This window comes from Eschrichtius robustus, chromosome X, assembly GCF_028021215.1.
Source record: "Eschrichtius robustus isolate mEscRob2 chromosome X, mEscRob2.pri, whole genome shotgun sequence".
Classification (NCBI taxonomy): domain Eukaryota; kingdom Metazoa; phylum Chordata; class Mammalia; order Artiodactyla; family Eschrichtiidae; genus Eschrichtius; species Eschrichtius robustus.
The window spans coordinates 43,245,852-43,534,209 of record NC_090845.1 but is presented as its reverse complement, the minus strand read 5'-3'; the positions used below and the strand labels follow the sequence as shown (position 1 = coordinate 43,534,209).

Genomic DNA, 288,358 nt, shown 5'->3' with positions numbered 1-288,358 from the left:
CCTCCTCCCTCTTGCGTCTCCCTCCCACCCTCCCTATCCCACCCCTCTAGGTGGTCACAAAGCACCGAGCTGATCTCCCTGTGCTATGAGGCTGCTTCCCACTAGCTGTCTATTTTACATTTGGTAGTATGTATAAGTGCATGCCACTCTCTCACTTCGTCCCAGCTTACACTTCCCCATCCCCGTGTCCTCAAGTCCATTCTCTATGTATGTGTCTTTATTCGTGTCCTGCCCCTAGGTTCTTCAGAACTTTTTTTTTTTTTTTTACATTCCATATATATGTGTTAGCATACAGTATTTATTTTTCTCTTTCTGACTTACTTCACTCTGTATGACAGTCTCTAGGTCCATCCACCTCACTACAAATAACTCGATTGTGTTTCCTTTTATGGCTGCGTAATATTCCATTGTATATATGTGCCACATCTTCTTTAGCAATTCATCTGTCGACGGACACTTAGGTTGCTTCCATGTCCTGGCTGTTGTAAATAGAGCTGCAATGAACATTGTGGTACATGAATCTTTTTGAATTATGGTTTTCTCAGGGTATATGCCCAGGAGGGGGATTGCTGGGTTGTAGGGGAGTTCTATTTTTAGTTTTGTGGGGGTTTTTTAAACATCTTTATTGGAGTATAATTCCTTTCAATGGTGTGTTAGTTTCTGCTTTATAACAAAGTGAATCAGCTATACATATACATAAATCACCATCTCTCCTCCCTGTTGTGTCTCCCTCCCATCCTCCCTATCCCACCCTTCTAGCTGGTCACAAAGCACCGAGCTGATCTCCCTGTGCTATGCAACTGCTTCCCACGAGCTATCTATTTTACATTTGGTAGTATATATATGTCCATGCCACTCTCTCACTTCGGCCCAACTTACACTTCCCCCTCCCCGTAAACTCAAGTCCATTCTCTAGTAGGTCTGCGTCTTTATTCCCGTCTTGCCCCTAGGTTCTTCATGACCTTTTTTTTTTTTTTTTTTTTAGTTTCCATATATATGTGTTAGCATACGGTATTTGTTTTTCTCTTTCTGACTTCCTCCACTCTGTATGACAGACTCTAGGTCCATCCACCTCACTACAAATAACTCAATTTCGTTTCTTTTTATGGCTGAGTAATATTCCATTGTATATATGTGCCACATCTTCTTTATCCATTCATTTGTCGATGGACACTTAGATTGCTTCCATGTACTGGCTGTTGTAAGTAGAGCTGCAATGAACATTGTGGTACATGAATCTTTTTGAATTATGGTTTTCTCAGGGTATATGCCCAGTAGTGGGATTGCTGGGTCATATGGTACTTCTATTTTTAGTTATTTAAGGAACCTCCATACTGTTCTCCATAGTGGCTGTATCAATTTACATTCCCACCAACAGTGTATGAGGGTTCCCTTTTCTCCACACCCTCTCCAGCATTTATTGTTTGTAGATTTTTTTGATGCTGGCCATTCTGACCAGTGTGAGATGGTATCGCATTGTACTTTTGATGTGCATTTCTCTAATGATTAGTGATGTTGAGCATTCTTTCATGTGTTTGTTGGCAGTCTGTATATCTTCTTTGGAGAAATGTCTAATTAGGTCTTCTGCCCATTTTCGGATTGGGTTGTTTGTTTTTTTGATATTGAGCTGCATGAGCTGCTTGTACATTTTGGAGATTAAACCTTTGTCAGTTGCTTCATTTGCAAATATTGTCTCCCATTCTGAGGGTTGTCTTTTGGTCTTCTTTATGGTTTCCTTTGCTGTGCAAAAGCTTTGAAGTTTCATTAGGTCCCATTTGTTTATTTTTATTTTTATTTCCATTTCTCTAAGAGATGGGTCAAAAAGGATCTTGCTGTGATTTATGTCATAGAGTTTTCTGCCTATGTTTTCCTCCAAGAGTTTTATAGTGTCTGGCCTTACATTTAGGTCTTTAATCCATTTGGAGTTTATTTTTTGTATGGTGTTAGGGAGGGTTCTAATTTCATTCGTTTACATGTAGCTGTCCAGTTTTCCCAGCACCACTTGCTGAAGAGGCTGTCTCTTCTCCATTGTATATTCTTGCCTCCTTTATCAAAACTAAGGTGACCATCTGTGCGTGGGTTTATCTCTGGGCTTTCTGTCCTGTTCCATTGATCTATATTTCTGTTTTTGTGCCAGTACCATACTGTCTTTTTTACTATAGCTTTGTAGTATAGTCTGAAGTCTGGGAGGCAGATTCCTCCAGCTCCGTTTTTCTTTCTCAAGGTTGCTTTGACTATTCGGCGCCTTTTGTGTTTCCATACAAATTGTGAATTTTTTTGTTCTAGTTCTGTGAAAAATGCCAGTGGTAGTTTGATAGGGATTGCATTGAATCTGTAGATTGCTTTGGGTAGTAGAGTCATTTTCAGAATGTTGATTCTTCCAATCCAAGAACATGGTACATCTCTCCATCTGTTTGTTTAATCTTTAATTTCTTTAATTAGTGTCTTATATTTTTCTGCATACAGGTCTTTTGTCTCCTTAGGTAGGTTTATTCCTAGGTATTTTATTCTTTTTGTTGCAATGGTAGATGGGAGTGTTTCCTTAATTTCTCTTTCAGATTTTTCATCATTAGTGTATAGGAATGCAAGAGATTTCTGTGCATTAATTTTGTATCCTGCTACTTTACCAGATTCATTGATTAGCTCTAGTAGTTTTCTGGTAGCATCTTTAGGATTCTGTACGTATAGTATCATGTCATCTGCAAACAGTGACAGCTTTACTTCTTCTTTTCCGATTTGGATTCCTTTTATTTCTTTTTCTTCTCTGATTGCTGTGGCTAAAACTTCCAAAACAATGTTGAATAATAGTGGTGAGAGTGGACAACCTTGTCTTGTTCCTGATCTTAGAGGAAACGGTTTCAGTTTTTCACCATTGAGAATGATGTTGGCTGTGGGTTTGTCATATATGGCCTTTATTATGTTGAGGTAAGTTCCCTCTATGCCTACTTTCTGGAGGGTTTTTTATCATAAATGGGTGTTGAATTTTGTCAAAAGCTTTTTCTGCATCTATTGAGATGATCATATGGTTTTTCCCCTTCGATTTGTTAATATGGTGTATCACATTGCTTGCTTTGCGTATATTGAAGAGTCCTTGCATTCCTGGAATAAACCCCACTTGATCATGGTGTATGATCCTTTTAATGTGCTGTTGGATTCTGTTTGCTAGTGTTTTGTTGAGGATTTTTGCATCTATGTTCATCAGTGATTTTGGCCTGTAGTTATCTTTCTTTGTGACATCTTTGTTTGGTTTTGGTGTCAGGGTGATGGTGACCTCGTAGAATGAGTTTGGGAGTGTTCCTCCCTATGCTATATTTTGGAAGAGTTTGAGAAGGCTAGGTGTTAGCTCTTCTCTAAATGTTTGATAGAATTCGCCTGTGAAGCCATCTGGTCCTGGGCTTTTGTCTGTTGGAAGATTTTTAATCACAGTCTCAATTTCAGTGCTTGTGATTGGTCTGTTCATATTTTCTATTTCTTCCTTGTTCACCCTTGGAAGGTTGTGCTTTTCTAAGAATTTGTCCATTTCTTCCAGGTTGTCCATTTTATTGGCATATACTTGCTTGTAGTAATCTCTCATGAGCCTTTGTATTTCTGCAGTGTCAGTTGTTACTTCTCCTTTTTCTTTTCTAATTTTATTGATTTGAGTCTTCTCCCTTTTTTTCTTGATGAGTCTGGCTAATGTTTTCTCAATTTTGTGTATCTTCTCAAAGAACCAGCTTTTAGTTTTATTGATCTTTGTTATCGGTTCCTTCATTTCGTTTTCATTTATTTCTGATCTGATCTTTATGATTTCTTTCCTTCTGCTTACTTTGGGTTTTTTTTTTTTGTTTTTCTTTCTCTAATTGCTTTAGGTGTAAGGTTAGGTTGTTTATTTGAGATGTGTCTTGTTTCTTGAGGTAGGATTGTATTGCTATAAACTTCCCTCTTAGAAATGCTTTTGCTGCATCCCATAGGTTTTGGGTCATTGTGATTTCACTGGCATTTGTTTCTAGGTATTTTTTGATTTCCTCTTTGATTTCTTCAGTGATCTCTTGGTTATTTAGTAGTGTATTGTTTAGCCTCCCTGTGTTTGTATTTTTTTACGGATTTTTTCCTGTAATTGATATCTAGTCTCATAGCGTTGTGGTTAGAAAAGGTACCTGATATGATTTCAGTTTTCTTAAATTTACCAAGGCTTGATTTGTGAGCCAAGATATGATCTCTCCTGGAGAAAGTTCCATGAGCACTTGAGAAGAAAGCGTATTCTGTTGTTTTTGGATGGAATGTCCTATAAATATCAACTAAGTCCATCTTGTTTAATGTATCATTTAAAGCTTGTGCTTCCTTATTTATTTTCATTTTGGATGATCTGTCCATTGGTGAAAGTGGGGTGTTAAAGTCCCCTACTATGATTGTGTTGCTGTCGATTTCCCCTTTTATGGCTGTTAGCATTTGCCTTATGTATCGAGGTGCTCCTATGTTGGGTGCATAAATATTTACAATTGTTATATCTTTTTCTTGGATTGATCCCTTGGTCATTATGTACTGTCCTTTTTTGTCTCTTGTACTAGTCTTTATGTTAAGGTCTATTTTGTCTGATATGAAAATTGCTACTCCAGCTTTCTTTTGATTTCCATTTGCATGGAATATCTTTTTCCATCCCCTCACTTTCAGTCTGTATGTGTCCCTAGGTCTGAAGTGGGTCTCTTGTAGACAGCGTATATATGGGTCTTGTTTTTGTATCCATTCAGCCAGTCTATGTCTTTTGGTTGGAATATTTAATCCATTTACATTTAAGGTAATTATCGATATGTATGTTCCTATTACCATTTTCTTAATTGTTTTGGGTTTGTTATTGTAGGTCTTTTCCTTCTCTTGTGTTTCCTGCCTAGAGAAGTTCCTTTAACATTTGTTGTAAAGCTGGTTTGGTGGTGCTGAATTCTCTTAGCTTTTGTTTGTCTGTAAACGTTTTAATTTCTCCATCGAATCTGAATGAGATCCTTGCTGGGTAGAGTGATCTTGGTTGTAGGTTTTTCACTTTGATCACTTTAAATATGTCCCGCCACGCCCTTCTGGCTTGCAGAGTTTCTGCTGAAAGATCAGCTGTTAACCTTATGGGGATTCCCTTGTATGTTATTTGTTGTTTTTCCCTTGCTGCTTTTAATATTTTTTCTTTGTATTTAATTCTTGATAGTTTGATTAGTATGTGTCGTCACATGTTTCTCCTTGGATTTATCCTGTATGGGACTCTCTGCGCTTCCTGGACTCAATTAACTATTTCCTTTCCCATATTAGGGAAGTTTTCAACTATAATCTCTTCAAATATTTTCTCAGTCCCTTTCTTTTTCTCTTCTTCTGTGGGACCCCTATAATTTGAATGTTGGTTTGTTTAATGTTGTCCCAGAGGTCTCTGAGACTGTCCTCAATTCTTTTCATTGTTTTTTCTTTATTCTGCTCTGCAGTAGTTATTTCCACTATTTTATCTTCCAGGTCACTTATCCGTTCTTCTGCCTCAGTTATTCTACTATTGATTCCCTCTAGAGAATTTGTAATTTCATTTATTGTGTTGTTCATCATTGTTTGTTTGCTCTTTAGTTCTTCTAGGTCCTTGTTAAACGTTTCTTGTATTTTCTCCATTCTATTTCCAAGATTTTGGATCATCTTTACTATCATTACTCTGAATTCTTTCTCAGGTAGACTGCCTATTTCCTCTTCGTTTGTTTGGTCTGGTGGGTTTTTACTTTGCTCCTTCATCTGCTGTGTGTTTCTCTGTCTTCTCATTTTGCTTAACTTACTGTGTTTGGGGTCTCCTTTTCGCAGGCTGCAGACTCGTAGTTCCCATTGTTCTTGGTGTCTGTCCCCAGTGGCTAAGGTTGGTTCAGTGGGTTGTGTAGGGTTCCTGGTGGAGGGGACTAGTGCCTGTGTTCTGGTGGGTGAGGCTGGATCTTGTCTTTCTGGTGGGCAGGACCATGTCCGGTGATGTGTTTTGGGGTGTCTGTGACCTTATTATGATTTTAGGCACCCTCTCTGCTAATGGGTGGGGTTGTGTTCCTGTCTTGCTAGTTGTTTGGCATAAGGTGTCCAGCACTGTAGCTTGCTGGCTGTTGAGTGGAGCTGGGTCTTAGCGTTGAGATGGAGATCTCTGGGAAAGCTTTCGCTCTTTGATATTATGTGGAGCTGGGAGGTCTCTGGTGGACCAGTGTCCTGAATTCTGCTCTCCCACTTCAGAGGCACAGGCCTGACACCTGGATGGAGCACCAAGACCCTGTCATCCACACGGCTCAGAAGAAAAGGGAGGGAGAAAGAAAGGAAGGAAGGAAAGAAGGAAGAAAGAAGGAAAGAAAGAAAATAAAAAGAAATAGTTATTAAAATAAAAAATTTAAAAAATTATTAAAACTAAAAAAATTAAAAAGTAATTAAAAAGAAAAAAGAATGAAAGAAAGAAGAGAACAACCAAACCAAAAAACAAATCCACCAGTGATAACAAGTGCTAAAAAGTATACTTAAAAAAAAACCAAAAAAAAAAACGGACAGACAGAACCCTAGGACAAATGGTAAAAGCAAAGCTATATAGACAAAATCACACAAAGAAGCATACACATACACCCTCACAAAAAGAGAAGGAAAAAAATATATATATATATCTATACATAAAAAATAAGGAAGAGATCCACCAAATCAATAAACAAATCTTCCAATGATAATAAACTCTAAATACTAAACCGAGATAAACATAAAACCAGAAACTAGTCAGTTGCATACAGCAAACCCCAAGTCTACAGTTGCTCCCAGACTCCACTGCCTCAATTTTGGGATGTTTTGTTGTCTATTCAGGTATTCCACAGCTGCAGGGTACATCAAGTTGATTGTGGAGATTTAATCCACTGCTCCTGAGGCTGCTGGGAGAAATTTCCCTTTCTCTTTGTTCGCACAGCTCCTGGGGTTCAGCTTTGGATTGGCCCTGCCTCTGTGTGTAGGTCGCCTGAGGGCGTCTGTTCTTTGCTCAGACAGGACGGGGTTAAAGGAGCAGCTGCTTTGGGGGCTCTGGCTCACTCAGGCCGGGGGAGGGAGGGGTACGGATGCGGGGCGAGCTTGGGGCGGCAGAGGCCGACATGACGTTGCAGCAGCCTGAGGCGTGCAGTGCGTTCTCCCGGGGAAGTTGTCCCTGGATCACGGGACCCTGGCAGTGGCGGGCTGCACAGGCTCCCGGGAGGGGCGGTGTGGATAGTGACCTGTGCCTGCACACGGGCTTCTTGGTGGCTGTAGCAGCAGCCTTAGCGTCCCATGCCCGTCTCTGGGGTCCGCGCTGATAGCCGCGGCTCGTGCTCGTCTCTGGGGCTCCTTTAAGCAGCGCTCTTAATCCCCTCTCCTCGCGCACCAGGAAACAAAGAGGCAAGAAAAAGTCTCTTGCCTCTTCGGCAGATCCAGACTTTTTCCCGGGCTCCCTCCCAGCTAGCTGTGGCACACTAGCCCCCTTCAGACTGTGTTCACGCAGCCAACCCCAGTCCTCTCCCTGGGATCCAACCTCCAAAGCCAGAGCCTCAGCTCCCAGCCCCCGCCTGCCCCGGCGGGTGAGCAGACAAGCCTCTCGGGCTGGTGAGTGCTGGTCGGCACCGCTCCTCTGTGCGGGAATCTCTCCGCTTTGCTCTCTGCACCCCTGTGGCTGCGCTCTCCTCCGTGGCTCCGAAGCTTCCCCCCTCTGCCACCTGCAGTCTCCGCCCGCGAAGGGGCTTCCTAGTGTGTGGAAACCTTTCCTCCTCCGCAGCTCCCTCCCACTGGTGCAGGTCCCGTCCCTATTCTTTTGTCTCTGTTTTTTCTTTTTTCTTTTACCCTACCCAGGTACGTGGGGGAGTTTCTTGCCTTTTGGGAGGTCTGAGGTCTTCTGCCAGCGTTCAGTAGGTGTTTTGTAGGAGTTGTTCCACATGTAGATGTACTGCTGATGTATTTGTGGGGAGGAAGGTGATCTCCACGTCTTACTCCTCCACCATCTTGAAGGTCTCCCCCATGCTCCAGACCTTTATTTTTAGTAACGCTCCTACCAATAACCTGAGCTCCCTGACCCTCTGTCTTTTTATTACTCATTTAGCAACATCCCCCAAACCCTGCTTTTGGCTTTCTCTGTGCCTGCCAACACTGTTGCAAAAAGTTTCCCCAAAGGACAGATTGGCATCAAGATAAAGTCATAAGCATCAACCTAAACGGTCCCTGAAATCCTGTGCTTTTCTTTCTTTTTTTAATAAATTTATTTATTTATTTATTTATTTATTTATTTATTTATTTATTTATTTATTTATTTATTTATTTTTGGCCTCATTGGGTCTTCATTGCTGCGCGGGGGCTTTCTCTAGTTGCAGTGAGCGGGGGCTTTCTCTAGTTGTGGCAAGGGGGGGCTACTCTTCGTTGCGGTGCGAGGGGCTTCTCATTGCGGTGGCTTCTCTTTGTTGTGGAGCACGGGCTCTTGGCATGTGGGCTTCAGTAGTTGTGGCACGCAGGCTCAGTAGTTGTGGCTCTCAGGCTCTAGAGCACAGGCTCAGTAGTTGTGGCACATGGCCTTAGTGGCTCCGCAGCATGTGGGATCTTCCTAGACCAGGGATCACACCCATGTCCCCTGCATTTGCAGGCGGATTCTTAACCACTGCACCACCAGGGAAGTCCCAGTCCTGTGCTTTTCATGTCAGTTCCCAGTCTCAAGTTCAATTGTGACTATTTCAAACCTCTTCTCTGAGGAGAGGTCTACTCTGTTATCCCTCTTTGCCCTCCACCCCCCCTCCCCATTCTCAACAGGTGACCTTACCTCTTACTTCATAGAGAAAATGAAATGGTTGGAGAATCTCACTTGTCCACTATCAGATCCATATATCCACTTACTTCTGTACCCATCTTCTCCTTTGCAAGGATATTATTTTCCAATATTAATCTATAACTTTTTCCTTCCTTATGTTTTCACTTTTCCCTTCTCTCCTTTTTTAAGCAAGTAAGTGACTCTGTGCTCACCTGTAGGGAGGGATGTGGCTGGGCAGAATGCAGAAGGTCGTTGGTGTTTCTTTCCAAAAGCCTGAACTCCAGTACTGGAGAGTGTGGTAGATAGGTTTTTAAAATAACCACAAAGTTTTCCCCTCCTCTCTCCACGTCCTTTGGTAGTGCCTTCCCACACTGACTCTAGGATGGCCTTGTGACTTGCATTGGCCAATGGGACAGTAGCAAACATGAAACAAGCAGAGGCTTGAAAAATGCTTCCACTTTGGGGGTTGCCCTCTTGCCACTCTTGGGAACCCTGAGATCACCGTGTGAAGAAGCCTGGGTAGCCGCATGGATCAGAGAGTAAGCCATCCCAGCTGAGGCCCCCAGACCAACCAGCATGCCAACCACCCGACAGGTGAGGGAGGATATCTTAGATCAGTGCTTCTCAAACTTTATATGTAAACCACCTGGGGATCTTGCCAAAATGCCAAAACTGATTCATTAGGCCTAGGGTGGGGCTAGAGAGTCTACATTTCTAATAAGCTCCTGGGTACTGCTGGTCTGAGAAGCATGCTTTGAAAAGATGCGACACTGTCCAGCCCCATTCAAGTTGACCCAAACCAGGAGAATCACCAAGCTGACCCACAGAGTTGTGAGAAATAACAGCTGTGGATTTTAAGGTACTAAGTTTTAGGGGGTTGTTACACAGCAAAAACTAGCTGATACAGAGAAGGTGTGAGGGCTTAGATAAAATATCTTGGAGAAGCAGAGGAAAGAGCAGTGCTCCACGGGCCCCTCCCCTAGGCTGCGGGTGGGGGAAGGGAGAGAGAAAAGTCTATGCCCCCAGAGCAGAGAGTACCTGAGCTCTTCTTCCTGGCCACGCATCAGGGAAGAGCAGTACTCAAGGAGGAGTGGCTGCATGGTTCATCTTGACAGAGATGATCAGAGGCACTGTCCCAAAACTTCCTGGGTCCCAGGCGCAGCTGGGAGGCAGCAGAAGGGTCACAGAGACAGTGATGGCGACATCTCAGGGGCAACCATGTGAACCGAAACCCAGCGATCCTAAGACCCCAGATTAACTGTACAGCCCTAAGAGTAGAGAAACACTAGGAATCATCAAGGTCACTTGTCTGTCACCCCAACAGTCAATTAACAAACCCATAAAGTTGTTTTCTACAAAGTGACTTCTATCACACCTAAGTTAGTGAACCTGCCACCCCTTTTTTCTTCTTTCTGGTATAATAGAGTAGGCCCATCAATCAACACTTCTCCCTCCTGTTAATTCAACCACACTCTCTCAACCAGATTATTCTCACCAATGTGAGAATTCAACATAGTTAAATGTCTCTCTTTTTCTTTTTAAAGTTCCATTGATTCACAGCTTCATGTAGCACAGCTGCTCTAACACATTCAACACCTTTATGGGGATCAGAAGGTGCCCCCTCCACACAGAGGCATTGCAGAAAGGAGGACTGACCACAGTGAAAAAAGCACCCCTGCCTTCAGGCCACAGCCCCAGGCCCAAGTTGACAGCTGGATGCAGAGCCTGGCTGGATTCCAGCCTGCACTTGCATCCTCCTGCCCGTATCCTCGCCACACCCTTGTCCTGCTGTCACCAGTTTCTCTGCCCGCTCCTCACAGCCCAGCTTCTCGGTGGAGTTGTCTATACTTGTTCCCTCCCTGCTGTCATTTCCTACTCATTCTCAGCACAGTCCAGTCTGGATTCCGACCCCATATTGCTACCTAAACAGCTCTTTCTAAGTTTATTAATAGCTTCTGTGTTATTGAATCCAGAGGACATTTTCAATGTGTCGCCTATTTGACCTTGCAGTAGCATTTACACTGTTGACAGCTCCCGCCTACAAACTCTCTTCTTTCAACTTTGGCAATATGCCCTTTGCTCAGCTCTCCTCCCGTTTCATAGCTGCACCTTCACAGCACAGTGCTTGGGAGACCGGGCTCTGTAAAACAGTGACCCTAATAGTACCTACCCTGTAGGGTTATTGTAAGAATTAAATCTTATAATACTGATAGCTAGCTAGCTAGATATAAATAGAACCCCAGTGCATGACGTGGAGTAAGATTCAAGTATTATGTTACTGTCGTTGTTGTGAGAAGCTCACCCTCCTCTGCCTGGTCATTCAATGTTAGAATGTTTAGAATTCCTTCAGGCTCAGCCCTAGGCCCTTTTTCTTCTCTGGTTTCTTCAATAACCCCAGATGGACATTTCTGGCCCAGATTCCTCCTTGGAGCTCCAGACCTAGAAATCTAGTTGCCTACTTGACAATTCCTCTTGGTCATCTCAAGTTTAATATGTGAATTGGAAAACCATCTATTTTATTATGCAGTCAGAAATGTAGGAGTTGGTCTTGGCACCTCCCTCTTTCTCAGCCCCACCTTCTTCAATCCAATCCATCACCAAGGCAGGCTTAACCACTGGGCTGCCAGGGAAGTCCCCTCTCCTCTGATTTTGAATCAGTGATTTATTCCAGTCCTGTCACTCCTGGGCTTGGAGCCTGTCGTGGCTTCCAATGGGCCTTTGGATAAAGACTCAAATCATTAAAGCTTGTAAATTGTGTGGTTAGGGGTGTTGAATGCCAGAGCTTATCATGGTGTCAAGCACATAGGTGACTGCTGCAGGAAGCGCTTTTGCATTTGGTCTTTGAAAGCAAACCACTGACTATTTTTATTGAGGGAGTAAGTAATATTAGCAGAAATGACTTTCCAAAAATAGTCTTGCTGGAGTCCAGTGGATTGAGATGGAGGCAAGAAGACGTACTGGGAGGGAAGGGGAGGAGGATTTGAAGTAGATGGCAGTAGGAAAGGAAAGGATGGAGAGAGCCTGGGAAAGCAGAATCTGCAGGCCTGGCTGAGGAAAAATGAGGCCAATGGTTGAGGTGGGAAAAAGAAAAAAAATGATTCCTTTTGATTCATTTATTCTGCTACCTTTTCTCTTTTTCATGAGGTTTCAAACATTTTCAACAGGAGTGCTAAAATCACATCTTTAATCCTTTAAAAACCCTGGACTGGAGACCAAACTTCCTCAAAAATGGCTGGAACTTTCCTTTGTATTTTTTTCATGTCTTGATATTTATTCAAAATTATTTACCAAATGCAATCATGTACCTGGGGTTGTGCTGGGCTGAGGAGATAGATGGTGATGAAAACAGCCCCTGTCTCTCCTCTCTTGGCCTTTCCAGCCTAGGAGAGGAGACCAGCTTTAACCAAATAAATCCCCCAGTGTGTAAATAACTCCAAACTGAGCCAAGTGCTATGAAGGAGAGGAACACAGTTCTGTGAGAGTGTATAACAAAAATGCCTGCCTTAGACTGTGTGTGTATGTGTATGTGTGTGTAGTAAAGGCTTCCCAGAAGGGACACTCGAGCTGAGATCTGAAGATGGAGAAGAACCCAATTAAATGAGGTGGCAATGGAGTAGCAGAAGAGAACCTGGCCAGTTCAAAAAACTTAGACCATTTCGCTATTCTCACAAATTTGTTTTTCCATATAAATTTTAGGGTCAACTTGTCTAGGTCCAGAATAAAACTTATTGGTATTTTTATTGAGAGTGTGGTAAATTTTTAAAATAACTTAGGGAGGAGAATTGTCTTCATGATATTGACTTGTCCTATCCAAGATAAAGGAATGTCTTTCCATTTGCTCAAGACTACTTTTGTGTCATTCAGGAGTGTTTTAAGGTTTTCATTGTATAGATTAGCATATTCCTTGTCCAACTTATTCTCAGGTATTTTATCTTCTTTGTTGCTATTGTAAATGGATTTTTCTCTAAGATTACATTTGCTAACAGGTTATTGTGTACATGAAGCAGCTGATTCCTTTATGTTAATTTTATATCCTGCTAACTTACTGAATTTTTTCATTGTTTGAGCTAGTTTTTATTATTGACTCTGTAGGGGCCTCCAGGTTTACTATCATGTCATCTGCAAATAGAAATAGCTTTATTTCTGTTTTTCAAACTCTTATGCCTCTAATTAATTTCTCTTGTCTAATTCTATTGGCTAATTCCTTCACTTTAGTGTTAAATAGTCGTGGAGATAATGGGTATCCTTACCTTGTTCCTGATCTTAACAGAAATTCCTAAGATGCTGGGAAGTATGTAAAGGAAGTATCCATAAATTTCTATTTTCTTGAGTGTTTTTAAAATTAGGAAATAAAGTTAAATTCTGTCAAAGGCTTTTTTCACATCAGTGGAGATAATCAAATAATTTTTCTTCTCAGATGTGTTAATATGTTATATTAATGCATTTCATAATATTGAACCAACCTTTCATTTCAGGATTAAATCCCAGTTAGACATGGAGTATTACTTACTAATGTCATGTTGGATCATGTTTGCTTATTTTTTATTTAGTGTTTTTGCACCAATATTCGTAAAAGTAATTTAATTTGTGATTTTTTATGCTGTCTTTATAAGGTTTAGGTATCAAGATTATACTTGCTTCATTAAAATAAAGTAAAGGTTCTCCTTCATTTTCCATGCTATGGAATAATTTATGTTCTATTTGAACAATCTTGTCTATGGATGTTTGGCAAAATTCTCCTGTGAAACCGTCTGGGCCAACTGCTTTTTTGTGGAAGAGTTCTTTTATAACTTTAAAGAAATTGATATGTTTAAGCTTTATCTCTCTAAAGGGGTCAATTTTAGCAACTGTATTTTCCTAAAAACTTATCTATTTCATCTGTTTTCAAATTTATTTGCATAGAGGTCTATGAAAGTCCTCATGATTAAAACAAATTTCTTCTATTTCAATGATTATTTCCCTCATGTCATTTCTAACTTTGTATATGTCTGCCACCCTTTTTTTTTTTCTTGGAACATTAGAGAAATTTCTGTTAAGATCAGGAACAAGGTAAGGATACCCATTATCTCCACAAATATTTAACATTAAACTGGAACTATTAGTACAATAGTGGTTTGTCTATTTTACTAATTTATTCAAGAAAAACAGGCTTTTGATTTACTAATTAGATGTAAAAATATAGTTTTTCTATTTTTTCATCTCATTAATTTCTGCTTTTATCTTTATTCTTTCCTCCCTGTGCTTTTACTTTGTTTACTTTGTTGCTCTTTTTCTAGTGTTTTGAGTTGGGAATTTATATACGTGTGTATATATATATGTATATGTATTCTTTTTTTTTTTTTTTTTTTTTTTTGCCACGCGGCATGTGGGATCTTAGTTCTGTGACCAGGGATTGGACCCGCACCCTCTGCACTGGAAGTGTGGAGTCTTAACCACTGGACTGCCAGGTAAGTCCCCGAGTTGGGAATTTAATTCATACATTTTCATGTTTTCATTTTTTCATGTTATTAGTATGGATATTATTCATTTGTTGTTATTTATTGATATTGTTTAAGGGTATGGCGTTTCAGCCAATCATTTAAAAAATTATATCCAATAATTTCTGATATGTAGTGTTTTTATTAGCATTATTTTAAAATTCTATTATTTCATTTTTTAATTTCCCTTCCTCTCAAGAATTATTTAATGGAACATTTAAAAATTTCCAGGTAGAATTTCTGGTTAGCAAAGCCAGAGAATCATAAAATTTACATGAAACCATAAAAGACCCAGAATTGCCAAAGCAATCTTGAGGAAAAAGAACAAAGCAGGAGGCATAACCCTCCCAGACTTCAGACAATACTACAAAGCTACAGTAATCAAAACAGTGTAGTATTGGCACAAAAACATATGGATCAATGGAACAGAATAAAGAGCCCAGGAAAATACCCATACACATACAATCAATTAATCTTTGACAAAGGAGGCAAGAATATTAAATGGGAAAAAGTCTCTTCAGCAAGTGGTGCTGGGAAGGTTGGACAGCTGCATATAAATCAATGAAGTTAGAACACACCCTCACACCATGCACAAAAGTAAACTCAAAATGGCTTAAAGACTTAAACATAAGATATGACACCATAAAACTCCTAGAAGAGATCATAGGTAAAATCTTCTCTGACATAAATCGTACCAATGTTTTCTTAGGTCAGTCTCCCAAGGCACTAGAAATAAAACAAAAATAAACAAATGGGACCTAATCAAACTTACACGCTTTTGCACAGTAAAGGAAACCATAAACAAAATGAAAAGACAACCTACGAAATGGGAGAAAATATTTGGAAACAATGCAACCGACAAGAGCTTAATTTCCAAAATATACAATCAGCTCAAACAACTCAATAATAAAAAACCAAACAACCCAATCAAAAGATGGGCAGAAGACCTAAATAGACATTTTTCCAAAGAAGACATACAGATGGCCAATAGGCACATGAAAAGATGCTCAACATCGCTAATTATTGGAGAAATGCACATCAAAACTATAATGAGGTACCACCTCACACAGGTCAGAATGGCCATCATTAAAAAGCCTACAAATAATAAATGTCGCAGAGGGTGTGGAGAAAAGGGAACCCTCCTATACTGTTGGTGGGAGTGTAAATTGGTGCATCCACTATGGAAAACAGTATGGAGGTTCCTCAAAAAACTAAAAATAGAGTTACCATATGATCCTACAATCCCACTCCTGGGCATATACCTAGACAAAACTATAATTCGAAAAGATACGTGCAACCCTATGTTCATAGCAGCACTATTTACAATAGCCAAGATATGGAAACAACCTAAATGTCCATCGACAGATGAATGGATAAAGAAGATGTGGTATATATATATACAATGGAATATTACTCAGACATAAAAAGAATGAAATAATGTCATTTGCAGCAACATGGATGGACCTAGAGATTACCATACTAAGAGAAGTAAGTCAGAAAGAGAAAGACAAATACCATATGATATCACTTATATGTGGAATCTAAAATGATGCAAAACAACATATCTACAAAACAAAAACAGACTCACAGATATAGAGAATAGACTTGTGGTTGCCAAGGGGGAGGGCCGGTAGGGGAGAGAAGGATTGGGAGTTTGGGATTATCAGAGACAAACTATTATACATAGGATGAATAAAAAACAAGGTCCTACTGTATAGCACAGGGAACTATATTCAATATCCTTTGACAAACCGTAATGGAAAGGAATATGAAAAAAATATGAAAAAGAAATATATATATATAACTGAGTCACTTTGCTGTACAGAAGAGATTAACACAACATTGTAACTCGACTATACTTCAATAAACCTTTTTTAAAAATGGTACTGGAACAATTGGGCATCCATATGTAATAAATGAACCTCAACACATACCTCACAGTTTTTACAAAAATTCACTCAAAATCAATCATAGACCTAAATGTAAGATGTAAAACTTTTAGAAGAAAACATAGAAAAAAATCTTTGCACCCTGGGCACAAGAATTCTTAGATATGACACCAAAAGAACCATCTATAAAATTAAAGTTTGATAAGTTGGACTTCATGAAAAGTAAAAATTTTTGCTCAACAAAAGATGCTGTTAAGAGGGTAAAACTAAAAGCTATATATTGGGAGAAAATATTTATAAATAACATGTCTGACAAAAGACATAACTAGAATATACAAAGAACTCTCAAAATTCAACAATAAGGAAACAAAAAGCCCAATATGAAAATGCACAAAAGATTTGAACAGACACTGCACCAAGGAAGATATTCCACTGCATTTCCTGTAAGAAAAGATGCTCAACATCAATAGTAAAACGCAAATTAAAACCACAATGAGATACCACTGAACGCCTATTATAATGGCTTGAAAAAACCTGGCAATAACAGCAGCTGGCAAGGTTGTAGCACAATTAGAGCTCTAACACATTGCTGGCAGGAGTGTAGAAGTGGTTCAAACACTTTGGAAAAACAGTTTGGCAGTTTCTTATAAAGTTAAAAATACACTTACTACATGACCCATCAATTCCATGGCAACATATTTACCCAAAAGAAATGAAAACTGATGTTCAAACCAAATCCTCTACGTGAATACAGCAGTTTTTTTTAATAGTTGCTAAAAATTGGAAACAACCTAAATGTCCTTCAGTTGGTGAATGGAGAAACAAACTGTGGTGATCTATACAATGAAATACTACTCAACAATAAAAAAGAACACACTATTGATTGATAATACACAACATGGATGAATCTCAAATGCATTATTCTGTGTGAAAGAAACCAGGCTCAAAAGTCTACATTCTGTATGATTCCATTTATATTACATTCTGGAATATGCATAAGTATATTGATAGAAGAGATTAGTGGTTGTCAGGGATTAAGGACAGAGTAGAGGAACTGATTATAAAGTGACAGAATGAGGGAGTTTGGGGCGTGGTGGTAATTATAACTATTCTGTATCTTGCCTGTGGTTGTGGTTACATGACTTGGTGCATTTGTCAAAACTCATAAAACTGTATGCCCCAAAGGGTGAGTTTTACTGTAGGTTAATTTAAAAATAAAATTAAGAAATCCAGATATTTCTAGCCCTGCATTCTTCCAATGACCAAGCTCAAATGGATGAAAAGGTGGGCCTAGGGTTTGCCTGCAACCCATGTCTATAATCTATGAGTTCACCCCTGTTATAGGTTGAGTCTTCTGTTGAAGCAGACTCTGAGATAGAGATTAGCATGCAGGAGATTTATCAGAGCCATCAACGTTTATTGAAGGGAATGGAAGGACGCAGGGTTGGAAAGAGGGAGAAGCTGGCTTACAGTAGGAACCCAACGACTCTTTTGGTGTACCACATGGTGACCTTTGAAGATGGAATGGCTGCTGAGAATTGTCCCAAGTTGAGGGGACAGGGCCCTTGTCATTCAGTTATTAGTTTCAGGCTGATCCATAGAAGGCTGTGACTTTGGGTGAGGCAGCTCTCTTCAGCCAAGGCAGTCTCTGAAGAGGCTGGCAGCTGAGGGCTCTCTGTGGGCACCACTCCCAGCAGCTGGGGAACATTTTCTTTATTCCTGAAGGAGAATCTGGACAGCATCCACCACACCCTCTGACATCGACAAAGGCAGAAAGGGTGGATTCCTGTTGAAATCCAATTACAACTCGTTTCCCAGGCCCCTCTGCATGTTCTGATAGAAACTTAAATCAGCAAATAAATGTATTCTCTGGGCGAAGAGTGTCTTCTCACAGGAATTTTTCCAATTTTACACATTTTCCTTCCTTGTTGTAATATGTATAATTTATCTTGTGAGGAGGAAAACATAAATTTTAATGGAACTTAGTTAAGTTGGTTAATTTTTTTCTCATCAGAAAAGAAAAATTAATTAAGTACACAGTGTAGGTCACGGCATCTTTCATAATACTCTCACTTCACATTCTTAAGATGTTGACTTTCTGGCATGGACAGTCTTCCAAACTCTGGCCAAAGTGAAGCAGGGATTATTCTAGAAATATTGTTAGGATATCACTGTATACCACTCCATTTCCCACAAATATGGAGGTTACACTGTGAGAGGAGGGTTAGTTACCATCTTTCCTCTTCAAACACGACTCTATTCCTTGCTACCTCTCAAGCTCCTCCTTCTTAATCTCCTTCATAGTCTCCACCTAACCTAAAATACTGGGAATCCCATCCTTGGACCCGTCTTCTCATTGCACTCAACCACCTGAGACTCCATTACCATGGCCTCTCCCAGCAAGTTTACAGTGTTCACTCAAATGCCATTTCCAGGTTTCTCTCTTGAACTCCAATGAGACTCGTATTTCCACTTCTGTCTCAGCACCTCCACCCGGATGCCTACAAGCATCTCAAATTCATTTTGTCCCCAACCAAATCCTCTGCAGCCCTCTACGAATCTGCTATTCTTCATGAATTTCCTGTTTTGAATAATGCTATCATTAGACACCAAGATGGCGGAATTAGAAACCTCACAGTCATCTTTGTGCATGCCTCCCCTTTTCTCAGGCACCACATCCAGCCATTCGCCTCAGCCCAGAAGTCTACCATGTTAATGTCTCTTACACTTGCCTTCATCATTGACACTTTTCCCTGCAAGATGTCACCACTCATCAATCCACACTGTGTTATTCCTCTCAGGCTTTGTGCGATTTGTCACCTTTCAATTGGTCTCTCTGCTTCCATCCCTCACTGCTTTTAAAATACAGCTCTCTGAGGCTCACAAGATCAAGTCCACAATCCTTAGCACACCTCATAAGGTTTTTCATAGAGCTGTCATTACTCTTTAGCATGCCTTCTAAGGGTTTCACAGTCTGGTACCAACCTACCTCTACAGTCTCACTTTTCCCCATTTCCTTCCTCTTCCTCTCCCATCCACCATTCCAGTTCTGTTGGCACACTGTGTTTTATGCTGTGTATTCGAGCAAGACTGTTCTGGGTTTAGCAAAAATGCCGAGTAGTTTGATGTTTCTAAATCTGAGCTCAAGTTGTTCCCTCTGCCTGAAATGCCCTTTGCCCATCTCAGTCTATGATATGGCACTGAGGTTTGAAACGCACATATAAAGTTCCTTCAACAGAATTAACGATTCACGTTCTGGGTTCCCATGGAATCTTGTGCACACATGCATTAAAATACCTCTTACCTACTGTTTGAGTTCGTTTCCCTTACTAGATGGACTCTTGAGCTCCACAAGAAAACCTGAAATATATGTTCAATTGATGTTTGGTTTGAACTAGTGTATTTAATGTCCTCGGTATAGTTAGCACATTAAGCTGAGACAACTAATTACATACACCTAAGAATGAGTTTTAATTAGATTCTATACTATAGGTTAGAAACTAGGGAAGTAAACATTAATGTGTTGAGTTTAAAGGAAGGGGGAATTGATTCTAAAGAACTAATTTGGGAGACAGAGAGGAATGAGGGCCCTCCATGGAAGAAAGAAACAAAGATAAGTCAGAGGTGGACATTATTTAAAGACAAATTTACCCACTTGAACATTCTGTCCTTGCTGTTCTATTTTTGTATATAGGCAGGCTGATGTGCCCTGATGCCAAATGAGAAAATAGCTGATTAAAAACGCTATGTAACTCAGCACTGAAGAAGTTGAAATTTTTACTGTATATATTAGTCATGATTTTTCATTGTTCTTAGACTACTTTGACAGATGTAGCTTCTTGATGAATGCTTTTTTGTAAATGAATTCAAGATGTAGATAAAGAAGAAATGAAATAGATACAAGTCTATTTTAGTCACTTAGCTTGCTGGTCCTTCTGGACAATTTATCCATAATCTATAAAATGTCACCATCTGCTGGAGGAAGAAAATATGTCAATTCAACTTTGTTGTGTGAAGTGTTATTTCTAGTCAACATGATTAACTACTTAGAGCTATAGAACTTTTAGTAAGATGATTACACTAGTTCAGCTGGTGAATAATTACCAAATCACACAAGTATTAATAAATATTACTAACCACTCTTGTTTGTTTGAAGATAGGTTTTCTTCAATGGGCAATTCAATTCAAGTATCCTCTTAAATGTTTTAACAAGCAGCTATTTCTCAGGACCACTTGCCTTCTGTTTTCAGCTGTTTGCCTTCCACTTGACATGGAAGTGTTAGGTATTAAAATGAGCTACTGTAGAGGTGGGACTTCCAAAATAGGTTAGTGAGAAGCTCAACAAATCCGTTCCTCAAAAAGCGATGATAAAACTGACAAAATTGCAGAAAAACAAAAACAAAAACAAACAAATGAAAAAACCCACCAACTTCTTCAGGACTCTGGAAGTTGGCCAGAAGGGGAAGAAAGAAAGGGGCAGAAAAAGTGCTTCGGAACTAATGGCTAAAACTATCCCAAATTTGATGAAAAACATTAATCTACACATACAATAACATTAATGAATTCCCTGTAGGATAAACACAGAGAACTCTATACCTAAACATATCATATTTAAACTGTTAAAAGTCAAAGAAAAAATCCTGAAAGCCACAAGAGAAAAATGACTCATCAGGTACAAGGGAACCACATCACATATAAGTGAATCACAGTGACTTCTCATCAGCGACAATGGAGGCCAGAAGGTGGTAGTATGATGTATTTAAAGTGGCAGGAGAAAGAATATGTCAGCCAGAATTCTATATCCAGCAAAACCATATTTCAAAAGTAAAGGCAATGGGTAAAGGATCTGAATAGACATATCTCCAAAGAAGGTATAGAAATGTCCCATAAGTACATGAAAAGATGCTCAACATCATTATCCTTCAGGGAAATGCAAACAAAAATCACAATGAGATATCAATTCACATTGCCTAGGATAGCCATTATCAAAGTCAGATAGAAACAAGTGTTGGCAAGGATATGCAGAAATCAGAAGCTACATGCACTGCTGGTGGGAATGTAAAATGATGTAGCCACTTTGGAAAACATTCTGGCAGTTCCTCAAAAAGTTAAACATAGAATTAATATTTGACTCAGCCATTCCACTTTTAAGTATAATAAAGACACGTGTCAACACAAAAACTTGTGCATGAATATTCATGGCAGCAATATTCTTACTAGCCCACAGTGGAAACAACCCAAATGTCCATCAACTGATAAATGGACAAATATGGTATATCCATACAATGGAATATTACTCAGCCATAAAAAGAGATTAACTGTTGATACATGCTACAACCTGGATGAACTTTGAAAACATTATGCTAAGTTAAAGAAGCCAGTCACAAAAGAGCACATATTATATTATTCCATTTTTATGAAATCTCCAGAATTGGCAAATCTATAGAGACATAAAGCAGATTAGTGGTTGCCTAGGGCTGGGGAGGGGAGTGGGGTTGTGGGAGAGTGACAGCTAAAGGGTACAAGATTTCTTTTTGTGTTTATAACAACGTTCTAAAGTTGATTTTGGGTGATAGTTGCACAACTCTGTGAACTTACTAGAAACCACTGAGTTGTACACTTTAAATGTGTGAATTGTATGGTATATAAATTAGATCTCAATAAAGCTATTATCAAAAAAGAAGTATGATTAAAAGTTATGATAAGGAATTCCCTGGTGGTCCTGTGGTTAGGATTTGGCACTTTCACTGCTGGGGCCCAGGTTCGATCCCTGGTCAGGGAACAAAGATCTCACAAGCCATGCGGCATGGCCAAAAAAATAAAATAAAATAAAGTTATGATGGTAAAGGCTCTAATGGAAAAACTGCACAACAGCAAGACCAGATATGTAATGTCACAACAGAGATGAAAACTAAAAGAATTTTTTTTAATGCTAGAGAGAGTAACATCATTGAAACAGAGAAGGGAGCTCCAAGGATTCATCCCTCCACAGAAGCAATCCCTCCACAGAAGCAATGATTAAGCTGACAAAAATGATCCAAATCAACTCATTTGGAGCTAAAAAACTTACAACGACCATAGGAGTGATTAATGGGAAAAGAGGCTGCTGAATTTTGGTAAGAGATCATTGTGGCATTTTTGTTTACTCACCTACCGTCCCCCATGCCCCAGCTTGGAAGTGGTTGTGGAGACAGTAGCCTTACTGCTGTGGATTTCTGGTACCAGATGGGGTAGTACAAGTGTTGTTCTTAAAGAATAGTGGTTGTGTATTTTTACCTATCTGGTGTTTCCCTGAGGGATCAGCTTAAAGTCTTCCTTTTGTTTCACCTCCCTTGGAGATTTTTCAGGGCTGGAGTGACTCCTGGGTGGCATCTGTCAAAAGCACTTAAAAGCACATCCTCCTCACAGCTACCTGAGGCAAAGGACAATGCAAGGGGCAAGCAGCATTCAGACTTGAACCCTGAGAGAAGATACATAGGAGAGTAAGGGCTTTGAAGGGCTCCTGCATATACCAGTGAATCTGGAGGGCCACACACATGCCCAGGATTGGACACATGCTTAGAAAAGACCTGAGAGGACAACAGGCTTTTATATCTGACTGAACTTTGGACTCCATGTAGCAGGAGGTGAGAGCTAAGGTAGAGTATAAGTAGCTTGGCTAAATGTTAAAGTTGTGTCCTAGCTCAGAGTCAGTCTGCAAAGACCAAGAGATTTTTTTAAAGCTCCATGCATCTAAAGAAGTCTCTTCAATGTTGCTGGCTGACTGCTGAGATAATGGAATGGAGACTCCAGTGACCACAGATGATTAGGAATACAGTCTTTGCAAAAAATAAATAATAATAATAATAAATAAAATAAAAAAGTGGAAAAGTCACTAAATGAGTAAATGACTGCAGCCCACAAAACACAAGAAAAAGTCCTGGGGAGAGTTTGCCCAAGTAAGATAGACTCAAAGAGATCCACACTGAAACATTATAATCAAAATGTTGACGAGCACAGAGAAAATCAACAAAACAGCAAGAGATAAGTGACATGTCATGTAAAAGGGATGCTCAATAAGGTTAAGAGCCAATTTCTCATAAAAAATATGGGGGTCATAATGCAGTGGGATGACATATTTAAAATGTTGAAAGAAAAAAAACCGATAACATTATATCTGGCAAAAGTATCCAAAGAGAAATTAAGAGATTCCCTGCTAAACAAAAGCTGAAGAAGTTTGTTGCTAGTAGACCTGCCCTACAAAAAATACTGAAAGAGAGTCTTTCAGGATGTCATGAAAGGGCCCTAGGCAGTAACTTAAAGCCATATGAAGAGGGACTTCCCTGGTGGTGCAATGGTTAAGAATCTGCCTGCCAATGCAGGGGACACGGTTCAATCCCTGGTCCAGGAAGATCCCACATGCCGTGGAGCAACTAAGCCCATGCACCACAATTACTGAAGCCCACACGCTCTAGGGCCTGCATGCCACAATTACTGAGCCCGCATGTCTAGAACCCATGTTCCGCAACAAGAGAAGCCACCACTATGAGAAGCCTGCATACTGCAGTGAAGAGTAGCCCCCACTCACCACAACTAGAGAAAGCCTGCATGCAGCAATGAAGGCCCAATGCAGCCAAAAAAAAAAAAAAAAAAAAGCCACATGAAGAATACCAGTGCAGGTAACTACCTAGGTAAATATAAAAGTCTGGGGAGTTCCCTGGTGGTCCAGTGGTTGGAACCCTGTGCTTTCACTGCTGAGGGCCCAGGTTCAATCCCTGGTCAGTGAACTAGGATCCCACAAGCTGCGTGGTGTGGCAAAAATACACACACGCACACACACACACACATACACAAAAGCCAGTATGATGGTATCTTTGGTTTGGAACTCCTCTTAGTTTTACCATATGATTTAAAAGACAAATGCATAAGAAATAAATATAAGTCTGTGTGAATGGGCACACAATGTTTAAAGATGTAATTGGTGACAATAACAACAAAGTGGGATGGAATGGAGCTATATAGATGCAGAGTTTAATATGCTATTGAAGCTAAGTTGTTATCAATTCAAACTATATTGTTACAAATTTAGGATGTTAATTGCACTTCCCAAGATAACCACTAGGAAAACAACTTTAAAATATACAGAAAAGGAAATGAGAAAGTAATCAAAACAGTACCCTAGGAGAAAAAAATCAATGAAATACAAACGAAAGCAGTAATAAATGAACTGAGGAAGAAAAATGATATATAGAAAACAAGTAGTAAAATGACAGAAGAAAGTCCTTCCTCATCAGTAATTACTTTAGAAATAAACGGATTAAACTATCCAATTAAAAGGCAGACATTGGCAGAATGTATTTTTTAAAAACCCAAGAACGTGACCTAACAATATACTGTCTACAGGACACTCAATTTTCTTCCTTCCTCCCTTCCTCCTTCCCTCCCTCCCTCCCTCCCTCCCTCTCTCCCTTTCTTTCTTTCCCATGCCACGTGGCTGGTAGGGATCTCAGTTCCTCAACCAGGGATTGAACCTGGGTCCTGCCAGTGAAAGCCTGAAATCCTTACCACTAGGCCACCAGCGAACTCCCTCAATTTATTTATTTTTTAAAAATTTTATTGGAGTATAGTTGATTTACAATGTTGTGTTAGTTTCAGGTGTGTAGCAAAGTGATTCAGTTATACATATACATATATTCATTCTTTTTCAAATTCTTTACCCATATAGGTTATTACAGAATATTGAGTATAGTTCCCTGTGTTATACAGTAGGTCCTTGTTGGTTATCTATTTAATTTTTAATTTTTAATTTATTATTTATTTATTATTTTTATTTTTGGCTGTGTTGGGTCTTCGTTTCTGCGCGAGGGCTTCCTCCAGTTGCGGCAAGTGGGGGCCACTCTTCATCACGGCACGCGGGCCTCTCACTATCGCGGCCTCTCTTGTTGCGGAGCAGAGGCTCCAGACGCTCAGGCTCAGTAATTGTGGCTCACGGGCCCAGTTGCTCCGCGGCATGTGGGATCCTCCCAGACCAGGGCTCAAACCCGTGTCCCCTGCATTGGCAGGCAGATTCTCAACCACTGCGCCACCAGGGAAACCCCAGTTATCTATTTTATATATAGTAGTGTGTGTGTGTTAATCCCAAGCTCCTTATTTAAGGAGACTTGATTTAGATTAAAAAAAAAAAAACCAAACCTACATATGGGGTAAAGTGAAAGGATAGAAAACAACATCCCTTGCTAATAGTAACCAAAAGGTATGAGATGGCTATACTAATATCAGACAAAATAGACTTTAAGTCAAGATTTGTTGCAAGAGAAAAAGAAAGGTATCACATATTGATAAAATGTCAATCAATCAAGATAATACGAAAATTATAAACATATTCACACTCGAAAACAAGACCCAAAAATATATTTTAAAAATTGAGAGCATTGATAGGAGAAATAGACATTTTTTGAAAGGAGAAATAATAGTTTGAGACTTCAATACCTCACTTTCAATAATGGATGGAGCAACTAGACAGAAGTTCAGCCAGGAAATAGAAGACTGAATAACACTATCAAGCAACTAAAACTAACAGACATATATAGAACAGCCCACCACCAACAACAGAGTCCATGTTCTTCTAAAGTTTACAGGGAACATTTTCTAGGATAGGCAGCATGCTAGGTCACAAAACAAGTCTTAATAGATTTTAAAAAGATTAAAATCATACAAGGTATCTTTTGCAACCACAATGAAATGAAACGAAAAAGTAATAACAAGGAAACCCAAAAAATTCACAAATATGTGGAAATTAAACAACCAATTGGTCAAAGAAGAAATAACGAGAAATTGAAAAATACTTTGAACTGAATGAGAATAAAAACATAGCATATCAACCCTAATGGCATGCAGCAAAAGCAGTGCTCAGAGGAAAATTAATACCTGTAAATGACTACAGTAAAAAATAAAGATCTCAAATTAATAACCTAACTTCACACCTTAAGAAACTAGAAAAGGAAAAGCAAGCTAAATGCAAAACTAGTAGAAGGAAGGAAATAATAACGATTAGAGCAGAGATAAATAAAATAGAGAATAGAAAAACAGTAAAGAAATCAACTAAACTAAAAATTGATTCATTGAAAGTATCAACAAAGTTGACAAACCTGTAGCTAGACTTTAAGAAAAAAGGGAGAGAAGATGAAAATAACTAAAATCAGAAATGAAAGTGAGGACATCATTACTGACCTTACAGAAATAAAAAGTATTATAAGAGTATACTATGAAAAACTGTACAGCAAAAAACTAGATAACCTAGATGAAACAAACAAATTCCTAGAGACACAAGAATTACCAAAACTATTTCAAGAAGAAATTAAAAATCTGAGCAGGTATGTAACAAGTAAAGTGATTGAATCCGTAGTCAAAAACTTCCATCAAAGAAAAGTCCAGAGCCTTGGTTGGCCTCAGACAGCTGTCCCCCCACTGTCCCCATTTGGCCCATCAGGTGTCCAGTGTGGAGAGCCCTTTGTCCTGGGAAACAGGATGCAGCCAGAAAGGCAGCTGCCCCCTCACCCATCACACAATTGCACTGTTTGTGGGAACCTGGTGCTAAACCATTAGTAGATGACCTCTTCTGGATCAGAGTTTCAAATGTAGCAGAGCAGCTCCCTCACCAGTATCTATTGAAGGTCAGCCCTTGACACAAGGGTTTGTAAAAATATATATATATATATGGATATGGATATTAAAAACAAGAAAAAAAAGCAAAAGCAAAAAAACCCCAAAACCAAGGAAAAGAAAAGTCCAGGACCAGATGGCTTCATTGGTGACTTCTACCAAACATTTAAAGAATTAACACCAATCCTTCTCCAACCGTTTAAAAAATAGAAGAGGAGGTAACACTTCCTAGCTCACTCTATGAGGTAACACTTCCTAATTCACTCTGATACCAATCCCACACAAAGGAAGTCCAAGAAAGGAAAATTACAGATGATTATCTTTTATGAATATAGATGAAAAAATCCTCAACAAAATAGTAGCAAATCAAATCCAGCAGCATATTAAAAGGGTTATACACCATGACTAAGCACAATTTACTCCAGGGATGTTAGGGTGGTTCAACATGTGAAAATCAATCAATGTAATATGCCACATTAACACATTATTGACCAGGGGATTTTTGCAGAAACTAAGGCCTGTGGCCGTAATATGTCTCTGGTCAAAAATGTGTTCACAGAATAAAGGAAAAAAAACACATGATAATCTCAGTGGATGCAAAAAAAGCATTTGACATAACACAACACCCTCTTATGATAAAAAATCATCAGTAAACTAGGAATAGAAGGAAATTTCCTTAACATAATAAAGGGCATTTGGGGCTTCCCTGGTGGCACAGTGGTTAAGAATCTGCCTGCCAATGCAGGGGACACGGGTTCGAGCCCTGGTCCGGGAAGATCCCACATGCCACAGAGCAACTAAGCCCATGTGCCACAACTACTGAGCCTGCGCTCTAGAACCCGCGAGCCACAACTACTGAAACCTGTGCACCTAGAGCCTGTACTCCACAACAAGAGAAGCAACCACAATGAGAAGCCCGCGCACCGCAACGAAGAGTAGCCACTGCTCACCGCAACTAGAGAAAGCCCATGCACAACAACAAAGACCCAATGCAGCCAAAAATAAAAAATACATAAAATAAATAAATTATTAAAAAAATAAATAAAGGGCATTTTTGAAAAAACCATAGCTAATATCATATTCCAAGGTGAAATACTAAAAGCTTTCCACCTACAATCAGGAACAAGACAAGGATGTCTGCTTTTGCCACTGCTATTCAACATTGTTCTGGAAATTCTAGCCAGAGCAATTAGGCAAGAAAAAGAAATAAAAGGCATCCAAATTGGAAAGGAAAAAGTATAACTATCTGTAATCACAGATGACATTTGCTAGCAGATATTGTTTTGAAAATGGCTGGTGGTGTCCTTGAATTTGGTACAGTTCAGAAAATTCAAGTTCTTAGTGATACAGGACTGTGTCTGAAACCGCATCCACAATGGCCACCTGGCTCCATTTCGGATGCCTGAACTATGACTATAGTTACTCCATGTTGATTTTTAAATGATCTTAAATACGTCATCAACTGCAACATTCCTGTATCAATAATTGACAGGTCCAGCCACAAGAAAATCAGTAAGGATATGGTTGAAATGAAAGGCACCATCAATCAACTGAATCTAACTGACACTTACAGAATACTTCATCCAACAGCAGCAGAATACACTTTCTTCTCAAGCTCACATGGAACATTCACCAAGATAGACTACACACTGTGCCACAGACACACTGTAACATAATTGGAAGAATACAAATCATACAAAGCATGCTTTCTGACTACAATAGATTTAAACTAGAAACCAATAACAGAGGTAGCTGGAAAATCCCCAAATGTTTGAAGATAAAATTACACACTTCCAAATAACACATGGGTCGCAGAAGAAGTCCCTAGAGAAATGTCAAACCAACAACCTAATCTTCCACTTTAAGAAACTAGAAAAAAAGAAGAGCACACAAAAACCCAAAGCAAGCAGGAGAAAGGAAATAATATTAATGAGGAAATAAATAAAATAGAGATTAGAAAAACACCACAGAAAATCAACAAAACTAGAAGTTACTTTGTTGAAATGATCAACAAAACTGATAAACCTTTAGGTAGAAAAAAAGAGAGCAAACTCAAATTATTGAATCAGGAATGAAAGAGGGGACTTTACTACTGACCTTACAGAAATAAAGAGGGTTATAAAGGAATACTTGAACAATTGTATGCCAACAAATTAGATAACCAATATAAAATAGACAAATTCTTAGAAAGACACAAACTTCTGAAACTTTCTCAAGAAGAAATAGAAAATGTGAATGCACCAATAAAAAGTAAGGATATTTAATCAGTAATTTTCAAAAAGCTTCTCACAAAGAAAAGCCCAGGACCAGATGGCTTCTCTGGTCAATTCTACCAAACATTTACAGAATTAACACCTCACAAACTTCCAAAAAATAGAAGAGTATGGTATACATCCCAACTTATTTTATGATACCAAAACCAGGCAAGAAAACTCCAGACCAATTATCATTTATAAATACAGACACACAAAAACCTCTGAAACAAAATACTAACAAACCAAATCCAGCAATGTGTAAGAAGGATTACGTGCCATGACCAAGTGGAATTTATCCCAGAAATGCAAGGTTGTGATTTAACAAACAAAAAATCAGTCAATCAATCAGTGTAACACAACGTATTAACAGAACAAAGGCCCCAAACCACATGATTATCTCCATAGATGTAGATAAAAATTGACAATAGCTAACACCCTTTCATGGTAAAACCACTCAACACACTAGGAATAGAAGGAATCTTCCTCAAACTGATAAAAGATATCAATGAAAAATGCATAGCTAACATCATATTAATGGTGAAAGACTGGAAGTTTTCTCCCTAAGCAGGAGCAATACAAGATGTTTGCTCTTGCCACTTCCATTCTGCATGGTAGCAAATGTTTTAGCCAGGGCAATTAGACAAGAAAATAAATAAGTGGTGTATCGATTTGAAAAGAAGAAGTACACTTAAAAGAGGTGAATTTTGTAGCACGTAAATTATACCTCAATAGAGTTGTTTAAAAACCTTTGCTACTGCAATGATAACACTTAGAATTTTGAGTCAGTTGTTTCAATCAAAAATAGGTATAGTCCAGGAAGCACAAGTAATCGTGTGTTGACTTTAGACTATTTCTTCACTAGATAGCAGAGAACAAATAGTTCATGTCTAAATGCCAACCTCCAAGTGTTTGCAAATTGAGAAAGGCCCAGGGGGCTCCTCTCTGCATTGGGATGGTTGTGGTCCAGGCTTCATTGTGTCAAATCTGGAGCCTGGCCGTTTCCTCCTGGCAGAACTTCTTGTCTCAATTTTCTCTCCACACTATTGCCAGCTTAACTTGTTTTTTTTAATGTGGTAAGATATACATAACAAAAAATTTGCCATTTTAACTCTTTTTAAGTGTGGTGTTCAGTGGCATTAAGTACATTCACATTGTTATACAACCATCACCACCATCCATCTCCAGAACTTTTTCATCTTCTCAAACTGCAACTATGTACCCCTTAGACAATAATTTCTCATCTCTACCCCCTACCCAAACCTGGAAGCCACCTTTCAACTTTCTGTCTCTATGAATTTGACTATTCTATGTACTTCGTATAAGTGGAATCACATAGTATTCATCCTTTTGTGTCTGGCTTATTCAACTTATAATATTCTCAAGGTTCATTTGTTTTTAATGCTGAAGAATATTCTACTGTGTATATATACCACATTTTGGTTACCTATTCATCCACTGATGGACATTTGGGTTGTTTCTACCTTTTGGCTATTGTGAATAATGTTGTTATGAACAATGGTGTACAAATATCTGTTTGAGTCCCTGCTTTCAATTCTTTTGTGTAGATACCCGTAAGTGGGATTACTGGGTCATATGGTAATTCTACACTTAACTTTTATTTTTTTTTGAGAAATAGCCATAATGTTTTCCACAACATCTGCATCGCTTTATATTCCCACTAGCAAAGCACAAGGGTTCTGATTTCTCCACATCCTTGGCTAACACTTGTTATTTTCTGTTTGTCTTTTTTTTTTAATAATAGCCATCCTAATGGGTAGAAGTGGTATCTCATTGTTGTTTTGATTTGTATTAACCTGATTAGTGATATGCAGCATCTTTTCATGTGCTTATTGACAATCTGTATATCCTTTTGAGGGAAATGTCTATTAAAGTTCCTTGCCCACTTTTTAATTGGGCTGTTTGGGTTTTTGTTGTTGTTGAGCTGTAGGAGTTTGTGTATACTATGGATATTATTCCCTAATCAGATATATGATTTGCAAACCCTTTTTAGAGACATGTCTATTAAAGTCACTTGCCCAATTTTTAGTTGGGCTGTTTGGGGTTTTTTTGTTGTTGAGCTGTAGGAGTTTGTATATACTATGGATATTATTCCCTAAGCAGATATATGATTTGCAAAGATTTTCTTTCATTCTGTGGGTTGCCTTTTTACTCTGCTAATAGTGTCCTTTGATGCACAAAGTTTTAAAGGAAAATTTTTTGATGTAGTCCAATTAATCTATTTTTTCTTTTGTTGCCTGTGCTTTTGATGTCATATCCAAAAATAATTGCCAAATCCAGTGTCATGAAGCTTTCCCCCTATATTCTCTTCTAAGAATTTGATAGTTGTAACACTTCTGTTAGGTCTTTGATCCATCTTGAGTTAATTTTTGTTTATATAATAATATATGAGTCCAACATCATTCTTTTGCATGCAGATATGCAGTTTTCTCAACACCATTTTTTGAGCATACTTTACTTTCCCCATTGACTTGTCTTGGCATCCTTATTGACAATCAATTGACCATAAACGTGAAAGTTTATTTCTGCACTCTATTCTATTCCATTGGTCTATATGTCAGCAGGTTAACTTTTTTTTTTAACATCTTTATTGGAGTATAATTGCTTTAAATGTTGTGTTAGTTTCTGCTTTATAACAAAGTGAATCAGCTATATGTATACATATATCCCCATATCCCCTCCCTCTTGCACCTCCCTTCCACCCTCCGTATCCCACCCCTCTAGGTGGTCACAAAGCACCGAGCTGATCTCCCTGTGCTATGCGGCTGCTTCCCACTAGCTATCTATTTTACATTTGGGAGTGTATATATGTCCACGCCACACTCTCACTTTGTCCGCAGCTTACCCTTCCTCCTCCCCGTGTCCTCAAGTCCATTCTCTAGTAGGTCTGCTTCTTTATCCCCATCCTGCCCCTAGGTTCATCAGAACCATTTTTTGTTTTTAGATTCCATATATATGTGTTAGCATACGGTATTTGTTTTTCTCTTTCTGACTTACTTCACTCTGTATGACAGACTCTAGGTCCATCCACCTCACTACAAATAACTCAATTTCGTTTCTTTTTATGGCTGAGTAATATTCCACTATATATATGTGCTACATCTTCTTTATCCATTCATCTGTCGACGGACACTTAGGTTGCTTCCATGTCCTGGCTATTGTAAATAGAGCTGCAATGAACATCGTGGTACATGACTCTTTTTGAATTATGGTTTTCTCAGGGTATATGCCCAGTAGTGGGATTGCTGGGTCGTATGGTAGTTCTATTTTTAGTTTTTTAAGGACCCTCCATACTGTTCTCCATAGTGGCTGTATCAATTTACATTTCCACCAACAGTGCAAGAGTGTTCCCTTTCCTCCACACCCTCTCCAGCATTTATTGTTGGTAGATTTTTTGATGATGGCCATTCTGACTGGTGTGAGGTGACACCTCATTGTAGTCTTGATTTGCATTTCTCTAATGATTAGTGATGTTGAGCATTCTTTCATGTGTTTGTTGGCAATCTGTATATCTTCTTTGGAGAAATGTCTGTTTAGGTCTTCGGCCCATTTTTGGATTGGGTTGTTTGTTTTTTTGATATTGAGCTGCTTGAGCTGCTTGTAGATTTTGGAGATTAATCCTTTGTCAGTTGCTTCATTTGCAAATATTTTCTCCCCTTCTGAGGGTCATCTTTTTCGTCTTATTTATGGTTTCCTTTGCTGTGCAAAAGCTTTTAGGTTTCATTACGTCCCATTTGTTTATTTTTGTTTTTATTTCCATTTCTCTAAGAGGTGGGTCAAAAAGGATCTTGCTGTGATTTATGTCATAGAGTGTTCTGCCTATGTGTTCCTCTAAGAGTTTGATAGTGTCTGGCCTTACATTTAGGTCTTTAAGCCATTTTGAGTTTATTTTTGTGTATGGCATTTGGAAGTGTTCTAATTTCATTCTTTTACATGTAGCTGTCCAGTTTTCCAAGCACCACTTATTAAAGAGGCTGTCTTTTCTCCGTTATATATTCTTGCCTCCTTTATCAAAGATAAGGAGACCATATGTGCTTGGGCTTATCTCTGGGCTTTCTATCCTGTTCCCTTGATCTATATTTCTGTTTTTGTGCCAGTACCTTACTGTCTTGATTACAGTAGCTTTGTAATATAGTCTGAAGTCAGGCAGCCTGATTCCTCCAGCTCCGTTTATCTTTCTCAAGGTTGCTTTGGCTATTCAGAGTCTTTTGTGTTTCCATACAAACTGTGAAATTTTTTGTTCTAGTTCTGTGAAAAATGCCAGTGGTAGTTTGAAAGGGATTGCATTGAATCTGTAGTTTGCTTTGTGTAGTGTAGTCATTTTCACAGTGTTGATTCTTCCAATCCAAGAACATGGTATATCTCTCCATCTGTTTGTATCGTCTTTAATTTCTTTCATCAGTGTCTTAGTTTCCTGCATACAGGTCTTTTGTCTCCTTAGGTAGGTTTATTCCTAGGTATTTTATTCTTTTTGTTGCAATGGTAGATGGGAGTGTTTCCTTAATTTCTCTTTCAGATTTTTCATCATTAGTGTATAGGAATGCAAGAGATTTCTGTGCATTAATTTTGTATCCTGCTACTTTACCAGATTCATTGATTAGCTCTAGTAGTTTTCTGGTAGCATCTTTAGGATTCTGTATGTATAGTATCATGTCATCTGCAAACAGTGACAGCTTTATTTCTTCTTTTCTGATTTGGATTCCTTTTATTTCTTTTTCTTCTCTGATTGCTGTGGCTAACACTTCCAAAACAATGTTGAATAATAGTGGTGAGAGTGGACAACCTTATCTTGTTCCTGATCTTAGAGGAAATGGTTTCAGTTTTTCACCATTGAGAATGGTGTTGGCTGTGGGTTTGTCATATATGGCCTTTATTATGTTGAGGTAAGTTCCCTCTATGCCAACTTTCTGGAGGGTTTTTATCATAAATGGGTGTTGAATTTTGTCAAAAGCTTTCTCTGCATCTATTGAGATGATCATATGGTTTTTCCCCTTCGATTTGTTAATATGGTGTATCACATTGCTTGCTTTGCGTATATTGAAGAGTCCTTGCATTCCTGGGATAAACCCCACTTGATCATGGTGTATGATCCTTTTAATGTGCTGTTGGATTCTGTTTGCTAGTATTTTGTTGAGGATTTTTGCATCTATGTTCATCAGTGCTATTGCCCTGTAGTTTTCTTTCTTTGTGACATCTTTGTTTGGTTTTGGTGTCAGGGTGATGGTGACCTCGTAGAATGAGTTTGGGAGTGTTCCTCCCTATGCTATATTTTGGAAGAGTTTGAGGAGGAAAGGTGTTAGCTCTTCTCTAAATGTTTGATAGAATTCGCCTGTGAAGCCATCTGGTCCTGGGCTTTTGTTTGTTGGAAGATTTTTAATCACAGTCTCAATTTCAGTGCTTGTGATTGGTCTGTTTATATTTTCTATTTCTTCCTGGTTCAAGTCTTGGAAGATTGTGCTTTTCTAAGAATTTGTCCATTTCTTCCAGGTTGTCCATTTTATTGGCATATAGTTGCTTGTAGTAATCTCTCATGATCCTTTGTATTTCTGCAGTGTCAGTTGTTACTTCTCCTTTTTCTTTTCTAATTTTATTGATTTGAGTCTTCTCCCTTTTTTTCTTAATGAGTCTGGCTAATGTTTTCTCAATTTTGTTTATCTTCTCAAAGAACCAGCTTTTAGTTTTATTGATCTTTGCTATTGTTTTCTTCATTTCTTTTTCATTTATTTCTGATCTGATCTTTATGATTTCTTTCCTTCTGCTAACTTTGGGGGTTTTTTGTTCTTCTTTCTCTAGTTGCTTTAGATGTAAGGTTAGGTTGTTTATTTGAGATGTTTCTTGTTTCTTGAGGTAGGATTGTATTGCTATAAACTTCCCTCTTAGAACTGCTTTTGCTGCATCCCATAGGATTTGGGTCGTCATGTTTTCATTGTCACTTGTTTCTAGATATTTTTTGATGTCCCTTTTGATTTCTTCAGTGATATCTTGGTTATTAAGTAGTGTATTGTTTAGCCTCCATGTTTTTGTACTTTTTACACAATATTTCCTGTAATTGATATCTAATCTCATAGCGCTGTGGTTGGAAAAGATACTTGATATGATTTCAATTTTCTTAAATTTACCAAGGCTTGATTTGTGACCCAAGATATGATCTATCCTGGAGAATGTTCCATGAGCACTTGAGATGAAAGTGTATTCTGTTGTTTTTGGATGGAATGTCCTATAAATATCAGTTAAGTCCATCTTGTTTAATGTATCATTTAAAGCTTGTGTTGCCATATTTATTTTCATTTTGGATGATCTGTCCATTGGTGAAAGTGGGGTGTTAAAGTCCCCTACTATGATTGTGTTAATGTTGATTTCCCCTTTTATGGCTGTTAGCATTTGCCTTATGTATTGAGGTGCTCCTATGTTGGGTGCATAAATATTTACAATTGTTATATCTTCTTCTTGGATTGATCCCTTGATCATTATGTAGTGTCCTTCTTTGTCTCTTGTACTAGTCTTTATTATAAAATACATTTTGTCTGATATGAGAATTGCTACTCCAGTTTTCTTTTGATTTCCATTTGCATGGAATATCTTTTTCCATCCCCTCGCTTTCAGTCTGTATGTGTCCCTAGGTCTGAAGTGGGTCTCTTGTAGACAGCGTATATATGGGTCTTGTTTTTGTATCCATTCAGCCAGTCTATGTCTTTTGGTTGGAATATTTAATCCATTTACATTTAAGGTAATTATCGGTATGTATGTTCCTATTACCATTTTCTTAATTGTTTTGGGTTTGTTATTGTAGGTCTTTTCCTTCTCTTGTGTTTCCTGCCTAGAGAAGTTCCTTTAGCATTTGTTGTAAAGCTGGTTTGGTGGTGCTGTATTCTCTTAGCTTTTGCTTGTCTGTAAAGGTTTTAATTTCTCCTCGAATCTGAATGAGATCCTTGCTGGGTAGAGTAATCTTGATTGTATGTTTTTCCCTTTGATCACTTTAATTCTTTTTTTTAAAATTAATTAATTTATTTTTGGCTGCGTTGGGTCTTCGTTGCTGCTCATGGGCTCCCTCTAGTTGCGGCGAGCGGGGGCCACTCCTCATTGCGGTGCGCGGGCTTCTCATTGCGGTGACCTCTCCCGTTGCGGAGCACGGGCTCTAGTCCTGCGGGCTTCAGCAGTTGTGGCATGCGGGCTTCAGTAGTTGTGGCTCACGGGCTCCAGAGCGCAGGCTCAGCAGTTGTGGCGCACGGGCTTCGTTGCTCTGTGGCATGTGGGATCCTCCCGGACCAGGGCTCGGACCCATGTCCCCTGCATTGGCAGGCGGATTCTTAACCACTGCGCCACCAGGGAAGCCCTGATCACTTTAAATATGTCCTGCCACTCCCTTCTGGCTTGCAGAGTTTCTGCTGAAAGATCAGCTGTTAACCTTATGGGGATTCCCTTGTGTGTTATTTGTTGTTTTTCCCTTGCTGCTTTTAATATTTTCTCTTTGTATTTAATTTTTGATAGTTTGATTAATATGTGTCTTGGCATGTTTCTCCTTGGATTTATCCTGTATGGGACTCTCTGTGCTTCCTGGACTTGATTAACTATTTCCTTTCCCATGTTACGGAAGTTTTCAACTATTATCTCTTCAAATATTTTCTCAGTCCCTTTCTTTTTCTCTTCTTCTTCTGGGACCCCTATAATTCAAATGTTGGTGTGTTTAATTTTGTCCCAGAGGTCTCTGAGACTGTCCTCAAGTCTTTTCATTCTTTTTTCTTTATTTTGCTGTGTGGTAGTTATTTCCACTATTTTATCTTCCAGGTCACTTATCCGTTTTTCTGCCTCAGTTATTTCCCTATTGATTCCTTCTAGAGAATTTTAAATTTCATTTGTTGTGTTGTTCATCATTGTTTGTTTGCTCTTTATTTCTTCTAGGTCCTTGTTAAACGTTCCTTATATCTTCTCCATTCTATTTCCAAGATTTTGGATCATGTCTAGTATCATTGTTCTGAATTCTTTTTCAGGTAGACTGCCTATTTCCTCTTCATTTGTTTGGCCTGGTGAGTTTTTACCTTGTTCCTTCATCTGCTGCATATTTCTCTGTCTTCTCATTTTGTTTAATTTACTGTGTTTGGCGCCTCCTTTTCACAAGCTGCAGGTTCGTAGTTCCCGTTGTTTTTGTGTCTGCCCCCAGTGGGTGAGGTTGGTTCAGTGGCTTGTGTAGGCTTCCTGATGGAGGGGACAGGTGCCGGTGTTCTGGTAGTTGGGACTGAATCTTGTCTTTCTGGTGGGCAGGACCTTCTCCGGTGCTGTGTTTTGGGGTGTCTGTGACCTTATTTTGATTTTAGGCAGCCTCTCTGCTAATGCGTGGGGTTGTGTTCTTGTCTTGCTAGTTGTTTGGCATTCGGCGTCCAGCACTGGAACTTGCTGGCCATTGGGTGGACCTGGATCTTAGTGTTGAGACGGAGATCTCTGGGAGAGCTCTTGCTGATTAATATTACATGCGGCCGGGAGGTCTCTGGTGGTCCAATGTCCTGGACTCGGCTCTCCCACCTCGGATGCTCAGGCCTGACACCTGTCTGGAGCACTAAAACCCTGTTAGCCACACAGCTCTAAAGAAAAGGAAGAAAATAAAATAAAATTAAATTAAAAAAATTTTTAATTAATAAAATAAAAATAATAATAAAATAAAAATAAAGAAACAAAAAATAAAATAAAAACGGAAGAGAGCAACCAAACCAATAAACAAATCCATCACTGATAACAAGCACTAAAAACTAAACTAAGAGAAACATAAAAATCAGAAAAAAATCAGTCACAGATAGCAAACCCCAAATCTGCAGTTGCTCCCAAAGTCCACTGCCTCAGTTTTGGGAACATTTGTTGTCTATTCAGGTATTCCACAGATGCCGGGTTCATCAGGTTGATTTTGGGGATTTAATCCACTGCTCCTGAGGCTGCACAGAGAAATTTCCCTTTCTCTTCTTTGTTTCCTCGGCTCCTGGGGTTCAGCTTTGGTTTTGGCCCTGCCTCTCTGTGTAGGTGCCCTCAGGCGTCTGTCCCCTGCCCAGACAGGATGGGGTTAAAGCAGCTGCTGATTAGGGCTCTGTTGCTCTCTCAGGCCAGGGAGAGTAATGGGTATGGTAGTCATAATTTGAATGCGGGGTGAGCCTGCAGCAGCAGAGGCCAGCGTGACATTGCAACAGCCTGAGGCGTGCCATGTGTTCTCCCGGGGAAGTTGTCCCTGGACCTCGGGACCCTGGCAGTGGCAGGCTGAGCAGGCTTCTAGGGCATTGGTGTGGATAGTGACCTGTGCTTGCACACAGGCTTCTTGGTGGCTGCAGCAGCAGCCTTAGCATTTCATGCCTGTCTCTGGGGTCTCAGCTGATAGCCGCAGCTCGCCCCCGTCTCTGGAGCTTGCTTAGGTTCTGCTCTGCCTTCTGTGGGCACAGAGGGAAGGAATCCCCTCTCCTTGCACACCCTGAAACAATGGTCCCTTACCTCTTAGGCAGGTCCAGACCTTTTCCCATACTCCCTCCCAGCTAGCTGTGGCACACTAGCCCCCTTCAGGCTGTGTTCACGCAGCCAACCCCAGTCCTCTCCCTGGGATCTGACCTCCGAAGCCCAAGCCTCAGATCCCAGCCCCCAACCCGCCCCCCCGCGGCGGGTGAGCAGACAAGCCTCTCAGGCTGGTGAGTGCTGGTCAGCACTGATCCTCTCTGCGGGAATCTCTCCGCTTTGCCCTCTGCACCCCTATTGCTGTGCTCTCCTCCGCGGCTCCGAAGTTTCCCCCCTACCCACCCCCCATCTCCGCCAGTGAAGCGTCTTCCTAGTGTGTGGAAACTTTTCCTCCTTCACAGCTCCCTCCCAGAGGTGCGGGTCCCATCCCTATTCTTTTGTCTTTGTTTTTTCTTTTTTCTTTTGCTCTACCCAGGGACGTGGTGATTTTCTTGTCTTTTGGCAAGTCTGAGGTCTTCTGCCAGCGTTCAGTAGGTGTTCTGTAGGAGTTGTTCCACATGTAGATGTATTTTTGATGTACTTGTGGGGAGGAAGGTGGTCTCCATGTCTTACTCCTCTGCCATCTTGAAGGTCTCCCTCAGCAGGTTAACTTTTTAAAGTGTAACTCTCATCCAGGCCTGCCCTCTCTCTTAATCCTTCAGTTGTATCCAATGTCTAAAACCCCAAATCTAACTTAGTCCAGCATTTAAGTACTATCAAGTCTCGTCAAAGCCATCTTTTCAGCCTAACTCTCCCCATTCCTTTCATACCAACTCTGGGTTTCCTACACAAATGCCCTTCACTCATTTTCACCTCTGTAGTTTATTCAAGCTATTGGGTTGGCCAACAAGTTCTTGTTTTTCCATAACATGGTATGGAAATGCCATAGCATGTCAATGCCTTCTTTCCTCTCACTCCCATTCCCATCTCTGCATGCTAAACCCTGGCCATTCTTCAAGGCCCTGCTCAAATGTCACTTCTTCTATGGAGGCTTCCCCAATTTTCTGTTGAAGCTCTTTTGTTCTTCCAAAGTCCCCCTTAATGCATTTATTATTCTCCTGTAGATATAGCATTGTTAGACAGGTTCTAGCCCTACTGGAAGACTCTCTATGCCAAGAGCTTTGTCTTATGCTTAATTATCTTATGTTTAACAACTCATTGTCTGCTTTATACTTGTTATAGGACCTCACACAGTAGTGTAGTAGAGGTGGATGCTCACTCAACAAATATTAATTCATTACCCTGAACTACCCACCAAAAAAATACAGCAAAATTCCCCTCCTCCTACTGCACTTGTGAGTGTCAATCCTACTAGGACTCTGGCTGGATTCAAGATACCAGACAGGGGACTCTCAACAACTCTGCAGAAAAGCCTCATTACCAAACATTCTCAGAAAGGACATGGGTGTGAGGCTCTTTGCTTGTTTTTTGAGTTAACATTTGTTCAGGCCTTGAGACATGCATTCATACCCTTGCTCATTTGGTTTTCTCACGCTGGGAAGACACCTTGTGAGGAGTCAGTGGCCGAGTCAGGGTGACTTAGTTCCTACTGGCTTGAGCTAGAACTGAAGCCAGGAATTCATGACACTAGAGCCTCCCAGGCTTACCTGTCATTCTTGCAAATGGACTTCTTGAGTGGAAATTTTTTTTTGGCCGCCCTGGCTTGTGAGATCTTAGTTCCCTGACTAGGGATTGAACCCGCACCCTTGGCAGTGAAAGCACAGAGACTTAACCACTGGATCACCAGGGAATTCCCCTGAGTAGAATTTTTTGTTTTGTTTTGTTTTTGTTGAGCAGAACACTGTGCACTGGCTACCAGTCTCAGGTGAGGATTCCAAACACTTCTTCCCACTGCATCTTGGTATTGGAGTCACCAAGGAAAATACAATGCAGTCAAGTACTGAATGAAACAGTACACTACTTACATAGAGAATAGACAGCAAGATCAGCTTCAGTAGTGGGTGTTGGTCCCCCATGGCCACTGGGTCTCTCTCCACAGCTGACTCAGGGCACACTCAGGGTGTGCCTTTGCACACCTCTCTTGTACCTTAGTAAAGAGCCCTGTCCCCTCCCCTCATTGGACAGATACAGCAGTGGGGTTGGCCAGGTGCCATATGACACACATGCTTAAGTGGTACAAAGGAGCATACATTGAGCTGGCAACAGGGAAAGATATTCACTCAAGCAGAGGTTTTGTGGGCTCTTTATCTCTTGGTAAGGAAGTGTTCCAAGCCCAAGGCCCATTCTTATATGGCCAAATGGGGGTCAAAAGACTGCCTGATAATATTGCCTGTCCCCCAAACTTTTCTTTTTGATAGGGCCTGGGAAGGCAGAAGAAAGGTTTACTATGAAGAGAAACCAGGACTAGAACATGTCAGCAAACATCACAGGCATGTGAAGCGGCTGGCAAGGGCCATCAACACTGAATTCAAGAGGATCTCAGATACATTGAAATAATGACATTAATAGCTAACACTTATAACGGTGTTTACTGTATATCAGACACTGTTCTAAATACTTTATGGATATTAACTCCATTTAGTTTCCACAATAGCCCTAAGAAGTAGGTACACTTATTATAGTCATAATAATATAGATGAGAAAACTGAGGCACAGAGAGTTTAAGTAACTTGCTTAAGACCATGCTGCTAGTAAGTGGCCGAGCCAGGCTTCAAACTCAAGCAGTTTGGCTCCACAGAACATGCTTTTAATCACTGTTCCATGGTGACTCTTGGGAAGACAAGGGACTCACTGCAGTCTGACCAAGACAGGACCAGGTCACCAAGATGGAAGAATGCCCCCAGGCCTGAGAAATACAGAGATTGTGATGCCAAGGAGAAGAAGATGAATACAACCATAGGCTATATGCCTGTGAGGCTGATAGTTGGACTAGGCATTGTCAGTGTCATGACTAAGCATTGTTAATATGTTCACATTTCCTTATAAATGCTTTATTTACTGATTATATAAATGTGATGGGGAGAAAACAGGGTGTAGGTCAGTTAGGTCTTTTTTATACAGTTGAAAGTATTTATTACTTCTTATGTATTGGTTTTGAAAAAAATTCATTTTGAGTAAAGCATTTGATTAGTATTCCCTTTTCAAGAGTCTAGTTGCTATGTAAATCTAGTGATAGGTACAGTGTGTTGATGTAAGAACTTTGGAATTGGGCAAGAGATACGCAGTCACTTTAAGGTTAGACTGCAAGGATGTTGGAAGCTCCTGGAAAGGAAATGTAAGACTTCAGTGCTCTAACCCAGGCAACTGAATCAATTATAAATAAAGTATACACCAATATCTCTCATGAGCAAGGGATTCAAAAATCCCCAACATAATACTAACAAATCGAATCCAGCAATATATAAAACAAATAATAATTACCATGACTGTATGGGTTTATTCCAGGTATGCAAGGAAGGTTTGACATTCGAAAATCAAGGTAATGTATCATATTAACAATTTAAAGGAAAAAATGACCTAATAAGATCAATTGATGAAAACCGATTTGAAAAATATTTGACACCCATTCACAATAAAAATCCTTAGCAAACTAGGAATTCACCCTTTTGACCAGGGCTTGACTTGTGTTAGACGAAGTAGGCATTTGACAATGGCATAATAGGGACTGATGAGAACAAAATAAAACCAAACAAAATCTGCCTTAGGAAAATTTTCCTCCTCCAGATTCTTTTGACAGGCTTTTCTTCTTGTCTGCCTATCTGGGCTCACAGCAGAACTCCGGTGGAGGATACGAAGTCACCCATTTTCACTCATAGGAGGCCACTGTAAGGGAAAGATCTCATCAGTCACTGAAAATCTAAAGAACCAATCACTTGTTCTTCAGTCTTTAATTCTCCTTGCCTTCCCTTTCTATCATTCCTTGGCTCTCATTCGGGCTCCAGTTTCATTACTTCCAACAACCATCATTCACTCCCTCCACCTCAGAAGAATCACATGGCCTTGATAGGAAATGTCATAAAATGTAGTGTACGCAGTAGTGTGCCTCTCAGATGTCTCCCCCTTTGGGACTAAGTTACTCATTCTCTCAGCTGCTTAGAGAGTCTGCAGCCAATAACTCTCAGCTGAGTCTCTCTCAGGACTTGCCCTTGGCTCAAGAAAGTCATCTAATGGAAAGTCATGCCCCATCTCCACATCCAACAACTGGTTCAAGGCCTGGCACCTTTGCTTCAATTAGGGATAACACTGAAGGGCCTTTCCAACTCCATGAAGACTTAGTACAGTTCACCAATCAACATAGGGTTCCAAATCTTAACAACTCTACTAAATCATGTCTGTGCTGAATAATCCCCTTTTCTTCTACAGTTTCACTCACCAACCTTCTCTACCCTGCTTTGTGTGTCTTAGGAGCCTCTCCTCTGCATCCACCAGGCTACCTAGCCTTCTGGCTCCTAGCTGAGAAAATGGGAATCACAAAGCAAGTCTTTTTTTAAAAAATATTTTATTTATTTATTTAGGGTTTTAGTTGCGGCAGGCGGGCTCCTTAGTAGTGGCATGTGAACTCTTAGTTGCGGCATGCATGTGGGGTCTAGTTCCCTGACCAGGGATTGAACCTGGGCCCCCTGCACTGGGAGTGTGGAGTCTTATCCACTGCGCCACCAGGGAAGTCCCACAAAGCAAGTATTAACAAAGTAGGAACATGGGAGATGATCCATTTGAGAGAAATTTTTTAGAGATGATGAGTTTTGCTACTTTTCTCTTATTTTCAGCTAAAAAGCTCTTTGAGCAGTGATGATCCTGAATTAGACTTTGCCATCCCTCTCTACTAAGGCTGCAACAAGATTTCTGCAATGAGAAGACGATTAAGGCACTGTTTGACTGTAGTATTTAAAACCAGATTAATTTTAAAGGTTACATGTTTAAGATATTTTACCTCTCGGATGCACAATTTTAAGACATGGTATAAAACTCTCATTTATTTATCTATTAATTCAACAAATATTTATTCATCATCTATGATGTTTCCAGCAGTATACTAGGCACTAAGATACAGATTACACAAAAACCCTTGTCCTCATGGGAGCTTATATTCCATGTAAATTGTGAGGAATAACATTGTACCCAGGCTTGAAAAAGACAATCTTGCCAGAGGGTTTAAGGTTTTTTTGGGGGGTAATTTTTAATTGAAATTTAATTCACATAACACAAAATTCACCATTACAATGTTCAGTTCAGTGGTTTATAGTATATTCACAATGTTGTGCAACTACCACCACTCTCTAATTCCCAGAACACTTCCATCATCCCCAAAAGAAACTCCATACCCATTTGTTACAGGTTGAATTGTGTTTGTTCCCCAAATTTCATGTTGAAGCCCTACTTCAGAAAGTGTCCTTATTTGGAAATAGGGTCATTGCAGATGGAATTAGTTAATATGAAATCATACTGGAGTAGGGTGTGTCCCTAATCCAATGTGACTGATGTCCTTATAAAAAGGGGAAATTTGGACACAAAAACAGACACACACACAGGGAGAACACCACGTGAAGATTAGTATTATGCTGCCACAAGCCAAGGAACTACCAGGAGCTGGGAGAAAGGCCTGGGGCAGATACTTCTCTAGTGCCTCCAGGGGGAACATGGGTACTCCCAACACCTTGATCTCAGACCTCTAGTTTCCAGAATTATGAGACAATGCATTTCTGTTGTTTAAGCAACCCAGTTGTGGTACTTTGTTATGGCAGCCCTAGTAAATTAATAAACTATTAATAGCCACTCTCCACTTCCCCCTCCCCTCAGCCACTGGAAACTAATCTACTTTTGTCTCTAGGGATTTGTCTATTCTGGATATTTCATATCAATGGAATCATAGAATAGGTGGCTTTTTGTGTCTGGCTTCTTTCTTTTTTTAACTGAGGTATAGTTGATGTACAGTAGTATATGTTTCAGGTGTACAACATAGTGATTCGATTTTTAAAGGTTATATTTCATGTATAGTTATTATAAAATGTTGGCTATATTCTCTGTGATGTACAATACATCCTTGTAGCTTATTGATTTTATACATAGTAGCTTGTACCTCTTAATCCTCTACCCTTATCTTGCCCCTACCCCATTCCCTTTCCCCACTGGTATTTTGTTCTCTATATCTGTTTCTGTTTTGTTATATTCATTAATTTTTTAGAAACCACATATAAGTGATTTCATACAGTATTTATCTTTCTCTGATTTATTTCACTTAGCATAATACCCTCCAAGTCCACCCATGTTGTTGCAAATGGCAAAATTTCATTCTTTTTCATGGCTGAGTAGTATTTGACTTCTTTAACTTATAATGGTTCATACACATTGTACATTGTATCAGTACTTCATTCCTTTTTATGGTTAAGTAATATTTCATTGTATAGATACACATTTTGTTTATCCATTTATCAGTTGATTGACATTTGGTTTGTTTCCACTTTTTGGTTATTAGGAATGATGTTGCTCTGAACATTTATGTACAACAAGTTTTTCTGGTGAACATGTTTTTCAATTCCCTTGGGTATACACCTAGGAGTGAAATTGCTGGGCCATATGGTAACTCTGTTTAATCTTTTGAGGGACTGCTAAACTGTCTTCCCAAGTGGCTGTATCTTTTTATTCAACACATTCCCACCAGAAAAGTAGGAGAGTTCCAGTTTCTTCTCATTAATTTTAATACAATGACTGTATGTTACTCTGATTAAAAATATGATGAGTTTGTTTGGCTTTTAATAGGTTTGAGGTGTGAATTAGATTCCCAAGCATTATGTGCAGCAGGAAATGTAAGATTATAGTTTAGGAAAAATTCAGAGTCAGAGATGCAAATATGAGATTGAGCACACCTCCCCCTCATAAATATGAACTTCCTTTATTCCTTTGAAGACTATATCCACATGGTATACCATCCAAAAGAAAAACTAATTCAAAATAGTTACAACTTTTTTCTTATTCTGTGACTAGCTTCTTCATATTCTTTGTCCATTTTTCTATTTTTCTATTCTCTCTTACAACAGTTTGTGGGGATATTGTTTATTAGGAATAGTAGCTCTGTTGTAAGTGTTGCAAATATTTTCCCCAATGTACATCTTTTTTAAAAAATTTATTTATTTTTTATTTATTTATTTTTTATTTTTGGCTGCATTGGGTCTTCGTTGCTGTGCCTGGGGTTTCTCTAGTTGTGGCGAGCGGGGGCTACTCTTTGTTGTGGTGCACGGGCTTCTCATTGTGGTAGCTTCTCTTGTTGCAGAGCACGGGCTTTAGGCGCACGGGCTTCAGTAGTTGTGGCACGCGGGCTCAGTAGTTGTGGCTCACCGGCTCTAGAGCACAGGCTCAGTAGTTGCGCCGCACGGGCTTAGTTGCTCCGCGGCATGTGGGATCTTCCCGGACCAGGGCCATGTCCCCTGCATTGGCAGGCAGATTCTTAACCACTGCACCACGAGGGAAGTTCCCCCAATGTACATCTTACCTTTTGATATTTTTTTGATTTTAAAGATGTTTTAATGAGGTCTAGGATTTACTTTATGGCTTCTGAGTTGTTCCTGTTTATCCTCCATCACAATGTTATATGATATTTTCCTATATTTCATTATGACATTTTATTATTTTGTCGTATTTAATTTTAATCCATCTGGAGTTTGTCATTGTATACGATATGATTTAGGGGTCCAGAATTTTTTTCCCTTACAAATAGATTTACATCATATCAGCACTATCAGTTTCCACAAACTTGGAACAACACATTTGTCATGTTATTCTCCATATATGGATGGCTATGCATTGGACCTCTGCCTTCCACTGACTTTTTCATCAACCATCATAACCTAGTTTAAGTAGATTTATAACTTTATATATAGTAAGGCAAATTCCCCTCTCAATTTCTTAGTTTTTTCACACTATTGTTAGCTAAACTTCATTTAGTATTTCATATACTTGACACCGATTCTGGATTTTTTATTCTGTTTCAGTGATTTCTTTAATTCTGCTCTATGCCACATGTTTTATTTACTGTAGTTTATAATGGAGTGTAGTATCTTATATGTCTTCCCTTATTATAACTATCCTCAAAATACCCTTGGCTGTTTTCATATATATTTTTTCCTGCCAATCAAAATGAAGAATTGTACCAAAGGCCCCTGATCCTATTTAGAACACTGATTCAAATTGCCTGAAATTCATGGATTAGGTTTATGGACAATTGGGGTTTTACAGTATTGAGTCTGCATTCATGAATACAGTTTATTTATTCTCTTTCATATAGATGACATACAATCTTCTTAGGTTTATTTATAGTTGAATTCTTGCTTTTTGATGTGCATCATTCTTCCTAGTATATATATTTTACTAGTTATCATTGACACGTACATGATGGCTAATCTTGATTCTACTAAGTCCCTAGTTGGTATCTAGCTAGGGTATCTGTGCATATTAACAATGATACAATTTTCATTTCAGAAAAAAAGTGACAATGCAAAGGTTAATTTGCGATGCAGAGGGGAAAAGGGAGGCATTTCAGGTAAAAGTTATCTATGCTAAAGAAAAACACTGGGGAAAAAAGAGGCAAATGTAACAAACCTGGTAAAGGTCTCCATTTGAAGCCAGTGGTTCAAGAGCATTTTCACAAAAGGAATTAGAGAAACTCAGTATTATATATATGATAAAAAAATTCCCATATAAATTTACTCCCAATAAAACAATATTATATATGTGATATATATGATATATATCAGTATTATATATTAATACTGTATTAATTTATACCCAAATAAATTTACTCCCAATAAAACAAAGTTGCCTATGCTAAAGAAAAACCCTTGAAATATAATGAGCGTGAAGAGAATTCTAGTCTTGGGAACTCCTTGGCGGTCCAGTGGTTAGGGCTCTGCACTTCCACAGCCATGGGCCTGGCTTCCATCCCTGGTCAGGGAACTAAGATCCCACATGCCCGTGTGGTGCGGCCAAAAATAAATAAATGAATAATTTTTTTAAAAACCCAGCATGTTTAAAAAAAGAGAGAATTCTACTCTTGTGCTCAAGGACAAAGATTTTATCTTGAGTAAAATCCTATAAACTTGAGAAATGGCGAAGACTTCTAGTTAATGCTCAGAGTAAACATCAGAGAACACATGGTGTAGAGAAAATGTACAATTCAAATCAATTTGCAAATGCATTTAGTTCTGGATCACAACTTATTCAGCATTATAAACTCTCTACTGAATAGAAACCTCATTAAAGTAAGGAACATGGAAAGACCTTAGCCAATACTCCCTTCTTACTCAACGTTAGAGAATTCATATCAGAGAGAAATCCTGCAAATGTGTTGAATTAGCCAATCCCCATATCTTACTCAACATCATAGCATTCATACTGAAGTGAAACTCTGTAAATGATATGAATGTGGGAAGGTCTGCAGACATGACCTCTGTGTTGCTGAGATATGAGAATTCTTGCTGGAGAGAATCCTACAAATGTATTAAATCTGGGAAATCCTTTAGATGTGGCTGCACTGTTGCCATTACCAAGCATGAGAGAATTCATACTGCAGAAACCCTGTGAATATAGTGAATGTGGATGGGAGGGATGTGTTCTTACTCAGAAAACTCATATGAAATAGAAATATGAATCTCCTCTATATTCTTTTAAGCATACCTCATACTTTATTCACCAACAGATAATTTAATAAAATCTAAATAATTGTAATTTATAGGTTATCCTTTTTTTTTTTCCTTAAAGAATCAAGCATTTTTTAAGGGAATTCCCCCATCTTATTATTATTATTTTAAAATTTTATTTTATTTATTTTATTTTTGGCTGTTTTGGGTCGTTGTTGTTGCACACAGGCTTTCTCTAGTTGCGGCGAGTGGGGGCTACTCTTCGTTGCGGTGCACGGGCTTCTCATTGCGGTGGCTTCTGTTGTTGCGGGGCATGGGCTCTAGGCGCGTGGGCTTCAGTAGTTGTGGCACACGGACTCAGTAGTTGTGACTCGCAGGCCCTAGAGAACAGGCTTAGTTGCTCCGCGGCATGTGGGATCTTCCCGGACCAGGGCTCGAACTCATGTCCCCTGCATTGGCAGGGGGATTCTTAACCACTGCGCAAACAGGGAAGCCCTATAGGTTTTTCTTGGTTTAGCATGTGAAATTCAAACTGGAGATGGACATTAAGAATTTGTTTTGTGCTAATACATTACAAATCAACAGGAAACTCGTACAAAAATAACTGAAGCAAGCAGAAGTATAAAAATACATTTGGCTACAGGCAATAATTTTAATATATTAACCAGTGGTAAGACATCTGGCAAAAACCACTGTTAAATTCAGATGAGATAGTGACATCAACATAGGACGTGAAGAGTACAGCAAAATGACTGAAGAGAGGGGCACAAGAGGAAAGGGAATTCATTTCTGAAAACAGCAGCTGTACTCACTCTACATACTCTCCTGCCTGTTTCCCACAGTACATATTATTACACACTGGCTTATTAAAACATCCTTCAGTAACAGAAAGAGAACTTGAAAGTAGAATCGTCAAAAGCTAGCTGAAGTCTTCCTCCTTTTGGGTTTATTATAGTACACACACTTCTCAACTAACAGACACAGTCATCCAAAGACTGAAGCTCTAACCTCTGTGCCACCTGACAGTCATGGGATTGGCTTCATGCCACCATTTTGGAGCCATCAACCAGTTCCCCGGGGTGGATTCCCATTTTGTCTATTCCAGCCCCATTCACTCTGCACACTCTCCTGCCTGTGGGAAATCTGCAGAGGCAGCGGCACAGACAGCAATGCAGTGCAGCAGGAGATGAACACTTGCAACTGGCCTTCCCTTTCCTACAGGAACTCACGCAGTTCAAAGAGCAGAACGTCATCAAGGCACTGCTTGATGGACCTGTCACCTCAGTCACTGCAGGGAAGACTTCCAGGAAGAGGCGGGTACCAGGGACCCTCAGCAGAACCCTGCACCGCAGCAAGAAAGCAAGCTCCCTCAGCTGCCGCCCACTGCAAGCACTCAGGACCTCTGCTCCTCGGAGGTGGGAAAATCACAGCAGTGCCCTCCGGCTGCTGCTCCTCAGGTCTGCAACCTCCTCACAAACACCAAGCAAGTGTACTGCTGGGGGCAGAGTCAGACTGTGCTCATGAGGTCCACCCACTGGGATGGTTGAAACAAACCAACCTCAGAACCTACAGCAACAGTATGTTCGGGTTCCGCAAGACCACCCTCAGGCTTGAAGATTCCCTAGAAGGACTCGGGACTCAGAAAAGCTGAGTTAGTTCTTTTCAGAGTCTGTGAGTCCCGCTGAGCTGTAATATACAGAATTATTATTTTTTTTAAAGAAATTTATTTATTCATTTATTTGGCTGCACCAGGTCTTAGTTGCGGCATGCGGGCTCTTTAGTTGCGGCATGCGGGCTCTAGTTCCCTGACCAGGGATCGAACCCGGGCCCCCTGCGTTGGGAGCATGGAGTCTTAACCACTGGACCACCAGGGAAGTCCCATACACATAGTTAGGATTTATGACAGTGAAAGTAAAATCAGCAAAGGCAAAAGGTGCAGGGGTGAAGTCCAATGGAAACCAGTGGTGAGATCCAGTTGTCCTCTCCCAAAGGAGTCACATGGACGATGCTTAATTCTCCCAGAAATGATGTGTGACAACACATGCAAAGTGTTGCCAGTCAGGGAAGCTCACCCATGCCTAGGGGTCCAGAGATTTGACTGGAGGTCAGTCATGCAGGCATGCAGCGTCCACGTGACTCACTTTAGCTACTCGGTCTACAGCCCCCAGATGTCAAACTAATACAGCACAGCCGAGGGCCTCAGACATACAAAACAGACCCTCACCATACGTCACACCACTAGCATGAACCACCTGGTCAGGTGGAACAGAGGTGCCTGGATTACAGAAATACCCTACTAGGCACAACACGCCAGGGTCTTTGTGGTGCTCCCCCAGGAGTGGGACAAGGACCAGTCTTCCCGAGACAGGCTTTTCCTTGGAACGTAAGGGCTTGAGTAACCTGGGCCTGCTGGGGTTACACTTTACAATGAATTTTAACTTAATTAGAGGCCTCACTGCCATTTAAAAAAATGTTTTCAGGGAATTCCTGGCGGTCCAGTGGTTAGGGCTCTGTGCTCTCACCGCCAAGGGCCCGGGTTCACTCCTGGGCCCTGGGCAAAAAAAAAAAAGAAGTTTTCAGTGGTGACCCTGGGCAAGGCTGGTGGCGAAGGGGAGGGAAGCACACGGTGCAGGAAGGAGAGCATTGGCACCAGCACGCCCCCTAGTGTTGGGGAGAGGACAGCAGAAACTGCCACGGTAACCAAGCAGGACCCTATAGGCCTTCCCGGGACAGACCCCTCCCATGTCCTCCATCTGCTTCTCATCTGTAGAAACACTTTAGCCTCCTTGGTCTTCCCCAAGTTTCAAAGAATAATTTAATCAGAGAAGTGAGAAAATGCAGAAACAAAGGAAAACAGTCAAGCAAGACAAAATAATAGTTTAGCCATTAAACAAAGTCAAGGACCTTTAGTTCCTCCCCAAGGGCTATAGATAATATTCGGAGCCATATCCTGTGAGCTGTTTTGCAGATACTGAAACCCCCATCAGGTGGAAGACGTTAACTGCATGCTGAATACACGCACGGAGACCCCAGACTGGTTGGAAGCAGAAGGCTGATGAGGTTGACTCCCCAATTACCTCACCACCAACCAATCAGAAGAATGTCCATGAGCTGATCACACATCCCCCAACCTCCTGCCTCACTCTGTCTTTAAAAACCCTTCCCTGAAAGCCATTGGGGAGTTCAGGCCTTTTGAGCACTAGTTGCCTGGACTCCTTGCTTGGCGCCCTGCAGTACACGCTGTACCTTCCTTCACCACGACCTGGTGTCAGTACATTGGCTTTATGGGGTGTGGGTGAGTGGAACCAAGTTTGGTTTGGTAATACCACCACTTACCAGGTGCCTGCCTTAGGGCACATTCTGGGCTGGGGGCGCTAGAGATGTTCCTTTAAACAATCCTGATAGCCCGGTGGGATGTGTGGTCTTTAGCTATGACGTAGAAGAGGCCCAGAGGGCCGGTAAGTGGTGGAGCCAAGCCTTCTCTTCTATGGATCGGTAGATCCCAACAGCTGGGCGCAGTGCGGGCTGGAAGAACACCTTGGCATGTTTCTTGGTTCCTGGATGCCCAAGTCACACTAGGAGATGCTGGCACGGCATGAGCAACAACTGCACGCCCTTCGCCAGCCCCTTCTCCTTCTGTGAAAGCACTCATCCCTGCAGAGTCAGGATATGGGGAGCGTCTGACCAGGGCCAATGACCAGGTCTTTCTGCAGCTGGGGGTTTCTCTACTGTCCTCAGAACACTGTCATACTAACTCTATGAACTTTCTCCTGCCTCCTGACAGTGGTGTTAGAAAAACTTATCAGGTCACCTCTCTTCTGGAAATGAATAGGTTAGGATCCCTAAACCTGGCCAACATTTGAGAAGGTACAAAGAATCACAGTGGGGGGCAAGTCCCCAGTCACGTGCCTGACAGAAAACAGACCCTTCTCCCGGGACTTCTACACAAGACTGGGACAGAGGCACTTCCCAGGAGACCTCCAGGTTGTAGATTTGGGCAATGATTCATCCAACCAACCTGGGAATATCACACATGCCACCACCTCCTCAGAGGGGAAAGGGAAAGGCAGGGAGAAAGCAATATGTTCAGACGGAAGAGTAAATAAATGTATGTTGGATTCCATGACTGCTTTTGTCACTTGCTTCTCTCAACAGTGCCTGGCACCTGTTGGCTGTAGCACAGAAGGAATTGGGTGTACTGAGCCCAGACCCTGCCTTGCCCAGCCCAAGGAGTTCTGCTTGGTGAACAGGCAGGTACCACAAGCACACGGCACACACTTGGCCTCTTTCCCCAGACCCCGACAGGGAACAGAAAACTTTCCTCAAGGGCACTACAGGACTTTTAGCAGCCCTTGTTGCCACTGGCTGGCATCGTCAGACAGACAGCTCTCCCCCAACTTTATGCTGTGCTGTGCTTTCAAACCGGCAAAGCCCAGATTCTCCAAGGATCCCCAAGGTCCCAGAAACCGGAGTTCCTCGATTTATTTCAGGAGAGTCAGGCATCATGGTTTCCTCCTCATTTGTGCATGCTGCCTGCCCTGCAGCCCACCTCCCAGCCCCTCCTCCATGCTGCTTCCCCGACTGAGCCTGAACCCTGCTCTCTGACCCCTGGCCTGAGACCAGAGCCCGGCTCCGACGGCTCCACCCCGCGCCCAAGATGGCCGCGCCCACGTGCCGCCACAGAGGCAGCAGGCACGACTACCGGTTTCTTATTCTGAGGCTCTAAAGAAAGAGGAGAGCGTGGCTTTGGAAGATGGAGGGGCGGGAACTCCCCCGGGAGCACAGCAACAAGGAGGCCCGGCCGCGCGGGAGAACGGACTGGGAGAGCGGGCCTCGGCCTCGGAGGCGGCGGACGCGGATCGCCACGACAGTCCGCGCGGAGCCCGCTCGCCTCCCGCCGCCCGAGACGCCTCCCCAGCCTCTCGTACGACTCGTCGCGGAAAATGCTCGCCCGCTCTCGTCGCTCCATCTAACCTCAGAGGGAGCCACGTCAGAATCCTTTGTCCCCGAAAGGCGCCGTGTTGTTGCCCATTGGCTGTGTTGCCCCCCGCCCCCAAAGCCCGCTCCTGCGCGTGCACAGCGTCCGGGCTCCCGGGGCGACGGCGAGCGGAAGTGCTCTGCTGACCCCGAGGGCGGTGCGAGTTGACGCTTGCGGTTGTTATCTGCCCTGAGACCTGGGGTTCCAGGAGGTGGAGTAAGGGGAGGCGGAGCTGGGGATGGGCTGGATGGGGAGGTCGGAGGGGCCTTGGGCAATGAGGTCGCGCCCCTGGGGGGGTTGAGTGACAGGGCCGTGGTGGTGCGGGGAGGGGGCGGGGCTACGGGGGGTCAGCGAGTGATTTGATCCATTGCTTGATTCATTCAGCGACCGTTTACTCAGTGCCTAGTAAATGCGGGGCACCCCTGTGTTTCACAGTAGTCTGTTCAGAATAGCCCTGTGAGTAGGTACTACGATGCTCTTTGTTTTACAGAGAGAAAGCAAGAACAGAAAGGCTGGGAAACCTAACCAAAGTCACACAGTGAAGTGGAGGGATCCTTTTTCTGTTTTCGTTTTTTCGGCATAACGCTTATGCCTTTCCAACAAACACACCCTAAATTTATCCCTTTGCTGGCTCACTGTCTCTCCCCTGCTAAGAGTATGGCTCCGCAAGATGGGGGAGCTCTGAAGTTTTGTTCACGTAGAACAGTAGAACCCGTAGAACAGTAGAACAGGCACACAGTAGGCCCTGACCTCTTGTTAAACGAATAAAAGCGGCAGAGCAGGCGGTCAGCTTCGTTCCAGAGCCCAGAGCTTATCGGGCGGTAATTGAGCTCTTACTGAATGTCAATTCTTAAAACTAGAGTGAGGCACTGTGCCTTCTGGTGGCAAGGAAAACTTTGGGGTTTTCCTCAACTTGGCTCCATCATGGAGGTTGCTAATTGCATCGCCTGTGTGGTCATTGCCTTTCCGGGGTCAGGGTTCATAGCTGAGCCCACGGCTCAGCAGCTTCAGACACCAGCTGATCTGCCATGGGCTTCCTTAGTTAGACTACAGAAGACCCAGTCTGAGGCCTCAGAAGGAGGTGCGCTCCCCGGGTCAGAGGCAGAGACATGGTCCTGAAGTGATGGTCCCAGCAAAGGTACCTTTGCCTTTGAATCCTCGGGTCCTGCCTCCTTAGAAATAAAATAGCTCCTCTGAGGGGAGTTGGAAGAGGAGCGCCAGCCCAGACCCCAGGGGCAGAGGGGGAAGGCTCACAGGACAGACCCAGATGCTCTGGTTAGAGGGAAGGGGCTCACAGGATAGCAGGTCCTAGAAGAACTGGACCTGCAGTGCCCTCTGTGCCTTCCTTCAGCTGAGAGAGAGCAAGGCTGACTCGGTGACTCAACTTCTAGCCACCATCAAGAGCTGTTGGTTAGTTGAACCCCTGTTGATGGTGGTCAATTGAACCCCTATTGGAGGAGAGGGATGAAGGTTACAGACGGATGGCGGGACGCTGCCCTGCTGTAGTGCCTGCAAAGGCAGGATCAGGCTGGAAAGATTGACTACCTGCCTCACGGGACTTTCTCCACTCCTGACACATTTGTGCACACATCATTATAGTCCCCTCTTGTGCCATGGGCTATTTTGTTTGTTTGTTTGTTTGTTGTTTGTTTTTGGCCGCCCCGCGCGGCATGCGGGATCTTAGTTCCCCAACCAGGGATCGAACCCGCGCCCCCTGCGGTGGAAGCACATGAGACTTAACCATTGGACCGCCAGGGAAGTCCCCTGGGCTATTTTTGGATTTGAGTCAGTCCCGTAGTATAAACAACCCACTTACCTGTAGCGGAAATGTTGAATCTCCTCTACCCTGACTGGATGACCAAAGAGGTGTCTTTGGTTTCTGTGCGTCTGTGACATTTCGGCGCGGTCTCTAGGTAGGCCATCACCTAGCTCTGCTGCCTCTCATTTTGATGCTAGTAACTGGGTCTGGGAAGTGGCTCATCAAGCTCCATCTTGCTGAGCCCTGTTGTGCTGATCCTAAGGCAGGGATTGCTACAGTAGCAATGGTTAACAAAAGCTCCTTGCTGAAACTGTGTTTTGAACACCGCCAAATAAGGAAGAGCATGGCGATCAAATGGACATAATGGGAAATAAGGAAGTATTGGGGCGGGAACAGGGTGGCGGTGGCCCACTGAAGGGCGGAAGGAGCCTGGCGCAAGGTCAGTGGTTTCCAGCTCCATGTGGAACTGACCAATACCTGGCCCTTAACCTCCCTCTACCCCCCTCCATTCCTCCCTCCTCGCCCCTCCCTTCTGCCCTGTGCTCAGCTCTGGCTTGTCTCCTTCCTCCAGACCACAGCAAGCTGTCCCTGTCCTCCAGACTTTGCTCAGGGTCTATCACCTCCAGGGCTCAGTGTGATAATAGGTGATTTGTAATCATTTCTCCTTTTTATCTTACTAGTAAATGATATTGTGAAAAATGAACAAATGCAAGTACATAAAAGAGGGAAGGTGGAATCACCACTGGAAGGTAAGCAGTGTCAACATTTTCATAAATGCTCTTCTGGACTGCTCTTCCTCAATAAATACATACTGCTTAACAAAGGAGATCACGCTGCACTTGCTTTCTGGTAACCTACTTTTAAATATGTTAAGAGATGAGAACAGGATTGCATTGCATTTTTAAAGCCCATGTGGTCTTTCCCACGTTGTGTGTCTAATTTTTGATCTGAGTCCCCTTTGCTGGAGGTTTAGCTGCTTCCAAATTGTTGAATGGTGGAAACACCTACAGTTAACATCCTTGTAGCCTGTGCTTATTTATGATTGCCTTTTTATGATACATTTCCAGGCATAGAATTCCTGAGAGAAAGGAGATGTCAGGTTGTTAATGGCTTCCGAGGAGATGTCTTTAAACACAAGTCATAAATCTGTCCAGGAAGAGAAAATAAATTCACGTGGAAAACCCGCAGGATGTTAGCCGTGTCCCAGGGGAACAGGCTGGAGCTACCAGGCCACGTGTCCAGATCATCCCCGCTGTGGGGCAAGAGTGATTGTTATTAAGCTGGTGATGGTGGTCTCATGGCTGTAGGCACTGATCTCGACCCTCCTAATTCTGCCTTCGTAGATCTCCATCCTTTGTCAGGGCAGAGCCAGATGGCCGTGTCCCAGGTGAGTTCCTAATTTACCCCCTACTTTGTTTCCAGTGAATTTGAGGCAGCAATTAGGAAATTATATTGCAGCCTTGAAAAATCTGTCAGTCCCCCTCGGCTCTGGCTGTTTTCTGTTCAACCTGTCATCCACCTCAGGTTCTCCAATCCTTCCCCTCCCCAGCAAAAAAAAAAAAAAAAAAAAGGGGGGGTGTAGAATGAAAGACACCTCTCAACTACTTCCCTTTGGGAACTGCACTTCATCTTTTCCTCTTTTCCTTCTCAGAGAAGATTGTTTACATACATAGACTCGTCTTGCTTTTTCTATTTCTTCACTTTGGGTTCACATTTTGCTTTTTCATTATGTTTGAAATAATGAAAGTAAATCCATGTCTCATGTTCCAATATGCATAAAAGCAGTATCCAAAAGATCCCTATTTCTTCTCTCCCCAGTACCACATCTTCCTCACAGATGCCCACTGTTAACAATTTCGTGATAAGGTGCTGTAGATGCATTTACATCAATTTAACTAAAAATAGACATATATGTAACATGTGTTTTTGCACAGATGCCATCACACTCCCATACTCATCTTGCTTTTCCCACCTGATTATATTCTGGGTGTTGGTCCTCATCAATACATAAAGATTATTTCAGTTCCTATTTCGTGGTATAGAAGTATCATTTAACTATTTCTCTATGAATGGATACTTAGATTTTTAATTTTCTTTTTCTATTATATACAGTGCCTCATGAACAACTTTCTATGTATCTCTTGGCCCATTAGTACACGTATTTATGGAGAATACACCTGGAAGTAGGAGTTTTGAATCAAAGGTGTTCACACTTTAAATTTGCTCTCCCAAATCCTGGACTAATTGCTGCTTTCACAAAATTTTAAAGACCAGATAATTTCTGTGTTCAACTTTTCCAGGCTGTTAAAAGATGAAAAGGAATCCAGTACATGTTATGATGCCAGTTAACTTAAATTCAAGGAAGATAACTACAAAAAAGCAAAAAGCGAAAGACCACTTTCACTTAAGAATATGGATGCCAGAATTCTAAAAACATGTTCTGAATAGAGCATTAATAAATTGAATTGTGTATTTTAAAAAGTACTCTGTGCATATGGTAAAAAATTCAAACAGAACTTTGTTCATCAAAAGGTGAAAAATAATTTTCCCTCTCACCCTGTCTTTGTGTCTCCTTCATTTTTTCATGCATTCTTCCGAAAATCATGTGTGCCTATTTATCTATCTTGATACAAGAATCTCTTTTTCTTTTTCTTTTCTTCTTTTTTCATATTACAGCACATTCTAGTCCTTTTCTTGATCATTCCATTTCACTGCTCAACCCCAGGTTTTCTCACCTCTGCCCTCCTGACCTTTGGGCAAGATAATGCTATGTTGTGGAGGGCTGCCATGTGCATTGGAGGATATTTAGCAACATCGATGGCCTCTACCCTCTAGATGCCAGTGCCCCACCCCCCACTGCCCCCCTTGTTTTGACAGTGGGCTAAGGAGGAGTGTGCTGTTGCAGGGAACCTTGATCTTCAGGGACGTGTTTGTGGACTTCACCCTGGAGGAGTGGCAGCAGCTGGACGCCACTCAGAAGAACCTCTGCAGGGATGTCATGCTGGAGAACTACAGCCACCTGGTCTCCGTGGGTGAGGGACCCTCCACAGGGTGACTGGAACACACGCCCTCGTGTCTCCCTCTCTCTCGGCTGCTGCAGCTCAGGGGCGTCTGGGCCCTGAATGAGTCGGGCCTCAGGCTCACGGTCAAGAATTCATAATGGCGTTTGCACCCTGCACGGGATGTCCGTGCTCTCACCTTCTCTGTGGATGGTCTGCACTGAGGGCCCGCTAGCTGGGCTCACGGGGCAGTCACCGAGGCCAGACCATCTCTGCCCTGCAAGGATGGGCCTCGGTTCCGGAATGCCTCATGTGTCAATAACAAAGTCCTCTGCCATTTCCCCTTAACAGGATACCTTATGGCCCAACCAGGTAGGATCTTCAGGTTGGGACAAGGAGAAGAGGAGGCCAGGATGGCAGCTGGAGAAAGCCCAACACGGAGGTGTCCAGGTGAGCCTGCGCTGGGCCAGTAGGGCCATGGCGAGGGGACCTGGTGGGTCAGGGAGAGCTTGGCCTCGGGGGCGCGCCCAGGAGTTCTCAGAAACCCCAGACTTGGGGGCACAATTCGGGTCTGATGGAACGAGCTGCTGTGATATCCACACGATGCCCCACCTGCTGCCCCTCTGCAGCCCCTTGTTCTTGGGGTTCAGACAGAGGCAGCCACTGCTGTTCTGTAGATCCCGTCTCCACCTTCCAGCATCTGGGTGGCTAGGGAGACGTGCCCAGCCTTGTCTCCTTCCTCCTCCCTCTCCTTTCTGGAAGGTGTTGGGACTTTCCCCCTCTCTTGGGCATTTGCGTGTTCATCAGAAGACAAGCAGATGGAGGGGTGATGTTTCCTCTTTCCTTGGCATACTGTGGGCCCTCGAAGTCTGAAACGTGGAGTCTTTAACCTCAGGGAAATTATCCTACCTGGCTTATTGGAGTTGGGATGGACAAAAAAGCTTTGCTAGTGACCTTCAGCTCTACCCGGCCAAGTACCACCATGTCCTTGTCTGCCCTCACTTTGTGGTTAAACAGTGTCAACTTCACACAGGTTTCTGTTTTCTTATTTCTCTGAGGCTCTTCCAAATCTGACTTGATTCCACCTGTTGATAGATTCCTCCTCTTGTCAATACTTCCCTCCCACTCAATTATTTTGTCTTTTGTGTTATCTCTATTTATTAAAAACATAAATAAACTTGAGAGCATATTACTCCCACGATGGCATGCTTCAGTGAGCAGTGTCTCAGTTCTGGACAGAGCTGCTTCTTTCCTTTTCTGTTGTTTCTTTGTTTTTGCTCAGGGCCCCTTATCCAGAAAGTCTTCAGACATTGGTCTTCCTCCTTTTCTCTCCCACTCACAGTGGCCACTCAGTGGCCCCTCCCGAAGAAGTCTGTCTGGAGCGCTGTAACTATTCACTGCGGTCCGTGGACCAGCAGCCTGGGCATGGCCCGGCCTCAAAGTAGAAGTGCAGACTCTTGGGATCCACCTCAGATTTACTGAATCTGAATCTGCTTTTCAGCAGCTGTTTAGAGTTTAGCTTCACAGCTGCAGCTGTAGTCAGACGCGGGCCCAGCTGATCCCAGGTGACTCCCCAGCTGTCTTTCCCAGAGCCCACTCCTGCCCGGCAGATGCACCCTGTCGCTCAGAGCCTCCACAGCTGTGCTGGCGTGTGCACCCACCTCCCTGTACCTTCTCCCAGGGACTTTTTGGACTACAGTTCCCTCTTTATTGCTCCGTCAATCCCGTTATCAGCTGCCCTGTAGAGATTCATCAGGGTTTCTTGTCTGGTAATGGCATGCCTTATCCTGCTTCCAGTGTTTCCAGCAAGGAAGAAGCACAAACTCGGAGGCACCTTCCACCCTTTGAGTCACATTTCCCTTATAGTACAAGCTGTATTATATTAAAAGTGTCACATGCACATGTTCAGTCTAAGTCTGCAGAACATTATGGGGTACAAAGTAATCTCGGTGCATTCCTAGTCACACCTCCAAGCACAGCTTGTTTTCAAGGTTTTTGTTTTTAATTCCTCTCATGTGCATCTCCATAGGTCCAGCGAATACCTTCACACCTGCATTTCTGGAGCTGTCAGTTTTCTCTTCCCTCTATGAAAAAATAAGGATTTACCTCAATTACACCTCAGCCTTCTGCTCCCCTGTTCTTCTCAATGTTTGATAAAATTTTTATTTTTTGTTTCTTTGTTAGCTACATTTGTAACTTTAAATAACACAGCTAAACTTCTATGTTTGCATTCCATTTGGTAACTTTTTAAAAACCTAGCCAAGTGCCTGTGGCTTTTTTCTCTGCGGGGGAACACAAACCCCTAGAGGCGAGAGCCTGCATCTTATTCTCTTTCATCCAGGTGGGGGGCTGGTAGAAGCACTGGATAAGTATTGCTTTGATTGTGGTGGACCAGAGCAGAGGAAGGAGGTTTGTTATTCTTCCACAGCCCAGTGGTGAAGAGCTTGGGCTTTGGAGCTCACAGCCTGGATTCAGATTCTGGCTTCTTCACTCACAAGCTGTCACTTTGCACGCGTGGCTTAGCCTTTCTCTGCCTGTTTGTAGAACGGGGCTAATGCTAGAATTTACAGGATTGTCAGAATTTAATGAGTTGATGAATGTAAAGCACCAAAAAGGGTGCTTGGAATAGAGGAAGTTCTCAATATATATTATCACACTTTTTAGTGTTGTTATTAGCCATACGGAATATTTTTTTAAATGTAGTGGTCGTCAACTGGAGGTGTATCACATAGTGGCCTCTGGAACCCTTGGGATACTCATGAGTAGACCCCACCCTCTAGAAATTGTTTCAGAAATCTGGGGTAGGCGTAGTTATGCACGTTGTGAATAACACCCTAGATAGTTGTGAAGCCCATGTCTAGTTCAGATTCATTGCTTTAACTGTCCGCTGAGAGGGGTTCAAAGGACTGGGAGACTTAGCAAGGCCATCACCTAGGAGCACAGGTCAGGTGGGATGGAAAACAGGAGCGCAACAGCTTGGTTCTCTTCCCCCATTCCTCCATTCTTTAAGCTACTTCAGGGCCTGTATTCTCCTCTGGCCCCTGGATGAAATCTCTGACAGGTCTCATAAATTCTCTGGTCATTCTGAGATAATAAAAATCTTCTATCAAGATCCAAGTATCAAGAGTAGCCTCACTGTCGTATTTATTATTTTAAGTTTGTTGAGCTTTTCACAGAAAGAACTTTTACTTTTGTTAATTTTCTCTATTGTGTGTTTTCCGTTTTCCTTTTACTTTTATTTCTACTTCTAGTTCTTTGAGTTTACTTTGCTGTTCTTTATCAGCTCCTTTTTCCCCCAACATTTTATTATAAAAATTTTCAGACAAAACAAGCAAAAGAATTATGGTTTGAACATCCATATAATACCACCTAGATTCTACAATGAATGTTTTGCTATATTTGCTTCATCTCCTATTTGTGTACTAATTCCTCTGTTCTTCCATCAGTCTCCCTTATTTTTTGTGTGGGATGCATTTCAAAGTAAGTTACGGAGATCAGTACACTTCACACCTAAATATTCCCACAGGCATATCATTAACTAGAATTAAATATTTGTTAGTATTTTTTCTATCCTTAATGCTTAACAGGTAGTTTAATAAAAGGAAATACATAAATAGCACAATATGATAGTGGGTTGTATATGGTAATGTTTTAACGTAATTTCCACATGCATTTTCCATGTATTGTTATGATATATTTATTCTGATGTAACTGCATTCTTTTCTTTAAAATGAGGTTTATTGAGGTATAATTTATATACCATGAAGTTCACCTCTCTTAAGGGTACAGTCCTTCCTATAGGTTTAACAAATATATGGTCATTTAAACACCACCACAATCAAGATACTGGACATTTTCATTCCCCCTAAAACATTCCCTTGTTCCCCTTTACCGTTAAACTTCGCCCCTACTCCCACACCTGATCTTGTTTCTTCTAGTTTTGTTTTTTCTAGAATGTCATATAAATGAATCTTATAGTATGTAGCCTTATGTATCTTGCTTCTTTCATTTACCTTAATGCTTTTTAGGTTCATCCATGTTGTGACATGTATCAGCAGTTTGTTCCTATTTGTAGCCGAATGATACTCCATTTGCTTATTCACAGACCAGGGTATGCACTTTTGAATTTTTTCCAACTTTTGGTTATTATGAAAGAAGCTGGTATGAACATTCATGTTCAGGTCTTTGTGTGGACACATGTTTTCATATTTCTTAGGTAAATATCTAGAGTGGGATTGCTTGGTCATGTGGTTAAGTGTATGTTCAACTTCACAAGACGCTACCAAACTGTTTTCCAGTGTAACTGTACCATTTTGGATGCCCAGCAGCAGCGTATGAGTTCCGGTGTTCTGCTACCTTGCCAGCACTTGGTATTATTAGTATTGTTAGTCTTTCTTTCTAGTAGCTGTATAAGAGTATCTCATTGTGATATTAATTTGCATTTCTCCAGTAACTGATGTTCAGCATCTTTTCATGTGTTTATTTGCCATCTATACATCTTTGGTGAACTGTTTCTTGTAATCTGTTGCCATTTTTGTTATTATTAAGTTGTGAGAGTTCTTTATATATTCCGGATGCAAGCCCTCTATCAGGTATGTGTTTTCCAAGTTTTTACCCCCATGCTGTGGCTTGTTTTTATCTTAACAGTGTCTTTCCATAAAAAGACATTTTTAATTTTGATAAAGTCCAGTTTATCAAGTTTTTCTTTTATGTTCCATGCTTTTTGTGCCCTATATAACAATTCTGTAACCCAAGGTAACAAAGATTTTCTCATATGTTTTATTTCAGAGGATTTATAATTTTAGCTCTTATACTGAGGCCTATGGCCAATAATGAGATGGATATTTTTACCTGGTATGAGGCAAGGGTCATTGTTTTTCTTCTTTTTTTGGCATATGCATATTTAATTGTTCAAGCAGCATTTTTGGAAAGACTGTCTCTTCTCCACTGATTTACCTGGGCACCCTTGTCAAAAACACTTGAGCACATAAGCATTGGTCTATCTGCCAATACTGCACTGTCTTAATTACTGTAGCCTACATTAAGTGTTCACATCAGGTACTGTGAGTCTTCCAACTTTGTTCTTCCTTTTCATAATGTTTTGGTCCTTGATATTTTCATATAAATTTTAGAATCAGCTTGCCAATTTCTGCACAAAAGTCTACAGGGATTTTGTTTGGGATTACTTTGAATCTGTGGATCATTGAAATGCTAACAATATTGAGTGTTCTGATTCACAAACATAGTGTATCTCTCAATTTATTTAGGTCTATAAAAATTCATCTCAGTATCTCAGTAATATTTGGTAGTTTTGAATGCATAGGTCTTGCATAGGGAATGCAACTGCAATTTAAATATTTCATTTTAAACATATCTATTTGCTTTTTGTCAATATCTCCTGTGGGTTTTTTTTTTTTTAATTTAGTGGTTGCTCTGGGGATTAAGATATACATACTTAACCCTTTCACCACCTGTAGTTATATTTTAACTCTTCAAGTCATATGTAGAAGGTTTACAGTAATATAGGTCTCTTACCTTCCCTCCTTTATGTTATAGGTTTTCAAATGTATTATATCCACATATATTTTAAACCCCTCCGACAGTGTTATAATGTTTGCTTTCAACTGTCATACATACCTTAAAGAATTCAAAAGGAGAAAACTAGTCTCTATATTTACCCAGATATTTTACCATTTCTGTTGATCTTTATTTATTCCTGAATTTCCACGTTTCCCTCTGATATGATTTCCCTTCACCCTGAAGAAGATCCTGTATCATTTTTCTTAGAACAGGTCTGCTGGTGACAAGATCTCTTAGTTTTTGTTCTCCTGAGGATTTTAAAATTTTGTCTTCATTCTTGAAGAATATTTTTGCATCAGTGTAGAATTCTGGGTTGACATTTCTTTTCCTTTAGTATTTTTAAGATGTTCCGTTATCTTCTGGCTTCCATTGTTTCTGATGAGAACCTCACAGTCATTTGAATCATTGTTTCCTCATATGCAGTGTGCTTTTTTTTTTCCTGGCTATATTCAAGATGTTTTCTTTAACTTTGCATTCCAGATGTTTGATTGTCATATTTCTGGGTGTTTCTTTGAGTTTATATTGTTTCTGGTATTCTGAGCTTCTTCAATCTGTCAATTTATGACTTTCTCCAAATTTGGGAAGTTTTTGGCCATTATTTCTTCAGACCTTTTTTCTGCACTAGTCTCTTTTCCTTTGAGGACTCCAGTGACATGAATGTTGGACCTTTTGATATTGTCCTAGGAATACCTGATGCTGTATTTCTTTCTTTTATTTTTCCCAATTTTTTTGTCTCTACTCCTCACCTTGGCAGGTTGGATCATTTCTGTCAGTTTAACTCCAAGTTCATTGACTCTTGCCCCTGTCATCTCTGTTCTGCTGCTCAGTTCATCCCATGTGTTGTTTTTGTTTGTTTGTTTGTTTTTAATTTCAGATATTGTCTTTTTTAGTTCTAAAGTTTCAATTTCTTTCTTTTTTTTTTTACAGTTTCTGTATCTCTGTTGAGAACTTCTGTTTATCCATTAATTTCAAGTGTGTTTGCCTCATAGAGCTTAGTTTCAACAGCTGCTTAAATGTCTTTGGTATTTCCAGCATCTGGCATCTGTTGATTATCTTTTCCCTTGAGAATTGGTCACATTTTGCTAGTTTGTTATGTTGAATGATTTTGGATTCTATCTTAGATAGGGGTGATTGTTTTGTTCCTTTTAATCTTTGTTTATCATGTAATAAACCTAGTTAGATTCAAACCACTAGTTTTGTCTTGCCTTCTGTGGGTGTTGATTCCGGTTGGTTCGGTGTTCAAAGCCTTTGCTGTGCTCATTTGCATCTGTGTTGTGTATGCACCATTTGGGGGTTAATTTGAGACTTTACTCTTGAGTGGTGGTTTAAGTCTTTGTGCAGTTTTCAGAGCCTTTGCTCTCCTGTTTTACGGTTGTCTCCATGCATTTGTCACTCAGGTGTTAGACTTGAGCTGTGGTTGAAATCTTAGTTTTGTTCAGTTCTTAAAGCTTTGGTGTGAGTCTTTGCTTTCCCTTGTACTCACAGCTCTTGGATGAGCTCAGGACTTCTGGAGTTTTGTATGCCATTGGGACAGAGTCTTGTGAAAAAAGAGCAGGGACAAAAAAGAAACTCACTGGTGTATGGGCTGCTTCTCCACTTTTTGACTCACCTTCAGAGTCTACCTGCTTTTTTTTTTTTTTTTAACTTGTCAGAGTCCTAAGTAGCTGCTTTATATATTTTGTCCAGAGTTTTTAGCTGCAATAATCAGCAGGAGAGAGGGGCTGTACTAGACATACTCCACTGTGGCTAGAAATGGAAACCTTGATTTCATTCGTTCTTGCTTTTATCTTTATTACTTCTGTTCTTCTGCTAGTTTGAATTTAATTTTCTCTTTTCCTAGTTTCATAAGGTAGAAGCTTAGATCACTGATTTGATAGCTTCCCTTTCTAATATAAGCATTGTGAATGTTATGACTGCCTCTAAGTACTGATTTAGCTGTTTTAGCCTCTGTATTTGTGGTGTAACTGACATACAAAAAACTGCATGTATTTAAAGTGCATAATTGGATAAGTTTTGACATGCACACACCCAAGAATCCATCACCACAATCAAGATAGTGAAGTCATAGAGTGAGCTGGGAAGTATTCCATCCCCTCTTTAGTTCTTTGGAAGAATTTGTATGGAATTGGTGTTATTTCTTCCTTGAAAGTTTGATAGAATTCCCCAGTGAACTCATCTGGGCCTGGAGTTTTCTTTGTGGGAAGGCATTAAACTACAATGTCAATTTCTTTAATAGATATTGGGTTATTCAGATTATTTCTTCATGAACAAACTTTGGTAACTTGTCTTTCAAGGAGTTTGTCCATTTCACCTAAGTTGTCAAATTTATTGGCATAAATCTGTTCACAGTATTTCCTTATTATCCTTTTAATTTCTGAGGGTGTGTGGTAGTCCCATTTTAGTTAAAAAAAAAAAAGTCTAATCACATGTAGAAGTGAAAACTATGAACTTCATTTAAAGGGAAATCTCTTCTCCAGCTAATGCCTGCTTCAGTGCTTCAGGCTGGAGTTTTTAGTAGCAAAGGAAGCATGCTCAGCTTTTTCTTTCTTTACTCCCCCTCACTCCCCTACGCAACAACTAGGCCATCTCTGGCTCCTTGGGTGAAGCAAGTGAGGAAGGAAGGACATACAAAGGACAAAAACAGTTTGCCCTAACTGATAAAGATGTGATCTGATATCGATGCCCTCTGCATGTGGCAGATTCCAAAGACTGATTGTGCCTGTCCCTGGCATGTTTATGGTTTCCTTGGAGACGTCCCAGCTAGGAACCTTGACTGCAATTTCCTCAATATAGGCAGTGCCTCTTTTCCAACGAGTTATTTAATATATCTCCTCCCCACCCTCACCCTGCAGCACCATCGTATACTTCCAATCTCTTTTTGCTGAGGTCACCTTGATACTAGCAGAAAGCTCTCTCTCCAAAGTAACCCAATCCTGTTCCTATCCAGAGGGTCCACATCTGGCTTGTGGAGTACGTGTCTGTGGTGGGATCTGCACCTTGATCTCTTCACCCCCCATGCAACCTCTTTTCTGCGGTCACAGACTGCCTCACCCTGCCTGTCACCTGTAGAGTTTTTCTAGGTGCAAGTCAGGTGCCAAGTCCCCTGCATCCCCAAAACTCTACTGGGTGTATATCAAGCAAGTTGTCTCTTTGAAGTTTTTCTTACTAGATTAGGGCTGAGGCAAATGTACTCCTCCCGCCCCTATTGTTAGAGAAAATGCCACAGCTTTCCAACAGCTCTCTCTGAAGAAAGTTTCTTCCTCAGCTTCTTCAACCTTAATACTCATAGTTTTAAGGTGTCTGTTACTGCTGAGGGACATTAAGTGGTTTTGGCCTACTCATTTTAAGTCCTGCAAAGGCCTCTGGACTGGGGAAGCACTTGGTAGTATTTTATTACCAGCCTTTGAAACAAAAAGAGTGGGGTTGTTTTTTTTTTTAATATTTATTTATTTATTTATTTTTGGCTGCGTTGGGTCTTCATTGCTGCGCTGGCTTTCTCTAGTTGCGGCGCGCAGGCTTCTCATTGTGGTGGCTTCTCGTTGTGGAGCACGGGCTCTAGGCGCGCAGGCTTCAGTAGTTGCAGCACTTGGGCTCAGTAGTTGTGGCTTATGGGCTGTAGAGCGCAGGCTCAGTAGTTGTGGTGCACAGGTTTAGTTGCTCCGCGGCATGTGCGATCTTCCCGGACCAGGGCTCGAACCCATGTCCCCTGCATTGGCAGGCGGATTCTTAACCACTGTGCCACCAGGGAAGCCCAAGAGTGGGTTTTTTTTTTAAAATTAATTATTTATTTATTTATTTATTTTATGGCTGTGTTGGGTCTTTGTTTCTGTGCGAGGGCTTTCTCTAGTTGTGGCAAGTGGAGGCCACTCTTCATCGCGGTGCGCGGGCTTCTCACTATTGCGGCCTCTCTTGTTGCGGAGCACAGGCTCCAGACGCGCAGGCTCAGTAATTGTGGCTCACGGGCCCAGCTGCTCCGCGGCATGTGGGATCTTCCCAGACCAGGGCTCGAACCCGTGTTCCCTGCATTGGCAGGCAGATTCTCAACCACTGCGCCACCAGGGAAGCCCAAGAGTGGGGTTTTTTAAAATGTTTTTATTTCCTTGTGATGAGAACTTTTAAAAAATTGTTTATAAAACAATTTCATAATAGACTTTTTAATTGAGGTATAGTTGATTTACGATGTTGTGTTAATTTCTGCTGTATGACAAAGTGATTCAGAGATACATATATACATACATGTATGCATTCTCTTTTATATTCTTTTCCATTATGGTTTATCACAGGATACTGAATATAGTTCCCTGTGCTATACAGTAGGACCTTGTTGTTTATCCATTCTATATATAATAGTTTGCATCTGCTAACCCCAAACTCCCACTCCATCCCTCCCTCAACCCCCTTCCCCCTTGGCAACCACAGGTCTGTTCTCTATGTCTGTGAGTCTGCTTCTGTTTCGTAGATAGGTTCATTTGTGTCATATTTTAGATTCCACATATACATGGTATCATATGGTATTTGTCTTTCTCTTTCTGAACCTACTTCACTTAGTATGATAATCTCTGGGTCCATCCATGTTGCTGCAAATGGCATTATTTCATTCTTTTTTATGGCTGAGTAGTATTCCATTGTATGTATGTACAATATACATACTTCTTTATCCATGTGATGAGAACTTCTGAGATTCACTCTCTTAGCAACTTTCAAATATGCAATACAGTATTATTAACTATAGTCACCATGCTGTTACATGGGTTTTAATAAATATCATGTTAAACCAATTCCCTAAGAGCATGGATTGCAGCTGGGTAGGCAGATGTAGCTTCTCAAATATCTGAAACTTCAGCTTTTGAACAGGAAGCGTCAATGTAAAAATACAAAGCTCTGTAACCTTATGCAGCCATACTGATGATACAGACAATGCATGATTCAGACCAGTGCTGCCCAATAGAACATTCTGCAGTGATGGCACTATTCTCTCTCTCTCGAACTGTAGTATGGGCACACTCTTTACATTTTGGTAATCTGGTAAGTATGAGTTGGTATCTTATTATAACTTTCATTTCCCTGATTATGAGTAAAAGTATTTGTCATTTCATATTTGGTGTTGACTGGATTTCCTCTTCTGTGACTTAACCTGTGCATATCCTTTATTTGTGCTTTTGTTGGGGTGTTTGTCTTTTTTGATTTATATAGATTCTTATAGTCTAGATTCCAATTTCGTGTGTAGTCAATATCTTTTCTTTATCTTGGTTATTGCTGGTGTGTTTTTAATAGAAGTTTTCATTGTAATGTAATTAGATTGATCAATTTTTTACTTTGTGCTTTTTGTATAATTTTATGTAACTTTTTTCTGACTGAGCTCATAAAGATGTTGTCGTATAATTTTCTTCTAAAAGTTTCAAATTTTGCTTTTTATTTTCTTAAAATCTGCCTGGAATTTATTTTTATATAACTCGTGAGGAAGGAAACTATTACATCACCTTTTTTCCCCACGTGGACATCCACTTGTATCATGCCGCATACTGAACCCTTTCAACAGTGGGGTGTGATGCCCCTTCAGCTACAGGTCAAGTTCCATATCCATGTGGGTCTGTTCCCAGGCTATTTTGTTCCATTGGTCTGTTTTTCCCTTTGCCATTTGCATGTTTTTTTTTTATTAATTTATTTATTTTTATATTTATTTTTGGCTGTGTTGGGTCTTCGTTTCTGTGAGAGGGCTTTCTCTAGTTGCGGCAAGCGGGGGCCACTCTTCATCGTGGTGCGCGGGCCTCTCACTATCGCGGCCTCTCTTGTTGCAGAGCACAGGCTCCAGACGCGCAGGCTCAGTAGTTGTGGTTCACGGGCCTAGCTGCTCCGTGGCATGTGGGATCTTCCCAGACCAGGGCTCGAACCTGTGTCCCCTGCATTGGCAGGCAGATTCTCAACCACTGCGCCACCAGGGAAGCCCCCATTTGCATGTTTTTATAACTTTATTCTAATGAGTTAAAGTATGTAAAGCACTTAAAAGTGCCTGATACTGAGTGAATGCTATATAAATGTCAACTGTTACACCATTCTTACTGTTACTGATGTTGTAAATAGTTGGTAGGATGATTCTCCGTATCTCTTTGGACTCTTTGGTCTTCAAATAGGAATCATAGGATTAGTTTGTGAAGTTCCATGGGAAACTAGTAGGGATTTCAACTGCAATTGCACTGTGTTTGGAGATGAGTTGGAAGTAGGTTGGGGTTTGGTATCTTTACTCTTATTGACTTTTACCATCAGTGAACTCTTATTCAACCTGTGTTTTCTGCCATTTAGTAATGTTTTGAACTTGTCCTCAGGAAGTGCTTGCACATGTTTTGTTAAATTTATTCCTAGATACCTCTTAGCTATTATTGCAATTGTGATTGGGATCTTTTTTCCTATTATGGTTCCTAATTGGTTAATACTAATGTATGACAATGCAGTGATATTTATATATTCAACTTGTGGACAGAAACTTCTCTGAATGCTTTTATTAATACTAATAGTTTTTAGATTCTCTTGGGTCTTCTGTGTAAACAATTATCTTCATAAAAACAATTTTGTATTTTCCTGTCCAATTATACATTTTCTTTTTCTTCTCCCATTCTATTAGTCAGGGCCTGTAGTACAGTGTTTTAGATGCAGTGATAGCGAATTCCTTGTTTGTTTCTGATTCTGATGGAAATAATGATGAGGACAATGCTAGAAATGTAATGATAGTCAATGTGTGAGCACTTGCTGTGTGCCACAAATGCAGTATTCTGTGTGCTTTGTACACATTACAGAGTTTAATCCTCCAAATGAGCCTGTAAAGGACACTGGTTGTTATCCTCATTTTATAGAGGAGAAACTGAGGCACAGAGAGAAAATGTAACTTCTAAAACTTTCACCATTATTTGCTGTGGTTTTTTGAAAGATAGCTTTCATCAAAAGCTTCTTTTATATCCCCAGTTGACTAAGACTTTTTAAAAAAAAATCATGAATGTGTGTTGTATTTTCTCAAATGCTTATTTTCTGCATCTGTTGGGAAGATAATTTTTTTGTCCTTTAATCTATTAATGTGGTGGATTATATTAATAGATTTTCTCATGTTGAACTGTTCTTGCATTCCTGCACTAAACTCTACTTAGTTGTAAAACATTTTTTAAATTAATTGAATTCAGTTTACTCATTTAATTTCAGAGTTTTCCGTTAATGTTCAGAAGTGAGACAGATCTTAGATTTTCTTTTCTTGTACTCTACTCTTATTCTGGTATCTATGGTTATCCTAGCTGCATAAAAGAGACTGGGTACTCTTCCCTTTTTTTTTTTTTTTTCCTAGTTTCTGAAACTGCACTGACTGAAGTATACCTGTTCTTAAGAGTTTGATAGCAATCATCTACAACAACATCTGGATAAGAGGCCCCTTTTTAGGGCAAGACTTTTGATTACCTAGTGAATTTTATAGTTATTTAAAATAATTACTGATTTATTCATGTTTTCTGTATCTTCTGTCAATTCTGGTCATTTTTTTAGACAATTATGTTTCATCTGAGATTTCAAATTTACTGACCCAAGGCAGTAGTCTCTTTTGATTAAAAAAAAGTTTAATTTTTATCAAATTAAATCATGCCCGAGGTTTAAAGAATAAAATAAATGTGATAAAACTATAATGAATGTCCAGGGCATGATAATGTACTTGGTCTTAGCCAAAAGGCTGAGAAGCAGTCAGGGCATGACAAACATAAAAATTCAGGATAGTGATTATCTGAGAAGAGAATGAAATGGGCACATGAAGAACTTCAAAGGTAAAAATAATTTGTTTTTTAATGAGTGGTGGATACGCAGATACTTTTTGGTATCTCTGTTCTTTATAATTTACATATATCTTACAAAAATTATTTAAAATTTTCTGCTATGGAAGATGAAGATTTAGCTCACTTCATTGTTTTTGCCACTCATACACATACAAACACACAAAGACTTCTTTTTTGAATATTTTTTTTTCTTTTTTATTGAAGTATAGTTGATTTACAATATTATATTAGTTTTAGGTGTACAACACAGTGATTTGATATTTTTATAGAATACTCCATTTAAAGTTATTATAAAATATTGACTGTATTCCCTGTGTGTACATTACATCCTTGTGTCATATTTATTTTATACCTAGTTGTTTTTATCTCTTAATCCCCTGCTCCTACCTGGCCCCTCCCCCTTCCCTCTCCCAATTGGTAACAACTAAATTGTTCTCAGTATCTGTCAGTCTGTTTCTGTTTTGTTATATTCATTTGTTTTAGTTTTTAGATTCCACATTTAAGCAAAAACATATGGTATTTGTCTTTCCCTGTCTGACTTATTTCACTAAGCATAATACCCTCCAGGCCCATCCATGTTCTTACAGATGGCAAAATTTCATTCCTTTTTATAGCTAAGTAATATTCCATTGCATGTATATGTGTGTGTATGTGTATCTTCCTTATCCATTCATCTGTTCATGGACACTGAGGTTGCTTCCATGTCTTGGCTATTGTAAATAATGCTGCTATGAACATTGACATGCATGTATCTTTTCAAATTAGTGTCTTCGTTTTCTTCAGATGTATACCCAGGAGTGGAATTACTGGATCATATGGTAGTTTCTATTTTTGACCTTTTGAGGAACCTCCATAGTGTCTTCCATAGTGGCTGCACCAGTTTGCATTCCCGCCAACAGTGCACGAGGGTCCCCTTTTCTCCACATCCTCACCAACATTTGTTATTTGTGTTCTTTTTGATGGTAGCCATTCTGACAGGTGTGAGGTAATATCTCATTGTGATTTTGATTTGCATTCCCTGATGATTAGTGATGTTGAATATCTTTTCACGTGCCTGTTGGCCATCTCTATGTCTTCTTTGGAACACAAAAACTTCTTGTTCTCCCATGTTCCCAATATGATTATACCATAAATTTGGTTTACATCAGTACTACTGTTTACAATATAATGACTATGTAAACACTATAGACAGCTTAGCCATGTAGTCATCTATGATTAATTTACCTTTTCTGCATAACTTTTAGTTTCCTTGGGTTAATAATTGTCTTGTTTCTTTCATTTGCTTCTTTTGCTGTGTACTTATCACCAGTTTAACTTAAACATGACCAGTTGTCTAGAGTGATTCTGAATGCTTCCAGAGCTTCAAGTGTCCCATCAATGTCATACCCCTGAGTTTCTCCGGAGGCCTCTGACCACTTCCTTCTGCGTGGATTATCCTCATTCCTGTTTGCTCAGCTACCATCCTGACATCTCTTCACCATCATTCTGGGAATTCCCTCCACTTTCTGCATTGTTGGATTCCTTCGTTTGCTTTATGCCATGCCTTTTTCCACATTTCACTGGAGCACATTCTTCCAGTACTTTCCTAAGAAAGAATGTAGGTCCCTGGGAGGTAAATTTTTTGAGATTTTTGAATTTATGAAAGTGTTGAATCCTCATCCAAGATGGAGAGTTGAACTTGGGGTAGAGTTCTAGGATGGACATTTCTTTCCCTTAGACTTTTGAAGGCATTGTTCCGTTGTCTTCTGATTGTAATTTTCCTTTTGAGAACTCTGAAGCCTATTCTGATTATCGATACTTGGTATCATTTTTTTTCTATCTGTAAGCTTGTAAGATTTTTTCCCCTTTATTTCAATGCTTGCTGACATTTCTTCACGTGTCCTAATAGGGGTTCATTTTCACCAGCATTGCTGGGCACTTGGTAGAGGAGACAAATCCCCGCAGGGATAGTTGCTCCTTTCTCGTGCAAAGCCAAGATGCTACAGGGCTAGACAGCTGCAATTCAAGTCCAAGCGGCAAGTAAGGCTTTTTAGAAAGCCCTTTTCACTTTGTCTGTGGGAGATTACAAATTGCCCCACTAAAAATAGGCACCGTGAGGCATCTAGTCAACCAGAAGAAAATCAGGTGTTCAGTGCCCCAGGCAGGCAAAAATCATCTTATCAACATAGGGAACATTCCACAATCTGCATTCCCAAACTTCAGCCAGGAGCCAGGCCTGACATGTTAACACTTTGCTGCACGTTACCTTTACTGGTGCTGTTTGTTTCTTCATGGCGATTGGAGTTACCATATACTGTCCCTTCTTTCTTGGAGCTGAGCTCCAAGTTAGGTCAAGTAGTGACAGCACTCTGGAAATGAGGCTTTTGGTGGAACTCCCTTCAGTTGCTGTGACAATGCCAGTTTTCACTGCTTCCGGACCACAGAGCTGAGGAGCCAGGGGTTTGGGGTGGAGGTGGGGGTGGGGGGAAGGTAGCACCAAGTGGAAAACCACACACTTGGCTGCTCTTAGTGAGGTTCACTGGTTCTTCTTGAATAAATGCTTTTTAATCTGTTGTGTGCCTTTGGTTAATTTCCAAAGTCCTGAAATGACAGATTTTGATAATTTTGCCAGTATTTTCATTGCTTTTATGGGGAAGAGGATTTACTAAGGTCCTCACTCCACTGTTCCAGAAGCCCTGCCTTAAGGCATTTCTCTTAAAACTGCAGAAAAGTATAGAAAATCATAGTCATAACAAGTACCCTTGTAGTTACCTCCCAGAATTAGCAAATGCTAAGATTTTGTCATTTGGTGGCGGTGGTTTTTTGTTTATAAAAGAAATAGAGGTTTACAATTAAAGGTGAAGCCTCCCTTTTCCTCTCCTGAATCCTGCTCCCTTCATTCCCGCCCCAGGCAAACAATATCATGAATTTGGTGCGTTATCTTTCTAACCCATGTTTTTAAACTTTTACTACATAAATTTGCATCTGTAATCAATATAGCATTCTTTTTTGTAAATTTACCAGATTAGCGCTCTAGAACCATAGGGGTCTTTCTACAACTTTCTTTCAGTATTCAGTGTTACCCTTTGAGTTTAGCTATGCAGATATGTTCATTTATTTTTGATTTAGTTCATTCATTTTTCACTCCTGCATAGCATTCCAACACCTGAGTATCACATTCCATCAATCCAAGCCTCTATTGCTGGGCATTTGGTTGTTTCTAATATCTTGTTGCCATTCTTGTACATGTACATATTTGCAGAATTTCTCTCTGGTATAACTATATGTGGAATACATAGTAGGGTATATACATTTTCAACATTACTAGATGTATAACCTTTTTTCTGTCATAAATAGAATCAGTTTGCCTTGTATATTTAAGAGTTTTGCATCTATGTAAGTGAAATTGCTTTATAACATTGTCATATTCTGTCCTTACTTGCTTTTGGCATCCAGGTCATTCCGTTTTGTATAACATAAGCATTGTCTTACCAATTTTCCTTTGGTTATTAAGTACCAGGTATATTTCTATGATTTTATTTTCAACATTTCTCTCTTTTGGCTCTAATTGTCTTTTGAAAACATATAGCTGATTTTTAAAAGTACAGTTTAATATGGTGGGCCTATAATTAATGGGGTTAATACTTATTTATTGTGCTACTACTTTATTTGTATTTCTTATTTTATTGCATTTTCTAGATATCCTGCTTTTCCTTTACCTCTTTTTTCCTGCCTTTGCTGGATTTTCTTTACCCTCCCCCCTGCCTTTTTCCCCTTTGGTCATTTTCCTCCTGAATAATTCAATACTAAGCATTATTCTTAGCAGGCTTTGTGTGTGGCAAATTCTCTGTCTTTTCTTGTCCAAAAACATCTTTATTTTGTCATCTTTCATTGCAATAATTTATCTGGGGATAGAGTTCTAAGGTGACATCTTCTCTCAGGACTTTGAAAATATTTAATCTTTTGGCTTCTTTTTTAGCTGATGAAATCTATTGCTGACCTAATTGTTTCTTTATAGGTGATTTTTAAAATTTCTCCATGGTAGCTTTCAATACGTACTTTCTTAAAGTCTTACGGTTACACAGAACTGTGTCTAGGTGCAGATTTGCTTTTATTTACCACACTCAGGACTCTGGACATTTAAGGGTAGGATACATGCATTTCTTCCATACCAGAAAACTTCCAGTCATTGTTTCTTCAAATATTTCCTAGATTGGGGGTCCCCCAAGACCACTACCACATTCAGAGATTCTTGAGAGGGACTCCCAGGACTTGGCATCTAGTTGTATTTACAGCTAAAATTTATTACAGTGATATAGTAAGGATATACAACTAGAGCATAAGGGAAAAAGACATTAGCAGAATCTGGAGGACTCCATGTACAGGGTTCCTTATGCTCTCTCCCTCCCACCTAGGGTCACACAGGGCACACTTCTCCCAGCAGTGAAAGTGCAGCAACATGTGTGTGATGTGTATGCCCAGGGAAGCCCGTTAGAGACTCAGTCAGCGTCCTCACGTCACAGACTGCCTAGCACATACCAAAATTCCAGACCCCCAGAAGGAAAGGAAATGTTCTGCTTAAATCACATTGTTTGTACAAGCAGCCTTATCAGTTAGGCAGTGGTGGGGACATTCCTGAACTCCAGATTCCCAGATGGCAGCCAAGGGCCAACCTTGCAAGCTGCCCTTTCTAAGTATAGCAGTCTCAGAGTTGCTCTGTTAACCCGTTTCTTGGCATATTGCCCCCTCTCCCTTTTTCTCTAGTCTTCCATTTGGATTTGCTATTAAACCTATTTTGGAACTTATCATTTCTCTATTTCTCTTACCATATTCCCATTGTTAGCTCTTCATGCTACATTCTGGGTGATTTCTCAAGATCTGTCATCTAATTTGTTAAATCTGTCTTTATCTGTGACTAGATAGATAGAAGTAGTAGATAGAAGTTCAACTTCTATCTACTGTTCAACCTCTTTATTTAGAGTTTTAAAAATAATGCCTGTATATAATTTTCCTAGTATTTCCCCCCATAGTCTAGTTCTTACCTTATTTCTTTGAATAGTTGAAATATATTTATTTTGAAGTTCACATGGTTCTACTAGCTACAGTTCTAGGAATGGGAGTATCTTTAAATGTCTCTGCTGATTCTCTTTCATGATGGGTCATTTCCTTGTGAAGTTGTTAATTTTTTACTGTGAACTCTTCAGTGAAAATTGGTATTCCATAGATATCTTGTGATCCCTAAGCTATAAAAACATAAGAATATATTTTTTGGAAAGCTTGCCACTACTAGGAACCTACTAATACAGGACCAATTTTTAGTTTAATATTTCAGCTTATGGGCTCTGTACTACACTTATAATCATTTGGATTGAGTTACAGAACTAGGCTTTTGATTTTTTTTAATTTTATTAAAGTATAGGTGATTTACAATGTTGTGTTTAATTTCTGCTGTACAGCAGAGTAACTCAGTTATATATATATATTCTTTTCCATTATGGTTTATGACAGGATATTGAGAATAGTTCCCTGTGCTATACAGTAGGACCTTGTTGTTTATCCATTCTATACATAATAGTTTGCATCTGCTAGTCCCAAACTCCCAATCCATCCCTCCCCTGTGCCCCCTCCACCTTGGCACAGAGACCCTGGAACAGACCACAAGTCTGTTCTCTATGTCTGTGAGTCTGTTTCTGTTTCATAGATATGTTCATTTGTGTCATATTTTAGATTCCACATATAAGTGATATCATATGGTATTTGTCTTTCTCTTTCTGACTTCACTGAGTATGATAATCTCTAGGTCCATCCATGTTGCTTCAAATGGCATTATTTCATTCTTTTTATGGCTGAGTAATATTTCATTGTGTGTGTCTGTGTGTGTCTGTGTGTGTGTGTGTGTGTGTATGCCACATCTTCTTTATCCATTCATCTGTCAATGGACATTTAGGTTGCTTCCATATCTGGCTATTATTCATAGTGCTGCTATGAACATAGGGGTGCATGTATCTTTTCAAATTATAGTTTTGTCCAGATATATGCCCAGGAGTGGGATTGCTGGATCATATAGCAACTCTATTTTTAGTTTTTAGGGGAACCTCCATACTGTTCTCCATAGTGGCTGCACCAAGTTACATTCCCACCAACAGTATAGAAGGGTTCCCTTTTTTCCACATCCTCATGCAGCTTTTGTTATTTGTAGACTTTTAAATGATGGCCATTCTGACCGGTGCGAGGTGGTACCTCATTGTACTTTTGATTTGCATTTCTCTAATAATTAGCGATGTTGAGCATCTTTTCATGTGCCTATTGGCCATCTGTATGTCTTCTTTGGAGAAATGTCTATTTAGGTCTTCTGCCCATTTTTTTTATTAGGCTGTTTTTTTTTTTGTTATTGAGTTGTATGAGCTCTTTGTATATTTTGGAAATTAAGCCCTTGTCGGTCACATCATTTGCAAATATTTTCTCCCATTTTGTAGGTTGTTTTTTTCATTTTGTTTATGGTTTCCTTTGCTGTGCAAAAGCTTATAAGTTTGATTAGGTCCCATTTGTTTATTTCTGCTTTTATTTCTATTGCCTTGGTAGACTGACCTAAGAAAACATTGGTAGGATTTATGTCAGAGAATGTTCTCTTCTAGGAGTTTTATGGTGTCATGTCTTATATTTAAGTCTTTAAGCCATTTTGAGTTTATTTTTTTGTGTGGTGTGAGGGTGTGTTCTAACGTCATTGATTTACATGCAGCTGTCCAGCTTTCCCAAAACACCTTGCTGAAGAGACTGTCTTTTCTCCATTGTATATTCTTGCCTGCTTTGTCGAAAATTAATTGACTGTAGGTGTGTGGGTTTATTTCTGGGCTCTCTATTCTGTTCCATTGATTCATATGTCTGTGTGCCAGTATCATGCTGTTTTGATTACTGTGGCTTTGTAGTATTGTCTGAAGTCTGGGAGGGTTTTGCCTCCTGCTTTGTTCTTTTTCCTCAGGGTTGCTTTGGCAATTCTGGGTCTTTTATGGTTCCATATAAATTTTAGGATTATTTGTTCTAGTTCTGTGAAAAATGTCATGGGTAATTTGATAGGGATCGCATTAAATCTATAGGTTGCTTTGGGTAGTATGGCCATTTTAACAATTCTTCCAATCCAAGACAATGGGATATTTTTTCTTCAAATCCTCTTTACTTTCCTTTATCAATGTTTTATAGTTCCAGCATATAAGTCTTTCACCTCTTTGGTCAAGTTTATTCCTAAGTATTTCATTTTTTTGATGTGATTGTAAAAGGGGTTGTTTATTTACTTTCCCTTTCTGATATTTCACTGTTAGTGTAAAGAAATGTAACTGATTTCTGGATGTTAATCTTGTATCCTGCTACTGTGCTGAATTTATCAGTTCTAGTAGTTTTTGTGTGGAGTGTTTAGGGATTTCTATATATAGTATCATATCAGGCTTTTGATTTCTTATATATAATATCCTTCTTTCCAATTTCCTTGACCAGTGGGGAGTCTTTCTAGTTCCTGTTTAACACGCATGGATGCCCTTTGTGGCTCCTACTTTAAGTGCAAATTATATTCTAGTTTCCTGAACATTTGTGCCCTGTGGTCTGGATTCCCCTGCAAATCTTCAACCTTCAGTTTCTGTTCACCCCATCACTTTAAACTCTCACTTCAGTTTTGACACCTAAAAACTTTCTTTTCTTGGTTTTGAGCTTGACTGGGTATTAAATTATTTTCTGTTAAATATGGGCCAGCATTTCTTTGTATTTACAGTTGAGGGAGGTGGCGGTGGTGGAGCATAGGGAGGGTTCATCCACATCAGCTCAGGTCCATTAATAGGAGTTCACAGCAGGGCATTTATGAATTAATTTTATGCCATAACATTATAGTAGAAATATTTACAAGTTTGATGATTCACTGCATTTTTTCCCTAGAATTCTGGCAAGTTGGTAACCTGATAAATAATCACAAGGAAAGCCAAGACAAACCTCTCTGGCAAGCTGCATCCATTGATAAGGAAACACTGAAGGATGGAAGTGGCCAAGAATTCATAACATACAGAAAAATCATTTATCCAAGCACAAACTTTGTTTCCGTAAGAAAGACAAAGACTCCCTAAATATGATTCATGGGGAAAGTGTTCAAAACATAATTTAAATTTTCTTAGTCAAAGTAGAAGCTATGTATGAAAGAAATATGATGAATGTAAGGCATATTGGAAATTATGCTTCCATTCTAATCTTGATGATAAAGCTCAACTTGGAGAGAAATTCTTTGAGCCTAATGAACATGGAAAAGCCCTCCACCATAAGCAAGCCCTTAATAAAAGTCCAAGAATTCAAACTGGGGAGAAATTCTATAAATGTTCTGAATGTGGAAAAGTGTTTATCCAGAAAGCAAACCTTGTTGTACATCAGAGAACTCACACTGGAGAGAAACCTTATGAATGCTGTGAATGTGCAAAAACCTTCAGCCAGAAGTCAACCCTCATTGCACACCAGAGGACTCATACAGGGGAGAAGCCATATGAATGCAGTGAATGTGGGAAAACATTTATCCAGAAGTCAACTCTGATTAAACATCAGCGAACTCATACAGGAGAGAAACCATTTGTATGTGGTGAATGTGCAAAAGTTTTTAAGAGTTCGTATCACCTAATTAGACATGAAAAAACACACATTAGACAAGCATTTTATGAAGCTATCAAACGTGGTAAATCCAGCCTTACACATCAAAGGACTCATACAGGTGAAAAACCTGAGTGCAATAAACATGGGAAAGCCTTTGATGAGACGCCCACCCCCATTAAACATCAGGGAACTCATACAAAAGAGAAACCTTATGAGTGCAGTAAATGCGGAAAAGGATTCAGGGGAAAGTCACACCTTTCTGTTCATCAGAGAGTTCATACAGGAGAGAAACCCTATGAATGCAGCATGTGTGGGAAGACTTTCAGTGGAAAATCACACCTCTCTGTCCATCATAGAACTCATACAGGAGAGAAACCTTATGAATGCAGAAGATGTGGGAAAGCATTTGGTGAGAAGTCAACCCTTATTGTACATCACAGAACTCATACAGGAGAAAAACCCTATAAATGCAATGAATGTGGGAAAGCCTTCAGTGAAAAGTCACCACTGACTAAACATCAGAGAATTCATACAGGAGAGAGACCCTATGAATGCAGTGACTGTAGGAAAGCATTCAGTAGGAAGTCAACTCTCATTAAACATCAGAGAATTCATACAGGAGAAAAACCCTATGAATGTAGTGAATGTGGCAAAGCCTTCAGTGTGAAATCAACTCTCATTGTACATCGCAGAACTCATACAGGAGAGAAACCTTATGAATGCAGAGAATGTGGCAAAGCCTTCAGTGGGAAGTCAACTCTCATTAAACATCAGAAAAGTCATACAGGAGAGAAAACCTATTAATATACTTTAGTGTGAGATAATTTCACTAGTTACACCTCATTATATTATATATCAATTCATCCTGGGGAGTAACCTTATAAATATCAAAAAATGTCAAAAACTCTTCATATATTACTTAATGTTCATTTAACTTAATAAAAGGCACAAAAGTATAATTCCAGAAGCATATAATAAATGTGATCAATTTTTCACCCAGAATTCTTACACAAATGGAGAACTGTATACCAGAGAATTCATAAGTGGCAAAACTGTGAATATATTGATGTGGAAAAGACTTTAGAAAGAATTTAAATGTCCTTGCCTATCAGAGTATTTATGCTGAGGAAAAACAAAGAATTTAATGAGTTTAGAAAACTGTGTTAGAAATTATGAGAGAAATATGTCCCATAGTCTATACCACACATTTTGTGTGAAAGGTGCAGAGGTTGCAAACAAGCAATCATCAAGATATGTTCACTGTGGAATAGTGGATGACATTTTTGAAAGAAAAATATAAAGCAAAAATTATTAATTCTAGCTAGGGCAAACTCCCAGTTTACTTCTTAAACAAAATAGAAAAATTGCTTCCTTAAGTGGTGTGACAGAGGATGAGTCATTATGATCCCTGAAACAAAGGAGCTCAAACAGGAGGTCTTACACATATTCATCAGCACTTTCAGTGCAGAAATGCAAACCCCTTCCAGAAAAGGCATATATTAAGCTTTGGCACACCTCACTTAGGAACAGTGCTTACAACTTAATATTTAAGGGTAATCATTTTACGGTTACATTTATGCCTCATTTTATTAGTCAGTAATGTTCAGCTTATCTCCCTGAACACAATATTATTTAAAATAGAAAAAAAATAAATTGAATATCCAATAGTCAATTGATTAAAAACTGACATATCAATAAGATAGAATAGTATGCACTAATTAAAAATTTTCTCATGTGTGAGGATTTGGGGAAATGTTCATGGTAATTGGCTAAGTGAAAATACATAATGTACCACATAATTTACATTATAAAAAAATACATCAAGGATGGATAATGCACCATTATATCAGTGATTCTGGATGGCAGAAAAATAGCAGTTTTATGCTGAGTAAAATTATTTGCACATATATATATGTATACAAATATATTTGTTTTATATTTGTATCTGTTTTAGGTGTGTGTGTATAGGTAGACACAGAACAAAAAGCTCGGAAGGAAATACACCAAATTATTAAGCAGATTATCCAGATTATCACTGGAGTGGTAGGATTATTGATTTTTTAATTTTTTAAATGTCGTCTGCAGAAACTACCAATAAAATGATCTTGTGCATACTTGATTCTGTCTTCCAATCCATTTTCCCATTCAGCTTTGTCTTTAATATATGACACCATTCTCTTCTTAAAATGACCCCATTTTCACATATGTCTAGGTATTCCCTATTCCTTTTCCATGTGGTTGTCTGAGTGTATGGTTTTGAGTATATGTTTTGCATCTTTTTTTTTGTTAAATTTATTTATTTATTTTTGGCTGTGTTGGGTCTTCGTTTCTGTGCGAGGGCTTTCTCTAGTTGTGGCAAGCCGGGGCCACTCTTCATCGCAGTGCGTGGGCCTCTCACTATCGCGGCCTCTCTTGTTGCGGAGCACAGGCTCCAGACGCGCAGGCTCAGTAGTTGTGGCTCACGGGCTTAGTTGCTCCGCGGCATGTGGGATCTTCCCAGACCAGGGCTCGAACCTGTGTCCCCTGCATTAGCAGGCAGATTCTCAACCACTGTGCCACCAGGGAAGCCCTATGTTTTGCATCTTAAAAATGGGTATCCTGTGATTGTAATATCTGTATGTGATTTTTTTGGATAAAAATAAGTTATCTCCATAGTTCTTTACTCTGTAACCACTAAATACTGTTACATAAATTATCAGCTAACAAACTTTACAGGTGAGGAGAGAGGTAGTAAATGGTCCAACTTCTAAGTATATGAATTCCAATTATACACTAGGAGACTGAGGAAATCACCACTGGGTGGGTCTACATGTGCATCAGGCCACTGTGAATCAGGTTTAAGCCCGGACTCAGTGTAACACCTGTACCCAGTAAGCCCCCACTCTTAACAGGAGGTCCATGGTTATGCTTTGCATGTCTGGGTATTAATGTCAACTCAGAAAGCTGTGTCCAATAGTCCTAAAAATATTCCCTTTTCCCCAGTGACTATAGTCACCCAGATAAATGGCCATAGGTTCCTTTGGGAAGGGACTAAGGTAAGTATTTTATGTTTGCTACAATGTTGTAGGGTTCTTCCTATGAGGGACATGGGCACCTCTCTAGACAATTGGTTCCAGATCTAAAATTTGGCTCAGGTCTGGGAACTCAGCAAGGGACCCTCACTTTTTAATGAAGCATTTGCCCTCAGACTCCTCTCTTTGAATCTTGCCTTCTTTTTATTTTCTTTTTTTTCGCCGTACCACCTGGCTTGCAGGATCTTAGTTCTCCGACCAGGGATCGAATTCGAGCCCTCTGCAATGGAAGTGCGGAGTCCAGTGGTTAGTCCCTGGTTAGGCCAGGGAATTCCCAAATCTTGCCTTTTTCTGATTGTAATATTAAACAGCAAGTCTGTTGGCACCCATCAATCTTACTCCTAGGGATGCCAGGCTCATCATAGACTCATTACAGCCAAGGAAAGAATTAATGAGCTTGAGAGAAAGTGTTTAGGCTTGTACCATTCAATATGATATTGGCGTTTTGTAGATGCCCTTTAACAGATTGGGGAAGTTCCTTTCTAGTCCTAGTTTATTAAGGGTTTTTTTTTTTTATCATAAACATATTAATTTTGCCACATTATTTTCCTGTAGCCATTGAGATGATCATATGTTTTTGCCTTTATTCTGTTAATATATTTAATTAAATTGAATTCGGAATGTTAACCTTGCATTCATTTTCAAATATTATTGGATTCCATTTGCTAAATATTTTGTTAAGGGTTTGCACATCAATATTCATGAAATTTATTGGTCTGTACTTTTCTTTCCCTTTAATTTCTTGGTCAGGTGTCAGGGTAATGCTGGTCTAAAAAACTTGCTGGGAATTTTTTCCTCCTTATTTTCCTAAAGGGTTTGTATAGGATTGATATTATATCATTATAAATATTGGAGGACAATCTCTATGAGACCATTCTCACTTGCCTGGTAGAGCTGAAGGTCACTAGCAAAGCTTTTTTGTCCATCCCAACTCCAGTAAACCAGGTAGGATAATTTCCCTGAGGTTAAAGACTCCGCGTTTCAGACTTCGAGGGCCCACAGTATGCCAAGGAAAGAGGAAACATCACCCCTCCATCTGCTTGTCTCTGATGCACACACAAATGCCCAAGAGAGGGGGAAAGTCCAAACAGCTTCCAGAAAGGAGAGGGAGGAGGAAGGAGACAAGGCTGGGCACGTCTCCCTAGCCACCCAGATGCTGGAAGGTGGAGACGGGATCTACAGAACAGCAGTGGCTGCCTCTGTCTGAACTCCAAGAACAAGGGGCTGCAGAGGGGCAGCAGGTGGGGCATCGTGTGGATATCACAGCAGCTCGTTCCATCAGACCCGAATTGTGCCCCCAAGTCTGGGGTTTCTGAGAACTCCTGGGCGCGCCCCCGAGGCCAGGCTCTCCCTGACCCACCAGGTCCCCTCGCCATGGCCCTACTGGCCCGGCGCAGGCTCACCTGGACACCTCCGTGTTGGGCTTTCTCCAGCTGCCATCCTGGCCTCCTCTTCTCCTTGTCCCAACCTGAAGATCCTACCTGGTTGGGCCATGAGGAATCCTGTTGAGGGGAAATGGCAGAGGACTTTGTTATTGACACATGCGGCATTCCGGAACCGAGGCCCATCCTTGCAGGGCAGAGATGGTCTGGCCTCGGTGACTGCCCCGTGAGCCCAGCTAGCGGGCCCTCAGTGCAGACCATCCACAGAGAAGGTGAGAGCACGGACATCCCGTGCAGGGTGCAAACGCCATTATGAATTCTTGACCGTGAGCCTGAGGCCCGACTCATTCAGGGCCCAGACGCCCCTGAGCTGCAGCAGCCGAGAGAGAGGGAGACACGAGGGGGTGCGTTCCAGTCACCCTGTGGAGGGACCCTCATCCACGGAGACCAGGTGGCTGTAGTTCTCCAGCATGACATCCCTGCAGAGGTTCTTCTGAGTGGCGTCCAGCTGCTGCCACTCCTCCAGGGTGAAGTCCACAAACACATCCCTGAAGGTCAACATTTCCTGCAACAGCACATTCCTCTTTAGCCCAGTGATTGGCTTGTGGACGGAGACAGTATGTTACACCAAGTGCCCATTCTGTGCCCATCCTACGTCCTTCACATGTAGAAAGATTTCAGTCCTCCCCACCACCCAGGAGAACCCTGACAGATGAGGACAGGAAGGCTCACAGAGCGTGAGGTCACCTGCCCAGGGTCACACAGGTAGGAATTAAGGATTAAAGTCCATTCAGTCTGGTTTCTGCACGCACTTTTTAGACACTGCATTGCCTTTCTCTACGTAATTGTTCTTACGCTCTTCACCATCCACAATTTGACATAGTATAGTATATAGGGTGCTTATGTAACTAAAATTATTTTAAACTCTATGGGGAAAGAGATCGAGTGTTAGAAATATCTTACCCTGGAAATTCATTCTTCCAACACATATTTCTTGACTGGAGACCAAGCTGATAAGTTCTAAGGATGTAAAGGTTAATAAAAACAAACACCTCCTGAATTGAAGGAGCTACATACAGTCTAGTCTAGTAGAGGGAGAAAAACAACACTTACAAACTCATACATGAAAGGGCGGGAGGAAAGGAAGGAGGCAATGGCAGAGGTAGGGCAGGGAACCCAGAAGAGGGAGAAGTCAGTTCTGCTTAGGGCTGACAGAGAAGGCTTTGAAGGGGATGTAGATCTAGAACAAACAGTTCGAAACACAGCTACTCAATCATGACCAGCAGTGCGGATTATCCAATCAATCATGAGTCAAAGAACAGGACTGTATCTGGCCTGGTCAGCAGACTGAGGTAAAAAAGGAAAGGTCTGTATTTGATCTTATCACCACCAAATAAGAATTTACTTCTCTAAGTGCCTGGATTCCTATCCGAGAGCAATAATCCACCTATTTACATTCTGGATCCCATCCTGTCCCACCCACCCTTGGTGGCCTTAAATTCAAGGAGACATTTTGCACCCACAAGGCCCCCATGGGCCATATGTGGCACCAGTTTACTCAGCTTTGCAGAGCGAGACAGGAAACAGTGGGCCAAAGGGCAGTGACGCCAGCAAGAGGAGTTTTCAGTACAATCCAGTCGCTCAACCTGCCCCTGCCCGCCTGAGGTGCCTGGGAACAGGGCCACACTGGCGAGTGCAGGCGGTATCTGGCTTAGAAGCCGGAAGCTGCTCCACGTACCAGTATCTCTTGTAACAGGCCCCTGGGCACATCTTCCAAGGTCCTGGCAAAGGACATGCCCAGTTATGAGAGTTACACTGGACTCAGGAAAACCCAAATCGGTGGCTTCCTACCAGCTATTTTCAGTTATTCACCGTCCTCCCAGTCCAGGTGCAGTTTGTTTACCAATCAAGACGCATTTTGGCTTTTACATCCGGGAAGCTTCGAGTTTAGGTTAAGGAAGCTGAACTAGTTGTTCCAGTGGATGATGGAAAACGTAACAAGATATCAAGAAATCAGGAGCGATATGAGTGAAGTCTTATTTAGCATCCTGCAGTACACTGCCAAACGTGATCTTAAATCTCAAGTCTGGTATTTAAATGGAGAATAAATGAGTGCTTCCTTGCTATATAAATAACATGCTTGATTTGTACAGATTAAAAAGAAAAGAGTCATTTTGATCCTAAGTAACAATGCCTGGTAATACAGCTGTCATTCCACCATTATTGGGTTTCCAGGGACACAAAGCTAAAACCAGGTTAACTCAAGGTCAGATTTCCCTAATGAGGAGGAAGAATTTTATTCATGCTATACTTAGTGTTATGCTTCAGTAATGAAAATGAAGAAAGTTAAAAGCCACTAACAGATCCTACACACACAGGGTCAGAATTTAGTTCAGAATGAAAGTATCTCAAATCGCTGTAGAAAAGAAGTCATTAGCAAAATCTGGCTAGGTATTTATGCAGGGAAAAAGCATACCATAAAGCTGCATTAGCTATCCCACTCCGAACTCCAAAATAAATTACAGATATGTCAGAGATTTAAATGTGTGCAGGATGACCATAAAATTACTAGTTGAAAGTTTTTATAATTCTAGAGTGGCAAAAGTCTTTCTAAGCCATCCCCAAATTCAGAAGACATATAGCTAAAGACTGGCAAACTTGATTACCTAGACATTAGAAATTTCTAAATAGCAGAAAGAAAATAATTTTTTACCTTAAACGTGAATGGATTAAATGCCCCAACCAAAAGACACAGACTGGCTGAATGGATACAAAAACAAGACCCATATATATGCTGTCTACAAGAGACCCACTTTAGACCTAGGGACACATACAGACTGAAAGTGAGGGGATGGAAAAAGATATTCCATGCAAATGGAAATCAAAAGAAAGCTGGAGTAGCTATACTCATATCAGACAAAATAGACTTTAAAATAAAGAATGTTACAAGAGACAAGGAAGGACACTACATAATGATCCAGGGATCAATCCAAGAAGAAGATATAACAATTATAAATATATATGCACCCAACATAGGAGCACCTCAATACATAAGGCAACCGCTAACAGCTATAAAAGAGGAAATCGACAGTAACACAATAATAGTGGGGGACTTTAACACCTCACTTACACCAATGGACAGATCATCCAAAATGAAAATAAATAAGGAAACAGAAGCTTTAAATGACACAATAGACCAGATAGATTTAATTGATATATATAGGACATTCCATCCAAAAACAGCAGATTACACGTTCTTCTCAAGTGCGCACGGAACATTCTCCAGGATAGATCACATCTTGGGTCACAAATCAAGCCTCAGTAAATTTAAGAAAATTGAAATCATATCAAGCATCTTTTCTGACCACAACGCGATGAGATTAGAAATGAATTACAGGGAAAAAAACGTAAAAAAGACAAACACATGGAGGCTAAACAATACGTTACTAAATAACCAAGAGATCACTGAAGAAATCAAAGAGGAAATCAAAAAATACCTAGAGACAAATGACAATGAAAACACGACGACCCAAAACCTATGGGAGGCAGCGAAAGCAGTTCTAAGAGGGACGTTTATAGCTATACAAGCCTACCTCAAGAAACAAGAAAAATCTCAAGTAAACAATCTAACCTTACACCTAAAGAAACTAGAGAAAGAAGAACAAACAAAAACCAAAGTTAGCAGAAGGAAAGAAATCATAAAGATCAGAGCAGAAATAAATGAAATAGAAACAAAGAAAACAATAGCAAAGATCAATGAAACTAAAAGTTGGTTCTTTGAGAAGATAAACAAAATTGATAAGCCATTAGCCAGACTCATCAAGAAAAAGAGGGAGAGGACTCAAATCAATAAAATCAGAAATGAAAAAGGAGAAGTTACAACAGACACCGCAGAAATACAAAGCATCCTAAGAGACTACTACAAGCAACTTTATGCCAATAAAATGGACAACCTGGAAGAAATGGACAAATTTTTAGAAAGGTATAAACTTCCAAGACTGAACCAGGAAGAAACAGAAAATATGAACAGACCAATCACAAGTAATGAAATTGAAACTGTGATTAAAAATCTTCCAACAAACAAAAGTCCAGGACCAGATGGCTTCACAGGTGAATTCTATCAAACATTTAGAGAAGAGCTAACACCTATCCTTCTCAAACTCTTCCAAAAAATTGCAGAGGAAGGAACACTCCCAAACTCATTCTATGAGGCCACCATCACCCTGATACCAAAACCAGACAAAGACACTACAAAAAAAGAAAATTACAGACCAATATCACTGATGAATATAGATGCAAAAATCCTCAACAAAATACTAGCAAACAGAATCCAACAACACATTAAGAGGATCATACACCACGATCAAGTGGGATTTATCCCAGGGATGCAAGGATTCTTCAATATACGCAAATCAATCAATGTGATACACCATATTAACAAATTGAAGAACAAAAACCATATGATCATCTCAATAGATGCAGAAAAAGCTTTTGACAAAATTCAACACCCATTTATGATAAAAACTCTCCAGAAAGTGGGCATAGAGGGAACCTACCTCAACATAATAAAGGCCATATATGACAAACCCACAGCAAACATCATTCTCAATGGTGAAAACCTGAAAGCATTTCCTCTAAGATCAGGAACGAGACAAGGATGTCCACTCTCACCACTATTATTCAACATAGTTCTGGAAGTCCTAGCCACGGCAATCAGAGAAGAAAAAGAAATAAAAGGAATACAAATTGGAAAAGAAGAAGTAAAACTGTCACTGTTTGCGGATGACACGATACTATACATGGAGAATCCTAAAACTGCCACCAGAAAACTGCTAGAGCTAATTAATGAATACGGTAAAGTTGCAGGATACAAAATTAATGCACAGAAATCTCTTGCATTCCTATACACTAATGATGAAAAACCTGAAAGAGAAATTATGGAAACACTCCCATTTACCATTGCAACAAAAAGAATAAAATACCTAGGAATAAACCTACCTAGGGAGACAAAAGACCTGTATGCAGAAAACTATAAGACACTGATGAAAGAAATTAAAGATGATACCAACAGATGGAGAGATATACCATGTTCTTGGATTGGAAGAATCAACATTGTGAAAATGAGTATACTACCCAAAGCAATCTACAGATTCAATGCAATCCCTATCAAATTACCAATGGCATTTTTTACGGAGCTAGAACAAATCATCTTAAAATTTGTATGGAGACACAAAAGACCCCGAATAGCCAAAGCAGTCTTGAGGGAAAAAACGGAGCTGGAGGAATCAGACTCCCTGACTTCAGACTATACTACAAAGCTACAGTAATCAAGACAATATGGTACTGGCACAAAAACAGAAACATAGATCAATGGAACAAGATAGAAAGCCCAGAGATTAACCCACGCACCTATGGTCAACTAATCTATGACAAAGGAGGCAAAGATATACAATGGAGAAAAGACAGTCTCTTCAATAAGTGGTGCTGGGAAAACTGGACAGCTACATGTAAAAGAATGAAATTAGAATACTCCCTAACACCATACACAAAAATAAACTCAAAATGGATTTGAGACCTAAATGTAAGACCAGACACTATAAAACTCTTAGAGGAAAGCATAGGAAGAACACTCTTTGACATAAATCACAGCAAGATCTTTTTTGATCCACCTCCTAGAGTAATGGAAATAAAAACAAAAATAAACAAATGGGACCTAATGAAACTTCAAAGCTTTTGCACAGCAAAGGAAACCATAAACAAGACGAAAAGACAACCCTCAGAATGGGAGAAAATATTTGCAAACGAATCAACGGGGACAAAGGATTAATCTCCAAAATATATAAACAGCTCATTCAGCTCAATATTAAAGAAACAAACACCCCAATCCAAAAATGGGCAGAAGACCTAAATAGACATTTCTCCAAAGAAGACATACAGACGGCCACGAAGCACGTGAAAAGATGCTCAACATCACTAATTATTAGAGAAATGCAGATCAAAACTACAATGAGGTATCACCTCACTCCTGTTAGAATGGGCATCATCAGAAAATCTACAAACAACAAATGCTGGAGAGGGTGTGGAGAAAAGGGAACCCTCTTGCCCTGTTGGTGGGAATGTAAATGGATACAGCCACTATGGAGAACAATATGGAGGTTCCTTAAAAAACTAAAAATAGAATTACCATATGACCCAGCAATCCCACTACTGGGCATATACCCAGAGAAAACCGTAATTCAAAAAGACACATGTACCCGAATGTTCATTGCAGCACTATTTACAATAGCCAGGTCATGGAAGCAACCTAAATGCCCATCAACAGACGAATGGATAAAGAAGTTGTGGTACATATATACAATGGAATATTACTCAGCCATAAAAAGGAACGAAATTGAGTCATTTGTTGAGAAGTGGATGGATCTAGAGACTGTCATACAGAGTGAAGTAAGTCAGAAAGAGAAAAACAAATATCGTATATTAATGCATGTATGTGGAATCTAGAAAAATGGTACAGATGAGCCGTTTTGCAGGGCAGAAGTTGAGACACAGATGTAGAGAATGGACATATGGACACCAAGGGGGGAAAACTGCGGTGGGGTGGGGATGGTGGTGTGCTGAATTGGGCGATTGGGATTGACATGTATACACTGATGTGTATAAAATTGATGCCTAATAAGAACCTGCAGTATAAAAAAAACAAACAAACAAAACAAATAATACTAAACTTTCATTGGGTTATTTGTATGGAAATATGTTAATATAAATGTTTCAGACATTACATGAGATTTCTAAAAATCTTATATTTGTATTTGTATGGAAATATGTTAATATAAATGTTTCAGACATTATATGAAATTTCTAAAAATCTTATATTTGTATTTGTATGGAAATATGTTTGGAAATATGTTAATATAAATGTTTCAGACATTACATGAAATTTCTAAAAATCTTATATGTTCTGGTATAATGTTATAAGTAATAATCCTACTTATTACTTTAAAATGTATATCTCAGAAATAACTAATGTTCTTGTCAACTGCATTATTATGAACTTTCATCAAATCTTTAACAGTGGTCATTTTTAAGTCTTTTGTCATTTACAGACAGTTCTGGGTGTACTCTGATGCTTTTGCAAATATGTTCCTATAAAAGGCTTTCATCTTCAAGAAATTCATGGAAAAGACTCTGACAAGTACAGGTTTCTGGTAACTGACTGTACTGCTGAACTGAATGAATAAGCATTTTCAGAACTCTAATGAAAAACTGATGAACTCATAAAAGTGCTACCAAAAATCAAGATGAAAAAAAAAATTAATTACATGGGACTGAGTGAACTGATGAGGATGAGTATAATTTTTGTGACTTTCTGTCTGAATTAAAAAAAAAAAAATCCCACAAGGACTCAGAGGCAAAGAATATACAAATCAATTTTCACTGCAAAGTAAAGGAGCTGTTACAGTGGAGGATTACTGGACTGATTGTCAATATTATGACATAGTAGGAGTGTGTTTCATGTTTGGTAATTGCAATCATTGTTGCTTTTGTTGTGGTCATCCATGTACAACGCTTGGTGTCAGTCTATTTATCTCTTGTAAAAATAAAATACAGTGTGTGTGTGTGAAAAAAAAAATGCAGGGTACCACTAGGGAGATGTCTGAATGATTTCCAAGGAAGTTTGTCTCTGACTATGATCTTGTACATCTTAAATGCAACTATGCAGAGTTGCTTTTTTCTATCTTATACATGCCACTCCTTGTTTCCATGAATTAAAATCTTGCTTTTGCTGGCTTGCAAAAAAAAAAAAAAAAAAAAGACTTTATTAGCTAAAAATAAGGAAGGATCTGAATGGTGACAGATAATGGTGAGTAATAATGTGGCCATATACAGAAAGACTGTATTATTTTGGAAACGAGAATAAAACTGTACTGCATTGCTATGTGACAGAACAAGCACAGATCAGGCTAACATCAGTAACTAAACAGCCGAGGGTCACTCCTTCCTTGACCAAAGGTATAAATATATATTTTGTGCTTTTAATCAACTCACATAATTGAGTCTTACCAATTTCCTTGGAAATCTGTGACAAAAAGGAGCTCTTGCCCAGTTTTTGTAAGCAAACATTTTAGGAGAAAGAAATACATTAGCTTCCCCGCCCGCGCCCCCCGCCCGGCCAAGAGATCTAAGAAAGCATTGTTCAAATACATACATACATACATACATACATACATACACACATACATACATACATGCTTGGCTTAGTTATGACTGTTTAGTTCTCCCTGATATGCATTCCCTCCCAGCAGCCTCATAATCAGCTACAACTAAAATAATTTGAAATGGTAAAAAAAAAAAAAAAAAAAAATTCTCAAACATCAGTATCAAAGTGGTAAAAATATTTGTAAGCTACATAACAATGATCTAATTTCCTTCATACACTAAAATTCTAACAAATCTTTAAGAAAGAGACCACAACCTAATACAGTATAACTGGAGGAATGTGAAATAAATTTATAATAGTATACCATTTATCACCCTTCAGATTCTTTTTCTTATTGAGAAATAATTAACGTATAACATTGTGTAAGTTTAAGATGTACAATGTGTTGATTTGATACATTTATATTTTGCAATATGATTACCACCAGTCCAGCAGCACTAGCTAACACCTCTATCACATCACACAATTATCATTTCTTTTTTGTAGTGAGAACAATTAAGATCTAGTCTCTCGGCAACTTTGAAGTTTATAATACAGTACTGCTGACTATAATCACTATGCTGGGCATTAGATCTCCAGGACTTATTTATACCCTTCAGCTTCTTAAACATTAAACAGGTTGATAATACCTACTGCAGTCAAGTGTGTAGAAAAACACCAAAGAAGTGATAAACTATTTATTGCCTTTGGGGGGGGGAGGGGGTGGAGCAACAGGTTAATATACATCAAAATGTATGTCGCAAATACTCTTTAATGCAGCAGTGCTCTTTCTAGGATTGTTACCCTAGACTTTTTGATGTCAGTTAAGAAAAGACAACTCAATAGAATGGACAAAAGATTCATAGCAACAAAAATATAAGCATAAACATACAAATAGATTGTAAACCTCGTTAAAGTTCAAATACATGCTAATTAAACAGTAAGATACTGTCTTTTACCTATAAGGTTGGTAAACATTCAAAAGATAGAGAAGAGCCACTGTTCACGAGTGGCTCACTGTTCATGAGCCACTGGTCCTCATATAGGAACATGAGGACTCTCACAGAAGGCTGGTTGACAGGTAGTTTGGCAGTACCTATTACATTTTTTTCCTCTTATTTTAACCAGGACTCTATCCTACTGAAATATTTATATGGCCATAAGGATGGTCAAGGCAGCATTATTTGTATTAGCAAAAAGTCAGGGGAGATGACCCTCAATGTCCTGTGTTCCTGGGAATCTAATAATGGTGGCATGACAGCTATATCACCAGGCAACATTGCTTCTGATAAGAATGAATCCTGACGGTCAACAAGCTGCATCTGGACTGGGTGGATGACAGAGTGGTTAAATAAATTGTTATGGCTATACTCTAAAACGGCCATTATAAAAACTGGCTGACATGAAAGGATGTCTGATATATTTTTGTTAAATGAAAAAAAGCAGAGTATGCATAGTAGGAGCATATTTTCATTAAAAACAACCCGTGCAAAAATTTTGGGTTTTTTTGTACACACACACACACACACACACACACACACACACTTCCACCTGGAAGGCAAACAGTTAGTAGAAGGGCCAAGACTGGTTTCATTTGTTGGAATGCAACAGAAAAGGAGGAATAAAAATGAGCCATAAGGAAAAGGTAAACATCTTCCCTTATGGCATCACCCCTTTTTTTTTTGGATTGCCTGTACTATCTTTCTATTTTTCTATCACATTTTTGGTCTTTTTTGTATCATCAGTTTGCATTTTCTGTATATAAATCCTCTGTGTATCATATGCACTGCCTTTCAGCCTCAAATGTCTTTTGACTGTACAGATTTTAACATTTTAGTGCACTCTAATCTGACAGTCTTTCTCTGTATGGTTTCTGGGTTTTGTATTTCATTAAAAATATTTCTTTCGGAGGAGAGAAGATGGCGGAAGAGTAAGACGCGGAGATCACCTCCCTTCCCACAGATACAGTAGAAATACATCTACACGTGGAACTGCTCCTACAGAACACCCACTGAACGCTGGCAGAAAACGTCCGACCTCCCAAAAGGCAAGAAACTCCCCCCGTACTTGGGTAGGGCAAAAGAAAAAAGAAATAACAGAGACAAAAGAATAGGGATGGCACCTGCACCAGTGGGAGGGAGCTGTGAAGGAGGAAAGATTTCCACGCACTAGGAAGCCCCTTCGCGGGCAGAGACTGCGGGTGGCAGAGGGGGGAAGCTTCGGAGCTACGGAGGAGAGCGCAGCCACAGGGGTGCGGAGGGCAAAGCGGAGAGGTTCCCGCACGGAGGAGCGGTGCCGACCAGCACTCTCCAGCCCTAGAGGCTTCTCTGCTCCCCCGCCAGGGCGGGCGGGGCTGGGAGCTGAGGCTCGGACTTCGGTCGGATCGCAGGGAGAGGACTGGGGTTGTCGGCATGAACACAGCCTGAAGGGGTTAGTGCACCACAGCTAGCCGGGAGGGAGCCCAGGAAAAAGTCTGCAGCTGCCGAAGAGGCAAGAGACTTTTTCTTCCCTCTTTGTTTCCTGGTGCGCGAGGAGAGGGGATTCAGAGCGCCGCCTAAATGAACTTCAGAGATGGGCGCGAGCCGCAGCTAACAGCGCGGATCCCACAGCAACAGGGGCGCAGAGGAAAAAGCGGAGAGACTCCCGCACAGAGGCTCGGCGCCGAGCAGCGCTCACCAGCCCGAGAGGCTTGTCTGCTCACCCGCCGGGGCGGGCGGGGCTGGGAGCTGAGGCTCAGCTTCGGTCAGATCGCAGGGAGAGGACTGGGGCTGGCAGCGTGAACACAGCCTGAAGGGGTTAGCGCACCACAGCTGGCTGGGAGGGAGACCGGGAAAAAGTCGGCAGCTGCCGAAGAGGCAAGAGACTTTTTCTTGCCTCTTTGTTTCGCTGCGCGCAAGGAGAGGGGATTCAGAGCGCCGCCTAAACGAACTCCAGAGAAGGGCGCGAGCCGCGGCGATCAGCGCGGACCCCAGAGACGGGCGTGAGACGCTGGGGCTGCTGCTGCCACCTCCAAAAAGCCTGTGTGTGAGCACAGGTCACTCTCCACACCGCCCCTCCCGGGAGCCGGTGCAGCCCGCCACTGCCAGGGTCCCGTGATCCAGGGACAAATTCCCCGGGAGAACGCACGGCGCGCCTCAGGCTGGTGCAACGTCACGCCGGCCTCTGACGCCGCAGGCTCGCCCCGCCTCCTCTGTACCCCTCCCTCCCCGCGGCCTGAGTGAGCCAGCGCCCCCGAAGCAGCGGCTCCTTTAACCCCGTTCTGTCTGGGCGGGGAATAGACGCCCTCAGGCGACCTACACGCAGAGGCGGGTCCAAATCCAAAGCTGAACCCCAGGAGCTGTGCGAACAGGGAAGAGAAGGGGAAATCTCTCCCAGCAGCCTCAGAAGCAGCGGATTAAAACTCCACAAACAACTTGATGTGCCTGCATCTGTTGAATACCTGAATAGACAACGAATCATCCCAAATTCAGGAGGTGGACTTTGGGAGCAGGATATATTAATTTTTCCCCTTTTCCTTTTTTTTGTGAGTGTATATGTATATGCTTCTGGGTGAGATTTTGTCTGTATAGCTTTGCTTTACAATAGCTTTATTTTACTTCACTATATTATAGCCTCTTTCTTTCTTTCTTTCTATTTTTTCTCCCTTTTACTCTGAGCCGTGTGGACGAAAGGCTCTTGGTGCTCCAGCCAGGCATCAGGGCCGTGCCTCTGAGGTGGGAGAGCCAACTTCAGGACACTGGTCCACAAGAGACCTCCCAGCTCCACGTAATACCAAACGGCAAAAATCTCCCAGAGATCTCCATCTCAACATCAAGACCCAGCATCACTCAATGACCAGCAAGCTACAGTGCTGAACACCCTATGCCAAACAACTAGCAAGACAGGAACACAGCCCCATCCATTAGCAGAGAGGCTGCCTAAAATCATAATAAGGCCACAGACACCCCAAAATACACCACCAGACGTGGATGTGCCCACCAGAAAGACAAGATCCAGCCTCATCCACCAGAGCTCAGGCACTAGTTCCCTACACCAGGAAGCCTACACAACCTACTGAACCAACCTTAGCCACTGGGGACAGATACCAAAAACAACGGGAACTACGAACCTGCAGTCTGTGAAAAGGAGACCCCAAACACAGTAAGATAAGCAAAATGAGACGACAGAAAAACACACAGCAGATGAAGGAGCAGGGTCAAAGCACACCAGACTTAACAAATGAAGAGGAAATAGGTAGTCTACCTGAAAAAGAATTCACAATAATGACATTAAGGATGATCCAAAATCTTGGAAATAGAATAGACAAAATGCAAGAAACATTTAACAAGGAGGTAGAAGAACTAAAGAGGAACCAAGCAATGATGAAAAACACAATAAATGAAATTAAAAATACTCTAGATGGGATCAATAGCAGAATAACTGAGGCAGAAGAAAGGATAAGTGACCTGGAAGATAAAATGGTGGAAAGAACTACTACAGAGCAGGATAAAGAAAAAAGAATGAAAAGAACTGAGGACAGTCTCAGAGACCTCTGGGACAACATTAAACGCACCAACATTCGAATTATAGGGGTCCCAGAAGAAGAAGATAAAAAGAAAGGGACCGAGAAAATATTTGAAGAGATTATAGTTGAAAACTTCCCTAATATGGGAAAGGAAATAGTTAATCATGTCCTGGAAGCACAGAGAGTCCCATACAGGATAAACCCAAGGAGAAACACGCCAAGACACATATTAATCAAACTGTCAAAAATTAAATATAAGGAAAACATATTAAAGGCAGCAAGGGAAAAACAACAAATAACACACAAGGGAATCCCCATAAGGTTAACAGCTGATCTTTCAGCAGAAACTCTGCAAGCCAGAAGGGAGTGGCAGGATATACTTAAAGTGATGAAGGAGAAAAACTTACAACCAAGATTACTCTACCCAGCAAGGATCTCATTCAGATTCGATGGAGAAATTAAAACCTTTACAGACAAGCAAAAGCTGAGAGAGTTCAGCACCACCAAACCAGCTTTACAACAAATGCTAAAGGAACTTCTCTAGGCAAGAAACACAAGAGAAGGAAAACACCTACAATGACAAACCCAAAACATTTAAGAAAATGGGAATAGGAACATACATATCGATAATTACCTTGAATGTAAATGGATTAAATGCTCCCACCAAAAGACACAGGCTGGCTGAATGGATACAAAAACAAGACCCATATATATGCTGTCTACAAGAGACCCACTTCAGACCTAGAGACACATACAGACTGAAAGTGAGGGGATGGAAAAAGATATTCCATGCAAATGGAAATCAAAAGAAAGCTGGAGTAGCAATTCTCATATCAGACAAAATAGACTTTAAAATAAAGACTATTACAAGAGACAAAGAAGGACACTATATAATGATCAAGGGATCGATCCAAGAGGAAGCTATAACAATTGTAATTATTTATGCACCCAACATAGGAGCACCTCAATACATAAGGCAAATACTAACAGCCATAAAAGGGGAAATCGACAGCAACACAATCATAGTAGGGGACTTTAACACCCCACTTTCACCAATGGACAGATCATCCAAAATGAAAATAAATAAGGAAACACAAGCTTTAAATGATACATTAAACAAGATGGACTTAATTGATATTCATAGGACATTCCACCCAAAAACAACAGAATACACATTTTTCTCAAGTGCTCATGGAACATTCTCCAGGATAGATCATATCTTGGGTCACAAATCAAGCCTTGGTAAATTTAAGAAAATTGAAATCGTATCAAGTATCTTTTCCGACCACAATGCTATGAGACTAGATATCAATTACAGGAAAAGATCTGTAAAAAATACAAACACATGGAGGCTACACAATACATTACTTAATAACGAAGTGATTACTGAAGAAATCAAAGGGGAAATCAAAAAATACCTAGAAACAAATGACAATGGAGATACGACGACGCAAAACCTATGGGACGCAGCAAAAGCAGTGCTAAGAGGGAAGTTTATAGCAATACAAGCCTACCTCAAGAAACAGGAAACATCTCCAATAAACAACCTAACCTTGCACCTGAAGCAATTAGAGAAAGAAGAACAAAAAAACGCCAAAGCCAGCAGAAGGAAAGAAATTATAAAGATCAGGTCAGAAATAAATGAAAAAGAAATGAAGGAAACAATAGCAAAAATCAATGAAACTAAAAGCTGGTTCTTTGAGAAGATAAACAAAATTGATAAACCATTAGCCAGACTCATCAAGAGAAAAAGGGAGAAGACTCAGATCAATAGAATTAGAAATGAAAAAGGAGAAGTAACCACTGACACTGCAGAAATACAAAAGATCATGAGATTACTACAAGCAACTCTATGCCAATAAAATGGACAACCTGGAAGAAATGGACAGATTCTTAGAAATGCACAAACTGCCGAGACTGAACCAGGAAGAAATAGAAAATATGAACAGACCAATCACAAGCACTGAAATTGAAACTGTGATTAAAAACCTTCCAACAAACAAAAGCCCAGGACCAGATGGCTTCACAGGTGAATTCTATCAAACATTTAGAGACGAGCTAACACCTATCCTTCTCAAACTCTTCCAAAATATTGCAGAGGGAGGAACACTCCCCAACTCATTCTACGAGGCCACCATCACCCTGATACCAAAACCAGACAACGATGTCACAAAGAAAGAAAACTACAGGCCAATATCACTGATGAACATAGATGCAAAAATCCTCAACAAAATACTAGCACACAGAATCCAACAGCACATTAAAAGGATCATACACCATGATCAAGTGGGGTTTATCCCAGGAATGCAAGGATTCTTCAATATACGCAAATCAATCAATGTGATACACCATATTAACAAATTGAAGGAGAAAAACCACATGATCATCTCAATAGATGCAGAGAAAGCTTTCGACAAAATTCAACACCCATTTATGATAAAAGCCCTGCAGAAAGTAGGCATGGAGGGAACTTTCCTCAACATAATAAAGGCCATATATGACAAACCCACAGCCAACATTGTCCTCAATGGTGAAAAACTGAGACCATTTCCACTAAGATCAGGAACAAGACAAGGTTGCCCACTCTCACCACTATTATTCAACATAGTTTTGGAAGTGTTAGCCACAGCAATCAGAGAAGACAAAGAAATAAAAGGAATCCAAATCGGAAAAGAAGAAGTAAAGCTGTCACTATTTGCAGATGACATGATGCTATACATAGAGAATCCTAAAGATGCTACCAGAAAACTCCTAGAGCTAATCAATGAATTTGGTAAAGTAGCAGGATACAAAATAAATGTACAGAAATCTCTTGCATTTCTATACACTAATGACGAAAAATCTGAAAGTGAAATTAAGAAAACACTCCCATTTACCATTGCAACAAAAAGAATAAAATATCTAGGAATAAACCTACCTAAGGAGACAAAAGACCTGTATGCAGAAAATTATAAGACACGGATGAAAGAAATTAAAGATGATACAAATAGATGGAGAGGTATACCATGTTCCTGGATTGGAAGAATCAACATTGTGAAAATGACTCTACTACCCAAAGCAATCTACAGACTCAATGCAATCCCTATCAAACTACCACTGGCATTTTTCACAGAACTAGAACAAAAAATTTCACAATTTGTATGGAAACACAAAAGACCCCGAATAGCCAAAGCAATCTTGAGAACGAAAAATGGAGCTGGGGGAATCAGGCTCCCTGACTTCAGACTATATTACAAAGCTTCAGTAATCAAGACAGTTTGGTACTGGCACAAAAACAGAAATATAGATCCATGGAACAGGATAGAAAGCCCAGAGATAAACCCACACACATATGGTCACCTTATCTTTGATAAAGGAGGCAAGCATATACAGTGGAGAAAAGACAGCCTCTTCAATAAGTGGTGCTGGGAAAATTGGACAGGTACATGTAAAAGTATGAAATTAGAACACTCCCTGACACCATGCACAAAAATAAACTCAAAATGGATTAAAGACCTAAGTGTAAGGGCAGACACTATCAAACTCTTAGAGGAAAACATAGGCAGAACACTCTATGACATACATCACAGCAAGATTCTTTTTGACCCAGCTCCCAGAGAAATGGAAATAAGAACACAGATAAACAAATGGGACCTAATGAAACTTAAAAGCTTTTGCACAGCAAAGGAAACCATAAACAAGACCAAAAGACAACCATCAGAATGGGAGAAAATATTTGCAAATGAAGCAACTGACAAAGGATTAATCTCCAAGATTTACAAGCAGCTCATGCAGCTCAATAACAAAAAAACCAACAACCCAATCCAAAAATGGGCAGAAGACCTAAATAGACATTTCTCCAAAGAAGATATACAGATGGCCTACAGACACATGAAAGAATGCTCAACATCATTAATCATTAGAGAAATGCAAATCAAAACTACAATGAGATATCATCTCACACCGGTCAGAATGGCCATCATCAAAAAATCTAGAAACAATAAATGCTGGAGAGGGTGTGGAGGAAAGGGAACACTCTTGCACTGTTGGTGGGAATGTAAATTGATACAGCCACTATGGAGAACAGTATGGAGGTTCCTGAAAAAACTACAAATAGAACTACCATACGACCCAGCAATCCCACTACTGGGCATATACCCTGAGAAAACCATAGGTCAAAAAGAGTCATGTACCAAAATGTTCATTGCAGCTCTATTTACAATAGCCAGGACATGGAAGCAACCTAAATGTCCATCGACAGATGAATGGATAAAGAAGATGTGGCACATATATACAATGGAATATTACTCAGCCATAAAAAGAAATGAAATGGAGGTATTTGTAGTGAGGTGGATGGAGTTAGAGTCTGTCATACAGAGTGAAGTAAGTCAGAAAGAGAAAAACAAATACAGTATGCTAACACATATATACGGAATCTAAGGGAAAAAAAAAAAAAGGCCATGAAGAACCTAGTGGCAAGACGGGAATAAAGACACAGACCTACTAGAGAATGGACTTGAGGATATGGGGAGGGGTTGGGGTGAGATGTGACAGGGTAAGACAGTGTCATGGACATATATACACTACCAAATGTAAAATAGATAACTAGTGGGAAGCAGCCGCATAGCACAGGGAGATCAGCTCAGTGCTTTGTGACCACCTAGAGGGGTGGGATGGGGAGGGTGGGAGGGAGGGAGATGCAAGAGGGAAGAGAAATGGGAACATATTGTATATGTATAACTGACTCACTTTGTTATAAAGCAGAAGCTAACACACCATTGTAAGGCAATTATACTTCAATAAAGATGTTTAAAAAAATCTTTCTTTCATTGAGAAAGGTTACAGAGATATCCTCTTAAATTTTCATCTAATTTCTCAAATATATATGTAGTTCTTTAATCAATCTGGCATTTTACTTTCATATGATGTAGAAGAGTCTAGCTTTGTTTCCATCCAGATGGAAACTCAGTTGTGCCACCATCATTCATTAACCACTCCTTTCCCCATAACTGAAATGACATTTTTATAATCTTGACTCACAAAAACCTTTTGAAGCAATACATGAAATCTAGAAGCCACTAAAGATTGTGAAATTAGACCACATTTTAAAAATTTAAGTGTCTACTCTCCAAGATACGTAAACCCAGTCAAATGAGAAACCATGAAAAAATATTTACAACATACATGATAGAGGTCTAATTTACTTATTAAGTTAACATAAAGAGCTAGCAATCAGCAATCAAAGTAATTCCACACCCAAGAGAAAAATGGGCAAACAACTTAGAATAATCATCTGAAAGGAAAAAGTGCAAATGGCATTTAAAAATATGAACAGACACTCAATTCAAGAAATGCAAATTAAAATGCACCACTCTTTTTTCCCCTCACAATGGCAAAAATCACTGTGATTGCCTGTTTATGGGAAAAGGCATCATATTGCTGCCAGGAGTACAAACTGCTACATGCTATTTGGAGGGCAATTTGACAATCTTAAATCAAAATTCAAAATGTGTGTAGCCACTGACCTAGAAATGTCACTTCTAGAAAGATATACTCACATGCATACAACTGGAATGTACATGGATATACACTGCTATGTTGTTTATGGTAGCAAAAGCCTAGAAGTATCCTAAATATACATCACTAGGAGAAAGGTAAATAATAAATGGCATTTCCATCCAGTAGAATATCAAGTGGCTATTTTTGTAAATAAGGTAGACCACTGGTTTGAAACCTTGTGTAATTTTGTCCCCCAGGAGACATTTGGCAATGTTGGGAGACATTCTGGTTGTCAAAACTGGGGGAGGGAGTGCTACTGGCATCTAGCGGATAGAGGCCGGGGATGCTGCTATACATGCTAAAATGCACAGGACCGTCCCAAACAACAAAGAATAATCTGGCCCAAAATGGCGATAGTTCCACAGTTCAGAATCCCTGGGATAAGCTATGTACAACTGCAATGGAATGATCATTAAGACAAGGACCAGAATGTGTTTTAATTTGTAAAAAAAAATTTTTTTAAGAGATTCATATATCTAGATAGAGTTGCATACATTATCTCTGGAAGAATGTATGAAACACTGAAGAAGGAGACATGGGGACAGAGTGAGAGGGAGAATTATTTTTTACCTTTTCTTGAACAAAGCTTTTGCTTGAAATTTTTACCCTGTGCATGCATTACTTTAAAAAATGTGTAATTCAATTTATTACTGTTCTATGCAGAATATTTTAAAATTTTGGGCATTCATATTCTTAAGCGAAGCTGGTCTATAATTTTCTTTTTTGTAGTATCTTCATCAAATTTAAGTGGCTTCATAAAATGAATTGGGTGCCTTTTCATCTTACATTTAAATTTGTACTCCCAAATCCTTCATAATTACTACTTTCATTAATTTTCAAAGACCAGATAATTTCTGTGATCCAATTTTCCAGGCTTTTATTCAGCAATCTGATTTCCATGTGAACCCTCCACAACACTTACACTACTGAGCTTATAGATACTTAGAAAGCTGTTCATGAGGCACTGTTTATAATAGTAAAAAAAAAAAATGAATAAAAACCCCAATATCTACGAATAGAGAAATAGTTAAATGATACATCCATACCACGAAATAGGAACTGAAATAATCTTTCTGTATTGATGAGAAACAACACCCAGGATATAATCATGTGGGGAAAGCAAGATGGGTATGGGAATGTGATGGCATTTGTGCAAAAACATGTTACACATACGTCTATTTTCACTTAATTACACTGATGTAAATGCATCTACAGTGCCTTATCATCAAAATGTTAAAAGTGGGCATCTCTGAGGAAGAATGAGGTACTGGGTGGAGAAGGAATACAGATGATTGGGCTAGTATTTTTATATGCATTTTAAAACATTAAGCATCGATTTATTTTCCTTATTTTCCCTAATTAAAAAGAAAAAAGTAAACTGGAAGGAAGGTAAGTCTATGTATGTAAACAATCTTCTCTGAGAAGGAAAAGAGGAAAAGATGAAGTGCAGTTCCCAAAGGGAAGTAGTTGAGAGGTGTCTTTCATTCTACACCCCCCCTTTTTTTTTTTTTTTTTTTTTTTTGCTGGGGAGGGGAAGGATTGGAGAACCTGAGGTGGATGACAGGTTGAACAGAAAACAGCCAGAGCCGAGGGGGACTGACAGATTTTTCAAGGCTGCAATATAATTTCCTAATTGCTGCCTCAAATTCACTGGAAACAAAGTAGGGGGTAAATTAGGAACTCACCTGGGACACGGCCATCTGGCTCTGCCCTGACAAAGGATGGAGATCTACGAAGGCAGAATTAGGAGGGTCGAGATCAGTGCCTACAGCCATGAGACCACCATCACCAGCTTAATAACAATCACTCTTGCCCCACAGCGGGGATGATCTGGACACGTGGCCTGGTAGCTCCAGCCTGTTCCCCTGGGACACGGCTAACATCCTGCGGGTTTTCCACGTGAATTTATTTTCTCTTCCTGGACAGATTTATGACTTGTGTTTAAAGACATCTCCTCGGAAGCCATTAACAACCTGACATCTCCTTTCTCTCAGGAATTCTATGCCTGGAAATGTATCATAAAAAGGCAATCATAAATAAGCACAGGCTACAAGGATGTTAACTGTAGGTGTTTCCACCATTCAACAATTTGGAAGCAGCTAAACCTCCAGCAAAGGGGACTCAGATCAAAAATTAGACACACAACGTGGGAAAGACCACATGGGCTTTAAAAATGCAATGCAATCCTGTTCTCATCTCTTAACATATTTAAAAGTAGGTTACCAGAAAGCAAGTGCAGCGTGATCTCCTTTGTTAAGCAGTATGTATTTATTGAGGAAGAGCAGTCCAGAAGAGCATTTATGAAAATGTTGACACTGCTTACCTTCCAGTGGTGATTCCACCTTCCCTCTTTTATGTACTTGCATTTGTTCATTTTTCACAATATCATTTACTAGTAAGATAAAAAGGAGAAATGATTACAAATCACCTATTATCACACTGAGCCCTGGAGGTGATAGACCCTGAGCAAAGTCTGGAGGACAGGGACAGCTTGCTGTGGTCTGGAGGAAGGAGACAAGCCAGAGCTGAGCACAGGGCAGAAGGGAGGGGCGAGGAGGGAGGAATGGAGGGGGGTAGAGGGAGGTTAAGGGCCAGGTATTGGTCAGTTCCACATGGAGCTGGAAACCACTGACCTTGCGCCAGGCTCCTTCCGCCCTTCAGTGGGCCACCGCCACCCTGTTCCCGCCCCAATACTTCCTTATTTCCCATTATGTCCATTTGATCGCCATGCTCTTCCTTATTTGGCGGTGTTCAAAACACAGTTTCAGCAAGGAGCTTTTGTTAACCATTGCTACTGTAGCAATCCCTGCCTTAGGATCAGCACAACAGGGCTCAGCAAGATGGAGCTTGATGAGCCACTTCCCAGACCCAGTTACTAGCATCAAAATGAGAGGCAGCAGAGCTAGGTGATGGCCTACCTAGAGACCGCGCCGAAATGTCACAGACGCACAGAAACCAAAGACACCTCTTTGGTCATCCAGTCAGGGTAGAGGAGATTCAACATTTCCGCTACAGGTAAGTGGGTTGTTTATACTACGGGACTGACTCAAATCCAAAAATAGCCCAGGGGACTTCCCTGGCGGTCCAATGGTTAAGTCTCATGTGCTTCCACCGCAGGGGGCGCGGGTTCGATCCCTGGTTGGGGAACTAAGATCCCGCATGCCGCGCGGGGCGGCCAAAAACAAACAACAAACAAACAAACAAACAAAATAGCCCATGGCACAAGAGGGGACTATAATGATGTGTGCACAAATGTGTCAGGAGTGGAGAAAGTCCCGTGAGGCAGGTAGTCAATCTTTCCAGCCTGATCCTGCCTTTGCAGGCACTACAGCAGGGCAGCGTCCCGCCATCCGTCTGTAACCTTCATCCCTCTCCTCCAATAGGGGTTCAATTGACCACCATCAACAGGGGTTCAACTAACCAACAGCTCTTGATGGTGGCTAGAAGTTGAGTCACCGAGTCAGCCTTGCTCTCTCTCAGCTGAAGGAAGGCACAGAGGGCACTGCAGGTCCAGTTCTTCTAGGACCTGCTATCCTGTGAGCCCCTTCCCTCTAACCAGAGCATCTGGGTCTGTCCTGTGAGCCTTCCCCCTCTGCCCCTGGGGTCTGGGCTGGCGCTCCTCTTCCAACTCCCCTCAGAGGAGCTATTTTATTTCTAAGGAGGCAGGACCCGAGGATTCAAAGGCAAAGGTACCTTTGCTGGGACCATCACTTCAGGACCATGTCTCTGCCTCTGACCCGGGGAGCGCACCTCCTTCTGAGGCCTCAGACTGGGTCTTCTGTAGTCTAACTAAGGAAGCCCATGGCAGATCAGCTGGTGTCTGAAGCTGCTGAGCCGTGGGCTCAGCTATGAACCCTGACCCCGGAAAGGCAATGACCACACAGGCGATGCAATTAGCAACCTCCATGATGGAGCCAAGTTGAGGAAAACCCCAAAGTTTTCCTTGCCACCAGAAGGCACAGTGCCTCACTCTAGTTTTAAGAATTGACATTCAGTAAGAGCTCAATTACCGCCCGATAAGCTCTGGGCTCTGGAACGAAGCTGACCGCCTGCTCTGCCGCTTTTATTCGTTTAACAAGAGGTCAGGGCCTACTGTGTGCCTGTTCTACTGTTCTACGGGTTCTACTGTTCTACGTGAACAAAACTTCAGAGCTCCCCCATCTTGCGGAGCCATACTCTTAGCAGGGGAGAGACAGTGAGCCAGCAAAGGGATAAATTTAGGGTGTGTTTGTTGGAAAGGCATAAGCGTTATGCCGAAAAAACGAAAACAGAAAAAGGATCCCTCCACTTCACTGTGTGACTTTGGTTAGGTTTCCCAGCCTTTCTGTTCTTGCTTTCTCTCTGTAAAACAAAGAGCATCGTAGTACCTACTCACAGGGCTATTCTGAACAGACTACTGTGAAACACAGGGGTGCCCCGCATTTACTAGGCACTGAGTAAACGGTCGCTGAATGAATCAAGCAATGGATCAAATCACTCGCTGACCCCCCGTAGCCCCGCCCCCTCCCCGCACCACCACGGCCCTGTCACTCAACCCCCCCAGGGGCGCGACCTCATTGCCCAAGGCCCCTCCGACCTCCCCATCCAGCCCATCCCCAGCTCCGCCTCCCCTTACTCCACCTCCTGGAACCCCAGGTCTCAGGGCAGATAACAACCGCAAGCGTCAACTCGCACCGCCCTCGGGGTCAGCAGAGCACTTCCGCTCGCCGTCGCCCCGGGAGCCCGGACGCTGTGCACGCGCAGGAGCGGGCTTTGGGGGCGGGGGGCAACACAGCCAATGGGCAACAACACGGCGCCTTTCGGGGACAAAGGATTCTGACGTGGCTCCCTCTGAGGTTAGATGGAGCGACGAGAGCGGGCGAGCATTTTCCGCGACGAGTCGTACGAGAGGCTGGGGAGGCGTCTCGGGCGGCGGGAGGCGAGCGGGCTCCGCGCGGACTGTCGTGGCGATCCGCGTCCGCCGCCTCCGAGGCCGAGGCCCGCTCTCCCAGTCCGTTCTCCCGCGCGGCCGGGCCTCCTTGTTGCTGTGCTCCCGGGGGAGTTCCCGCCCCTCCATCTTCCAAAGCCACGCTCTCCTCTTTCTTTAGAGCCTCAGAATAAGAAACCGGTAGTCGTGCCTGCTGCCTCTGTGGCGGCACGTGGGCGCGGCCATCTTGGGCGCGGGGTGGAGCCGTCGGAGCCGGGCTCTGGTCTCAGGCCAGGGGTCAGAGAGCAGGGTTCAGGCTCAGTCGGGGAAGCAGCATGGAGGAGGGGCTGGGAGGTGGGCTGCAGGGCAGGCAGCATGCACAAATGAGGAGGAAACCATGATGCCTGACTCTCCTGAAATAAATCGAGGAACTCCGGTTTCTGGGACCTTGGGGATCCTTGGAGAATCTGGGCTTTGCCGGTTTGAAAGCACAGCACAGCATAAAGTTGGGGGAGAGCTGTCTGTCTGACGATGCCAGCCAGTGGCAACAAGGGCTGCTAAAAGTCCTGTAGTGCCCTTGAGGAAAGTTTTCTGTTCCCTGTCGGGGTCTGGGGAAAGAGGCCAAGTGTGTGCCGTGTGCTTGTGGTACCTGCCTGTTCACCAAGCAGAACTCCTTGGGCTGGGCAAGGCAGGGTCTGGGCTCAGTACACCCAATTCCTTCTGTGCTACAGCCAACAGGTGCCAGGCACTGTTGAGAGAAGCAAGTGACAAAAGCAGTCATGGAATCCAACATACATTTATTTACTCTTCCGTCTGAACATATTGCTTTCTCCCTGCCTTTCCCTTTCCCCTCTGAGGAGGTGGTGGCATGTGTGATATTCCCAGGTTGGTTGGATGAATCATTGCCCAAATCTACAACCTGGAGGTCTCCTGGGAAGTGCCTCTGTCCCAGTCTTGTGTAGAAGTCCCGGGAGAAGGGTCTGTTTTCTGTCAGGCACGTGACTGGGGACTTGCCCCCCACTGTGATTCTTTGTACCTTCTCAAATGTTGGCCAGGTTTAGGGATCCTAACCTATTCATTTCCAGAAGAGAGGTGACCTGATAAGTTTTTCTAACACCACTGTCAGGAGGCAGGAGAAAGTTCATAGAGTTAGTATGACAGTGTTCTGAGGACAGTAGAGAAACCCCCAGCTGCAGAAAGACCTGGTCATTGGCCCTGGTCAGACGCTCCCCATATCCTGACTCTGCAGGGATGAGTGCTTTCACAGAAGGAGAAGGGGCTGGCGAAGGGCGTGCAGTTGTTGCTCATGCCGTGCCAGCATCTCCTAGTGTGACTTGGGCATCCAGGAACCAAGAAACATGCCAAGGTGTTCTTCCAGCCCGCACTGCGCCCAGCTGTTGGGATCTACCGATCCATAGAAGAGAAGGCTTGGCTCCACCACTTACCGGCCCTCTGGGCCTCTTCTACGTCATAGCTAAAGACCACACATCCCACCGGGCTATCAGGATTGTTTAAAGGAACATCTCTAGCGCCCCCAGCCCAGAATGTGCCCTAAGGCAGGCACCTGGTAAGTGGTGGTATTACCAAACCAAACTTGGTTCCACTCACCCACACCCCATAAAGCCAATGTACTGACACCAGGTCGTGGTGAAGGAAGGTACAGCGTGTACTGCAGGGCGCCAAGCAAGGAGTCCAGGCAACTAGTGCTCAAAAGGCCTGAACTCCCCAATGGCTTTCAGGGAAGGGTTTTTAAAGACAGAGTGAGGCAGGAGGTTGGGGGATGTGTGATCAGCTCATGGACATTCTTCTGATTGGTTGGTGGTGAGGTAATTGGGGAGTCAACCTCATCAGCCTTCTGCTTCCAACCAGTCTGGGGTCTCCGTGCGTGTATTCAGCATGCAGTTAACGTCTTCCACCTGATGGGGGTTTCAGTATCTGCAAAACAGCTCACAGGATATGGCTCCGAATATTATCTATAGCCCTTGGGGAGGAACTAAAGGTCCTTGACTTTGTTTAATGGCTAAACTATTATTTTGTCTTGCTTGACTGTTTTCCTTTGTTTCTGCATTTTCTCACTTCTCTGATTAAATTATTCTTTGAAACTTGGGGAAGACCAAGGAGGCTAAAGTGTTTCTACAGATGAGAAGCAGATGGAGGACATGGGAGGGGTCTGTCCCGGGAAGGCCTATAGGGTCCTGCTTGGTTACCGTGGCAGTTTCTGCTGTCCTCTCCCCAACACTAGGGGGCGTGCTGGTGCCAATGCTCTCCTTCCTGCACCGTGTGCTTCCCTCCCCTTCGCCACCAGCCTTGCCCAGGGTCACCACTGAAAACTTCTTTTTTTTTTTTGCCCAGGGCCCAGGAGTGAACCCGGGCCCTTGGCGGTGAGAGCACAGAGCCCTAACCACTGGACCGCCAGGAATTCCCTGAAAACATTTTTTTAAATGGCAGTGAGGCCTCTAATTAAGTTAAAATTCATTGTAAAGTGTAACCCCAGCAGGCCCAGGTTACTCAAGCCCTTACGTTCCAAGGAAAAGCCTGTCTCGGGAAGACTGGTCCTTGTCCCACTCCTGGGGGAGCACCACAAAGACCCTGGCGTGTTGTGCCTAGTAGGGTATTTCTGTAATCCAGGCACCTCTGTTCCACCTGACCAGGTGGTTCATGCTAGTGGTGTGACGTATGGTGAGGGTCTGTTTTGTATGTCTGAGGCCCTCGGCTGTGCTGTATTAGTTTGACATCTGGGGGCTGTAGACCGAGTAGCTAAAGTGAGTCACGTGGACGCTGCATGCCTGCATGACTGACCTCCAGTCAAATCTCTGGACCCCTAGGCATGGGTGAGCTTCCCTGACTGGCAACACTTTGCATGTGTTGTCACACATCATTTCTGGGAGAATTAAGCATCGTCCATGTGACTCCTTTGGGAGAGGACAACTGGATCTCACCACTGGTTTCCATTGGACTTCACCCCTGCACCTTTTGCCTTTGCTGATTTTACTTTCACTGTCATAAATCCTAACTATGTGTATGGGACTTCCCTGGTGGTCCAGTGGTTAAGACTCCATGCTCCCAACGCAGGGGGCCCGGGTTCGATCCCTGGTCAGGGAACTAGAGCCCGCATGCCGCAACTAAAGAGCCCGCATGCCGCAACTAAGACCTGGTGCAGCCAAATATATGAATAAATAAATTTCTTTAAAAAAAATAATAATTCTGTATATTACAGCTCAGCGGGACTCACAGACTCTGAAAAGAACTAACTCAGCTTTTCTGAGTCCCGAGTCCTTCTAGGGAATCTTCAAGCCTGAGGGTGGTCTTGCGGAACCCGAACATACTGTTGCTGTAGGTTCTGAGGTTGGTTTGTTTCAACCATCCCAGTGGGTGGACCTCATGAGCACAGTCTGACTCTGCCCCCAGCAGTACACTTGCTTGGTGTTTGTGAGGAGGTTGCAGACCTGAGGAGCAGCAGCCGGAGGGCACTGCTGTGATTTTCCCACCTCCGAGGAGCAGAGGTCCTGAGTGCTTGCAGTGGGCGGCAGCTGAGGGAGCTTGCTTTCTTGCTGCGGTGCAGGGTTCTGCTGAGGGTCCCTGGTACCCGCCTCTTCCTGGAAGTCTTCCCTGCAGTGACTGAGGTGACAGGTCCATCAAGCAGTGCCTTGATGACGTTCTGCTCTTTGAACTGCGTGAGTTCCTGTAGGAAAGGGAAGGCCAGTTGCAAGTGTTCATCTCCTGCTGCACTGCATTGCTGTCTGTGCCGCTGCCTCTGCAGATTTCCCACAGGCAGGAGAGTGTGCAGAGTGAATGGGGCTGGAATAGACAAAATGGGAATCCACCCCGGGGAACTGGTTGATGGCTCCAAAATGGTGGCATGAAGCCAATCCCATGACTGTCAGGTGGCACAGAGGTTAGAGCTTCAGTCTTTGGATGACTGTGTCAGTTAGTTGAGAAGTTTGTGTACCACAATAAACCCCAAAGGAGGAAGACTTCAGCTAGCTGATGATGATTCTACTTTCAAGGTCTCTTTCTGTTATTGAAGGATGTTGTAATAAGCCAGAGTATAATAATATGTACTGTGGACTTAGACTATGCCAGGCACTGTGCTATGTTATTTATATTCATTTCTAATTTAAAATTATTAGTAGAATCCCTCACTATTATTATACCATACCTTCTAGATCGGGAGACTGAAGCATTCAGATGTCAAGTGAGTTATCCAAAGCTTCACAGCTAGTAAATGAAGTAAAGAGTTAAGATTAGGCGGTTTGGCTCCAGAATGCATACCGTTGACCTCTATACCATTCAGTAGTCATGAGCACATCCTCATTTAAGAAAAGGATCTGGATGGTTACATGTCTTGGTGAATTGTGTGGAGCAAGTAAGTGGCAGAACTCAAACTAGAATTTAGGTCTCCTGACTCCAGATCCCATTCTTTTTTCAAGGTGGTTTGTCTTTTCCCCGGTCCTCTGGAGCAGTACATCTTAGACTTGAATTTACATAGGGTTCCCCTCGGGATCTTGTTAAATTGCAGATTCTGATTCAGTAGTTCTGTGGGGGGCCCTGATAGTCTGAATTTCTAACAAGCTCCCAGGTGGTGCTAATATGCTGGTCCTCAGAACACACTTTGAGTCCAAATAAGGTTTTACGGACCCTCTGGTTTAGCAGCTATGACTTCTGCTTGGAACACACACGCACACACACACACACACACACACACACACACACATGGAGACACAGATAGTGAGTCAGGGATGAGGAGTAGGATTGAGGTGCTCTCTGATCTCACTGGGACCCCTCACTAATTCCCTTCTGGGGTTGAAGACTCTGAGGCCCATGGAGGGAGAGGACGCTTCAGGGAGTTGTTAACAGGCTGAGACTGGGACCTATTCCACTTGACTTCCCAGCCAATGTGCCTCTCTCCTCCTTCCCTCCCTCTGTTGCACAGGAGCTTCTGGGGGAAGAGAATAGTAAAGGAATGGGCATTGTTCAATGATGGATTATTTAAGACTTTATAAGAACCACCAGGGTGATCTCCATTCCAGGCCTCCTTGTCTTCCATGTTGTACTGAACACAGGTCTCAGCTGCCCAAGAGGACCCAGCTGTACTGAGCCCAGGTCAAAAGGTCAAAATATTGCCTTGGCCAAAAAGTTTGTTCGGGTTTTTCCATGTTACAGAAAAACCCAAACGAACTTTTGGGCCAACCCCAATAGCTCTCCTCATAGGTCTGCATACCCATGCAGGCACCACTCTGGGGAAAACGGACCCACAGGGGTCTCTCTGATGGTCAGACACTATTTGTAAGCACAGTTGCCTGTCTACAAACCCCAGGGACTACCAGTAACTAGATACACACTACAACTCTTGTATTAGTCTGGGTAAGCCAAACTACTGGAATAATTAGACGGAAAATCTAATGGCTCAGACACAATCCCTTTCTTGCTCACATAAGAATCAACCATGGGTAGTCCATATGGGCCGGTGGTGTTCCTCCATATAGATCGAGGCTGTTGGCATCTCTGCCCTCTTCAACATGGCTTCCAGGGCACTCTGGTTGTCATCATTCCTGGAAGTGAGAAAGAGAATGGAGGAGCACAGGTCAGGAGCCACCACTCGCTTTCAGGATCACCGTGGTACAGAAAGTCAGGAAGTTTTTTCTGAGACCCAGAGGTCAAAAAACTGCAGAAAACCGTTGCTGACAGCACAGGTGTCCCATGGCCCCAGGGTGGTTGGGTGATTAGCATAGCAAGGAGTCTAGCAGGTGCTGCAAAACTCACATCAGCTTACAGCAGAAATTAACACAACATTGTAAATCAACTATACTTAAATAAAATTAAAACAAAACAAAACTCACATCTGCTGAAAGCTACTTGCCTACTCTTCCTGCTAGAGGAAAAGTATGGTTTCTAACTCCCTTCTCCCTTCCAAATTTCATGCAGAGAGGTCACATTGGCAAGCAAGTCTGAGAAATGTAATCTCAATGCTTCCAGCCCCAGCAGTACAGGAGAGGGAATGGGAATGGGAATGTCGCAGAGTGCCAACAGACAATACCTGGCACATCTTTGAAAATCCCATTAAAATTGAAAGATTTGTCTCCCTTTTCCTCCTTCCAGACTGAAGTTGATCCCTGCCGATGTCTCCAGTGTCACTCTGCAAACTGAAGCATCAGCTGCTGAGGCAAGCAACAGTGATTTGTGTCATGGAGTTGTCTTCTTCTCCTGGCCCTGGACCCTATGGATATCAAGTGAGCCCTAATTTGTGCTCCCCACTATCTTTGTACACACTTGTACATGTATGTTCTTATAGATGTGCAGGTACATATACAGAGACCCACATCTCAGACAGCAGATCGTCAAGTGCAAAGTACTGGGCTCCAAAGCCCTGAGCAGCTTCACAGTGGATGAGCCCAAAACATTCATAGGTGTTAGGGCCAAGGAGGCTTCAGAGAGTTGGGAGAAATTCCTAGATTCTTCCCAAATGCCCCTGACCTCAGAGGACAAGGCTGTAGTCATGGGGGCATTCGGGTAAAGAGCATCCTCCTGGGTACTGAGCTTGGAGATGGATTCCAGGATTCATTTTATATGGCACCTCTGAGAGCATTCCTTTCAATGGAAAGAACTTTCTCCCCTTCCTGAGGGACCAGTCCACTCAGTAAAGACTCAGTGAACATGAGCAAATTATAATGAATGAAGACTCACATTTCCAAGTTGGGTTCCTGTTGGAGGAATTCTTAAGTCACCGATTCTGACCTAGAGGAATCTTTTGCCAGAAAGAATGAAGCTAGAGAACCTAGATCAAGACTGGCAAGTCCATTGCCCTTATGCTGCCATTATATTCTACATACACGGCAGCTATTGTTTGTCAATAATGTGAATTGGGAGATTGGGATTGACATATATACACTAATATGTATAAAATAGATAACTAATAAGAACCTGCTGTATAAAAAAATAAAATAAAATAAAATTCAAAAAAAAATAATGGTACTCTTTCTGGTCAAGGTCAGACAGGCTCTTAGAATTCTTCTCAACAGTATGTTCTAGACTACCTCTACCAATCAGAGTTGGTAATTATGTTGAAACCTATTTGCTATGCCTGCCCTAGGTCAGCATTTCACAAAATGTCTTCCATGAAACACTGGTTCTCTGGCTTATTAACAATCATGATGTGAGTAAAAGGTTCTGTGATCATAAAAACTTGGGAAACATTGTTTAGATGTGTTTTTTTTAATGGAGGGACTTCTACAACCACTAGGATACTATGTAGATAGGATACTATATAGATCTCCCAAAAGGTCTGTAAAACACAGCATTTTCCAAATGTATTTCACTGTAGAACTCTTTCCAAAGAACATGTTGGGAGACAAAAAAGATTATACATGGAATAATAAGAGGCTTCCTCTGGGTGGCCTGACAGTGGGCTAGGCGGGACCAGTGGCTCCTCCTCCTCCAGATAGAGTGAGGGGCTGCTCATGATCTCAACTTCCCACAGGGTTGCTGGGCAGCTGTCATTTTCAGCATTCCCCTGAACATCTGGCACCTGAGCTCAAATGGCACATCACCCTGGTGGTTCTTATAAATGCAAATGCTTACAATGGCACTTTCATGCTCATGCTGTGAAAAGGAAGATTGTCAAGGGGGTGGTCCTGGTCCAGCTGCACCCAACCCAAGCATGTCTCTCTACAGGATAACGAGAGAATGTGAGACTTGTGCTTTTTGCTGACCCATGTGTCTGTGACCCAGCCCGCCTCAATGATGCTTGCTGGTGATTGAGCCCTTTGCCTGACAGTGGTACCTAATGTGGAGTGAACATGGCAGAAAAGTTGAACTGTTTCACTTGAGGGGTGGGAAGCATCCTCTCTGGGGTTGAGGACAAATCACCAGTAGTGCTCATGATTGAATGGCCTCATTTTCTGTGGGCCACAAATGCCCCTGAACTGGCAGGCCATGTGAACTTATGGCCTTATGATTGTATGGCCACAATGTCTATAGGTCCCAGAAACACTGCTGAATGGGCAGTTCATTTGCTTCTTGGTGGCTAGTCACTGAGTAGTTAAAATGTCTAGGGGCCACAGATGCACACCTGAATGGGCAGATAATTTGGCTGTGTCACTATGAAAAATTGAGGCTGAGAGACAAGGCTGCCCATTGTTAGATCTCTCGTCTACTCTACTTTTGAGCTTTAAAGATGAAGAGAAAGGGACAAGAGAGGGCCCCTCAAATCCGGACACCACTGTGGCAGCTGATGCAGATTTTATCATCATTCAGATTTTATCATCCTTCAATGTACCAGATAGAGGACTTTTGGAGAAAGTCAGGTGCATGTAAAAATGTGACACTTCATGGAAATAGTAAGGCTTCCCCCAAGATTGGTACCATGAAGGGCTGAAGGAATCTGAGAGATTGGGTAATTTGTCTAGATGAATCAATTAACTTTTTTTTTTTTTAAATTTTTGGCTGTGCCACATGGCATTCGGAATCTTAGTTCCCCGACCAGGGATCGAACCCACGCCCGCTACACTGGAAGCACGGAGTCCCAACCACTGCACCACCAGGGAAGCCCCTCAATTAACTTTCATCATTCCATTTCCCTTCTATCGCCTTGTTAGTTTTGCAGTCTTTAATTATTCTTTTAGTGGTTACCCTAGAGATTATGACATACACCCTCAATTTATGTCTTCTATAGATTAATACTTTTACTGCTTCTTCCACAATTCAATGATTGAAAATATTTTAGCTCAATCCCCTCTTATCATTTATACTATTGTTGACCTGAATTTTAATTCTACATATATTTTAAGTCTCTCTATGCATTATTATAATTGCTTAATACAGTCAGTGTTCATATAGTTTTATCCACATATTTACTCTTTATTCTTCATAACGCTTTCACTTTTTATTTTTTAAGCATCATTAGTTCCTAACTTTAAGAAATCCCTTTAGTGTTTATTTTAGTGTAGGTCTGCTGGCAATTAATTATATCAGTTTTGGTTTTTCTGAAATCAACTTTATTTCGTCTTCGTTTAAAAGGATATTTTCCTTGAGAGTAGAATTCTAGGTTAGCAGTTATTTTATTTCAGCACTTTAAAGATATCATTTCATTGTATTTGTTGAAAAGTCAGTTGCCGTTCTTACTGTTTCTCCTTTGAATGTAATGTGCCTTTTTTTCTCTGGCTGCAATTAGATTTTCCTTTTTTCTCTTTTGTTTTCAGCAGTTTGACTATGATGTGCCTAGTTATGATTTCCTTTGTATTCATTCTGCTTGAGATTAGTAGAGCTTTTTGAATCAGTGGCTTGATATCATTTGTCAATTCTGGTATCTTTTCAATCTGGTATTCCTTCCAATTAAACATATATTGGACCTTTACACCATGTTCCATGTCTCTTACACTCTTTCCATTATTCTTCGTTCCTTTTTTTTCATAATGCTTCAGCCTGCATAGTCTCTGCTAACTCATTTCCAGTTCACTAAGCTTCTATTATGCTATATCTAACATCTACTTAGTGCTTAATTTAAGCTGTGTTTTTTAGTTCTTGAATTCCCATGTGATTCTTTCTAATGTCAATAATTTTGTCACCTAATTTCTTTTTTTTTTATGTGGACCATTTTAAAAGTCTTTATTGTATTTGTTACAATATTGCTCCTGTTTTATGTTTTGGTTGTTTTGGCTGCGAGGCATGTGGGATCTTAGCTCCCTGACCAGGGATCAAACCTGCACCCCCTGCTTTGGAAGGTGAAGTCTTAACCACTGGACCACCAGGGAAGTCCCTGTCACCTAATTTCTTGAACATAGTAATCATAGTTTTTTTTTTAAAGTTTGTGTCTGATAACTCAAATATTTGGATCACTATTGGGTTTATTTATATCACCTGTTTTATCTTGGTTTCCTTCAGCTGATTCATGGCATGCCTGTGATTTTTTTTTGTTGTTGAATGCCAGAAATTGTATATGAAGCGTTTTAAAAAATTTCTCTGGAGGATGTTTCATCCTCTAGAAATAATTTACTTTTCTTCTGGAGGCCAGATATAGTAGAAGCAGATAACCTTGGTCCATCAAGGATTAAGATGAGGGCTTCCCTGGTGACGCAGTGGTTAAGAATCTGCCTGCCAATGCAGGGGACATGGGTTCGAGCCCTGGTCTGGGAAGATCCCACATGCTGCGGAGCAACTAAGCACATGCGCCACAACTACTGAGCCTGCTCTCTAGAGCCCGCGAGCCACAACTACTGAGCCCGTGTGCCACAACTACTGAAGCCCACGCTCCTAGAGCCGGTGCTCCAGCAACAAGAGAAGCCACCACAATGAGGAGCCCACACACCGCAATGAAGAGTAGCCCCCTCTCACCGCAACTAGAGAAAGACTGCGCACAGCAACGAGGACCCAACACAGCCAAAAATAAATTAAATAAATAAATAAATTAATTAATTTTAAAAAAGGATTAAGATGATCTGAGAATCTATTTCATCTTCATGGGGGCTGATCTATAACTGGTTTGCCTCTCCTAGGACAAAGCCATTCAGGATTTTTACCTGAAAGCCTGGCAGACCCTGATCTCTAGTTTTCTAGTTTTTGTCTCTATTACTGTGAGACTTCCAAAAGCTCTGCTTAAGTTTTTAGCTTTTTAGTTGCTGCTTTCTGCTTGACTTCATGACATCTTGTCTTGTGTAGTTTAGAAATTGAACTATGCTCACAATTTGGAGCTCAGTTTTCTGTGGTTCCTTTTTTTTTTGCTGGATCTTGACCTTCAAGTCTTGGCTGCCTTAATAACAAGCAGTAAATCCAATTTTCGTGCCCTACTTCATGAGACTTCTCAAAGCTATGAATCGCTATTTTCTGCTCTTCACCTTGGCTCCACACAGCTTAGGAATTGACAAATGCCTCAAGGGAAAAAGAAGCAGCTCACCTCAGTGTGTTTCCCTTTACTTAATCATCTAGACCTCTCTAATGCTGGTTTCCTTGCTTTATCTCTGATGCCTTTAAAAAGCTGTGATCTTTTGGTGTTTTGTCTAGTTTTCATAGTTTCTATCAGCCAAAGAATTGGTATGAAAGAAGATAACCTGTCATATTTGGAAGAAAAAAATCCTTGCTATAGAATTTCTGTAGATATCAGTTACCAGTTGAAGAAAGATTCCTTCTATCCCTGGTTTGCAAAGAGGCTTTAATATGAATGGATGTTACATTTATTAAATGCCTTCTCTGTATCTATTGAGATGTGATTTTTCTTCTTTATTCTATCATTATAACATTGCATTCATTGATTTATGAATATTGCATTCCCAGAATAAACCCAGTTTACTAATGACCTATTATCTTTTAATATATTTATGGAGTTAATGTACTAATGTTTCATTTAGAATGTCATGAAAAAGATTGAACTGAATTTTCCTTTCTTGTAATGTTCTTGTCAGCTTTTGGATCAAAGTAATGCTGACCTCATAAAACGAGATGGAAAAGGTGCCTTTCATTCTTCTCTTTGAAAGAGTTCCTTTTCTTTGGAAGAGTTTGTGTAATACTGGTGTTAGTTCTTCCTTAGCTCCCTGATAAAATTTGTTAAGTAAGCCATGTGAACCTTGAGTTTTCTGTATGGAAAAGTTTTAAATTATGGATTAAATGTTTATAAATAGATAAAGGAAAATTTAGATTCTCTACTCACGTGTCAGTTTGTTACAGTATTTCCTTAGAATTTAGCTCATTGCATCTCAGTTTCATATTTTTAGTAAAAGCTTTTCATAATCTTTTCTAATGACCTTTTTTTTTTTTTATTAATTTATTTTATCCTTGGCTGCGTTGGGTCCTCGTCTCTGTGTGAGGGCCCTCTCCAGTTGAAGCAAGCGGGGGCCACTCCTCATCGCGGTGCGCGGGCCCCTCACTATCGCGGCCTCTCCTGTTGCGGAGCACAGGCTCCAGACGCGCAGGCTCAGTAGTTGTGGCTCACGGGCCCAGCCGCTCCGCGGCACGTGGGATCCTCCCAGACCAGGGCTCGAACCCGTGTCCCCTGCATTGGCAGGCAGAGTCTCAACCACTGCACCACCAGGGAAGCCCTAATGACCTTTTTAGTGTCTGTAAGATCTGTGGTGATATTCCCTTTTTCATTCCTCATATTAGTTTATTTGTGACTTCCCACCTTAATCCAGTCAGGTATTGAGCTAATTTAAGTCCGAGCTTCATTCCTAGGAATGATCTATTTCAGTTCACACTTATTCCAGTTAAAATCTTGGAGTGTTTATAAAGACCTCTCTGCATTGGCATGCCCTGAACTTTCAACGACCACATAAGAGTGCTGAAATCTCTGAGTCGCAGCTCTCACTTGTAGAATGTGCAGAATGGTGATCACTTTGAGAGGAAAGCCAGCCACTCTTGGCTTCCTTCTACTTCTGGGTCTTAGCTGTACAAAGTCTTAATGCCTATGATTCTATGATGTCTTCAAACAGTTGTTTTTATATTTTCCCCAGGTTTTCTAGTTGTTTTCCCTGGGATAGTTGGTCCAAAACAAGTAATTCATCTTTTGCTAGAATTTTTTCTTATATGATGTTAATATTATACCTCAGTTATATTGAGAAAGCTAAATAAAAATTCTTCTCCAGTGAACAAGGATCACATTTTTTATAGCATATCTTGTCTTCAGATACACATACTAAATATAAGTGCTTTGAGGTCTCTTTATTCAAAGGAATCCTTTTTTACATGAATCAAGCTTTGTCACACTTTGTCAAAGTTTTACCTAACAGAATTATCTAGTGGGAAGAATGTTGGCTTTAGTGCAGATACCACAAGAGGTACTTTCAACATCCATTCTTGACTCCTTCTAACTTTCCTTCCTTTTAACAGTTATTGGAAGTTAAGAAATAAAACCCCTCAGTTTTCTCACCTACCTTATATCGAGTTGGACTCGTGACAGTTCTGTCCAATAATGATTAAGTGGAATTATATGGAGAGGGCATCTTTCTCAAATTAAAAAAAAGAAAGCCTGGAAAGGAGAAAATTTTTTTACCATTAACCTCTTTATCTTTGCTTATTTTTGCCTAGAATATAGATAGTATCTGGTAGGAGCCCAGTCATCTTGTAAGAACAAGGAAAGAAACATGAGAACAAACTAAGAAGTGGTTAAATAGTACCAATCTGGGTCCCTGACAGGATTATTGAGCCATTGCATCAGTCCCAGACTGGCTATCATCAGACTCCTTATTAGAGGAGCTAACTAAACATCTTGTTTTCCCAGGCCATTGTGAGTCAGCTTCCCGTTATTTGCAGCTGAAAATATTTCTAACTAATAGAGACTGAGATTCAGGAGAACTTGGTTCTAATTCTAATGTGACCACAGTGAAATGTCTATGCAAAAATAAATTGTATTTCTGTATACCAGCAAAAAGACATTTCGAAAATGAAATTAAAAGAAAACATTTTATCCCTAGTGCCCAGATCTTGATCTTTAACCACCATTCCCACTAAAAGGGAACCAGAGATTTTTAGAGAAATATCTGATTCTGGGTCTGGACCTAGAAGAATACGTGATGAGCATAGGTTATATTCTTGTGCTAGAAAAGACACACTTAAAGATTAATGTCTAAAGGACATAGGAGGCATCATGAAGGGCCTTCACTGGCCACATTTGATCATTTGAGCACCAAGATGAAAATGGCTGCAATTTGTTGTAATACGTTAAATAAATACAAAACCATGAGTTCATAGTGATACTCCAAAAACAATCAAATGGAAAAAAGATGAAAGGAGAAGAGAAGAAAGTTCTTAGTCATTGTCTTAGAATGAGTTCTGGGTTAACAAAAATGGAAAGTTGCATACAGAAGGTTTATTGGGGAGAAACATCTGTAAGAGGTTGAGGAAGATAGGGTTGGACAGAGGGAGAATTTACCCTCAATGCAGTTGCAACTGGGGCCTTAGACAGGCTTACAGGGAGCTCTGGAGCTGGGATGGCCCTTCAGAGTTGTCCCAAATGGAAGGCTGGACCTTTGTGTTCCTGCATAAGACACTCATTTAATACTGCCTGCTCCCTGAGCAGAGGTTGGGAGGTGAGGGCATAACTTTGAGTGAGGCAGTTCCCTGTAGCTGAGGGCAGTTCCCAATGAGAGATATAGCTATGAGGTCAGTAGCTGATTTTCCCAGAAACTGGGGGATAATGTATTGGCCCCAAAAAAGAGATCTGAGCAGAGCAACACAGTATTCACTACAGCAATTACTTACAGAAGAATGCCACCCAATAAATATAGAAAGAATTAGATAATTGATTCAGGTAAGGAACCTCAAGAGATGTTATCTTAGTCAGCTTAAGCTGTTGAGACAAAATGCCATAAACTGAGTGGCTTATCAACAACAGAACTTTATTTTTCACAGTTCTGGAGCCTGGAAATTGGAGCTTATGGTGCCAGTATGGTTGGATTCTTGGTGAGGGCCCACTTCTGGGTTGTAGCTAGCTGAACTTCTTGTTGTATCCTCACATGGTGGAAAAGGAGCAAGCTAGCCCTCTGGTCTCTTCTTACTAGGGCAGTAATCCCATTCATGAGGCTCCACCCTCATGACCTAATCAACTTCCAAAGGCCCCACCTCCTAACACTATCACATTGAGGGTTAGGATTTCAACATATGAATTTGGGGGGGACACATTCAGTCCGTAGCAGATGTTAAATGCATTTGATAAAAGGTTGTTTGAACAAGATGCTCACGTAGAACCAAAATGTTACTCTACAAATTATTTGCTAATTGCATCCTTAATAGGGGGTTGCACAGTAGCACCTATGAAGTATTCTTAGCAGTTATTAAGTATTTGTGTTAAAAATGCTTAACCTGGGCTTCCCTGGTGGCGCAGTGGTTAAGAATCCGCCTGCCAATGCAAGGGACATGGGTTCGAGCCCTGGTCCAGGAAGATTCCACATGCTGCGGAGCCACTAAGCGCATGTGCCACAACTATTGAGGCTGCGCTCTAGAGCCCGTGAGCCACAACTACTGAGCCCACATGCCACAACTACTGAAGCCAGCGCACCTAGAGCCTGTGCTCTGCAACAAGAGAAGCCACCGCAACGAGAAGTCCGCACACCGCAACGAAGAGTAGCCCCTGCTGGCTGCAACTAGAGAAAGCCTGTGCACAGCAACAAAGACCCAATGCAGCCAAAAATAACATAAATAAATTGTTAAAAAATGCTTAACCTAAAACTGATCAAACTTCTATACCTAACTTCAAGTCTGTAGAAAATACAGGAGAGAAAAGAAAAATTGAGATGACATCATGAGGAAACAATCAGATGACGTGGAACATGGGACATTCTACAAGTCAACTAGCCCTGTTTCTTCAAAAAGTCAGTATTAGGTTAACAGGTCATGGCAAGGTGATGATGATGGTGTAGATCTGATTTCTCTAAATACTGTCTTAAAAATAGAACCATTCTGATAGCAGAAGAAAAACTTTACAGACTACATTTTGAACAAAACAAGGTGACAAGCATCCCCAGGAACCCTATAATGCAAATGGGTGAAACCAAGACATTAATAACAGCAAGATCTTTGCACAGGTTCAGCAGTATGGAAGAGTACCAGAGGGAATATAGGGTCATTCTGATGGTCCATGAGCCCAAGAGCACTGAATTCCTCAGTGTTTACTCCTCAGCTCAGTTACTTACTGCCTCAGTTTCTACCACAGGGGTTACCCCTACCCCTAGTGTCCTCACCTGACAGACTGTCCACTTGGGTCAAGACCCTTTAAGATTCTTCCAGCTGGATGCCTTCTGTGGCATCCACTTGGCCCCTGGGAAAACCCAAACACTCTCACTCCACCAAACTCTGGACATGCAAACTGTCTTCACTGCTGCTCTTTCTTCATCTTGCCATTTCAGGCTGCTATACCAGCCTCTGCTCTACAAGTTCATCTCGGTGGGAGTAGTCATCAGTCATTATCTTCACCAACACTCCAAAGTCCTGAGGACAAGCTTTACCAACAACTCTCTCAAGTTGCACCCAAGAGACAGGATTGGTTTGTGAATTTCTGCAGCTCAGCAGCTGGGGAAGAAGTCAGCCTCCCCATCTGAAAGGCAACCTCCATTATTCTGAGTTATCTTGGGGCTCCCCTTCTTAACTTGAGGTGGTGGTGGTGAGATCCAAAAGAAAGCAGCAAAGTACTCTCTAAAGCAAGATTTCCTTTCAAAAAATACGTTTAAAAAAGGAATATCCAACCTACGCTCACAAAGGTTGAAGGAAAATGATGGACTGATAACCCAAGAACTTGGCCACCTTACAGTTAAATTTTCCAGAGTATGTCTAGACACCACATAAGAGCATGAATCTTCCAGAAATTAATGGATATAAATAAAATATTTGTACTCTTCCCATTTTATCTTTGTACCTGCCTCTAGGATGGGTTACCTAGTATTTTGTAAAGCCAAAATAACCTTATTTTTAATTTTTTAAAAATTTAAATTTAATTTAATTTAATATTTTTTAACATCTTTATTGGAGTATAATTGCTTTACAGTGGTGTGTTAGTTTCTGCTTTATAACAAAGTGAATCAGCTATACATGTACATATATCCCCATATCTCCTCCCTCTTGCGTCTCCCTCCCACCCTCCCTATCCCACCCCTCTAGGTGGTCACAGAGCACCGAGCTGATCTCCCTGTGCTATGCGGCTGCTTCCCGCTAGCTATCTATTTTATGTTAGGTAGTATATATAAGTCCATGCCACTCTCTCACTTTGTCCCAGCTTACCCTTGCCCCTCCCCATGTCCTCAAGTCCATTCTCTACGTCTGCGTCTTTATTCCTGTCCTACCCTTAGGTTCTTCATAACCATATTTTTTTCTCAGATTCCATATATATGTGTTAGCATATGGTATTTGTTTTTCTCTTTCTGACTTACTTCACTCTGTATGACAGACTCTAGGTCCATCCACCTCACTACAAATAACTCAATTTCGTTTCTTTTTATGGCTGAGTAATATTCCACTATATATATGTGCTACATCTTCTTTATCCATTCATCTGTCGATGGACACTTAGGTTGCTTCCATGTCCGGGCTATTGTAAATAGAGCTGCAGTGAACATTGTGGTACATGACTCTTTTTGAATTATGGTTTTCTCAGGGTATATGCCCAGTAGTGGGATTGCTGGGTCGTATGGTAGTTCTATTTTTAGTTTTTAAAGGAATCTCCATACTGTTCTCCATAGTGGCTGTATCAATTTACATTCCCACCAACAGTGCTAGAGGGTTCCCTTTTCTCCACACCCTCTCCAGCATTTATCGTTCGCAGATTTTTTGATGATGGCCATTCTGACCGGTGTTAGGTGATACCTCATTGTAGTTTTGATTTGCATTTCTCTAATGATTAGTGATGTTGAGCATCCTTTCATGTGTTTGTTGGAAATCTGTATGTCTTCTTTGGAGAAATGTCTATTTAGGTCTTCTGCCCATTTTTGGATTGGGTTGTTTGTTTTTTTGATATTGAGCTGCATGAGCTACTTGTAAACTTTGGAGATTAAACCTTTGTCAGTTGCTTCATTTGCAAATATTTTCTCCCATTCTGAGGGTTATCTTTTCATCCTGTTTATGGTTTCCTTTGCTGTGCAAAAGCTTTTAAGTTTCATTAGGTCACATTTGTTTATTTCCATTTCTCTAAGAGGTGGGTAAAAAAGGATCTTGCTGTGATTTATATCATAGAGTGTTCTGCCTACGTTTTCCTCTAAGAGTTTTATAGTGTCTGGCCTTACATTTAGGTCTTTAAGCCATTTTGAGTTTATTTTTGTGTATGGTGTTAGGGAGTGTTCTAATCTCATTCTTTTACATGTAGCTGTCCAGTTTTCCCAGCACCACTTATTGAAGAGGCTGTCTTTTCTCCATTGTATATTCTTGCCTCCTTTAACAAAACTAAGGTGACCATGTATGCGTGGGTTTATCTCTGGGCTTTCTATCCTGTTCCATTGATCTATATTTCTGTTTTTGTGCCAGTATCATACTGTCTTGATTACTGTAGCTTTGTGGTATAGTCTGAAGTCAGGGAGCCTGATTCCTCCAGCTCCGTTTTTCTTTCTGAAGATTGCTTTGGCTATTGTGGGTCTTCTGTGTTTCGATGCAAATTGTGAAATTTTTTGTTCTAGTTCTGTGAAAAATGCCATTGGTAGTTTGATAGGGATTGCACTGAATGTGTAGTTTGCTTTGGGTAGTATAGTCATTTTTACAATGTTTATTCTTCCAATCCAAGAACATGATTTATCTCTCCATCTGTATCATCTTTAATTTCTTTCATCAGTGTCCTATAGTTTTCTGCATGCAGGTCTTTTGTCTCCTTAGGTAGGTTTATCCCTAGGTATTTTTTTCTTTTTGTTGCAGTGGTAAATGGGAGTGTTTCCTTAATTTCTCTTTCAGATTTTTCATCATTAGTGTATAGGAATGCAAAAGATTTCTGTGCATTAATTTTGTATCCTGCTACTTTACCAAATTCATTGATTAGCTCTAGTAGTTTTCTGGTAGCGTCTTTAGGATTCTGTATGTATAGTATCATGTCATCTGCAAACAGTGACAGCTTTACTTCTTCTTTTCTGATTTGGATTCCTTTTATTTCTTTTTTTTCTCTGATTGCTGTGTCTAACACTTCCAAAACTATGTTGAATAATAGTGGTGAGAGTGGGCAACCTTGTCTTGTTGCTGATCTTAGAGGAAATGGTTTCAGTTTTTCACCATTGAGAACAATGTTGGCTGTGAGTTTGTCATATATGACCTTTATTATGTTGAGATAAGTTCCCTCTATGCCTACTTTCTGGAGGGTTTTTATCATAAATGGGTGCTGAATTTTGTTGAAAGCTTTTCCTGCATCTATTGAGATGATCATATGATTTTTCTCCTTCACTTTGTTAATATGGTGTATCACATTGATTGACTGGCGTATATTGAAGAATCCTTGCATTCCTGGGATAAACCCCACTTGATCATGGTGTATGGTCCTTTTAATGTGCTGTTGGATTCTGTTTGCTAGTATTTTGTTGAGGATTTTTGCATCTATGTTCATCAGTGATATTGGCCTGTAGTTTTCTTTCTTTGTGACATCTTTGTTTGATTTTGGTGTCAGGGTGATGGTGGCCTCGTAGAATGAGTTGGGGAGTGTTCCTCCCTCTGCAATATTTTGGAAGAGTTTGAGAAGGCTAGGTGTTAGCTCTTCTCTAAATGTTTGATAGAATTTGCCCAAGAAGCCATCTGGTCCTGGGCTTTTGTTTGTTAGAAGATTTTTAATCACAGTCTCAATTTCAGTGCTTGTGATTGGTCCGTTTATATTTTCTGTTTCTTCCTGGTTCAGTCTCGTAAGGTTGTGCTTTTCTAAGAAATTATCCATTTCTTCCAGGTCGTCCATTTTATTGGCATATAGTTGCTTGTAGTAATCTCTCATGATCCTTTGTATTTCTGCAGTGTCAGTTGCTCTCCTTTTTCATTTCTAATTCTATTGATTTGAGTCTTCTCCCTTTTTTTCTTAATGAGTCTGGCTAATGGTTTCTCAATTTTGTTTATCTTCTCAAAGAACCAGCTTTTAGTTTTATTGATCTTTGCTGTTGTTGCCTTCATTTCTTTTTCATTTATTTCTGATCTGATCTTTATGATTTCTTTCCTTCTTCTAACTTTGGGGGTTTTCTTTGTTCTTCTTTCTCTAATTACCTTCGGTGTAAGGTTAGGTTGTTTATTTGAGATGTTTCTTGTTTCTTGAGGTAGGATTGTATTGCTATAAACTTCCCTCTTAAAACTGCTTTTGCTGCATCCCATAGGTTTTGGGTCATCGTGTTTTCATTGTTATTTGTTTCTAGGTATTTTTTGATTTCCTCTTTGATTTCTTCAGTGATCTCATGGTTATTAAGTAGTGTATTGTTTATCCTCCATGTGTTTGTAATTTTTACAAATTTTTTCCAGTAATTGATATCTAGTCTCATAGCATTGTGGTCGGAAAAGATACTTGATACGATTTCAATTTTCTTATATTACCAAGGCTTGACTTGTGACCCAAGGTATGATCCTTCCTGGAGAATGTTCCTTGAGCACTTGGGAAGAAAGTGTATTCTGTTGTTTTTGGATGGAATGTCCTATGAATATCAATTAAGTCCATCTTGTTTAATGTATCATTTAAAGCTTGTGTTTCCTTATTTATTTTCATTTTGGATGATCTGTCCATTGGTGAAAGTGGGGTGTTAAAGTCCCCTACTATGATTGTGTCACTGTTGATTTCCCCTGTTATGGCTGTTAGCATTTGCCTTATATGTTGAGGTGCTCCTATATTGGGTGCATAAATATTTACAATTGTTATATCTTTTTCTTGGATTGATCCCTTGATCATTATGTAGTGTCCTTCTTTGTCTCTTGCACTAATCTTTATTTTAAAGTCTATTTTGTCTGATATGAGAATTGCTACTCCAGCTTTCTTTTGATTTCCATTTGCATGGAATATCTTTTTCCATCCCCTCACTTTCAGTCTGTATGTGTCCCTAGGTCTGAAGTGGGTCTCTTGTAGACAGCATATATATGGGTCTTGTTTTTGTATCCATTCAGCCAGTCTATGTCTTTTGGTTGGAGCATTTAATCCATTTACGTTTAAGGTAATTATTGATATGTATGTTCCTATTTCCATTTTCTTAATTGTTTTGGGTTTGTTATTGTAGGTCTTTTCCTTCTCTTGTGTTTCCTGCCTAGAGAAGTTCCTTTAGCATTCGTTGTAAAACTGGTTTGGTGGTGCTGAATTCTCTGAACTTTTGCTTGTCTGTAAAGGTTTTAATTTCTCCATCCGACCTGAATGAGATCCTTGCTGCGTAGAGTAATCTTGGTTGTAGGTTTTTCCCTTTGATCACTTTAAATATGTCCTGCCACGCCCTTCTGGCTTGCAGAGTTTCTACGGAAAGATCCGCTGTTAACTTTATGGGGATTCCCTTGTATGTTATTTGTTGTTTTTCCCTTGCTGCTTTTCATATTTTCTCTTTGTATTTAATTTTTTTTGGAGTCTTTTCTAATAATTAATATTTATTTATTTATTTAGTTAGTTTTGGCTGTATCGGGTCTTCGTTTCTGTGCGAAGGCTTTCTCCAGTTGCGGCAAGCGAGGGCCACTCTTCATCGCGGTGCGCGGGCCTCTCACTATCGCGGCCTCTCCTGTTGCGAAGCACAGGCTCCAGACGCGCAGGCTCAGTAATTGTGGCTCACAGGCCTAGTCGCTCCGCGGCATGTGGGATCTTCCCAGACCAGGGCTCGAACCCGTGTCCCCTGCATTGGCAGGCAGACTCTCAACCGCTGCGCCACCAGGGAAGCCCTGTATTTAATTTTTGGTAGTTTGATTAATATGTGTCTTGGCGTGTTTCTCCTTGGATTTATCCTGTATGGGACTCTCTCTGCTTCCTGGACTTAATTAACTATTTCCTTTTCCGTATTAGGGAAGTTTTCAACTATAATATCTTCAAATGTTTTCTCAGTCCCTTTCTTTTTCTCTTCTTCTTCTGTGACCCCTATAATTCGAATGTTGGTGTGTTTAATTTTGTCCCAGAGGTCTCTGAGACTGTCCTCAATTCTTTTCATTCTGTTTTCTTTATTCTGCTCTGCAGTAGTTATTTCCACTATTTTATCTTCCAGGTCACTTATCCGTTCTTCTGCCTCAGTTATTCTGCTATCGATTCCTTCTAGAGAATTTTTAATTTCATTTATTGTTTTGTTCATCATTGTTTGTTTGTTCTTTAGTTCTTCTAGGTCCTTGTTATACGTTTCTTGTATTTTCTCCATTCTATTTCCAAGATTTTGGATCACCTTTACTATCATTACTCTGAAGTATTTTTCAGGTAGACTGCCTATTTCCTCTTCATTTGTTTGGTCTGGTGGGTTGTTACCTTGATCCTTCAACTGCTCCATATTTCTCTCTCATTTTGCTTAACTTACTGTGTTTTGGGTCTCCTTTTCGCAGGCTGCAGATTCGTAGTTCCCGTTGTTTTTGGTGTCTGCCCCCAGTGGCTAAGGTTGGTTCAGTGGGCTGTGTAGGCTTCCTGGTGGAGGGAACTAGTGCCTGTGTTCTGTTGGATGAGGCTGGATCTTCTCTTTCTGGTGGGCAGGACCACATCCGATGGTGTGTTTTGGGGTGTCTGTGACCTTATTATGATTTTAGGCAGCATCTCTGCTAATGGGTGGGGTTGTGTTCCTGTCTTGCTACTTTTTTGGCATAGGGTGTCCAGCACTGTAGCTTGCTGGTCGTTGAGTGGAGCTCAGTCTTAGCCTTGAGATGGAGATCTCTGGGAGAGCTTTCGCCGTTTGATACTACGTGGAGCCGGGAGGCCTCTGGTGGACCAATGTCCTGAACTCGGCTATCCCACTTCAGAGGCACAGGCTTGACACCCGGTCAGAGCACCAAGACTTTGTCAGCCACATGGCTCAGAAGAAAAAGGAGAAAAAAAGAAAGGAAGAAAGAAAAAAATAAAATAAAATAAGTTATTAAATTTAAAAATAAAAAATGATTTTTAAAAATGAAAAAAATTAAAAAGTCATAAAAAAAGAAAAAAAAAAGAAAGAAAGAAGAGAGCATCCAAACCAAAAAACAAATCCACCAACGATAAGCACTAAAAACTGTAATAAAAAACAAAAACAGCAGCAACAACAACAAAAAAAACGGACAGGCAGAACCCTAGGACAAATGGTAAAAGCAAAGCTATACAGACAAAATCACACAAAGAAGCATACACATTCACACTCTCAAAAAGAGAAAAAGGAAAAAAAATATATTGTTGCTCCCAAAATCCACCACCTAAATTTTGGGATGTTTCATTATCTATTCAGATATTCCAGAGATGCAGGGTACATCAAGTTGATTTTGGATATTTAATTCACTGCTCCTGAGGCTGCTGGGAGAGATTTCCCTTTCTCTTCTTTGTTTGCACAGTTCCTGGGGTTCAGCTTTGGATTTGGCCCCGCCTCTGCGTGTAGGTCGCCTGGGGGCGTCTGTTCTTTGCTGAGACAGAACGGGGTTAAAGTAGCAGCTGATTAGGGGGATCTGGCTCACTCAGGCCGGGGGAAGGGAGGGGCATGGAATGTGCGGCGAGCCTGCGGCGGCAGAGGCCATCATGACATTGCAACAGGCACTCTGTGTGTTCTCCCGGGGAAGTTGTCCCTGGATCACAGGACCCTGGCCGTGGTGGGCTGCACAGGCTCCCGGGAGGGAAGGTGTGGATAGTGTCCTGTGCTTGCACACAGGCTTCTTAGTGGCTGCAGCAGCAGTCTTAGCGTTTCATGCCCATCTCTGGTGTCCATGCTGATAGCCACAGCTCATGCCCATCTCTGGAGATTGTTTACGTGGTGCTCTGAATCCCCTCTCCTTGCGCACCCTGAAACAATGGTCTCTTCCCTCTTAGGCAGTTTCAGACGTTTTCCTGGACTCCCTCCCGGCTGGCTGTGGCACACTAGCCCCTTCAGGCTGTGTTCATGCAGCCAACCCCAGTCCTCTCCCTGGGATCTGACCGCCGAAGAAGCCGGAGCTTCAGCTCCCAGCCCCGACCTGTCCCAGCTGGCAGGTGAGCAGACAAGCCTCTCAGGCTGGCGAGTGCTGGTCGGCACCGATCCTCTGTGCGGGAATCTCTCCGCTTTGCTCTCTGCATCTCTGTTGCTGTGCTCTCCTCTGTGGCTCCGAAGCTTCCCCTCCGCCACACCCCATCTCCGCCAGTGAAGGGGCTTCCTAGTGTGTGGAAACTTTTCCTCCTTCACAGCTCCCTCCCAGTGGTGCAGGTTCCATCCCTATTATTTTGTCTCTGTTTTTTCTTTTTTCTTTTGCCCTACCCAGGTACGTGGGGAGTTTCTTGCATTTTGGGAAGTCTGAGGTCTTCTGCCAGCGTTCAGTAGGTGTTCTGTAGGAGTTGTTCCACATGTAGATGTATTTCTGATGTATTTGTGGGGAGGAAGGTGATCTCCACGTCTTACTCCTCTGCCATCTTGAAGGTGTCTCCAATAACCTTATTTTTTATAGACAGATGTGTTCTTCTAGAAATAATACATATAGTCCTTCAGGCTGACAGGAAATGACACTAGGTGATTAATTCACCTAAAGAAATAAAAAGTTCCAGAAAAAGATAAATATGTAGGTAAATATAAAATGCTATATATATTTAAAACATTTTCTTAACAAATTTGAAAGATATAAGGTTTCATAAAATAATAATTGTAAGCCTCTTTTGTTCAGCTTGTAACATATAAAGATATAATATATGACAATAATAGCACAAAGAAGGGGGAGAAAGAAATGGAGCTACATTAGTGCAATTTTTCTATATTTTGCCAAAGGTAAGTTAGTATTAATATGAAGTAAATAGTGACAAGTTAAAATATATATAGTAATCCCTAGAGCAACAACTAAGACCGTAACTTAAAAAAAATAGTGAAACAATTCAGCAAAGGAATTTACATGGTATAATATAGAAAAATGTATAACAGCAAAGAAGAAAGTAAAGGAGGAACAGTGAAACAAAAAAGACATGGGACATATAAAAAATAACAAAATGGGAGATGTAAATTCACCATATAAATAATTACATTAAATGTGAGAAGATTAAGCATTCCAGTCAAAAACCAGACATTGTTAGGACAGAAAACAAGATCCAACTTTATGCTGTCTGTAAGAGACACACTTTATTTTGGAGGACACAGGTACATTTAAAAGTAAAAGGATGAAAAAAGATATACAATGCAAACAGCAACTAAGAAAGTGTTGAAGTGGCCATGCTAATATCTGACAAAATAGACTTTAAGGCAAAAAAGTATTATCAGAGTTAAAGGAGGATATTTCATGATGATAAAAGTGTAAATTGACCAGGAATCTATAACAATTATGAACCTATATGCACATGACAATAGAGCCCCAAAATGCACTAAGCAAAAGCTGATAGAACTGAAAGGAGAAATAGACACTTAACAAATCATAGTTGGAGATGTCAACACCCTACTCTAAATAATAAATAAAAATCTAGATAGAAAATCAGCAAGGATATAAATGACTTGAACAATATTATTAACAAACTTGAACTGACTGACATCTATAAAACATTCCATCCAACCAAAGCAGAATACATATTATTTTCAAGTGCAAATGGAACATTCTCTAGGATAGACCATATTAGTCCATAAAAAGTCTCAGTAAATTTAAAAGATTTGAAACCATGCAAAGCATATTCCCTGGCCACAACAGAAATGAATTAGAAACCACAAAGAATGAAATTTGGGAAATTTCCAAATACTTGGAAACTAAGTAACAAACTTCTAAGTAACTCTTGAGTGAAAGAAAAAAATCAGAAAAGGAATTTAAAAATATGTCAAAGTGAAAGAAAATGAAAATATAACATATCAAATTTTATGGGGTGCAGCTAAGTCAGTGCTTAGAGGGATATTTTATAGCTTTAAACACCTATATTAGAAAAGATAGAGAAGATACCAAATCAGTAACCTAAGCTTATGTCTTAAGAAATTAGAAAAAGAAGAACAAACTGAAGCAAACAGAAGGAAGAACATAATAACGATTAGAGGAGAGATCAGTTAAATAGAAAACAATAACAAAAACAAAACTTTTGAGAAAATCAATGAAACCCAAAGTTGGTTTTTAGAAAAAAATCCACGCATTTGAAAAGCCCTTAGTTAGACCGACTAAGAAAAAAAGAGAGGCACAAATTACCACAATCTGGCATGAAAGAGGCATCATCATTATTGATCTTTCACTATTGATGAAAAGAACGGTTGGGGAATACTATGAACAACTTTATGCAAACAAATTAGAAAATGTAGGTAATATGGACCAATTATTAGAAATATATAAATCACCAAAACTGATAGAGTATAGATAAAACTGATAGAAATAGAGAATCTGAATAGACCTGTAATAAGTAAATGCAGTGAATTTAGTAATTAAAATTTTGCCCACAAAGAAAAATTCAGGCTCAGATTGTTTCACTGGTGAATTCTATGTAGTACGTAAAGAAGAATTAACGTTGAGTCTCACAAACTTTTCTAGAAAACAGAGAAGGGAACACTTCCCAATTCATTCTGTGAGACCAATATTACCCTGATACCCAAACCTGATAAGGATAGCGCAAGAAAAAAGTAAAAAATACTGACTGATAACCTTCATGAACATAGATATGGTAATCCTCAACAAAATATTAGCAAACCAAATCCAACAGCATATTAAAAAGATTATACACCATGACCAAGTGGAATTTATTTCAAGAATGCAAGATTGACTTTATCATCTCAAAATCAATTTATATAATAAATTGTATTAGCGAGTAATGGATAAAAATGCATGAATCATCTCAATAGATACAGAAAAAACATTTAATAAAATCTAACATTCAAGATAAAAATACAAACCAAAACCTGCCAGCAAACTAGTAATAAGCAGGGACTTCTCAATTAGATAAATGGCATCTATGAAAAACCTACAGCTAAAATCCTATGTAAATGAAAGACTGAATGCTTTCCCTAAATTGGGAAAAAGACAAGGATGTTTACTCTTGCCACTTTTATGCAGCATTGAACTGTATGTTCTAGCCAATGCAACAAGAGGAAAAATTAAAGGCATCAAGATTGGAAAGAAGTAAAACTATCTTTCTTTGCAGATTATAGGACCCTGTATGTAAGAAAATCCCATAGGAATCTACAAAAAACAATTACTAGATCTAATAAACAAGGTGAGCAAGGTTGTGGGATACAAGATTGATACACAAAAATCAATTGTATTTTTATATACTAGCAATGAACCATCTGCAAATGAAATTTAAGGGAAGGATTCCATCCACACTAGCATCAAAGACAATAAAATACTTAGGAATCAATGTAACAAAAGAAATGCAAGACTTGTACACCGAAAATACAAAATATTGCTGAGGAATTAAAGAAGATCTAAGTAAATGGAGAGACAGTCCATGTTCATAGATTAGAAAACCAAATTCTGTTAGCTAGATCTATAGATTCAACTCAATCCTTACAAAAATCCTAACTGGCTTCCCCCTGCCCCCCAGAAATTTACAAGTTGATCCTAAAATGGCCCAGAATAGCAAAAGGATTTTTGAGAAAGAAGAACAAAGTTGAAGGACTTTCACTTCTTCATTTCAAAAAATTACTAAAAAGCTACAGTAATCAAGACAGTGTGGTATTGTCACAAGGACAGACAGTGGTACAGAATCAAGACTCCAGAAATAAACCCTTATATTTATGGTCAGTTGATTTTTGACAATTGAAATGCCAAACCCAAAAATGCCAAGAGAGAAGAGGAGACCAAGATGGTGGAGAAGGAGGAGGTGGAACTCAACTCCCCCTATGAACACATCAAAAATACATCTACATGTAGAACAATTTTCCCTGAAAACTAACTGGAGACTGGCAGAACTACTCCTGTACAACCAAGGCTCTAAGGAAAATCCACACAGAATTGGATAGGAAGGGAAGAGAAGTGATCAGGGTGGGACCTGTGCCCCTATGAGGGGACTCAGAAGAGGAGGGGGATTACACAGGTAGAGATCCTCCCTGGGGAGTGGTGGTTTGAGCCACAGATTGGGTGCCTCAGCCCTTGGGTCTGACACTGGGAAGATGAGTCCCCTTGGCTGGTTGGAGGGCCAGTGGGACTAACAGGAGGGCTGTGGGAAGCCTGGACTTCACTCATGAGGAGTGAGCACACATTTACTCTTGAAACAGGGTGGAGAGGGCAGATTGAATCTTCATGGGTCACTGGCCAGTTTCCCCCACCACCGTGGTGTGCACCCCAGTCTGAGCTGAGTGACAGCTTCATGGTGCAGCTCCACACTGGGGCAAGGACTGCTGCAGCCAAGGATAAAGGTGGCCCAGTCCCAGAGCAGCATCTGAGCAGGGCAGGGGCAGCCATTACTGGTGCTTACACAGGCAGGGCATCAAAAGCGGTCAGGTTCACTGACTGTGGCTTGACCCCCACAGCCTGCACCCCAACCCATGCCCAGCACCTGCATCAGGTCCTCCTGCCCCAGCACTGCTCCCCTCTGGGGCGAGGGTGCTCGTGCTGGGAGTGGGGAGAGCACACACTTAAAGGGAATGGAGCCAGCTGGGACTCGACCCTCAGGGCTTCTACTCCAGCAACTTGAGGCCCAGTCCCAACCCAGAAAGGGCAGGGATGGCCACTGAGCAGAGGAGAACCCTCAGCTCACACCTGGCTCAGGCCCTAGCCCCTCAGTCTCCAGCCCTACCTCCTATCAAGGTGATAACCGCCTGCACACCCTGGGGAAAGATGTGACTTGTGTTCATGTCAGATCCAGTTCCTTCTTCAAAGCCACGGGGCACATGCAGGCAGTATAGTGTTGCTCCCACACAAGGACACCCCTTCAAGACTGCAATAGGTAACTGTTTCACCTAATTTCATAGAGACAGAGAAAGTTAAGCAAAATGAGAAGACAGAGGAATTTGTTTCAATTGAAAGAGCAAGAGAAAACCCCTGAAAAAAGCAACTAATGAAACAGAAATAAACAATTTACCGGAACAAGAATTCAAAACATTAGTAGTAATAATGTTAACTGAATTAAGGAAAAGAATAGATGAACACAATGAAAATTTTAACAAGGAAATAGAAAATATTAAAATGATCCAGTCAGAACTGAAGAATTCAATAACTGAAATGAAAAACACACTAGAAGGAATTAACAGCAGACTAGGTTATATAGAAGAACACATAAGTTATCTGAAAGATAGGATAATAGAAATCACCCAATCAGAACAGCAAAAAGAAAAGCAAATAAAAAAATTAGAAAGGGATCTTTGGACAATATTAAGCATACCAACATTCGCATTATAGGGGTCCCAGAAGGAGGAGAGAAGAGAAGGAGGTAAAAAATGTGCTTGATGAAATTATGGCTGAAAACTTTCCAAAAAAGAAGAAGGAAACAGATATCCGGGTATAGGAAACAGAGAGTCCCAAACAAGATGAACCCAAACAGACCTACACCAATACATAATTAAAATGGCAAAAGCTAAAGATAGAGAATTCTAAAGGCAGCAAGAGAAAAAGAGTAATATACAAGGGAACCCCTGTAAGGCAATTGCCTGATTTTTCTGCAGAAACCTTGCAGGCTAGAAGTGAGTCGCATAATATATTCAAAGTGCTGAAGGGAAAAACCTGCAACCTAAGATACTCTACCCAGCAAGATTATCATTTAGAATTGAAGGAGAGATAAAGAACTTCTCAGACAAGCAAAAACTAAAAGAGTTCATCAACACTAAACTGACCCTAAAAGAAACGGTAAAGGGTCTTCTCTAAGTGGAAAAGAAAAGGCTATAACAAGAAGTATCTATAGGAAAAGAAATATCGCACTAGTAAAGACAAATATATGTTAAAGGCTGAGGATCAACCAGTTAAATAAGCTAGTACAGATATTAAAAGACAAAAATTGTAAAACAACCATAACTACAATAATGAGTAAGGGGATGAACATGAAGATGTAATATAGGACATCAAAAACACAAAATGTGTCAGAGGAGAGGAAAAAATGCAGATCTTTTAGAATGTATTTGAATTTAAATGACTACCAGTGTAAAACCAGTAGATATAGTTATAAGTCAACATATATGAACCCCATGGTAACCACAAATCAAAAACCTACAGTAGATACATAAAAACTAAAGAGAAAGGAACTCAAGCATACCACTAAAGGAAATCATCAAACCACAAATGAATAAACTAGAAGACTTAGAGAAGAACAGAGAAGAACTACAAAAACAACAAGAAAACAAGTAACAAAATGGCAATAAGAACATACCTATCAATAATCACTTTAAATGTCAATGGACTAAATGCCCCAATCAAAAGACATAGGGTGGCTGATTGGATAAAAAAAAATAAGACCCATCTATATGCTGCTTACAAGAGACTTATTACTTCAGAGCTAAAGACACACAGAGACTGAAAGAGAGGGAATGGGAAAAGGTATTTCATGCAAATGCAAATGACAAGAAAGCAGGTGTAGCAATACTCAGACAAAATAGACCTTAAAACAAAGTCTATAACAAAAGACGAAGAAGAACATTATATAGTGATAAAGGGATAAATATTAGAAGAAGATCTAACACTCATTAACATATATGCACCTAATACAGGAACACCTAAATACATAAAGCAAATATTAACAGACATAAAGGAAGAAATTGACAATAACACAATAATACTAGGGTACTTAACACTCTACTTACATCAGTAGACATATCATCCAGACAGAAAATCAATAAAGAAACAGTAGTCTTTTAAGACACATTAGACCAGTTGGACTTAATAGATATTTACAGGACATTCCATCCAAAAACAGCAGAATACACATTCTTTTCAAGTCCACATGGAACGTCATTCTCCAGGATAGATCACATGCGGGGGCACAAAACAAGTCTCAACAAATTTAAGAGGTTAGAAATCATACCAAACATTCTTTCTGACCACAACAGTGTGAAATCAGAAATCAATTACAGGAAGAAAAGTGGGAAAAGCACAAACATGTGGAGACTAAACAACGTGCTACTAAAAAACCAATGGGTCAGTGAGGAAGTCAAAGAGGAGATCAGAAAATACCTTGAGACAAATGAAAATGGAAACACAATTTTCCAAAATCTATGGGATTCAGCAAAAGCAGTCTAAGAGGGAAGTTTATAGTGATATAAGCCTACCTCAAGAAACAAAAATCTCAAATAGACACTCTAACCAACCATCTAAAGGAATTAGAAAAAGAAGAACAAAGCCCAAAGTCAGCAGAAGGAAGGAAATAATAAAGATGAGAGAGGAAATAAATAAAATAGAGATCAAAAAACAATAGAAAAGATCAATGAAACCAAGAGCTGTTTTTTTGGAAAAGGTAAATAAAATTGATAATTCTTCAGTCAGGCTCATCAAGAAAAAAAGAGGACCCAAGTAAAATGAGAAATGAAAGAGGAGAAATAATAATCAATATCATAGAGATACAGAAAATAATAAGAGAAATTATGAACGGGTATATGTCAATAAATTGGACAACCTAGAAGACATGGGAAAATTTCTAGAAACATAAAATCTTCCAAGGCTGAATCAAGAAAAAATAGACAATCTGAACAGACTTATCTCTAATATTGAAATTGAATTTGTAATAAACTCCCAGCAAGCAGAAGTCCAGGACTGGATGGCTTCACAGGGGAATTCTACCAAACATATAAAGAAGAGCTAATACCTATCTTTCTCGAACTATTCCAAAAAATTGAAGAGGATGGAATACTCCCAAATTCATTCTATGAGGCCATTATTACTCTGATACCAAGAACAGATAAAGACACTACAAAAAAAGAAAATTACAGGCCAATATGAATTAGATGCAAAATCCTCAAAAAGATATTAGCAAACTGAATTCGACAATATATAAAAAGGATCATACACCATGATCATGTGGGATTTATTCCAGGGAGGTTCAATATTTGTCCACAAATAACAAATGTTGGCGAGGATGAGGAGAAAAGGGAACACTTGTACACCTATAGTGGGAATGTAAATTGTTGCAGCCACTATGGAAAACGAGTGTGGAGCTTCCTCAAAAAACTAAATATAGAATTACCATATGATCCAGCAATTCCACTGCTGGGTATATATCTGAAAAAAACCCCGAAAACACTAATTCAAAAAGATACATGCACCCTAACAGTCATAGCAGCACTATTTACAATAGCCAAGATGTGGAAGCAATCCAAGTGTCCATCAGCTGATGAATGGCTAAAGAAGATGTGGTACATATATACAATGGAATATTACTCAGGCATAAAAATGAATAAAATTCTGCTACTTGCATCAGTGTGGATGGACCTAGAAGATATTATGCTTAGTGAAATAAGTCAGATGGAAAAATACAAATACTTTATGTTATCACTTATATGTGGAATCTAAAAACTAGGGACTTCCCTGGTGGTGCAGTGGTTAAGAATCCGCCTGCCAATGCAGGGGACACGGGTTCGAGCCCTGGTCTGGGAAGATCCCACATGCTGCGGAGCAATGAAGCCCGTACGCCACAACTACTGAAGTCTGCGCGCCTAGAGCCTGTGCTCTGCAACAAGAGAAGCCACAGCAATGAGAATCTCGTGCACCACAACGAAGAGTAGCCCCCTCTCTCCACAACTAGAGAAAGCCCGCGCACAGCAACGAAGACCCAATGCAGCCAAAAATAAAAAATAATAAACAAGTAAAATAAAAATAAAAATAAAAAATAAAACAAATGAATGTATATAACAAAATAGAAACAGACTCACACGTGTAGAGAACAAACTAATGGTTACCAATAGGGGGAGGTAAGGGGGGGAGGGGTAAAATAGGGATATGGGATTAAGAGATGCAAACTACCATGTATAGAATAAATAAGCAACAAGGATATATTGAACAGGACAGGGAAATATAGCCATTATTTTGTAATAACTTTAAATGAAGTATAATCTATAAAAAAACTGAATCACTATGTTGTACACCTGAAACTAATATAATATTGAAATCAACTATACTTCAGAAGAAAACAGTGCCAAGACAATTCAATGGAGAAAGGGTAGTCTTTTCAACAGATGGTGCTGGGATAATTGGATATCCATATGTAAAAGGATAGATTTGTACCCTTAATTCACAACAGACACAAAAATTCAGTTAAAACGGGTCATAGACCTAAATGTAAGTGCTAAAACTGTAAAACTTTAAAAGGAAAATGCAGGAGAAAATCTTGGTATTGTTGGGTTAGGCAAAAATGTCTTATATATAACACCAAATGCAAAATACATGAAAGAACAAATTAACAAATTGGACTGCATCAAAATTATAAAACTTTTGTGTTTCAAAGGACATTAATAAGAAATTGAAAAGACAATCCACAGACCAGAAAAAAATATTTGCAAATTGTATTTCTGGCAAAGGACTGTGTCCAAAATGTAAAAAGAACTTTTATAACTCAATAATAAAAAGACAACTAAATTTAAAAATGGGCAAAATTTTGAATACACATTTCACCAAAGAAGACATACAAATGACCAATAAACACACGAAAGGATGCTCAACACTCATTAATCTTTAGGGAAATGCAAATAAAAACCACAATGACATACCACTTCATACCCATTAGAATGTTGGTAAGGATGTGGAGAAATTGGAACATTCACACATTGCTGGTGAGAATATGTAATAAAATGTGACAACCACTTTGGAAAAAACCAGTTTGGCTGTTTCTTAAATAAAGTTACCATAAATTCAGCAATTCTCTAGGTATCTACTGAAGAGAAATGAAAACATAACATAGAAAGACTATATCTTGACCTTCAATGTTCATAGTAACATTATTCATAATAGTTGAAAAGTGGGAAGAATTCAAATGTCCATCAACTGACATATGGATACAAAATGTGTTATATCCACTCAATGGACAAGAAAAAGGAATGAAATACATATACATGTAATAACATGGAAGAAGCCAGAAGCAGAATAACATGTATGATTCCATTTATATGAAATGTCCAGAAAAGGCAAATCTATAGGGAAGGAAAGCAGTTTAATGGTTGCTTGGAGTGAGGAGTTGGAGTGGGGATTGCAAACATCATACAGGATCTTTTTGGAGTGATGGAAATGTTCTTAAACTCGATTGTGTTCATGGTTTCCCAATTCTATAAATTTACTAAAAATCATTGAATTGTATATTCAAAATGGGTGAATTTTGTGGCATATAAATTATTCATCAATAAACCTGTTTTTTTAAAAGTCAAAGCAGGCATGGTTCTTACCCCTGAGATGCAAGGTGCCTGACATTTAGCTGAGGTGACAGACAGATCTGTAAATGTAATGTTTTAAGCTAATTTCATTTATAGAAATATATTCAATGTGCTATGGTTTTCTTTCCCATTATATTTCATGCCTGATGTTAAAATTCAAAATTCTTCTTGGAAAAGGTGGATTTAAATAATAGTATCCTGAACTCTCCTCTCATTATTGTGTCTCTCTCTCCATATATATATCCCATTGTAATAGTGTAGGAGAAGACAAAATGGAAAGGCTACGTGCAGTCCTTACTTTTGAATAGTTTATATATAAGTTCCTACTCATTCTTTCTCTTTGTCTCTTTTTTTCTTTGTCTCTTTCTATCTTTGTCTCTGTTTTTTCCTTCAGGTGGAAGATACTGAATTATTGGCTTGAAATAAATATGGGAGAATAATTTGCTTCAGTAGTTGTTGGCCTCTGTACAGGGAAAATCAAATGTATTTGCTTGGCTAAACTTATTGCATGACAGATTTTTAAGGAGTGGGTGTAGGATGGAAAGATTATTTGAAGGAGACCTGAAAATAACAGATATGAAATTTGGTTGAAATTCTTCACAACTCTCACAGCACATAGCTAAGATGTTGGTTGAAGTAGCTTCCATAATTTGCTTACTGAATTCCTGGACATGGACTGTTTTACCAGTTTGGATATTGCAGAAACTTATGGAATTTAGAATGCCAGAACAAGGGCCTTCAATTCAGAAAGATAAACCAGAATTTACTACTGGGATCTCTTAGGCTGTCTTGGAGAGGTTTAATTTTTTTTCAATTTTTATCATTGGATTTTCTTAGGGACACAGAAAAAGAGAAGCCCCTTACCCAAGACTGTACCCTTATTCTCCACAATTCTTAATTTCACATTTCTGATGTTGGTGTGTGAGATGTACTTTCATGTGATTAAGGAAAGTAAAAGATGAACTGTGGCCACATGGGGGCAGCAGACACTTGGCTTTTCTAGCTTTCTCTCCTGGAACTGTGGTAAATGGAGAGATCGATTCTCTTTGATCTAAATGCCTTTTCCAGACTGCCCGACTAAGAGAAATGACTATCCTTAAAATACTAATAACAGAAACTGCACGAGTTAATTAGAGGTTGGGCAGGAGCTTGCTTTTTTTTTTTAATGAGTTTTTCAGTGGTCACTGAGAGCAAGGGACTGGTTTTTAGTCATTGGATATCCTCAGGGCAATCATAGTGCCTGGCATTTAGTGAGAGCTCAATAAATGTTTGGTTTTCATTAGTGTTTTTAGAAGGTAACTGCTACAACTCACCAAAGCATAATCTCTAAGCTCTTGGACCACCGCATGCAGAGGGGGCTATATCTCTTTAGCTAAGGGTGCTCACCCTGTCTAGAAGATCTGCACAGTTTCTACAGTTCGACTGTCATGAATCTACACATGATTCAGTCTCTGGCTTCTCAAGGAACCTTATAAAATCAGTGATTCTGGGGGCAAGAACATGGTGCTGGGGCAAGAACTACAGTTGGAGGTCTGAGGTTGGGAGGGCCAAGGTTGCCATCCTGTGTGTATCACACCCTTCGTCCTGCCTGTCCCCCTACCAGCCATAAACATCAGGGCCTCCTAGAGGAAGTGAGACACTTATGCCCGCCCTGCCAACTGCCTAGCTCTTTAGCTCTTTCACTGGCTCTACCTCATTTGTTTCACCCATTTGTTGAATGCCTACTCTTCCTTAGGTGCTCCTCACATATATCTCATTTAATGTTTCACTACATTTTAGGAAAGCTGGTTCATGTCTATTTTATTTATTTAAAAATTTTTATTTATTTATTTGGCTGCATCGGGTCTTAGTTGCAGCATTTGTGATCTTTAGTTGCAGCATGTGGGATCTAGTTCCCTGACCAGGTATCGAACCCGGGCCCCCTGCATTGGGAGTGTGGAGTCTTAGCCACTGGACCACCAGCGAAGTCGCTGTTCACATTATTTTTGCAGGTGCTACTCTTTCTGCCCGGAATACCCTTTCCTTTTTCTCAATCTAATTCTTATGTGTCTTTACAGTCCAGCTAAAAGCACACCCTGTTCTGGAAACCCCGGTACAATTTAGGTGTGGCCTCAGTAGACTCTCGTAGCACCTGGTCTTACCCTGAGCACAGTGCTAGATCACAGGCTCCTTCGTCTTCCTCTCCTATGAGACCATAAACTCCCTGAGGCCAGAGCTCTGCCTCATTTGGCTTCGCCTTCCCAGGGTCTAGCAGAGTTTCTGGCACCTTGGAGCTGCTCCATACATGTTTGTGGAATGAGTAAATGAATCAATCCATTTATCACTGAATGAGATGTTTCCCTTCCCTTCCTTTCCCAAGTTAAAATGCCCTGATATTTAAAAAAAAAAAAAAATCTTCCTTAGGAAATGATTTTTAAAACAAGCAGTCAGCTTTTACCTCCTACACAAGGGACATCAGAAAATACCAATGAACTGCAATTTACAAGTGGGACTTGCTGAAGGAAGAAGCTTGTAGTGTGAACCTCTCAACATCCCAGGCTCTGTGCAGTCCTATGGTGATATGGGCCTAGCTCCAGGCATGCAGCCCTGGGAGATGCCCCCATATCGGGCTTCCAGAAGCCTCTCAGTGTTCTAAGGATGCTATTTGTCAATTCTCACAGCATCTCTGAATGATAAGCAGGAGAGATGGAGAATTTCTTTCCTTCCTTCTCTCTCTCTCTTTCTCTTTCTCTTTCTCTCTCTCTTTCTTTCTCCCCCCCCGCCCCTTCTTACAGTTGGAGAGTTACAACACAGAGAAAGACCTAAGCAAATTACCTAGCATCACTTAAAAGAGAACAGTCAAGCCAGGACACACTCTGGTGCTCATTCCACAAAGCTGTGCTTCCTGTAGCAGAAACAGGTCTGTGTTTCAATGAATTCGTGGCATATGGGCCATAATAATCAAAGTGACTGGCATTTCCTGGAATTTATGATCAGGTGGGGGATAGGTTATTTCTACTTTTGAATGAATTCTCACATGCCTAGCTCTGGAGTTAAGAAACTTGACATAAGTGAAAATAGTTTCTGGAGTAAGTAAGGCTTTTTCGTTTGCTTGTTCTACTATCTGGGCCCATGTCTTCTCTTTCTCACCTCAAACCTCATCCCTACCCATGAACTGCCATCACTCTTTCTTCCCTGGTATTTTTTTTTTTTTTTTTAGTTTTTAAAAAAAATTATTTATTTATTTATTTTTGGCTGTGTTGGGTCTTCGTTTCTGTGCGAGGGCTTCCTCTAGCTGTGGCAAGCGGGGGCCACTCTTCATCGCGGTGCGTGGGCCTCTCACTGTCACCGCCTGTCTTGTTGCGGAGCACAGGCTCCAGACGCGCAGGCTCAGTAGTTGTGGCTCACGGGCCTAGTGGCTCCGCGGCATGTGGGATCTTCCCAGACCAGGGCTCGAACCCGTGTCCCCTGCATTGGCAGGCAGATTCTCAACCACTGCGCCCCCAAGGAAGCCCCCTTCCCTGGCATTTTAATAGTGAGTGCAAGATATTGTCCTCAAAGTCGGTGTCATGGGGGAAGAAACGTTATTTTGTTTGCTATCTTCTCTGCGAACAGAGAAGTTCACAGTCCTTCATCAACCTACAGTTGTTGGACACTTGTTTGCAGACAAAGAACTCTCCTTCTGACTATTTTGTTTTTCTGGTTTCCAAAAAGCCTTGTCAAGCCAGGTAGCAGTGAATGTCTGTGAATTCCAAACTAGCCTGACCAGTGTGCTCTATGTTTGGCGGTCTTCTGGAGTTTTCTTGAGTGTAAGAACAGTAGCTGGATCCCGAGGATCTGTTTGGTCCCACTTGCTGAGAAAGTTGCCATTGAGTATTTGTTGTGGCCATTTATTTCTCACTAAAGTTTACACCAATTGATGCAGTGAGCTTAAGCAAATACCTGTGCTACTGATATTGATGTTTGTGTTATGTTCTTGAAGTGAATTGAAGTTCCCCCTAAGCCTGACCTTCTCTTCTCCAGCAAATCTCTGGTTGCAATGATGGCAGATTGTTTTTCCTAAGAACTTCAAATTGAGTTTCTCAGGAGTGCCTTTGAAAGGAGATTTTTCCATGCTTTTTTTCTTTCTTTCTTTCTAATATCTTATGTGTGCGGTTCTTACCAGCTTATAAGAACTCTTTAAAATGGAATCCCTGAATATGTCTGTGAAATGCATTCTTTTCTAAGACAGACTGTCATGGGAGCTATTTAGAGCCCACATCATTCTGTTTCAGAGCTGAATGATGCACTTTTCCAAGCATATTCTTAACTCAAACAACAAAAGCCTGCAAGTTTGTTGAATATTTCCAGGCCCAAGCAATTTGTCAGTGAACGGTAGATCTTCAGGATCTTCTCTCCCACCAGCAGCCCTCCAGAAGCATCCCTGGAATTTCCAGAATGAGTCCTCAGCATGTTGAAGCCACTGGCATGACCCTAGGTTCACTGGCATCCAGGAAAGTCCTTTTCTCTGTGTTAAAGTTACCCCTGCCATACACCTTGGTTAAAATATTTGGAATTCCTAAGCTAATATAATAATGAGGAACCTTCTAGGTTTCAGAGATCCCAGTTCAAATCTAAACATCAGGAAAACTAGGAAGTAAGTCTTCTGGGTTTGGAATTCATTATAGATGTGCAAGTCTTGGGGTGTATGGGGGCACACAAAGCCCTCCTCTAACTGAGGAGAGACAGATGCTGGGGGAGAAAAGAGAAGCATCTCCCAGGGAACTCAATTCAGGCAGGTACACAGTATCTACATCGGATCTTGTTAGTGTCTGATGGGGCAAGAGGGTTCCCATGGCAATTCCCTGAGGTTAATCAGCTGTGACAGGAGAAAGTGATAGCCACATGATTCATGAATGTGTATAACCAAACTGTCCCAGGCAAGGTTCATGAGGTCACATAGAAACCAGTGTCTGAGGTCAGGTTTCAGGCCGCTGCATGTGCTGTCCTCTGAGCAGACAGAAAGAGAAGCAGTAAGTGTCGACCTGAATAATACCCCCATCCATGATTCAACACCACTTAGGAAGGAATTTGTTAGGGGCATAAGATGAAGTGGTTTTTTTTTTTTCTTTCTTTCTTTCTTTCCTCTCCTAGGAGAAAAATAGAAAGCTCATAATTTTACTTGGATTTCATTGAGGGTAGACTGGTATCATTTAATTGATTTGGATCTTATAGGGCTTCTCAGATTCACAACTGACTTACCTGGTTTGTGAACTGGTTATTTTAAAACTTGAATGATGCACGGTAACATTCCACAGTTCACCGTGGGAAGAATTTAGAAGGGGAAAAAATGACCCATGGTGTAAGGCCATAGGCACGTGAAAATCAAAATCTGTACTAGCTAAAATAACTTCCTCTTGAATCTCAGATTACCTTGGGAAAATGTATGATTTTCTGTACCAGTATTTCAAAACATTTAAGCTTCCGTAATGCCTGCTTGATTTAATTCCAAATGCATTACCTTCTACAGATAGAACATGAGAGCAGGGATTGACTTTGTAAATAGTGTAGATCAAATGAGGCCCAGTGACTTGCCCAAGCTAATAAGTGCCGAAGCCAAGACCAGAAAATCAGAATACAGGGTTTGTTTTCCTTTTTTAAACGTATTTATTTAATTTATTTATTTTTGGCTGTGTTGGGTCTTGGCTGCTGTGCACGGGCTTTCGCTAGTTGCGGCGAGCGGGCTTTACTCTTCGTTGAGGTGCACAGGCTTCTCATTGTGGTGGCTTCTCTTGTGGAGCACGGGCTCTACACGCGCGGGCTTCAGTAGTTGTGTCTCACGGGCTCTAGAGCACAGGCTCAGCAGTTGTGGTGCACCGGCTTAGTTCCTCTGCAGCATGTGGGATCTTCCCGGACCAGGGGTCGAACCCGTGTCCCCTGCATTGACAGGTGGATTCTTAACCACTGCGCCACCAGGGAAGCCCCAGGAATACAGGGCTTTATCTTCTGAGCAAGTTTACCTTAGTTTTTACTCCCTTTGGCTGCCCAAACAGTGTTAAATTTTGAGGTGATACATTTATCAGATGGATTCTACTTCAGAGTCATTCAGTCGTATATTTTACTCTTTTTCTTACAAATAGTAGTACAGGAAAGAAATGTTGATATTACATTTTCAGATTTGTTATTTACATGTGTATCACATGAAGCACAAACAAAATTGAAGTCACTTTTGTGTGCTTTTATAGTGTTAGGTTTAGAAATCTTATCTTAGTAGAATAGACATGTTTATAAATGTTCTTGAATTTTTTTGAGTAAATCTAGTGTTATAAGAAACTGCTCTTCAAGCCAGTAGTTTAAAAACTTGCTTTCCTATAAGCATAGGCTTAGAATAAGCCGAAACCAGATTGAGCAGGCTTATCAACTGAAGTTCAAGAGGCATTGCTGATCTCATTATAACACATTTCTATTTTGAACAGTTGTTAGTGAATTCTTTACTTTAAAATGGATTCTATTAAGAATGATATATTAAACAATGAGATTGTTTAATCCAGCATAAGTTTTGCCCTGTATTTTCAACTAGTCCCACAGTTGGTAGGGAAAAGTCCTGGTTTATAATAATGAGACAGTCCCTTTTACTCTTTTAATTTATTTTTTGATTTTTATTTTCAAGTAATACTATTATGTTTTTGCTTGTAGCGGAATTGTGGAATGCCTTTTATCCTTTCACAGAGAATGGAAATCCTACTCATGTTTCATGAATATGTTCAAATACTAGTTCCTTTGTGAGGCATTATTGATTTCTACCCCTCCACAGATACTGGAATAGATTCCTTCCTCTTCAATATTCTCAAGGCTGTTTCATTACACATCTATTCTGGTACTTAATTTAAATCTGCCTTCTGAGTTGATTTATTTGTTGGGCCCCTCTATGTATTAGGTGCTGGTCTAGGCCTAGGGATAGAACAGTGAATGAAATAGACTGAAGTGAATGAAATAGACAGTCTCCAGTCTCATGGAGATTATGTTCTAGTGAATAAATGAATAACCATTGAGAGGAAAACAGAACAAGGTAAGAGAGTTAGGCAGTGCTAGAAAGAGATAAGTTGCCATTTTTTATTGGGTGATTGGGGAATGCCTTGGCGGGAAGGTGACATTGGGTAAAAATCTTAAGGAAGGGAGGAAATGAGCCATGCAGATATTTTGGGTAAGAGCATTCCAAGCAGAGGGAAGAAAGGCCCTAAGGTAGGATTGTGCTTGGCGTGTTTGAGGAAGGGCAGGGAGGACAGAGACGTAGAGTGAGTGAGGGGGAAAGCAGAAGATAAAATTGGACTATGGAAAGGACTTGGGTTTTTACTCTGGTGGGATGTGAAGCCACTGGAAGGTGTTGAGCTGAGGAATGACAGGGCTGCAGTGTTGAGGATAGACTGCTGATGGGCAAAGAGTGAAGAGCTGATAGTAGCTTGTACTGGGAAGTGGTGAGAAGGGATCATCTGGATATAGTTTTTGGGTAGAGCAGAATTGCAGAATTGATGGATTGGACATGGGGTATCAGAAATCAAGGATGACTCCAATGTTTCTGCCCAGAACAGATAGAAATACTGAATTGCCAAATGCCAGGATGGGGAAGATGGTGCAAGGAGCAGGTGAGGGGGGCAAGATCAGGAGTTTTATTTTGGATTTGTTACAATTGTTTTTTACTTCCAAAATAATTTTAATTGAAATATCACATTCTAACAGAAAAATGCTCATTGAATTTTCACAAAGTGACGGCATGCATAACCTGCATCTGGCTCAAGGATTAAAACACTATAACAGACACAGAAGTAGAGATTTCAAGTAGGCATTTGGGTATACAAGTCTGTAGCCCAGCGGAGAAATAAATTTGAGATTTGTCAGCATATAGATGGTAGTTAAAGCCATGAAACAAGATGAAATCACCTAGGAAGAGGATGTGGATAAGGAGGAGGTTTGAGGACCGAACTGTGGGAACTTCTAACCTTTAATGATTAGGGAGATGGAGAAGACAACAAAGGAGACTGAGAAGGAGCAGACATGGAAGTAGGAGGAGACACCAAGAAAGAATGAGAAGAAAGAAAGAGCACCTACTAAGTATAAGGTTTCTGCTAGGTATTGGGGATAAAGCAGTGAACAAGATCGACCATGTCCCTGCCCTCATGGGCCTTATGTCAAGTGGGGTATACAGACAGGTTAAAGAAAATCATGCATATCATCTATCATCTCTCTCTCTCTCTGTGTCTCTTTCTCTTTGTCTCTCTCTCTCTCTCTCATTATGGAGTATAATACAGGCTCTGAAGGAAAAGCATAATGAAAATATATACAGGGGGGATCTGATTTAGTTAGGAAAGGCTTCTCTGAGGAAGTGATATTTTAGTCGAAGATTGAAGGATAGAAAGGGATCATCCAAGATAAAATTTGGGGGATATGTTAGTTTGATAGGGCTGCCATAACAAAATACTATAACCTGGGTGGCTTAAAAGAACAGAATTTTATTCTCTTGCGGTTCCGGAAGTTAGAAGTCAGAAAGCCAGGTGCAGCAAGGCCAGGTTCTCTCTGAAGGCTCTAGGGAAGAATCCTTTCTTGCCTCTTCCAGCTTCTGGTAGCCCCAGGCATTCATTGGCATGTGGCAGCATAACTCCAATCTCTGCTTGTGTCTTCACATAGCCTTCTTCTCTGTGCATATGTCTCCGTCTCCTCTCCTCTTATAAGGACACCAATTATTGGATTTAAGGCCCACCTTAAATCTAGCATGATTTCATCTTGAGATCCTCAACTAATTAAATCTGCAAAGCCCCTATTTCCAAATAAGTTCACATTCAGAGCTTCTGAGTAGACATGAATTTTGGGGGAATACTATTCAACCTACTACAGGGGATGACCAGAAGAAATAATATGTTTGAAGCAGTGACGTGCGGGAGTTGGCTTGAATGCACTCATAAGAGCTGATTGTTAAATTTTCAGCAATTTTGTTATTTGGTTGACTTTACATTAGTAACTTGAAATTGGCCGTGATGGGAGTATTTACACCGTGGAAATTGTCGAATGCTACAAATCAGATTTGATTATTTTTCTTCTGGAGAGGCAATTGTTAAATATTCAATCAGTGCACTACTGTTTTAAAGACCTTGAGTCCAAAAAGAGATGCGTCTCACTAATTATTAGAGAAATGCAAATCAAAACTACAATGAAGTATCACCTCACACAGATCAGAATGGCTATCATCAAAAACTCTACAAATAAATGCTGCAGAGGGTGTGGAGAAAAGAGAACCCTCCTACACTGTTGGTGGGAATGTAAATTGGTGCGGCCAATCCTCAAAAAACTAAAAGTAGAGCTACCATATGACCCAGCAGTCCCACTCCCGGGCACATATCTGGAAAAGATGAAAACTCTAATTCGAAAAGATACATGCACCCCAATGTTCATAGCAGAACTACTTACAATAGCCAAGTCATGGAAACAACCTAAATGCCCATTGACAGATGAATGGATAAAGAAAATGTGGTATATATACAATGGAATATTACTCAGCCATAAAAAAGAATGAAATAATGCCACTTGCAGCAACATGGATGCAACTAGAGATTATCATACTAAGTGAAGTAAATCAGAAAGAGAAAGACAAATATCATATGATATCACTTATATGTGGAATCTAAAATATGACACAAGTGAACCTATCTACGAAACAGAAACAGACTCACAGACATAGAAAACTAACTTATGGTTACTGAAGGGGAAAGTGAGGAGGGATAAATGAGGAGTTTGAGATTAACAGATACGTACTACTATGTATAAAATAGATAAACAAGGACCTACCGTATAGCACAGGGCACTATATTCAATATCCTGTAATAAGCTATAATGGAAAAGAATCTGGAAAAGAATATATATATATATAGAACTGAATCACTTTGCTGTACACCAGAAACTAACACAACATTGTAAATCAAGTATACTTCAATTAAAAAAAAAAAAAGACATGTGTCTCCTATGGCTGGACCATAATGAAGTGTGGCTGGAGGGGAGGTGCAGACCAAGTCATACAGAGCCTTGAAAACCACTGCAAGGATTTTGGATTTTAACCCAAGTATACCTAGGGGCTATCTGAGAGTTTAAATCAGGAGAGTTGCAGGGTCAGATTTGTGTTCTTGTTCTAGTTGTTTATATGCCAGTCTTTCCTATCAGAGAGCAAGCTCCTTTTATTTTCTGCTTTTTTTTTTTTTTTTAAGAGTGCAAGCTCCTTGAGAGGGATTTCATCTTCATTATTTTTTTTAAAAATTATTTATTTATTTATTTATTTTTGGCTGCATTGGGTCTTAGTTGCGGCATGCAGGATCTTTCGTTGAGGCATGTGGGCTTCTCTCTAGTTGCGGTACACGGGTTCTCTTAGTTGTGGTGTGTGGGCTTAGTAGTTGCGGTGCATGGGCTCTCTAGTTGTGGCACGTGGGCTCTGTAGTTGTGGCACACAGGCTCTCTAGTTGTGGCGTGTGGGCTCAGTAGTTGCAGCACGTGGGCTCAGTAGTTGCAGCGCATGGGCTTAGTTGCCCCACGGCATGTGGGATCTTAGTTCTCTGACCAGGGATCGAACCCACGTCCCCTGCATTGGAAGGTGGATTCTCAACCACTGGACCACCAGGGAAGTCCCTATGTTCATTATTTTTTGTATCTCCTGTAAAATTTTGCACATAATAGACATTTTATAAATGCTGGTTGATCTAACGGAGTTTCATAAATACCATACAGATTGGTAAAAATAATGGTTAGTGAAGCTAGCAAACATGATCAAACAGGAGTATGTCATGGAGGAATCACAAGACAGTTGTGTCATTATTATATGCCATCCATTTAGCAGACATGCACTTAGAACTTACTGTCTACAGGCACTGTGGTGAGATTGCAGTGGAGAAGACAGATTCCTACCCATAAGTTGGAATCTTGTAGAGAACACAGCAAAAGCCTGTTTGAGCCCCTTGTGACAAACTGTGTGACAAGGTAAACATTAGAGGATCTCCTGAATTTTGGGGGCTTTGGGAAGCTCCCTTAGGAAACACAAGTTTTAGAGTACTGTGCTCTGAGTTCAGTATTGCCCTCTAAAAAGGGTGGTAAGCAGGCTTGGAGGAATGAGGGAGCTGAAGGGTTTGTGCTTTTGAAATGACCCTGGAGGCTTGTTATACCCACTACTTGCCCACATTCACTATTTCTGTCACCTTTATCCCTTTGGGCTGTGGTAGGCAGAATTCTAAGATGGCTCCCCATGAGCCTTGCTCTTGTATAATCCTCTCCCCTTTGAGTGTGGTTGGAACCTGTGAATATGATATTACTCCTGTGCTGATGTTATGTTATATAGCAAAGGGAGGTTATCCTGAGTGGGCCTGACCTAATCAGGTGAGCCCTTTAAAAGCAAAGAATGTCCTCTGGCTGGCTGCCAAAAAGGAGGGCAGAGATTTGAAGCACAAGAATCAAGGTGGAGAAAGACAAATATCCTATGATATCACTTATATGTGGAATCTTAAAAAAAATGATATAAATGAACTTATTTACAAAACAGAAACAGACTCACAGACATAGAAAACAAACCAGAGGGGATAGTGGGGTGGGGAGATAAATTGGGAATTTGGGATTAACAGATAGACATTACTATATATAAAATAGATAAACAACAGGCAACTACTGTATAGCACAGGGAACTCTATTCAATATTTTGTAATAAGCTATAATGGAAAAGAATCTGAAAAATATATATACATAAAACTGAATCACTTTGCTGTACACCTGAAACTAATAAAACATTGTAAGTGAACTATACTTCAATTAAAAAATGGTTAAAAAAAAAAAGTCAAGGCACTGAGAGATAATGATGTATTTCTAAGAGCAGGGCATGGCCCCCCATTGAGAACCAGCCAGGAAATGGGGACTCCAGTCCTACAGCTTGCAAGGAACTGAATTTTGCCAACAATTAGAATGAGCTTGGAAGTAGATTTTCTCCCCAGAGCCTCCAGACAAGAACCCAGCCAGGCCAACACCTGGATGTCAACCATGTCACACCCTGAGCAGAGAGCCAGCCATGCTGTGCCTGACTTACAGAACCGTGAGGTCCTAAATTTATGTTGTTTAAGCTGCCGCATTTGTGGTAATTTCCTACCTAATGATAGAAAACTAATACAAGCACCTCCACTCTGGAGGTCCAGCTCAGGCACAGTGAGGACAAAATTTCTTTCACTCCTACTAAGTTGAAGAGAGGAAAGCTCAGTGCTAGTTTGCAGCACAGGAGCTGAGAACAAAGAAATGTGCGTGAGGCTCCTAAGGGGACAGGAGTGACATTATTTTACAAGGTGTTATTATATATGATTATGACTTCACAACTGTCCTGTAAATTACAATCACGTTTACGGTTTTCTGTCCTACTTCTTATATGTTGTGCTGTTATGAATAAGGATCATGCCAGGATTTGCATGTAAGCCCTGATGCAAATCCTGGCCACGGAAAAGGGTCTTATGAGACACTACATCGTGTTCTTTCAGAATCCAAGTTGCTCTCTTGGAACGTAGTTGTTCTCTTTTTGCAGGTTAGGCAGGGGCTCTTGAGGATGTGGGGCCTTGGAGAGAACTCCAGACTTCTATTTGCTATATAGAAGCAGCAGCTTGCACAACGGAATCCTAGTGACAAAAAGAGAATCTCAATGTTTCTATAGGTTTCCAGTCTGTGCAGGGGGAATAGCTTGGCCCTTGCATGAATGTATCTCAGAAGAGAATTTCTGATGCAGTGATCCATGATAGAAATTTATTTTACTTTGTATGTATTGATATAACTGGCTTTATGAAGCATGATCTGATGAACAATGCTGGCGAGTGATAGATGGTCCATGGCTGCACTTTGAGTTAGTTTTTTGATGTCCATTTCCTTCAGACCCTCCCTAAACATGAGTTCTGACTCGAATTTCATGCTACCTAGCTTCTCTCATTTACTTTTAAGGTTAGGTCTCTATAGGAATAAGCAATCTTACTTGATTCTATGTAAATCAATGCATGTTGTAGGTATAGATGATGGGGGAATGGCTTGTAGGGAATCTTTAAAGGAAACAAAAGCACCTGCTCCTTCTCCCATGCAGATGTCTTTGAAAAATAATATAATAATGACATAATATCTTTCCTTTCTATAGCACTTTCGAATCAAAAGCAGTTATTATCTCTATTTCACATATACATAAACAGTGAAGATCAATAGCTTCCCACTGAGAAAAAATAAATCTGAAACTAGATATGTGAATGAGAAGAGAATTATCAGAGCGGAGCACTGGGTAACAATACCAATGCTAATGATAATGATGAGGGGAATGATTTTGGAAGAGTGTTGGAATGAGAGGGACCTTCCCAGATGTGTAATATTGAAACCACACAACTCAGATGGGATTTGAATGCAGCCAAAAGTCAGATTGGGACTTGAACCCACAGGTTGGGACTCAAACCCACTACCTTTTAATTGAAATTGCACACCTTGTCTCAGGACTTAATGAAGCTCAGGTTCTTTATGTCTCAGCACAGAAGGAATTCGGCCAGAGGCAAAGTGATAGGTAAAAAGTGGATTTATTTAGAGAGATACACATTGCATAGACAGAACGTGGTCCGTCTCAAAAGGCGAGAGAGGCCCTGCAATATGGGGTGGTTAGTTTTTATGGCCTGAATAATTTCATAGGCTAGAGTGGGAAGATTATTCCAACTGATTTGGAGAAGGGGTGGGGAGTTCCAGGAATTGGGCCACCGCCCACTTTTTAGCCTATTATGGTTAGCCCCAGAACTGTCATGGTGCCTGTGGGTGTGTCATTTAGCATATGCTAATATATTAAAATGAGCATATAATGAGGCTCAAGGTCTACTGGAAGTTGAATCTTCTGCCATCTTGGGCCTAGTTGATTCTAACCAGTTTATGTCGTACCCACAACGGCTATGTCATTCTTTAAGGGTTGTGCCCTGCCCCCTTCCCTCCTGTTTCAATATGGATCTTGATTAAAAAAATTTTTTTTTTCATTTCAGATAACTTCTAGTAGTGGACTGAGAAGGAAGGCTATCTCCCAGTTGATAAAGGTAAATTCAAAGGGGCAAACTGAGTTTTATTAATTTGACCTAAAACGTTTCTTGCAAAAAATATTTCCTGGCCTGGTAGTATAGGGGAGGAAATCTCTTTCCCCCTCTACCCTCCTGGAGCCTGTGAATCAAATTGATAAAATACCAATTAACAAGAGAAAAAAACAATTTTAATTACGTATGTGCACATGAGAATTCACAAAGAAAACTGTAGCTCAAGTAGGTGGCCAGATGATGGAAGCTTATATACCACCTTAGGCTAAACAAAGGAAAAGGGGTTTGGGGCTTCTGGGCGGGGCAAGTAAATTATGGGAAGGGGAGGGGAGGAAATGTGTGGTAAATAAGGGTTATCTTGTATGCAGATAAGAGTCTCTCAGGTGCTGAGTTGTCTCCTGAGAAGTAGCTCTCTTCCTGGTGGGAGACAGCTTTACAAATGGAAATTTCCTTTATAAACGTAAATTTCCTGTACAAAAGGGGAAATTTATACTCTATTTTCAGCCAGTGAGGGGGAGATAAAGAGCTTTCCCTGTGTCTGCTGGTTCTCAACTGACTCAAAATAATCCATATGCCAAAGAGGCATATTTTCGGGTGGCATGTTCTGATCTCTTCAGTAGGCACGTATCAACTTCCCTTTAGAAGTGGCTTTTTCAATGTCATTTTATTTTGCACATATTTTTTCCACGTATTTTTGCCTCTTTAAGTTAAAGATAGAAGGAAAAACCTGTCCAATCGATTTACAGCAATATTCCTTTATACATTACCTGAGGTGAGACATATGTGGAGGAACACTTGGGCAGAGACAGAAGAGATCCAGGTCAGTTCATTCAACAAATAACTATTGAACCAGCAGTACAGATAAGGTCCCTGCCTTCACAGAGCTTACAGTATAGTGACGAGGAGACAGCAATTTAAGAAAATGAAACTTAATAAGAAAATTTAAGGTGGGAAAGGGGATCAGAATATGTCATCCCGAAATATGCCACTTTGGTATATTATTTTGAGCTGAAAGCAATTAAGAAACAGTAGACACAGGAGGATCTCTTTGCCTTCTCCCTTTCTGCCTTAAAGCAGGGCAAAAATTTCCATTTGTAATGGTGTCTCCTTTTCACAAAGAGGAGGAGAAGAATACTCTTAATCACCAGTGATGACTCTTATCACTGGAGATGGCACTGACTTGAATCTACATAACAAACCTTACTAAACAACCCTTATCTAGCATTAGTTTCCCCCATATATTTACCTTCCCACAATTTATAGCCCCTAGGAGCTCAAATCCCTTTTTACTTTAACTAGTTACTGTTCCACAATTTATCACTCTTTTGTCAAAATGATATCTAAGCCCCGGAGTCTAACCACCACTTTGGAGTTTTCACTTCTTTTCTGTATAGCACCTCCCCCCAACATAAAATTAGAAATATCAATTAACTATGTAGGCCTTTTTCTCCTGTTAAGCTGTCTTTTGTCTTTTTAATTCAAGGTCTCAGGTACTGACCCTAAGAGGGTAGAGGAAAAGTCCCTCCCACCCCTATAGTGATAACTGTTACGAAGAAAAGAAAAGAAAGTAATGAGATAGGGGATTGAGGAAGGTGATTTTTTAAAGTATTTAGGGAAGGCTCCTCTGAGGAGATGACATCTTAGTTCAGACCTGTAAGATGAAAAGGCATAGGCCATACCAAGACCTCAGGAAATGCATTCCAGGCAGAGGGAGTAAGAAGTGAAACATTCCCGAGTTAGACATCAGCCTGGAGTATTTAACAGGCAGAAAGAAGGCCACAGTGGTTAGAGCAGAGTGGACAAGGCGGGGAGTGGAACTAGATGAGGTCAGAAATGTTGGCAAGGACCAGACTGTGTGGCATCTGGTAACTCAGTGGTTCCCACACTTCAGTGAGCATCAGAATCACCTGGAGGGCCTATTAAAGATAGGTTATTGGGCCCCATCCTTAGAGTTTCTGATTCTGAGAATCTGGAGTGGGTCCAAGAATTTGCGCAGGATGAATGAACTCAGGTTAGAATGACCTGAGTTCTTATCCTACTTTGCTTCTTCTTGAATGAAACCATTGATGTCACTGAGCCTCAATTTCCTACCTGAATATTAAACATCAGAAATGAAAACTTCATAGGGTGTTAAATGATCTCATATATGCGCTAGAACGGGGAAAACTTAAAGTTTTATGATTCTTAACAAAGATTACATTTCTGGGTTGCAAACAAAGGAAATCAAAAAGTAGTTGTGGGCTGTGGTAAATGAAAGGATGTAAGTAAAGAAGAAGGAGGAGTCATGGAGAGTTACAGGCAGGCATGATTTTTTAAAAAAAATTATTTTATTCACTTATTTTTGGCTGTGTTGGGTCTTCGTTGCTGCCCGCGGGCTTCCTCTAGTTGCGGGGAGCGGGGGCCACTCTTCGTTGCGGTGCACAGGCCGCTCACTGCGGTGGCTCCTCTTGTTGCGGAGCATGGGTTCTAGGTGTGCGGGCTTCAGCAGTTGTGGCACGCAGGCTCAGTAGTTGTGGCTCACGGGCTTTAGAGTGCAGGCTCAGTAGTTATGGCACACGAGCTTAGTTGCTCCGCGGCATGTGGGATCTTCCTGGACCAGGGCTCGAACCCATGCCCCCTGCATTGGCAGGCGGATTCTTAACCACTGCATCACCAGGGAAACCCCAGGCATGATTTTTTTTTAATTAAATTTAAATTAAATATTTTGTTAAATTGAGAGCCCAACTTGGGCCAGAGATTAGATTTTTAGACTGAACTTGAATGCCTTCATGAATTTACTTATTCATGGAATTATGTGACTTTGACCTTTTGAAAAATAAAATACTTTCTTAATGGCTCAGAAGACTTTTGTCAGACGAGACCAGTAAGCAACTCTTAAAACCTTTTCGAAGTGGAAATGATTCAAAGTACCTAATATTTCACCCATCAGGGGAGAGGGTTTGGTGAGGCTCACCCTAGGGGCTGTCTTTGACTGTACCCTTAATGCTGATAACAGCTGGGAATTTAACCTAAAGATATTTGAGCATAATGTGTGTGTATGAGAAGAGTCAATATTTATTAATTTTAGATAACACAATTGAGAAAGACTGGAGGTGGAAAAGAGGTGTGTGTGTGTGTGTGTGTGTGTTTGTGTGTGTGTTTACATGTAGGTAGGATACTTCTGTTTCCAGTCTGATACCAGTCTGAGGAAATCTTGATCTGTGGAGAAGTTGGAGAGGAGTGTGGTAGTTAAAGCACTTCTGTTTTCTTAAATGCCTTTTATGACTGGTGTCAACCAGTCCTCACACATTTCTAGGGACAGAGAGACCAACAATCTTATAGTTTTATATTTAGGAAATCCCTATGTGTCTTGGTTTGGTCACAGCTTAATAGTAACCCCAAGTGTTTTATGTTTGAGCTGTTTGAAACTAGAACCTGATGGCAGAGGGACTTTCTCTGAAGGTTTCTGAGGAAAGGGTAGACTCCTATCTCGTAGGAATAGTGTCTGTGTCATGCTTTGTGGATATGAGCCAAATCAGGATTTCAAGATATATGTTCTCAAGAGAGAGAGACGGGGCTGGAGAAGGCTTTGCTTGGGTATCCCTTACTGGAATTGAGATATTCCAGGAACCCATCACACTTTCAATTCTGATCAGTTAACAGGGATTAATGAGACTGACACCTAGATAGGTGGGGTGGGAACCCAGGAGCAAAAAGGGTGTGATGTCAGAAGTGGTGGGCTGGTGTTGCCAACAAAAGAATGTCACTCGCCATCTGGCTCTGCAAGGATTGAGTTATTAGCCACTGCAGTTGCTGACCTTTAGCACCCCCTGAAAGGAGTTCAGGGTGGAGATCAAGAATGAGGCACTCTGTGCTCTGGGAAAACTGGCAGAAGAAGGCTTCAGATGGTTAGATATTTTCAGGAGAAATTTTTATGAACTCCATTTCTTGCATCTTCCCATACTTAGAAAAGCACTAAAACCATTAACTAAGATATCTGTTCCTCATGACTAGCAGCAACCTGACGAGATGTGTGCTTGGTTGCATGTACCCCCTTCGCCAATATCACATATATACTAACATCTCCCCTTACCTCTTTGGAACAGTTTCTCAGAGCTCTCCGAGAGGCTGTGTCCCAGGCTGTGGTCTTCAATAAGACACTGAATACATTCGACTCACAGCTTTTACATTGTGCTTTTCTTTTTCAGTCGACAGTGTCAAAGGCAGACTTTGACCAAAGTTTGGCTTGGAGCCCTCTCCTTCACCCCAGATGCAGCAGGTCCTACATGATGGTGGGGGGTGGTTTGGGTAGGACTCGGGTTACTTAGGCTAGATACTGGCTCCATTGTGGTGTCATCTTGAAGAAACTTTTTTGTTTTGTCTTGTACAGAATAAATACCTACCTGATATCATGTTCTTTTGACATTTCTCTCATGTGTCCAACAGCTACATAATGTGCTTTTCCCCTCTGGAGGTTGTACTGGAGGACTCATTCTCCTCATGCCTCCTCTCATCTCTCTTCCTGCTCTCAAAACTCCATTGTCAGCCTCCATGAAGTAGGTCATTCCAGGATGGATGATCTGTGGTGCAGGGAACTGCTGGCGAACCAGGGAGGTCTTAGGCAAGGAACTTGGTCTATGGAGTCAAACAGAGCTGGATCAAAAGTCTAGCTCTGTGCTTCCAGGGTCTGTAACATCAGGCGCCCCTGTATCAGTCAGGATTAGGACAACAAAACAGAAATTACTCTCAGTATTTCAATCAATAAGGGTGCTAACACAGAGACTTGGGTGCTTATGTGACTGTTGGAAGGGCTGGAAGAGCAAAGGTCAGGGAAAGCCACTGCTAGCTCTCAGATTCCCTGCTGGCTCTCAGAGACTCAGGAAGTTGCTTCAGCTGTTCAGGAAAGGAATTGCAGGAGACTGCCACCAGTGGTCACAGCTGCTGGCACCATCAGGGAGGGTGATTAGCAGAGAAACATCTGGAGGCTAATTAAAAGAATTCATATCTGTTGATACATATAGGTCTACCTGCTGGTACCTTTTCTCCACCTGCCCAATTTCATGCATATCCATTTCATTAGGGGAACCTAAACTGAATCCAGAATCCTGTTGGTGAGGAAATCTGGGAAATGTGGTTCCCAGATTTCTAACCCCTGAAAACCAGGCGAGGTATAGAAGGAGGTACAAAGAATGCTGAGTGCCAGCACAGTCCAGCACAACTGGACTACACAGGCATTATGTTCCTGAGCCTGTGTCGTCATTAGTAAAACAGATATCATAATATTCACAACTACAGCTATCACACACACACACAAAATGTACACAAAGTAACTGTGATACAAAGCTCAAAAATGATTTGTCCCTTTTCCTCCAATGGAAAAATCATCATAGGATCACAGAAATCCAGAACACTTTTTGAACGAAAAACTAAAAAAGAACTTTTGTACTATTTATTCTTTTAAAATATAAGAATAGGGCTTCCCTGGTGGCGCAGTGGATAGGAATCTGCCTGCCAATGCAGGGGACACGGGTTTGGTCCCTGGTCTGGGAAGATCCCACATGCGGTGGAGTGGCTGAGCCCAGGCGCCACAACTACTGAGCCTGTGCTCTAGAGCCTGCAAACCACAACTACTGAAGCCCACGCACCTAGAGCCCGTGCTCCGCAACGAGAGAAGACACCACAGTGAGAAGCCCGCGCACCGCAACAAAGAGTGGCCCCCGCTCTCCGCAACTAGAGAAAGCCCGTGCGCAGCAACGAAGACCCAACACAGCCCAAAACAAAATAAATAAATAAATTTTAAAAATTAAAAAAAATAATAAATAAAATACAAGGATAATGAAGGCATTCAGAGTATGCCACCCCAAAATATGCTATTCCAGCATAAAGGTTGTTTTGAGCTGAAGGCAGTTGAGAAGAAGCAGACACAAGAAAAACTCTCTGCCCTCTCCTTCTTTACCAGGAAGGGCAGGAAGAGTCTTAATCCCTGGAGACAACTCTAGACTTTTATCAGCCCAGAAAGGGCACCAGAAGAATCTACATAACAAACTTTACCAGCTAGCCCTTATTTTCCATTAGTTTCCCCATGTATTTACTGTCCCACAGTTTTCTGCCCCCCAAAACTCAAAGTCCTCTCCTTTGTCTTGTCACTTCGCTAAAATGTATTGTTCTTTAGTTAAGATGCTATATAAGCCCAAGTTCTAACCACCTCTTTGAGTTACTCATCACTGAGTATTCCTGTGTATATGCACAATGCACATGTTAATAAACTCTGTTTATTATCTCTTATTAATCTATCTTTTGTCAGTCTAATCTGCAGAGCCCCAACTGAAAAACCTAGGAGAGTAGAGGAAAAAAGTTTTTCCTGTCCTACAATAATCAATACTGATTGTAAAAATTTTGAAAATACCATCAAAGACAAAATGCACTGGACAATTAAGGAGATGATTTTATGCAGACTATTGCAATAAGGAGAATGTTCATTAATAAGGAACATCTCAAAGAAGAAAGAGAACACCTGAAGTTTTACACAAGCAAGTAGTAAACAAGGGAGTCATGGGGCAGGGTAGACAGGGAGTCTTGTGGGAGTCAGGAAGAGCCACAAGGAATGGTGGAGGTGGGTCTTTATCTCTGAATACCAAGGACAGGTGGTCCTTTGCATTTATTTTTTTCTGGAAAGGGATGGTGAATTTCCTAACCATTGCTGCTTTCTAGGAGCACAGGCTTCAGATAAAATTCAGTGCAGTCAATCTCCGCTTTTGTTCAAGACAAATATCATGAGTCAGTTAACAACACAGAGGTGATCAGAAACCTCCTGAGTGGAGGAAGCAGGGTCTAAGAAATAGTCTTTCCAGGACTCTTGTTGGCATTGTTCCTGTAAAACCAGTGAAACCATCTGTTGAGATTTGCTGGCAAAGGTAAGTTGTTTTAGGATCCTGGAGACCAGGCATTTCAAAAGAGGGTTGCCCCAAGTGAAAAAGAGAAACACCGATATAAAAATAAAAAGTTATGTTGAAGTGTCAGGAGTTGAACACTAAGGGTAACCAGTCCACTAGATTCCAAGAAATGGGTGGAGGAAAATATTTAGCTCAAGAGTCAGGAGAACTGCAGACACCTGACAAATTTCTTTGTTGGCCTCTCAAATGTGATTATATGAAGATGTCAAAGAAGTTTCTGGAAACAAATTTAGAGTAGTTGCTTCCACTTACTGTGCATGCACCCTGTCTGGAAGCCAGAATTATGTGAGCACCAGTCGGTTAGGCAGCACAGCTCATTGACTTTCTTGAAGCTCTCGAGTTAGTATGTTCATACTCATGGCCATGTTGTCCACAGTCTTGGTTACCTCTCATATAGGGGCATGTGTGACCTGATCATTTCACTGGACATCCTTAAGTGGTCCAGGCAGTGGCTTGTCCATGCAGAATTCTAGCCCATGCCTGGTCTGCTGCAGTAGTGAGTCCTTCAAGGTTTTTATGGAGTCTTGCTGATTCAGCTTGCAAGGTTTCTTCAAGTCCTAGGGGAAAAGGCCAGCTGCAAGGGAGCCCAGAGTCTCAACAGGGATCTGGGTAGTCAGGTTTTAGTTCTTGGTGACTCTGAGTCAGGCAGGAGGGAGAAAAATTGGATATGTTAGTTTGGAGGGTTGTAGCCAGATTTTGAAGAAAACTGGAAGAATGGACAATGTGTTAAGAATGGACAATTTGGGTAAAGTAATAGGATCCAGTCCAGTTTGCAGGTAAGAACCCAAACTGGTTTTTCCAGAGGGAGAGGAAGTCAATTAAATCTCCCGTCAGACAAGGTAGAGTTTGAATATTTATCATTTACCTGTAATTTACAAAGAGATGCAAAACAGTTCAAAGGCAATGAACAGGACCAGAATCTGATAACCCAAAGGGTGTGCTATAAAAGATGCAGTGTTCTCCATTGAAACAAAATTTTTCTCTGTAATACTGAAGAGTATTTACTTACCAATTCTGTGGACATTTGTTATATAGTTGATACCATAATGAATATTCAATTCAGTATTTGGATTTATTTTTTGTGTGCTTTTTTTCATCTCAAAAAGGAATTCTTTAGAAAGGGAAAATGTTATATATGTCTAGAATGGCACATCACTCTGAAAACAGAATCTATTTTCAGTGCCAAAAAGTTAACAAAGTTCAAAAATCAACAGGATATAAATTGGGAAATAGAGGGGAAGGAAATGATACTACAAAATGCCAAATATTTATGTACTGGACGCTCACAAGTGACTTTTCACATATTTATTTTTGCATCCCTCCAGCAGGAACATAGTCATCAGCACTGAGAAGCCCTTTATTGAAGTACAGGAATGAGTGTGTTTTGATCTTAATTGGAAACAGAGTTTTGTCTGCCTCAGTGAAAGGAGAAGCTGAAGAAACACAGCAGCCATTGTTCCTGCTAATTTGATGTTATGATTCAATACAGGGCTGTAAAACTATGCCCCTTGGGCCAAATCCAACTTTGGGGGAGAAAAAAAACCTTTTTATCTACCCTCTTAGGTTCAGTGCTCAGAGACCTGCAAATTAAACTGACAAAAGAGAGATTAGCAAGAAAAAAAGACAGGTTTTTATTTGCATAGGTACTCAACAGTTTGCAGAAAAATGTGACTCAAGGAGGTGGTTAGAATTTGGAGCTTATATGTCATCTCAATAGGAGATGGGGAGGGGCAGGGGGTACTTCTGGGAGGACAAATGACTTTTTAGAGAGGGGTTGGGGACAGAGAAAGGGTACTAATGGAAACACAAATGACTTTTTGGAAGGATAAATGGGTCCTTAGGAACATAGATGGGAGTTATGATAGTTTATGGTAATGTCTGTTTGAGTGTGATGTCAACTCCTCCTCTCCTGGAGAAGAGATGATGGGAGTTGCTCCCGGAGAGAGATTTGTGACAATTGAGTTCTTGTGGGAGGCTCTGCTTTTAGGCTGATAAGGAATTTCTGGAACTCAAATGCCTTCAGCTCAAAATAATTCTTAATGCTAGGGTGACATCCTGGTCCCTTTCATGGCCCACTGCCTGCTTTTATAAATAAAGCTTTATTGGAATACAGTCACGCCCATTTGTTTATACGTCTATGCCTATTTTTGCCATAAAAGTAACAGAGATCTTATGGTTCATAAAGCCTAAAATATTTACTATCTGGCTCTTTCAGGAGAAGTTTACTGATCCCTGATTTAGGTATATACATATGTTTGTATAGTCCACATTTTGTCCCTGAAGATAAAAAAAATCTCATACAGATAAAAACCATGTACACAGGAATGTATTGTGTGGCCTGGCTGTTGTTAATAAGCTTCAGTTTAATACATGATGATGATTATCCTTTTGAGCTCCTACTATGTGCCGGGCCCCATGCTTGAAGTACACACTTTACCTCTGCTATCCGAGGGCTTTTCTAGCAGAAGAACAAGAGGCCGGAGGGCCTGTAATCTGAGGCAGCCTGTGGAAATGTTAGAACAGAGAAGAGCCAATCAAGGGAAGAGCAGACATAGTCAAGGGACGGACTCTGTACGGGTCATCCGGGAAGGATTGTGGAGGACGAATGATTTAAATGATGTATGGAGGGAACTGATAGCACATAGACAGGTAAGGATAGGAGAAAAGACCATTCCACACAGGGGGAACACCATTCATTCACTCATTTATTTAACAAATATTTATAGTACACCAAGCAAAGTTTCCATTTTCACAGAACTTATAGTATTTTGAAGCAAAAAAAAAAAAAGCCCTAGTAGGAGAATGCAAGGTGTTTTAGGGACCTATTGCATTGTCTTCTGTGACTACAGAGTACGGTGCAGGGGGTGGGATATTGGGAAGCCATCTTGTCTGGAAAAATAAACAGTGATCAGATCATGGGAGGCCTTTAGTGCGAAACTGAGAACTGTGTTTTGCTTTGCATTTTGTTTTGTATTGTTTTGCTTGTTTCTGGTTTGGCAATAGGGAATCACTGGAGGTTATGAAGATGATCTGTGTGCTTTATGTTAATTGACTGATGTGCTTTAGTAGATAAAATTTTCTGGCTAAATATAAGACAGAGTAGGAAGAACTGGGCACAGGGAAAGAAGCCACTTCAGAGGCAAGAGTTAAGAAGGATCTGAACTAGGATACAGGTGGTTGCAACAGACAGGGAGCAGGAAGAAAATGATTGCAGAGATAGAATTATTGTAATTAGTAAACTGACAGAACATAGAGCTGTTCAGATGTTTTAAGCCAGAGAGAGAAGTTATTGCTATTAGAGAGATTGAAAGTATGGGAGGGGGAGGTTGAGGTGTGGGTTATTATAGATTACTTCTCTGCTTCCCTCTGCCAAAGGACAATCTAGAACTTCACAGTTCCAAGATGTGAGCTTCATCTGGATAAGTCTGCTAAACTAATTATTTTTAAAAAAAATCATTCAAACTAGCTGTTTCCAGCTCTGGTTTTGAGACGTCCCCTCTAAAAAATAATAATTTGAAGCACGTTCACAATATCTTTAACAGCTTTGAAACCTATATTTTTTCCATTTTAATTTAAAACAAAAATATCAGCTATCCAACACTTTCAGGAATGGGATACATTAGCAAATAAAAATTGTAGCACTCAATTCTTCAGACGTGGCAAATTAATGTCAGATTGACTGTGAATTTTATTTTTCATACCGATATTTTGGCTTTCTCTAGAGAGAGCCTCTGTAATTTTTACAATGACAGCTTCCATGCTGAATGAGTTAATCATGGCATTGTCCTTTGCATGTCTGAGAAAGAAGAGGCTGTAAAGACCTGGGAGTAAAGAATCAGTCTCAACACAGGAAGCAAGAGTTGCTTAAAGGGAGGAATCAGAAAGACTTGGGCTGACTCCTGACTCTGTCACTTGCTAGTTGTGTTAGGCTCTATACAGCTAGCTTGACAGGTTGGTTAGTCTCTTGATGCCTCTGTCTCCTCGTTTTAAGATGGAGATAAAAATATCTGTTTCAGATAGTTGCCACGAGAGTTAAATAATCAAATGCAGGTATGAAGTAGCCAGTGTGGAGCCTGACCTTGGTCAACGCCAGTTATGGTTATATTTCTATTGGACGTACTCAGCCCTTGGTCCATGAGCAGGGCTGCTATTTTCACAGGCTCGTACTCCGTGTGCCTCTGCTCAGTCAACCCAAAGGATTCCCGTTTTTGTTTTCTGCACACCATCAACGTCGTGAAGCAGAATCTTGGTGTGAAAACAGGAAATTCCTTTTAGAGATGTTACCCTTTGTATTCTGATTTTCTCCTTTAAGGATACGGTGTTAGCCCTTCTGTCTCTTTTGGGGAAATTGTTTACATACGGGAAAGAGAGATTTGTTTCTTGACAGGTTTGATTTTTTACTTCCCAGTAAGGTTCTGTTCCCACATTTCCAAGTACTAGAGCTAATCACTCTTACTTAAGCTCAGGTATTCAGAAGGTGTATTTGAGGCTAGTGTCAGGATGGGATATCTGATGATTGATGTTTTATAAACGTCTGTGGTGAGTTTCTGTGTCTTTCCTATGGATATTTTAACAATTTGAATATGACCATCCCCTCCCACTATCACTTATACCTTGGAAGTTTGGGGTTAACCTTCTGAGAGTATTTATATCACCAGGTGATATAAAAAGCCATGCTTTCTACATTCCGCAAAAACATTGGTATATTATTTAGGATGCTCCAGAGAAACAGAACTAATAGGATGGATAGATAGATAGATAGATAGATAGATAGATAGATAGATAGATAGATAGATAAATTATAGGAATTGGCTCATGCAGTTATGGAAGCTGAGAAGTTACCTGATCTGCTGCCTGCAAGCTGGAGGACCAGGAAACCTGATGGTATACCAGTCTGAGTCCGAGGGCCTGAGAACCAGGAGCACCAACGTCCAAGGGCAGGAGAAGATGGATGTCTCAGCTCAAGCAGAGAGAGCGAACTTTCCCTTCCTCCCCCTTTTTTTTCCACTCAGGTCTTCAATGGATTGGATGCTGCCCACCTGCATTGGCGAAGGGAATTTTCTTTACTCAGTCTACTGATTCAAATGCAAATCTCTTCCAGAAACACTCTCACAGACACACCCAGAAATAATGCTTTGCCAGATATCCGGGCATCCCTTAGTTCAGTCAAGTTGACACATAAAACTAACAATCACAGTTGGCCACCTATCGAAGGACTTTCCACTTTCAGTTGTGTGTTTTGTGAGGAAAAAAATGCCTTAAATTAAGTTGCCAATAGCCAATATTATAGAAGATAAGGCCTTTCCTCATCCCTTCACCACTTCCCTGAGCACAAGTGAAGTGGTGGTAAAATAGGTAAGAAAAGTACCTGTTTTGTTAGGTTGTTTTCAAATGCACTCCCTTCTAGTTTCTTGAGTCCTTTCAGCCTGGTTTCCATTGGATTTGGGAATTTGTGAGGAGACATGCTGGGGCTTTTGCTCTGGGCAGGCACCTGTACTCTTGGCCTTATGATATGAGAAGTGTGGGAGGGCAGATCAAGGGCTGTGGCCCTGAAACTCATGTCATTGAAAGCTGGATAACTGATCCAAGCCAACGACTTAGAAGAAAAAAAAGACTCTGAATGCTAGAATTATGTCTTCAGTTAAAATCGATCGTCTTTCTATAATTGGAGAAATAATTGACATAAACAGTCATATACATGTCAGTTGACTGTCAAAGCAAAATTGTTTCCTCCTCATCACGCTTTCAGAGAACTGGCAAATTCTACCATTCTGGAGAGTATTTATCTTTGTGATAAAGAGATAAAAAGAGATGTGTCTCTACAAATGTAAAATAGATAGCTAGTGGGAAGCAGCCGCAAAGCACAGGGAGATCAGCTCGGTGCTTTGTGACCACCTAGAGGGGTGGGATAGGGAGGGTGGGAGGGAGACGCAAGAGGGAGGAGATATGGGGATATATGTATAGCTGATTCACTTTGTAATACAGCAGAAACTAACACAACATTGTAAAGCAGTTATACTGCAATAAAGATGTTAAAAAAAAAAAGAGATGTGTCGAGAACAAGATCTAGGAGGGTTTTCCTGTCTTAGGCTTACTTTGAATTCAGAGCACAATGTGTTTAAGGATGGTCAGCTGTGAGGGGGAAGTTATAAACTTTGCTCCCTGCCCATCTCTATTTCTGTACAGTTTTGAGCATGCTCTTCTCTAGGGGTTCTTGGTACATTTAGGGGCAGAACGTGACTCTGTTCATTCTCATTTGTATTAATTAAGGCACGTTCACCTTTTATACAGTTCTCATAACTGAGTTTTAAGTCCGACATTAGCTGATCTATTGTTGAAATTGTATGTATTAATTTTCCCTTCCAACTTAATTTCATATGCATTTTTTTCTCTCTCATATGTATTCTTTGAGGATAACATCTCTAAAAACTCCTTATATTCCCTGGTACCTTTGTGTGAATTAACTAACCCTGTGTTTAACTCAGCAAAACACTTCACTTCATTTGTTTAACTGTATGACAATAGCTTTCCTCTTTCTCAGTGAGAAATAATTCTTTTCTCATCTCTTTCATTTTTTTAAATATTTTTTTTGATGTGGACCATTTTTAAAGTCTTTATTGAATTTGTTACAATATTGCTTCTGTTTTATGTCTTGGTTTTTTGGCCACGAGGCATGTGGGATCCTAGCTCCCCGACCAGGGATCAAACCCGCACGCCCTGCACTGGAAGGCGAAGTCTTAACCACTGGACCACCAGGGAAGTCCCTCATCTCTTTCATTTAATATCAGACTTTCTTATTCATCTCTGTGTTATGTAAGGGCCTAATTAATGACCCACAAAAAATTACTCATGGGAGTGAAGAAACTGACCTTGTCAAAGGTGCCTTTAAGTAGAGAAAATGTGACAGCTTCCTCACAGGCAGTCATGGTTTGGACATATTGGTTTTTGTTCCCTGAGATCTAGTTGTCTTGTTCTGTTTTTAAATTTGAGTTTTTTACAGTTTGTAAACAACCATCTCAGCTCCTGCATACACAACACATATGTACGCACACTCACACAACACACACCAGCTTATTTGGTTAATGAAATTAAACAACTGGATGGTTAGGTTTTTCAAAGTTGAGTCAGTTGTCTGACACTTAGGGAGAAAAAAGCTTTGATGGGATCAGTTTGTTGCTCAAAGCCAGGCATGAGGGAGCAGGTCCCACAAGTCCACAGCAGCTATCCCAACTCTTGCTGATACATGTCACAGATTTCAGCAGAAGAAAAACCTTTACTCAAGGATGCTGTGATAATGCCTCAAACAACTGTGGAATGATGGTTCTGCAAACCAGAAATGGATATGTTCTTCTTGTAGTCATTTATTGCTCTCACAGAAACAACATGTTCAATGGTTATTTGAGTAAATAAGTCCTTATTTGTAGAGACAAGATGAAGCAATCTCTCAAAAGAAGTATTTTCAAAAATCAAAAAGGTCAACACTGGGACTTCCCTGGTGGCGCAGTGGTTAAGAATCCGCCTGCCAATGCAGGGGACACGGGTTCGAGCCCTGGTCTGGGAAGATTCCACATGCTGTGGAGCAGCTAAGCCCATGCGCCACAACTACTGAGCCTGTGCTCAAGAGCCTGCGAGCCACAACTACTGAAGCCCACGCGCCTGGAGCGAGTGTTCCGCAACAAGAGAAGCCACAGCAGTGAGAAGCCCACCCACCACAACGAAGAGTAGCCCCCTCTCCGTAACTAGAGAAAGCCCGCGTGCAACAACGAAGACCCAGTGCAGCCAAAAATAAATAAATAAATTTTTAAAAAGTTATTTAAAAAAAAGGTCAACACTTGTAATAAAAAAGAACTATGCTAAAATCCACTGCACAGATTTTTGTAGATATTTGATTGAATATTGATATCTTGGACCACTAAATATAGAGAACAACCATTAGCAGTGTTATTGATTGAGATCATATTTCTATTTTTATTATTAATTAAAAAAATATATTTATTTGGTTGCACTGGGTCTTAGTTGTGGCATGTAGGCTCCTTAGTTGTGGCTTGAGGGCTCCTTAGTTGCGACTTGCTGGCTCCTTAGTTGTGGCGTGCGAACTCTTAGTGGCGACATGCATGTGGGATCTAGTTCCCTGACCAGGGATCAAACCCAGGCCCCCTGCATTGGGAGCACAGAGTCTTAACCACTGCGCCACCAGGGAAGTCCCGGGACCTTATGTTTCAATGAAGGGCATCAACATGAAAAGATACTGTCACTATATTATAGAAGTAACTGGGTACTATGGGGTCCAGTAGAGCATCAGCCCTACAGAAGTGGGAGATGATTCAGGAAGCCTTCTAAAGGTGACATTGAGTCTTTTTTTTTTTTCATTTCCAGAGTTTTTTTAAAAATTGAAGTATAGTTAATTTACAGTGTTGTGTTAGTTTCAAGTGTACAGCAAAATGATTCAGTTACACATATATATTCTTTTCCATTATAGGTTATAACAAGATATTGAATATAGTTCCCTGTGCTATACAGTAGGCCCTTGTTGTTTACCTATTTTAAATATAGTAGTGTATATTTGTTAATCCAAAACTCCCAATTTATCCCTCCCCCACCTTTCCCCTTTGGTAACCATAAGTTTGTTTTCTATGTCTGTGAGTCTATTTCTGTTTTGTATATAAGTTCATTTGTATCATTTTTTTAGATTCCACGCATAAGTGATATACGATATTTGTCTTTCTCTGTCTGACTTCACTTAGTATGATAAATCTCTAGGTCCATCCATGTTGCTGCAAATGGCATTATTTCATTCTTTTTTTATGGTTGAGTAATATTCCATTGTGTATATATACATGACATCTTCTTTATCCATTTATCTGTCGATGGAGACATTGAGTCTTGAAAGATGAGAAGAAGTTAGCCAGATGGAGAAGGGGAAGTCACTGTAGACAAATAAACATTATTGTTTTTGTTGTGGTGGTGATTAAGAATGAAAAATTCCATCACAGTTGGGTGCTTGCATACGCACTCAATTATAAATGGTACCTCTAGAGAGTTGAAAAAGGCTTTTGAATTTTCACATCTAGAGATCCTTAGGAGCTAAATGTTTTTAAAAATTTGATAGTAAAAACTTACTTTATGCAGCCATCTTTCCTGTACATGAGCAAAAAAAATCAATGTATTTTATATATTCTATAACTTACTCCTATAGAACTATGAAGTTTATGTTTCTATTTCAACTAAATAGCCATTTACAAGACACTTATGTGGAAAGCATTAATATTGCAGGACTGCTCCATAGAGTTGGGCAGACTGTACACTGCACAGCTCCAGAGGGCGCATCTACATAGAGCAGGATGCATAGTCTGCACAACTATTATATGGAGGCCCTACTTTGGGACAAAATGATGAATAAGAATCCTGAACTCAGATTTATATTATAAGAGGAAGAATAGGACAAATGCCAAAAATGACTCTTTTCTCTTTATAAAGCTTCAAAGGGCAATGAGGTCACAGTTAATTGAGGCTTCTTGGGAGAAGGTAAACAGGTAGTATTCTAGTGGAGATGGAGTTGGTAGGGAAAGAAATAAGGAAAGGAGTAGGGAGAGCAGCATGAACCAAGAAGGGTGTGAGAAAAGCCTGAACAAACTGATTGATGAGCATGTGGTCCCTTTAGGATGTAAGACAGATTAAGGAACATTCAGTAGAGGGATATTTGGTTGGAAAAGGTCCATATTATAGAGGAACTCGAAGTCCTGGCAGTGATGTTGGCACAAATTTGGTGAAGGAGATCAAGCAAACATTGCAAACCGCTGACCCCATGGTGTAGCACTTGTATAATTATACACTGCCCAACCCTAAGGGTACTGTTTATGTTGTGTTCTACATGAATGGTGCCTATAGGGTTTTGCAGTACGTAGCCTACACAACCATACACAACGGCTCTGACCCATAGGCTCTATTCAGCTGCTAGAGGTGTTTGGCCCCTACATCAATGGCTTGCATACAGATTTTTTTCAATTATGTAATTAGTTGCCAATATTTAAAATATGTCATGTAATAATATGGGTATCAGTGTACTACTGTACACAAGTAGTGTATTCCATCCTTAGATTCAGCCATTTCTCCAGGGAACCCGAGTTCCTTTTATTAGAGAGTAGTATTTAAAAACCAAGATCTGGGCACTGGGAGTGCTCATTGGTACTGAGATGTCATTGCTTCTAGACCCTCTCAGCAGACAGAGAAAGGAAATATATGTATGTATACTAACTCCTGTATACACAAATATCTATAATTCTGTATCAATCTATCTATAAATATCTATCTACCTACCTTCCCACTTACCTACCTACCTGTATTCATACTGATATTTCTGATTCTAATCTAGCACCCCAGCACCTCTGGGTTTATTCTAGCTTATCCCACTTGCTTATTTGTAACTTCTTTCTCTGACAGGGAGAAATCTGGGTCCTGTTACCACAATTTGCTTACTTATTTGTTCAACAATAATAATGTAAAATAGTTTTAGAATTGTTGCTGTGAGAAACAAAATTATCAACTAGAATACAGTGTTTATGTACAGTTCTTTTTGTATTTAGCCTTAGATTGTTCAGTGAAAACACTGTTTCCACAAGTTAATCAGAAATGCTTGAATAAATAGATAAATGGGGGAGGAGACAAGTCTTGCTTACAAAAGAATTCCAAATAATATAGGTTGATACTCCCTCCGAGGGTGGGCTAGACTTAGTGGCTCATATCCAAAGTAAAGTAGGGAAAAGGAAAAATAGTAACTCTACAGTGGAGAGACATGGCAAACACTACATTAACCAAGTGATGTGAAGGTTGACATCATCAGTAATAAGTGAAGTTGATAATATATACCACCTGATATGATGTGATGAGAAAGGCACTTCACCTCTGTGGTATTCTTCCCCAAAACTAATAACACCAGTATAATCCTGAGAAAAACATCAGACAGACTCAGATTGAGGGACATTCTACTGGATATAAGGCCAGTATTCCTCAAGAGTGTGAAGGTCATGGAAAACAAGGAAAGACTGAGAAACTGTCAAAGACCAGAAGAGACTGGGGAGACATAACTAAATGCAATGTGGTATCCTGGATTGGATCCTGGAACAGAAAAGAGAATGTTAATAGAAAAACTGGTGACATCCAAATAAAGTCTACAGTTTGGTTAATAGTAATGTACTAATGTTGGTTTCTTAGTTGACAAATGTACCATGAAAATGAGAGATGTTGACAATAGAGAAAATTGAATAAGGAACTCTGTACTATCTTTGTAACTTTTCTGTAAATCTAAAATTATTCAAAAATAAGTTTATTTTTTAAAAAATTAATGAGGTTGGCTTTTTTTCTCTCACAGCCTTCAGTGGAGTCATGTCATGCATTTGTAATATACTGAAATTCATTTGTCACATGTTTCATTCCATCCTGGGATGCCCTGATATCTTGGTTGACTTTTTTTTTTTTTTTAGATATTAGAAATAGTATTTTATTACTTTTTTTATGATAATTCAAATTTCATGGCTTTTATAATCTGTTCTTCTTAAGAGCCTCAGAACATTGGACGTATCTAAATATGGAGATACTAAGATTCCCTCGCAGCCCTTTCTCCACCATCAAAGTACATTGGAGGAAATACTCACTAAAGAAAGTGCCAGAGACCTTGGGAAACTGAACAACTTTCTACAATTTCTTAAGTGTTAAATGATTCAAATATTTTGGAATGATAAACTAATTTGGGGATAATGCCACCATCATAATTAAATGGATTTAAATAATCTGAACATATATTAGGTTTCCATGCACTTAGGCCTTTGTTATCCAATATTATTCTACTATGTCTCAAAAACATTATAAATATACACACACACACACATAAAACATATACATTATATGTGTGTGTATATATATATATATATATATATATATATATATCTTAAAGGAAATACTTCTGAGATCAAAGAATTACAGATATGACCATATAAAATGATTTGGATATTGTCGTTATTGTAGGTTGTACAAGAATACTCAAGTGTAGGAAATGGTGTTGTGTACTAAAGACTATAGCTAGATCTTCAGCAAGTTCTTAATTTTTTTTTTTTAACATCTTTATTGGAGTATAATTGCTTTACAATGGTGTGTTAGTTTCTGCTTTATAACAAAGTGAATCAGTTATACATATACATATGTTCCCATATCTCTTCCCTCTTGCATCTCCCTCCCTCCCACCCTCCCTATCCCACCCCTCTAGGTGGTCACAAAGCACCGAGCTGATCTCCCTGTGCTATGCGGCTGCTTCCCACTAGCTATCTATTTTACATTTGGTAGTGTATATATGTCCATGACACTCTCTCACCCTGTCACATCTCACCCCTCCCCCTCCCCATATCCTCAAGTCCATTCTCTAGTAGGTCTGTGCCTTTATTCCCGTCTTGCCGCTAGGTTCCTCATGACCTTTTTTTTTTTTCCTTAGATTCCATATATATATGTGTTAGCATACTGTATTTGTTTTTCTCTTTCTGACTTACTTCACTCTGTATGACAGACTCTAACTCCATCCACCTCATTACAAATACCTCCATTTCATTTCTTTTTATGGCTGAGTAATATTCCATTGTATATATGTGCCACATCTTCTTTATCCATTCATCTGATGATGGACACTTAGGTTGCTTCCATGTCCTGGCTATTGTAAATAGAGCTGCAATGAACATTTTGGTACATGACTCTTTTTGACCTATGGTTTTCTCAGGGTATATGCCCAGTAGTGGGATTGCTGGGTCGTATGGTAGTTCTATTTGTAGTTTTTTAAGGAACCTCCATACTGTTCTCCATAGTGGCTGTATCCATTTACATTCCCACCAACAGTGCAAGAGGGTTCCCTTTTCTCCACACCCTCTCCAGCATTTATTGTTTCTAGATTTTTTGATGATGGCCATTCTGACCGGTGTGAGATGATACCTCATTGTAGTTTTGACTTGCATTTCTCTAATGATTAATGATGTTGAGCATTCTTTCATGTGTCTGTTGGCAATCTGTATATCTTCTTTGGAGAAATGTCTATTTAGGTCTTCTGCCCATTTTTGGATTGGGTTGTTGGTTTTTTTGTTATTGAGCTGCATGAGCTGCTTGTAAATCTTGGAGATTAGTCCTTTGTCAGTTGCTTCATTTGCAAATATATTCTCCCATTCTGAGGGTTGTCTTTTGGTCTTGTTTATGGTTTCCTTTGCTGTGCAAAAGCTTTTAAGTTTCATTAGGTCCCATTTGTTTATTTGTGTTCTTATTTCCATTCCTCTAGGAGCTGGGTCAAGAAGGATCTTGCTGTGATTTATGTCATAGAGTGTTCTGCCTATGTTTTCCTCTAAGAGTTTGATAGTGTCTGGCCTTACACTTAGGTCTTTAATCCATTTTGAGTTTATTTTTGTGTATGGTGTCAGGGAGTGTTCTAATTTCATACTTTTACATGTACCTGTCCAATTTTCCCAGCACCACTTATTGAAGAGGCTGTCTTTTCTCCACTGTATATGCTTGCCTCCTTTATCAAAGGTAAGGTGACCATATGTGCGTGGGTTTATCTCTGGGCTTTCTATCCTGTTCCATTGATCTATATTTCTGTTTTTGTGCCTGTACCAAACTGTCTTGATTACTGTAGCTTTGTAATATAGTCTGAAGTCAGGGAGCCTGATTCCTCCAGCTCCATTTTTCATTCTCAAGATTGTTTTGGCTATTCGGGGTGTTTCCATACAAATTGTGAAATTTCCTGTTCTAGTTCTGTGAAAAATGCCAGTGGTAGTTTGATAGGGGTTGCATTGAACCTGTAGATTGCTTTGGGTAGTAGAGTCATTTTCACAATGTTGATTCTTCCAATCCAAGAACATGGTATATCTCTCCATCTATTTGTATCATCTTTAATTTCTTTCATCAGTGTCCTATAACTTTCTGCACACAGCTCTTTTGTCTCCTTAGGTAGGTTTATTCCTAGGTATTTTATTCTTTTTGTTGCAATGGTAAATGGGAGTGTTTTCTTAATTTCACTTTCAGATTTTTCATCATTAGTGTATAGGAATGCAAGAGATTTCTGTGCATTAATTTTGTATCCTGCTACTTTACCAAATTCATTGATTAGCTCTAGGAGTTTTCTGGTAGCATCTTTAGGATTCTCTATGTACAGTATCATGTCATCTGCAAACAGTGACAGCTTTACTTCTTCTTTTCCGATTTGGATTCCTTTTATTTCTTTTTCTTCTCTGATTGCTGTGGCTAACACTTCCAAAACTATGTTGAATAATAGTGGTGAGAGTGGGCAACCTTGTCTTCTTCCTGATCTTAGTGGAAATGGTTTCAGTTTTTCACCATTGAGGACAATGTTGGCTGTGGGTTTGTCATATATGGCCTTTATTATGTTGAGGAAAGTTCCCTCTATGCCTACTTTCTGCAGGGCTTTTATCAGAAATGGGTGTTGAATTTTGTCGAAAGCTTTCTCTGCGTCTACTGAGATGATCATATGATTTTTCTCCTTCACTTTGTTAATATGATGTATCACGTTGATTGATTTGCGTATATTGAAGAATCCTTGCATTCCTGGGATAAACCCCACTTGATCATGGTGTATGATCCTTTTAATGTGCTGTTGGATTCTGTTTGCTAGTATTTTGTTGAGGATTTTTGCATCTATGTTCATCAGTGATATTGGCCTGTAGTTTTCTTTCTTTGTGACATCGTTGTCTGGTTTTGGTATCAGGGTGATGGTGGCCTCGTAGAATGAGTTGGGGAGTGTTCCTCCCTCTGCAATATTTTGGAAGAGTTTGAGAAGGATAGGTGTTAGCTCTTCTCTAAGTGTTTGGTAGAATTCGCCTGTGAAGCCATGTGGTCCTGGGCTTTTGTTTGTTGGAAGATTTTTAATCACAGTTTCAATTTCAGTGCTTGTGATTGGTCTGTTCATATTTCCTATTTCTTCCTGGTTCAGTCTCGGCAGGTTGCGCATTTCTAAGAATCTGTCCATTTCTTCCAGGCTGTCCATTTTATTGGCATAGAGTTGCTTGTAGTAATCTCTCATGATCGTTTGTATTTCTGCAGTGTCAGTGGTTACTTCTCCTTTTTCATTTCTAATTCCGTTGATTTGAGTCTTCTCCCTTTTTCTCTTGATGAGTCTGGCTAATGGTTCATCAATTTTGTTTATCTTCTCAAAGAACCAGCTTTTAGTTTCATTGATTTTTGCTATTGTTTCCTTCATTTCTTTTTCATTTATTTCTGATCTGATCTTTATGATTTCTTTCCTTCTGCTAGCTTTGGGGGTTTTTTGTTCTTCTTTCTCTAATTGCTTTAGGTGCAAGGTTATGTTGTTTATTCGAGATGTTTCTTGTTTCTTGAGGTAGGCTTTTATTGCTATAAACTTCCCTCTTAGCACTGCTTTTGCTGCATGCCATAGGTTATGGGTCATCGTGTCTCCATTGTCATTTGTTTCTAGGTATTTTTTGATTTCCCCTTTGATTTCTTCAGTGATCACTTCGTTATTAAGTAGTGTATTGTGTAGCCTCCATGTGTTTGTATTTTTTACAGATCTTTTCCTGTAATTGATATCTAGTCTCATAGCGTTGTGGTCGGAAAAGATACTTGATACGATTTCAATTTTCTTAAATTTGCCAAGGCTTGATTTGTGACCCAAGATATGATCTATCCTGGAGAATGTTCCATGAGCACTTGAGAAAAATGTGTATTCTGTTGTTTTTGGGTGGAATGTCCTATAAATATCAATGAAGTCCATCTTGTTTAATGTATCATTTAAAGCTTGTGTTTCCTTATTTATTTTCATTTTGGATGATCTGTCCATTGGTGAAAGTGGGGTGTTAAAGTCCCCTACTATGATTGTGTTGCTGTCGATTTCCCCTTTTATGGCTGTTAGTATTTGCCTTATGTATTGAGGTGCTCCTATGTTGGGTGCATAAATATTTACAATTGTTATAGCTTCCTCTTGGATCGATCCCTTGATCATTATATAGTGTCCTTCTTTGTCTCTTGTAATAGTCTTTATTTTAAAGTCTATTTTGTCTGATATGAGAATTGCTACTCCAGCTTTCTTTTGATTTCCATTTGCATGGAATATCTTTTTCCATCCCCTCACTTTCAGTCTGTATGTGTCTCTAGGTCTGAAGTGGGTCTCTTGTAGACAGCATATATATGGGTCTTATTTTTGTATCCATTCAGCCAGTCTGTGTCTTTTGGTGGGAGCATTTAATCCATTTACATTTAAGGTAATTATTGATATGTATGTTCCTATTCCCATTTTCTTAAATGTTTTGGGTTTGTTATTGTGGGTGTTTTCCTTCTCTTGTGTTTCTTGCCTAGAGAAGTTCCTTTAGCACTTGTTGTAAAGCTGGTTTGGTGGTGCTGAACTCTCTCAGCTTTTGCTTGTCTGTAAAGGTTTTAATTTCTGCATCAAATCTGAATGAGATCCTTGCTGGGTAGAGCAATCTTGGTTGTAGGTTTTTCTCCTTCATCACTTTAAGTATATCCTGCCACTCCCTTCTGGCTTGCAGAGTTTCTGCTGAAAGATCAGCTGTTAACCTTATGGGGATTCCCTTGTGTGTTATTTGTTGTTTTTCCCTTGCTGCCTTTAATACGTTTTCCTTATATTTAATTTTTGACAGTTTGATTAATATGTGTCTTGGCGTGTTTCTCCTTGGGTTTATCCTGTATGGGACTCTCTGTGCTTCCAGGACTTGATTAACTATTTCCTTTCCCATATTAGGGAAGTTTTCAACTATAATCTCTTCAAATATTTCCTCGGTCCCTTTCTTTTTCTCTTCTTCTTCTGGGACCCCTATAATTTGAATGTTGGTGCGTTTAATGTTGTCCCAGAGGTCTCTGAGACTGTCCTCAGTTCTTTTCATTCTTTTTTCTTTATTCTGCTCTGCAGTAGTTATTTCCACTATTTTATCTTCCAGGTCACTTATCCGTTCTTCTGCCTCAGTTATTCTGCTATTGATCCCTTCTAGAGTATTTTTAATTTCATTTACTGTGTTTTTCATCATTGCTTTGTTCCTCTTTAGTTCTTCTACCTCCTTGTTAAATGTTTCTTGCATTTTGTCTATTCTATTTCCAAGATTTTCAATCATCCTTACTATCATTATTCTGTATTCTTTTTCAGGTAGACTACCTATTTCCTCTTCATTTGTTAGGTCTGATGTGTTTTGACCCTGCTCCTTCATCTGCTGTGTGTTTTTCTGTCTTCTCATTTTGCTTATCTTACTGTGTTTGGGGTCTCCTTTTCACAGGCTGCAGGTTCGTAGTTCCCGTTGTTTTTGGTATCTGTCCCCAGTGGCTAAGGTTGGTTCAGTGGGTTGTGTAGGCTTCCTGGTGGAGGGAACTAGTGCCTGTGTTCTGGTGGATGAGGCTGGATCTTGTCTTTCTGGTGGGCACGTCCACGTCTGGTGGTGTGTTTTGGGGTGTCTGTGGCCTTATTATGATTTTAGGCAGCCTCTCTGCTAATGGATGGGGCTGTGTTCCTGTCTTGCTAGTTGTTTGGCATAGGGTGTCCAGCACTGTAGCTTGCTGGTCGTTGAGTGAAGCTGTGTCTTGATGTTGAGATGGAGATCTCTGAGAGATTTTCGCCGTTTGGTATTACGTGGAGCTGGGAGGTCTCTTGTGGACCAGTGTCCTGAAGTTGGCTCTCCCACCTCAGAGGCACGGCCCTGATGCCTGGCTGGAGCACCAAGAGCCTTTCGTCCACACGGCTCAGAGTAAAAGGGAGAAAAAATAGAAAGAAAGAAAGAAACAGGCTATAATATAGTGAAGTAAAATAAAGCTATTGTAAAGCAAAGCTATACAGACAAAATCTCACCCAGAAGCATATACATATACACTCACAAAAAAAGGAAAAGGGGAAAAATTAATATATCCTGCTCCCAAAGTCCACCTCCTGAATTTGGGATGATTCGTTGTCTATTCAGGTATTCAACAGATGCAGGCACATCAAGTTGTTTGTGGAGTTTTAATCCACTGCTTCTGAGGCTGCTGGGAGAGATTTCCCTTTCTCTTCTTTGTTCGCACAGCTCCCGGGGTTCAGCTTTGGATTTGGACCCGCCTCTGCGTGTAGGTCGCCTTAGGGCGTCTGTTCCCCGCCCAGACAGAACGGGGTTAAAGGAGCAGCTGCTTCGGGGGCTCTGGCTCATTCAGGCCGGGGGGAGGGAGGGGTACGGAGGCGGGGCGAGCCTGCGGCGGCAGAGGCCGGCATGACGTTGCACCAGCCTGAGGCGCGCCGTGCGTTCTCCCGGGGAAGTTGTCCCCGGATCACGGGAGCCTGGCCGTGGCGGGCTGCACCGGCTCCCGGGAGGAGCGGTGTGGAGAGTGACCTGTGCTTGCACACAGACTTTTTGGTGGCGGCAGCAGCAGCCTTAGCATCTCATGCCCGTCTCTGGGGTCCGCACTGATAGCCGCGGCTCGCGCCCGTCTCTGGAGTTCGTTTAGGCGGCGCTCTGAATCCCCTCTCCTCGCGCACCAGGAAACAAAGAGGGAGGAAAAAGTCTCTTGCCTCTTCGGCAGCTCCAGACCTTTTGCCGGACTCCTTCCCGGCTAGCTGTGGTGCGCTAACCCCTTCAGGCTGTGTTCACGCCGCCAACCCCAGTCCTCTCCCGGAGATCGAAGCCCGAGCCTCAGCTCCCAGCCCCGCCCGCCCCGGCGGGTGAGCAGACAAGCCTCTCTGGCTGGTGAGTGCTGCTCGGCGCCGAGCCTCTGTGCGGGAATCTCTCCGCTTTGCCCTCCGCACCCCTGTGGCTGCGCTCTCCTCCGTGGCTCCGAGGCTTCCCCCCTCTGCCACCCACAGTCTCCGCCCGCGAAGGGGCTTCCTAGTGTGTGGAAACCTTTCCTCCTTCCCGGCTCCCTCCCACTGGTGCAGGTCCCGTCCCTATTCTTTTGTCTCTGTTATTTCTGTTTTCTTTTGCCCTACCCAAGCACGTGGGGAGTTTCTTGCCTTTTGGGAGGTCTGACGTCTTCTGCCAGCGTTCAGTGGGTGTTCTGTAGGAGCAGTTCCACGTGTAGATGTATTTCTGATGTATCTGTGGGAAGGAAGGTGATCTCCGCGTCTTACTCTTCCGCCATCTTGCCCTCCTCCCCACAAGTTCTTCGACTTTTTTAATTGCATAAAGTTTACTTTTTGTTTTGTAAAATTCTATGGGTTTTTACAAATGCATAGAATCATGTATCCAACACTCTAATACCATACTGAAGAGTCAGTCCCATAACAGAAAAATTTTCCTGTGCAATCCGTTTGTAGTTAACTTGTCTTCTACCCCAACCTCTGGCAACTACTGATCTGTTTTCCATCCCTATAGTTTTACCTTTTGCAGAATGTCATATAGATAGAATCATACAATACATAGCATTTTGTATATGGCTTTTTTCACTTATAAAAATACATTTATGATTCATCCACATTGTTGCATGAATCAAGTATGTTCTTTTTATTGCCAACTAGTATTCCATTGCATAGATATAACAGTTTTTTTTGTGGGTTTTTTTTGACGGTTGTGTTTTAACAGACATCCTGGTTGTTTCCAGTTTGGAGTGATTATGAATAAAATTACTCTGAACATTAGCATACAGGTTTTTTGGTGTGAGTATAGTCTTTCAGTTCACTTGGGTAAATACTTAAGAGCAGAATTGCTGGGTCATGTGATAAGTCTATTATATGAGTTTACATTAATAAGAGACTGCCAAATTGTCTTCCAAAGTGGCTGTACCACTTTGCATTTCCACCAGCAATAAATGAGCTTCCTGCTACTCTGTCTTTGACAATATTTGGTATTGTTGTCAGACGGACCCTAACCCCACCCTTAAGTTCAATAATTCACTATAAGAACTCACAGAACTCAAAAATGCTGTTAAGCTCATAGTTAAGGTTTATTACAGTGACAGGATACAGATTAAAATCAGCGAAGGGAAGAGGTGCATAAGACAGGGTCCAGGAGAGTTCCAAGTGAGAAGCTTCCAACTGTCCTCTCCCAGGAGAGTCGTGGACAAAGCTAACTCCTCTCAGCAATGATGTGTAACAATACACACAGATTATTATCAACCAGGGATGCTCACCTGAGCCTTGGTGTCCAGAGATTTTATTGGGGCTCAGTCACATAGACACAGATGACTGCCTGTGTGGCCAATCTTAGTTTCCAGCTCCTCCAGAGGGGAGCTGATACCACATGACCCAAAGCCCCACCATAAATCACATTGTTAGAGTACCTGGTGTGGTCCAAGGCTCCCCCCGCCCACCAAGTAAAACAAAGACACGCATCAGGTGGGACTACTAAGGACTTAAACATTACCTCCCTGGAGCCATGGACACAAGCCAGACTTTTGTTTGGGTAAGGTTAATTCTTAGCTATGCAAATAAGCACTTAATATTTTCTAATCCATTATCTGAGTTTACATGAAAAAAAAAAAGGAAGCTTTTTCTGTAAACGAAAATAGTTAACTTTTCACTAAAATGCCATAGTACTGTAGTGAGTGTGTGTGTGTGTGTGTGTGTGTGTGTGTGTGTGTGTGTGTGTAGAAAGAAAGAGTAGTGAGAAGGAGGGAGGAAGAGGTAAGGAGAGACTGAGATTATAGTAATAATATATTTAGGAAACTTTCTCAGATTGTATTACTGTCATTTATATGTTTGGTTTTCTTCTTCATTTTAGTTGCTAGGAGGTATGAGATGAAGTTACAGTCTTTTGTCTATTGTTTCCTCTTTTACAAACTTCTGATATCAGAAGTTGAGATTTTAGTTAGATTGTAAATTTGTGTTTTACTTTATTTCATTGCATCTTTTATTATTTTAGGGTTGATAGGACACAAACATCCTGGACAAATTTTTCAAACGTCATTGTTAGGTCATTGTCAGATTTCAAGCACAAGATGAGAAACCAACACTTGTATTTGCCTTGCCTTTTTCCAAAATCCTAGTGAAACATCCAAATAGATATTTTTAAAAATATTCATCCATAAAAGCTCTGAAGAAAGAAGGATATCATCGGTGGACCAGAACTTTTAAGTAATTTTTAGAAGATGGAAAGTGGAAAGGTTCCTAACCGATGAGAAAACCGAAAGAGGACAGCTGCCTGGAGAGGGCCCCCTTCTTCCCCAGAGACCCAAAGACGTACCAAGCTCTGAGTTCACAAGCACAGAGAGGAAGAATGGTCATTATTATAGTAAGGAGGTACTCTAGTGAAGAGATAACTTGTATGTTTAGTGCCTCCAAGTCCATAACAGCACCCTCTGCATACAAGTTGGTGCCCCTTCTTGGCAAATGAATTACAAAATGGCATGTCTTCCTCATGGGTTTGCCCACACCAAGACACAGAGTTTTGAAAGGCGAATATAACTGATTTCAGTCCTACTCACTGCCTCAGTGGGATGTCTCTTTTCAGGGAAAAACCTCTACAACCTTAGCTGGTTGCCCTGTTTGTTTTTTTGTGGGTTTTTTTTTTCTGTTTTGTTGTGTCTGCAAGATAGGTATGTGAGAGTTCCTCTGTCTTTCCTAGGGAAGGTGGTTCTTCAAGTGCTACGTGGAAAGGGTTCCTCTAAGGTAGCACAAAGAGCACTGTATGTTTTTCACATCTGGGCCCTCTTCAGAGGCTCTCAAATCTAATATTCACTTCCAGTTCTGTCCGAGATGGAGTAGCCCCATTCCTACCACATCCTATCTCTTACAACTTAAAAACAACCCCCTGGAAATAGTACACAAACTAGCATAAGAAGAATCTGAAATGTGGAAAGAAGAAGGTAGATGGTTCAGGGACCTCAGGACCTGAGGAACAACATGGTAGCGAGTTTCCATGGCTTCCTTATTGCCTCTACATTCTGGACAATGGCTGCAGAAGCCTCCAATCTGGAACTTCCAACAGGCACAGAGCAAAAAAAAAAAAAACAAATAAAAAAGAAAAGCAACAAAAAGCTCCAAGAAAAGCCTAGTTTCCCTAGCCAAAGGAACAGGAAAAGGGTGGCCTTCCAGAACAGAAAATCTTTTTGATAATACGCACCCTACTCCAGGGGGGCCAAACAGGGAGCTGATCTTCCACCCAACCCCCCTCCTTGGCCCTATGGAAGCAGGCAGTGGCATTCCAATGTCCCTACCCGGTGGTGTTAGGGGGCCAATCAGATTACATTATGTAGGACCTTTTAGGTGATGGTGAAGACTTGCAGTTTTACTCTGAGAAACCAGTTGATGGTTTTCAGCAGGGAGTGACACGATCTGACTTCGTTTTAACAGGATCTGCCTGGTGAGTTGAGGATAGACAGACAGGGAAGGGGCAGAAACAGGCTGTATTTTCTTTGTTGAACTGCAAGACAACTCAACAAAGTTGTCAGGGCATGTTTTATCATGGCATTTTTTGGTTAAGACAACTGAGACTCAGAGAGGTAAAGTAGCATGTTCAAGGTCACACAGCTAGTATAGGACAGAGCTGTATCTGGCACCCGGACCGTCAAACTTCTGTGAAGAGTAGCTACATTTACAGAATGCAGTATCACTTCAGGAAGATTTTTAAAGAATCCCTACTAAAATGCTGCTAAGTATTTGTGAAAATTGCGTCAGAAAGGGGGAAGGGGGGAGAGCAGAGATTTAAAAAAAAAGGGAAGAAGGTTGCTAAATATAGGCCTGCACTGTCTCCCTTCCACCATTAGATGGCAATTTTCTATTTGTTACAGAGGAAATGGCCCCACAGTTTCCTGGGAAGTTGACAGAAATGAAGGAATTACAAAACGAAACTAATGAATAAGTGGATCATGGCTTTGAAAAAAACAAAATCCAGTTGATCCAATACATGTGTGTGGTGGTAAGAGAGCGGGATCCGGGCTTTAAGAGCAGTGGTAGAATGAGCAAAATAATTTAACAATCACTGCTGACAGCACAAATTAGAACATTGATTTTCAAACAGCAGGTTGTAAAGAAGAGCAGTTCCTAAAATCAATTCAGTGAGGGGCAACTAGCAATCTTTTAATTCAAAAGAACAAAATAGAAAATGTTGGAATACATTGCAAATAGTAAGATCAGAATTAATTTGTGACTCTTGTCTGGTTTTATAAAAATAAATACGTATGTATTGAGCCATAATGCAAAATGTATTTAAAAAATTTTTTTATCATGAGTACGGTCAAAAGAAGTTTAGAAGACACTGGGCTAGATGAAATGTAAATGAACAGAAGGATTGCACCTACTTGAAACACATGATTTTGTGGAGATGTTTATCTTGGTTTTAAACTTTCTTTTTTCTCTCCTCCCCACCCGCATCCAGTCTCAGGGCCTGTTATGGGCTGAACTTGTGTCCCTCCCACCAAATTCACATGTTGAAGCCCTAACCCCCAGTACCTCGGAATGTGACTGTATTTGGAGATAGGGCCTTTGCGAAGGTGATTAAATTAGAATGAGGCCATTGTGGTGGGCCCTGATCCAATCTGACTGGTGTCAAAGGAAAATTTGAACACAAAGAGAGACACCAGGCACGTGCATGCACAGAGGAAAGAACGTGTGAGGACACAGGGAGAAGTAGGCCATCCACAAGCCAAGGAGAGAGGCCTCAGGAGACACCAAACCTACTGACATCTTGATCTTGGACTTCTAGCTTCCAGAACTGTGAGAATATTACTTTCTGTTGTTGAGTCACCCAGTTTGTGGTATTTTGTTATGGTAGCCCTAGCAAACTAATACAGGGTTAGAGTCTGATATTCTGTTTCTGAGACCTGGGACAAGAAGAGACCCGGGCCAACTGAATGTCCTGCCGCTTTCCAAATGAGAGTTTCTGGATTCGATTCAGTTCTTCACAGAGGAAAGCGCATAAGCTCTTATGCCAAATGTACCTGCATTCTCCATCATTTTAATAAAGGTGTGATTTTGGCTTAGTTAACCTCTCCAAGATGAAATTTCCTCATATATAAAATTGCACTAATAATGCTTTTCCTGCAATGTTGATGTAAAGATTAAATGATATACAGTTGGCTCCCCATATCCACAGGTTCCACATCTGCAGATTCAACCAACTCTGGATCAGAAATATTTGGGAAAAAAATTCCAGAAAGTTCCAAAAAGCAAAACTTGAATTTGCTGCATGCCAGCAACTATTTACGTAGCATTTATATTGTATTAGGTATTATAAGTAATCTAGAGATGATTTAAAGTATACGGGAAGATGTGCATAGGTTATATACAAATACTCTGCCATGACATTTTATATAAGGGATTTGAGAATCCATGGATTTTGGTGTCCACAGGGGGTCCTGGAGCCAATCCCCTGTGGATACCAAGGGACAGCTGTAATTATCTAGAATTCCTAGCAGTTAATAAATCATTGTAGTTTTTCCTGCTGTCATCATTGTAGTTGCTTATTAGTGTTATGTATTCATTTTGTGGCTGTTCCAATTTCTCTCTTTCCTTGAAAGTATGTTGTCTTCTGGAACATTCACTAAAATGGTTAAGAGGTAGAAAGTGGGCATGAGAGAAGTTGAAAAGACCAAAATTATTTGATCCAATGTAAAAAGGTTTGACTAGGGTAGAGGAGTTGTTGCCACATACCACATGTTTGACTAGGGGAGAAGAGCGGTTGTCACCATGTGATGCAGCACTAGTTCAGGAGATTAAGAGGTTAATTAGTAAATGGATCAGAGATTTTAATAATAATAAAAATAATAGACAAAAACATGAATGAATTTCTTTTTAAAAATTTTGGGATAATTGTGGATTCATATACAGTTGTAAGAAATAATACAGAGAGATCGTGTGTAGCCTTTAGCAGTTTTCCCCAGTGATAACATCTTGCAAAACTATAGTACAAACAGGCAGATTCATAGAGACAGAAAGTAGAATAGAAGTTGCCAGGGGCTGAGGGGGGAAATGGGGAGTTATTATTTAATGGTTATAGAGTTTTTGTTTTGAGTGATGGAAAAGTTTTGGAAATAGATAGCAGTGATGGTTATACCACACTGTGAATGTGCTTAATGCCACTGAATTATGCTGTTTAAAATGGTCAGAATGGCAAACTTCATGCTATCACAATAATAAAAATTTATCACAGTTATAAAAAGAAACCTTGTTATGGACTGAATGTTCTCTCCCAAAATTCATATGTTGAAGCCCTAACCCCTAATGTGATAGTATTTGGAGGTAGGGCCTTTGTGAGTTAATTAGGTTTAGATGAGGTCATGAGAGTGGGGCCCCCATGATGGTATTAGTACCCTTATAAGAAGAGGAAGAGACACCAGAGTTCTCTCTCTCGGCCATGTCAGGATACAGCAAGAAGGTAGCCATTTACAAGGCAGGAAGAGGGCCCTTACAATAAACGGAATCTGTCAGAACCTTGATTTTAGATTTCATAGCCTTCAGAACTGTGAGAAATAAATGTCTGCTGCTTAAACCACCAGTCTATGGTATTCTGTTATGGAGGCCTGAGCAGACTAACACACCTACAGTATAATATCACAACCAGGATACGGTCAAGATACAGAGCAGTTATATCACCACAGGGGTCCCTCATGTTGTCTTTTATAGTCACACTCTCCTCCCTTATCCCTGACCTATGGCCACTACTAATCTGGTCTCCATTTCTATAATTTTATAATTTCAAGAATGTTATATAGATAAAGTCATGTAGTATAAGACCTTTTGGGGTTGGCTTTTTTCTCTCGGCCTAATTCCCTTGAGATCCATCCAAACTGTTGCTGTATCTATAGTTTGTTCCTTTTTATTGCTAAGTGGTGTTCCATTGGTATGGACGTATCACAGTTTGTTTAACCAGTCCCCCACTGAAGGACATTTGGGTTATTTCCAGTTTTAGATTATTATTAATAAAGCTTATATGAACATTTGTATACAGATATTTGTATGAACATAAGTGTTCATTTCTTTGGGATATATGCCAAGTAGTGAAATTTCTGGGTTGTATGGTAAGCCATGTTTAGTTTTCTAAGAAAGTGCTGCACTCTTTATCAGAGTGGCTGTACCATTTTCCATTCCCACTAGCCATGTATGAGTGATCCAGTTTCTCCACATCTTTGCAAACACTAGGTGCTTGTACTATTTTTTTTTATTATAGCTATTCTGGTATTCAAATGTTGAACCAGCCTTTCACACTTAGAATAAATCCCACTTGGTTATGGTGTATAATTACTTTTATATATTGCTGGATTAGACTTGCTAATTTTTTATTGAGGACTTTTTGTGTTTAAGTTCATGAGAGATATTGTTCTATAGTTTTTCTTTTTCTTTTCTTTTTTTTGGTACTGTCTTTGGTTTTGGTATCTGGGTAATATTAGCATCATAAAATGAGTTGGAGAGTGTTCCCATCTGCTATTTTCTGGAAGAGATTGTGTAAAATTGGCGTTAATTCTTCTTTAAATGTTTGGTAGAATTCTCCAGTGAAACCATTCAGGAGCTTTTTAATTACAAATTCATTTTTTTCAGTGCTTATAGGACTATTTAGGTTGCCTGTTTTATTGAGGTTGAGTATGGTAGTTTGTGGATTTGGAGGAACTGGTCCCCTTCTAAGTTTTCAAATTTATGAGCATACAGTTCATAGTATTCCTTTATTATCCTTTTAATGGCTTCAGGATCTGAAATGATATCTGATGTTTTATTTCTTATATTGATGATATGTGTCTTCTCTCTTTTTTCCTCTTTGTCAGTCTTGCTAAAGGTTTATCAGTTTTTATCAATTTCTTAAGAGGAACTTTCTGTTTCATTGATCTTCTGTCTTATGTACCTGTTTTTAATTTCATTGATTTCTGCTCATATCTTTATTTTTTCCCTTCCTCTGCTTCCTTTGGGTTTATTTTGTTCTTCTATTTCTAATTTCTTGTTTTTACCCATTCTGATGTTCTTCTTTCCTTTTTGAAGTTCCAAGCCTTCTTCTCTTATCATCTTCGCTATTTAGAGAACCTCCTTTAGCCATTCTTTAAAGTTAGGTTTGCTAGTAACAAATTCTCTTAGTTTCCTTTGACCAAGAATGCCTTTACTTCCTCTTAATTCCTGAATGATATTTTCACTGGATATATAATTCACAATTGACAGATCTTTTCTTTCAGTACTTGAAAAATATTGTGCTCTTTCCTGCTGACCTCCATGGTTTCCTTTGAGAAATACCCTATGATTCAAATTGGTATTCCACTATAAGTAATGCATTATTTCTCTCTGGCTGCTTTCATGATTTCTTTTTTTTTTCTTTTTGGTTTTTGAAAACTTTTCAGAAGTTTTGTGTCTTGACATGAATTTTGTTAGGTTTATCCCTGTTTGAGTTTCACTCAGTTTCTTTTTTTTAAATTAATTTATTTATTTTATTTTTGACTGTGTTGGGTCTTCGTTTCTGTGCGAGGGCTTTCTCTAGTTGTGGCAAGCGGGGGCCACTCTTCATCGCGGTGCACGGGCCTCTCACTATCGCGGCCTCTCTTGTTGCAGAGCACAGGCTCCAGACGCGCAGGCTCAGTAGTTGTGGCTCACGGGCCTAGTTGCTCCACGGCATGTGGGATCTTCCCAGACCAGGGCTCGAACCCGTGTCCCCTGCATTAGCAGGCAGATTCTCAACCACTGCGCCACCAGGGAAGCCCTCACTCAGTTTCTTGAGTCTTCTTGAATTCACCACATTTGGGAAGTTTTCAGCCATTATTTCCTCAAAAACATTTTCAGTTCCATTCTCTCTCTCTTTTCTGCTCTCCCATGATACAAATGTTAGATCTTTTGTTATTACTCCAGACTAATGTCTGTGAGACTGTTCATTTTTTTCTCTTGTTGTTCAGATTGGGAAAATTCTATTGATGTGTCCTCAAATTCACAGATTTTTGCTTCTGTCATCTCCACTCTTTTTATTATTGTATTTTTCAGTTCTGTGATCACTATTTGGTTTTCTCATATAACTTGTATTTCTTTGCTGATATTTTCTATATTTTTTCATTTGTTTGAAGAGAATTTGTAATTGCCTGTTGAAGCATTTTTATGATGGTTGCTTTAAAATTCTTGTCAGATCATTCCATCATCTGATTCATTTCCATGTTGGTGTCTGTTGATGGTCTTTTCTCATTCATGTTGTGATTTTCCGGTTCTTGGTATGACGAGTGACTTTTTGATTGTATCCTGAAAACTTTGGATACTATATCAGTAGACTCTGGATCCTATTAATTCTTTTTTTTTTTTTTAAACAGTCAGTCCCCTGGTTGAGTTGTAGCAGGAGGGCTGAGAGGTGTATATGTTCAGCTTCCCTCTGGTGCCCGATGATACTACCCCAGCAAAAGTAGGCAGTGACTCCACTGGCATATTTTAGATATGTGGTCTGGAAGTTCAGCTCCCCCCTTGGCTCCATGGACACCTTCCCAGTGGAAACAGGACACTGACTCATGACATCTCACTGCCTCCTAGTGTGGATGTAAGCTCAGCTCCCTGCTGGTTCCCACTGACATTAGTGAGGGGTAAAGCCAAGGGTTGACTCACTGCTTTTTTGCTACAGGGTAGGGGCAGTAGCTTGGCTTTGTGCTGAGCCCCTCAAACATACAGGGAGAGGAAGGGGAAAGTGGAATGCCAACAAACCCCACCTCTCACCACCTCCTTCTGCCTTGTTGATGCCTGGTAGGGATGGAGGTTCATCTCCTGACTGGGTCCCACTGATACTAGGGGAGGGAGAAAGCAAAGTTTGGGTTAGCTCACCTCTCACCACCTCATTCAGCTTCATCATTAACGTTGGGTGGTGCTGGAGGCCCACCTCTCCACTGGGACCTGCTGATGGGAGCAGACGGGGGAGAAAAGGAATGCCTGCTAGCCCTGTTTCACACCACCTTATTCAATCTTGTTGCTACTGGGTTGCTGTGGAGATTCAGCTTCCTACTGGACCATGCTGACACAAGAAGCAGGAGAATAGTGGATGGTGTAGCGCTGACTAGACCTGATTAGCACCACCTTGTCCAGTGTCATTGATGCCAGATGGGGGTGGATACTTAGTTCCCCACTGCTGGGCCCTGCTAACACTTGGGATGGGCGGAGACCAGAGTACTGACTAGCTTCATTTCTCACTGCCTCATTAAGTACCCTTACTACCCAGTGGGGATGGAGGCTCAGCTCACTGCTGGATCTGCTGATACTACCCTATGGGGGGGAATCAGAGCACTGCCTGCTTCCTTGCACAGGGATAGAAGCTCAGCTCTCTGCTCAGCCCCATCAGTACCCCTGCAGGGGAATTAGAACACCACCTGCTTCTGCCAGTGGGGCTTGGAAGATCCCACATAAGGAGAGGTGCTTTTTTTCTGTTGGTTGGTTGGAGTAGTGCCGGTATTGCCAAAAGAGTTTTCTGTTGTTTTGCCATCCTTTTTCTGGTCCCTCAACTAGGGGTATCCAGCTTTTCTTGAAGCTTTTTCTTTTATCTGTACCTGTTGGCGGTTCTCGGTTGGAGGTTTCTACCGGGCCCTGTCTGGGATATAAGGGAGGCAATAAGGAAACCCAGGGATCTCCCCTGCGTTGTCATGTTTCAGGTCTCTGGGAAGTTTGACTTCTTTCCAGCTTTCAGAGTCTTCCTAAGCTTGTTTGTTGTGTGATAGCCAGGGTTTCTTAGTTGTAAGAGGAAAGCCCTGGGAGGAATGAGGTGCTCCATCTTGGCCCAAACCAGAAGTTCCTTGTATTTCTTTTTAATGTGGGAGTAGAGAAAGCTTTTCGAACTGACTCAACATTTAGAATCAATCAATAAAAGATTAATACATTTTCTTACGTTAAAAACACATAATCATAATCAAATGTAAACCTGGAGAAAATATTTGACATGTATATGACAGACAAAAGATTAATTTCCCTAATAAATAAAGAGATCTTAACAATGAAGACAAAAAAGTCTAAAATCTTGATAGAAAAAATTGTCAAATGGCAGAGTTCACAGAGAAATGCAAATGAACATTTGAAAAGATGCTTACTTTCACTCACAATAATAGGAATGCCAATTAAAACTACACTGTTACCATTTTACCAAAATCACATTGGCTAAAATCCTCAAGTTTGACAGAACACACTGTTGACAGGCCTATGAAGAAACAAGTACTCTCATACGTTGCTGGTGGGAGTGCAACATGGTACAATTCCCAAGGAAGGGAATTTGGTTTATCTAACAAAATTACACTTACCCCTTGACTTAGCAATCTCACTGCTAGGAATTTACCTGGTAGGTATGCTTCTATAATTATGAAATAATAAATGCACAAGGTTATTTATTGTGGCATTATGTTTAATAATGAAGACTGGAACTCTGAAATGTCCACCAATAAAGGACCTATTGAATAAACAAAGGTATAGCCTCATAATGAAGTATTATACAATTGTATAAAAAGAATGAGAAGATGACTATGGACTGATATGGAGGTTATTTTGCTAAAAAGATGTGCAGAGCATGTATATAGTGTTTTATCTTTTGTATATGAAAGAAGGGAAGTAAGAATATGTGTATATGTTTGCTCTCCCCTCCTCCCAAATACCAGAAACTAATAGAAATAGTTACCTGTAGAGAGCTTGGAGAGGGGCTGAAGAGGAGAGAATAGGAATTGGAGAGAGATTTCTCTGAGTATGCCTTTTTATATAGCTTGACTTTTGAAATATATAAATGTTTAACTTCCAGAAAATGCAATGAAATAAAAAAGAAGACAAAGCAAAGCCTAAAATTGGAAAGAAACGAATAAACCTGACTCTATATCAAAGGTAACAGAATTGCTCAGAGACAAGAATTATTTCAAATAATTTATCAACATAATATTTCAACTGTACTGAAGTCAAAAAGAAGTGAAAAGAATCTTAAATGTTACTTTGCAGTTTTAGTGGTAACATTGGTATTGAAATTTTGAAACTCATGTAGGTGTATGTTTGTATTATAGATAAAGCAAATAAGTAATTATGTTAATTATATATAGAACTAAAATCTTCAGTATAATAGGAAATAAATACATGTATAAAATAACTTTTGGAAAAACCTTATAATGTTAAATTTGAATGGAAAATATCAGTATGATCTCATGATTAATATATATCATATATATCAAGCATGATATCATGATTAATATATATATAATATATAAGTTATTTTATATATAAAAATATAAAACGTATATGTATTTTTCAGGACCAGCGACATAATTTGTGTGGCCCAGTGCAAAACGAAAATGTGGGGCTATTTGTTCAAAACCCAGGAATAAAGTGCCATGAAAGGTAAAACATAAAGGCTTTTCCTTTCTTCTACAGTCTCTCACTCACTCAACTTGTCATGGTGTTTTTTATTTGCTATTTAATGGTGTTCTAAGTAAAGAAAAATTAAAATTTTAAATTGTTAGCATGAATTTTACCCTTAGTCTTTATATTGTGCAATGTCAGTTTTAAAAGCAAATGTAAGAGCATTTGACTTGCATGTGGAATAGCTGAAACGTCACAATTTGTATTTTGTGACTTATCCTGGAGACTGTCTTGAGCTGGCCGGAAGAGACTAACACAAATCAGATTTAGGAAGTGCGAAGGAAGAAGAAAAGGTGTCCCTTTGCATGGGATACTCAGGAGGCAAGTACAGATGCTCCCAGTCCCCCAGGGGCCCTGCCCTGTGACAATGGGGCATGACTAATGTGATACGATGTACACCCCGGGCCAGGGGCAGGGAAGTCAAGCCAGCCATTTCCCCTTCCCATGGGCCTGCTGCCCCAACTCAACAGCTAATGGGAGACCTCCAAGCATACTGGAACCTTAGTGCTGGGATACACTAGTGATCTGGATTGGTGGTGGGGGAGAGGCTATCCTTGCTTGGTCACCTGCTAAATGTGATGTGGCACTGCTAACCTGGGGTGGGGACACCACCACCATGCCTTGTCCCAAGATGTTGTGGGGCAAATGCACCCAACCCTGACCTTCCCTACACTCATACCCAGGCTCCCATTCGGGACAGAGGGCAACCAACAGTGGTTGCTAGGAAGGGTTGGAGATGGGGAGGCTGGGCAGGGCCCAGGCACCAGGAGGCACGGGAGCAGCCCCTGGGAACCTGTCCTGGGGACCCAAGCATGAACTGAGGCTCCAAGTCCCTGGCGCATGCTCCATTATCACATTGGACTCTACTGACCAAATACAAATATAAAGATAAAATTGCAAATAATTTCAAGACAGTGATTACAGAGTACTAAATTCCAAGCACACGGCCCTTCTGGGCACGAGTGCCTGTGTGACTGTACTGGTAGCTTGCCCATGAAGCTGGCCCTTCTATTTCATAGTGCTGTTCACTTCTCTGGTCTAGAAGCAGTGACATCCCAATAGCAATAAGCTTACATTGAAACCAGATCTTGGTTTCTAAATTCCCTAATAAAAGGAAACAGTGCTTCTTGGAGAAATGGCTTATTTCTGGCTTGGTACAGACAATATATAAGGTGAGGCTGGGGCTTCTTATGCCAGAAATTAAGAAAGCACCAAAAGACCAATGGGAACAGTTGAGCATCAAGAGGAATAATGAATGCCTTTGCTTATGATGATTGAATAAATTAAAACCATGAGTATCATGAGTCCATCATGACACTCAAATGAGAGAAAAAACTCATTAGTGATTGGTGATGACTATTATACAAACACTTTATTCTGAAAATTGGCAACCAAAGGAAAGAGTTAAGCGTTTACCCCGGCTTTTAAGGAAAAACTTGTTTGTCTCCATTTGATTCTTCTTTATAGAAGAATGCCAGCTAACAGTTGCAAATGAATTTTTACAATAGCATCATTTTGGCATCTTCCAAGAATATAATCCATTCAGGCAAGGATCATTAAGGAATGCTAAAACAATTGGGTGACATTGATGGAGGCCGTATACTTATGTGGTACCTAAGTATCACCCCTCAAGTTCCTTTTTAATTACAAAGAGAAAAACTTAGCTTGGTTGTCATGACCTTAACCCTGTGATCACAGTTAACACCACTTACAGTGAGGTAGACTGAGGCTATGTGATGTAATATGATGTGATGCAATATGAAGGCCACAGTGTCACCTAGGTAGCATTCTTGCCAAAAATGTTTAACCTGAATCTAATCAAGCCTCTAGACCTAACATCCAGTTTATAGGTATAGTAGTTTACTAGGCTGCCATAACACAGTACCACAAACTGAGTGGCTTAAACAACAGAAATTTATTATCTCACAGTTCTGGAGGCTGGAAGTGGGAGATTAAGGTGTGGGTAGCGTTGGTTCCTTCTGAGGGCTGTGAGGATCTGTTCCATGCCTCTCTCCTAGCTTCTGATGGTTTGTTGGCAATCTTTCATCTTCCTTGACGTGTAGAAGCATCACCTTGATCTCTGCCTTCATGTTCACACGGTGTTGTCCCTGTGTGCACATCTATCTCCACATTTTTCCTTTTATAAGGACACCAGTCATTTTGGATTAGGGACCCACCCTACTCCAGTATGACCTCATCCTAACTAATTATGTCTACAACGACACTATTTCCAAATAAGGTCATATTCTAAAGCACTGGGGGTTAGGGCTTTATAGAAGAGGAAAAATAAATTTCCCTCTACCTTTCTAGGTTCTTGGCTGAGACCTCCCTGTAATAAAAAGACAGATTAACAGGAGAAAAACAATCAGAAGTTTAAGAACATGTATACTGCCTATTTACATGGGAGAGACCCAGGAAAACTGAGTAATCCCCCCAAATGGCTCAAGCCACCACCTTAAATACCATCTCCAGCTAAAGACAAAGACAGATGGGAGGACTGGGGAGGCAGTTATGGTAGGCTACCAGGAAAAGCACAAGGAAAATGAAGTAAAAAGGTATGGTTGTTATGAAGATTTGAGTCCGTGCCTTCTCCACTGATAAGAGTTTCCAGAGATTTAGTCATCCTCTCTTCCTGGTACAGAGAGGGAGATACCCTTACAAATGGAGACCTCCCTTATAAATGTAAATGTCCCTTACAAAGAGTAACTTCTACTCGGTTTTCAGAGCTTTTCCTATGTCTGCTCTTTCTTAAAAAATAATCAGCCAAAAATAATCCTTATGCCAAAGAGGCAGATTTTAAGTTGACAAATTCTGCACACCTTCAGCTTCAACATATGATTTCAGGGGACAGAACACAATTCAACTCATCACAACAGGAAATCTAGGAGAGAGAAGAACAAGTTAAATATCACCACAAGGAAATAATCAGACAAGTCCAGAATGTGAGACTTCCTATAAAGTCTCTTCAAAAAGATAATGTCATTTAAAAAAAGAAGTAGGGGGACTATTCCAAAAAGACTAAAGAAACCAAATGTATGAATTGTGATTGGATCCTGGTTTAAAAAAGAAACTGCTATAAGACATTATGATGGAAATTGGGGTGATTCGAATATGGACTGGGTATTCTAAGAGTTAAATGATACTATGGAATTACTGTTAATTTTCTTAGGGGTGCTCATGCTGTGATAGCTATATATGAGAATGAACTTATATTAGGATATGCAGGCTAAAGTGTTTGGGGTGAAGTGTCATGATGTCTCCAATTTACTTTTATTTTTATATACAGTCTTTTAGGAATTTTATCTTTTTATTTAATTTTTATTTTATATTGGAGTATAGTTGATTTACAATATTGTGTTAGTTTCAGGTGAACAGCAAAGTGATTCAGTTATACATATATCCATTCTTTTTCAGATTCTTTTCCCATATAGGTTATTACAGTAGAGTTCCCAGTGCTATACAGTAGGTCCTTGTTGATTATCTATTTTATATGTAGTAGTGTGTATATGTTAATGTCAAACTCCTAATTTATCCCTCTCCCACCCCCTTTCCATTTTGGTAACCATAAGTTTGTTTTCTATGTCTGTGAGCCTGTTTCTGTTTTGTAAATAAGTTGATTTGTATCATTTTCTTAGACTCCACATGTAAGTGATATCATATGATATTTGTCTTTGTCTGACTTACTTCACTTAGTATGATAATCTCTAGGTCCATCCATGTTGCTGCAAATGGCATTATTTCATTCTTTTTTATGGATGGGTAGTATTCCATTGTGTGTATATATATATATATATATATATATATATATATATATATACCACATCTTCTTTATCCATCCTCTCTTGATGGACATTTAGGTTGCTTACATGTCTTGGCTATTATAAATAGTGCTGCTATGAACATTGGGGTGCATGTATCTTTTCGAATTAATGTTTTCGTCTTTTCTGGGTATATACCCAGGAGTGGGATTGCTGGGTCACATGGTAGTTCTATTTTTAATTTTTTAAGGAACCTCCATACTGTTCTCCATAATGGCTGTATCAATTTACATTCCCACCAACAGTGCAAGAGTGTTCCCTTTTCTCCACACCCTCTCCAGCATTTGTTGTTTGTAGATTTTCTAATGATGCCTATTCTAACCGGTGTGAGGTGATACCTTATTGTAGTTTTGATTTGCATTTCTTTAATAACTTGTGATGTTGAGCATCTTTTCATGTTCCTCTTGGCCATCTGTATGTCTTCTTTGGAGAAATGTCTATTTAGGTCTTCTGCCCATTTTTTTATTAGGTTGTTTGTTTTTTTGATATTGAGCTGCATGAGCTGTTTGTATATTTTGGAGATTAATCCTTTGTCGGTTTTTCATTTGCAAATATTTTCTCCCATTCTGAGAGTTGTCTTTTCATGTCGTTTATGGTTTCCTTTGCTGTGCAAAAGCTTTTGAGTTTAATTAGGTCCCATTTGTTTATTTTTATTTTTATTTTCATTACTCTAGGAGGTGGATCCCAAAAGATCTTGCTGCGATTTATGTCAAAGAGTGTTCTGCCTATGTTTTTCTCTAAGAGTTTTATAGTATTCGATCTTACATTTAGGTCTCCAATTGACTTTTAAATAGACCAGCAAAAAAATGTATATACATACATAAAACAAATATGTATGTACAGTGTGTATATAGATAAAGCAAATATACCAAAAGGTCAGCATTTGTTGAATTTAAATGGTGGGTATATGGGGTGTTCACAGTACTATTTGTTCAACTTTCCTGTATGTTCGACATTTTTCGTAATAAAATGTTGACAGCAAATAAAGAAAAAGGTTTTATTTTTAAAGAGAAGATTCTGCCCACCAACTCTCAATTGAAAATGAAAAAATTCAACAGGCTTAAAGTATAGAAGGTGAAAATCCAGTTAGTGAAAGGGAGAAATTCACCATCAAGGTTGTTAAACAGTTGGGCTGCTTTCCAAGTGATTCCTTCCCTCAAAGTCTTCATTACTGGGAGTTGGAAGCTAGAGTACAAGGCTCTCAATCAAGATGATTTGAGGGCCCCCCAAAGACCTGCTGACCTCTAAATATCTCCCCTGCTGGCTTCCCATGTGGCCTGAAATCCCTGTAACCTGGGTCAGTTCTTAGGAATAAAGTATTTTCTCACTATTCTGGGGCCCCCTTTTAAAATGCAAAGCTGGGAGGATGCTGGGGCCCATTAAGTGGGAACAATTGTCTTCGGAGCCAGTGCCCGCCCAGAGGCCCTCCATTCTAATAGCTCCTTTCCCAACCTCTTACCACCGCTGAGACTGGACAATACGTGCTCTAGGAAACTGAAATTGGACAATGTGTGCTCTGAGCAACTTCTTAGGTGAAGATACCATTTCAAGAAAGCTTACTTTTCGTGAATAAAATGGGGTGCATAAGGTCATTGCTGTTTTTACTTTGTCAACTGGGTGGCCTCTGAAAGCTTCTTAGAACACTTCAAAGGAAGCCTTCTCAACTCTTCCAGCCCTCCACCCCTTCCCTTTGTAACTGAATTCTTACTGACCCCGAAGCTTTTCACTGAATGAAGAGTTTCCAAGGGGTCTAAAAAATACCTGAGACAATTAGAGAAATGAAAACCAGGGGGTCAAGATGAATTGACCCTTGGCGGAGGATTTACATAAATAGGTCCTAACCTCTGGCTGTGAATAAAAGATAAACGCCCCATTAGGGTCAGAACCACAGTTCAAGGCCGTTCGCAGGGCCAAGCCTGGCTTCTCTGCTATGTCAGGAATTTCAGGAATGCCACTGATCATTGTGTGTTGGCAGAGCGCAGGGGGTTGCAGGCCGGATAACAGAAACCCAGCCCTGCCCACTGGGTGAAGCTGCAGCTCTCCCACGCAGCGATCTGCAAATCGAGAGCGTGAGAAACCTGCAAGTGGAGAGAGGAGCCAGAAGTAATGCCTTCGAAAATGGGACGGACGCCTCCTCCTGAAAGGTGACTAAATTCATGTTTTGGATGGTGGTATTAACCTGTAAGATTAGAGGGGAGAAAGGGCATGTCCCCTGAGAAGAGCCAGTTTGCTCCCCTTACCTGTAGATCAGATGACCCAGTGCTAACCTCCTGCAGCCTGAAGGGCTCCACCACGTTTCCTTCTGCTGCTACCCAATAAAGAAGCTTACAAGGGTGTTACAAGACAATTTTTAGAAAAAAGGTAAAATCGTGATCCTTATACAGACATAAAAATGAACATGTGTTAAAGATTTTATTTTACTCGTAATAACTGAGGGAACTAGGCACGTGTTATAACTGATTTAAAAAAGAAGCAGCCCAGATTTATAGGGAGTAAAGAATGTTGAAATGAATTACAAATGGAGGCAAACGTTCCCCGCCCCCAGCCCCCCACCATGAAGGAGGTAAGTTGAACCAGACAGGACAGAATTTACATGTCTATCCCTTCTCTACAACTTACAGAGTTATAGAATAGCTCCTGTAGGAAACAAGTGCTTTAGGCAATAAAGTTTTCCCCTGAAGTATGAATTTTCTCTACAAGGGCAAGAAATTTTGCTTTCTACATATTGCCTTAAGAGAAGTGTCCCCTCTATCTGCTTACCTCTAACCCTTGCCCTGTCTCTGCGCTCCACCCCACCCCCCAGAAAACCGTATATATACGTACTTTTTAACCAAAGACTGAGGTGGGCTTGAGAACCTTTGGCCAAAGTTGATTTCCCTCTTCCACAACTTTCTACCTTATTTTATTTCTTTGTCACATAAAAATGCATAGAATCCTGGTTGGGTTGTTCCTTGGCAAGATGAGAAGGATGACGAAGATGCTGCTTTGCCCATGTCCTCTTGTTCTCTGTCACACCTCTTGCACTAAAGAGAAATCACAAGGAGGATGGGAACTTGGGATGGAGAACCCACTTGCTCTGCAGCTGTTTTGGCCAGCAGATGCCTTAATCCTGATGGCCATTTTGGGCTTATTTTGCTGAGAGTCTCCAAAGTGACCCATTGCATCATGGAGACAAAGAGCAGGGATATCTTGGATTCTACTGCTTAGAAAGTATGTCTTTTTTCCCTCTGTTGCATCAAAGAGATCTGTCAAGCTTTCTAAGAGTACTAACTCTGAGCTGATATCTAAAGTTACAGATGGAAATATGGGCTCTTTAGATGGAGCTCTTTCCCCAAACCTGTATCTAAGTGAAGAGGTAGAGATTCAAAACAAAACCATGTTGGAGAATTACTTCTCATTCCTGGATTTAATGTCTTATTTTTATATTGTTGCATAAGAAATCGACTCTAAAAAGCATCTGTTTTCAAATTCGGGAAATATTGTTCTAGGCTCATTTATTTAAAGAGAAACAACTAAAAATGCCAAACCCACTAGCCCAGGCTTTGATTGACCACCCCCTCCCCCATTTTCCTCTGGAGCAGTGATTCTCTGGGCCACTGCATGAATTTCAATCTATTATCTAAGGAAGAACATCAAGGCTGGTGATACTGAGAAAGCATGAGAGAAAAAAGGATATCACAGTGACAACACACTTCTGCAGAGTTACATCCGAAAGCAAATAAGTGACCTACTTACTGTTCTGTAAAGCACAGGGCAGATTCTCACATGGAAAAATTGCCCTCAGAAGTACATGTGAGACCCTGGTATGTGTAAAAGAATTTATGCAGGGCTGTCTTCACATTGGCATGCAGGTATGTGAGTGTGGGTTAGCAGACATTCCTTTCTGACTCATTACCCATTTTGCCCCTGCATTCCCCGTTCCTTAGTGCTTGAGGCACTTTTTTTCCAGATTTCCCTAGGCTGGGACAGAGATTGATGGTATCTTGGAGCTCTCTAAAGAGAAGCTGTGCCCCTTTGCACTTTTCTCTTGTGGCTAGTCATTAAGACTTGCTGCCAAGCTCTGTCATATGAGCATGGCACAGCTGCCTCTGAGCTGAGAGCTCTTACCTGTCACAGGCTCTGGTACATGTAGACTCTCCTGGCAGTCTGTCAGTCGATACATATTTTTTAAAAATATTTAATTAATTTATTTATTTGGCTGCGTCAGTTCTTAGTTGTGGCACGTGGTATTTTCGTTGCCACGTGTGGGATCTTCGTTGTGGCGTGCGGGATCTTCATTGCGGCATGTGAGATCTTTAGTTGTGGCATGCGAACTCTTAGTTGCAGCATGTGGGATCTAGTTCCCTGACCAGGGATTGAACCCAGGCTCTCTGCATTGAGAGCATGAAGTCTTAGCCACTGGACCACCATGGAAGTCCCAGTCAACACATATTTATCAACTAGACAGACAGTGAGACAGACAGTAATTTAGGGGAGAAAAACTTTTACTCTTTCCTCTTCTGTTCTATAGCTGGGACCTGCGAATTAAACTGACAAACAATAGATTCACAGGAGAAATTGATGTTAATATGTTTTACATTCATGGGGGCTTCACAGAAAAGAAGTGAAATCCCAGAAAATTGATCAGGCTTGAGTGCTTATATACCATTTTAACAAAGGGTGATAAACTGTGACTAGGTAAAGGAAAGGGGGTTTGGGCTCTCAGGGGCAATAAATTTTGGGAAGGTGACTAGGAAATATGTGGGGGAAATTAATGATGGACAAAGGCTATTTAACAGGTTTGCTTATGCAGACTCATCTTGGTACCGTCTCTGTCTCAGTGATGTGTTATTGTCCTCTTCCTGGTATGGGAAAGCGGGACATGTTCACAAGGGAAACTTGCTTTTAGTCAGAGAACTCTTCTTGTGATTGCTTTTTCTCAATTGCCTTCAGTTCAAAATAATCCTTATGCCAAAGTGGCATAATTTGGGGTGTCATAATATTCTGATCCCCTTCAGTGAGAGGCATCAGAATGTTTTGCAGGGCTTTAAAATATAATACTTGTATCACTGGAATAAGGAAGTGAACTTCCTAGCATAGCCTAGAGATCTGGAGGCCGTGGTAGATGAGGTCAACTTCCCCCATTTGAGTAGAAGACTCAGAGGCCTGGGGGAGCCAAAAGCAGGGATGGGAGTCAAGGAGGAGGAGTTCCAGGAAGGGCCTGAGAAAGAGGGTCTTTGATCAAGCATTACCTGTAGGCCACAGCTGCCCCTATTGCCCCAAAGCTACATCCTGAGGCGGGATGAAGAAGAAGTCAAAGTTTAGCATCTTACATTCTGAAAAGAGACTGAGGGAGAGAAGAAGATGGAGAAAGTAGTAATGAGATATGAACCCACTTTTGTGCCTCAAATTCCTGGGAGTTTCTCATTGGTTCCTGTGTCCTGTTGCTGTCTACCGTCTGCAAAGGAAAGATGAAATCGATTGCCTTGCAGGCATAGATATAATCATCAATGAAGGGGATGCTACCCTAGAGCATGCTACCCTAAAATATGCCATTTTGACATAAAGATGATTTGACTTGAAGGCAATTGAGAAGCAGCAGGCACAGGAAGAACTCCCCCTTTCTGCCTAAAAGCAGGGCATAAATTTCCCACGGTAAAAGTGACATAAACTTCCATTTGTAAAGGTGTCCCCCTCTTCTATACAAGGAAGAGGACAAGACTCTTATCAGAGAGCAACTTGAGTCTGTATAACAGATCCTACTGAACAACCCTATCTACCATACATTTCCTAGTCACCTTCCCACAATTTACTGCCCCTAAGAACCCAAACCCCTTTTCCTTGGCTAATCATTTCTCCACAATTTATTGCCCTTTGTTAAAAGATCTAACTGCCTTTGGGTTTCACTTTGTTTCTGTGAAGCCCCTGTGCACATAAAAATATTAGCATCGATAAAGAAACATATGCCTTTTCTCCCATTAATCTGTCTTTTGTCAGTTTAATTCACAGGCCCCAAGAACAGAGCCTAAGAGGGTAGAGGAAATTTTTCCTCAGCTATACCACCATTAGTATTCCTTTGTTTGACTTTGTTTGATTGCTCAGGAAACGAGTTATTGGATTTCTTTCCCCCTGTTTCTATTAAACATATGGTTTACCATTGTGCTGGCTGAGTAGCAATTAGAGAGCTCCATAGAGGCTCCTCTAACATGTTGCTTATTCTGGAAGACAGCTGGTAAGACCCTCATGACCATGTGTTTAAAGTGTGCTGCCCTGAAGGCTGCTGCTTTGTACCTTGGCAGTGTTGCCTTACTGAGTCCCAGCAGTCCAGGAAAATTCCTTGGATTCATACTTTCCCATTATTCTGGAAAATTCATTTTTTCCTTTCTCCCACATGGGCCTGCTTAGACAGAGTGACTATAGACCACTGACTATAAAGTCATGGTCAATTAAAGAAAATGACTTCTCCATTTCATGCCTTCAGGGTTAATAACAGAGGCCCAGGGACTCCTGAGGTGTCCGAGGGAGGCAGTAGGCTAGTCTCCCAGTGAAACCAAGTAGAGAAAAGCAAAGAGAGGAATCATCAGGGGGGCTGTTGTTTGAATTGTTTGAATTTTATGTTTGCAATTTAATTCTCTAAATCAAATAAGGGAAATTCACACTGGTTCTGTATAGCACGTGATAAACCACAGCATTGCTAGCAACAACTTTTTTCTCTCTTTATGATCAGTGGCCTCAGCAAAAGTGCATATTTTGAGTTTTGCAATACCTGCCACATAAGTTGTAAAGAAGAGGAGTTTCTCACAGGCTAAAGAGATATAAGGAAAGCAGCAAGATCTTATATCTGGAACATTTCTGAGGGGTATATGTTTCTTAGAGTATCCAGTTATTCTATGACTAACTTCATTTTCTATGGTTTTTCTTAAGAAAACATTTGTGGAAATATTCAATTATGATCACAAAGTACTTCTTGTGAATTATCTGTGATGACTACATTGATTTCCCCTGAAGATTTATACAGCCAAGATGTTTGAAAGCTTGGACATCATCTCCTCTGACATAAACAATTTTCTGTGAAACCTTTCCATGTTAACTTGTAGTACCTGATTCTCAAGCCTGATATACAATTAACGTATTCTCTTCTCCCACAAAATGTGTTTGTCACTGTTTTGCTGCTATCCTCAAAGTATACACTTTCTTCTCCTAACCGTGGGCCCCAAATCTCACACAATGAGGGCGAACCACAGAGTAGCAGAGAGAAAAGAACATTGCTTTTCTTCCATGAAGACTTTTCATCCAATTCCACCTCTCTGTTCTGTGGATACTATTTGGTGTTGGGGAAATAGTAGCATTCACAATTTGGTCTTCTAGATTTAATTTATAGCTACTTCAATTGGTGCCTTAAAAAAAAACACCTCAAAAAAGCAAAATGGGATGCCCTAAATGCTGGGCTTTCTCCTCCTTTGGCCCAAGGGGTACCCAAGGCTTAGTGTATATTCATCATCACCAAAATATTGCCTTGTAGATATTTTTGAGAGCCAGAGATGAATTTATAATGTTTTACAGGCCTGGTTTGGAGCTCCATGTCCTTTTCCTTTTTGGTAGTCAACTTGTTATATCTGTGATGAAAACAGTTACTGTGTGTGCGTAAGTACATTCAGAACCAGAAACCAACAAAAAATCAAGATTCCAATAACTCAGGAGAACCTACCAGATTCTGACCATCTGACAGTCTCATCTCGACACCTCCCAGTCTTCGCTGATCAGAAAGGTGATCGAAGCCCTGAGCTCTTGATTTTATCACAAAGCCCTTTTTCTTTGTGGGTACCTTGGATCTGGAGATAGAGCATCGGGCGATCAGATAAAGCCATGTGGAGGGCTGAAAGTTTGCTGGAATGATGCTCGGGGCACAGTTTATGCTGTTGGAGCATTTCCTGTGTGCACTTTGAAACCTCTGAACTCAGTTCTTCAAAGTGAGAGCTACCTTATTCTGTCTTTCCGCTGAACAATGCATCTGCCACTTATCATCTTGGTTTATTTTTTGCCACCTCCGCCCTAATTGACTTAGCTAACATTGATTTATCAAAGCAAAAGCATTGCCCTGACTGAGTCATAAGTTACACTTTTACCTGACATTATCTGGACCTTTGGAAATGAAAGCATGCAAATAATGGATGTTTTGTGCACGGGTCTACACACACGCACATATATGTGTCTTTCTGTTTGCTTCATTCATCATGTTCTCTATACTCCCACTGTTTTTCTCCATACTCCCACTGTTCTTCTCCCCCCTCGCACCCCTTCTCACCCATAGTAGTTTCGGAGAGAGTTATGTTTTCTCATGAGCCAAAGGGTCATTTTTCAAGTTGAGCCCTGTTAACCTCGGTGACAAATGCTTGTTTTTCAGAAGTTTCCTCTTTGCAAAACTCTGTTTTTAGGACAGAAAATTTATTTCGCCTTAGAGAGCCGGTGTGGTAAGAGGAAACTGAAGCTGGTCTCTGGGTGTGTGTTTGTGCTAATTTGCTGTACAATCAAATGTGAATATAGGTCAATAAAAGCTGTTCTTTGATCTATTGCTGCAAAAGATTCATTGTAAATACATTACTGGATATGAGGGTTATGGCTGTGTAACTGCCCCTTACAAACAGTGGCCTGTGCCATCCTTTAGCACGTGCAAGAAGTGAGACATCTGGCTTCAACCTGCCTGGGTTTTTTTTTTTTTTTTATTGAGGTAAAAAACATAACAAAATTTACCACCTTAACCATCTTTTTTTTTTTTTATATTTAACAAATTTAATTTTTTTTAACATTATTTTGGTTCCAAAAATACCCGGCATGGTGGTTAAATATAAGAGCTGTTGCATCTTAACCATTTTTAAGTGTACCTTACAGCGGTGTTAAGTACAGCCTCCCTGGGTTTTACTTTGCTGATTTATTTATTTTTAATGGGTAGCCACGATATCATTTCATTTCTGGGTATCCCCATAAAAGGATAGCATTCGGGCAGAGAAATAACCTTAAAAGAACAATAACAATAACAGCAACAAACACTTAGCCACAAGAAGTGAATAAAACGAAACAAGGCCAATATTCCTACAGCTAACTCTTTTGAGTTAATACCTGTTATGATTATGTGTCTAGCATTGGCCAAAGCATTATAAAGAATGCAATGAGACATGATCAGTGACCTCAAGAGGTTCACCCTCCTGTTATGGGATGAAGGTATCAGAGTAAATCACGTTCACTAAAATAGGAATCAAGGCTTCAGCCATATCTCCCTTATTCAGTGATTGTATATGGAGACACATTTCCTTTTACCCATAAATGCAGTCTGTGTAATTAAGTAGTGAAGCAGAGCAGCCAGTTGAAAAGGTCATTGTTTGAAGTCATAGGACCTATCTAGGTGTGACAAACAACCCATGGTGGCAGGGGATTTGGAACCAACCTCTGCTGAGGGCTGGTGTTGGGCCAGCGTGGCCCATAGGAATCTCAGTGGGAGAACAGGGAAAAGGCCTTGTGAGAGTGATGCGATCTTGACTGAGAATTTCAGGTTTCCATGGTCAGCCTCTAAGCCTTTCTTCTCTTACCTGCCTTGTGAGACTGGAGGGCAAACTGGGTTTGAAAGCCAAAAGATACAACCGCTGCCCCCCAGATTGCTTGATTGTCAAGACAAATAAAAGAAAAACATTCCCCTCCTTCCCTTCCTTCCTTCCTTCTTTCCTCTCTCCCTCCCTCCCATTTTTGGAGATATGTCTGGGTGTGGGATGAGCCGTTGGGAAGATGTGGATCATGAAATCCCTAACACAAAGCTGGTGTGTGTTCCATGGATAAAGACCCCACCTCTCAGATCTCATTTAGACGACATCCCTGCAATGTTTACACTGCTTGCTGTCATAGGCAGCCTTCAAATACAGGCCATTCACTTAAGCCAAGTTGATCCTCTAACAAGTGATAATTCATACGAAAGCATTTGTAATGTCTAATGTGCTAAGAAAATATGAATGGTATGGTTTCAGTTTTTATATTATTAAAATCAACCTTTAAATGTCACTTCTCTAGCGTTTCCTGTAAAAGCAGCATCACCCACCCTGGGTCCTGGGGGGAAAGATGGAGGAAAGGAATTGACTTTCTCTGGTTCACACTGGAAATCAAACTGGGCCCACCTCTCCTGCAGTCTGAGTCAGTGACTCTCATTTGCTTTTATTTTTTCTTGTTTGCCTTGACCTATTCTGCAGTCAGCACGTACATGTGTACAACGCCCCCACAAGCAAACGCACTCGATAAAGCGTATTGCGCTACATCATTGCTATAGTGATAACCTTGAATCTGCTCTAATCTGTGAAAGAGCACATCATTCAGAACATCCCATACTTTATTATTAACAGATTACTTATGACTCACCTCATAAATGACCCCAACAACACCCGTGATTGTGACTCAGTGTTCCCAGCGTCAGTCTGATGCTCTGGCAACAGAATTGTTCTGTTTCCCCTTGCATTGACTCCAGTTCTGGGAGGCTTCCAGATCCTTTCAGTTCAATGATTTCTATTCAATTCCGCAGACATCGAGCACCTACTGTGCTCAAGTACTCAGCCTGTTCAGGGGACACAGACATAAAGCAGCCTTGGTTTCCACCTTCCTGATGTGCACAGTCTAATGGCGAGTTTTTTCCGTGATGCTGTCCCCAACTCCCTCTCTTCTTCTTCCATTGGTGCTTTCTGGTCCCAGCTTTCTCCTGTCTCCCCACAACTGAGGTCCCACGAAGGCTTGTAAGGGACCTTTCAGGGGTGTCTGAGACTCCTCTTTGCTCTCATAGACCTCTGGATTTATGTTAACCATTCCATTCCAAAGTACACTGTATTGCATCTTAGCCAATGTGCCAGGTGCTATGTACTTAGCCCTATCTAATCCTCACAATCCTATGAAGTAGGTTCAGATGAGGAAACTAAAGCTAAAAAAGCCAAGTAGCCTGTCCAAAGTCACATAAGCAGTAGCAGAAGAGCCCCGGCCTGAACTAGGCAGTCTGATTCGAAAATCTTTGTACTATTCTAAGAGTGAAGCAAAACTTGGTACCCACGACTTATAACCATCAACAAGTGTGTGGCGTTTAAGCAAATATTCTGACCATGATTATTTGAAGACCCTATACTTAAAAAAAAATTTTTATTGAAATATAATTGATTTACAGTGTTGTGTTAGTTTCAGGTGTACAGCAAAGTGATTCAGTTGTACATAGGTATATATCTATTCTTTCTCAGATTCTTTTCCTTTATAGGTTATTACTAGATACCAAGTATAGTTCCCTGAGCTACACAGTAGGTCCTTGTTGGTTATCTACTTTATAGATAGTAGTGTGTGTATGTTAATCCCAAACTCCTAATTTATCCTTCCCCCTCCTTTCCTCATTGGTAACCATAAGTTTGTTTTCTATGTCTGTGAGTCTATTTCTGTTTTGTAAATAAGTTCATTTGTATCACGTTTTTAGATTCCACCTATAAGCGATATCATATGATATTTGTCTTTCTCTGTCTGACTTGAAGACCCTATACTTTTTTCCATTTCCAGATATCCCTGATTCACGATATTGGGTCTTAAGAATATTTTATGACTGCTATGTCCACTAAAATCTTAATACACTTATGGCAGGGATTAAAAAAATACAAAATAACTTTTAAAAGACCCAGTGCTTACCACCCCCACCCCCCCACCATTCCATGAGGTGAACCAGGATTCTAGCCTAATTGGCAAGCAAGCACATTTCCTATGAGGTCCATCAACCTGTTGATGACATAGGGCCCCTGCCAGAGCCTCCACAGTGGATTCAAGCATGGGGCAGAGCCTTGGACTCTGAGCAAAAGTTTCTGTGGAGAAACAGCCTTCACTGCATATGTAAAAAGGCTTGGATTTGCTTTGTTTTGTTTCTGTTATGAGAAATGGCCAGAGGGCGGCCTGATGTGCCAAGTAAGGTAGAATCGATGAGAAGCAATTTACCAAATGGAGATACCAATATTATCTGTGTGGTTAATCTGTAGCACCTACCACCTTGTGACCCTCCATGAAGCTTCAAGTCCTGTAAATTCAAACAGATTTTTCAATCCCCTTTGCATTTAAAATCGCCCAGATCTGGGAGAAATTTGTTGTTACCATGGTAGCCAGCCTACATAACAGAAAGTTTTCCAGTGTACTATTTTCTTTGCATGGGCTTCAGTTAATAACTCGTGGAGAGCTTCTACAGACCCTTAATATGCTGAGATCCACAGTCTAAGAGCTGGGCACGTTTCTCCCCCACTTATGAAAGGCTAAAGCCAAGGATTGGACTGGCTATGCAGGGAACCTGGAAGGTCCCTTGACCTCTGGCGTGAGTGCCGTTAGGCAGCAACCAGAGCTGGCAAAAAACCCCAAAGGAATACAAACCTGCCATGTGTTCAAGAATACTCCTGCACCCTCAAAAAGATAGGCCCAGTGTGGGAAGCAGCAGTGCTTGTCTTCCTGTTAAGAAAGCCCACTGATGAAGCGGGATGCCTTGCCCCGGGTCAGTGAAGATTATATTGTTTTATCCTACTCTGCACAGAGAAAACAGATTAAGAAATGGAATTAGGCACTCCTCCTACACTTTCCCCCAGGATCCTCTCTGTTCTGATTGCCTATTGACCTGCTTTCCAAACTGGATTGCTAATTTCAAAGGGGCCAGGGCTATGCTTGTCTTGTTCATCCCATAGCAAGGACTTAATCAATATTTGCTGAAATGATGAAATGGCTGAATGAATGAAGCTTTGAAAATGCTCATTCGATGAAAAATTGATAATAGACCACCATTTCTGTGGGATTCAGTGATCTGATTAGAGCCGGCATGGAGAGAAAGGGAAGCTGTTGAAAGAAACTGAGGCTCCGGGATGCGAAAGGAGGACATCCTCCCACTTGTGACAACATGGGTGGACCTTGAATGCATTAAGCTAAGGAAGATGTCACACAGAGAAAGACAAGTACTGTATGATATCACTTGTGTGTGGAATCTAAACAAGTGAAACCTATAAAAAACAGAGTAAAATGGTGGTTACCAGGGAATGGGGGGCAGGGGTATAAGAGTGATGGTGTTCAAGGGTACAAACTTGTAAAGAATAGTAAATGAACCATAGAGATCTAATGCACAGTATAATTAATATAGAAAATAATACTGTGCTGTAAGTATATAAAGTGATAAATAGAGATACATGGGCAAACATATTACAATATATAAATGTACACCTTCAATTCATACTATGTTACATGCGAAATTTATTCAATAAAAGTTTGAGGTATCACATACCATTAAAAAACAAAGAAATCGAGGCTCCAGGGGCATGCCATTTTACTCAGATAGAAGAGTTGTGGTGAGCGCTAGGAGAGGAGCATCTTGGCTGATCAGAGGCAAATCAGAGTGGGATTTAGCTGCCCAGGTGATTTTTGTACTTTGGGGGAGCAGAGAAGCACAGTGGAAAGGAGGGTGGGGATACAATCTAGACTGAAGTGAAATCCTAGAGAATCAGAAAACAATCTCCCTCAGGGAGTTAAGAGAGCTGACTTGCAAGTGGAGCAGGGAGCATGAGAGAGGAAATGGGCTGGGACAAGGAGAATAGTAGATGCCCCAAGCAGCATCCGGCTAGTTCCTCGAGCAGCCAGGTGTTCCTTATGCCCAAGGCAACCCTGAGACAATTTCACAGTCAAGAGATTTTGCATCAAGGAGCTGACTCTTCAGTGGTGAGGGTCCTGGTGGGCCTTCCTGCATGGCAAGCATGCAGACCCAGGATAGGCAAACTGGGATCTTTGGGCTAAATCCAGTCTGCCACCTGTTTCCGTAAATAAAGTTTTTTTTCTTTTCTTTTTTCTTTTTTAAATTTTTTATTGGAGTATAGGTGATTTACAATGTTGTGTTAGTTTCTGGTGTACAGCAAAGTGATTCATTTATGTATATGTACACACACATATATATATTCTTTTCCATTATGGTTTATTGCAGGATATTTAATATAGTTCCCTGTGCTATACAATAGGACCTGTTGTTTATTTATTTTATATATAGTAGTATGTATCTGCTAATCCCAAACTCCTAATTTATCCCTCCCCCACCCCCTTTCCCCTTTGGTAACCATAAGTTTGTTTTCTATGTTTGTGAGTCTGTTTCTGTTTTGTAAATAAGTTCATTTGCATCATATTTTAGATTTCACATATAAGTGATATCATATGATACTTGTCCTTCTCTTTCTGACTGACTTCACTTAGTATGATAAACTCTAGTCCACCGTGTTGCTGCAAATGGCATTATTTCATTCTTTTTTATGGCTGAGTAATATTCCATTGTACATATATATACAATGGAATATATATATATGTATATATATATATATGTGTGTGTGTATATATATATATATATATATATACCACATCTTCTTTATCCATTCATCTGTTGACAGACACTTAGGTTGCTTCCATGTCTTGGCTGTTGTAAATAGTGCTGCTGTGAACATTGGGGTGCATGTATCTCTTTGAATTAGAGTTTTCGTCTTTTCCGAATACAGTAAGTCCCCTACATACGAACCTTAAAGTTGCAAACTTTCAAAGATGCGAATGGCTGTTCGCATGTCCAGTCACGTAAGTTAGTTCATGTGTCTGGTGTACACTGTCAGCGTGCGTGCATCCTCTACAAGTGGTTGTGCTTTTGTGTACTTTACTGTACAGTACTGTATAGAGTACAGTAGTACAGTATCTTTATTTCAAGCCCAGGATGTCTGAAAGCAGGTGTAAAGGCAGTGGTGATGTAGCTGGTACAGTACTACCCAGACATCACTGGATCGTTTTTTCAAGAGAGTAGATAGAATTGAAACCAGCAAGGAACCAGAACCTGTGCCATCAACGTCAGGCGTGAGTGAAACTGCGGCTTGCCCTCCATCTCCTATTGCTGACGATCCTTCAGCTCTGCCATCTCCCACCTCCCCTCCCTCCTCCAGTCAGTAACTCTTCTTGCCTGTTCACTCACTGCCAGCCCCTGTATGCCAGCTGTTGTACTGTACTACTGTACTTTTCAAGGTACTATACTGTAAGATTAAAAATGTTTTCTTTATTTTTTGTATCTGTTTTTTTATGTATTATTTGTGTGAAAAGTATTATAAACCTATTACAGTACAGTACTGTATAGCTGATTGTGTTAGTTGGGTACCTAGGCTAACTCTGTTGCTTACGAACAAATTGGACTTGCGAACTTGCTCTCTGAATGGAACTCGTTCGTATTTAGGGGACTTACTGTATCTGCCCAGGAGTGGGATTGCTGGATCATATGGCAGCTCTATTTTTAGTCTTTTAAGGAGCCTCCATACTGTTTTCCATAGTGGCTGCACCAATTGTAAATAAAGTTTATTGGCTCATAGCCACTCCCATTTCTTCACATATTATGGCTGCTTTCCTGCTACCATGGCAGAGTAGTTGTGACAGAGACCATATGGCCCACAAAGCCTAGACTCTTTACTATTTGGCCCTTTATAGAAAAAGTTTGCAGACCTTGGTGTAGACAGTCATTTCGGAGGGCCTCTCTGTGTCCTCCGTGGTGATGAGAGGGGAGTAGGTTGAGCATGTTGTGTGGAGTGGAAGTGGCCTGCTTGTCCTTGACTCTGGTCTTAGTTCATTGCAGACAAGTCAGTTAACTTCCTGGGAGCGTGCTGTGCCAATCATGGTGTGGCTTGTAATTACTACCCTTTCTATTTTTCAGGGTCTTGTGAGAAACAAATGGGTGAAGCTGTGGGAAAATTACCCACAAAGTGCTCCAGCAAGTTGTCCCCCAGGGCAGCCAGCTCAGGCATTAAGGAGTTATTTGTCACATGGGGCAGGCATGGAAAATGGAGCCATTATTCCTAGAAATATTTTGTCTGCCCCTTTCTCCCTCTCCTTTCTGTCCAGCACTCCCATTATGCATATGTTGGTGTGCTTAATGATATCTACTGTCTCTGAGACTGTTCCTTTTCTTCATTCTTTCCTCTTTCTTTTCTTCAGATTGCATAATCTCTTTTGGTTTATCTTCAATCTCCTTGATTCTTTCTTCTACCAGCTCACATCTACTGTTGAGCTCCTTTAGTAACTTTTTCATTTCAGTTATTATACTTTTCAATGGTACTTTTCTCTTTGGTTCTTTTAAAAATGTGTGTCCTTTTTTTTTTTTTTTTGGCTGCACAGCATGGCTTGCGGGATCTTAGTTCCCTGACCAGGGATTGAACCCAGGTCCCCTGCAGTGGAAGCATGGAGTCCTAACCACTGGACTGCCAGGGAATTCCCTAAAAATGTGTATTTCTTTATTGATATTCTTTATTTCATGAGCCGTGTCATCATACCTTAATTTTTTAAAACATGCTTTCCTTTGGTCTTTGGACATATTTATAATAGCTGCTTTGAAGTATTTTTCTACTAAGTTCAACATCTTGGCCCCCTCAGTGGCAGCTTCTATTGCCTGGTTTGCCCTATGCATGGGTCACAGTTTCCTGTTTATTTTTTCTTTCTTTTCTTTTCTTTTTTTTTTTTTTTTTTTACTATCCTACCATTTGGGGGAAAATTGGACATTTTACAGAATATGTTGGATTAATTCTGGATTCTGATTACCCAGGTCCACTTCCCTCGTGCCCCCCTCTTACCAGCCTTTTTGTTCTTGTTGCTCATTTTATGTTGTTTGTTTGCTTATTTGTTTAGTGACTTGCCTGGACTAATTCTGTAAAATCTATTTCTCTTGCAGTGTGCAGCTTGTGATATAACTGCTCATTTTTTCCCCTTATTCTTATTTTAAGCCTGGCATCCTGGAGGTCATCCGTGGTCAGCAGAGCTTATTGGTCAGTCAGTGATTGGCCAGAGGTTGAGCTTATGCCCCCTGAGCCAGTAAGCTTTCCACCCTTTGCTGTTGGATCTGTGTGTGGCTTGGGGACTGCTTTCAAAGTTCAGAGACTTTACAAGTATGTTCCACATTCAGTCAGGGACTGGAAGCTCACAAGTACCCTTTCTGGATGCTCCTAAAAGGGCACAGTCCTGCATATGCACGCAGTTTTCTGGAGCACCAAAGAAGAGTATGATTTTAGCAGGGCGCTCTTTGCCTATCTTTTGCCTGGCTCTCCCTGTCGAATTTCTGGCTGGTCTGCCATTTTTTTGCCTGTCCTAGTATCATGTAGCTGTTAGTCTTCTCTAATTTCTAGCCAGTATAATCTCTAATGTTTTCAACATTACTCCTGGGCATAAGTTTCTCCACGCTCTGTTCCAAATAAAGTCATCCCTCTTAGGCAGAGCCTCAGACCTGCCAGCCTTCACAGTTTCCCATGCCCTATCATCTCCCCCCACCCCAAAGAGAGTTTGAGCCATAGGGACATATATGGGCTACTGTTCTTCCTGGCCTGCTTTTCCCTGCTAGAGTCAACCCTTTGTGCTACAGATCTGGAGCTGTAGGGGAGACGTGCAGAGGGGAGCCACTGGCCACGTGCCACCCCACCTAAAGTGGAACCTCCACACTGTGGAACCAGAACTGAAGGAGGGTGGGAGCTGCCGGTCTTCATGGGCTGCCTTACGCATCCAGAATAGATCTTCCACAATACAGAGCTGGTGGGGATGGGAGCAGCCCCTGGCTCAAATGTTGCAGGCTCCCATTGTTCTTACTGAGATTCAGTAGATTTTATTGAATAAATGCTTCTCAATTTATTGTTGTTTTTAACAGTTTCCCCCAGTTTTATCACTGTTTTTCTGGGGAGAGCATTGCTGAACTCCTTATACAGCCACTGTGGACGTCCCACCTTCTATCCCATGATGTTTTCACAGCAACAGCTGAATGCTTCCTATTCTGTGAAAACATCAGATTCATGGAATTTGGTGGGGCGGGGATCATCAAAGTTCATGTGGAGACTCACAGGTTAGTTCCCTCTGGCTGTATTCCCTGATGAGGCACACTGTTTGTACCCTTTACTGAGGTGGATGGTTTTTGTTATACCCTCTGGGGGCCCTACTGATCCTTTGCCTCTCTGTTACAAGTGTTTGGCAGAGTGGATAGAATTTGTGCATCTCTAGCTCAGGGAAGATTGACAACCTGATAACAAAGGACTGTTCATACCCTTTCATGGGACCCTGGTTAGGCTCTCCTGACCTTTGCATACACTTCTCACCAGGTTCAGTGAGCACACACCCAGGTCATCTGTGGCCCCATTCCCTGCATCTTACTCTCCTCCCACTTGCCTAGATTAATTACTCTGGATACCTTTGGTCCAGCAGGCATCACACAATAGATATTGCTATTAATTGTTTATGCCTCTGCCTCCTTCTTGCCAGATTGCAGCCCCTTCGAGGCAGAGAACCTCGTCTTCTCCAGGAGAGTACCTGATATATTATTGAAGTGGTAGTATTTACAATAGTAATAACTAAATATTATTATGATGATGATATCTAAAATTAAGTGCTAACTATGGCCCAGAAACTGTTCTAAACACTTTACATTTACTAACTCACTGAAGCCTCACAACCAGCCTATGAGGGGTGTATTATTATTATCTCCATTTTGCAGATGAGAAAACTGAGGCACAGAGCATGTACGTAATCTCTCAATATACTATATCTGCTAAGAGAATAATAATTAGTATTTATTTAATTGAAATTTAGTTGATTTACAACGTTGTGTTACTTTCTGATGTACAACAAAGTGATTCAGTTATACATATATGTATATATTCTTTTTCATATTCTTTTCCATTAGAATAATAATTTGAAAAAAAATGTCAACTGCAGAAAAGGCAGCCAAGCCATCTCAAGTCTCAGATATAACAAAGCCCAGGGTTGCAAGGGAGACAATGGAGTTTGCTGATCTTGCTCTGATGTTAGGGGAACAATGATTTTGTGTTTCTAGGGCTTTGAAGCACACATCATTTCTCCCGTTTGTCAGTCTGTGGCTCAGATACTTCATCCAGAGGCTTTGGGGTGCTAATGGGGATGGGGGTTTGAGGCTCTCCCTTGCTGCCCTCCTCTCAGAATTGCCAGGGCAACCTCCTGAGGGTGGGCTGCTCAGGTCAGGAACGGACTCCTTGCAAGGGGCACATGCGCTCTCAGGCCTGAAATCTTCTGTCATTTAAACTTCCTTCTTGGTGGTGCAGCAGCAATGTATTTTTGAGACCGCACATTTTTTCTTTCTTTCTCTCTCTCTTTTTTTAAAGTGAAAGCTAGAAACCTGTGACTATCCTGGAGCCATTTCTAATTTCTAGCTTTTTGAAAAAAATGTGAGTAAGAAGCATCCACTTGAGGGATGCAGGGGTGGAGATTCACACCAGTGTCAGAGCCCTCACGTTACGCCTTTTATAATTGACTTTAGACATGACTATACATTACCTTTGCCATGGTAGCTCCACAGCTTTGCCTACACTCAAGCCATAATGTGGCAGAACCTGCAGGAAAAGCATTGCTCTTTGCTCGTGGCTGTGACCATTTTATTGACTAATTTCCAGGCTCAGAGGGCCCACAGCATCAGGCCCTTCACTCTGCCCTTCTTCCTAGAGGCCAGAGACCAAAATACATGTGACAGCTTGAGGATTTTCCTAGTGGTTAGTTGCTGCTCACTCCACCCATAGAAAGAAAAACCGGCAGGGATTTTATCCTTTGGGGTCGCAATTACTTTTTGAACAGGGGCAATTGCAACTGTGGAATGGCTGAGTCAGGGAATTTCCTCTGTCTTTAAGATAAAGATGCTATGGGCTCATGTCATTGGTGACCTGGACCCTCCCCTTCTACCCCCAAATCTCCTAAAGCCCTCTTATCGGGGTGTGGGTACCTGCCCCATATTTCCAACTCCCTCCTCTCAAAAGCCCTTTCCCGTGTACAGCTGAAGTCGGATTGTTCCATTTTTATGAGGTTGAACTATATGAGATGGCTGATATTTGATCACTTTTTACCTACAAAATGGTTCAACCTAATTCAGTTAGAGGTTTTCTTTTGAGCAGGAGGGAGAGAGAAACATCACAGTGAATACGAACTGAGAACCGGAGATGGCGCTACTTCTTGGAGGACAGGCCTGGGGCCAGAGGCAAGGGGTGGACGGGGGTTCCCAGCCCCGTTCCCAGCTGTGGGCACTGCAGCTGGTGCACCCATGCCTTGACTTCACCCTGGAGAGAAGGTGCTTGTTGGAGTGGGGAGGACAAACGCCGAGGAACATCAGCTTCACTGATGATGAGTCATGAAATCCTACAAAGTCAAAGCAGCTTGTTGCGGTTGAAAAATGCAAACGACTGTATCTTCATCAGAGTTAGAAAACATTGCCCATATGCACGTGTAAAGGAGCACGTTCAACCTGCTGTATTTCCCTTGCTTGGGCAAATGCTGAGCTTTGATTTTTTTTTTTTCTCTCTCTCTCTCTCATGTTCTTTATGGCAGTTGCTTTCCTAGATTAGAAAGGTTTGCATTTTCTCACATCTTTCTCTCAGGCTGAGCATGGCTATGACATTACTCGAATCAAAGTAATAACCAAACCAAACCAAACCCCAATAGCTCCGCTAGAACATGTAGAGACTAGCCGGTTGGGGAATGAATGTAACCTTTTAATCTGCTAAGGAATGGGTTCTAAGTTGATTCATGCCAATGAATAACTAGGAAAACAAAGATCACAATTTGAAATGGTGGACCTTTGCTTTTCTTCCTTAGTATCACAATAAAGTGTGATTTGTGCTCCTGTTGGTTGCAGCATAGGACACACAGGCTCTGTTGGGATTTATTTAGCTAGAGGCCACTGACAGAATTCTTTGGATTTTGTATCTTCTTCAGTAACCGACATGCTAAAAAGGATAGACTCTCTTCTCCTTGTGTCCTCATGAAATTTGCACCAAATAGCCAGAGAAACCCGAGAAGGTTTTCAGTTCTTGGGCAGTGTTCCCATCAACTGCTGGGCCCAAGGCCTTGCAGCAGTGTCGCAGATTCTGGCTATTTTTCATGCAAACCACAAACCATCCAGTGCCACATTAGTGATCTTGATCCTGACCCTGGCTCTGCTATAGAAAACCTCATGTCACTTGAACCCAGACCCCCAGAGCTCTCCTGGAAATAGTTTACTAGACTGGGTAACCCAATGCTCTCTACTCATCTCCTGTAAGGATTCTTATCACCTTAGTGGTGTAGCATTTGTTGTAGCCATTTGTTGTAGTTCAGCTAATCTGTAGTTCAGCTAACTAACTAACCAGTTTCTTCTTCTGCAAACTGGTGTAATAACACTCCCTTACAAAGATGTTGCTATAAGCATTAAGATTAGATTAGTTAAGGAGGGAAGGATTGGGAGTTTGGGATTAGCAGATGCAAACTATAATATACAGGATGGATAAACAACAAGGTCCTACTGTATAGCACAGGGAGCTATATTTAATATCCTGTGATAAACTATAATGGAAAAGAATATGAAAAAGAATATATATATGTGTAACTGAATCACTTTGCTGTACAGTAGAAATGAACACAACATTGTAAATCAACTATACTTCAATAAAATTTTTAAAAGGCTAAAAAACAGATTAGATTAGTTAAAGAGCCTGAAACAGGGGCTGACACATAACAGATGCTCAAGAAATATTTATTATCCTCAACTGAAAAAAAGCAACTCACCAATTTCAAGCATTTACTTTGTGATAACATATGAAAACTGAAATCCAGTGATTTCTACTTCACTTTGCTAATGGTTTGCTAACCATCCCGGGACTTGGACCCCACGTCAACCTTCCTGGGCCCCAAGCTCAAGCCTCACAGCCTCACATTACGAGCTGGGGACCTCCTGGTGACTTTCATCAGCTCTCTTCTAGGGCAACTGTTCTCAAAAGCATGGTGTGGGACCAGCAGGAAGAGCAGCACCTAGGAACTTGTTAGAAATGCAAATTCTTGGGTCACATCCAGAGCTACTGAGTCAGACACCCTGGGGTTGGGGCCCAGCAGGTTTTGACAAGCTCTGCAGGTGATTCTGATGCACTAAGTGTGAGAACCACTGCTGTAAATGCGAGCCATGGGGAGAGGTAAGGGCAGGGAGGAAGGCTTGGCTTCTTTTCTCTGGGGGTCCCTTCTCCTTCCTTATCTCGAGATTTTAAAAAAGGCAGCAAGAAAATCCCCTTGCTATTGCCAGAAGAAGATGTCAGGAAACACCTTTCATTCAGCCCCTCAGTTCCCAAATGTTTTCCCTCTCCTCCAGGGACCTCGAGTTACAGCTCTAGCAGGTCTCCTTGGCTCCTGTGTTCTGGGTGCCAGCAGTCTGCCTCTGCATGTTGGGCTTTAGGTGAGAATAAATTTTCCTCTCATCTCCCTTCCCTTGTTATCGGAGTCAGACATATTGAGGCATACCCCTTAAAGGCTTCACTTCCCTGCCCTCCCAATATGCCTAGCTCTGTCCTTTTCCTCATTGGTGCTTGCAATCCTAACCCCAAGGAGGTAGGGAAAATGGGGTGAACTGGAAAAAGGGGAGGAAGATGCCTAGCAAAATGGGACCACCCTGGGTTTTGCAGTTAGGCGGTGAGTAATAATTCTCAGTCCAACTTCTTGTCCTGGATTTTCTTTTCTTTTTTCTTTTTTTTTTTTAATTGAGGTATAGTTAATTTACAATGTTGTGTTAGTTACAAGTATACAGCAAGCTGATTTAGTTATACATATATATACACACATATATCTATTCTTTTTCCGATTCTTTTCTGTTATAGGTTATCACAAGATATCGAGTAGAGTTCCCTGTGCTATATGGTAGGTTCTTGTTGTTGATCTATTTTATATATAGTAGTGTGTATATGTTAATCCCAAACTCCTAATAGATTTTCTTTCAGGTTGTATCTGAAGTACCTTCGAAGCCATCCTTCTACTCCCTCCCCACCCACCCTCCGGGAGCCACTCCTTCCTAGTCTATTTACTAGTCCCTCTGTTGCTGAGAAGATTAAATCAGCAAATAGAAGCTCATCTGAAAGCATTAGGCAGCCCCTAGGAGGGGAGTGAAAAAGGCTGGTTATAATTTTTCCCGAGTGCAGTTTTTGTTCTGATCGAAACAAAACAAAACAAAAACAACCAAAAAACCCCACAAAACAAATATTGAACAAAAAATGAAAAAGGTTTGCCTTTTCCTGTAACACACATCTGTGTCACCTCTCAAAAGTCATAGCAACCATCTACTTTCCTGAGACATGATCCCATTAAAATATTAGCTCAGTGAATGGTGATGAGAAATGAAAATTGGATGTGTTCTTATGGTTACCAAGGGGGAAACGTGGGGGGGGGGGGGGGAGGATAAATTAGGAGTTTGTGATTATCAGATACACATTACTATATATATAATAAACAACAAGGACCTACTGGATAGCACAGGGAACTATACTCAATATTTTGTAATAACCTACAAGGGAAGAGAATCTGAAAAAGAATCACTTTGCTGTATACCTGAAACTAACACAACATTGTAAATCAATTATACTTCAATAAAAATTAAAAAAGAGAAAATTGGATGTGTAAAACATCATATAGAATATATACGTTTTAGTATTTATTTTATTATGAGAATTTCAAACATAAAAATAAGCAGACAGAATAATGTAATGAAACCCCCCTACCTATCACCCAGCTTCAACAACTGTCAGTTCATGGCCAGTCTTGCTTCATTTGAGCCCCCATCCACCTCTCTCCTTCCCATGTATTTTTTAAAACAAATCTCAAATGTCATTTTATGTTATCCATCACTATTTCAGCATGTACCTCTAAAAGGTAAGGACTTTAAAAAAATATAGTCACCATTATCAGACTTAAAAAAGGTAACAAAAATTTCTTAATGTCATCAAGTATCCATTAAGTGTTCAAATTTCCAATTTTCTCATAAATAGCATAAATTGTTTTAATCATGATCCAAATAAGGTCCACACATTGTAATTGGTTATTTGGCTTTTAGGTCCATTTAAATCTACAAGTCTCTCTCTTCTTGTAATTGATTTGTCATTTAACGTGACATGTTCTCCTGTCTTCTGAATTTCCTGTAAAATGTTATTTGAACCAGACTTGATCATATTCAGGTTTGATTTTTTTTTTGCAAGAATGCTTCATATATGGTATGGCATATAGCACATTTCACAAACAAATATTAAGGATTATAGGCTTATCAGCTATTTTGAATTACACGAATCACCATTTTATCTCTATCCTAGCATATTCTTGAGAATCTGTAGTATCTCCTAGTATATTTTAAGTCAATTTCAATGCTTCAGAAATTTGTGAATCTTTTTTTCTGTAGAAGAATTCTGTGTCTCTGGCTATGTGGAGTGGGAGGGCATTAAGCTCTAAATCAGACCAAAGGCCCTTTCAGTAAACAATTAAGGGCTTTGCTCTTTGATTTTTTTTTTTTTTTGTAAATGGCTCTAGAAAAGTTTTCCAGAGGTAAAATCTAGCATAAGTCAAACAAACAAACAGTCATGTAATTTTCATCAGGGTTCTAATTCAGAATGTCTAAAGGTATTCCAATCAGCAATAAGATATTCATCTATAACAATAATTTTATTTTCTTAATGTTTTCTACAACCTCAATTTCCATATCTAAAACTGGATGATCATTGAGAATGCCACCCCAATCTATTAACTAATTGTAGAAGGGTGCCTCCTAAAGGCTTTATCTTCCTAAAAGTTTAACCTGAAAAAAAAAAAGCTGGTCCAAATTATGCTTGCAAATGAATGTGTGTCCATGTTGTCAGGTCACAAGAAAAGGAAATACGATACTAAAGAGCAAACAGCTATCTGTAAAGCTGATTTAAATTTCTACTAGCTTCAAATGTGTGCTTGGAAAAAACATTTTCCCAGCTGTATTAGTTCTCAGTGGCTGCTGTAACAAGTTACTATAAACTTAGTGGCTTACAACAATACATTTTATTATCTTACTGTTCTGGAAGTCAGACATCTAATATGGGTCTCATTGGGGTAAAATCAAGATGTCTGTAGGGCTGTATTCCTTCTGGAGGCTCTAGGAGAGACTCCATTTCCTTGCCTTTTCCATCTTCCAGGGGCCACCCACATTCCTTGCCTCGTGGTCCCTTTTCTCCATCTTCAAAGCCAGCAACAGTAGGTTGAGTCCTTGTCTATTTCCATCACGCTAACCTCCTCTTCTGCATCCCTCTTTCACTTTTAAGGACCCTTGTGATTACATTGGGCACACCCAGATAATCCAGGATAATCTCCCTATTTTAAGGTTGGCTGATTAGCAACCTTAATCCCATCTACAACCTTAAGCCCCCTTTGCCTTCTAACATAAAATACTCACAGGTTCTGGGGATTAGGCTGTGGACATCTTTGGGGGGCCATTGTGCTGCCCACCATACTAGCCAAACAGTGTGTGAGATCAAACCAAATAGCTGCGTTAAATATTTGAATTTATTTGTTTTTGTGAACTGTCTCATATTCCTTTGAGTAAGGCAAGATATAAATAAATAACCAAACCAAATGCTGCTTTGATATTGAAGATAAACATAAATAATTACCCTAGTTTGTACCAAATAAGAATGAACATGTGTCTATATCTTGCATCCTTGTTTCTGTTTATTGCCTTTTATTTTCCAAAAGAAACCTTAAAGTTAAGTAAACCTCTCTGGATTTCCAATTTAAAACATATATTCTTTAGCAGATGTTTTTATTATCTTTAGTTTTCAGAAATTCTATTTTAATATGTCTGGGTATAGATATGGGTTTATATATTTGGGTTTTTCTCAGCTTCTTGAATCTGTAGGTTTGTTTTTCACCAAATCTGGGAAACTTTCAGCCATTATTTCCTTGATTTTTTTTCAGCCCCGTATTCTTTCTTTTCTTCTTCTGAGACTCAGATGACGTGAATGTTAGATCTCTTGTTATTTTCACATAGGTGTCTGAGGCTCTGTTCTCTCTCTCTTTTTCCAGTCTATTTTCTCTCTGTTATTCAGTTTGGGTAATTTTTTTGATCTATCTTAACTTTCAGTGATTATTTTCCCTGTCATCTCCATTTTGCTATTGAGCCCTTCTGATGAGTTTTTAATTTTGGTCAATGTATTTTTCAGTTCTGAAATTTTCATTAGTTTCTTCTTTATATTTTCTATTTCTTTGCTGAGCCTACTTTTTTCATTTGTTTCAAAAATGTTCATAATTGCAAATTAACCATTTTTATGATAGCTATTTTTGTAGGTTAGGGTTTTCTACATATACAATCATGTCATCTGGGAATAAAGACAATTTTATTTCTTCCTTTCTAATCTGTATGCTTTCTATTGATTTTCCTTGCCTCACTGCACTAACTAGTAATTACAGTACAATTTTCAGTAAGAGTTGTGAGAAAAGATATCCTTGCCTTGTTACTGATTTCAGGGAGAAAGCATTCAGTCTCTCACCATTAATTGTAATGTTAGCTACAGGTTTTTTTTAGAGACCCTTTATTTCGTTAAGGATGTTCCCTTCTATTCCTGGTTTGTTGAGAGGTTTTATCATCAATGGATATTGAATTTTACTGAAAGCTTTTTCTGCATTTATTGATATGATCATATGGGTTTTCTTAGTCTTTTCAAATGTTTAAAATTTTTTAAATATTGATTTTTGAATATTGAACCAGCTTCGTGTTCCTGGTATGAATCCCACTTGGTCTTGATATTCTTTTTATATACATGACTGGACTCAATTTACTAATTTTTAAAGGATTTTTGCATCTATATTTGTGAGAGGTACTGGTCAGTATAGTTTGGTTTTGATTGGGATAATGCTAACCTCATAAAATGAGTTGGGAAATGTTCCCTCCTCTTCCATTTTCTATGAGAGATTGTGTAGTATTGATATTGTTTTTTCCTAAATGTTTGGTAGAATTCACCAATGAAATCATCTGGGCCAGGAGTTTTGGGGGGGAAGGCTTTAAACTATCAATTCAGTTTCTGCAATACATGGCTATTCAGGTTATCTCTTTGTCCTTGGATGATATTTGGTAGTTTGTGTCTTTCATCTAAGTTATTCAGTTTATGGTCATAGGAATGTTCATAGTATTCTCTTATTAACCTTTCAGTATGATTGGCTGTGACCTTCCTCTTTTATTCCTGATACTGATAATTTGTGTCTTCTTTTTTATTTTCTTGGTTATGCTGGCTAAAGATTTATCAATTTTATTGATCTTTTCAAAGATCTAGGTTTTGCTTTTATTGAGCTCTCTCTCTTTTCAATTTCTTTGACTTCTCTAATTTTTATTACTTTCTTCCTTCTGCTTGCTTTAGGTTTGATTTGCTCTTCCTTCTCTAGTTTCCCAAAGTCTAAGCTTAAGTTATTGATTTTAGATATTTCTTCTTTTCTAACATTTTCATTTAATGCTATGCTGTAAATTTCCCTCTAAGTACTATTTTATCAGCATCCCGTGCATTTTTTACATTTTTTATTGTGGTACAATATACATAACATAAAAATTACAATTTTAATGATTTTTAAGTGTGAAATTTAGTGGCATTAAGTACATTCACAGTGTTGTGCAACCACCACTATCCTTTTCCAGGACTTTTTCATCATCTCCTCCTAGCCCCTGCTAACTTCTAGTCTACTTTCTATCTCTATGAATTTGCCTTTTTCAGGTACCTCAGATAAGTGGGATTATTAAATATTTGTCCCTTTGTGTCTGACTTTTTTCACTTAGTAGAGTGTTTTCAGGGTTCATCCATGTTGTAGCACTACAAATTTTTATACATTCTATTTTCATTTTCATTTTAGTTTAAAATGTCTTAAAATTTCCCTTGAGATGATTTCTTTTGACTCTCTTGAGATGGGTTACTGAGAAGTATATTATTTAATTTATAAATATTTGGTGATTTTCTGGATATCTTTCTATTATTGATTTTTAGTTTAATTTTGTTATGGTCTGAGAATGTACTTTGTATGATTTCTATTTTTTAAAATTTGTTCAGCTTTGTTATATGTGCCAGAATGTGGTCTATCTTGGTGGATGTTCCACGTGCACTTGGAGAGAATGTGTATTCTGCTTTTATTGGATGGAGTCTTCTATAAACGGCAATTTGGTCGAGTTGTTTGACAGTGCTGTCCAGATCATCTATATCCTTACTGATTTTCTGTCTACTTGTTCTATCAATTACTGAAAGAGGTGTTGAAGTCTTCAACTATAATTGTGGATTTGTCTGTTGCTCCTTTCAGATCTATCAGTTTTTGACAGTCTTGTTTGAATGTTTAGGAAGTCTTCCTCATTTTTTTGGAAAATTTGATTCTTTTTTGAATGAGGTAGAGGGTGACTAAACTCATGGGAAAAAAATCTTTTCTTAAACTGAAACTGGAAACACAGTGTCTTGAACTTGTAGTTGCTTGGTCATTTTGGTAAACCATTTTGTTGTTTTTACCAGGACTCTCTAGTATTAAAAGGAATCCAGAAACTGCCTGTCTTATGGAGTTTTCATAGGCACAGTTGGCCGTCAAGGTCTTCATCATGTGGCCAATGATAAATTTAGGATTAGTAGAGTCAGTTCAGTGGTACAGATTTGTCAAACTAAGCCTCTTAAATATTTCAAGGTTCTAGCAACTGGTTTATGTCCCAGAAAGGAGATACAGAGATGGTGGCTTCCCTGGAGACAGGGACATTGGAGAGGTGAGAGTTTTTCTGTGGTTGCTTTGTATGTATCTAAGTATATATGTATTTATCTTCTGCTGACTGCAATCAGCAGCTACCGACTACAATGCACTCACCGTCTCTCCTTCATCTTGTCACATAGACTGTATGCCCCTTACAAGTATGGCACAGCTATGTGGTTTGTCCTTGGTCTCAACTCTCCTGTAGTTCTGAGACCCAGAACAGGATCCAGAGTATAAGCTACACTTCCCTCCAGTTGTTTTGTTCCAACAAGTGTTCACACTGGGTCTTCAGGGCAGTGTCACTGGAGTTTGGAAAAGAAAACTCTAGTCCCTTTGAAGGAAACCTATCTGCTGTTCCATGCATTAAATATGGCTGTAAATTCTTTTCCACTTCCCCCATTAAGAGGTAGAGTTGATTTTCCCTCCTCTCCAGGATTTGTATAATACAGTATAAGTGACACTGTGCAACTTCCAAGGCTGGGTCTTAAGATACCTGCAACTTCTGTTTTTGTATACTTGGAAGGCTCCCTCTTAGAACCCATCTGCCATGTTACGAGAAGGCCAAGTTACATGGAGAGGCCATGTATAAGATGTTTTAACTGACAGCCCCAGCTGAGTTCTCTCAGCCTATAGCCAGCACCAACTGCCATCATGTGAGTGAGCCATTTTGGATGCTTCAATGTAATCAAGTCTCCATATGTCTGCAGCCCCAGCAGACATTATGTGGATATGCAACAAAGGATTAATCTTCCCCAAAGAAAGGTTTGGTCCTGCTCAGCTTCTGAGAGGTAGCTCTAAGACCTTGGAATGTCCTGTCTGGCAAGAGTGTCTTTGTTTACCTGGGGGCCATGGGCCATACCAGATAGTTGTTGCTAATAATGTGATTTATGGTAAGGGACTTGGGCCATGTGGTATCAGCTTGATCTTTGAAGGGTCTGGAGACTAAGGTCAGCCATGTAGGGGGTCAACCAAGCCTATGTGACCGAGCTCCAATAAAATCTCTGGACACCAAGGCTCAGGTTAGCTTCCCTGGTTGGTAATATTCTGTGCATGTTGCTACACATCACTGCTGGGAGAAGTAAGTGCTGTCCATCCAACTCCACTGGGCGAGGACAACTAGAAGCTCCATGCCTGGTCTCTCCTGGACCCTGCCCTATGTGCCTCTTCCCTTTGCTGATTTTAATCTGTATCCTTTCACTGTAATAAATTATAACTCTGAGTATAATGGCTTTTCTGAGTTCTGTGAGTCCTTCTAGTGAACCTGAGGGTAGTCTTGGGGACGCCCAAATGCCGGCGGAAGAGAGGAACTGCCCAGCTAAGCCTAGCCAACCTATAGAATCATGAGCAATAGGAGATGGCTGTTGTTCTCTTAAACCATTATGGTTTGGGTTGGTTTGTTATGCAGCAATAGATAACTAAGACACCTGTCTTCTCTACTGGATGATAATCTTTTTGAGAGCCAAGATAATTCTGTAATTTCCACTCCTTTAGCATAGCACCTTATGTGTTGCAAGTATAAACATTTGTTAAATCGTTAAATTGGAGTAGTTAGAAACATCTTTGTGGACTAACTGAGAGAGACTGAGATAGGGGACTTGCAGAGTGATTGCATTATCTCCACCTGTATATAAAAGAAAGGAATCTCCACTCCTTTTGTATGAAATCTAAAGATACTTGCAGTTTTTCAGGATTGCTCTGCTAGTAATGATTTGTTCTTTCTTCTTTCAGAATAGCTGTACCATGGTGTAAAGAATACTGCTTGGAATATAACAGTTCAGTTCCCAGTTCTGCCTTTGCTCACTACTTTTATAAACTTGGGCAAGTTTCTTGACCTTACCAAATCTCATCTTGAAGCAGAGATAATAATGGCAGTTCTACAGGGTTGTCGTGAAGTTTTAATGTATGCAAAAAGTGTTCTGAGAAATGTAAAGTGCTATGTAGGTATAAAGTATCATTGGAGACTTTGGACTGATGGTACTTGCTTAATTTTTATTATTTTTAGCCCTTCTAGCCCATCATTTGTCATAAATACTTTTATTTTTATTTTTTAAATTTATTTATTTATTTATTTATTTTTGGCTGTGTTGTGTCTTTGTTGCTGCGCGCAGGCTTTCTCTAGTTGCGGCGAGAGGGGGCTACTCTTCACTGCGGTGCACAGGCTTCTCATTGTGGTGGCTTCTCTTTGTTGCGGAGCACAGGCTGTAGGCACGCAGGCTTCAGTAGTCGTGGCACGCGGGCTCAGTAGCTGTGGCCTACGGGCTTAGTTGCTCTGCGGCATGTGGGATCTTCCCAGACCAGGGCTCGAACCCATGTCCCCTGCATTGGCAGGCGGATTCTTAACCACTGCACCACCAGGGAAGACCCATAAATACTTTTAAATATGACTGGCATCTCAATAGCATAGGGAATATGAAAATTTGTAAAATAATAATAAAACAACTTCTAAATAGTAGTTTTCCCTCTTTTTTCTTACATCACATCCTCACCACCACAAACTACTCCACTGAATTTTTCTTCGGAAAAGAAATGGAGAAAAATAATCAGAAAATGTGGTATTGAAACAGGATTTCTTCTTTTTCCCAAACATGTCACATCTTCCTACCTCATCCTTTCACCTCTCTTATCGACATGCCTTTTAATTCAATAAAGAACGACTGCAAGGTATTGACAAGATACTATTTGTTATGCCCCAATAGCCACAGTGAACTCTGGGCCCTTCTTACTGAGTTAGTTTTGATAGTGTCAGGTGGTGATGCCCCCAGAGCTTTAGAACTGGTCCACAGGCCTATGAGAGCCACATTTGGGTTCTTCAGGTTTATATCTGCAGCTCAGAGAATAGAACCCAAAAGGGCTTCCAAAACCTTGCTGTGAACTTTCTTAACGATGCTGTAATTCCCCAGGGTCTTCCCCAGTTATGTTGCTTTGATGCCATTTATAAAACATTGGTTGTCTTCCTGGATCTCATAAGGTGCTAGCTGCCCCCTACACTTACATGCATCCTATCAACTGCAATGGTTTTGAATATCTGCCAGTTTCTAACATGAATAAAAGATTAGAGCTGGAAGGAACTTTAGAGATTGGAGCCCTGACCCAGAAATTGTTTGTCATGACTTGACAGGAGTCAAGGGCTAGGAGTAATGGCTTATCAGAGTATGTGAGCAGGTTCTAAGAGTCCAGAAAGAAAGGGTTTAAACCAGAGCCTGAAGACATAGTGGTAAGTTCCAGGGATGGGGTGGGGGAGCATGGGAATGAGAATCACTCAAAGCAAGTTAATATGCTGGATGAGAAATCAGAATTGAAAGGTATTTTGACAGCTTGGAAAAATTAGCTGAAACAAAAAACGGGCAATTTCCAGAAGTAAATAAAAAATATTTCACATAGATTCCAAAATCAAGCATATAGGCATATAAGGGAAACCAGGTTTAATGGAAATTCAGTAAAAGACTTAGGTTTCAGCTGCCAAGAAGGTCAGAATGAGTCAATCGTGTAACATCATTTTTTACAATATGAATACAGTCTTAGGATGTGTGAATTAAGCCCAGAATAAAGGAGATAATGGTCCCATTCTCCTCTGCTTGAGCTATGTGTAAACTGTGTTCTGTTCTCAGTGCCATATTTTAAATTGTATGGATAAACGATACTGTATTTAGAGAAGGAATGCAATATGGTGAAAGGTTTAGAAACCACTTCACCTGAGGAATGGTAAGTTAAACTGGGCTAGTTGCCAGCTAGCAGAAGATAGTTGGGGAAACATATCAGGTGTTTTAAATAATTTGAGGGATTGTTATATGAAAGAAGAATTAGACATATTCTCATGGGTCTTGAGGATAGAATTTTGATAATTGGATGGAAGCCATAATGGGCAAATTGGGGCTCAGTGACGGTGAGAACCCTACAGTGGAAGTTGCCCATACATGAGAGATTTAGTATGAAAGGGATACGCTACTCATTGGGGAAGTGCTCAAAAAGAGGCTGAATGGCCCCCTACCAGGAACTCTGAAAAGTGGATTCCTATACTGGGTGGAGGGGAGAGGTTGAACCAAATGATCTTCAAGATCCCTATCTCTTTCAAGTTTCAGAGATTTCCAATGGCGGCCTAGCACTCTAACTTGCCACATAATTATGCAGTGGACTGGCCAGCAAAATGGCCAGTAGGTCTAGTGCCAGAGTAGAATGCCCATATGACTCAGGCATAAGGTCCTGAACTTAACTATAAACTTCTTGAAGGCAGAGATAGCGTCTTATCTGTTTGTGTAGCAGTGTCTTGCACGTCATAAGAGATGCTTTTCAAATGTTTGTAGAATGAATGAATGGACAAATGAATGTTGGGCCTATATTAGTCCCCTAGGCCTACCATAACAAATTACCACACACGGTGGCTTAAAACAACAGAAATTTGTTCTTTCACAATTCTGGAGGCCAGAAGTCTGAAATTAATGTATCAGCAGGGCTGCACTCTCTCAGAAGGCTCTAGGCAAGAATCTGTTCCTTACCTCTTCCAGCTTCTGGTGCCTCCATGGTCACATTGCCTCCTCCTCTTCCGTCTGCCTCTTCTAAGGATACTTGTCATTAGATTGAAAGTCTACGTGGATAATCTAGGATGATCTCCTCATCTCAAGATCCTTAACTCAATTACGTCTGCAAAGATCCTTTTTTTCAGTAAGGTCACATTCACACGTTTTGGGGATTAGGACATGGACATATTTGTGGGGCCACCATTCAAGCCACTACACTTATTTTTAATGGTCATTAGACTATCACCATTATTCATACAATAGTGCTTGGCCTCTGATGATACTTTCTACGTGCAAAGCAGAATAGTATTGAGAGATTCTCAACAGAGACAGTGTAGTGCTTAATAAGCTAACTGTTGGATTCAGACAGACCTGAATCTGGTACCAGTGTTGCTACTTAGTAGCAGTGTATCTTTGGCCAAGGTGTTGAACTTTTCTATATTTCATGTTCCCTATACTAAAATGAGAATTGTAGTAGCTATCTCATAGGTAAATATAAATGTTCCATGAAATAATGTTTGAAAATTACTTAACATAGGACCAGGCATAGAGCTGACTCTCTACAAGTGGTCAGTATTTTTGATTAGTATGAGCTCATTCCTTTTCCCTGGTTTCAGACTGCCTGAGGTGTCAGGCTTTTGTTCTTCCTTAGAAATTTAATTGAAATCAACTTATGCTTATTGAGGATTGACTCTGCACAATACACTATCATATGTAATAGGTATAAATGATAAACAAGACAGACACTGTCCTGCCCTCACAGACCTTAGAATGTGATGGCATCAGTGGTTAATAAAATATGGAATTATAATACAGCATTGCCATTATGACAACTGGGGAAACACAGAAACTGGAGAAGTCCATAGAAGGGGCACCTAACCCAGGATCTCTGTATATGGAAGGATACTTATATTTGTAGAAGAAGGCCCAGCTGGGGCTGATCTGGATTCAGACCTTGGCCATGTCTAAGGAACTGGTGGACCAGTAGTTCCTCAAGTATTTACTGGTATGTGTTGATTTTGCCTGGGGAGATGTGTGCTCTTTGGGTCTGGAGAGAAAGATGGGGACATGAGGAGTCGTCCTAGTTTAGGTTCCCCTAGAAGTAGACTTGAAGACAAGGATTTGAGTGCAAGTAGTTTTGAGGGGAGATAATCCTAAGAAATGCTAATAAGGGAGTAGGGAAGTGAGACAGGTAAGAAAAGAGCCACTGAATGAATGATGCCTTATCAAGCCAGTTACCACTGTGGTTAACTGGAGTTTCCTTGTACTGGGGAACTCTAGAAGCTGATGTAGAACATAGACCTTGGAGTTATCCACACCTATTCCTGTCAGTCATTGGCTGAGGACTGCACCCAAGCAGAGTGCCTGCAAGCAGGGCAGGCAGGCTACTGAAGAAGGCCTCAGGCAAAGTGATGCAGCTGTTGGCCATCGGTAAGGCCTGAGGAGATATGGGCATGACACAGAGGGCATGACACAGGAGGAAAACATGGTATGCGTTCCAGCTTGTGGCCAGCGAGGAGGTATGCGGCCCATGAGCAGAGGGGCTTCTGGCAGAAACTAAAGAAGGTTTTCTCACGAGGCTTCCTGTAATACTCGGGAAACAAATAGTGCTTCTTAGGGACCAGGTGACAAAATGCAGCACAGAGCTGGGAGGAGGGGCTTTTCCCCCATGAATGCCTAGAACGCAGTGTGGCGCGTCAGAGTAAGGACTCAAAACAAACCAATTCTGTTCAAATACCTCATGATCCACAGCTTTGAGGAGAAGCAAAAGCGGCTTCCCTGGCATGGAAAATGATGCTCTTCTGGAGAGCACTGAAGCTGGGGGAAATGGTGAGGGAAATGGTGACTGGAGGCCTGTTTTTGGCTTCACAGGTCTGGGGACTCCAAAACCAAGGCCAAGGCGGGCGAAGATTTTGTGAACACATATAAAAATTTTCTAAGAATTCTCAGAAGTAAGTGGGGAGACTTTGGGGAGAAAGGTGTCCTGGTGCAGGTGAGGGGACTGAACCAGTGGGATTTGAGTTTCTACTGTCTACACAAAGAATTGGGCAGCCTGTGGAAATTTAAGTTACACGTGACTCCCTTCCTATACCCCCTCCAAAAGAGGCTGCTAATACTTATGGGTGCCAAGCACTCTACAGATCTTATCTCATTTATTCGTTGTGATAAACCCAATGCATGGGTGAGAAAATTGAGGTTCATTGAGGGTAAATAGTTTGCCTACTAAACATAGCTAGTAAATGTCAGACCTGGTATTTGAGCCCTAACTTGTTTGACTTGGGAACCCATGCTTTTTTTACACTATCTCCTTATGCTACCTGGTAACATAAACACATCTGCATGTGTGGTTTTGCACATATATACAGTTTGAACCCAGAAATGGATTTCAAATTAATAATAATCTTAAGAAGCTGAAACCATAACCATTTATTGAGTTATATGAGATGCTTAAGTTATGCAAGACAGTTTTTTTTTTAGGAACAACCCCAGCAATATTTAAAACAGAAGAATAAAGAACTGAGGATGAAGGGAGTAAATGCCATTATTATTCACTGACATGAAAATAAATGAGAAATGAAAGAATGGCACACCTCTGCCTTTTCTCCTAAGGTGAATAATAGCTATTTGCTTTACAATGACTTTTTTTTCTATAGGTGGATGAAATCTGGGTCCATATATTGAAGGATCGCTTTTCTGCCTGGGATATAGTGAATTTTTTCAGGGCTAAAAATTCCCTTTCTAAAATGGTTACCCAAACCATTTTTAAAACAGACCACGTGCCCATATTGGGATCTCATTCTTGTGCTGAAAGCTCTGGCACTGTGTCTCTGACTGCTATTATACCTATGAGAAGAGTTGACTTTATTTTGGGGGTTGAGCCCATTTGTTAATCCATAATGCCCTTGAGAAGAAGGGGAAGGACAAGATAAATGGGGTTTGGAGTGTGGGAGTGAAGAAACTTATGCTCTCAAGTATCTGGAGTGAGCAAAATCTAAGTGAAGCCAAGTAAGACATTTAAAGAAAGTGTTGGGATCCTATATTCTCCTTGGTTTTGGCAAGAAAGATGTCAAAGATGTAAATAAGTGGCTGAATAAATACATGGAGAAAATATAAACCCTAGCCTTCTTTCATAATGTGAGTGTATCCTCAAGGAGTGGAAACTAATTTTATTATTACCTTGATCCATAGTTAATAAAATTACAGATAACATTAACTAAGCATTCATTATATGGGAGGCAGTATGCTTTTTTCCCCCCACCAATTTGTGTGTTCTTTTGTTTGTTTTGTTTTGTTTTGTTTTGTTTTTGGCCACGCTACGCAGCTCGTGGGATCTTAGTTCCCCGACCAGGGATCGAACCTGGGTCCTCGGCAGTGAGAGCGTGGAGTCCTAACCACTGGACCGCCAGGGAATTCCCAGGCAGTATGCTTTGTTATGTATCTCAATTATCTCAAGGGCACCCCAAAGCAGGCTTTATTTTTAAGTGAGGCAACTGGGACTTAGAAAATTTACATGACCCAAGGTCTTACAACTTCTAAATGGTAGAGTTGAAATTTGAACTCAAGTAGTCAGACTTTAGGACTTGTTTTCCAAGATGGTCCTGGTCATAAAAAATTTTTCTTGAAGTGTAGGGTTGCATATTTTTGGACTATCTTCTAGCATTGCTCACCCCTGTGAGTAAGTTTCTGAAATATTTATTCAATTTATGTGTCTGTCTTGTCCATCTCTGTATTTCCAGCACCAGGACAGTTAATTACAATACAGAATAGTTACTGAGAAATTTTTGTTGACTGAATAAACTCTTCATTGCTCTATTTCTCTCTGTTAATGGGGGTGGGGGGCAACCCAAGAGTTGCTGAGGAATGTAATACATTTTTAATTGGTTGGTTTCTAAAACAATGGTGTCCTGTCCTGATAGCTCTTTACACTTGTAATATCTAATCATTCCGAAGGCAACATTTGTTAGCTGCCTTATTTTAGGCAGAATGTCAACTCTTAGATGTGAATTATATTTTCATATTCATAGGGTTCAGAAATGTACCTTTTGAAGCATTCATGGGGGTGGTACCTTAAATGTACTTAAAAAAAGCTGCACTCAAAGGAACTAATTTGGGTTTTGCTTTTGGCTGACAAGCTTTTCCTAGGTGTGGCTGAGACTCTAACAAATCTACCCTTCCAGTAATGTATGCATATCATAGGGTGCTATACGAGGAGATGCCTTTGTGTGCTCCTTCCCTTCCCTTGGAACCTTAGGAAAAGAGCCTATGTTCGATCTTTCCATACTCTGCAGTTGTGTGACCTATAAAATGTTTTGCTGATATGCATTCACAGTATCCAAGATGAGGTTTATGGTGCCGAGTACAGTGCACGGTACATGGTAGGCACTCAGTAAACGCTGGTTGGGTGATTAACTGAATGAATGAATGCATGAAGATACGGTTTGAATCAACTTGGTATAATTTGAAGAGACAGAAATGCTCTCCCTTTGCCTGCAGATGACTAAAACTCTCATATGCATCCATTTGGGGGCTAAAGCTTTGGAAGGCAGTTAGAATGCAAATATACTGAATGAGTTCCTAACCCACTACCTTGAATGAGTATTCTGGATTTAGAACTTTCCAAGCTCTAGATGAAAAGGAGGATTCAAAAAGATGGGATGCGGGACAGGTCCATTTTGATGAGGAATAGGGGATGTGGGGAGGTGCAGAGAAGCTATGTGCAGGATAGGAAATCAACAGAAGGGAGGATACCATAATAAGACTGCAGATAGAGAGGATAAGGGGATTGCGGAGGCACCAAAAGTCATATTCTCGCTTCCCATTCACCATGTGGGTCCACTCAGATTGTCACGTGTGGCCAGCAGAATGAGACTGCAGCCCAAAGGGAAAGGCTGCTATCCATGACTTTGGAGCAAGTATTTTTAACTTGGTGAGAGTGTCATGTGTATGTCTGTGGTACATGTGGGACTGAACGCTTGGCAACTCCAGTTCTCTCAGCCCTCCCAGAGTGAGCTGAACCTTTGCTGTTAGCCAGCCTCCAAGATGGACTGTGATGATCCTCTCCTCTTGGTATTTATGTTCTTGTGGAGACTCTTCCTACACTGAATAGCACCTTGCAAAAATGATGGTGTGTGACCTTGGAGGTTAGGTCATAAAAGACAACACAACTGCAACTTTGATCTCTTGGACAGCTTGCTCTGGAGGAAGTGGGCAACCGTGTCATGAGGACACACATGCAACCCTGTGGAGACGACTGTGTACAGAGGAACTAAGGCCTCCCGCCAACAGCCAGCACCAGCTTGCCAAGCATGTGAGTGAGCCCCCTTGGAAGTGGATGCTCCAGCCTGAGTTGAGCTTTGAGATGACTGCAGTCCTGGCTGACATCTTGAGTGCAACCTCATGAGAAACCCTGAGCTACAACCACCCAGCCAAGCCATCCCCAGATTCTTGACCTACAGAAACTGCAAGATAATAAATATTTATTGTTGTTTTACATCACTAAGTCTAGAGTAATTTTTTTTTACACAGAATTAGAGACTAATACGCTTTCTTAGTCTGTGATCACAATTGCTATTGTACTTACTAGTCTGTCAAATGGGTATCAGGTCTTCCAGATCTCTTTAAAGGTGGTGGTTTGTTCTTTTTTTCTAGCTTCATATTAATAGATAAGAATATAGGGATGCACAGCAAGGACTCTAGAGTCAGGCAGACATTAATTTAAGTACTGGTTTGGCCACCTATGTGACTTTCATGACGTTACTAAATCAAACTCAAATTTATTATGAGCATTAAAGGAGCAAATGCATTTCAAGTGCTTAGGGTAGCTTATGGCTTATGGTAAGAGCTCAATAAGTGTGATAGTTATTATGGTTAGTAACTGTATAAAGAGATGCTTCTAAGGGCCTTGCCTTATGGACAACAAAGTAGCTGAAGTATCTGTTGTACCTTAAGTGGGGAATTTGGTTTCCATTAGAATTATTAAATAAATTTATTGAGGTATAATTTGTATACTGTAAATGCACCCATTTTAAGTGTACAATTAATGATTTTTTAAATTTACTGAGTTGTGCAACTATGACCATCATCCAGTTTTAGGATATTTTTTCATCATCCTAAAAAGAGATCTTGTGCCCAGTTGCAATCAGCCCCAGGCAACCACTAATCTACTTTCTGTCTCTATATATTTGCCTTTTCAGGACATTTCACCTAAATAGAACCATACATTTTGTAGCTTCTAATGTCTGGCTTATTTCTCATAGCATGTTTCTGAGGTTCTTCTATGTTGTAGCAATTATCAGTACTTCATTTCTTTTTATTGTCAAATAAAATTCCATTGTTTGGATATACCACCTTTTGTTTATCCATTCATCCATTGATGGATGCTTGTGTGGCTTCCACTTTTTGGCTTTTATGGATAATGCTCTCTGAATATTGGTGTACAAATTTTTTGTGTGGGCATATGTTTTCATTTAGCTTGGGTAGATACCAGGGAGTGGAATTGCTCAGTAATATAGTAAAGGTATGTTTAACTTTTTAAGAAATTCCCAGTTTTTCAAAGTGGCTGCACCATTTACATTTCCCCCAGCAATGTATGAGAGCTCTTATTTATCCATCTCCTTGCAACATTTCTCATTGTCTGTCTTTTTGATCATAGCCATTCTAGCAGATGCGAAATGGTATTTCATTGTGGTTTTAATTTGCATTTTCCTAATGACTAATGATGGTGAGCATCCTTTCATGTGCTTATTGGCTATTCATATATTTTCTTGGGGGAAATATCTATTCAAATCATTTGCCAATTTTTAATTGTTGTTTATCTTATTATTGTGTGTAGGAGTTCTTTGTATGTTCTTTGTATGTATACAAATCTTTTACTGGATATGTGATTTGCAAATATTTTCTCCCAGGCTGTGGATTGTCTTTTTATTTTCTTAATGGTATCTTTTGAAGCACAACAGTTTAAAATTTTGATGAATTCCAATTTAACAATTTTTTTCTTTTATGGATCATGTTTTTGGGATCGTATCTAGGACATTTTTATAGAACCTAAGGTCTTAAAAATTTTCTCCTAAAGGTTTTTATAGTTTTAGCTCTAACATTTAGATCTACAATTCATTTTGAATTAATTTTTGTGTATAGTGTTAGGTAAGGGTCTAAGTTCATCTTCTGGCTTATAGATGTCCACGTGTACCAGCACCATTTGTTGGAAAGACTATCCTTTCTCAATGAATTGCCTTGGTACCTTTGCTGAAAAATCAATTGACTGTAAGTATAAGAGTGTAGTTCTGGACTCTCAGTTCTGTTCCATTTATGTATATGTCTATCCTTAATGCAGTATCATGTTGTCTTGATTGCTGTAGCTTCATAGTAAGCTTTTTTTTTAAACTTTTTATTTTATATTGGAGTATAGCCAATTAACAATGTTGTGATAGTTTCAGGTGCACAGCAAAGCAACTCAACCATACATATACATAGTAAGCTTTTAAAGTTTTAACATGAAAGTCTGCCAGATTTCTTTTAAAAATTGTTTTTTAGCTATTCTGAGGCTTTTGGTTTTTCATATAAATTTTAGGATAATTTTATCAATTATAGAGAGAGACACATACACATTGCTGGAATTTTGATGGGGACTGCACTGAAACTATTGATTAATTTTGGAAGAACTGCCACTTTAGCAATATGGAGTCTTCCAATCCATGAACATGGAACGTCTCTCCATTTATTTAGATTTTCTTTAATTTTCCTCAGCAGTGTTTTATAATTTTCAGTGTACTTGTCTTACATTTCTTTTGTTAAATCTATTCCTAAACTTTTATTCTTTTTGATGATATTATGAATGGAATTGTTTTCTTAATTTCACTTTTAGATCATTTATTCCTCGTATATATAAAAATATAATTGATTTTCATACATTGATACTGTGTCCTGCAACCTTGCCGAACTTGTTTATCAGATAGTGTTTTGAGATTTCCCTAGGATTTTCTATTCACAGGGTTATGTCATCTGTGAAGTTTTACTTCTTCTTTTCAACCTTAATGCTTTCTACTTCTTTTTCTTACATGATTGCACTGGCCAGACCCCAAGTGCAATGTTAAATAGAAGTGGTGAGATGGACATTCTTTCTTTGTTCCTTATCTTAGGAGGAAAGCATTCAGTCTTTCACCATGAAATATGATAGCTATAGAGTTTTCACAGATGCCCTTTCTCAGCTTGAGGAAGTTTCCTTCTATTTCAGGTTTGTTGAGAGTTTTTTTTTTTATCATGAATGGGTATTGGATTTTGTGAAATGCCTGTTCTGTATCTGTTGAGATGATCCTGTAGTATTTGCCCTTTATCCTCTTAATGTGGTTTGTTATGTTAATTGATTTTTGGCTTTAAACCAACCTTGTATTCCTGGGATAAATCCCACTTGGTTGTGGTGTATAATCCTTTTTATATTTAACTAGATTTGGTTTCCTAATATTTTCTTGAGGATTATAGTGTCTATATTCATGAAAGATGTTGCTCTTTAATTTTCTTTTCTTGTGATGTCTTTGTCTGGTTTTGATATCATGGTAGTGCTGCCTCACAGGAGTTGGGAATTATTCCCTCTTCCTGTATTTTCTGGAAGTTTGTGTAGTATTGGCATTATTTCATTTTTAAATGTTCGATAGAATGTATCATTTAATCCATCTGGTCCAGAGTTTTGCTTTGTGGGAAGTTTTTAAATTACTAATTCTATTTCTTTACTTGTTATATGTCTATTCAGATTTTCTACATTTCTGAGTCAGTTTTGCTAATTTGTGTCCTTTTAGGTATTCATATATTTCATTTAAACTGTCTGACTTGTCATAAAGTTGTTCATGGTATTCCCTCATAGTTCTTCTATGTTCTGTAAGGTCAGTAATAATGTCCTCTCTTTTTCATCCTGATTTTGGTGTTTTGTGGGTTCTCTCTTTTTTCTTGGTCAGTCCAGCTAAAGGTTTATCAGTTTTGTTATCTTTTCAGAGAATTAACTTTGGTTTAATTGATTTTTCTTTACTGATTTTCTGTTTCGTATCTTATTGATTTCCATTCTAATTTCTGTTTTCTTCTTTCTTCTTGCCGTGTGTTTAATTAGCTCTTTTTGGGGGGTGGGATTCATAAGGTAAAAGCTTACTATATTGATTTGAGATCTTTCTTCTTTTCTAACATAACTGTTTATGGATATAAACTCTCAGCATTGCTTTAGCTGCATGCCATATATTTTTATATGGTGTGTTTTCATTTTCATGCAGTTCAAAAATCTTTTTCTTTGTAATTTCTTCTTTGACCCGTGGGTAATTTAGAAGAGTGATATTTAATTACCAAATATTTGTGGATTTCACAATTTTTTCTGTTTTTTTATTTCAAATTAAATTCCATTGTGTTTCAGAGAATATGCTTTAAATTATTTCAATCTTTTTCAATTTGTTGGTGCTAGTTTTACTGCTTAGAATATGGTTTATCCTGCAGAAAGTTCTATGTGTACTTGAAAAGAATGTATGTGACATTGTTTAGTGGAGCGTTCCGTAGATGCCAGTTAGGTCAAGTTGTTTGATAGTGTTGTACCTATAAAGCATAGCAAGTCTTATATATCCTTGCTGATTTTCTGTCTAACTGTTCTCTCAATTTTGGTGAGTCAAATATTGAAGTCTCCAAATTTATTGCTGAATTGCATATTTCTTCATTTTTGTATGTGTGTAGGCATAATTATGGCTCCCCAAAGATGTCCAAGTTATAATCCTTAGAATCCCTCAATATGCTATGTTACATGGCAAAAGAGAATTAAGATTGCTAATCAGCTGACCTTTATAATATCTGAAGTAGCTCTTAGTCTAAAATGAATCATTATTCCTTTCTGCCCACAAAACCACACAACCAATACCAAATAAGGAAACCATGCACTGTCTTTATAGAGTAAGGGAATAAGATCCAGTATCCCATTCATTATGTCAAGCAGCAACAGATTTGGGCTCTTCTTCAGTCTTTTGTGTGACATTGAGCAAACTACTTAATTTTACCGAGCTTCAATTTTGTATCTTTAAAATGTTTTATACCTATTGCAGGATAATGTATATTAAATATTGAGCTCCTCAAACAGATGTTAAAAAATGAGAGAAAATAATCTAAAACTCATTTTGTGCAATGAGAGGTAGTGAGTTTGAAAACATTCACTGCCTGGGCACTGGGAGGCAGCAACTCTTTTTTTAAAAAATGCTAAGGGTAAAACACAGAGAAAAGCTTGAGATTGCTTTATATCTCACAACAAATGACATTCATGACCGATTCTGATTTTCCTTCACATTCTGTACCTTAAGCTCCTAGGGAGAACTGCCTCACTCAGGCATCTGAAAACCTTTTTGCTGCCATGGTGCAGCAGAAACTCCTCCCCCACCCCATCTCTTTCTTCATCATTTGACTTGGAAAATTTAAGATGATAATTTTATTTCTGTGACTTTAATACTGAGAGTGAGCCCCTCAGAGAATCCAACTTGCACCTCCTTTTCTGAAACCCCTCTGTGTGTTCTTAATTCGGGCTTGCTACTGTCAGCCTACTCTCCAGCACCTTCCCTACCTCACTGCACCCCTGCTAACACACACCCACTGACACAATTTACACCCACACAATGACTCCAACATAAAGTGTAGGCTTGTGAAGCAGCAGACTTTTTGAGAACCACAAATGCAGACATCAAGGCAATCTCCAGTTACATAAATTACAGGGCCCCATGCAAAAGAAAAATGTGGGGCCCTTTGTTCAAAAAGCAGGAACAAAGTGCCATTAAGGGTACTAAATGGTACTAACTTGTCCTTTCCTCTATGGTCTCTCTCTTTCTCTCGACTTGTCATGATGTTTTTTATTTGCTCTTTAATATGATTCTAAATAAAGAAAAATTTAAAAATTGAATTATTAGCATGAATTTTACCACTCATCTTTATTTTGCCCAATGCTACTTTTAAATGCAAATTAACCTGTATGCCGAATCACCAAAATTAGACAATTAGTATTTTGTAGCTCATAGGTGCATATCTATTTAATTCTTACCAGGACAGTAGAAATACTACACAAAATGAAGCCAAATATATTTTTTTTGCTCGTATCTCTTTTGCTTTATTGTCTCATTGGGCTTCACTTACAAAACACAAGGTCAAAAATGAAATTATTAAAAATTTGAAGACGAAGCCAAATATTTTTATTTCACTTCTTGATATGTTCACATTCTACCAGCACTCTACCTTCAGCTTACTGATGAGTAAGGAAAAAGTGAAAAGAACTGTGGGTTGCCCTATCTTTCCCTTTTCCTTCTGTGTCATCATTTTCAGAATAAGTGGTTGGCTAATGCAGCAAAGTACCAAGAGTAAGAAAGGATATAACAGGGCCCCTTGGTTGTTTGTGTTTCTTAGAATACCAATGCCATCTTAGCAATTTCTAGTTCAAATGGTAAATGTGGCTTCTGCAGGCTGTCAGTGCCCCTACTTACTCAGTCGTAGATGTAGCACACTTACCTCGTACTCACTTTTAGTGTCACTGAACTCTTGATGCAACATGGGTCTACTGGAGCTCTGTGTTCATGAGATATCATGAATGTTATATGAGAATGGGGTGACAAGGAACAGTAGACACACACATTGCCCATATATTCTCTGCTCACACTCATGCTCCATTGTTCTATCAGATTTCCCTTAGAAAACACAAGTTTGAAGATAAAATTATTAAGAATTTCAAGACAGTGGGACAGCACAGCATTTAGCCAAGCACAAGACCTTTCTGAATGTGGGGCCCTGTATGACTGCACAGGTTGTACACCCGTGAAGTTGGCCCTGAAGAAATCTTTTCATTCAACTTCCTCCCATTTACCAGGCATGTCAGCTTTTCTGTTAACTTCCTCTCTGAATCATTTTCTGAAGCAGTGTATAAATACACGTTTGTATCCATCACTGTTAGTTGGCATGCCAAGGTCAGGTGCTCAAGCAGGATTGTTCTTCCTCCTCATTTGCCCTGCAAACTGCACACAAGCTGGATGTTTTAGGAGGCTTTCTGGAAAAGAATACTCCAGCCCTTCACAATCCCCTATTGTACCATGAAATTACACTGATGGGTTCAAAGGATGCTGAAAGTAGCCTGAGGGCTTTGGCCTTGATGTCACCCAGGAGGTCCTGTGACTTCCCTATACAGAGGTTGTAGCTGGCAAGCACTCTGGCCTCATCTATCTTTTCATGTATTTTAATATTTATTATAGTCTAATAACAGCTTTATTAAGATATAATTCACATACCATAAAATTTATCCTTTTAGAGTGTAGAGTAGTTTTCAGTATATTCACAAAGTTGTACAACCATTGCTACTATCTAATTCCAGAACATTTTCATCACCCCCCCAAAGAAAATCCATATACATCAGTAGCCATTCCCCATTCCCTCCCCTGCTCCCAGGCCCTGGAAACCACCAATCTATTATCTGTCTCTATGGATTTGACAATTCTGGATGTTTAATATAAATGGAGTGATATAATATGTGGCCTTTTGTGTCTGGCTTCTTTAACTTAGCATAATGCTTTCAAGGGTCATTTATGTTATAGCATATATCAGAACTTTATTACTTTTTATGGCTGAATAATATTCCATCATACAGATATACTACATTTTGTTTATCCATTTATCATTTGGGTTGTTTCCACTTTTTTTTTTTAACAGCACAACATTTTAATTAATTAATATCTGACATACCTCTAAAGTACTTTCCCTATGTTTTAGGCTGCATACTATATGATCACCTCTTTATATTACAATGATTTTATAATATATTTTTTATAGAGAGAATACAAAGATAGTCTTCCGTTTAGTATGGATGATTAAAATTTTTTATTATTGATGGGTTAGTAAAGTTCGTTTGGTTCTTATGAAAATGCTGCCATAAACATTCATGTACAACTTTTTGTGTGGACACATGCTTTCAGTTCTCTTGGGTATATAACTAGGAGTAGAATTACTGGGTCATGTTTAACTTTGTGGGGAACTGACAGACTGTTTTCTCTGTGGCTGCACCATTTTACATTCCCACCAGTAGTGTATGAGGGTTCCAATTTCTCCCCAATCTTGTCAGCACTTGTCAGTATCTGTCATTTTGATTATAGACATTCTGGTAAGTGTGAAGTGGTATCTCATTGTGGTTTTTTTTTTTATTGGAGTATAATTGCTTTACAATGGTGTGTTAGTTTCTGCTTTATAACAAAGTGAATCAATTATACATATACATATGTTCCCATATCTCTTCCCTCTTGCATCTCCCTCCCTCCCACCCTCCCTATCCCACCCCTCTAGGTGATCACAAAGCACCGAGCTAATCTCCCTGTGCTATGCGGCTGCTTCCCACTAGCTATCTATTTTACGTTTGGTAGTGTATATATGTCCATGCCACTCTCTCACTTTGTCACAGCTTGCATTGTGGTTTTGATTTTTATTTCTCTAATGACCAGTGATGTTGAGCATCTTTGGATGTATTTATTGGCCATTTGTATAAATTTGGATATTATAAATATTTTAATATTTGGATAAATATTATAAATATTTTAATATTTGGATAAATATTTACTCAAACATTTGCCCAATTTTTAACTGGGTCATTTGTCTATTTATTATTATGTTGTAACCTCTTTTGTTAAATTTATTCCTTTTTGTTCTTTTTTGCTGCTATTCTAAATAAAATTGTTCTTTTAATTTCATTTTCAGATTGTTCATTGTTAGTGTATACAGATGATTTTGTATATTGATTTTGTATCTTGCAACCTTGCTGAACTTGTTTATTCTAATAATTTTGGTGTCTATTCCTTATGATTTTGTATATATGTAAGGCCACATCATCTGTGAATAGAGATAGTTTTACCTCTTCTTTTAAAATCTGTAAGTCTTTCATTTCTTCTTCTTACCCGATTGCCCTGACTATAACCTCCATTACAATACTGAATAGAAGTTGTGAGGATGGACATTCTTGTCTTGTTGCTGATCTTAGGGAGAAAACATTCAGTCTTTCACCATTAAGTATGATGTTGGCTGTAGGTTTTTGTAGATGTCCTTTCTTAGGTTGAGTAAGATCTCCTCTACTCCTAGTTTCTTGAGTGTTTTTATAATAAAAGTGTGCTGGATTTTGTCAAATACTTTTTCTGCATTTATTGAGATGACCATGTGGTTTTTGTCCTCTATTCCATTTATATGGTGTATTGCATTGATTGGTGTTAGACTAACCTTGCATTCCTGTGATAAATGCCACTTTTTAATATGTTGCTAGATTCAGTTTGCTATTTTTTAAAGGATTTTTGCATCTATATTCATAAAAGATATTGATCTGTAGTGTGTTTAGTGACTTTTCTGGATCGATCCTATAAAATCTATATTATTTGTTATGTGTGGCTACTGAAGTCTCTGCATGGTTAGCATAATGGTCAGCTATCTGCAAAGCAGGGATTTTCTTAAGTGCTTTGAATCAGTAAGTCTCCTAGCATTTGCTAAGGGGCTCTGTACATGTGTTGGGGCATACTTTGAATGCTGCAGTAGGCAGTTTTGTACCTCTGTGTTAGCCTTCACTTCCTGCTTGTGCAGAGCCTCAAGATAAGCCAGAGGTGAGAGTTTAGGGCCTTCTGAGGTCTTTCCTAGGCATGGGAACAGCTCAGAACACTCTTGTGGCTGTCTAGATTTCTGAGAATATGTCAGAGCTTTTCAAAGCACCCTATGCAAATATCATTCCCCAGTTTTTTCTTTTAAATTTTTTGGTCAGCCTCTTTTTGACCCCAACTTTTAATACCATCTCAGGCAGCTGTGATGTTAAACAGTTGCCAATGATTATTTTTTACAAATGCCCTGCAGGTAGGGCTGTTTGCACAGAGGAGGTTCTGAGCTCACCTCCTCTCATGGGCACACCAAAATCACAACTATCTGCAGAACATCCTTGATGAAAAAGACTGGAACCTACCAAAAAAATATCTTCTACAATTAAAGACATAAAGAAGGAATCACAACAAGAAAGGTAGGAGGGGCAGACTTGCTATATAGTTAAGTCCCATATCCATGGTGGGTGACCCACAGACTGGAGAATAATTATATTGCAGAGGTTCTCCCAAAGGAGTGAGAGGTCTGAGCCCCACTTCAGGCTCCCCAGCATAGCAGCCCTGCACTGGGAAGATGAGTGCCCAGAGCATTTGGCTTAGGAGGCCAGTGACGCTTACTTTCGGGAGTCCCAGAGGGTTGGGGGAAATAGAGATTTCACTCTTAAAGAGCACACACAAAATTTCATTCATTGGGACCCAGGGAGGGGAGCCTGGGTCACACCTACCTGCTGATCTTGGAGAGTCTCCCAGAGGGGCAGGAGGCAACTGCAGCTCACCCTGGGAACATAGACACTGGAGCTATTTTGGGGAGCTCCTTTTACCATGTGGACACTGATGCTGGCAAACACCATTGTGGAATCCTCCCTCTAGGTCATTAGTGCCAGGACCTGGCACTGTAGGTGCCAGTGCTGAGATGCCTACAGACAAGCAACTAACTGGGCAGGGACACAGCCCTACCCATCAGCAGACAGGCTGCCTTAAGACCCCCTGAGCCCACACCTGCCTTTAGACATGGCCCTGCTCACCAGAGGGACCAGGACCCAGTTCCACCTACCAGTGGGCAGGCACCCAAAATCCCCTAGGCCCTGGCCCTGCCCTCCAGGGAGCCTGCTCTAGCCTCTTGACCAGCCTCATCCACCAGGGGTCAGACACCAGACTCAAGAAAACCATAATTCCACATCCCGTGGGACCAGCCTGCCTATCAGCAGACCAGGCCCTGCCCTAGGACGAGCTGAGCCCTGGCACTGCCCACTAGTAGGCTAACACAAGCTTCAGGACACCCCAGACCTGGTACCCAACTGTGTCAGGAGCTACCCCTCCCACCCCCCTGCAATACCAGCTCTGGGACTCCCCGGTCCTGCAACCAGACTCCAGGACCTGGCTTCACCCACCAGTGGGCAGGGAACAACCCCAGAGTTTTCTGGACCCTGACTCTGCCCACCAGTGAGCCAGCACAAGCCCTGGGGCCCCCTAGGGTTCTGCAGTCAGCTGCCTTGTAACCTGGTCCCGCTAACCAGCGGCTGGCAGCCTCCACACAAGGCAGACCTGGCAACCAACTGGACCTGGAGCCAACTGAGCCTACCAGACTGCCCACATAGTCAGTGCACCACAATAGAAGGACCCACACAGCCTGCCTAGGGGAAACCCCTACAGCTTGGGTGATAAGAGAAGAGTGCACTGCTGGGATGCATAGGACATCTCCTACAAAAGACCAGTTCTCTAATGTCAGGAAATGTAACCAACCTACCAGATACATAAAAATAAAAATAGCAACTTGGGCAAGATGAAGTGACAGGACATGTTCCAGACAAAGGAACAAGATAAAGCCACAGAAGAAAAACTAAGTGAAGTGAAGATAGGCAATCTACCTGAGAAGGAGTTCAGGGTAGTGATGGGACTACATCAAACTAAAAGCTTTTGCACAGTGAAGGAAACTATCAACAAAACGAAAGTCTACCTACTGAATGGGAGAAGATATTTGCAAATGATATTTCCAATAAGGGGTAAATATTCAAAATATACAAAGAACTCATGCAACTCAACATCATAAAAACAAACAACCGAATTTAAAATGGGCAGAGGATCTGAATAGACATTTTTAGAAAGAAGACATATGGATGGCCACCAGGCACATGATAAGATGCTCAACGTCACTAATCATCAGGGAAATGCAAATCAAAACCACAATGAGATATCACCTCACAACTGGCAGAATGGCTATTATCAAAAAGGCAACAAATAACAAGTGTTGGTGTGGATGTGGAGAAAAGGGAACCCTTGTGCACTGTTAGTAGTCATGTAAATTGGTTCAGCCACAATGGAAAACATTATGCATATTCCTCAAAAAATTAAAAATAGAACTAACATATGATCCAGCAATTTCACTCCTGGGTATTTATCCAAAGAAAACAAAAACAATAATTAGAAAAGATATAGTCATCCCTATTTTCATTGCAGCATTATTTACAGTAGCCAAGATGTGGAAGCAACCTAAATGCCCATCAATAGATGAATATTAAAGAAGATGTGGTATATATGTATGTGTGTATATATATATATATATATATATATATATATACATATATATAATGGAATATTACTCAGCCATAAAAAAGAATGAAATCTGAAATCTTGCCACTTGCAACAACATGGATGGACCTGGAGGGTATTATGCTAAGTTAAATAAGTCAGACAGAGAAAGACAAATACTGTATGATTTCACTTATATGTGGAATCTAAATAAGAAAACAAATGAAGAAACATAGCAAAACAGAAACTGAGTTATACATACAGAGAACAAACAGGTGGTTGCCAGAGAGGAGGGGTGTGGGGAGAGGAAGGAAATAGGTGAGGGAGATTTAGAGGTATTAACTTCCAGCTGCAAAATAAATGAGTCACCAGCATGAAATATACAGTGTGGGGAATATAGTCAATAACTGTGCGACATCTTTGTACGGTGACATATTGTAACTAGACTTATGGTGACCATTTTGAAATGTACAGAAATATCAAATCACTAAGCTGTGTAACAAGAGCTAACATAGTCGGGCTTCCCTGGTGGCGCAGTGGTTAAGAATCCGCCTGCCAATGCAGGGGACATGGGTTCAAGCCCTGGTCCGGGAAGATCCCACATGCCGTGGAACAACTAAGCCCGTGCGCCACAACTACTGAGCCTGTGCTCTAGACCCCGTGAGCCACAACTACTGGAGCCCGCGAGCCACAACTGCTGAAGCCTGCATGCCTAGAGCCCATGCTATGCAACAAGAGAAGCCACCGCACCACAACGAAGAATTGCCCCTGCTTGCTGCAACTAGAGAAAGCCCATGCATAGCAAAAAAGACCCAAGGCAGCCAAAGATAAATAAATAAATAAAATAATTTTTTAAAAAAACAACTAACATAGTGTCGTAGGTCAATTATACTTCAAAAACAAACTCATAGAAAAAGAAATCAAATTTGTGGTTACCAGAGATGGGGTGTTGGTAGTGGGGGAAATGAAGGTAGTCAAAAGGTACAAACTTCCAGTTATAAGAGAAATAAGTGCTAGGGATATAATATACAACTTGTTCTATGTTATGTATGAAAGTTGTTAAGAGAATAAATCCTATGAATTCTCACTGAAAGGAAAAATATTTTTTCTATTTCTTTATCTATATGAGATGATGGATGTTCACTAAACTTATTGTGAGAATCATTTCATGAGGTACATAAGCTAAATCATTATGCTGTACACCTTAAATTTATACAATGCTGTATATCAATTATATCTCAATAAAACTGGAAGAAAATCCTATTTTATTATTTTAACCAGCACTTTGTTTCTATTGAGGTTGGAGATTAGCTAAATATATTTTCTATGTATTGCCTGTTAATGTCTTTTAACCATTTTCTTAGTTAGGTTTTGGTGTTTTTCAATTTTACACATATTTACAGATGTAAATTAATGTGCATCGGGAAATCTGGAATATTTAGAGTGTGATTAAGATAGCAGTTCATACTGTGGAAAATAATAGAGTGTATAATTAATGGTGCTGTGAAAGATAGTTCTTTCTTTGGGAAAAGAAAGAGTTAGATATTTATCTTACACCATTCACAGAAATAATTCCCAGATGAAGAGCTAACTATAAAACAAAACTATGAAAGAATTAGACAAGGAAATATTTCTCACATTTGAAATGGAGAAGGATTTTTTAAGACACAAAATTAATTCTCTGAATTCACTAAAGTAAAACACCAACACATATATCTACACAAAAGTACAGACGTTCTCTGTGGTAATGACACATAGGCAAGCACAAAAAATTAGTGACAGACTGAGAGGACATATTTGCACCATTAGAAACAGGCAAATTATTAAGATCCAGATTACATAAAGTACCCTACCAATTGATAAGAGAAAGATAAGCCACCCAGTAGAAATTGAAATGGTTAACACATATAAAAAGATGATCAGACCAGAGGGCAGACAGCAGAAGCAAGAAGAACTACAATCCTGCAGCCTGTGGAACAAAAACCACATTCAGAGAAAGATAGACAAGATGAAAAGGCAGAGGGCTATGTACCAGATGAAGGAACAAGATAAAACCCCAGAAAAACAACTAAATGAAGTGGAGATAGGCAACCTTCCAGAAAAAGAATTCAGAATAATGATAGTGAAGATGATCCAGGACCTCGGAAAAAGAATGGAGGCAAACATCGAGAAGATACAAGAAATGTTTAACCAAGACCTAGAAGAATTAAAGAACAAACAAACAGAGATGAACAATATAATAACTGAAATGAAAACTACACTAGTAGGAATCAATAGCAGAATAACTGAGGCAGAGAACGGATAAGTGACCTGGAAGACAGAATGGTGGAATTCACTGCTGCAGAACAGAATAAAGAAAATAGAATGAAAAGAAATGAAGACAGCCTAAGAGACTTCTGGGACAACATTAAACGCAACAACATTCGCATTATAGAGGTCCCAGAAGGAGAAGAGAGAGAAAAAGGACCCGAGAAAATCTTTGAAGAGATTATAGCCGAAAACTTCCCTAACATGGGAAAGGAAATAGCCACCCAAGTCCAGGAAGCACAGTGAGTCCCATACAGGATAAACCCAAGGAGAAACACACCAAGACACATAGTGATCAAATTGGCAAAAATTAAAGACAAAGAAAAATTATTGAAAGCAGCAAGGGAAAAACGACAAATAACATACAAGGGAACTCCCATAAGGTTAACAGCTGATTGCTCAGCAGAAACTCTACAAGCCAGAAGGGAGTGGCATGATATACTTAAAGTGATGAAAAAGAAGAACCTACAACCAAGATTACTCTACCCAGCAAGGATCTCATTCAGATTCAATGGAGAATCAAAAGCTTTACAGACAAGCAAAAGCTAAGAGAATTCAGTGCCATCAAACCAGCTCTACAACAAATGCTAAAAGAACTTCGCTAAGTGGGAAACACAAGAGAAGTAAAGGACCTACAAGAACAAACCCAAAACAATTAAGAAAATGGTCATAGGAACATACATATCGATAATTACCTTAAACGTGAATGTATTAAATGTTCCAACCAAAAGACACAGGCTTGCTGAATGGATACAAAAACAAGACCTGTATATATGCTGTCTACAAGAGACCCACTTCAGACCTAGGGACACATACAGACTGAAAGTGAGGGGATGGAAAAAGATATTCCATGCAAATGGAAATCAAAAGAAGGCTGGAGTAGCAATACTCTTATCAGACAAAATAGACTTTAAAATAAAGACTGTTACAAGAGACAAGGAAGGACACTACATAATGATCAAGGGATCAATCCAAGAAGAAGATATAACAATCATAAATATATATGCACCCAACATAGGAGCACCTCAATACATAAGGCAACTGCTAACAGCTATAAAAGAGGAAATCGACAGTAACACAATAATAGTGGGGAACTTTAACACCTCACTTACACCAATGGACAGATCATCCAAAATGAAAAAAATAAGGAAACAGAAGCTTTAAATGACACAATAGACCAGATAGATTTAACTGATATTTATAAGACATTCCATCCAAAAACAGCAGATTACACTTTCTTCTCAAGTGCACACGGAACATTCTCCAGGATAGATCACATCTTGGATCACAAATCAAGCCTCAGTAAATTTAAGGAAATTGAAATCATATCAGGCATCTTTTCTGACCACAGCGCTATGAGATTAGAAATGAATTACAGGGAAAAAAACGTAAAAAACACAAACACATGGAGGCCAAACAATACGTTACTAAATAACCTAGAGATCACTGAAGAAATCAAAGAGGGAATCAAAAAGTACCTAGAGACAAATGCCAATGAAAACACGGTGATCCAAAACCTATGGGATGCAGCAAAAGCAGTTCTAAGAGTCTAGTTTATAGCTATACAAGCCTACCTCAAGAAACAAGGAAAATCTCAAATAAACAATCTAACGTTACACCTGAAGGAACTAGAGAAAGAAGAACAAACAAAACCCAAAGTTAGCAGAAGAAAAGAAATCATAAAGATCAGAGCAGAAATAAATGAAGTAGAAACAAAGAAAACAATAGCAAAGATCAATAAAACTAAAAGCTGGTTCTTTGAGAAGATAAACAAAACTGATAAACCATTAGTCAGACTCATCAAGAAAAAGAGGGAGAGGACTCAAATCAATAAAATTAGAAATGAAAAACAGGAAGTTACAACAGACACCGCAGAAATACAAAGCATCCTAAGAGACTACTACAAGCAACTCTATGCCAATAAAATGGACAACCTGGAAGAAATAGACAAATTCTTAGAAAGGTATAACCTTCCAAGACTGAACCAGGAAGAAATAGAAAATATGAACAGACCAATCACAAGTAATGAAATTGAAACTGTGATTAAAAATCTTCGAACAAACAAAAGTCCAGGACCAGATGGCTTCACAGGTAAATTCTATCAAACATTTAGAGAAGAGCTAACACCCATCTTTCTCAAACTCTTCCAAAAAATTGCAGAGGAAGGAACACTCCCAAACTCATTCTATGAGGCCACCATCACCCTGATACCAAAACCAGACAAAGATACTACAAAAGAGGAAAATCACAGACCAATATCACTGATGAATATAGATGCAAATATCCTCAACAAAATACTAGCAAACAGAATCCAACAACACATTAAAAGGATCATACACCATGATCAAGTGGGATTTATCCCAGGGATGCAAGGATTCTTCAATATACGCAAAGCAAGCAATGTGATACACCATATTAACAAATTGAAGAATGAAAACCATATGATCACCTCAATAGATGCAGAAAAAGCTATTGACAAAATTCAACACCCATTTATGATAAAAACTCTCCAGAAAGTGGGCATAGAGGGAACCTACCTCAACATAATGAAGGCCATATATGACAAACCCACAGCAAACATCATTCTCAATGGTGAAAAACTGAAAGCATTTCCTCTAAGATCAGGAACAAGACAAGGACGTCCACTCTCACCACTATTATTCAACATAGTTTTGGAAGAAGTCCTAGCCACGGCAATCAGAGAAGAAAAAGAATTAAAAGGAATACAAATTGGAAAAGAAGAAGTAAAACTGTCACTGTTTGCAGCTGACATGATACTATACATAGAGAATCCTAAAAGTGCCACCAGAAAACTACTAGAGCTAATCAATGAATTTGGTAAAGTTGCAGGATACAAAATTAATGCACAGAAATCTCTTGCATTCTTATACACTAATGATGAAAAATCTGAAAGAGAAATTAAGGAAACACTCCCCTTTACCACTTCTACAAAAAGAATAAAATACCTAGGAATAAACCTACCTAGGGAGACAAAAGACCTGTATGCAGAAAAGTATAAGACACTGATGAAAGAAATTAAAGATGATACCAACAGATGGAGAGATATACCATGTTCTTGGATTGGAAGAATCAACATTGTGAAAATGAGTATACTACCCAAAGCAATCTACAGATTCAATGCAATCCCTATCAAATTACCAGTGGCATTTTTTACGGAACTAGAACAAAAAATCTTAAAATTTGTATGGAGACACAAAAGACCCCGAATAGCCAAAGCAGTCTTGAGGGAAAAAAATAGAGTGGGAGGAATCAGACTCCCTGACTTCAGACTATACTACAAAGCTACAGTAATCAATACAATATGGTAGTGGCAGAAAAACAGAAACATAGATCAATGGAACAAGATAGAAAGCCCAGAGTTAAACCCACGCACCTATGGTCAACTAATCTATGACAAAGGAGGCAAGGATATACAATGGAGAAAAGACAGTCTCTTCAATAAGTGGTGCTGCGAAAACTGGACAGCTACATGTAAAAGAATGAAATGAGAACACTCCCTAACACCGTACACAAAAATAAACTCAAAATGGATTTGAGACCTAAATGTAAGACCGGACACTATAAAACAACTAGAGGAAAACACAGAAAGAACACTCTTTGACATAAATCACAGCAAGATCCTTTTCGATCCACCTCCTAGAGTAATGGAAATAAAAACAAAAATAAACAAATGGGACCTAATGAAACTTAAAAGCTTTTGCACAGCAAAGGAAACCATAAACAAGCCGAAAAGACAACCCTCAGAATGGGAGAAAATATTTGCAGACAAATCAACGGACAAAGGATTAAGCTCCAAAATATATAAACAGTTCATGCAGCTCAATATTAAAGAAACAAACTACCCAATCGAAAAATGGGCAGAAGACCTAAATAGACATTTCTCCAAAGAAGACATACAGATGGCCAAGAAGCACATGAAAAGCTGTTCAACATCACTAATTATTAGAGAAATGCAAATCAAAACTACAATGAGGTATCACCTCACACCAGTTAGAATGGGCATCATCAGAAAATCTACAAACAACAAATGCTGGAGAGGGTGTGGAGAAAAGGGAACCCTCTTGCACTGTTGGTGGGAATGTAAATTGATACAGCCACTATGGAGAACAGTATGGAGGTTCCTTAAAAAACTAAAAATAGAATTACCATTTGATCCAGCAATCCTATTACTGGGCATATACCCAGAGGAAACCATAATTCAAAAAGACACATGCACCCCAATGTTCATTGCAGCACTATTTACAATAGCCAGTTCATGGAAGCAACCCAAATGCCCATCGACAGATGAATGGATAAAGAATAAGTGGTACATATATACAATGGAATATTACTCAGACATAAAAAGGAACGAAATTGAGTCATTTGTTGAGACGTGGATGGATCTAGAGACTGTCATACAGGGTGAAGTAAGTCAGAAAGAGAAAAACAAATATCATATATTAACGCATGTATGTGGAACCTAGAAAAATGGTACAGATGAACCGGTTTGCAGGGCAGAAGTTGAGGCACAGATGTAGAGAACAAACGTATGGACACCAAGGGGGGACAGCTGTTGGGTGGTGGGGATGGTGGTGTGATGAATTGGGCGATTGGGATTGACAGGTATACACGGATGTGTATAAAATTGATGACTAATAAGAACCTGCTGTATAAAAAAATAAATTAAATAAAATTCAAAAATTAAAAAAAAAAAGATCAACCACATTATAGCCCAGGTTAAGAAAGCACAGCTCTACTGCCTTCCCACTGCTTGCGCGAACAATTCAAATTTCATATTTCTTCCCCTAATTTCACTCCTGTCTCTGTTTCTGGCCTCATCCTGGCCCTTCTCTCCTCACCCCCAACTTCACACTTAAGCCATGAGGACCTCCTCAGGACTCCCAGCACAAACTTTGCTGTTTCTGATGTACCTGCCGTGATCCTATCTGGCATGCCACCTTGGTGGCCTGCTGAACACTTCCTCATAATCTCAAAACAATTAGCATCTCATCTATAAAATCTTTCCTGCCCCTCCACCATTGCTCTTTGTGGAAGCCTTTGGCAAGTTCTTCATCATCTTTGTACTCCTAATGCATATACATATATATATATGTATGTACTCCTAATGCAAAGAGAATATCCAGTCAATGCTTATTAAATTGAACCTAGCAATATCCCCTCTTCTTAGAGATTAAGTCAATGAAATGTAGAGGGTTTATTCTGACAGCTAGATAAGGTTAAAGTTAGATTAAAACCCATTTTCTCTTGAATCCTAGACTTTTAAACTTTCTTATTAACCATATTTAACTGAAATTTATTTTAAAAATTCAATTTTCAATTTACCACCTCCTGTTTATAAAAAAGCATAGAAAGTAAAAATTAAAAAGCATAATTAACTGACCTCTCATCCACATATCTAGGAGGAGAACCAGAAGAGTACATGCACCGAAGTTAAGAAAATACAATTTTAGAATGTAGGCAGTAAACAGCTACATCAAAGGCCTCCAAATTCAGTACAAGTGAGGACAAAAATGGTACACTCCTTTTGGCAATAAGGAGGTCCCTGGTGACTTTTTCCAGGGTGGTTTCAGGGAAATGATGAAGGACAATGCAGTAGGACAGAAAGAATGAGGGAAGAAGTGGAGACAGTGAATGGGGGCTATTCTTTAGAGCAACATACCCTGTTCTGTGATTCTCAAACCATTGGGACCAAAGATCAGGGCCGGCTGTTCTGAGTTTTGCAATGCTCACTTGTAGGAAGTTAAGTGAAGGCAGAGACATTTTTGTCTTGGTCATACTAAATCTACACTACCTACATAGCACAGTACCTGGCACATAGTATATGCTCAAAAAATATTTGTTGAGTACTGAAATATTACTGTAGGCACTGAGAAGAAACTGAAAGTCCGAAGGTTAGTAGCTCAAGGTTAATGTAATTGGCATAATTTGGGGAGACTCTGGGTCAAAATGATTCCTCAGTGGCCAGGTCTGGGCTCTCTTTGCCATGTTTCTTGTGCGAGACTCTATCACCTTAGTCATGAGGAGAGGAAGGAGGAGTGAATAAAACATTGATGAGCACATGCTCCAATTTTCTTCCCATGACCTTCTTTCTTAGCCTTGGGTAGAGAAGATCCTCTTTCCTCTCCAGAGCTGGGGCCATCAATGTTTGAGTCCAGAACTGCCAGAGGCCATCTGTTCCCTGACACAGAAATAAAGTCCACTGAGAGTAGGAGAGACCAAAGCCAAAATGTTGAATAAGCAGAGGGCAGGTCCTAAGGAGTTTGAACTCCTGGAACTGTTTGTCCCTGAGCCCAGCTCACCCATGGTTAGGTTACCTGAGTCACTAAATACTCCCTCTCCCCTACTCCATTTCCTTTGAGCTCATTTGAGTTGGGTTTCTCGCCCCTGCATCTGAAAAAGATGGAGAGACACGGCTGCGATTAGCAGCCCAAGCTTTTCCACCACAGTCCACATCTGCCTCTCATACCTGGTACTGGTGACAGACCAAGATTGCACCTTTTCTTCAAAAGGACAGGTGAAAAACACAGTCTCCTGTTTTTGTAAATACCATTTTATTGGAACACAGCCTTGTCCACTCATTTACATTTTGTCTATGGCTCCTTTTGTGCTACGATGGTAGAGTTGAATGGTTGTGACTGAGACTATGGCAAAAGCTTAAACTATTTACTATTTGGCCCTTTACAGAAAAAGTTTGCTGACTCCTGATTTAGAAGATAATGGTGGAGGGGGTGGTAGAGGATGCTGCTGATGCCTTACCCAGTTTCCCTTTTCCTGCCCTTGCACTCATATCCCAGCTGCCGGGACTGTTGGCTGATAACTTATGGGATACCTTCTTCTCCAGAGACAATTGCCTAGCAATCTCCATGCTCTTCTGCCTACTGCAGACTTTGGCCTACTGATACACGGGTAGGATTAGTGCTCTAGAGCCTCCCCATGGGATCAGGCTGAAGCTACACTCCTGCTTGGATCACGTTCCTGCTCGCTACATCTCCCCTGCCCCCGGCTCCCCCCCCAAGCCTAGAGTCCTTCCTCAATACATCCCTTCAACCGGAATTTCTATGTCAGCCACTGCTTCTAGGAACCCTGCCAAAGTCAGGGGGGAAAGGATGTTTTGCAGGTATGGCTTAGTCTTGGAAGCACACTTCATGAAGACTGGTTATGACCTTGCTAGTGTTTCTGGATAGGTGAGCTGGACCAGGGAAATTACCCTACCCATCTGTTCTAATGCAATTTTCTTTTGCCCTTATATTCCCCCACATGTCAAAGCCCCTTCTTGACCCAAGGTACTTCAACATTAAATATAAAAAGAAAAAAAATTGCCTTTCTAGCATTGGAACCAGAACAAATACGAAGAGAACAAGGTATGGGGTTAGGGCTGCATCGGTGACGTCTAGGAGAAGACCTGATATTTTGACTGAAGTCCTTAATCAGCTGGGGAGTTAGACCTTTCAGGTTCTACCTTTCCTTCTTCCCTTTGACCTCTTCCTTCCTTACACAAAACTTCAAGACTTTGAACTTCTTTATGATCGGATATTCAGATCCTGTGAATGGTGGAGTCTGCCATTTCTGGGAGAACATGTTGCTGAGCTAAGAAATGTATGAGCAAAGCTAACTTTATCAGCTTTACACTTATTCATAGCTTGGTGATACTCATTTCTGTATTCACTGAGCCTGGCCCAGAGTAGCTGCTTAATGCTTGCTTTCCAGTGAGTCAGGCTGTGCCCCACTGCTGGGCAGGGAAACGCAAGACTGTGTGAGCCTCTCAAGTTTGTAGCCTCTGGGAAGAGGGAAGAGATCAGACTAGCTCATTTCCTCATAGACACAGGTGTTCCTTAGCTCCAAACTTGGCCTCTGGCTTGCGTGTGAATTCCAGGTTCAGGAGTGGCCAGTGCCTCAGGGTGGGGCAAAGGTGTGGGTGGGCAGAGTTCAGGCATGCATTGTTCCAGAAAATTTGTCCAAACAGTTTTTCTGCCTCCTTTTCCCTGGCTGGCTGCAGTTTCAGTTAGACAATCTGCTCATGAGGAGTTTGTTTTAGCTACTACTGCAGTGGCCAAAGGACTCTTGCTATATTTGAGAGGCCCATTGCCAAGGGCCTACTAGATACAAAGCACAGGTTTTTAACATAAGCAATTAGACAGAACCATATTCTCTCACCTATCTGAGTTTATGACCTCTTTAGATCAGGAGTCAAACTCTCGATCCCGAAACGGAAGAATAATACAAGGGGAGTCAAGCACCCCTCTTTGCAAAACATCCATTTCCAGCAAGCGATGCAAAGGAACTATGTGAAGAAGCTAAAAGACCCAGAATCAATCTAGATGTGTTCACCACCACCTGGGTTGGATTTTATGCTGTGGTTATCACTAAAAACCCTGTGGGCTTATACAAATTTCAGTCACCCATGCCACCAACAATGTCACCAAAATACTGAAACACTCAAGAAATACCAGAATTCCAGAGGCTGTTGTCCACCATTGACTGGCATTAGACATCATCCTGATATCTAGGGGATACACTTGTGCAGTTGTCAATGATGACTGCTGCACACACATCCTCTCAAAACTTTCTGGTGTCTTTTTGTTGAATGAGCACATCTGTGAAGCAAACCAAGACATTTGTTGAGTGAACGATGCAGTCCTTTGCTCTAGGACCTATGGCTCATCATCAGATGATTGGGGAAGGAACCTCTTTCCCTGGGTCTTCATAACAGGGATACAGTCCATGGGATACGATTTTTTAAATTAATTAATTAATTAATTTATTTATTTCTGGCTGCGCTGGGTCTTCGTTGCTGCACGCAGGCTTTCTCTGGTTGTGGCGAGCGAGGGCTACTCTTCATTGCGGTGCGTGGGCTTCTCATTGTGGTGGCTTCTCTTGTTGTGGAGCACAGGCTCTAGGTGTGCAGGCTTCAGTAGTTGTGGCGCATGGGCTCAGTAGTTGTGTCTCGCGGGCTCTAGAGTGCAGGCTCAGTAGTTGTGGCCCGCGGGCTTACTTGCTCTGCGGCATGTAGGGTCTTCCTGGACCAGGTCTCGAACCCGTGTCCCCTGCATTAGCAGGCGGATTCTTAACCACTGTGCCACCAGGGAAGTCCCATGGGATACACTTTTGGCCAAGGGCTAGTGATCATTTCCTTTTTCTTCTTATGGGAAAACCCCTCCTCACGTGCATCCAATCACATCTAATCAAGACTGGCAGCACTGTCAGATGACCCAAACTATGGTTAAAGACAGAAGATCCAAGAACAAACTGCTCCTCCAACCCATTATGGGAGCCTTCTTGACTCAGTTCCTGAATGCTGAACATCCCTGTAATTTTGTTTTCACCCCCAAAAGATTTTCCTGGAGATAAAAGTAGTTTATCTTGGCCAAGAGGAAGAGCTATAAAAGAATTAAAGCAGACCTCAGTTTTCTTTGCCTAGACCTTTGCCTCCTTTTCTTTTTTTCCCTCTCTTCTCTTTTCCATTTTTTCCCCTTTCCTATCTCCCACTCCCCTGAATCTTGATTGACATTAGAGAGCTTACAGACAACTGTCCCGGCTTACAAAGATAGCTCTGGAAAGAACTGTTCTATCCGCTGCCAATATGAGATGGCACCAGTGATCCTGAGGCATGAAAACCAACCTATTCCAATCACCAACCATTCCAACCACAAGTTTTGCATCAGTTACAGATAAAGAAAACTGCAACCAGAGACAAGACCAAAGTCATGTACCCCTCTCTTCTCCAATCCTGCTTCAGCTCAGGGAGTTACCTAATTCTGAGGTGCTCCTTGATGTGCATCATTTGAATAAAACCTGTAATCCCTATTGAGTCACTTTAACTTTATTTTTCTTGACACTAAAATCTTTTCCAGATTCACTCTTCACCCTCTCCATCCTGCTCTGTTCTTCAGGAGACTGACATCTATGGGTTATATCAATAGGCTCCCTAACCTCTGGCTTTGTTTTGGGTTCAGCCAATGGGAGGCACTAGAAGGAAGTCAGAGGGTGGACAGAGCGAAGTCAAGGTATATATGCTCTGGGTCCCTTCCAGCCTGATCACCATGAGTTGACTGAATCCTTGACCTAAGGCTCCACCCAAGGCTCCTGTTTGTCATACTTTCCCTGGTTCCTGTAACTTCTTTTTCTCTCTCTCTTTCTTTTTTTAATTTTAATTTTAATTTATTTATTTTTGGCTGCGTTGGGTCTTCGTTGCTGCACGTGGGCTTTCTGTAGTTGCCGTGAGCGGGGGCTACTCTTCATTGTGGTGCACGTGCTTCTCATTGCGGTGGCTTCTCTTGTTGTGGAGCACAGGCTCTAAGCCTGCGGGCTTCAGTAGTTGTGGCACGTGGGCTCAGTAGTTGTGGCTTGTGAGCTCTAGAGCGCAGACTCAGTAGTTGTGGCGCACAGGCTTAGTTGCTCTGTGGCATGTGGGATCTCCCCGGATCAGGGGTCAAACCTGTGTCCTCTGCATTGGCAGGCAGATTCTTAACCACTGCACCACCAGGGAAGTCCCTGTAACTTCTTTTTCTTGCCTCTTCAGGCCTAGGGGATAACAGCTCCCTTTTGTCGCTAGCCTCAGGGAACTGCACAATGCCCTGACCATTTCCCTAAGCTCTGCCAATTCCTTTGGAAACAACCTTAAGGTGTATGACGTGATTTGATACACGTATATATTGTGAAGTCATTAGTACAATAAGGTTAGTTAACACATCCATCACCTTACCTAGTTACCTTTTTTGTTGTTGTTGTTGTTGGTGAGAACATTTAAGGTCTGCTCTCTTAGTAACTTTCAAGTGTATAATATTGTTAACTATAGTCAACATGCTGTACATTAGATCTCCAGAACTTATTCAACTTAAAACTGGAAATTTTTACCCTTTGACCAACATCTCCACATTTCCCGCACCCCCAATTCTGATAATTACGTTCTACTCTCTGTTTCTATGAATTTGACTTTTTTAGATTCCACTTATAAGTGATATCATACAGTATTTGTGTTCTCTGTCTGACTTATTTCACTAAGCATAATACCCTCCAAGTCCATCCATGTTGTCACAAACGGCAGGATTTCCTTCTTTCTCATGGCTGAATAATATTTTATATATATATATATATATATATATATATATACCACATATTTTTGTCCATTCATCCACTGACAGACACTTAGGTTATTTCCATTTCTGGCTGTTGTGAATAATGCTGCAATGAACATGAGGGTGCAGATATCTCTTCAAGATAGTGATTTCATTTCCTTCAGATATATTCCCAGAAGTGGAATTGCTGGATCATAGGGTAGTTCTATTTTTAATTTTTTGAGAAACCTCCATACTATTTTCCATCATGGCTGCACCAATTTACATTCCCACCAACAGTGTAGGAGGGTTTTCTTTTCTCCACACCCTCTCCAGCATTTGTTATCTCTTGATTTTTGATAATAACCATTCTAACAGGTGTGAGTGGTACCTCATTTTGGCTTTGATTTGCATTTCCCTGATGATTAGTGATGTTGGGGTTGTGTATGGGGAGGCCTGGTACTGGAGTGGGCTGGGGGCTGGGTTTGTAGGAGCCCACTGGGAGCTTGGGCCCACAGGAACAGCCTTGCATTGGTGTGGGCCTGGTGCTGGGGTCTGTGGTGAAGTTGGGTGTTCACTTCACTCTCCTTCCCCCACAGGGAGAGCATCTCTCTCCACACTGGGCTGCTAGGGCTTGGGGGAGAGGTGACAGGACTAATGTGGGACTCTTTCCTACCCTCTTCAATGTGTCTTTTCTTAGTTCTGTGCCCCACTTTGGTGCTTTAATCCCTCCTATGGAATCCTTAGTTCTTATGAAGTTATTTTCAGGTGTAGATAGTTTGTTTAAATTTATGTTTCTGGGGGTGGACAAATGCTAGAAATTTCTATACCACTATCTTGCTGATGTTATTCCTCAGAATTCACTCACACTTTATCTTACTCTTTTCCCCAAAGTTGGTTTCTTCTTGAGACACTTAAAAAAAAATAAAAAACAAACCTTAACTTTCAGGATATCTCTTGGCTTTCCTCCTACCTCAGTGGCAGCTTCACTGCAGCTTTCTTTTCTGGATCATCTTCCTCTTAGAGATGGAGTAATACAGGAGGTCCTCAAATCTCTTCTGTTCTCTACTTGGTAAACAGAATTGTTGGGTATCTCCTTTGGCATAAGGATTCTGTCTAAAAAATTACTGAGCCCCTAAGGGTGCCATGAACCAAGAAATTTAGGGAACCAGTGCTCCAAGTCATCACATATGATTCTATAGCTCTAAATTCCTCCAGAGTGTTAGTAACTCACTTTTCTCCATTTCCTCTCCAATATTTGCTATTTGTGGTCTTTATGATGATAGCCATTCTGACAGGTGTGTGGTGATATCTCATTGTGGTTTTGATTTGCATTTCCCTGATGGTTAGTGATGTTGAGCATCTTATAATGTGCCTGTTGACTATTGGTATGTATTCTTTGGAAAAATGTTTATTCAGATCCTTTGCCCATTTTTTAATTGGCTTGCTTTTATGATGTTGATTTGTATGAGTTCTTTGTATATTTTGGATATTAACTCCTTACCAAAAATATCATTTGCAAATATCTTCTCCCATTCAGTAGGTGGCCTTTTCATTTTGTTGATAGTTTTCTTCACTGTGCAAAATCTTTTTAGTTTGATGTTGTCCCATTTATTTTGCTTTTGTTTCCCTTCCCTGAGAAGACATAGCCAAAAAAATATTACTAAGATCAAGTAAGATTGAGTACTGTCTATGTTTTCTTGTAGATGTTCTATGGTTTCAGGTCTTACATTTAAGTCTTTAATTCATTTTGAATTTATTTTTGTGTATGGTGAGAGAGAGTAGTTTAGTTTGATTATTTTGCATGTAGCTGTCCAGTTTTCCCAACACCATTTATTCAAGAGGCTGTCTTTTCCCCATTGTACATTATTGCTTCCCTTCCTCATTGCTTTAAACTTCAGAGACTTAACAATGATCAGTATATTTCATTTTGCCATGTTGCCCCAAATCAAGTCAACATGATGGCCTTCCTTTTACACCTAAGACCCTGTTGCTTGAATAGCAGCCTCTCACTTGGCTGCTTTACACTGACCAGAAGCTGCTTGCCTCTTTTGCTTTCTCTGAGTGCCAAATTCCTGATCTTCACAGAAAGCCTCTGTGTATCCTGGAAGCTTCCTTTCCAGAGTCCTTATGTATGGACATCATTCCTGTTTTCTATACAACACATACTTTCATTGTTCTCTTGCCCACTGGCTGCTTGCTGTTATACCATCCATCACCATGGTACTCAGGTGTTTTGAAAAGGTGAAATGAGGAATAGATGCTTTTAATCATGTGATAGCTGAGCTGTGATAAGCCTGGCTTCCTTCAGATTCCTTTGTACTGAAAAACTCCATACTTGGGCTGCCCTATCCTTGATGTACAGGACAGCATGGACTGGGAAAGCTATCTGAGGAAATGAACCTGTTTGTGAAAGCAGGTAGAGTATGCCTGCAGCCTAGTAGAAACCAGTCTTACCTGGAATCAGGAGAGGTCTGTTCTCAGTTGTTGCCTCCTCACATCAGCTATGGGTCTGACCCAGTGTATCAGTTGTCTATTGCTGCAGAACAAATTACCCCCAAACTTAGAAGGTTAAAACAATAAACACTGATTATCTCACAGAATTTCTGAGGGTTTGAAAATTGGGAGAGGCTAGCTGGATGGTTCTGTCTCACGGTCCCTCAGGAGTAGTCAAGTTGTCAGCTAGGACTGCAGTCCTCTTGAAGTGACTAGGGAATTCACTTTCAAGCTCACTCACATGACTGTTGGCAGAAAAAAAATGAAACATAGGCCACGTGGTCCTCTCTGAAGGACTGCTCACAGCATGGCGTCCCTCAGAGAGTGATCTGAGAGCGCGCATCCAAGGCAGACGCTGCAGTCTTTTATAACCTAATCTTGAAAATGACATGCCATCACTTCTACCATAGTTCTTTGTCACATAGGAGAACCATGGCACAATGTGGGAGGGGACTACACAAATGAAGAGTCAGGGCTCTTTGGGGGCCATCTTGGAGGCTGCCTATAACACCCTGATCTTGGCAAAATGTTAGACAACGAGGCTCCTCATGATAGAGTCCAGGAGCTCCTCTCAGCAGTGAAGGGTCAGATACAAAGGGCTCTAAGAAGTTTTAACTGTGTGGCTGGAGAAACAGGAACAGGCCCTGTGAGTATCGATGTCCCATAAACATAACCCTGGCTGTGGTTGACACACTACCTAAGGGATCAAGAACTAAGGATCCAGAGTGTATCCGCAACTTCTTTGGTTCCAAAGACAAACCAGTTGTGTCGGAATCACCTGGAGAACTTGTTTAAAACACAGACTCCTTGCCCAAGATATACTATATCAGAATCTCTGTTGTGGGCTCACTAAATAATTTTGATGTGTAACCAGGTTTGGAAACCACCATGAGATCACACAAGTTTATAGGAAGAACATTTAACCTGTAACTAAAGTGAGAGTCTGGCTTTGACTGCTGGATGGATGAAGTGAGTGTAGGCTGGGTCCATAACTGCAGCTGTTTGCAGGTATGGTGGTGAAAGACACCCAAGCAGCTCTTGTTGACTTATTACTATTAATTATTTAAGGACTGCTTCTCTACTTGCCTTGGGATTAGAAGAAGAAACAGACAGAATTCAGAATGCAATGGACTAAATAAAACGCACAAACACAGTATGAATTTTTAATTAAATCAAATTCTGACCTTCTTTTTATTGAGTGGTTGGTCATGGAAGGGCCTAGAGACATGGGGAAGTTTGTGCAGGCTTAAGGGGTAGATGAGAAAATGCTATAATGCTTTCCTCAGGATATAAATGTTCAATATCATTTTCCTTTCTTCGTCTTCTGTTTCATAGCAGACTGATCTGAACAATTATTTGTATGCCATGCCATTGGAGCTACTGCTCTATGGCCTTGGTAGAGTAACCTCTTTGTTATGAAGATAGTTAAAAATTGCTTTTGAACATCTCCCCGAGGGATTTCTGATTTCCATACAGAGATTTAGAAAGCTGGAGTGAGTCATTCCCAGCTTTGTAATAAAGAAGGCTAGCCAAATTGCATGTACATGAATTTTCTTGAGAGAGCTGAGTAGCAGGGTAACCAACTAGCCTGAAATCAAAGGGGAGATGGGCATCCTGGAGACAGGATGTAAGCACTTTCTTTTTTACCCGGGGCAGAAGTTCCTAAACACTGGTATGAAAACTTCACCTAGAAGCAGTGGAGGCTGAGTGTGGACTGATGAGAGAGTGTGGAGACCCTGGGGGCTGCAGATATAAGAAAAATTTTCTGCATGGACTCCACTTGCTAAGAGTTCTGAGAAAGCATCCTTCTTGGTGAAGGCCTGTGGGAGAGGAGTAGCAGCCACTGTGGAAGAGGCAGAGATCCAGGGGCATGGGGCCTGCTTAAAACTGTTTAATCAGAACAATAGATACCCTGCTGCCATGCTTCCTTACAACCATCTAACAAGTGTCAAGTAACAAGTAATAGTGGAATAGTGCCAGAAGAGTTGCAAGACTGTAGAGATGGTCACAGTTTAAAAAGAAAATCTAAAGCTAATGTGACATTGAAAAAAGTCTCTTTAGCAAACCAGTCTCCAGTCTAAACATAAGGTATTGCTATAGGAATTTGAAGTCTGGGGTGCATTGAGGGTACACTAAAGCAACAACAAACTAGAGCAACAACAAACCTCCAGCCCAGCTCAACTCCTTACTAGATTCTCAAACCTCCACATTAAAGGCTTAGCAAAAGAAAAAGCATGCCCATTTCCAGGCATCAAAACTACTTACTTTGGTCTCTGCTACACAAGATGTCTGGGATTCAACTTAACATTATGAGGCATACAAAAGGAAAGAAAAAAATAAAACACATCCAAGAGACAAAGAAATCAACAGAACAAGATTCAGAGATAACACAGATGTTGGAACTATCTGACATGGAATTAAAATAGCCATGAGTAACATGCTGAAGGCCCCAGTGGAAAAGGTGGACAACATGCATAATCAGGTGGGAAATTTTCAAAGAGAGACCAAAACTATAAGAAAGAATAAAATGAAAAACACTGTAACAGAGGTGAAGAATACCTTTGACTGACTCATTAGGAGACTTGACACACCCAAGGAAAGAAACAGTGAACTTGAAGCTAGGTCAATAGAGATGATCAAAACTGAAACACATATAGAAACATGAGTGAAAAAAAAAAAAGTAGAACAGAGCATCCAAGAACTGTGGAACAACATTAGATAGTCTAACATACACACAATTGGAATCCCAGAAAGAAAAGAGAAAGAGAATGGGACAGAAGAAATATTTGAAGAATTAATGGCTGAGAATTTTGAAACGCAAAACGAAGAGGCTGAGAACTTTGAAACACAGAACCAAGGGACTGAGAATACCAAGAAAGATAGATACTGAAAACCCAAATCCAACCCCCACCCCCAGCACACCCACCTAGGCATAAAATAATTAAACTGCTTAAAATGAAATACAAAGAGAAAATCTTGAGGCATCCAGAGGAAAAAAGACACATTACATACAGAGGAAGAAGGATAAGAATTACCATAGACTTCTTGTCAGAAACCACACAAACCAGAAGACAATGAGTGACAACTTTAAAGTGCTGAAAGAAAAGCAACTCTTTCAACCCAGAATTTCTAAAGTCCACAAAAATACCTTTCAAAAATGAAGGAGAAATAAACACTCTCTCTGACAAACAAAACATCAGAACAATTTTACCAGAAAAGTTAAAGAAACTTCTTCAGGCAGAAGGAATGTGATACCAGGTAAAAACTTAGACACAAAGAGATGAAGAGCACTTGAAATGGAATAAATTAAGGTAAAATAAAATTTGTTTTCTTCTTACCTTAAATTGTTCTAAAATAAAACTAACTAATTAAAGCAAAATTATATTTATGGCATAATATGTAAAAGTTGAATGTATGACAATATGGAATAAAGAATGGGAGAGAGGAATTGGGAGCCCACTAAGGTCTGTACACTGCACATGTAGTGATATTATATTATTTGAAGATAGATTCTGTTTAACTGGTGATATACACTGTAAGCCCTAGAATAACACAATGATTTTTATAAAGTATAAATAATAAGTTTTTAAACAAAGGTGGAGATAAAATGGAATAACAAAAAGCTCAATAAAAATATGCAATGAGGGACTTCCCTGGTGGTGCAGTGGTTAAGAATCCGCCTGCCGGTGCAGGGGACACGGGTTCGAGCCCTGCGCCGGGAGGATCCCACATGCCACGGAGCAACTAAGCCCGTGCGCCACAACTGCTGAGCCTGTGCTCTGGAGTCCGTGAGCCACAACTACTGAGCCTGTGTGCCACAACTACTGAAGCCCGTGTGCCTGGAGCTCGTGCTCCGCAGCAGGAGGGGCCAGCGCAGTGAGAAGCCTGCACACCGCAACGAGTAGACCTCGCTTGCCGCAACTGGAGAAAGCCCGCGCGCAGCAACAAAGACCCAACGCAGCCATAAATAAATAAATAAATAAATAAATAAAAAATATGCAATGAATACAAGAGAAGGCAAAAAAATAAGAACTATATGCTGCAACAATAAATCCACTTAAAATAGAAAGATAGGTAAGTTAAAATAAAAAGATGGAAAAGATGTCTGATGCAAACACTATAAATAAAGAAGCTGGGTAGCTATAGTATTATCAGACAAAGTAAAATCCAGAACAAGGAATATTATCAGAGATAAAGAAGGACATCACATAATAAAGGAATAAATTCTTTAAGAAGACATAGCAATTTTATATGGACATACACCTAACAACAGAGTTTCAGAATACATGAAGCAAAAACTGATAGAGCTGAAAGGAGAAATAGACAAAACTACAATTATGGTTGGACACCTCAATACTAGTCTGTCAGTAATTGGTAGAACAAGTACATAGACAGTAAGAGCACAGAAGAACTGAAGAACACTATCAAACAACTTGACCTAAATGCCATATATAGAGAATGCAAACCAGTAAGAACAGAATCCACATTTTTTTCAAGTACACTTCCCCCAAGTAGAACATATTCTGTGTCAAAAATCAAAGAGCATGTTTAATATTAAAGAAATCATACAAACTGTGTTCTCTGATGATAATGGAATTGAACTAGAAATCAATCACAGAAAGATTTCTCTAAAATCTTCTAAGGTATCAAAATTAAGCAATATTGTTGCTATGAACATTCAAGTTTTTATATGTACATAGATTTTCATTTCTCTTGGGTATGTAACCAGGAGTGGAATTGCTGGGTCAAATGGTAAGTCTGTGTTTAGCTTTTTGAGGGACTATAAGACTGTTTTACAAAGATTATTTTTCCCCATTGACTTGTCTTGGCACCCTTGTTGAAAATCAATTGACTCTAAATGTGAACATTTATAGTCAATTTATATATATATATATATATATATATATATATATATATATATATATATATATATATATATATATATATATATATATATATAGAGAGAGAGAGAGAGAGAGAGAGAGAGAGAGAGAGAGAAGGGGGGGTGCCTATAAGCAGTCAAACACCTTAGCACACAGATCTTGGTTTCTAAAACATCATTCTTCAATAAAAAGAACCAGGGCTTCTTGTAGAAGTGGTTGATTCCAGAGCTGAGAAAAGGAAAACACAAGATGAACTTGGAGCATCTTGTGTGCCAGGAAATAAGGAAGTTCTTTAAAAAGTATGGGACTTGTCAAAAGAGCATGGAGACCAACCTGAAAAAGCTCCTAATGGCCAAAGATGGAGCAATTTGAGCAACAAAATGAATAACAATAGTATTGAATCATAAACCACAGGATAAAATAAATACTCATGTGTCCAGACTGATGTAAATAAATGATTGATTGAATAAATAAATGAATAGGGGAAAAAGATAACTCTTCCTTACAGAAGAATTACAATTAATATATGTAGAAGGTATAAAGGAAATACAAAATCACTATTAGAAGACTGCAGTAATAATTGTTGCAAGCAAGATACCCACTAACGAATGCCAGAATTAGTCAACAACTGTTTGAGGAGAAACAGGATATTTCTGTACCTTAAAAGTATCTCTCCCAAGATATTTATTAACTACAAAGAGAAAATAATAATTTTACAGTAAAGAAACTCAGCGGATAATACCTTAATCAAGTGATCAAGGTTAACATCACCAGTCATAAGATCCTCTGATATGATGTACTGAGAAAGGTATAGCATCACTTCTGTGATACTCTTGACAAAAATGCATATCCTTAGTATAATCATGAGAAAACATCACAGTAATCCAATTTGGGGGACATTACACAAAATAACTGACTGGTACTTTTCAAAAGTGGTAAGGCCATGAAAGACAAGAAAGAGTGAAGAAATGTCACAGACTGGAGGAGACGAAGGCGACATGATGACTAAATGAAATTTGGAATACCCATTTGTATCCCGGAACAGAAAATGTTCATTGGTGGAAAAACTGGTGAAATAAAAATAAAGTGTGTAGTTCAGTCAATACTACTGTGCCAACATCAATATCTTGGTTTTGGTAGTTGTACTATTGTTATGTAAGATGTTAACATTAGTGGAAGCTGGGTGAAGAACACATGGGGATTCTTTTTACTATTTTTGCAACATTTCTCTATATCTAAAATTATCTCTATCTAAATTTAAAATAAAAAGTTAAAAAATGTCTCTCTGAAAGAGTCCAGATGCAGCAGAGATTCAAGCAAAAGAAAAATAACCCAAAACAAAAATTTTGTCTTTGGGGTTGAGGAACAAAGTATCCTAGAGATAACAGCTTCCGGAATTTCTGAATGGCTGCCTTCCACACCTGAGATTACTCTAGGTCAAAGGACTCAGCTACTGGAACAGCAAAGATAAATCAACGTTGTACCACACAAATGCCCTTGAATAAGTTGGTGCAGTTTGGGGCAGGCACAGTTTATCCTGCCCTGGGCCAGAGCTGATCAGCAAAATTATCAGTAGAATATATTTTAATAAGCAATACTAGAAGGATAAAAGTGGAAGTTCTTTGTGTTAATTGAATAAAGCTTGATCAGTGCTCCTTCCAGGGAATCTGGGAATCTGAGAAACTAATGTCAAAAACCAGCAACAAGCATCCCTGTGTAGTTCAGCCAAGTAGGTGAGAGTTAAGTGAACTCTAAACTGAGTGTGTGATGATAGAAGGGAAATACAAAGAAAAGGGAAGTCATTTGTTTCATAATTAAAATCAATATTTATGAGAAAAGCAAGTATTTATAAAGTGTCTACTGTGTGCATGGCAGCAAATAATTGTTTAATTTCTGTAGCACTTTACCAGCCACCAGATTCTTTTATTTATTTATTTATTTATTTATTTATTTATTTATTTATTTATTTATTTATTTATGGCTGTGTTGGGTCTTTGTTGCTGTGTGCAGGCTTTCTCTGGTTGCGGCGAGCGGGGGCTACTCTTCGTTGCGGTGCATGGGCTTCTCATTGCAGTGGCTTCTCTTGTTGCGGAGCACGGGCTCTAGGCAGTCGGGCTTCAGTGGTTGCAGCACGTGGGCTCAGTAGTTGTGGCTCGCAGGCTGTAGAGCACAGACTGAGTAGTTGTGGCGCACGGGCTTAGTTGCTCTGCGGCATGTGGGATCTTCCCGGACCAGGGCTCGAACCCGTGTCCCCTGCAATGGCAGGTGGATTCTTAACCACTGCACCACCAGGGAAGTCCCCAGCCACCAGATTCTGACATAAACCATCTCGTTTGATCCGCACAAAAAGCAGGTGAAGTGCACAAGGTATTATACGGTTTTCACAAGTGTGAAACAGTCTCAGAGAGGTAAGAGGCTTTGCCAAGGCCACACGTTAAATGGTCAGGCCAGGACTCCAATTCCTAGCTCTTTTTGAGAATGTCATTTTAAAAATAAAAATAACTTTCCATCTGCATCTCTTGATAACGCCCGAGTGAGCATACCAGAGATCTGGATACATCTAAAATCTGAAAATTTGTTTTAAATGTGCTACACTGGACATAGTCCAGAATATGTTTCAAAAGACACATTTTCTCCTTAAATGTTTAAATGCACGTCCTTAAGAATAAATGAAATCCATATGCTCCTGATCAATTTGCATTTACCGTAATTCATTAAAATGCTGTGTTGGAAGTTATTGAGTGTTTGAGCACATTTTGAGTCTTTCTCCAAGTATCTGCAAAAGTTCCATGGATGGTTTTAAAATTGATGTAAAGTTTTTGCATAAGTACAGACTTGGTCCATTCATTTTCAGGAAGATGATCCTTGGGCCAGTGTAGCAGATTCGGACTTCATCTCGTTTCCCAGCCTTCTTAGTCTTAAAGTGGAAAGAGAAGTGCCCCACACAGGAGTGGGGAAGCCTTTTGCCCTTTGAATGCTCAAAGTCCAATGGAAGAGGAAGTTAATACATACATTACACATCTCTAGCATGTCTAAATACAAAACCCAACCATATTCTGTCCGTCTGTACATCCATCCATCCATCCATCCATCCATCCATCCAGGTACTCAATCATTCAAATAACATTTACTGGAGTCCTACTATGAATCAGGTATTGTAGAAAGTTCTGACTGAAAAATGAGTAGCATTCTTTTCCTGTCATGTTTATAAAGAATATTATATTAGCCTAAGAACAATCTTACAATTTAGGTAGATAATTCTATTCATACTTCATAGAAATGGATAAAGTGGGCTCAGAAAGGTTTAGCAACTTGTCTGTGATTTCAGATGATTCCTAACACACAGCCGATGTTCTGTGAATGTTGAATTGAAATGAATGAGCAAGATGTGTGGTGTTTTCTTTGGATCTTCTCTGGTTAGGAGTCAAAGTATTAGAACAGGGTAGTGGTAAAAATACGGGCTTTGGAGCCAGACTAGGTCTGGGTTCCAATCCTACCTCCATGACTCCATAACCATGTGTGTCAGTCAGGGTCCCAGGCACACTCAAAGTAGGATGATTTCAGGAAAGCTTAAAAAAAGAACAATTTGCACAGGTGTGGGAAGGGTATAGGAGAACCACATGGGATAGTGCACTCATGGCGTGGCTGTTACTACTCCTGGGCCTGAAAGAATGAGAAGGGAGTGGTTACAATAACCCAGAGAGGGGCATCTGACAGGAACTGTGACCTTCAGTTGAGGGCTGCAAACAGCCTAAAAGGACCCTGCAGGGAGGAAGCCAGGGAATAACTACCCTGACCTCATTCTCCTCCTTCCCTCCCATAGCCTGCCAGGACACCCATTGGTTGAACCTAGTTGGGCAAAGGGACCATTCAGACTTTGGGACAGAGAACAAGTGGGGGAGTGGATCTGGAGAGGCAAATGGAAGATATCAGACACCGCATGTGATGCTGGGAGATTATTTCACCTCTTTTACCTCATGGCTCTCCTCCTGGATATAATGAAACCCACCTTTTGGTGTGGCTGAGGGGGGGATTATATGGAATCGTGTTGATCCATATACTCAGCGTTGATCACAGTGCCTGGTACCAGAGCTCACTGCGATTCTTCTTTCCGGGGCTCTGGTGCCCAAGCATATCGGCCCCAGCAGCTCTAAACAATCCAACACCCAGTCAACCTTACTCTCTGAGATGTGCAGTCCTTAGTTTCACAGGACTGTGCTTGCCATGTCTTGGGGACATGGTACTGACAGTAAGGGGCTGGGTCCTGATGACAGCTGGGGGAGAACGCATATAAGATGGGAAGGGTGACAGGGTTTGTGCCCAGAGCTGACAGCAACATAGGGAGCCAGCAGAGAGTGACCAGCAGGTGTGTGTGTGAGCAGCAGTGGGGGAGGAGAGGCACGAGCAGGCACTTCTGAGATGCTCAGGCAAGGAACAGGGCTTCAGTGAAGAGCATCATGGTCTTCACACTTTCAAGTGCAGCTGATTGAATGTTATTGCTGTGGGTCTGAGTGGTGCCCAAGAATCTGTGTGATTACGCACCCCCTTCCCCTTGACAGATGGCCCTGCTGTGTAATTCCGAAAACAACCATGCTTTCAGCAACACTGCCATGATGTCTGGGGGTAGATTTTGAAGTCAGACTGACCTAGTTTGAATCTTGGTTTTATAATTTCTACCTATGTGACTTTAGGCAAATCACTCAACCGCTCTCTGCCCTGTTGCTCATCAGAAACACTGCCATCTTGTCAAATTACATGAGGCTGAAATGAGATAATCCACATAAAGAATTTAATAAATATTGATGCTAAGTCTGTGAACAAATGGCAAAACCCCAGGCACTTCACCAGGGTTCTGAGAGGGACCTTTGACACTTGTATAGGTGGATCAGTCCAACATGCATCTTCCTGAAATGACATGAACCAATTTCAATGCCCATATTTCCACAATATCCACCATTAGACCTAATTTGGAGACAAGGAAAGATGGACGCCCAAAGCCAAGTGGTTCCTCCTAAAGCCATGCAGCATTTGATGATCTTTTCTAACCAGAGAATTTCCTATTGTTTCAGCCATACACTGACCAGTTCACATCCTCTGAAACATGTCTAATCAGGAAAGTGGAAATAGAGCAGAAGTAGCTCTTTCCCCCAGTACCAGGGTGGTAGTGAGATATGGGGATTGGAGCCAAACAAAGCTGGGTTTGAATCCTTATTCTGATATATATCAGTCATGTGGACTTGAAGATGTCATATGACCTTCTGAACCTCATGTCCTTCCCTGCAAGTGAAGATAATGATGCATACTTTACCTGATTATTGTGAGGATTAATCAAGAGCATGTATATAACTTCTTGGCATTTAGTGACATTCAAAAAATTGCTATTATTATTGTTTTCAGCTTTATAAAGTGGTTCTCTTATCATTTGAATTTCTACAATATAGGCATGCATTTTTTAAAATGATCAACAAAACTGCACCCAAAGAACTTTAGTTTTTGTTTCAAATCCCTCTCAGGTGAAGAGAACTCTATATAGGCAATGCCCTTTAATATGTTGTCAATTCTCATTGGTAACTACAGACTTTATCATTTTGGAGGTAAAGGTTTTGATCTTCCAAATTAAGAAGTGCTGAGGTAAAATTCTCTTGGGATATTCTTTTCAAAAATTTTATATCTTTTCTTGTCTTTGAACAAAAAATTAAATAAAGCCAAGATCCTGGGATTCCTGCATACAAATAATTTACCATGGGATAACATGGATGAAGTAAATGCTAAACAGAGGTATCTCTGTTCTGGGGTTTAGGATTGTTTTGTAGTAAAGGACTCAGAGAAGGACATGAAGGCTGGTCCAGGCCCAATCACAGATCCATCTCCATGAATCTATTAGAACATTGTCAGAAATCAACAGTGTTCCCTTAAGAAATAGAGTGGGATGCTCTCGAGGGTCTTAAATGGAAATAAAAGGCAGCTACAGCCAAATCATCTTTTCTGGCAAATTGTCTCTGGACTGTAGCCTGCGTACCTCTACCATCTCCTTGGTCCCCATCTGTAGCCTGGGTACCTCTACCATCTCCTTGGTCCCCATCTCTTCTGCTTCTGAAACTCATCTGGCTGTTGGGCTTGTTTATGGCGTTATCATCTTTGTAATCCACCCACAGCTCTTCATTGACTCACCAGCACTGATCCGTTTCTGGCTTGGTTTCCCCATCTGTAAGTCAGAAATGATAAAATCACTCAGAATTTTTATCATCATTAAATAGGATAACATGAGTAGAGAGCTCTTTGTGTGAATATCCTAGACTTTATAATCTAGCCTATCTAATACAAAGCTTCATGATGCCCTCTGGTGCAATTGAGTGAGCCAGAGAAAATTACTGTTCTTGAGCCTCAGTTTTTCTTATCTGCAAAATGGAGACAATAATGATTATTCTGAAGGGATATTATGAGGAAAGTATTTAGCACCAGTGAGACAGAACCCTGCCTAAGAGTTTGATCTGTCCCAGTTTCAAAGATTTGACTAGTCCTTTAGGAAGGTACCTTCAAAACTGCCCTTCCTAACTAATTATGCATTGAAGACAAATCTCCAGATTGTTTAGGAGCAAAATGTGATGCATTTGTAAATCTGGATTTTGTAACAGGCAGGGTGTGCTTTTCCATGTAGGGTTCATCATGTTAGCTTTATAAGGAATGTACACTTCAGTGGATTATTTTTTTAATAAGGAAAATATGATACTTGACATAAATTACATTGGTAAAAATCAATGTTATACATATAATTTATATTTTTCCCCTTTTCATACCTGTAAATGTTTCAAAATTTACCTCCTTTGCAATAAATGATGGATATTTATCTTCTTTGTTGAATGCCCATACCAAGAGGCTCTTTTTTCCCCATCTGGTCTTCCATTCAAGTGTTCAATGCCAATATTTTTTGGCTTCTCTTTAAAAAAAACTTTACTGATGAATAATTGACATACAATAAACTGCATATAATTTAACCATGCAATTAATAAATTTTTACAAAATGATAAAATGTATATATACATTTTATCATTTTGTAAAAATTTATATATATATCTGTGAAATTTATGTATATATATCTTTGAAACTATCACCACAATCAAGGCAATGAACATATCCATCACCCCCAAAAGTCTAAAGTATATTAGTTTGCATTTTCTAAAGTTTTATGAAAATGGAATCATAAAGCATGCACTCTTTTTTTCTGGCTTCTTTCACTCAAAATAATTATTTTGAGCTTCATCCATGTTGTTGCTTGTATCAATAGTTGATTCCTTTATATTGCTGGGTAGTATTCTGTTGAATGCACAGCTTATCCATTCATTGGTTGATGGAGACTTGGGTTGGTTTGGCTATTATAAATAAAGCTGCTTTGAACATTCATGTGCAAATCTTTGAATAGACATATGCTTTCATTTCTCTTGGATAAATACCTAAGAATGGAATGGCTGTGTCATACAGTAAGTGCATGCTTAACTTTTGAAAAAACTGCCAAATGGTTTTCCAAAGTGTTTGTACCATTTTACATTCTGATCACCAATGTATGAGAGTTATAGTTGCTCCACATCTTCACCAATACTTAGTGTGGTCAGTCTTTTAAATTTTAGATTTAGATCATCTCAAACAGCCAGCTTTTGTTTTTGTTGATTTATTTCCTTTCTTCTACTTACTTTGAGCTTAATTTTTTCTTCTTTTTCTAGTTTCTTTGGGTAGAAGCTGAGGTCATTGATTTGAAACCATTCTTCTTTCTCAAATATAGGAGTTAATGCTAAAGAATTTCCCCAAAGTATTGTTTAAGTAACACCTCACAAATTTTGATATGTTATGTCTTCATTTTAATTTAGTTCAAAATATTTTCTAATTTCACTTTTGATGTCATCTTTGATTCATGGATTATTTAAAAGTGTATTATTTGGTTTCCAAATATTTGGGGGATTTTCCAGATATTATTCTGTTATTGATTACTAATTTAATTCCATTGTTGTCAGAGAACATACTTTGTATGACTTAATTCCTTTTGTTTGTTTTAATGTATTTTTCTCTGAAAACAGTTTATTTTGGTAGCTGTTTCATTTGCAATTGAAAAGAATGTGTATTTTGATATTGTTGGGTGGGATGTTCTATAAATGCCAATCATGTTGTTAGTTGATCATGTTGATCAAGTATACTATATTCTTGCTAAATTTCTGTCTACTAGTTCTATCAATTATTGAGAGAGAAGTATTCACATATCAGACTATAATTGTTGATTTGTCTATTTCTCCTTGCAGTTCTGTTAGTTTTTTCTTCATGTATCAATATCTTAAAGCTCTGTTATTAGGTGCATATTTAGAATTGCTGTGTCCTTTTGATGAGTTGACCACTGTATCATTTTGAAATGACTCTTTTTATCCCTGGTAATATTCTTTGCTCTGACATCTACCTTGATATTAATACAGCCACTCTAGCTTTCTTTTGCTTATTGTTATGATAGAACATATTTTTCAGTTCTTTTACTACTTGTGACTTTATATTTAAAGCTCATTTCTCATAGGCAGCATATAATTGGGTTTTGCCTTTTAATTCAATCTCACAATCTCTGTTTTTTAATTGGGGTGTTTCAAACTTTTAGCATTTAATGTGATTATTGATATGGTTGGGTTTAAAGCTACCACCATTTGTTCCATCTCCTCTTTGTTCCCTTTTCCTTATTTTCTATCTTATTTTGGAGTATTTATTTTTTATTGTTGTGTTTTATTTCCTGAATAGCTTAGTAGGTAGACTTCTTTTTTTTTGTTATTTTAGTGGTTGCTTTAGGGTAATAGTATGCATCTTTAATTTATCACGATCTACCATCTAGTGACACTGTACCGCTTCTCCTAGAGTATAAGAACCTTACAACACTATGCTTCTACTTTTCCCCTCCCAATTTTTGTGCTATTATTGCCGTACAGTTTTCTTTTACATATGTTACAAAGTCCACCTCCATTTATTATTATTGTTCTTTAAATAGCAATTTTTAAAGAGATTTAAATAAGAAAAAAATCTTATATGTTTTTCCATGTATTTACCATTCCTTTGCATAGATCCATATTTCCATCTGATACTGTTTTCTTTCTGTCTGAAGGATATTCTTTAACATTTCTTGTAGTGTGAGTTTGCTGGTCATGAGTTGTTTTATCATTTGTATGTCTGAAAATTATTTTTCCTTTGTTTTTGAAAGACATTTTCACTGGATATAGATTTCGAGGTTAAGAGTTGTTCTTCTTTTAGTACTTTAAAAATATTGCTTCCTGTCTTCTCACTTGCATAGTTTTTGATGAGAAATTTGCTGTAATCCTTATCATTGGTTCTCTATACATAATGTTTTTCCTTTTCTTGCTGCTTTTAAGATTTTACCTTTCTCATTGTTTTTCAGAAATGTGTTTATGATGTGGTTTGGTGTAGTTTTATTCATGTTTCTTGTGACTGGGTTTGTTAAGTTTCTTTGATCAGGAAATTTGGAAAAATTTGGCCATCATTTCTTCAAATATGTTTCTCTCCCCACTTTTCTTCCCCATCTCAGGGACTCCAATTGCACATACATTAGGCCGCTTGAAGTCACAGCTAAATGATGCTCTGTTGTTTTCTTCTTTACCTCCTTTTTTTCCTTAAAAATATTTTTTTTCTCTCTGTGTTGCATTTGGATAATTTTTATAGCTATGTTTTCAAATTCACTATTTTTTTCTTTTGCAGTCTCTAATCTGACATTAATCCCATCCAGTATATTATTTTTGTCTCACACATTATAATTTTCATCTCTAGAAGTTTTATTTGGGCCTTTTAATATTTTTCACATAGCCACTTTTCTTTTTGAACATATGGAATACAGTTACAAGCTGTTCTAATATCCTTTTCTACTATCTTAACATCTGTGTCTCTTCTCTGTCAGTTTTGACAGATTGAATTTTCTCCTTATTTTGAGTCATATTTTCTTGATAATTTTATATTTGATGCCAGATATTGTGAATTTTACCTCTTTATGTGCCAGATATTTTTGTATCCTAATAGTATTTTTGAGCTTTGTTCAGGTATGCAGTTAAGTTACTTGGAAACTGTTTGATTGTTTTGGGTCTTCCTTTTAAGATTTGATAGTCAGAACAAAAGATGTGTTCACTCTAGGACTAATCACCACTACTGAGGCAAGACCCCTCTCTATACTTAAACCAATGCTCTATGGGACTTCCCTGGTGGTGCAGTGGTTAAGAATCCATCTGCCAATGCAGGGGACATGGGTTCGATCCCTGGTCTGGGAAGATCCCACATGCCATGAAGCAACTAAGCCCATGCACCACAACTACTGAGCCTGCACTTTAGCACCCACGCACCACAGCTACTGAAGCCTGCGCGGTCTAGGGCCCATGTGCTGCAACTACTGAGCCCGCGTGCTGCAACTACTGAAGCCTGCATGCATAGAGCTCCTGCTCTGCAACAAGAGAAGCCACTGCAGTGAGAAGCCTGCACACCACAACAAAGATTAGCTCCTACTCACCACAACTAGAGAAAGCCCACGCACAGCAACGAAGACCCAAAGCAGCCCCCCCCCAAAAAAAAAAAAAAAGACAATGTTTAAAAAAAAAAAACAATGCTCTGTGAATTTTGAGAATTTTCAGTTTGGATGGTGGGAACAGGCACTATTACCAGCCCTATGTGAGGGCTTGGCACGTTGTCTCTAATCCTTTTAGGTGGTTTCTTCCTTGGCTTCAGGTAATTTCCTCACACATATACACTGATCATTACTAAGCTGAATACTTCAGGGGGACCATCTGCAGATCTCCAGAACGTTTTGTGGGCAGTCATTTCCTCTTCAGTACTCTTTCATGAGAACTTTAGTTGCCTTGGTGTCCCCAGGCTCTCAGATTTGTCTCTTTGATTCAGGAAATCCCTGGACTCTGCTTGCATTTCCCCTTCCTGAAGCATGGCTTGGAAAATCCTTCAAAGCAGTAAGCTGGGAAAATTGTAGGGCTCACTTTCTTTGTTTTCCATCTCTCATAGATCACAGTCCTTTTTTTTTCTGACGTACAGTGTCTTACAAATTGCTATTTCATATGACAAGTCTATGTTTTAGTTGTTTCAATGTGTAGGTTAAATCCTGGCATCATTATACCCTCTTGGCCTGAAACTGAAGTCTTCAGGTGGTTCCTTTTATGATCCATAAAGAAGAGTTTTGCTATTCCTCTTTTTTCTTTCTTTCTTTTTCTGTGACCGTACATTTCCATTCTCTTACTGAGATTCTAGCAGTTCTGCTAATAGCTATTGATATTATTAGCCTTGAAATTTATTTATCACTTTGGATACTGTTCTCTCTTCTTGCTATTGAATCCCAGAACAAAACTGACAGATGGAATATAATGCTACAAAAGTTATTTGCCTAAAGGAAAATGCAAAAAATAAGCTACCCCTCTGTATTAATTATCTATTGCTGCATAACAATTTACTACAAATTTAGCACCTTAAAAAATGAACATTTATTGTCTCACAATTTCAGTGGGTCAGGAATCTGGGCATGGCTTAGCTAGGTTCTCTGATGCAGACTCTCTTATAAGGCTGCCATCATGATGTCAGCCAGGACTGAGGTCTCATCTGGAAGCTTGACTGCAGAATGATCTGCTTCCAAGACCATGTAGTTGTTGGCAGGATTTATTTCCTCTAAGACTGATGTACTGAGGACCTCAATTCTTTGCTTGCTATTTGCCAGAGGCTGTCTTCAGTTCTTTGCCATCTAGTCCTCTCCATTGGGTAACTCAAAATATGGCAGTTTGTTTTACCAAAGCAAGCAAGTCAGAGAGTCAATTAGCAAGACAGAAGTTACAATCTTATGTAACATAATCACAAAAGTGATACCCCATCACTTTTTTTTGGCTGCATTGGGTTTTCATTGCTGCGCACGGGCTTTCTCTAGTTGCGGTGAGTGGGAGCTACTCTTCATTGCAGTGAGCAGGCTTCTCATTGCAGTGGCTTCTCTTGTTGTGGAGCACAGGCTCTAGGCATGCAGGCTTCAGTAGTTGCAGCACACGGGCTCAGTAGTTGCGGCACACGGGCCCTACAGAGCGGGGGCTTCAGTAGTTGTGGTGCATGGGCTCAGTAGTTGTGGTGCGCGGGCTCTAGGGTGTGTGGGCTCAGTAGTTGTGGCTCGCAGGCTCTAGAGCACAGGCTCAGTAGTTGTAGCATACGGGCTTAGTTGCTCCATGGCATGTGGGATCTTCCTGGACCAGGAATCAAACCCATGCCCACTGCAATGACAGGCGGATTCTTAACCACTGTGCCACCAGGGAAGTCCCAATATCCCATCACTTTTGCTGTGTTCTGTTTGTTAGAAGCAGGTCCCACCTGTACTTGAGGGCAGGGGATCATGCAAGGGTGTAAATATCAGGAGGCTGGGGTCATTTTAGAGTCTGCCCACCAAACTCTCCTTTCCTAGAGGTGGACAAAGTATAGGTTTCTTTAAAATATCTATGTATAGTTAGTTCTTAAGCCTAGAAGGTCCTGTCAATAGAAAACAGCTGACTGAATAAAAAACTAAAGTGCTAGAGATACAACATTAAGAAATATTGCTGGGAATGAAGGCTTATGGTCTAATTGCCCTAAGAGAGAAACAGTTCTGCCTTAACCCCTACCTTCTATTGTGTTCCCTTCTCTCCAGAATGCTGGTTCTTTACGCTTAGAAAATAATCTTGCCATCAGAAAATATTTAACCTGCTTTAATATGTATTTTATTCAACAAACATTTATTAGGTACCACTCTGTAGCATTCTTTATACTAGATGTAAGAGATAAAATAGTGAATAAGAGAGTATGAGTCTCCCAGTATAATAGGAAATTAGCCATTAAACTAATGTGGCCAGTGCTACCAAAGGAGATCCCCAAGGTGTCTTGGTGGTGGATAAGCAGGACAACTTATCACTTAGGTGTTGAGGAGCCCCAATAAGCACCTGGAATTTCATAGCAGTTGAATGTTGCTTCATTAGCCCTTCCCCTGTGGTCAATAATGCATTAATCACAGATGTTATATTTCTAGATCTTAAGACCATGCTTGGCATATAGTAGCCCCTCAATAAATGTTTGCTGAATTGAATTGTAAAAATCAGAAGTTTGGGGATTCAATATGATATATTCAGCAATGCCTATAAGAGTGTTGAAAATAAACTGAAGGTCAGAAGGTATGCTGGCTGCCCTGACAGCCTTCCATGAACAGGATGATTGGAGACCTCTGAGTACATGGAACCCAACATACCTGCATTCGACTTTCTCTAAGTGTTTGCCTGTAGAAGCTGTTATGAGTCAATGTAAATCAATAGTTTACATGGAAGCAAAATGAACTTGCAGAGATGTGGAAAACACTAAGGTGCTCTAGCACTGCTAAAGTTGTGTTGTTTTTATCTATGGAGGTCTACTTAATCTGTGACAACCCACAAGTAAGTTATTCTTTCACTCTTTATTCACTAGTTTCTTCAGAAAAGAACTAGGTGACTAAGATCCTGTCTGACTCAGGCCTGGGTGAAAGTCTTTTTGAAACGCCCAAATTCTACATTGTGACCTTCCTAGTCCATCTCAAAGGAACAGACAAGGGACTTAACCCTTACTCTAAATTTTAGACTCACTGTTACCTTTCTCAGGTCATTGGCATTTTAAGTCATATCTTATTTTGGAATAAAGTGTTTTAGTAATCATTTATTCATGAATCAAACATAATTGTGTACCAGGTATTGTGCTGGGAACTAGGGATACAAAACAAAGGAAGCATAGACACCTTCATTAGGAAGTCCACGGTCTTTTTCAGGATCATCATGTACAGCCGTGCAGGTTTTTTATTGTACAGGGGCATTTGATTGTGATGGCTGCCTTCTTCTAATACTTGACAAAGGTGTTGTATGGGCAAGCAGTTGCTCTAGGTTTCATCCCCATTATTGAAGCAAGAGTTCTCAAACTGGAGTTTATGACTTTTGGAGCCCATGTACTCCTAGAAGTATTATTCACAATTGGGTATATATTTTTCCATTTTTCTGGGAGAGACTTTATCTGATCTTCAATGATGTATGAACCCCAAAATGTTTAAAATCATTGCATCTAAAGACTCTCCTAAGTCACTTCTAGTCTTCTGAAGTAGGCAGAGCATAAATCATTCATAAAAAACTGACTAATAAATTAATAGAATAAATTGCAGGCACTAGAAGTTATTTTAGTTTACATGGCATTTTTTTATCCTCTAATGTCCCACCAAGTAGATAAATGCCAATTCTATTAATGATCTAAATTTACTTCTTATCCAAGATTCATCTAGTAACCTGCAATTATGTCTTGGGGAGAAATATATCTGGTAGTGCTTAGTTCTGTAGAATGGTGTATGGAAAGGAATGGCTTTGAAGTCAGGTATTTGTGAGTTCAAATCCCAGATCCAGGACCTATTCATTGTGAGTTCTTAGGCAAAGAACTTAAAGTCTCAGTTTCCTTATCTATAAAGTGAAATAATAATATATTAAAGGAAGGTTTTTAGTACTGAGTATAAGTTATGCCAAGTGCCTGGCACATAGCAAATCCTTAGTAAGTGACAATAATGGTTGAATTCTAAAAATAATTCTATGGCCAATTTACTCACTCTAAAAAAAGTCTTAAAGAAATTAGTAAAATTTAAGTACTGATTGCACCAAAATAACTAAAATGTCCCAAAGCCATCTGGCCTTTAGACTGTCTTACTTATCTAAAAAGCTGAAATTCTGCAGGGCTTCTAGAAAGGCTGAATAAGCCTCTCTCCAAAAGTCAATGCTAAACTGGGCACGATTGTCAAAATTTACCTTTTAAAGACTCTGAAAATTGACTAAAGACATGGAACAAATCAAAGAGTGTTTATTTATGAAAATTTAATGAACATCTATAAAAACAGTAAGAGTCTCTGGTGTTTTAGCCTTGTACGTCTCCAATTCCTTCCCCTTAGCTCCATAATCCTACCTAGGTGGGCATGTTGTGCTCTGCAGCCGTGCAAGAATGATGACTTGTTTGCAGCATTCTATGCCTGGGGGACTGTCAAAAACAATGCCAATTTCAGTGGCAAACAATCAGAGAAGAACAACATCACAGCTAGACTGAGATTACATTACTGGTTGGGACAAGCAACAGAATGGCATCCAGCCATAAATTAATGTGTGACCTACAACCAAAATGGAATCAAATTATAAATAAATGACAGGAGGAAATTTGGGAAATCCATAAATATTCGAAAATTAGACAACACACATCTATATAAGTCATAGGTCAAAGAAGAAATCATATGAGAAATTTGAAAATACTTTGCGCAGAATGAAAACAAAATGCACCATATCAAAATGTATGGGATGCAGCCAAAGCAGTGATTAGAGGGAAAGTTATAGTTATAAACACCTATTTTAGAATAGAAGAAAGATCTCAAATAAATAACCACACCTTTCACCTTCAGAAACTAGTGAAATATGAGCAAATTAAACCAAAAGCAGGCAGAAGTAAGGAAATAATAAAGATTAGAACAGGAATCAGTGGAACAGAAAACAGAAAAAAAAAATGGAGAAAATCATTGAAGCCAGAAGTTGGTTTTTTGAAAAGATCAACAAAATTGACCAACCTTAGCTAGACTGACCAATAAAAAGGAGAAGACAATTACAAAAATTGGGAATGAAAGAGGAGATGCCACTATTAAACTACAAATATTAAAAGGATTATATGGCAAAACTGTGAACAAAATTATGTCAATAAATGTTACAGTTTAGATGAAGTGAACACATTCCCAGTAAGATACAAATTACCCAAATTTACTGAAGAACAAATAGAAAATATATATAGGCCCAGACCTAGTAAATAAAAATCTTCCCACAAAGTGAAGTCCAGACACAGATGACTTTACTAGTAAATTGTACCAAACCCTTGAACAAGAAATAGTATTAGTCCTTCACAACTTTTCCATAAAACATAGGAGGAGGAAACACCTGCCAAATCATTCTACAGGGCCAGTACCCTAATAGCAAAATCAGACAATACATTACAAGAAAACTATGCTAATATCCCTCATGGATATATACACAAATATCTCTGAGAAAATATTATCAAACCAAACCCAGCAACATATAAAAAGGATTATATGCCATGGCAAGTGGGATTTATCGCAGGAATGCAAAGTTGATTTAATATCCAAAAATTAAGTAATTAATACACTATATTAATAGAATAAAGGACAAAATCATATGATCATCTCAAAAGACACAAAAATATCACTTGACAAAATTCAACATTCCTGATAAAATCTCTCAACAAGCTAGGAGAACTTCCTCAACTTGATAAAAGGCATCTATGAAAAGCCTAGAACTAACATTATAATTAATGGTGAAAGACTGAATACTTGCCTCTAAAGTCAGAAACAAGAACAAGGATAGGTATATTATAGATCAAGAGAACATAATTGATGGTCCAGGGACAAACCCTTACAATTATGGTCAATTGATTTTTGAAAAAGTCACCAATATATTCCAATAGGGTAACGATGGTCTTTTCAACTAATGGTGATGGGACGATTGTATATACAGATGAAAAAAAGATAAACGACTCTTATCTTACACCATAATCAAAAATTAACTCAAAATAGATCATAAACCTAAATGTAAGAGCTGAAACAAAGAAACAAAAAAACAACTCTTAGAGGAAAACATAGCAGAAAAATCTTTGTGGCCTTGCGTTAGGCCAAGATTTCTTAGATATGACACCCAAAGAAAAAATGATGTATTGGACTTTATCAGAATTAAAATCTTTTGGACTTCAAAGACACAACTAAGCAAATGAAATGGCAAGCCACAGATAGGGAGAAAATATTAATAAATCAAATATATAGAACTTGTTTTTAGAATATAGGAAATATCCTTTCAACTCAATAATAATACAAATAACCCAATTGAAATATAGGTAAAAGTTTTGAAATAGACATTTCAGCAAATACATATACTAAAGTCCTGTAAACACATGAACAAGATGCTCAATCCCATTAGTCATTAGGAAAATGCAAATTAAAACAACGAGATGCTATTTCACATCCACTAGATTGGCTATACTCAAAAAGACAATAATAACGTGTTGATGAGAATGTGGAGAAACTGGAACCCCCATATATTTCTGATGGGAATGTAAAATGGTAGAGCCAGTTTGGAAAACAATTTGGCAGTTTCTTAAAAAGTTAAAATAAATCTACCATAGGACCCAGCAATTTCACTCCTAGATATCTCCCCAAGAGAGATGAAAACATATGTTCACAAAAAGACTTGTACACAAATGTTCATAGCTGCATTATTTATAATAGCAACTCCAAATGTCCACCAACTTTTGAATGATTAAACAAAATGTAATATATCCATACAATGGGATAATGTTCAGCCATTAAAAGGAACAAAGTACTGATACATGGATGAAACTCAAGGACACTATGCTAAGTGAAAGAAACCAGTCACAAAAGACCACACACTGTATGATTCCACTTATATAAAATGTCCAGAAAAGATAAATCTACAGAGACTAAAAGTAGATTATTGGTTGCTTGGGGCTGGGGATAGGAATGGGGAATGAGTGTAAATGGGTGTAAGGGATCTTTTTGAGGTAATGGAAATATTCTAAGTTGGATTGTAGTGATAGTTATAAGACTCTTTATACTAAATATCATTAACTTGTATACTAAAAACTGGTGAATTTTATGGTATGTAAATTATACTTTTAAAAAAGCTGTTACTTTAAGGAATAGGAAAAAAGCTGAAGTTTTCTTTACTCTCCACTTAAAAGGGAGTACTTTCTTGGGGGAGAACTTCATAGGTTCTGTTCTAATATCAGCACTGTTCCTGGGAAGATAAAATTGGAGATTAACCTTCAAGAATACATGAGGGGAAATGTTTTCCAATAATGTAAGCTGAAATTCACATGTTCACTCATCACGGTAGCATAGAGTTCCTGTGCTATGGTTATTTTTGTAATTCTGTCAGAGCTTTTAAAATAGCACACAGTTTTATATACAACATCAGGTGTAATAGTAAACCTGGCTAAATTTTGTGTTACAAGCATGCAAGCAAATTTCAGCTGTAATTAAAAAAAATCTTTATTGCCAAAGGTACATATGAACCCATTTTTAGCTGTACTTCTGGTGAGATCTCACAGGGCAATGATGGTGCTAAGAGGCATATGCTTCTGGCTTGCTGGGGGAAAAAAAAGAGAAAATACATTTTGAATAAATATAAACTCTGTGAGATTTATTTCTCTCCCACCAATTATTGAAGAATACATTTTCTGATTCTTATTCATTTGTACTAGTATTTTCCCCAAGAGCATATTTATGAGTTTTTCCTCTGAACACTCTGTATTAACCTTTGACTCCTTCTCCTCCACAATATCTACAATTGTATAGGTTTATTTTGGACACAAAATAGGTGTGACTACCTCCTGAATGGAAGTGGGTGGTTCCATGACCTATGTAAAACTTATGCCTTCTGGGTTATCTAAATGTGGATAAACTTTTATAGTTTCCTTTGAAATGTATGTATTCTTTCTCTTTCTGCCCTCCCTTTGCTCTGAGCACTAGGGTAAGGAATGGGGAAAATCAGGTTCTGAAAATGCTTTGCACCCCTTTCATTATTGACTTTTTACATGATTTCCTTCCACCCCCAGGTGTAGGAATGCAAGTAGCTGACAGAGCTCTGCAAGGGTGCGGTCATAGGGTAAACTTGGAACATTGTTGAACTAAGCTATTCTGGGAGCAGTTATGAACAATAGAGTTTCTTGAATTATAGTTTACTAAATTTGAACTACTATTCATTCGTTGGTAGATTATTTGACTATTAATTTTTTTAAGATTGCAATTCTTAAGCATTCCCAAAAATCCATTTCTGAAATAAACCTGTACTTTTAGAAGTTAACTAAAAACAAGAACTCTTAAGTAATTACAGCATCCATGAAAAATTAGAGTTAGTTATTGTTTATACATTCTTTGAATAGCCTTATAGCACTTAACCATAAATAATTTTACTAGAACCTGAACTCTTCAGAGTGATCTCATGGGGCAATTCTAAGTGCTGTCAGTAGAAAGTGCCCTCTTATTTGCTTTCTGCCTCATGCTTTTTTTTTTTTTTTTTTTTTTTGCCTCATGCTTTATAATCACCTGATTAGTGCTTTATGCTTTATCCTGCCCTATCAACACACATGTCTAATGCTCCACATGAGATGAAACGTGGTTAACATTCACAGTGAATTTTATGACACACACTATGAAAAAAATTTTTACACCTGTAATTAGCATAATTACTAGAGGTAGTCAGAGCTTTCAAATACAGCTGCCCCTACTAATATTGCTGAGCATTCAGGATTATTTCATTCAGCCTAGTGTAATAGTTAATGTGAATAAGTATGTTGTCCATACTTATGGACATGGGGTGGGCTGGTTCATTCTCTGATCCATTGTTATTTGAAACCCTAGTTAGACATTTGGGAGTTTGAAAGGATCCCTAAAGGCATTGGTCTTAGTTGTCTTTTCTGTTAAAAAAAAAAAAAGAATAGATTTTATTTGTGATCAAGAGAACACTAATCCATTTACACCATTGTTTAAAATATTTTATGTTAGTTGATACCTGGAATCACTTTCAGAAATTTCCATTACTAAGTCATAGTTTATCCAGAAAAAATTATAGTAAATCCTGAAGTGTCTGAGGTTTCTTTATACTTACCAGTGATGGATTTGAACAGGCTTTTAGCCTGGTACAATCATTATTGGCTTGGACACAACTATACCACTAGGTAACAAGTCTTGTGGCTGCAAATGTCTTTGTTCTAAAGAGTTGTAAAAATGAGAATATGATCTAATAAGGTAGTTATTCATTTACTACTTCCTGCTCATCATCTCCAGCTTAACACTCGAGGCCTGCATGTTTCCAATTTCAATTCCAACTGCTGTAGAAAAAGTTTTCTATAAAAAGAACTCAGAGTTAACCAGCACTGTTCTGATGCTATAGACAAATTCTCATAATGCCACAAATAATTCTGCAATAAAGCAGGGCCTGTAATATGCTCCTTTACTTTAGTAGGTTGAATGGAGGTGAGAATATGGTGAAAAGTAACTAAGGGGAGAGAAGGCTAAGGAGTGACTAAGCTTTCAGAACACTTCCTTCTTTAGTAGAAGACTGGCTCGATTTTATTCAGTCTTCTGTCTCCCTTTTATGGACCTTCATACTTG

General features: G+C 40.1%; 2 protein-coding genes and 1 long non-coding RNA gene across 6 annotated transcripts; 2 read left to right on the top strand and 1 right to left on the bottom strand.

Moving 5' to 3' along the window:
* Nucleotides 1-53,137: 53,137 nt before the first annotated feature.
* ZNF674 (zinc finger protein 674) lies at nucleotides 53,138-81,922 on the top strand. Its single transcript, XM_068532899.1, is given in 7 exon segments — nucleotides 53,138-53,279; nucleotides 55,508-55,576; nucleotides 55,895-56,214; nucleotides 57,733-57,859; nucleotides 58,178-58,276; nucleotides 79,108-79,274; nucleotides 79,276-81,922. Coding segments are annotated over 5 exon segments (1,815 nt in total). The 5' UTR covers nucleotides 53,138-53,279; nucleotides 55,508-55,576; nucleotides 55,895-56,124; the 3' UTR covers nucleotides 80,608-81,922.
* On the bottom strand, nucleotides 71,646-107,257 carry KRBOX4 (KRAB box domain containing 4). 3 transcript variants are annotated; one of them, XM_068532915.1, is made up of 6 exons: nucleotides 107,116-107,257; nucleotides 104,819-104,887; nucleotides 104,181-104,500; nucleotides 84,676-84,821; nucleotides 84,278-84,376; nucleotides 71,646-73,788 (listed from the first exon to the last, which is right to left on the bottom strand). In XM_068532915.1, the coding sequence occupies exons 3-5, from the start codon at nucleotides 104,268-104,270 to the stop codon at nucleotides 84,352-84,354; spliced, it is 261 nt and encodes an 86-aa protein (XP_068389016.1). In that variant the 5' UTR covers nucleotides 104,271-104,500; nucleotides 104,819-104,887; nucleotides 107,116-107,257; the 3' UTR covers nucleotides 71,646-73,788; nucleotides 84,278-84,351. The 3 variants fall into 3 exon arrangements, 1 of the variants encoding a protein (XP_068389016.1); XR_011072233.1 differs by having other exon boundaries at nucleotides 84,278-84,821; nucleotides 107,111-107,257; XR_011072234.1 differs by lacking the exon at nucleotides 107,116-107,257 and adding an exon at nucleotides 105,414-106,967 and having other exon boundaries at nucleotides 84,278-84,821.
* LOC137756569 (uncharacterized) lies at nucleotides 107,185-235,656 on the top strand. Of its 2 annotated transcripts, XR_011072235.1 has the most exons (7): nucleotides 107,185-107,330; nucleotides 113,501-113,631; nucleotides 155,133-155,183; nucleotides 192,718-192,797; nucleotides 193,216-193,301; nucleotides 199,116-199,284; nucleotides 235,404-235,656. It is a non-coding gene; the product is annotated as an uncharacterized lncRNA (long non-coding RNA). The 2 variants fall into 2 exon arrangements; XR_011072236.1 differs by lacking the exon at nucleotides 199,116-199,284.
* The last annotated feature ends 52,702 nt before the right edge of the window (nucleotides 235,657-288,358 follow it).

Coding starts and splice junctions, on each gene's coding strand:
- KRBOX4 (XM_068532915.1), bottom strand. CDS start 104,270: ATGGCTGTAGGCACTGATCTCGACCCTCCTAATTCTGCCTTCGTAGAT. Junction 84,822..104,180: donor GCCAGATGGCCGTGTCCCAG/GTGAGTTCCTAA, acceptor GTGCTGTTGCAG/GAAATGTTGACCTTCAGGGA. Junction 84,377..84,675: donor GATGAGGGTCCCTCCACAGG/GTGACTGGAACG, acceptor TCCCCTCAACAG/GATTCCTCATGGCCCAACCA.